Source organism: Gymnodraco acuticeps, unplaced genomic scaffold, assembly GCF_902827175.1.
Source record: "Gymnodraco acuticeps unplaced genomic scaffold, fGymAcu1.1, whole genome shotgun sequence".
NCBI lineage: Eukaryota > Metazoa > Chordata > Actinopteri > Perciformes > Bathydraconidae > Gymnodraco > Gymnodraco acuticeps.
The window spans coordinates 2,150,524-2,414,535 of NW_022991003.1; the positions used below are offsets into that span (position 1 = coordinate 2,150,524).

The 264,012-nt window shown below is 40.9% G+C and overlaps 9 protein-coding genes and 1 non-coding gene across 11 annotated transcripts; 5 read left to right on the forward strand and 5 right to left on the reverse strand.

Moving 5' to 3' along the window:
- Positions 1-3,180: 3,180 nt before the first annotated feature.
- LOC117559400 (cyclin-dependent kinase inhibitor 1C-like) lies at positions 3,181-5,136 on the reverse strand. Its single transcript, XM_034236158.1, has 3 exons — positions 4,446-5,136; positions 4,174-4,291; positions 3,181-3,718 (listed from the first exon to the last, which is right to left on the reverse strand). The coding sequence occupies exons 1-2, from the start codon at positions 4,969-4,971 to the stop codon at positions 4,176-4,178; spliced, it is 642 nt and encodes a 213-aa protein (XP_034092049.1). The 5' UTR covers positions 4,972-5,136; the 3' UTR covers positions 3,181-3,718; positions 4,174-4,175.
- Positions 5,137-14,436: 9,300 nt separating this feature from the next.
- Positions 14,437-48,543, forward strand: ptdss2 (phosphatidylserine synthase 2). Its single transcript, XM_034236147.1, has 13 exons — positions 14,437-14,718; positions 15,441-15,784; positions 23,064-23,165; positions 25,707-25,789; positions 30,156-30,223; positions 31,706-31,840; positions 35,003-35,053; positions 35,732-35,845; positions 37,290-37,408; positions 37,712-37,826; positions 39,228-39,373; positions 42,928-43,113; positions 45,587-48,543. Exons 2-13 carry the CDS (start codon positions 15,552-15,554, stop codon positions 45,738-45,740), a joined length of 1,506 nt encoding a protein of 501 aa, XP_034092038.1. The 5' UTR covers positions 14,437-14,718; positions 15,441-15,551; the 3' UTR covers positions 45,741-48,543.
- A 277-nt stretch (positions 48,544-48,820) lies between these two features.
- Positions 48,821-48,892, forward strand: trnap-agg. The gene has a single exon. It is a non-coding gene; the product is annotated as a tRNA-Pro (tRNA).
- Positions 48,893-51,262: 2,370 nt separating this feature from the next.
- Positions 51,263-58,479, reverse strand: tmem168b (transmembrane protein 168b). The gene is made up of 4 exons (XM_034236064.1): positions 56,967-58,479; positions 56,388-56,530; positions 53,285-53,559; positions 51,263-52,649 (listed from the first exon to the last, which is right to left on the reverse strand). Exons 1-4 carry the CDS (start codon positions 58,101-58,103, stop codon positions 52,102-52,104), a joined length of 2,103 nt encoding a protein of 700 aa, XP_034091955.1. The 5' UTR covers positions 58,104-58,479; the 3' UTR covers positions 51,263-52,101.
- A 2,152-nt stretch (positions 58,480-60,631) lies between these two features.
- Positions 60,632-67,735, reverse strand: bmt2 (base methyltransferase of 25S rRNA 2 homolog). Of its 2 annotated transcripts, none has more exons than XM_034236100.1 (5): positions 67,462-67,735; positions 64,713-64,854; positions 64,479-64,589; positions 63,954-64,068; positions 60,632-63,116 (listed from the first exon to the last, which is right to left on the reverse strand). In XM_034236100.1, the coding sequence occupies exons 1-5, from the start codon at positions 67,619-67,621 to the stop codon at positions 62,481-62,483; spliced, it is 1,164 nt and encodes a 387-aa protein (XP_034091991.1). In that variant the 5' UTR covers positions 67,622-67,735; the 3' UTR covers positions 60,632-62,480. The 2 variants fall into 2 exon arrangements, with proteins under 2 accessions (XP_034091991.1, XP_034091992.1); XM_034236101.1 differs by lacking the exon at positions 67,462-67,735 and adding an exon at positions 65,042-65,452.
- A 2,123-nt stretch (positions 67,736-69,858) lies between these two features.
- On the reverse strand, positions 69,859-77,157 carry ppp1r3ab (protein phosphatase 1, regulatory subunit 3Ab). The gene is given in 5 exon segments (XM_034236099.1): positions 69,859-73,885; positions 74,529-74,626; positions 74,715-74,782; positions 75,270-76,085; positions 76,087-77,157. Coding segments are annotated over 5 exon segments (3,924 nt in total). The 5' UTR covers positions 76,155-77,157; the 3' UTR covers positions 69,859-71,011.
- A 16,748-nt stretch (positions 77,158-93,905) lies between these two features.
- LOC117559366 (forkhead box protein P2-like) lies at positions 93,906-106,601 on the forward strand. The gene is made up of 16 exons (XM_034236102.1): positions 93,906-93,987; positions 94,751-94,919; positions 97,047-97,151; positions 98,210-98,296; positions 98,941-99,046; positions 100,211-100,382; positions 100,744-100,848; positions 101,647-101,734; positions 102,320-102,454; positions 103,147-103,336; positions 103,424-103,494; positions 104,461-104,562; positions 104,664-104,785; positions 106,100-106,169; positions 106,254-106,381; positions 106,472-106,601. The coding sequence occupies exons 2-16, from the start codon at positions 94,764-94,766 to the stop codon at positions 106,599-106,601; spliced, it is 1,767 nt and encodes a 588-aa protein (XP_034091993.1). The 5' UTR covers positions 93,906-93,987; positions 94,751-94,763.
- A 4,144-nt stretch (positions 106,602-110,745) lies between these two features.
- Positions 110,746-115,530, forward strand: LOC117559388. Its single transcript, XM_034236145.1, has 5 exons — positions 110,746-110,938; positions 111,390-111,479; positions 111,687-111,942; positions 115,128-115,143; positions 115,175-115,530. Exons 1-5 carry the CDS (start codon positions 110,878-110,880, stop codon positions 115,403-115,405), a joined length of 654 nt encoding a protein of 217 aa, XP_034092036.1. The 5' UTR covers positions 110,746-110,877; the 3' UTR covers positions 115,406-115,530.
- Positions 115,531-120,540: 5,010 nt separating this feature from the next.
- On the reverse strand, positions 120,541-158,681 carry si:ch211-272n13.3 (ankyrin repeat domain-containing protein 26). The gene is given in 45 exon segments (XM_034236129.1): positions 120,541-121,317; positions 121,889-121,934; positions 124,857-125,100; positions 125,699-125,934; positions 126,403-126,693; positions 126,783-126,930; positions 129,642-129,754; positions 129,869-130,003; positions 131,220-131,297; positions 132,547-132,573; positions 132,752-132,845; positions 133,047-133,222; positions 133,388-133,540; positions 133,647-134,152; positions 134,427-134,889; positions 135,448-135,594; positions 136,470-136,653; positions 136,822-137,026; positions 137,117-137,252; positions 137,338-137,368; positions 138,664-138,879; positions 139,381-139,556; positions 143,241-144,149; positions 144,978-145,048; positions 145,137-145,238; positions 145,340-145,397; positions 145,399-145,604; positions 147,675-147,719; positions 147,798-147,867; positions 147,953-148,020; positions 148,445-148,543; positions 149,070-149,157; positions 149,242-149,303; positions 149,677-149,896; positions 153,004-153,200; positions 153,936-153,987; positions 154,068-154,137; positions 154,221-154,257; positions 154,667-154,821; positions 155,040-155,177; positions 155,672-155,778; positions 156,178-156,351; positions 156,492-156,606; positions 157,423-157,717; positions 158,006-158,681. Coding segments are annotated over 44 exon segments (7,179 nt in total). The 5' UTR covers positions 157,623-157,717; positions 158,006-158,681; the 3' UTR covers positions 120,541-121,186.
- A 69,872-nt stretch (positions 158,682-228,553) lies between these two features.
- On the forward strand, positions 228,554-231,096 carry LOC117559345. Its single transcript, XM_034236062.1, has 2 exons — positions 228,554-228,611; positions 229,677-231,096. The coding sequence occupies exon 2, from the start codon at positions 229,694-229,696 to the stop codon at positions 230,951-230,953; it is 1,260 nt and encodes a 419-aa protein (XP_034091953.1). The 5' UTR covers positions 228,554-228,611; positions 229,677-229,693; the 3' UTR covers positions 230,954-231,096.
- Positions 231,097-264,012: the final 32,916 nt, after the last annotated feature.

A 264,012-nucleotide genomic window follows, 5' to 3' on the forward strand; every position in this document is an offset into this window, starting at 1 on the left:
GGCCCGTGTGTGGGTGTCAAAGCTGAGCCTGCAACAAAAGATAAACACCTTTTTTTAAGTTTCTTTCTGTTCTTTGAGCGACCTACTGGCAAGAGGAAATAATTACCTTAATTCTGCCTCGTTTCACGTTAATAACTCACCTTAATTGACAAAATATAGGAAATAAACATTGGAAACAGTTTGATTTAAACATCTAAATATAATTGAACAGGTTCAATTAAAAAAGCAAACCTGCAGGACTTGTTTTCACCTTTCAATCATTGTTTTGATCTGTAGCTTCTAAACACACTCAGACCTTCATTCGTTGCGCTAAAGGTAAAAAAAAAAAGAAGGTTTTTTTTGGTGAGGGGGGTAAAGAGGGTCAGGGAGCTTTAACTCGTTGACAAAGCCTCATTTGCAGGTCAATGCGATGGCACACTCGCTCTCCTCTCCATCCAGCTCGCCTTTGTTCCCTGTCGCCTGCGCCGATGCCAGATGGTCATGGAAAATGCTAATTCCCCTTGGCTGATTTTCCTCTTTTCTATATTTAATTGCAGCCTTTGCAGACTGTCCCATTAAGTGTGTGTGTTTTGAGAGGAAAATGCGATTTAAGGGTTTTATTTTCTCTGATATTCTGTTTTCAGCTGTTACATTTGCCTGAAGCCTTAGAGCCACCGTGTATTTCAAAGTGGCTGCATCGCAATATTTTTCTACGTCAGACTCATAAAGGAGACATTTTTTTTGGAAGAACCAGTGACGTATTTGACTGAGAAATTACGTTTTTTTTTTGTTGGTATTGAATGTTATTAATTACTCTACTAAAGTTAGATTAAACAGACTCTGCAGAGGCACAGACATGAGACGTATTGCAGTGTTTGAATTGGATTCATCTTAAAGATCGACCATATTGGTTTATTTACGTCACTCATAACGTCTTCATTTATTAACAACGATCGAATAGACTCGTATTTATTTCAAATACACCTTTATACATGAGTATGTAACTATGTATATTGTAAATAGGCTATACAATGGATATTGATGTATTCGTTTCTTTTTGGCAATCACATTTTTTATTATTGGTTTCAAATAAATGCTACAATAAAAGAGGTCTGTTTTTTTTATTATTTTGAAAATTGAATGTTTTATAAATCTTGTTAAACATTTAATTTCGATCTAATTAAAATAAAGGTAGTCCAGTTGCTTTTAATGAAAAACAAACGTTGCTTTTGTTAAAGCCTATTATTGATTCCTCACATTCATCTCTTATTTGCAAGGTGATCACAGAATGTACTTAATTTGTACTTTGTCAATACATAACTCATAAGAAAATATATAACACAGTATTTTGGTATGATTTAATTAACTGATTGAAGCTAATAACATTTGAGGATTTGACACAAATGTAACAGTGTTTATGAGCTAAAGGTCAGATGAGAGACTGAAGAGCTCATGAAGCAGATTCCCTCTCCTGCAGCAGCTGGTTGTTTCATTATATTCTCTAGCAGTGGGTTTGCTAATGAGCTCTGTATGTTAGCTGTCATCTCTTTCCTTTATGAGCATCATATATACAGCAGGACTGAATTAAGATATCATTCTCTAAGGAGCTACATTTAAACTGTTTAAATCCATCTGGTCACAAAAGTCAAGGCCTTGGATAGAAGCTCATATTCTGTTGCCATCTCACTTATAATGCATGGACAGTCTGATGAAAATAATGTAAAATACATCGATTTGTTTAATTCCTGCAAAGGGAAGATCACTCCAATAATTGCAGGCCTTAACCTATGACCCCTCTTGTATTTGCCAGAATTCAATACCTTTTTTAGAAACCGAATGCGACTTAAACTTCTATTTATTGGGACACATTTGATATAGTTGCACAGCTGTAGAGACAAATAAAGAAAGATGACCCCTTTAACTCTGAGTGGGGACTTGAGCCCTTGAATGTGTCCAGTCTCCAACATAGAAGGGACTTCATTAAAGTAACACATGAACAGCTGTTGTCTTTAACATGTAAACTATTGAGATTTTAAAACTACACTGAATGGCCTCGCAGCTCCCCGTGGGCATATGGGCGTTAATTAGCTGGATATAGCCATAGATTAATTATAATATTTTTTACGTCTATTCGTATCAATAGAGCAGCCAGACAAAGTGTCTTTTGTTCTCTGATGCAGGACATTCTGCGGCTGACTGAATGGGTCTTGGCTATGTCTACATGGATTTGCCATATGGCAACAAAAAGGAAAGAATGGAGCCAGAGAGGGCTTTGTGTTGGGAATCAGAACAAGCCCGTCAGAGCTTATGGCTGCATGGAAGCTGACAAAGTCACTCTGGCCATCAAAAGTCTCCATTTTCATCAAAACATTAGTGTCAGATAGTCAAAGCTATTCAAACGAAGGGAGAACTTGAGGGAAATTATGAAATGTGCCTTTGTTTTTATCAGGCACTGCAGGCCCAGTGCGCATCCACACACACACACACACACACACACACACTGCTGCATTTGGCTTCTTTCAATTAAGGGTAAACTTGCAAGTATGACCTGGTGAATGGTTTGTTTCAATAGGACAATTACAAAGACTAGTAGTTTTCTTTTTCCAGCTCTAGCAGGTGGCCTCCACGCCCGGTGTATCCACGGCGGAGTAAACAGTGTATATGAGTGGGTCTTTAGAGTGGAGTGCGGGTGGATGTGGGGGTGTCTTCGTGGCGGACAAAGCGGGGATCCAAAGGCAGCTGCTGCTTCTTTAGAGAAGGCGAAAGGGCCTTTAAATCCCAGCCTATATCCCGCAGCTGCCATGCGGCCCAGAGCTGCACGTCTCAATGCGTTTTCCCCCCGCAAGGTGTACTGCAGCCCAATGCAGACAGATACAGCCGGAGCTCCGAGAACAGAAATATACCTGCAACCCTGGGGAGGAGCAGAGACATGGACGTGTGCCATAACACTGCCTGGATTCTCGGTGTTGTGTAATGGGATTTTTTGCAGTTAAATAGAATGAATCATCTTTAAAAAGGCAGGTCTATTATAACTCTTAATGGAAATAAGACTAGCATTCAATAAATGCACAATGAAGCTATTTCTAAATGTAGATCACGAGGCAGAAACCAGACAATATAAATGTCTCTTTTTCTCAGCTTCAAGATATAGGCTAGTACGCCGAACTAAATAAAATGGACAAAAATGCACCAACAAATGTGTTTAAAGTTGAAGTGAAAAATATTTTTATTCTTATCTTTTACAAGACATAATTAGGGCACTTGTACGAAAACAAAAAACGGCTCAGAAACACAAAGAAATAAATTAGAATAGTCTTAATAATAAACATTAACAGAAAAATAAACAGTTATAGGCTGTTGTCTCTATAAAGCTGTACACTTTTGGCCAGTGTAGACAATTATTTTTTAAGTAATTTAGGATTGCACAGATGTTAAAACATTTAACACTGTCGAGTGGCTGTATGCAAAAGCAACATGAATGCTACAATTGGACTGGATAGAAGTCATTCAGTGAAATGTCCTCTTTTTCCTCTCCCTCTCCAAACCGTTCAGTCCTGAGAGTCTATGCCCGGGTTTGGTGTCGCTCCGCCGGGCGCACCGAGCCGGAGCAGCCGGTCGGATATGCGGCTCCTTTCTCCCGCAAACCGTCCGCTGTTTTCTCCTCTCCAGCGTTTAAGTAGAGGGGGAAAACATTCCCATCTTGATCCTCAAAAATGTGCAGGCAAGTAGTGCAAAACGCCTGAGGAAAGGAAACAAAAACACGGTAAGTTTTCTGAGTATTTCGCAGCAGTCATTCCGAGTAAAGACGCCAGTCAGCTTTTTGAGGAAACAGGAGAAGTAAGCAGGCGTCACCCTTTAGCCGAGACTTTTCCCGCCATATCGTGACGCACATCCCCCTCCCCCAACCTCTGGTGTTACTACAGCTACTACTATCACTACTACTGCGATTTCACCACCGCAACTCTCCCCACCCCCCTCCCAGATAAGACTGCCTGGGCTTTTTCTCGCTCACGTAATCATTTTTAATCAATGCAGGAAAAAAACAGATATAATTTATTTAAAAGGCAGCTATCCGGTTCAACACGACTCTTGATAATAAACGGTTTGATAACCCGAGGTGTAACAAAACAGAAATGATATAAAACAAGATTTGTCGATTTGAACAGTTTAGAAAAACATGAGAGATCTTCTTACCTTCAACGGATTCTCTTTCGGGGTGTTTGTTCCACAGAGATAGGAGACTTGGAGTGGTGGCAAGCGCTCATTTCACTTGTCTTTTTATCAGCAGACCTTTTTCGTTTCACGAAGAACTCTGAGGAAACGAAAATATATATATAAATACACATGAATCCACTAGAGCTGAAATTACGCACGGAGCAGACAGGCAGGGGAAAGTACGGGGTTTAGCCATGAAAACGAAAAGCATAAACATATTATAAAAGAGATGTATTTATTTGTATATTTACCTGTGATGTGTGTGTTGTTGTCAGTGGCGGTTGTGCTCTTCCGTCTGACACACTGTCTGTGCGCCGGCCTCCCTGAGTTGAGCTTGTCTGTGCGGTTCTCCTGGTTGACCTCCACCGGACACGGAGTGCTGCTCTCAGGAACAGCCAAGCGCTCCAGTACATCCATATTATCAGGGCTTTCCGGGAGAACAGAGTCCAAAGAGGGCCTCTTCTTCACGGGTGTCTCGGGCACCCTGGTCCTGTCGTTCTGCACAGAGTCCTGAACAAACACCGGGGTCTTTTCCACGGACACCTCTTCCCACTCGTAATCCCCTTCCAGCGGGGCGTTGGCCTCGAAATTAAAGTTCCATCTCTGCTGGTCCCGTTCATAAATCTCCCGCAGCTTGCTTTTCGTCTCCGTTTCTAGTTCTTCGTGGTCCGCCGGTCCGAACAGGTTGCGGCACACGGTTGTGCGCCTGTAGAGGGGGAAGGTCCTCCTGGCCACCAGCCTCTCCAGCGCGCTTATCGATAACTGGACGTTAGACATCTCCAAAATCTTTCCAAAAAAAAACCAAAACCCAAAATAAGAGGCCCTATTTGGCTGTTGGATCCCTGATGAGACAGTATCAGGTGTTGTTGTTGTCGTGCCGAAAATGTGTTTATTTCTCCTCTCTCGTACGACTCTCTCCACCACGTAGTTCAGTTTAAATGTACCTTCTCAGTAAGATGTTGGGTATATAACCTCAGAACAACTCCTCTGTCAGAGCAGCCACCTCAGGAGACGTTCTCATTGGTTGCCTTAATAAGTCCAACCCTCTCCAAAAACACGCACAACCCCCACCCTGATTTCCCATCGGCCACTGGTGCCCATTTGGCTGTGCGTCTTGCGGAGCGCAGCGTTTTGATCTCACGGAGCGTCAACCCTTTCGATAACACTCTGCAGACTTTCCCAGTGTCAGGCTGGTGATATAGCTGCGTTTTCTGATCGGATTTGCGTGCATAACCAAGCAGCTGGTTGTGCGTCTATTATCGGACTTAATTTTGTTTCCTTCTTCCTCACAATGGCTGCTGTGTTCGATAATGGACTAACATCGATCGTTTCATGTTACACGAAAGCACCAAATGGTTGTTGAACCATTTTTCAAATCTAATTCAGTATTTGTTTTCTCCAATATAATAATGAGAAACAACTGTTTATGAAAATGTAACCTTGCTGGTTAAATTCTCTGTCCGATGTTTGACCCCTTAAAGTTGATCGATATAGTACACGCACCCTCGTATCTCAATACTCCCTTTTTTTCTCTCTCACCACAATAACAATGTGAGCTCTTCGGGTCATACAACGTCTTCACTGAGCCGTGTGCACTGAGAGCTGCTTTGGTTTTACGCACGTGAGCAAAGTAAACAACATTAAAGAGCCAAGGCAAGGTCACAGATACAAACAAGTTTTGAGCTCAGCTGAGCAGCTTTAAACTATTTAACAAAAGCTGTAATCATGTCAAGTAGTAAATTACAACTGCAAGACATGGCATATTACACTAAATTAACACATGTATTCAGTTTCAGTGGAAAAGTAAGGATATCCACAAAGTTATAAATCACTGCAGCCATGACACAATCAGGCTGTCACCACTAATGTGTGTGCACGCGATAGGATAATTACTGGTTAGATATGGTGGAATATATTATTGGTCATGCATGCATCATTACTGAGTATCTACATTACGTTGATTGAGGGTTAAAATATAACTGTCCTTACATCAGAACAATGCCATTAATAACTTTGAGTGCATAATGTCTGCAGTCTGTTGTACTCAGAACTCAGACAGGCAAGGCCTTGGGAGTGAATAACAGGTACACAGTGACCCTCAGTGGTTCAAATGTGGTACTGCACCATGACCTTGTTCAAAGATAGATACATTATTATCCATCCCAAAATGGTAACATTATTTGTCACAGCAGCAGTATTGTCAAACATTACACATGAGTTAAACATATAGGATATAATAAGATACAAATATAATACAAATAGAAAGTTAACATTAACAGCAAATTATATGCAAGTTCACAGACGAAAATACATATATCACTAGAGTATCACAATAATACACAAAACAAAACAAGTGTGCAAAGTTAATAATTTAAAGGCAGCAATTTATATGCTACAACCCCCCATATCAAAGCATATATTTGTATAAGTCAAGAGTAGCAGATAATTTAATATTTGTATATTAATACCTTTTATGTCTTACGTCTACATTATGGTGCGTTTTTTGAGGAGCCTGGAGTTTTCCCTTTCTAGCTATAGCTATTGTGCATTAGACAATAAGGCCTCTAAATCTTTAAATGGTTCTGTAGAAACGTGTGTTTTGTATATTCAAATGGAAATATATTGGTCATGATGTAAAAATGATTGCTGTAAACGCTGTGGCTGTGACTCTTTGTTTACAGGGCATTATCATGATGTCACATGCAGTCAGGTTGCAGTAGCACATTTGACACGTGACAGTTGCTAAAGAGTCACATGACCTTAAGTGAGAGATCCCCTGCCAAAATACAGTAATGAACTTGTTACATATAAGGTAAGATCTCAGGATGTGTTTTTGTTACATGTGCCAAGTGCTATAGGACTGATTTAGGTATGAAAGCTTTTATGTGCGCAGCTCCTCTAGCTTGAACTGAAACTGAGCATCTTGGTTCCCCTGCATCATTTTAAAGCACGGCTAGATGCAATGCAATATGATCATCTTGGTACCTGTCAATGTCGATAGGTTTGTAAATTGTACCCCTGTAATTATGTTGTATGATGTCCTTTTGGTTTTCTGTTGTTTTTCTGTTTTCATGGGTAACCAACTTTGCAGGTCTCCCTTGAAAAAGAGTTTGTTTGATCTCAATGGGATTTTACCTGTTAAATAAAGGCTACAAACAAGGTCAGGTGCTCATAATGTAATGTCCCCTTATCAGATTATGCTTAATCCCTCAGGTTGGTCATGTGATTCAGATATCAGTGATGATACAATTCATGTACAGAAGCATATCAATAAGCAGCACCCACACACACACATACACACACACACACACACACACACACACACACACACACACAATATCTCTTTAAAGTAATTAATAATGAATAATAAAACACAATCTGCATCAAAATATTGGTGAGTACAAGACCTTAACAAGCTATTTGCATTGTTATGCCTTTTGGACGAACACTGCTATACACCTCATCTTAGTGTTTTTTTTCTTTCAAATGCATTTAAAGGATTTTTCTTTGCTTTTCGCGGTTCTTTAAATCACAAAAATACATGATTAAAATATTTGATCTCTTAAATTGAGCTCTGATTAATGCCACACCTAGTTATGATCTCTGCCATCATTTGTACCTTAATCATGATCATCTCTCGGTGATCAAGACAGTCAGACATCTCTTTGGGTTGTGTGTTGGCTCCCTCTGGTGGTAAAACTCTAACATGGCCTTTTCAATGGCCTTTAAAGTATTATACTCAGGGGTGCACATAACTTTTTTGCCCTGGTTCTCAAAGGAGCACCTGGAGATGTTTCTTGGTGCGCATCCTTAAAATGGGGGGGGTGGGGGGCGGGGGCAGCACGCAGCAGGGTTCTGAGCGGAGCGCATAAAGCAGACCCTTCACGCGATAGCGAGGGGTAGAGCGAGGGATCGCAGATGCCGTCGCGCTCGTGGACGGATTAAAAAAATGAAACCTAAATGGCTCGCGAATTATACTTTGGCTCTCTCTCTTCTCTATCTCTTCTCTCTCTTCTCTCTTCTCTCATCTCTCTTTTCTCTCTCTCTTCTCTCATTTCTCTTTTCTCTCTCTCTCTCTTCTCTCATCTCTCAATGTTGGTGCGCAAATGCACGTTTTTTCAAATGATCCGGTGCTCCTTTTTGGGCGGGGCGTGCGCATGCGCACCAGTTATGTGCAGCCCTGATTATACTGTGTGTATGCATAGAAAGCAAATTGTACCTCATACATTATTAAATAAAGTAACCACTTTAATCTTATTTCCTTGTAATCAATGAAGTAGATCACAGGCCATGATGATCAGCAGAATCTGTGCTTTTGTTTTGACATTCAACTATTCTTGTACAGAAAATCATCTTACTTACCTGTCTCATCTCATTACTCAGTTTCACACTAGTCACTGATTACCTTTTTTTTTTTTTGTTGTTGTTTTGTTTAGTTTTTTATCAACAAACAGCCAGACAGACATAGCAATAGCAGTTGGCAAACAAGTTAGGATGACAACAGTGTGATTTGAGTCCGACAGGATAAAAAACCAAGACAAAACAAAAAATAAATAAATAAAACAAAACTAAAAATTGACTGCGACAGGACAAAAAAACAAAAAGTCAAAATCTAAAGGCTCTGAGTCTAAGTCCATTATTAATACCATAATGCAAAGGTAGAGATCAAACAATGTGTATAAATGGAACAAAAAGACCAAATATATCAAATAAAATAAAAACAAAACATAGCACTTGTTGGTTAGTCAGCCGCCCACTAATCACAGTTTAACACCACAGGTCCACCACCCTATTGTACAGAAACATCCGGCATGTCCAGCTCCCGTATATACCTGTAGAAGGGGTTCCACATCTTGTGGAATTTCCCCAAGGAGCCCCTCAGTATGCACCTTATTTTCTCGAGTTTGGCTGAATTTAGGACTTCTTTTAACCACGAGGTGTGTGAAGGGGATGTTGGAGACTTCTACATGAGCAATATCAGGCGCCTGGCTAGTATGGTAACAAAGGCTATGTAGGCTGTCTCCAGAGAAGAGAGTGGCCATGTGGGTGGGGTTACACCAAACAGTGCAGTCATGGCATTAGGAGCGATTGGTTTTCCAGTAATTTCTGACAGTGATCTAAAGATGTCAGTCCAATAAGAGTGTAAGACCGGACAAGACCAGAACATGTGTGCGTGACTCGCCGGTGCTTGGCTACATCTGTCACAAGTTGCAAGTTGGGTCTGCTTTCTTATATATTTTAGAGAGCCTGAGCTTAGTGAAGTGTGTGCGATATACTACTTTGCACTGAATCAGTCCATGTCTAGCACAAATAGAAGATTTGTGTACATTAGCAAGGGCTTTTTCCCAAAGTTCTTCTGAAATCTCCTCCCCAAGATCTGTTTCCCAAAGAGATTTAATGAAGTTCAGGGTAACCAAACGAAGAGAATAAATCTGAGCGTAAATACACGTCATCATTCCCTTCAGAGTAGGTAACGGCCTAAGGAGTGTGTCTAGCGGCGAATCAGTTGGGAGATTAGGAAACTGAGGAAATCTATTATTAACAAAACTGCGAATCTGTAGATACCTGAAGAAATGTTGCTTAGGTAGTGCAAATGTATCAGATAACTGTTGGAAAGAGGCAAATGTGTTGTCAACATAAAGGTCTTTGAATATTGTAATGCCTTGGTTAAACCAAATAGTAAATGCGCCATCTACTAAGGATGGAGGAAAAACATGGTTTGCAGTTAAAGGGGCTAATGTAGAGTATGTTTGGAGATCAAAGAAACGTCTGAACTGATTCCAAATTTTCAAGGTTGCTTTGACAATTACATTTTTAGTGTAAGCAGAGGAGGGGGTCTTAATGAGAGAGTGAGCCATTGCTGAAAGAGATGCTGGACTACAGGAAGCAGCCTCCATTTCAAGCCAAACAGGCGGAGAGTGCTGTGAGTCAGACTGCAGCCAGGCCTGTATTATTCTCAGATTTGTAGCCCAATAATAGAACCTCAAATTCGGCAGAGCAAGACCACCCCAGTCACTGATTAGCTTTGACAAGAGAACGATGAATTGCTCCTAAAGCTTGCTCTCTGACAGAGGCCATGAATGAAGATGCAAAGAGAAATTCTTTCAGAACAAGGATAATCTCAGCTTTTTTTGGAGCAGCAGGTCAGTCAACTAAAGTGATGTCCTCTGGCCTGATTACCTCTGACAGATGCAGCCGTTTAATTATCTCATCTTTAAACCCACACACACACACACACACACACACACACACACACACACACACACACACACACACACACACACACACACACACACACACACACACACACACACAACTTGCTCTTTGACAGAAGTGGACACACTCTGAGGTGAGCATAATGCAAAGTAAAAAGACGATGTTGGGGCAGCGGTTAGTTGAAGGTGATACAGAAACTGTCAAAGATGCAATACATCTCTGCAAGACCTTGACCCAAGAACATTTTTATATGAGATGTAAAAGTAAATACAAATTGCACTTTGGCAGTACAACAAATACACAGTATAAAAGGTTTGACTTTAAAAATACATTGTTTAATCTTGTATTGCAGTATATATGATACAATTGAACTTACTTATGAACCTTTTCTTAAATGGATAGTAACAAGACCTTTTTGAAACCCTGACCCCCTTGGAGACCAATACCTTGAACAAACTCCTCCCTTTAATGTGACAGGGGGGCTGCAGGCATCCCCGCAGGCCCCTTCAGAAGCAGGATGAATGGTCATTTGATCCCCAAACCGTATGCTAAACCCATGAAGCCGTTTTGTCTGCGTGCTGCCTTTCAATTGAAGCTGGCCATCGTTTGTCACACCCCACTACAGTGACTTCCTGGAGGAGTTAGCCACTGTTTCCTACCCAATGATCCACTCCGAAATTATGCGTTTATCTGTAATCTCATCAGACCCTTTGAAAAACCTTTAACAACAGTGAGCCCACACGTGATTGTTTCATTAGATATTCTTGTTTAATTTAGTGGTGCAGAGAGAAAACACAGACAGAAAACTGATTGATTTACATTTTAAGCTAATTTATTTAACACAAAATCTGATGTTGACATTTCGGTCCCACTTTACAATAAGACTACCCTTATAAAGGGTTTACGAATAGTTTGTAATTCATTTATTAATTAGGTTGTGAACACTTTATAAATCATTAATAAGCTTTGAGATAAACAGGGTAACTGTGACCGGTTGCTTGCCAAATAGTAAGCCCACATTTATCTGTACTGCTGAGTCTTATATTGGCGACTTAGCTTACTTCGTGTTCTTCATCAGCCAGCATCCTTGGTATCTGTTGCTCACTGAGTTGATTCTCGCTAAGTAGCCAATATAAGGCCTAGTCATCTTGCCAAATAGTGAGCCTGTGTTGATGTATGAAAACTATGTTAGAACTGGTTTATAAATGGTTCTTAAGGATTAATAAAGTGTTTATAACCTAATTAAAAACCCTTTATGAACCCTTTATAAGGGTAGTCTTATTGTAAAGTGGTAACGACTTTTCTAATACCTTCAAAATCCCATGTATGTCTTTTGATTTAAAGCAATGTTGAACCACAATTTTATTATAGACTTCAGCCAATATTTATGTCATTAGAGTTTTTGTACCAGCCCTCCGGCTACATCTATGATTTTGTATTAAACCTATGTTTTGATTGTTTAAACTTAGACATGTTGCCATTATTTTTATTTACTAATGTCATATCTTTCACAACAAAATCAGAAAGCCAGCATCCATCAGATACATTGTTATGTGACATGCCCCAAAACAGAGCAAATTGTGTTTTCTTTTTGTAAGACAAGGTAGGAAAAAGTATATTTTCTCTTTCCTACAAAGCATTTAAGAACTCCTTAATCCTCAAGTTAGTCTATTTTCCAGCAGTTATAAAAGTGGTGGATGTTGTGAATTGTAGGGAGATGTTTTACAGCCCAAAACTAGCTCTGAAATGCAGTTTAACCTTAACACAATTATTCAGAGGTTAAACATAACTCTTGGAATGTTTTTGTACTACTTCAGCAGAAGCAAAGACCTACATTAAAATTAATGATGGATTGCTAGCTTTGCACTGTTTGTGCTAGACCAGCGCTGTGCATTTCAAGATAAGACTTTGCTTAACTTTTGTAAAGTGGTGCTGTCCCTTGAATAGGCTCAATCTCTTCTTCCTGTTATTATAGCTTCATTTAAAGGTGAATGTGAATGTTTTGCATTTTTAATATTTCAAATCAAATCAAGTTTTATTTATATAGCACATTTATAAACGATTTTTGGTCGAGCCAAAGTGCTGTACATATAATAAAAATAGCCTACAGTAGAGACACTTTACAGCAAATACAACAGCACAGATTGTTCAGAATATCAGTATGAGAAAAACGACACCCTCTATCCTTAGACCCTCACATCGTACAAGGAAAAGCTTCCAGAGAAAACCCACAGTTTAAAGGGAACATGGGAGAAACCTCAGGGAGAGCAACAGAGGAGGGATCCCTCTCCCAGGACGGACAGACGTGCAATAGATGCCGTGTGTAAATCGAAGAGATAATACATTTTACAGCATATAGACCGAATGTTAGGAAATGCATGTGTCTGTAATAAAAAGATGAATCCACGAGGATGTCAGCTACAATCCTGTGGGAGCCATCAGGGAAGCAGCATGGCGAGACCCAAGGCAGGACCGCAGAGACAGGTTCAGCCACGACCCGAAGTCCACGACTTAATCCAGAACTCAGGATAGAGGATCCAAGACACAGGACTACAGCAAGAGGATCAGCCTCGACTCCGGATCCCGGCGTAGATATAGATACAAGACAAAAAAAAAGATTTGTCTGGGTTAATCGGAACAAGAGAATACACAGACACAGACAGAGAGGGGAAAGGTCATTGGATAAAAGTTATTCTTGATAACCCTCTAGAAAGATCTCGTGAACTTCCCCACTCAATCTATCAAGACCCGAGCAGTTCTATTAGATATAGGATAAGAAACAGAGATAGGGAGCACAACAACAATTTATTTATTGTTATGGGATTTAAAGACTTATATATTATGCCCTGAATCAAAGAGATGTAAACATATAAAAAACATATATTCTTTATTTTGAAACAATAAATGTCTTCAAAGGAGCAGCATCCCTTTAAGGGTTATTTGTGTTTGAATGCTAAGTGTTTTATATGGCATGCAGTCAAACATTATAAACTGAGTTAGACAAATACTTAAGGCCTTGGGCTATTCCTGTCATCCATTTACCTTTACAATAACTAAACCTCTGCCCTCACAGTTTATGAGGGTGGCCGTTATGGCTCTCAGTTCTCAGGGGGCCTCATCCTGACCGCAGAGCATGTTGCCTTTGGCTGTGGGTACTACACACACACACACACACACACACACACACACACACACACACACACACACACACACACACACACACACACACACACACACACACACACACACACACACACACACACACACACACACACACACACACACACACACACACACACACACACACACACACACACACACACACACACACACACAATGTATACATCACTTCAGGGGACATTACATTGACTTACATACATTTCCTGGAGACTTATCCTAACCTTAACCATAACCAACACATGCCTAACCCTAACCCTTAACCTTACCCTAATCCTAAACCTAACCAAGTCTTCACCCTAAAATTAATGATTCCCCTCATGGGGACCTCCAATTTGTCCCCATAAGGGAGGCGAGTCCCCACACGTGACTGTGTAAACAGATGTAGGTCCCCACAAGTATAGTAATGCTAGGTCACATACATACACACACACACACACACACACACACACACACACACACACACATACACACACACACACGGCACACACACACACACACACACACACACACACACACACACACACACACACACACACACACACACACACACACACACACACGGCACACAAAGTTGTGATATTCTCGTCTACTTTCGAGGCGAGCCGCAACGCGTCTCAAACAAGCCTTTTCCGAAATAAGGTCCCATGGGTCGGAAGTAGATGGGCGGGTACAAAGGATGATCCTCAGCTTAACGCGCCACATAAAGTCAGAACATCATTTCAACGACATTGTTAAAAGTAACAAGAGTTAGACTTCCGGGTTCAAGATTGTGTTTACATATTAAACAATGTTCAACTCACACCAACGGATTAGCTTTTATTTTGAAAATAATTAACCGGATATGGTTTTGCTGCGGCCGTTATCAGCTTGACACCAAACACACGCCATGCCCATTGCCCATATGATGTGTGTCTGGAGGAGTGAAGCTAAATCTGTCTGGATCGAGTCTGTTGTTGCTTCAGTAAAGCCAGTCTCCGGGCGGAGTGTGGGACACAGTTTACTGCGAAATGTGTTTTTCTTTTTACTAACAAAACGGGATTTCAAACGTGTGTATTGATGTAGCGTTAGCAGCTTACGTTGACTCACTGAACTCATCCGGATCAGTCAGTAATCCATTAAATTCAACTGGTAAGTGATGTTAGCTTAAATGTAAAGCTTTCTAGTACAAAGGCACTTTCTAACAAAGCATGTGTAAAAAATAGCCTTGATTAATAATGGTTATATGTTGGTTAGTCGTTAAAAGCTTGTTCCTTAACTTAGCTTAGTTAGCAAGGTCACATAGTCAAAAGATAGGTTGCTACATGGAGCTAACGGTTAGCAAAGCTGTCTTACATCAAGGCAGTGCAGGAGGTTCAGAGGCTTAATGTCATATGCACAGTAGGTAGTGTAAATATGGCAATGGAAGTCCCGGGATCCTCCAATAATGCAACATAAATATATATAAGACATAAACTATAAACAAATAAATTATGCAAGAAATAACAGAATAGAAATAAAATAGTGTAAGAGAATGTTGGAAGACTAATGTGCAAGTAATGCAGGAGAAGTGAAATCTATACATGTGAACGAGAATAATATGAGTAGACATTACTGTGACCTGTTTCATCACCTGAACGCATCAATTAAAACACGTTATGTCAGAAAGTGGTCGCCATTGCTGACACATGACAGTCTTACCTCGGTAGTTTTCTATACACATCCGTGGTTATAATAAGTAGGCGGTGGCAGAGCAGAAGAAGCTAACTCACATGTTGTATGCATACTATACAGGGCGGTGTTCAGCAGGATTTTAAGGTTTTATTCTCTCCTCCCTAGTTTTAGTAACGTTCATTATCTCCAAACCTCCCCAGGATGCTGACAGATTCTTGGGTGGGGCTAACGCGGATGACACTGGAGCCCAGCCCAGGGATAAATCACACTGCACAGACTCAGTTTAAAGCACCGAGGGGCAGTCAAAAGCCATGACCAAGCCCGAGTCGAGGAAAAGCGGCGTGGCTGCCATGAGCTCCACCGGCAAGTGCGCCACATCCGCCACCGCGCAGGTCAACGACGGTGCGTTGGAGCCGGGTTGTCCGGATCACAGCGCACACATCAAGGCTAATGTGATGAAGCAGACTTCCAGGGAGAGCATGAATTGGAGGAACTGTGGAGTGGATTGTGAAGTCTACGACGACGGGACCAACACCTTTTTCTGGTGAGTGCTTTTTATGGCAATGTCAGGAATAGAAAATGTCAAATACTGACTGCTGCTGCAGCATCTGAGGTGATGGGGTTTGTTTTGATCAGTGACTACATGAGAGTACTTCTAATTCTCAGTACATGCAGTAACAGGGGTGACAGCAGTGGTTTATTATAGCTTTCAAGGTGAACTGAAAGACAGGCCCAGGAGATCTCAGTTAATCCTTACAAATACTGTGACCTTGTCTTAAATATTGTGTTTTTAATAGCATGTCTGTGTTCAAGATGAAATGTGAACTTATTCAAATGATCAAATGAAATTACTAAGCATCCACAAGGTGTTAGTTATAAAGGTGTATGGCCTGCCAGGATGTTATTGATGCTTACATTGCACATCCAAGTGCAGAGCTTGTTGTCGACAAGCCAATAGCCAATATCCTAGCCTGCAGCTTCAGCAGAAAGATATCCATGACAGATTTGAAGTGGAGACAGGTATTCTGTCAATGCAGCCAACAGGAGGAGTGAGTCCTGTATTCACCCGCACTGACACAAATGCATACACAAGTGCGGGGACATGTGCAGGATGCAGGTGTTACCATGTGTGGGCACGAGGATAGTCTGGAAAAGTGACATACGGCAGTCCTGCTAAAAATACTGCCACCATGGGCCATCAACCTGTCGCGAGAATAATATATAAGCCTGAGTAAGTGTATGTCTGTCTCATCTGTGCTTTGTGTGGAAAGCCGTGCTTCTGTGTGGAAAGCAAAGGGCAGGAAGAATCTGCAAAGCTATCCAATATCGTTGACAGCACAGGAGACTGGTGTTCCCTGAGAGAAACAATTAGTGAGGATTCCTCATTACTGTGTTACCACCTCTACCTCCTAGGTTTCCTGTTAGCGTATTACTGGAGGCTTTAACAGGAACAAAGACGCTCAAATACTTTGGTCTATTCGGGATATGAAAGTAGGCCAGCATCCTGCAGTATAGAATGATTTCTATTATACAGTATCGCCATCATAAGCATATCAATTAGGTCGACTAAATACTTGAAACTCTGCAGTATAATCGAACAGCACTGTAACATACGGTTTAATCAGCACTTTGTACTTTACACTGAAAGTGTTTCAACACATATGTAAAACATAATGGTAATGGTTGAATGCAGAGTTGTTAAATTAGACTGCAATTGGTTGTTTAGTCAAATAATAAGATGTACAATATTGACAATTTTTAGGTCACACGTTCATACACTGTAGGCAGATGCTACCATACAAGGTGCGGCACCTGCTCATCAGTTTGTACATACATTCACACACTTGCACACAGATGGCATAGTCTTTCGGAGCAATTGGGGTTTAAGTATCATGCCCAAGGACACATCAACATGTTGACTGCAGGGACTGGGGATCAAACCAGTGACCTACTGAGCCACAGACGCCCTTTGTTGCTCGTTATCTATGTGAATGCTGCTCAGAATGTCTGCCTTACTGTTTGCTTGGCAGTCCCAGTCGGAGGTAATTGATAATGAAGAATGTAGCTGTTGAACTTCTGGTCAAGTTTCAAATCAGGATTTGCATGGCAACTTGGCTAAGATTGCATGTGTGTAAAAGGGGAACATTACATTACATTGAATTTAGCTGACGCTTTTATCCAAAGCGACTTACAGTAAGTGCGTTCGACCAACAAGATACAAACTAGAAGAAAACAGAATCATATAAGTACACCAGGTTTCATAGAGCTGAAACATTTCAAGTGCTACTCAACTGGCTTTAGGTAAGCCAGTCCTTTATTAGTATATAAGTGCTTTGTTAGCAATTCTATCGCTCAAAGTGGAGTCGAAAGAAACATTAAATGAAATGTCTAATGTGTAGCATCTTAGTCCTTCTCCCTATCTGTCATAAGACATAGAAATGCACATTAGGCAGTCAATCTTTTTTATAAATGCGCTAATGCGACCCGCTACCTCAGATGAAACCCTAGTGGACACTTGACTTTGGTTAACTGTGAAGAAAGAGTTTAGCTAACCACAAATCCCCAATTGAAATAAAGGAAGTAATTAGATCCGAGTTGTTTGAGGGTCATTTCCTATCAGGCGGTCAGGACAGAAGCACATTGGCTGTGTTGTGGGAGTCTCCCAAGTGTTACACAGATACACCAAAGAACAGTTTGTTGATGGTGTCAGTTTCCTGTGGTTGTTAAGGAAGATAACCATGTGTCATGCAGCTTGCCTTATTAGCACAGATTGGAGTGGAGGGAATATTTCTTTCTGAGGAAAGAGGAATAGCTCGGATCCTTTTATAGAAGTCCGCCTGATGAAACCACATTTTGTGCTGGCTCATTACTTTTGATGTTTCCCTAAATAGCTTTGCTGCCCACACATTTTAGTTTCTACTGACACTGCTTCGTGCATTTTCACTGCTGACAGTGTTAAGTTTAAAAAGTGTTATGTATTTTTTGATACATTTTCACTTTTCAGACAAGAAGTTATAGTTGTAACGCCACTTTAAAGAAAACTAAACTCACAACAGGATTTATGTTACAGGGCCAGTGAACCTGAGATTTATAACACATTTAGATCATAACAAACAGATTATACTCTGCTCAAATATATAAAACAAAAAATCAAGTATTTATAACAAATAATGTCACATTTTAAGCTTGGTAATTTACTAAAGCCTATTCATTCACTGCATGACAACATTAGGCTTTTCTTTGCATATACTCTGATCTTTGTTAAATATGACCATATTTGGAGCTAACTCCTATCTATTAATATATTATATTTAAACTTTATGTCTAAAGTGTTGACTTGCCAACATTAAATTGATTGTCATTTGTGGTTTTAGTTGGAATTATTTGTCATATTAATGTCTTACTTTCAAATGTGCAGCTTTTTTATTTGATACATCCTGACCTTGATCTGTTCTGTAATTCTACATCTGTATGTGGCACCTTTTTGTTTTTGGAGTTTAGACATGTTTTGACTTCTGGCAGATATGTTTATGACCAGTTTAAGAGTCAGTTAAAAAATCTGACCCCGGGAGATATTATCAGAAATAGTGGCGGCACACAGCATGAACACTTTTATACCAACATTGTTTGTAGCCTTCCTTGATGAAGCTTCAAATTAAACCGTCACCGTTGTACGACTTCAGTTCCAGCTCCAGCCTTTTTGTGTCTTCCAGTGATAGAATTTCCCTCATCGTCTTAGACTGTCTTTAACCTGTAGCTTGTTTTCTCTGGATGTTCAGCCTCCACCTGAGGGGTGAATCTGGTTCTGAGCTCAGGCTGGTGTCGTGCGCTCCTCTCCTCTCCCGGTGGTGGTGAGTGGTCGTTGGGTGAGAGAGGAGCCAGGCCCATCCAAACTGATTGGATGAGGAGGTTAATCTGGGATAAATTGCTAGCGACACCTGGCGTGCCGTCTCCGTGACTCAGACCCCGAGACGGAGAGCATGAGAGTGGTTGGCGCTCTTTAGGTTGATGCATAACAGCAATAAGCTCAATACAAAATGAGGGTCTTTTTAAACCATTGCTTATCGTATGATTGCGTAACCTTAAATAATAAAACTGCTGGTGATTTATTATTTTGTTACTTAATAGGGTTACAAATTATGAGATAATATCGTGCCATAACCATGATTATTTTTATTATCAATTATGGCCCTTAAAGTAATAAACATCATGATTATAATAATCTTATTATAAACCTGATGAAATGATAGCATCTAACTATAATAGGTGATATGATTAATTAAGTTTACATGTTAACAGCAATATAGCATTCTATAGTTAATGAAAAATAATATCAACTGTGAGTTTTTAAAATAATGTTGTGATTTATAAACTATTAACAACAAACAGTAGATGGATGCACTGCTCCTGTCTGTGCTTTTAACAAACACACCCACTTATTTCAGTTGTCTTCAATAGTGTAAAAAAGCAAATGGTGGGTAACCATACATTTTCATACCATGCTGTATTGTGAAACGGATATATATATATATAGTGCTTTAACCCTATCATTTAAGTCGCCTGAAAAGACAACTGTGTTTGTAGCTACAGTCTGAAACATCTGATGCCTCTGTTCAGCTGACATTAATAAATACAAAAACCCACAACAGACAGACCCGTTGCACCTGGTGACATGTTCCCTAATGACAGGAAACATGGACAAAGTATTTATTCTAAAGCAACATCATGATGAAATCTTTGGAGGATGGCTGTGTTAAGTAAATGTCACTAAGCAGGGAAATGCTTTGGTGTTAGCGTTGGTAAAAGTTGTTCACTGTTTATGGTCAGCTGCTGTGTCAGGCCTCCAAATGTTATTGTGTTTTCAGCCAGCTGACGACCAATAATCCTACTCACCATCACACACACTCTTTCATTATCTTATTATCTATTTCCCAACCACACACTCGCTCAACATTATGGGCACAACCAACATACTGATGCCTCAAAGAAGTTATCAATGCATTTTACTTAAAAAAAAAAAAGTAATTTTTAAATTAATAAAACGTGATGCTAAACCAATTGAAGCCTTGCAGGGAACCCCACGTTTCGCTCTATCTCCGTGTCTTTACCAGAGCCTGACCAAGATAGCGCCATCCCTGATTTTGTCAATTTGATTTTAGCTTATGACAGATTTTGCGAAGATTGCGGTTAAAAAATGACAAGACATACTTTCCACTAGCACCCCCCGCCAAGGCTCGCCGGCAGTACAATCTCCGTCACAGGAACACGCTTTGCTGGCGGCGAAAATAATCCCACCAGACTCCTTTGCCCCAGCAACAGAGGGATGTCCTTGTCCTTTTTCCTTTTCGTCATTTCAAGCAATGAAAACTCTCGATCTCGAGCTGAATAATGGCGTCAAATGACGGCAAGACGCACCCCTGGCGGAAACACTGTTTGACACTATTGTAAACATTACCCTTTTCCGACAAGACACTGACAAGTTGAGTTGGAGAGATGTGTAGCTTAATGAATGTTTGTTTATACTGTATAGTGGGAACAAACACTAAAGTTCAGCAACAATTTAGAGGGAATGTGCTCTGTACCCGCAACATGCTGCTGCAATCAAAGCCAAATTGCTTTATAATCGTCTTTACATAAAGCAGCACTGGTCGCAATACTCATTAATGCCCGATACTTGTCATCTCATTAGGTTAATTGACACTGCTGGCCGTTGGTTATTTATTGCTCAGTGAGCTTTGTGGTTCATGGGCAGGTCACTGGCTCACAATGCTGTTTGGTGTTGTTGTTCGAACTGATGTGCATGGAGCGCTTTCAACAGCTGGGGATCCCTGAGCAAACAAACACAGAACAGGCACAAGGTCAAACGTTCAGAAGGGCTTCAATCGACCCTGAACACAACCTTGGACGCCAATAAATACTGTCCGATCCATCCAAGCATAGTATAAAACATCAATATAACTCCTCCACTGCTCTATTCAGTATTTTGCATGTCCCTGTCAGTCTGCCAAAGACCATTCAACGGCTTATCACGATTTCTATTTTTGAGAATTCCTGGGGTAGTCCATTACATACTATATACATACTGATTGTGGCTCATATCAGTTAGTGAACTAATACTAAACTGGGGGGACAGAGCCTTCTCCGTCGCTGCCCCCTCCCTCTGGAACTCACTCCCCCAACCCATCAGAGACTGCACTGACCTCACCACCTTCAAAAAACTCACCTCTTCAATCTGGCTTTTAATGTGTGATTGTTTTTGTATTATTTGACTTTAACTTTAACTATATATTTATTTGTTTGTTCCTTTCTTTTCTTTTCACTATATCTGTAAAGCGTCTTTGAGCACCTGTAAAAGCGCGAACAAAATAAATCTATTATTATTAATACAACGTTATAGCATGTGTTGGAGCTATATATCTCTTTATATTATTTAATAGTTTAACATTTATTCTCTTGCTGTTTATTGTAAATGTATTCTTAGTTAGTGTCATAAGTTAAAGTAGTTTCTATGCTTTTATTTTGAAGGCATTTTTGGGCACTGGGTGATTAGAGCACCTGGTTGTATATATTGGAGACAGGTGGTGGTGGGAGCCAGAGCACTAGTAAGCAAACGGTTTTTTACCAGGGTGTTTCATTCAAGCCACACAAAGGAAAGCCATAGGAAAAGAGATATAGGAAACCTGTTCATTGTGCTTTGTTATTGGAATAAAATGCACAAATGTAGGTTCTTGTCTGGACTTGGATGATCATTGCCCCGCGTAAGATCCGCTAACTAGTGCCTCAGCGGCTGTATTATTTTAAGTTAATTATCTGTTTTATTTCTATATGATTTTGGCCGCTACAGCATGTATGTATGATCTGTTATTTTCTGTAGTGTGTAACTGTCGTACGGCTAAGGGTTGTTTCCTGCCGCCGGGTGATATGGGAGATGTACGCGTCGCTTATGGCCAACGTCATAAAAACTCAACTCGCTTTTAAACTCAAGTTCAAATCCAAAAACATTTCGCAAGTTTAACAGACCCTGCTGAAGTCCAGTCTATTTTTTGACATCTATTGCTCCATCTAACCCCTTAATCCCACCAGGAGCGTCTGCGCTGCGGTGTTTTTAGCGATCGCGGCCACTCTAGTCAATGGGTGCTATTCCACTAGACCTGCTGCGCCGCGGCTCGAAGCGTCCCAGAAGCTCCTCGCCGCAAGGAGTTTCTAAAATATAGGATGAATCCTATTTTTGACGCGGCGCAGCGCAGCGGGTCTGGTGGAATACTGCGAGGCTGCACACACGACGCTCCGCTTCCGCAACGTTTTGAAACGCGCCTAGTGGGTTATGACGCAGGAGGAGGTCGCAGCGCGGCGCAGACGCTTCCGGTGGGATCAGGGGGTTAGTGATTGAAAACATTGAACTGACTCGTAAAATCCATACCTCTTTGTGTATTGTGTTTGCTACACACCCTCTTTGTAACTATTTTCCGCTGAAGTAACCCAGTTTCTTACCAGACATCTGTTTTCTCTCATCTCGACTTCCTTCATTATATATTCTTCTGGCTATTAGACACACAGATTTTCCACGCTCACGCTAAGGATCTTTACAATCCTTTTTTTTTAATGATCAACAATCTGTTCTGATTGTTACAGTGTATTAAAGGGGCCTACAATTTATGAAAACCTGAAAATTAGCATTATACGTCCTCTTTAATATTACTATTCGTTTTCCTGTGTGACCTCAAATACTGTCAGACAGTGTTTTTCTCTCCAGCAGCTTTTTCCTCTTGGCACGTGTTATTAATATCCCTCTGTCTGTCCCTTCTGTCTCTCTGTCTCTGCAGGCGAGCCCACACTGTGACGGTGCTGTTCATCCTGACCTGCGCTCTGGTCTACGTCACGCTGTTGGAGGAGACCCCCCAGGACACGGCCTACAACACTAAGAGGTCAGTGGGCTCGTCACTTCCTAAAAACCCTGCCAAAGCCAAAACCCTGCAGGAACCATCCGGCTGCACTCATACAGTCCACCTCATCCACTGAAGCCTTTTGATGGGACTGAAGTTAAACATAATTATTTTTACAGCAGTTTATCTTGAGAGGAAACTTTATTACTGATCAGCATCGAAAATATATAACTTTAATTGTATTTTTGTCTTTTAAATGTTTAGTCATCCTGGGTTTACATTTGGATTTGTTTCCCTTCCCTGTATTGGGTCGGATTCATCTCAATGTAAATAAATGCACAGATATTTAAAGTTTCATATAAATGTAAAAAAACATCCATATAAATAAAAATATGTGGATGTGGTTGCATTTATTATATTATTATTATTATTATTATTATCAATATAACTTTATTGATTAAGGACCAGGCATACAAATCCATTAATCTAAATAAAGAAAATATGTGTATGCCAGATTATAGCCTTAACCTAATCGCCATCTGCATTTTGTAATATTTCAATCAGACATTGACCACCACTCCTTTTTTCTTATTTGAAATAACTGTATGTCGGTATAAAGGCAACAGTTTGAGTGTTACTCAATCTTTTGTGGATCGTGTCACATTCAAACCCTGATGAATAGGTCCCATAACAAACCAGCCAATAAGAACCACAATGTTAATCTCACGTTTAGCACTGTTTGGCATGAAGCCAGAGCCACACCAACGTGGGTGGGGTGCAGAATGAACCACTCCCCTCCCCCGAAGCTCTCCCCTTGAACCCAGCTGGCTCTCTTTCAAGGCCACATTTTTTTCACAGAAAAACAAAACCCTGGTGGCCATGGAAAGGAATATCAGAGATATCAGGTCACTGTTTCATTAAACTAACTTAGGTATTGCACTGTCTACCCTTCAGTGTGTCAGAAGTCAAAAAGAGCAAAGTGGCTGGTTTTGTTTGTGACGTTATGAAATGAAGAGGACAACTGTACTGCTGTTGCTTCTCATTCTATTACGCAGTGTTTTATAAATTAGCTATTATTAGCTGGCTGTTTTTTTATTTTGAACATGCTGTTTCTCTCTGTTCCCTCCACCCTCAAGTTGTTGTGCAATTGGTTACAGACTCAGATTGTGTGTTAAAGTTCAGCAAAATTGAAGTCATGCAAAGATTCTTCTAGACAATAACAGCATTGCGTTCAAATTAAAACTAACTAGAAGTGGCTATATTGTTGTAATACCACTCATTGTGCCTCTTTTTGGAGTGGTATTGATAACATCCCACATACATGTGAACATAAAGAAACTTTTTTTAACTGAATTTGTTTACTTTCGGCAGCTCACCTTCATCATGTCGGTCACGAGTTTACATATTTTTCACGCTGGTCTGATAACAGCCTTCAGAGTTTCTCACACACACAACTTGGCTCTGATAAGAGTTTTGATTGATGCAAAAAAGCTATCTTTGTTTAATGACCTCAAGTGAACTAAAAGATAGAACAAGTTGCTTGAAATGAACAGCTTTCAGATTAAAAAAATTAGCTTTTAAGCAAAAGCTTCTCTTTGTGTGGGCGTTTATTTATAAGCAGGGGTGCACATCACTTTTTTGCCCTGGTTCTCAAAGGAGCACCTGGAGATGTTGCTGTTACTGTGGGTTACTGTGCGGAGCGCAGATAGCGATAGCGAGGGGTAGAGTGAGGGATCACAGATGCCGTCGTGCTCGCAGACTGATGAAATAAATTAAACCTAAATGGCTCGCGGTGCTCCTTTTTTGTCGGGGGGTGCGCATGTTATGTGCAGCCCTGAGTATAAGGCATGAAAAGCACAAGCAAACTGCATACATGATAAGTGTGTTTCTGACAGTTTGTTGTTTGTATGTTGGTGTTATTGAGGGATTATGGGATGGTTCTTAACAGGATTTGCTGTCAGCACAGTTCAGCACAGTCCAGCTTGTCAGGATAAATACCCGAGAGCTTCTTCACTACAGAAAGACATCTGTTCAACAGATCCCATAGAACTAGTTGTACAGTACGTTGACAAAATAGTCATAATCCCTTAGATTCATTTTTATAATCTACAACTTTTAATGCAAATGTAGTTTAGCTCAAACAGAAAGCTGGGTTCCTTTAATAGTCTGCGCTGTTATCAGCTGCTCCAACATCACTTTTAGGGTAAATATAAAGTAGAAGCCACCATCCACTGTTCTGCAATATATTTGTTATCTTCTTGAATCTCTTATTGTTTTAAATCTTCATTGCCACTTTTCCAGCATATCTCTGGCTAGCTTAGTTCTATGTTTCCTGTAACTTTACAGTGTTGTCTTTTTCCTATATTCATTACACAATGTATTTATTTTTAGTATAATGTAAAGCTGGGAGATAAATCAATTAAATAAATACAATCAAATCTATGGTTTTTGGTCATTTCAGTAGGGAAACGCATCAATTGTAGTTATAGGAAAGACAGGTTTTTCTCAGTGGTTTTGTTCATAGTATTATATAACACAACTTTAAATTGCATGTTTTTGTGTTTCTTTGTTTTGGCCGTGAAGAGGAATTGTGGCAAGCATCCTGGTGTTTCTTTGTTTTGGAGTGACGCAAGCGAAAGATGGGCCCTTCACCAGACCACATCCAGGTGAGAATTATTTAACCTTTATTTAACCAGATCAAATCTAATTTACAATGCTGACCTGGCCAAGAAGGCAGCAACGTTACACATAACACATAAGACAAACATATAAAATACAGAGAACATAACTAAGAAAACAAAAGATGAAAAAGCAGTCACTACATTGTGCACATTTGGACAGTAAGAAAGGTGCACTACTTATTACTGCAAGAGCAGCTGGTGGTAAGGACTTCAGACAACTTTAATTTAAAACAGGCTATTGAGACAAGTGCCGTCAGTTTTAGGTTTGATTGAAGGTCATTCCAAGACCAAGGACCATAATAAAAAAGACTCCTTTTTCCAGTCTCAGTCCGCACAGCAGGAACCTGGAACCGTATCCAGGCACTGGATCTGAGGTTGTAAGAGTTACAAACTGGAACAAATCTGGCACATATGTACCGTGGAAGCTTACCTAAAATGGGTTTATACATTAATATAAACCAATCCTACGCATAGTAAGTGAGGACCATCCAGTTAGGCTATACAGTGTGCAATGATGAGTCATATAGGGTGCATTTGATATATAACGCAGTGCAGCATGGTGGAGTGGGCCAAGTTTGGCCAAAACAGTGGGACAGTCAAATCTATAAATGGTATCACCGTAGTCCAGCTGGGACAGGAATAAGCCAGAGACCAACCTTTTACGGGATGAAGTTGAAAAACAACATTTAAGTCTGAAAAGGAAGCCAAGAGTGAATTTCAATTTCTTTGTTAGAACTTCAATATGGTGTTTGAAGTTCAGATTACTGTCCAACCAAAAGCCCAGGTATTTGTAGGTATCGACAAACTCAACCGAGATGCCATCAAGGGTGTCAATGGAAAGGCAAGAGGCCGCTGACTTGGGAGCAAAAAGCATTGCTTTGGTTTTCTTACGGCCCGTCCACACTACAGCGTCTGCAGCGTCGAGAGCTTCAATCTGCCCATTCACTTTGAATGGGGTGACGTCACGTTGCCGCTTTTTTTCGCCGAACTGAATTGTGGGTAGCATAGCGGTCCGTCTCCGGCGTCTCAGGCGACAGAAGTTGAACAATGTTCAACTTCTGACGCCGGAGTAGCCAGCGCCAGCCAATCAAATCCCGTTTCGGAAAATCTGACAGATCAAGCCGTAGCTAATCAAACCGCGTCTAAGCTGGGAGAGATATCCCGCCGTTCATTTCTATATTTCAAAAAAAGATGGAGGAGAAACTAATTATCGCCGTAGCAAATCACCCGGTTTTGTATGACCAGACCCTCTTCACCTACCCGGATACAAACCGGAGGAACCAGGCATGGAGGGAGGTGGCAGAGACAGTGGGTGAAACTGGTAGGTTTTCGCCTGTTTGGGGAGATTATATATATATATTGCTCCCATAAAATCCCCGGGGGTTTTTGCTTTGTATGTCGGGGGCGGGAGATTCATGATTGGTTGTTGGTCGTGTTGCTTGAATAACATCCCCAAGCTTCAGACACGCCCAGCTCCAAGCTTTTTTTGGAGCTGTAGTGTGGACGCTCCGTTACTGTTCAATAGCAGTTTTGAATCAATAAGCGTATGCTGCAGCGTGATAAAATCTGATTTTATATTGGAAACGGCCATATCCAGAGAAGGAGCACATGAGTATACAATAGTATACATATGATAGGTACAAAATTGCATCTGATTACAAATATTGTTTACATATAATAAAAAGAGCAAGGGCCCCAAAATAGAGCCCTCTGGAACTCCCTTCTCCAATGTGACAGGGTCAGAGACGGTACTACCCAGCCTGACGCATTGAGTACGGTCGGTTAGATAAGTCTGAAACCAGCAAATGGCATTATGACCGAAACGAGACACCAACATAACATTAGACATAATGTGGTGATCTACAGTGTCAAATGCTTTGGCTAGGTCAATAAACAATGCAACACAAACAGATTTTTTTTTATCCAAAGCAGCCTAAATATCGTCTAAGACGTTCAGACTGGCAGTCACAGTACTGTGCTTTGTTCTGAATCCAGATTGCATAGGGTTAAGGATGTTGTGTGAATAAAAAAAAAAAACTAGGGACTCAAGAATCTTTGTGTGAGTGGACAGGGAGAGATTAAAAATATCAGTTACTGGTTGTGCTATATATAATTATAATCTGAGCTGCAATTTTTTTAAAAGAACGGGTCGAGGCCATCAGGCCCGGCAGACTTTTTAGGATCAATTGAGTGCAAACCCTGTAAGACTTCAGAGACCGAGAAATAAGCGAAATCAAAAACAGGGGAGTTCATCTCTTGACTAGGGCTGTGAGCCAAGCAGAGAGTCATGACTTTGCTCATCAAAAATGTGACCAGCCTTTTTGAAGTGAGCATTGAAAGCATTTGACATACCATCTGAATCTGAAATAAAAGATGTATCTCAGTTACACCAATGCAATATTCTTCAGTTTTAAACAACATACAGAACGGTGCAAGGCATGCCAAGATTAAGAATGAATTACATAATGGGAAAGGTCAAAACCCATCTATTAACAGCCTCTTAACTTTAAAACACACATTTACAAACTGACATATTGAAAATACATCTGCCATTACAGTAATAAACAAGAACTGTACACTGTGTATACAGCATGCTGTTACCAAAAGAAGCCCCTGTGATGTCGGACATTATGATGTGTATTATCGATAACTCCATTACCTTCCTGTGTAGAGGGGTACCTAAGAGCAGTTGCCTCTAAATAAATCGATACCAACATTTCAGAGTCTCATGTTGGCTGATAAGATCCTCTGAGTGCTGGGAATCAATACACACTATGGCTTGTGATTGTCAACATTAAGGAGACTTATGAGTAAATGCAAGAAAGGGGGGGTGTTTTCCTGGCATAGGATAGGTCCGAATCCCCTAGAGAAGAAATTAAACACACTTGATGAACATCTTCATCACATGTTGTTGACGTCCCTCCTGGCTTAGAGCAGTAATATAAGTCAAGGACTTCAGTGCTCAATCAATCTTTTTTAACATGGTGTTAATGGAGCATTCTCACACTTACTAAACACTTACTCCAAGAGTTCAGTGAACTGCTTTTTAATGCAGAAAGAGGGACATGAAACTACAATTTACAAGGTGTTTCAGCTGATTTTAACTTTGTTTTGAGAGCATCAGTGTTGTTTTAAAGTTTTCGTGAATATTGGTGGTGACATGGATAATGTCTCAAAGCATTTTTTGGATTGGAGAGTATTTTTTCAAACTGTGACACTATGTACCTCTTTTTTTAATCTGCTAAACTATAAAGGGATGCTTCTATACAAGTGCAGTTCACGAGAGTAGTTTGTCATTTAGGTCATCAACATGTTTCCAATAGCTCCAGAGGGAAAATAAGGAAGGAAGATAGCCGGGTGTGGAAGTCAGATGACGGCGCACTCTGAATGTTGTTCGTTGAAGTAGCCCGGCAAGAATCTGGGCTGTTGCCTTACTTCTGCCCTCGTCCCCCCTCCCTTTTGGTAAACAGAAGGTTTTTTTGTTTCTGTGTGTGTGGAGAGGCTCCGTCATGCTCCCTGACCTGCAAGCCAGCCAAGTAGTTTGAGTTGTTTTTCACCTCGGTGCTGTTCTGCTGAAGCTCCACAGCTTTTTATCATGGGAAAAGCTCCAGAGGGACTTTTAGATGTACACCCTGCAACTCCGGGTGGATCACCTGCTGGGAGTCTAACAGCCCACACATCGATACACAAGAAACGACTACTGTAGAATAATGACATTGTAATTTAATCCTTTTGTAGGTCATTTATTATAAGGGTTGGCTATGATAGCTGTGGGCTTTAATTACATCCATTAATAGTCCTTTCACAAGTGAACTTTAAAGGAAGCCAGATTCTCTGTTGCAATCCCTCTGACTGTGGTACTCAAATGTTATTGGATTCAACTGTCTCCTTGGGGATAGAAGAAACACTCTGTGAAGTATTTATTAGGAACAAAATGAAGCTATTATTCAGGATTTTAATAATGCAGAAGTATTTAAATCAGCACATCTTAGAATCACAAGTTAATTTGGCACTTATACACACAGCCATGTGTGGGAGAGAAACTCCCTATGCAGGGAACTTTGGGATTTTAGCCTTTGCAGACCATTTGATGCACAAAAACCTTTACAACACACTACAGGAAAGGGAAAACCCCCAAAAGCACAATAAGGCCCCTTTTTAAATGCATCTCTCAGATAACATTCAGACTATAACATTAATATAACGTTAATAATCTTTTATCTGCCACCCTAAATCTTCAGAGAAACTCAAACTTAAGTTATCAATTCACAGATGACATCTAACATGTTTAATTGTTACATTGTTGTGATTAGCTTGCTGAAACTCTCACCCCTTTTCTTTCTCTCTGTAGCATACTGGAGGTTCTGGCTGTGTGTCTCTGTCGTCTACGAGCTGTTCCTCATCTTCATCCTCTTCCAGGTTGGTGTGCTGGTGATATTAAAGCTGAAACCTATTCTCAGAATGTACACGTTCTACTGGACCTTATTTGTGACGTAGTGTCTGCCCCCAGATCAAGTTATTTTATTTTAACTTTGTGGGCATTCACATTTAAAGGGGACCTATCATGCAAAATGCACTTGTTGTCTTTTATACATAAATATGTGTCCTCGGTGTGTCAGGGAACTCACGCAGCGTCTGAAAATAAAACCCTCTCTCTTTTCCTCCGTACCCAAATCTCTAAAAACGGAGCTACAACGGAGCTGATCCAGATTTGCATCCGATTTGACGTAATATCGGAAATGTAGGCTGGCTTTACAACCATGGCCCTATCAGAAACGTTGCTATCAGAAACAATGCCTGACTGTTTTGGACGTAATATGGTCGGTGCATGGTTACATTAGCATCGCTAACACTCAGAGCTAACCTGCACTGCACAGAGCATGTGTGTGAAGAAGCAGGAAATAAAAAGGAACTCACCTTGTGGTATAACCGGCAAGAGAGAAAGCCTTTGAGCTCCGTACTGTTTCAGAAACAATCCTTGATAATCCATGATATGGCGTTTCATCACGGCAGTATTTAGTTTAGACAGTAGCTGCCGGGTCCCGCATGAGCTCAGCCCCCTCCTTTTTTTTTATCACATTTTTATTTTTATTTTTTAAAGCTTTATACCCCAAATCAGCACTTTTGAAACAGGAAGTGAAATCGAGGGATATGAGGCATGACTAGAACGGGTGATCTGTTTGGTATTTTGAGCAAAACACTTCATAGACATGTTTTTTATATATCTGAGACCTATGCTATTGCCTAAAAATAGCATGATAGGTCCACTTTAACTTTCGTTTTTTAAATCAAGGATTTGTGTCCACTAGCCAAAGAGAAGATGCTCAATCCTGCTCTTATGAGGCAGAGTTCATATACTGTATATCTTTAAGCCAGGACTTCACACTGGCCCAGATAGAGGATTTGGTTCAAAGTTCTTCTGCAATGTGCTACTTTTTCTGTTGGCGGCATCCCACATGTGTAAAATGTCACTGAGCCAGAACCTTAACATGGTAATACTTAAAATAAGTGTGTGTCTGGATATTGTTAAAACTGATGTACCACAAAGAAGTATCATTTATAAAAGCATTTATTTAAAAGGACATGTTGTGTCGATTTCAATTGAAGCACATTGAAGAGGGATGTTTAATAATGTTTTCCAGTTTTGTACAACACTGTAGAAGCCTCTTCCTGCAGTGAAAACTTATTCTATAGTTTTGTAGTATCTTTGCTAAATTATGTTTTACTTGTTTCAGTAGACCTTAAGCTACTAACACTATACTTGTTTCTTTAATATTCTCAATATTTCAGTGTTCTTTATAATATTCAATGATGGCAAGTTGGCTCTGTTTTTATGAAAGCGAAGTTTCAGGTAACATAATTGCTGACACTTTCCATAATCCTCCTCACATTGTCCCCCAGACGGTGCACGATGGACGACAGTTCATGAAGTACATCGACCCCAAGCTGGGGGTCCCGCTGCCGGAGCGCGACTATGGAGGAAACTGCCTCATGTACGACCCGGGCAACACCACCGACCCCTTCCACAACATCTGGGTAAGACTGTTTAAATGTAAATGTAACATTTATTATCCAGGGAAGACCTTAAGGTAATTTTAAATGTATGTAACCAATGCACCTGATATCTTTCAGTAATAAAGATGGTGTGACTCATGTGTGCGTGAACATGTGGGTAAAAGCTTTCTGTTTGACACATATTTAAAGGTCACCTATTATGCAAAATCCACTTCTTCATGTATGATGTGTCCCCTCTGTGGAAAGAGATTCTGAAGTTTCAGGAAGAAAGATTCTCTCTCTTTTTGTCCTGATCCATTTATATAAAAACCTGTGTGAACCTGGGGTTCCCAACCTTTATTGTGCCGAGGACCGGCAGATACATAAAAAAATAATCGCGGAACCAGTTATCAATTTTAACTGATTTTAATATTTACTCACCACTAGCAGGTAGCAACAGAGGCTAATTGTATGTAACAGCCTGAACAAATACTAGAACAATATGCATCCAAAACATATTAACAATGTTTAAAAAAGAACCGGTGTCGTTTTTGGGTTTTTCTGAAAACCAAAAAACCGACGTTATTCAGTTTTTAAACCAAAACGGGAAAACAGATACATCAACGTGTGTGTGTGTGTGTGTGTGTGTGTGTGTGTGTGTGTGTGTGTGTGTGTGTGTGTGTTGTGTGTGTGTGTGTGTGGGTGTGTGTGTGTGTGTGTGTGTGTGTGGTGTGTGTGTGTGTGTGTGTGTGTGTGTGTGTGTGTGTGTGTGTGTGTGTGTGTGTGTGTGTGTGTGTGTGTGTGTGTGTGTGTGTGTGTGTGTGTGTGGTGTGTGTGTGTGTGTGTGTGTGTGTGTGTGTGTGTGTGTGTGTGTGTGTGTGTGTGTGTGTGTGTGTGTGTGTGTGTGTGTGTGTGTGTGTGTGTGCGTGTGTGTGTGGTGTGTGTGTGTGTGTGTGTGTGTGTGTGTGTGTGTGTGTGTGTGTGTGTGTGTGTGTGTGTGTGTGTGTGTGTGTGTGTGTGTGTGTGTGTGTGTGTGTGTGTGTGTGTGTGTGTGTGTGTGTGTACACATCGAGATTAAGATTAAACTAATTTATTTTGGAAACATAGGCTACCTATGGAGTTAGCCAGATGTGTGTAAATTACTGTTATGGTCATTTGAAAACAAATGCCGGACAAACACACTGAGCTGAGCACACACACATCATAAAACTAATAAAAGGGGGAGTAATCGGGCAGTTCGATGTGTGTGTGTGGTTAACACGTAGCAGCCTGCGGTCACTCTTAAGCTGTTCTGATGAAGGTAAACACAGCGAAGGCGGTGCGTAAAAAGGCACAGCTCTCGGCACGCTGGTGCTGCACTTCTCAGAGGCGGAGTTACACGTCCCGCTGCCTCCTGGTGCTGCAGCCATTTCATGAAGTGAAGGAGGTTTTCCTTTTATAAAACAGCTGCGGGCAGCAGATACCGCGAGAGTCCCGGACATGAATTCATAGATCAAGGCAGACTGGTTTACTCCTGTTTTGCCAATCCGGTGCTTAAACAAATAGCTCTACACCCCTGGCCGACATGTCCTTAAAATGAAGTCTGAGTTTGAAATATATCTCAAATAATGTATGCACTGCCATTTCCCCGCATAAACATAACAGTCTGCAATTAAACGGTTGTCTGCTGTGCGCTCCTCTTCCTACTTGGCGCACTGGTAACTTTCTCGTGCGCACGAGAGGCTGAGACCAGGCTGAGCCGCCGAATCCCTCGGAACATCATAAAAGCCATTTTCAACGGTTTTCTGGTGAAAGATTAACTAGGCTACTGGATGAAATAATATAACTGGTAGGCTATAGGTGCGAACATTAAACACTTTTTGAAAAAAACATTATGATAAAATATTTTTATATATTTATAATTCTGCAAATATTACGATAAACTCACAGCTATTTCGCGGCCCGGCAGTAACACCTCCGCGGCCCGGTACCGGTCCGCGGACCGGGGGTTGGGAACCCCTGCTCTAGAGCACCATTTTGTTCTCTTTAACCAAATATCTCAGAGGGGCGTGGGGAGTGGCTCCTTATTTTCATCTAAAGAGAATCAGCACTTTGGAAACAGGGCTGAAACAGAGGGGATTATGGGATGCTACAATGATCTGTTTGGTATTTGGAGCCAAACACTTCAGAGACATGTTTTTTATATATATGAGACCTATAATATATTGATGAAAAACAGTATAATAGGGGACCTTTTAACATTTGCAGTGCCATTAATGAGTATTAAAAACTCTTAACAGGCCACTTATTTGGATTGGTCTTGTTATATATATTTAGCTACTTTTTGCCCTTTTCCTCATAAGGAAATGACCTTGATGACCTCCCATAGTGAGGCAGCCTAAACTAGTCTGTTTCTTTCCCTCATCCCTTCACACACTCATTCTCTTCCTCCTCTTCCCGTTTGACACTAGTTCTCCCCCCCCTGTCTCCTTTTGCTTTCTCCCTGTTTCTCTCATACACACATGCACAAACCCATAGTTATTGTGCTGGCTGGCTCCAGAGGCTTGTGTCTGGTGCAGATTATAGACCCAGGCCTTCTTCCCCCCTGGGGGCCGCTGCCACGATGACCCCCCCCCCCCCGCCTCTACTGTTGTCCTGATTTCAGTCCTTGAGAGTGGGTCAAACTCACCACATCCTGCACTGAATTACAGCCAGCTTATGTCAATAACCTTTTAAAACTGTCTAATTATGACTACGTATTTTGAATAAACTTAATTTATTTAGAATATTAGACACATTTGGACTGATAGGTTAAGAACAACTATGGACAGCATTTCTCTCTGCACAGTAATTCAATGTAGTTGAGCTATGCTGTCTAAAAACACATTGCTTTTGGAGGCATTTTATTCTATTTGTGTTTTATGATGCCCAGCCAAGGTATGAGCTGCTCACTGACCCAGAACTCACTGGGCTCATGTCTGGTTACTACCAATGTGACCTAGATGTCCTACTCATTATAACAGAGAGAGAGTAGGACTCCAACTAATGATTACTGTTGTTATTGGTTGATCTGTTGTTTTAATGATCAATTGTTTGCACTATAACATATCAGATAACAGTGAAACATGTTTTATTGATTCTCAGGACAGATTTGAACATGATAAAAGTAGTTGACACTTTTGGTGAGGAGAAGTTGTTAAATAAACTGTTGGTTTGTCTCTACAGGACAAGATAGACGGCTTCGTTCCAGCTCACTTCCTGGGATGGTATATCAAGGTGTGTGTGGAGAAGACTCATCTCAAATGTACTGTTATTGTCCAAAGATCACCATCTTCAACTGATGAAACTAAACAACATTAGAAGAGCTTGATTGAGTTTTTTTAGCAAGGGAATGGAAATGATTTCTTAGCAGAAAATACATTAAAATACATTTAAAGCAAGTGATTTTCATAAATCTGACTCGCTAAAATAATGATCGCTTAAATCCTTAAATACCAACACATTTGTTACATTTAAAAAATCTTAGTATTATAAGAATAAGAATCAGTTTGATTGCCAAGTAGGGTTACAAATACAAGGATTTTGCTTTGGTGTATAATGGCGCATACATAAACAGAGTTGGAGAGAAAATATAAGAAAACAACCTGTAAAACTATTATACAATAATACAAAAAAAATGTTAACAGTAAATATTAATATCTTTAAAAAAAAGTACAATATCAATATGACAAAAATATATATACAGATTTGTTTTATATGTTAAAAATAAAATCTACTTCGCAACTCGGATCAGTGTTTTCTTTATGCTGCTCTTGTGTGTCAGACTGACAGCACTGGTATACTGTTTTGCATTTGCAGCAAGGAATAATGTTATTTTTAAGGTATCATGCTGACCTCCTCCTCCCACTGCCCACCATTCACCTCCTCCTACTAACTTCCTCCTCTCTCCCTCAGACTCTGGTGATCCGGGACTGGTGGATGTGTATGATAATCAGTGTCATGTTTGAGTTCCTGGAATACAGCCTGGAGCACCAGCTGCCGAACTTCTCAGAGTGCTGGTGGGATCATGCAAGTATAAATATTACAGCTCTTCCTCTGTGCATACCTAAGAGTCTACAGGTGTGCCTCAGCATGGAGTTTACTGTGAATACACTGAGTCTACATTAGATGGAGGTCACCGTGAGTTACAGTGAGAAAAGACAAGGCTTGTGGGTGTGAACAGACTTATGCAAAATGTAATATAACTGTAGTTGAGTTAACGACAAAAACCTGCTCGCATGAAATTGATTTGCAGTGGAAACACTTGCTCTGTCTGCAACTATGTTTGTGTTTTCTCACTCACCAATAGGGATGGGTATCTTTAAGGTTTTAACGGTACTACTACTTTTATCGATACCGCTTATCGGTCCGGTCTTTTAACGGTACTTTTATCGGTTCTTTTGGAGAAAAATAAATCTGATGACAGAACTGTAAACAGAATAGCTGAAACTTTAACAAAATAAATAACTCCGTTACCTCTAATCATTAACCCATGTTTGTATAATTGTGTTAACTGCGTGTGTTGCTGACGTGGAAACGTTACTCGTGGATGGAGCTACAGAGCTACTAGAAAGACAGTCGAACCCGGTGCATTCCTCCGTCTGAATGTGGAGCACTTCTGCAAGATGTTTAGACAAATTGCTCGTGTTACCGCCCTTACATGCTAAACTCTTATTGCACTTTAGGCATCGAGCCGGGTGAAGTTTAACCACACCTCGGAGCGAGTTCTCTCCGCCATCTCCTCCGTGTCTGTGTGTGTGTTGCTGCATGTAGCAGCTGCGTGTGTGTAAACTGCCCCGCCCCCTCGCACACAGACGGGAGAGAGATCGAAAATACTAAAAATAATCATAGACGTCTTTTTGCAGTCTTTTTGCATGTTAGAAACGGAGTTGGCGACACTAAAACTACAATATAATGTTTGTGTAGCAATAATACACATGACATATATTTTGTACATGTCTCCAGTACCGATAAAAAGACCGCTAACGTCGGCGCTTAACGGTACCACGGTCTTTAATAATTCAGCCCCGGGGCCCGTTTAATACCGGGGCTCGGTACCCATATACTCACCAAACACTATAGTGTTTAAGGAATGCTAAAGTATCATTTTACCGTCCTAGCTCAGAACTAAATAGGAGAGTCAGGCAGATCTATAAACACCAACACAGTCCTCAGATAATATCTGATCCAACAAACTCGTGTAGGTGGAATACATTGGAGTGTTACTAGACCTGTCAGCCATCTGCCAAGACCAGAGGCGTTTCAATTTGTTCAAGGTCAACTTAACCTCACAGAACACAGCTCTCGGCAATAACTCAATAATGTATAGGCTTCACGTGACAACTTCATAAAAATGTCTGATAGGATAAATGACAAAGTGATGACAATACGACAGTTGGCGGAAGAGTAGAGCTGCAAGGTGGTAATTCTGGTTTGACCCTTTTATATTATTGTTTTGTTTATCTCTCTCTAGTGGATCATGGACGTGTTGGTGTGTAACGGCCTGGGGATCTACTGCGGCATGAAGACCCTCGGCTGGCTGTCCATGAAGCCGTACCAGTGGCAGGGGCTGTGGAATATCCCCACATACAAGTACGAATAAACACTGACAACTGTTGACTCTCTGAAGCAAAATGTGGTTTATTCCAGGGTGATTAACCCACTACCTACTACTAACTTTACTCTTATAGAAGAAATGTTAATTTCTTTAACCCTCCTCACTTGTTGTGGGACAGATATGTGGCATGAGGTTCAATATTTAAAGATATTGATGTTGTTTTTGACAGGGTTGTCAAGTAGTTGGCTTGTATAGCCCCTTTTAATTACAGTTAGTGCCAATATTGCTGTGTTAAAAATGTATCTGTGTTGTAATTAGATCTACTGTTTCTCTCTAAGGGGAAAGATAAAGCGCATAGCTTTCCAGTTCACTCCGTACAGCTGGGTGAAGTTTGAGTGGAAGCCTGCTTCAAACCTTCGTCGCTGGCTCGCCGTGTTAGGAATTATCTTTATGGTAAGAATTATCCTTATCAAAATAAACAATGGTACTTTTTGTCAAAATGGAAACCAATGATAATAAAACGTTGATAGTTGGTTGTAGAATAAGCTATACAATATGCTTTTAGCGACATCAGCTAGCTTAGCTTCACACATTCTGCATTTGTCATGACTGTTTTCTTTTTAGAAAGTATGAGTTGATGCACTTATGATGTCAGGTGTGGGGGAAACTTCTGAAGCAATAGGAGTCAGGACTCAAAGAGAGACACGATGGAGAGCTGGAGCTTTGATGGCAAACACTTTTTTTCAAACACAGACGGTTTATTTGGAGCTTTGGCCGGAGAATTAATATGTCACGGGCCACGGGTTGACCACAGGGTAGAGATGCCACAATCAATTCTGAAGAACTCTCCTGCAGCTCGAGGTTTTAACTAGTTCAGAGTTTAATAATCAACATTCTTCATCTTCCGGCGCAAACTGAAAACTCATCTCTTTCGACTCCACTTCGAGCGATAGAATTGCTAACAAAGCACTTATATACTAACAAAGGACTGGCTTATCTAAAGTCTGTAGACTTGGTATGTCTTAAATGTCCGGTTAGGATGTATTAGAACGAAATCTAAAATGAAAATTGTAAATAAGCAATCTGTATGTAAAAAACCACCTGTATGTAAATTGTAAATAAGCCATCTGTATGTCTTATATGTCTTAAATGATATGATGAATTGGAAATGGGGGACCCTGATGTAAACAAGACGAAAGTCTTTCTCTGGTCTGCATCCCCTTAACAATTGTATGTTTTGAGCTGTACTGTACTGTACCCAATATACAAGCTGTTAATACACTTTTCAATCAATCAATCAAGTTGAGTAGCACTTGAAAGGTTTGGCTCTATGAAACCTGATGTACTTATATGATTCTGTTTTCTTCAAGGTTGTATCTTCTTGGTCGAACGCACTTATTGTAAGTCGCTTTGGATAAAAGCGTCAGCTAAATGTAATGTAGTCAGCGAGACTAAACAAATATGGACCCTGAATCTAACTAGAGCTGTCGTCCATAGAAAATAATTTGCGCCAGGGAACCTACGTTCCTAAAAAGAAGGGCTTCTAGGTGTCCCTGAACAATAAACTATCTCATGTCAGCTTGTGCTCGGTCATAAGCTGCAACAACAATGCGCCCAAGCTGCCCCTCCTTCAGAGAGATAGCAGCAATACCCAAGGCCGTAGACCTATGCCGTGGGAAAGGAGACAGTGAAAAGAGGAAAATGATGAACTGTGTCAAAGGTTGAATACCTAAGCAAATTATTCCCCAACATCAGGCATAGTCATTAACGTTTGTCCTACTAGCTTCTCTTGTATTATCCTCTTGTCAGTGATCCTAAATGTAGACTAATCATTTTATCTCCTCTCTCTCCCAGTTCCTCCTGGCGGAGCTGAACACTTTCTACCTGAAGTTCGTGCTGTGGATGCCTCCGGAGCACTACCTGGTGCTGCTCCGCCTCGTCTTTTTCGTCAACGTAGGAGGAGTAGCCATGAGGGAGATCTACGACTTCATGGATGACCCGTGAGTAGCAGTTGAAGGGTTTGATTATGTTCATCAGTTGATCACATACATTCGCAACCAAGGGGCAATTCTGCATTTCTATATGTTTAATGGAAAGTAGCTCAACTCAACCCCTCATATAGAAAGACAAGAGTAAAATCATAAAGGGTCTGCATTACTGATTCATAATAAGGTCTGTTGCGTAAGGAAAACTTGCTGGCTTTCACTTTTAATAAGTGGATGATTAGTTTAAGATTTTTAATAAAAGTGCAGATCCTTCTCATGAAGTGTCCTGTCAAGCCAATGTTCACACTTACTGTTAGCTTCACTGTAGGCCAGGGGTGCCCAACCAGCCGATTCCCAGTTGATCGCGAGATGTGTCTAAAAATAGAACAACAATATTCAGTTTTATCGTTAATGTCCTGTAACATAATCTTCCTGTGCCAGAATAATGCACTTGAACGCGTCAAAGCTTTGTGATTGGCCGGCGTGACCCTATGTGTCGGGGCGTGGCTGCTGGGCAGTGGGCACTAGTTCGCTGACGTTGTCCGTGTCAACAGGAGTGACAGTCCGCACACACACAAAACCGCAATTACGGCAGAAGCAAAAAAGCCCAACATATATAATTTTCACTCCGAGTGGGAGGATGATTATTTGTGTATCTATTCCAATTCAAACTCCATCTGTCTCATCTGCAATGCGAGCGTGGCTTTATCGAAGAAGGGTAATTTAGGAGCGGCATTTCAAAACAGTGCACAAACGCTGCGAGACGGAATTCCCTCCTAATTCTGCCCTACGCTCCAAAAGGGGAGGGGCCTGAAAGGACAGCTAAATGCACAGCAGTCCATTTTCACCAGGCCCAACAACAAGAGCAAGGCTGCTACCAGAGCATCTTATCGTGTCACGTTCTTACGAAACACATGAAGTATTTCAAAGACGGCGAAGTTGTGAAAGAAGCATTCCTGGAGGCTGCCGATGCGTAATAAAAATAACAGTAGCATTTCAACAGGTTTTTGATATGATAAAAACTCAAGTTAGATACCGTTATTAATCAGCTGTAAGTTTTAGTTTGTTTGAACTTATTCATTATAATTATTGTTCACAATGGTATAAGAATGCAAACATTAAGATCTGTTCTGTTTAAATTGATTATAGTCTATCATCAATTCAGGTTAAGAAACTAGTGTTGCTTGCATCCTATTTTAAAGGCATTTCTTTTTATAATCTACTAAAATGCAACAAAAAAAGGGTTTGATTCTATTAATTTTGTCTTTTTTATTGCACTGTTGCAGCAGATTCCTGTGTAGCTTCAGATCTGAGTTGTCTTATTAGTAAGCCTCATTTATACTTTTGTAGCAACACTATTTTTAAATAATGGCAAAGAAAGGGTTCAGAGTCTTTTCTTTTCTTCCTGTGTCATATGTGGCAGCACTGTTCAATGTTTCTTAAACATTACCCACTGTAGTGACGTGTGAATAAACTCCAACTCTGTATCAACAACACTGTTGTGTAACTTCAGTTAAATACTTGTATGTGTGTAGATTAGAAAGAGGTAAAATAAAGGCATTATTTTATGAAGTATTAATCGTACAAAGGTCAGTTTTATACGAAGTAGAAGTGTGTATTTACCTGCTAGTAGGCTGTCAGTAATGGCTACGCCTCTCCATTTGGACTGGTAGATCTCGGCAGACTGGCAACTTTAAAAGTAGCTCTCGGTTCAAAAAAAGTTGGGCACCCCTGCTGTAGGCCATTTAAATTGCAGTGCAGGGCTAATAGATGCATGAGTTTGCACTTTATGTGAGCTGGGTGTTGAGAAACCCTCAGAGCAGCAGGCAGCGTTCACCTCACTGATAGTGTGAGCTTCTTATCACATCTGCCTACAGAAAGCAGGAGTTTCTGCTTGTCTGACAAATATGCTCACACAACTGCATTGCATTCAACAACTGACAACGTTTCTTGTAGTGGAGAATATCATTTTTGAAAGTTTCCATTTGCCACACACACTGGCAATCCATAAGGAGTGTTATATAGAATACCATGCACGGAAAACAGGGTAGGGCAACTTACCTTAGCCTAGAGACAGGGCTGCAGTATAGGCTGCTGTGTGTTGTGAAAATGTACAGTTATCATATACTGTGGACATTTGCTTATCTGTGGTGTTAAAACAAACTGTGTGCGATGCAAAGGTACAGAAAGTACTAAGGATGTAACGATACCCAAAACTCACGGTACGATATTTATCGCGATATTGAAAAATAAGAAAATTCTTTTGTTTTTAACTTGAATTTGTTTTCTTTATTAAATAATAAATCTGATTTGTACAGCATTTTAGTAGGATAGTAGTATTTTAAAGTGTCAACAATATAATAATCAGACCCTGCAATAGAATAAATCAAGTTTCACTTTAGTTTTTCAAGTAACTCAACTCTAACTCTCTAACTCACTCACTCAGCATCATCAAGGTTATCTTTTAGGAATATGAGCTTGTCCACATTTCCAGGTAGAAGCTGGGATGTTTGGGCGTTTACAATATCCCCTGCTGTGGAAAAAACTCTGTTGCTTGGTAGTGATGTTGCTGGGACAGAGAGATATGCTTTGGCCATGGGTGACAGCAGTGGGTAAAACTGTGCATTGTCTCTCCACCACTTCAAAAACAATACAGTTTTTGCCAAGAAGGTGAGGCTTATTGACAGGGCGAGATATAAATATACTGTTGGTACTTGTCAATGTCTCTAGGTGTGTACATGTAGCCCTGTAAATACGATGTCCTTTTGTGTTATCTGTTGTTTTATGTTCATGTTGTAACCTACTTGCTGCCATGTTGGACAGGTCTCCCTTGAAAAAGAGATCCATGATCTCAATGGGACCATCTGGTTAAATAAAGGTTTAAAAAAAAAAAAAAAAAAAAATTATTAAAAAGAAATATCGCGGTAGATTTTGTGAGTCTCACGACGGTATTGAGACATTTATTTACCGCGATATTCGATATATCGTTACATCCCTAGAAAGTACATTATTTTAAAAGCTCACTGCTTAGTTATTTTTAAAGGACTAACTATGCATGCTTTAGTTTGATAACAATATTAAAGTTGGATACTATTATTTTATCAGGTTTATAATGATGTAATTTTATGAGCTAAACTATAAAGATATAATGCTTTTAGGCAACTTCTAAGAGTATAGTAGCTATTTATGTTCCATGTATATAGTTTATTGTGTGTAGAAAGCTCTTTATGCAGGTGTCTTTTTTTCATACTCACTATGATGTAATCTTAATATGTGACCCGCTCTATCGAAATCAGTCGGAAGTCGCAACGGCTCATTTAAAAAAATATATATATAGTTTTTCGGGGTTCGGGTGTTTTGTTTGATTTTGAATAAACAAAGTCTTGTCTTTCAGAATATAAAACTTTTATTTCCAAAATCACACGATAAATACATTTTTGAAGCTTGTAAAGGGAAGATGACAATGCGACTGATTTCGATGGAGCAGGTCACATATGTGTATTTGGTGTGGTTTATATCACAAGCTTACCTATAAACAGTTAAAACACCGGTCTGTTTTGTCCCCACAGGAAGTTCCATAGGAAGCTGGGGCAGCAGGCGTGGCTGGTGGCGGCCATCACAGTCACGGAGTTCCTCATCGTGGTCAAATACGACCCCAACACCATCATGCTGCCCATCCCCTTCTTCATCACGCAGTGCTGGTTCCTGGGGATCCTCCTCATCTTCACCTGGACCCTGTGGAGGTTTTTCTTCCGGTAAGAAGTGGGGGGTGTTACAGGGCAGGGGGCAAGGAGGCACAAAGATACTTTAAAGACATAAGAAAGGGGAATACTATTTTATTAAGAAATCTTTCACACAAATAAGATTAGAGACAATTCAAATACAGCAATAGTGTAACAAGAAATTGTTCTCACTGTTTCATTACAAAGGGTACAATTGAATCACAATAAACCGATTAATTTCTTCATATGAGAATGTTCATACTCATGACCTCATGCAGCGACAATTTGAGGTTACTCTTGGTTCGATTCTCCTTCTGTTGATTATTCATCCTCCTGTCATTAGGGTAGCATTACCACCAGCAAGTTCAGCTTCTCATCTGTTTTCTCCCCCTTCCTGCTTCCCCCTTCCTCCCTTCCTGCTCATGCTCAGAAATAATGTTGAGTTCCAGTGAGGTAGGTATAGGAGAGAGTCTCTACCTCCAAGGGCAGTGTTGTATTTTATGTTATTCCCTGTTTAATACACAATATTTCATAAATATTATGAGCGAAATCTATAAAACACAAATATTACTCCACATGAGTCCTTTTGCAACATGACACTCTTATGGTGCTTTTCTACTGCAGGACCTCGCACGGCTTAGTACGGTATGGTTAGGCCTTGGTAGGCCAGGCTCACTTTATGCTGCGTTTCCATTACAATTTAGGAACTGGGGTAGTAACTATAGTAACGCAGTGTAGGCGGGGCAATCGGCTGTTCGGCGAGCAGAGCGACGCTGCGTAAAACTGCCGTGACGTCATCTTCAATGCGAACCACAAAACCATAACATCAGCCGTTAGCAGTTAGCCCTCGTAGCTCACAGCTCCTCATATCTGTTCAGAATAGTGTTGCACGGTGTACCGATACTTGAAAGGTACCGCGATACCCTGCCGTTAAAAACGTTACGATTCCTCCGTTTCATTAGTATCGGTACTTTAAGAATGACGGGGAAAAATAATCGAAATCGCAATTCTTGACTTGGTATCGGTATCGAAACCAAAATGTTGGTATCGTGACAACACTAGTTCAGAAACTAGACAAAAGTTAAACAAGTACAAACCACAGACTGTCTGTGTCATGGCGAATACAGTCGCTGGTTTATTTATGTCTGTAGGCCGTTGTTGTGAGTGTGGACGGAGCATATGACGTTAGCTTAGCCTGATCGATCCGATCTCCATTCAGAAAACACGCATTTTAAAAGGTTTTTCGTCTGCCGTCTTGTCTGCAAACCGGTATCAGTATGTTGTTACTTCGGCATCATTTTAAAACGTGTATTACAATTAAATCAGGGTAAAATATGTTCATTTTGTTCACCCCTTGCCAGCGATTCTCTCTGACCATTCAGCAGTCGAGTGTTTACGCCACTAGTTTAGCATATTCAGCCCGGTTGTTGGCCCGGTAAGAACCTCGATTTTGGAGGGCCAGAAAAAAGGTGAAAAAGTAGCCCTACCCCTAGTGGAAAAGCAAAAAAAAACGTGCTGCAGCGGAAATGCGCCATTAAAGTACTTTTTTTTTGCTCTGAATTTTATCATTTTCATTTTTTGCATTTGTCTTCACATCCTTTTATTCTCAGCTGCAGTTCAATCAGTAATAGAGAATTGTAGACAGGAGACACAAAGGCTCATTGAATGAAAAGAAGAAAAAAAGTGTTTGCACAGCTCGCACGCACACACATACACACATACACACACACACACACACACACACACACACACACACACACACACACACACAGTACCAGTCAGCATGCCAATAGATCTGCTCCCTCACTTCCCATGGGGCACCTCTTCCAGCCTATCAGTACAGTGCATCACGACCACACACACTAAAGCATGCTGTGTTCAAGTTACTCAGACCTGGGTGAAATTGTATTTGCAAATACATTTAATGCTTTGTTTTACCTCTTTTATATATAGATAGCAATTGTTTATCATTACCTTAGAATAAAGTAAACTTAGCCGCAGCATCAGAGCACCGTTTCAACAAATAACATGTTCTTTGCATATTTATTAGTGGTTATCAAATCACAACGATGGGTAAAGTTCATTATCATCATGAATCTTTATTTAAGTAAATTAATCTGCAGTTTGGCCCACATCCTGTTACGCCAACCAACCCAACTCCTGTTTCAAAGGAAATGAAATGCCTTATAGCAACAAAACAAATTGCTACACTTATCAGCCTTTCGTGGCATTTTAATAACACCTGAAAATCCTTTTTGTCGATGGGGGTTATTAAAGCATATAAGGACTGAAACACACTGAAAACAGATTCCTCCCCTGCAGAAAATTACCAAATATAAGTATCATCGTTTAAGTGTTGTTGTGGTAAGGTTTAAAACATTATTCCCCCACACGATGGATGGGTACCTATTTAGAAAACCACAGAAACTTTTTTAAATGGCCTTCTATGAGAAAACGCATTGAGATGTTGTTTTTCCTAATCGCCTGTCTTCTTCCATCTTCTCAGTGACATCACGCTCCGTTACAAAGAGACCCGCCGACGCAAACAGGAATCCCCCTCGGACCGAGACCGCTCCCTCGGCAACGGCAACCCCTCCACCCCTTCTGGACGCAGCAAACTGAACGGCAGCTCGGAGACGGTGCGGCAGAGAAAATCCTGAAGCGGTGGAGGGGGGACGGATGGGGGGGGGGCGCGAGTCCTGAGCGTCGGTCAGCAGCAACTGAAGGAGAACGTTGGAGGTTTGGTGGGAGAGAGAAACGAGAAAACTGAAGCAGACGCAAAGAAACATGTCGAGGCAAACTGATGGACACGTGCTGAGTAGACTTTATTTGTGCCTACATGAACCAAGCAGTCATTCAACGGGGGGGGGGGTGCTTTGATTCGATGCATCGTCTAGTTATTGTCTTACTACAGGGATTTACCTCATTCTATTTTTTTAACCGCATTTGAGGGAATTATACACAAGTTAGTGTATTATTTATACACTTAGGAAAAAGCTGAATCAAAGAGAGGTGGAGTTGTGGAAGGAGGTGGCCGAGGGAAGTATATAATGTAGATTTGTGACCAATCGTAATCCCTTTTCTCAGCTGCACACTTTTAGAACACAAGAGGTGAGTGTTAGAAAATGTCCGCCACTGTAAATACGCTTTGTTCCGTGTGTCGTGCGCAGTAGCATCGGTGCAGGTGAGAAAAAGGAGAGCATCCGGAGAGTTTTCTGTACGTGACGGTTACTGATGTTCAGTGTCAACCGGGAATATTGGCCATAATAATGCCAAGCAGCAGTTCAAATCCAGCTCGGTAAACACTGACAAAATGTTCTCTTTATTTTTTGGTTTCGAGTTATCTTTCTGAAGGTTTTGGTCTCCTGATGCATCGTTTACACGAGGGAGACGTTATCATCTTTTCACCTTTACTCATTCCTGGAAACAGAGCCTCGAGGTGCTTGTGAACGCGGGGCGATCCTCGCTCAGTCTGACGAGAGAGGAGAGAGAACTGGGCGAATCCTTCTTTAATAGAATATAACAAATACAATCAAGATGTACCATATTGTAGTTATTTAACTGCTGATTATACATGATTTATGGGGTATAGTTTGAGTATTTTTGTAGTTCCTTTGTTATCACTACTGTTACTATAATAGATTCCTTATTGAAGTTCCTTGTTTTAAAGAAATGCAGCACTCTAAATAAACAAATCCATGACAATCACACCGATAGGAAGCATTAATCCTGTCTGATGGACTCATGTTGGCTCAGCACACACGGCAGAGGTCTCTCCACTGTTACAAGACTGTAACGCTCGTTCAGGCACATCAGAACGTACACTTAACATCTGATTAGGTTAATGCCAAATGGATTTTTAATGAACCCTTCATTTAGAGCATGTGCTGTTGTGGCTGAAACTAAATGAAAGCGGTTAAGCTGTGTATTGTGTACAAGCCAAAGCTTAGATCCTGTTCTTGCTAAAGCCATAAATGCCACTCAGACCCACTTGAACAGCTGATAAACCTCTTTCAGATTCCTCTACATTTCAACTAAAGCAGTCCCAGAGCACCCGGGATCCTGTCGGACATTAAAAAAGGAACCTTCTAGACCATTCAAAAAAACATATTTACTTTTTGTCAAAATTGGAACTTAAACTGTGTGAAAATGTGTAATTGTCTCAGTATTTGTTGATTTAGTTACATAGAACATAAGGAGGTATTAGTCGACTGTATATGAATCTTATTTTCACGGTGGATTGTTTCTGTGATTTATTTTCAAGCAAAAAGCCAAGCATTCTTCTTTAGCAGCTTCTCCAGTGCTGCTGCTTCTCTTAAGTGTTACGGAAATCTGAGTATCTTTGTGTATTGGACAATTGGTCAAAGAAAACCATGATTTAGAAACAGAAAATACCAATATAATGTTGTTTTCTTCATTTGTCTTCTGCCCATCTGTAGGAAGAAGAAAAGAAAATCTGTTGGCGAAAAATAAAACCAACAAATTCATTAAAATAGTTGGATGCAGCCTCAGTCAGATGATCTGAGCTTTTCGTAATGCTATGAAAAAAGACACTGTAGTCAGACATCAAATATTGTTCCCTATACAGTATGTCACTCAGAAAGCTTTAGTCTTTGTCAAGTTCAGAGAATCAGCTGTAAATGTCAAGGTGTGTCACTCGTCCTGTCCCAGTGGCTTCAAAGCTACAGACAAAGCATTGACGATCGCCTCAAATGGTCCTCCTGTAAACTGGACTGATGTTTAGTGACCCTGAAGTCATTTTCTTTTGAATGTAACCCAGCTGAATCTGCTTTCCAAATGAGACCTTATCATATTTCAGTTTATTTCGCCATAAACACTAAACTAAAAGTTCTTCATTCTCATCCCGTCTGTAAATGTTTCCCCTCTTTGTTTTGAATACAGAGATTGCTGTGCAAATGTGAAACTCTAAAAACAATGTTTAGCTGGAAGGTCAAAGTCTGTCCTCCCGTACTGTGCTGATTCAGTTGCTTGTGAACTTTGTAGAAGTGTACTTTATTCCCCTTTCTTCCTTTAAATGACATGGGTTCAATGTCAGTGTCCATGCCTTGGATTGGTAGATGTTTTTAATTGAAATCTCTACCAACCCAATCATTTGCACATCACAAATGATTGATTTCAGAATCTGAATTGCATTTGAGTTATCGAACTGAATATAAACTGGTTCCCCCCCCCCCCCCCCAAAAGGACCCTTTACCTTGAATGTCTTTTAGGGTTCCGTGTAGTTCCACCTGCAGCCACGCGGGGGCGGTACGTCATTTGTTACTGTGCTGACTTCAATGTGTTCTTCTGTCCATTGTAACGATCATTCGCAACTTGCTGTAAAAGCAATTTTTTCAACTTGGTTTGTGTACATTTGAACATGTTAAAGATCATAATAACTGACAATATGCTGCTGCACCACATACTTTTATAATGTTTTCAATAAAATCCACTGAAAACCTGCATGGATTTACCTTGTTTTCTTAAAAATCACAAAGAAGGAAATGTCAGTTTACAGCCGCGTGGCCGAACGTTTAGAGAATAGCTTCAGTGTTATTAGATATTTCTGTCAGATTTTACTATGGTATACTGAAGTATAATTTTAAGCATTTCACACAAGTGTCAAAGGCTTTTATTGACAGTTACATTGTTTTTCTGATTCTGAACGGCTTGTAAAAGGCTTCCTACTAAGTCATGTTTATTTGTGTCTTATAGGGCGTCTGCTATTGAATTAGCATGTGGTTCGTTGGTCTAGGGGTATGATTCTCGCTTAGGGTGCGAGAGGTCCCGGGTTCAAATCCCGGACGAGCCCAACTTTAGGATGAATTCCTCACAGCATTAATTTAGTAAAAAAGCCATATAAATGCAATCGCTCATATCAGAATAGCAGATAATCATCAAATCTTCCATCTCAGACTGATAACCCACCTTTTTATCCTACACCTCTATCAGGGCTGCCAACCCTCACGCATTGAGCGTGAGAGTCACGCAATTAACCCATATCTCACGCACTCACGCCACACATGCCTTTCCTCACGCTAAGTTTTCGTCCAAAATAAATGTATATAAAAATAAAGTGAAGTTACAGCAAACCGAGCGGTCTACGAAATGAGACGGTCTTCTGGCTTAGTTCAGTAAAGTTGGAACGATATTGGGAGACTCGGATCAATAACTCATGAACAAAATGTTATTCAGACACAAATGACGTCTCCTAAGTACCGTGGTAAGGTTGACAACGAACTACAATCACATTTTGATCAAAAAAAGCCAATACGCGCCGTCCTCCAAGCTGGACACATTACATTGGTCTCTATCCGCAGCCGGAGAAGAAACGAGTGCTCAGGGACCGTCTGCAAAGTACAACTCCGAAAAAAGAGAATACAATAATATTCAATCAGCTTATTACTACCAAACTCAGACTCAGAGTGGCGAAGTCACGCCCATCTACTTCCGCCCCATGGGACCTTATTTCTGAAAAATGATGTATTGAAGTCAATGGAGAGAGAAAACTTATCTTTCGATCCCGTTTGAATTGTGCCATGAATTACACATGATGTTTGTCAATCTTAAAAAATAATTTCCATGTCTAAAAAGTCACAGTTTGTCTTAAAACTGTTGAAATATAAGACTATGAAAAATACTAGAAAGACTACAAATCCCAGAATCCCGGTCCCGCATGCTGGCTCTTACAGAACCGACTAACTCCCCTTGTGTGTATGTACAGCTCTCAACGTGCCCAGATTTGTAGTGATTTTCACCTCTTTTAATATTTTTCACTTCATTCTGAAAGAAAGAGGTGAAATGTGCTAATGTGACGGCCGTCTTGCTGTGTCCTGCGAGACGGGAGATGTAATTCATTGAGCACTTCACACAAACAAATGTGTTACTTCACAGTTTTACGACACATTTAGATTTTTTTTGACTTGCAAAATTATCTTTTAAGCTGGAATCCGGTTAACTTCCAGCTCCAAAAAATTGTCGGTCTAGAGGCAAGAGCTTCGGAGCTAAGAGGTGGCGTCGCTTACTTCTCTCTTACGTCGAGGCGTGCAGGAAACTAAACCCACCTCCCCTGAACATGGGTCGACTGTCATGCCTGCCTACAAGCAGTAGTGCTAATTATAAACACACTTTATAAAGTCAGGCAACACTAACCAGGCTTCGTGTGATTCTGTTTATTTGTACCTTACTTTGACCATCCGTTCATTGTTATTGATCATTGTGGAGAGAGGCAGACGTGTTGTTTTGTATTATAGCAGCTATCGGATGGAATCAATACATGGGCTGCACAGGTTGTCGTGTCCGACTATCACAAGTAGAATCATAATAAAAATACGCCGGTAAAATGTGCCTGTAGAAAACGGTTTATGCCACAATAGGATAGCAATAGCAAGTAGTCAGTTTAGCTTCAGTTGCTATGCTAACATCATCACCCATTTTATACCAGAGAAACTTTCATAACAGCGTTGTGATACCAAACAGCGTCAATTCAGACTGACACACATTCACTTAGGCTAAGGGGAACTGGGGATATGTATCAGCTGCTTGTGTGAGTCGGACAGTGAATACTTTAGAGCGGCCGCTGCAGTGTGAGCTAACCGTGAGCTAACGGAGGAGAATAAACTCCCGTGGAAGAGCAGCGGTCGGTAAATGCTGCAGAAACACATTAATAAACAATGAACCACGGCACTCTGGAGCAAAGTATAAGGTTGGAGAAGTCGTTATTCAATTTATTCTGGCTTCGTGTGATTAAAAGCAACACGATCATCGACCCGACGCAGTTCCCCGTTGTTGTTGTTGTTGTTGTTGTTGTGAGCGCCGTAATGCCGTTGGGGAGCAAATCAGCGATGTAAACGGTGACGTCATGACGCAGCAGCGGCAGCACCAGTAGGGCTCAGGGCGGTGTGAACAGAGCGGGAGCAGAAAAGGGAAACCGGAGCTGAACCAGAAAAGCTCTAGCTCGGAGCTAGAAAGGGAAAAGCGCTGGTGTGATGTAAATTAAGTCGTAAATATGTGTAATATGTGTATTTTTTCCCGATAAATCTCATAGTTTAAGAATGGAGGATTTGATGTCATTTCCTTAGTGTCCGACCTTATATATACAGTCTGTGTCCGACACATGAATGATCCCGTTTTCACAAGTGTATGACAGAACGTATGAAATTAGGAGACTAATAATTCCATGATTTGAGCAGTGAAGTCCCACTTCTTCTTTATTGCATAGTTTCACTTTCACCTGAATAATCTTGCATAGCCATTGAACTGTGGTAAACTCCAGGAAGAAAATGGATCTCATCAAGTGATGCATTTAACTCCTTTGTTTTATGACATAAATAGCGCAGTTCGCACACATCTCTGTGTGTAGTGCATTCAATAGTACAGTACACAAATCTTTCTGGACTCCCTGAAGCAGCTGGCGAGTATTGATAAAACAAAAGCATTCATTACAAAAGACCCAAAGCAGTGCATGGAATATACTCAGAGCTAGGAGTGTAAAATGCATAGCACAGGAATCATTTCACAATCAAAATTTAAATTCTAGAAACTTCTCTAGACTGCTTAAATGCTTTATGCCTGGGATCTATAATTGGAAAATGTACAACAGCCTCTTTGGTAAACGACAATAAATACACTTTTAGAGATGGATGTTCTTGTAAAAGGCACGACTGTTAATATCATTTACAAAAATCTATGTGGAATCTGGTCAGACAGCCATTTCGATGCAAAAAGGTGCAAAACAGAGTTATTGTGCCACACATTGACATGTCTTTTCAACAGGGACGTTAAGATCTTTAACTCAAAGCTTAAATACACATTAATAGAAAAACTGCAGTATATCAAATCAGGTATTAAAAAGACACATTTCACACTGACCAATCAGTAACTGGGTAATTAATCTTCAGTAACTTACAGGATACTGGTTAGCAAAACAACAGCTGCCTTTTTTGGGGAAAGACACTCATTCACTCTTAGAAAACACAGTTTAAAATATATTCTGATAGTAGAAAAGCTTTGTTTATATTCCTACGATCGGACCAGTTTGAAGCCCTGCCCGGTGTCCAGTATCGCCGGGGGAAACCAGTTGAGTTTGACTCTCTTGAGACATCGCAGGCAGACGCTGCAGAGCCACAGCACGTTGAGCCCCCCGCACCACAGCGCCAACTGCACCACCGGGTAGGTGACCCGGGGGAAGTACAGGCTCCAGTGGCTGGTGACATCACTTCCTGTGGGCAGGTGCAGCGTGTAGTCGCTCCAGTGTTTGGAGATGCCGTACACAGCAGAGACAGGCCGGCCCCTCTCGGACCACTGGGTGCTGCTGTGGGAGTTGCAGTTATACTCCACCCACTGGGCGGTGAAGTCTCCGAGCTGCGGGGGGTCCTGCAGCTCCACGTCCCTCACTCGGGCCAGCGTCGCTCCCTGCACGGCCACGTACAGACCCTCCACCTTCCTGACCTCCGTCACCCACGGCAGCGAGAAGTCACAGTCGAGCACTAAGATGAGGCGCGAGCAGAAGCTGCCGTTCTTCTCCTTCCACCACTCCAAGATCTGAGCCAGACCCAGAGTGTCCCCTCCTGGAGAGGAAGAGACAGCAGCCAGTTCAATATCACACAGGCACACACAATGAGGCGGATAATAAGATTCTCAGATGATTCAAATACAAATATAGCATGCCTTAAAGACACTCACAAAAAGTCATAAGAATAGTCATATTATTATATGTCATTATAAATATAAGTACAGTATGCCATAACATTTTCTAATATAGTATGTTATAAATATTCACATCATAAAGGCCATACAGATCTTAAGAAACATAGTATGGAATATCATAATATGCAGAAAAAAATAGTTTAAAAGAGTAATTGTATACTAAGTAATACAAATGTAATTTATACATGTAATAGTCACAAAAAAATTATACTATAGTATATTATAACAATGTTGTAAAAGAAAGTTTTAGTATACTATGTTATAAAAATGTAATTTAAAAAAAAAGGTAATAGTATAGTATTTAAAGAAAAAACCATAAGTCATAGTATGCTGGAAAAATGTTGTAAAAGATTCAGAGTATAGTTTGTCTAATAAAAAGGCAAAATCATTATCAATTTCATATAAAAAGTTAAAGTATAGTTTGCTATAATACCTTAATTAAAAAAACTCATTGTCGTATAATTTGTAATTTAAAGAAATGACAGTTCCCTCTCACCTGCCAGCGCCCAATCCCCGGAGCCGTAGCTGTGCCCGCTGTAGAAGATGACGTAGGTGTCGTGGCGCGGCCCGTCTGCTGTGCGCAGCTCCAGGAAGGATTTGATCTTGGCCTGCAGAGCGTCGTGGCTCACCCCGCTGGTGGAATAGTCGCAGCCAAAAGTCTCGATCAGGTGGTGGACGAAGAAGCGTTGCACGTTGTTCAGCATGCCTGTGGAGCGCTGGTTCAACTCCTGAACCTGGCCCGGAGGCAGCAGCATGGGCTGGCCGTCAGGACTGGGGGCGGGGGAGAATAAAACATTAAACACAAGGGTGAAAGGGAATGAATCACGTCTATTTAAATCCTTCAGTCATTCAACACAGGTCAGGGCACGTTTACTGGGTCAAAGCCAACTTAACATTTTTTTTTTTAACTATGGATAAGACAAAGTTAAATGATACATAACATGTATTCTTTACTTTTTTTGTGGATAACTGAACTTGACACTTAAAATAACAGGAATAATGGTTTACAAAATATTAATTTGAAGCAGGAATAATTATGGTTTTTACCTTTTAGAACCGTCATCATCACATTACAATATTACTCGACCGACTAGAAAACTGGGTGGGACTTTCGGAAACAGTTCTAAATTGGTTTGAATCCTACTTAAAGGACAGACAAAACTTTGTTTCTATAGGTAAATACACATCTGAGTTGACAAATATGACATGTGGGGTACCTCAAGGCTCCATCTTGGGGCCTCTTCTCTTTAACATCTACATGCTACCACTGGCTCAGGTAATGAAGAACAACAAAATAAGATACCATAGCTATGCAGATCAATCAATCAATCAATGTTTATTTATATAGCCCAATATCACAAATGTTACATTTGTCTCAGTGGACTTCACAGTTTGTACAAAATATCAAACTGTATGACAATACGATACGATGCAGATGACACACAAATGTACGTAACCATTTCACCAGGAGACTATGCTCCAATTCAAACACTGAGTAAGTGCATTGAAAAAAATCAATGACTGGGTGTGTCAGAACTTTCTCCAATTAAACAAAGATAAAACTGAGGTAATGGTTTTTGGAGCCAAGGCAGAACGTATAAAAGTTAGCGCTGAGCTTCAGCCTGCAATGTTCAAAACAACAGATAAAGCCAGAAATCTAGGTGTAGTCATGGACTCTGACCTGAGTTTCAACAGTCACATTAAAACAGTTACTAAATCAGCCTACTATCACCTAAAGAATATATCTAGGATTAAAAGACTAATGTCACAGCAGGATTTGGAAAAACTTGTCCATGCTTTTATCTTCAGTAGACTCGACTACTGTAATGGTGTCTTCACGGGTCTCACTAAAAAATCTATTAGAAAGCTGCAGCTGATTCAGAACGCCGCTGCTCGAGTCCTCACTAACACTAAGAAAGTGGATCACATCACTCCAGTTCTGAAGTCTTTACACTGGCTTCCTGTGTGTCAAAGAATAGATTTCAAAATACTGCTGCTGGTTTATTAAGCACTGAATGGTTTAGGCCCAAAATACATGTCTGACCTCCTGCTAAATTATGAACTATCCAGATCTCTCAGGTCTTCAGGGACTGGTGAGCTTTCTGTCCCCAGAGTCAGAACTAAACATGGTAAAGCAGCGTTCAGTTTAGGGGTGCAACAACTAATCGACTTAATCGATTACCAAATTAGTTGCCAACTAATTCAGTCGTCGATTCGTTGGTGACGTCATCACGTGTGTTTTAACGCGCTGTTAAGCTCCAACGTTATCGGTCTTTTTATCGGTACCGGAGACATTTAAAAAATATGTCATGTATTATTGCTACAAAAACATTATATCACAGTCTTAGTGTCGCCAACTCGTTTCTAAAATGCAAAAAGACAAAAATATGCGTCTATGGTGTATTTTCGATCTTTCCAATCCAGACGAGATCTCTCTCTCCTCCGTCTGTGTGCGAGGGGGCGGGGCAGTTTGCACACACACGTCTGCTACATGCAGCAACCGGCAGCAACACACGGAGGAGATGGCGGAGAGAACGCGCTCCAAGGTGTGGTTAAATGTTACCCGTCTCGATGTGGACAATGCTCGTTGCCAAAAGTGCAATAAGAGTTTAGCATGTAAGGGCGGTAACACGAGCAATGTGTCTAAACATTTAGCAAAAGTGCTCCACATTCAGACGGAGGAATGCACCGGGTTCGACCGTCTTTCTAGTAGCTCTGTAGCCCCATCCACGAGCAACGTTTCCACGTCAGGTGTTATGTATGCTAGCAGCAACACACGGAGTTAACTCAATTATACAAACATGGGTTAATGATTAGAGGTAACAGAGTTATTTATTTTGTTAAAGTTTCAGCTATTCTGTTTACAATTCTGTCATCAGATTATTTAATACGATTTGTTAAAACATTGTTGTTTCTTTTGATGTGAAATATTATTTATTTTATTTAAATAAAAAGCAATGTTAATTTTGTTCACAATTTAAGTTATTTCAATAACATATGTATTTTTGAATCAAGTATTCATCTTTATTGTCTTCATTGTTAGTTTCCACATGCCTAAAACAACCTCAAGCTAAATCTAAAAGTTGATGGCTAAATAAGAGCCTTTGAGAAATTGTGCAAGGCATAACAGTCCGAATAGTCGATTAATCGTTTCATTCATCGATAGATTAATCGATTATCAAATTAGTCGTTTGTTGCAGCCCTAGTTCAGTTGTTATGCTCCAAATACTGGAACAAACTCCCAGAAACCTGCAGGTCCGCTGCAACTCTGACTACTTTTAAATCCAGACTAAAGACTTTTCTTTTTGCCACTGCTTTTAATTGAACTATTCATATCTTAGACTGCACTGTAACTTGTATCCATGTACTTTTTTCTTTTAATGTTTATTTGATTATCTTTTCTTTTTAATGACTGATTTTAAATGCCATTTTCTTAATGTCTTTCGTTTTTTGTAAAGCACTTTGAATTGCCTTGTGTTGAAAGGTGCTATATAAATAAACTTGCCTTGCCTATTGTCCAATTCCCTAGTAGGACAATAAAGTCAAATATCAGCATTTTGATAGTTTCCCACTCTCCCAGCAGTTATGGTCCACACTACCTGCAGTAGTTGGTGGGGATGACCACTGCGTAGCCCACACACGTTCCTCCCAGGCTGCTCCCCAACTCGTGGAAAAGGCCGTGGAACAGAGACTCCAGCGGCAGGACGAGCAGGAACACGCTCACAAAGACACTGCTGGAGGCCTGCAGAGCACAGGAGGAGATTACATACCGGCATATACTGCACTGACAACAGTATGATGTCTGAAGGCAAATGCTGTGGAAACAGTTGTAACAAATATCTGCTTCTGCATGAATTGTGCAACATTCACGCAAAATATAACTACCACTCAAATCAAAATATAGAGGAAACTGAGCAATTCACTGTGTCAATACGATGAAACGTAAATGTAAGAGCATAGGTGAATGCAACCAGTGATGATGGATCCCAGTTAAATAAGTTAAAGTTTGGTAACGGTTGTATAAGAAAAAAAAACAATGATCTTCTTTAATTCTACATGGACAAAACATTTTGAACAAATTGTTCTCCTCAGCTCTCCTAATGTTATTTGTGTCTAAAGTCTTCTTGTGTGGTATTGATCTATAAAAGTATAAGATCTATGTTGTCTGCTGCACCTACCTGCCAACAAAAAGCCGCAACAGCCACAGTCGACACCAGAGATAAGAGCACCAGGCGTTCAGAGATCAGGCAGAAATGTCTCATGCCTTTAGAGGCCATCACTTTGTCCAGGCTGCTGACCCCTGACCCCTGGGACAAGCACATCCTCTGGCATTCACTGAGCTTGGTGTGAAAGCCCCACACTGTGATGACAAACACCATGTGGCAGATGGCCCAGAAGAGCACACAGACCACAAAGCCCGGGATCACCAGGTACCACTGGTCCACGTGTCTCATCTTCCGAGCGGCCAGAATGATGAAGGTCACCTCCACCCCCAGCAGAGGCAGCAGGGACAGCCGGCGCCACAGACCCCGCCACACCAGGAAAGGCTGCCATCGCTCGGTGACAGACAGCCCGCTGAAGTACACATCCAGCAGGGGGTCGCAGATCAGCTGGCTGAAGAAGCAGGTGAGGGCGAAAGGGTTGATGGTGATGCTCAGAGACTCGAAGAACAGCAAGGCGGTGATGACAGCGAAGCAGATCAAGTTGGGAAGAGCCAGCAGAGCCTTCATCCGGAGGGCGATCATGACTGTGGCCAGCGCGACCACCAGCACCATCACACTCAGGGACTTCTGGGCGAGCAGCGCCATGCTGGCGATGGCAAAGCCCAGCAGCTCCAGCCTCTCTGCCGAGGTGAGGAAGGCGGGACGGTACCTGGTGCATCCGAAGAGCCTCTCCAGCAGCGCCCACAACGTCCTCAGACCCACGCTGGCCAGCAGCAGGTAGTTGGCCACCTGCTCCTTCATGTCGCTCTGCACCCCGGGGCTGTTGAGGAAACACTGCAGCCCCAGCAGGAACCCGAACCACAGGTGGATGAGACTGAGGCTCACCCTCTCCATGTTGAAGTAGTAGTACACCACACTCGCTATTCCGAGGACAACCAGAGCCAAAACGAAGATGACAAGGAAGGTGGTGTCCGCGGTCCTCTCCCACCGGGCGTAGAGCCCCAGACTCAGCGCGAGCAGCAGGTTGAGCCCGGACAGGTAGCCCAGCCACCGGACAGATGACCACATGCTCACCTCTCCATTGACCTCCTCCAGCCGGGTCATCGCTGCATGGAGACAGTGGCTGACCCAGTAGCGTAGGAAACGAAACATTTTGATATGAAAGGCTAATTAACCGAAGCTAAAAACAGGCACAGTAATGAGCGGGATTACTAACCGTTATGACATTACGTTACGATGCCAAACTAAGTTCGGCTAACTAGCTAACAACCGTTAGCTACGACCGAAGCATCTTTGCACAAAGTGACGCTAAGCAGGCAGAAATATTCACATCTTGACTGTCGTGTTGTTTTTTCTGTTGTGTTCCTTTGATCTCTTGTCCGACTCAGTTTATAAAGGTGTGATATGAAGCGAACCGAAAGTAGCTGTCAGTAAAGTTGATGTAAAAGTTTGTCATGTCAAAAGTTTTGAGATGACAGGCGCCATGACGCTAGCATCGACTACGGCAAGCGATAAGGATTAAAAGTGTTTCGCCAACGTTAAAGGGCCAAGCCCCGTTCATAAAAAGTATACATTATAACCAGGGGTGCACATAACTTTTTTGCCCTGGTTCTCAAAGGAGCACCTGGAGATGTTGCTTGGTGCTCATCCTTAAAATTAAATAAACCGTAACTTTTGAGGGGGTCTTGACTTTATTTGCCAGACACACGGCACTGAACACACATGCAGAGGTGAACACAAGACAACATTAGCACGACCAGTAATCCTACAAGCTGTCATCACTACCCTCCTGACTGTTCTCCTCACTGTCTTCCTCTCTGTCAGACATGGTAGCTGATGATGTAGGCCTACTTCTTTCTCTCTGGTTGAGTCTGCGATTAGCTGCTTGCATCCACAAGTCAACAGCTGGGTTTGGGTCGAAAGTCTCTGTTGTCATCTTAGACAAGTGGATGTAATCAAATAAGTATGTGAACATAACCAATAGCCTACCATAGCCAATAACAAATTAATGTAACTTATTTTATTTGTGTTGTTCATTCATATCTTATTTTACCTTAACATTTATTTATTTATGCATTTTTTTTTATCTCTCCAGTTTTAAAGGATATTTTTGGTTACTGTCCTATAGTATACATTGGAATGATTTAAAACCTGTTTATCCCAATAATTATAAAGGAGTGCCTTGGAAATATGTGTTTACATAAATTGTGACCAAACCGTTTGAATTTAGACTAAGAGTCCTTTACCTCACTGAGCTGTAGTTAACTTATCAGCCTCTCAGTCTGACTGGAGAGGACTCTCCCTCCACATTATTGTAGAAACATCTTCTTCTTATCTCCGTTAGAGCAGCTAGCACGGCACCAGATTATAATAACAACAGCGCTGGTACCACCCTCTCTCCCTCGCTCACTCGCATTTTGTCTGTGAGCTGCGGGCGCCAAATAAGCCAACATCCCCCATTTTCATCACTTACAGCGCCCATCGTACAGGGCAAATTAAAGGTGGAACCGGGGTGAAAAGGGTGTTACATTTACTTAATTGTGAATATTGTTATATCAAGGGCGAAAATTAGGATGAGCCCCAACGGTCAAAATGTTTTTTTCCCTCCCAGAACTGCAAGCGCAGCACCTCCCCAGATCTGGCGCCCTAGGCCCTGAGTTCATATCATGGTTCATATGCAACTCGCAAATATCTTTCTCTCTCTCTCTTCCTCACCTCTCCTCTCTCCTCTATTTTCTCTTTTCTCTTATCTCTCTCCCTCAATGTTGGTACGCAAATGCGCTTTGTTTCAAATAACCCGGTGCTCTTTTTTTGGCGGAGGTACGCATGCGCACCTGCGCACCAGTTATGTGCAGCCCTGATTATAACCTGATTATAACGTTAGTTTGGTGAACGACAGAAAAGTATCAACTGAAAATTAATATATGCATAACTTTCTTTTTTCACATCTTCCCAATCTCTCAGTTTAATTGTAGCTTATAAAACACAGATCTTATAAAGTTGTAAATTAAAATCTCTGAAATGCAACATTACTTTTCTTTAAAAATAAATATTTGTATTTTCGCATTTAAAAAAATCGGTTTTTTATTTCATATTTTGTTCAGTAAAATATTATAGTGATATGTTTTTATATTAGTGGAAGTGTCCACAGTAAAACTTAACTACAACCTTAGAATTAAGTTACTGTTACCGTTTTTGATTTGACAATATTATATTGAGTTATTCCGGTTTTATCCGAGTTATATTTTTGCAGTTCAGCAGATCTCGCCTTTCACTGCCACCTCGGTTTTGAGCTTTATATATACAGTCTATGGTTTTGAGGTACTGGAGGATCTGCATTCTGATTGGCTAAAGCACAATAAAAACTCTGTGTAACGATTGGCTTGGAACTTTTGTGTTGTTAACCCTTTGTGAACTTTTTAAAAAAAAAAACACATTATAAATTATATTTTACAAAAAGGGCCCTTCTTTTATAGTATGCCAAAGGGCAGGTGCTCAAGCTCCCTTTAAGGTCTATCTGTGCACTGCTTGGTTACTGAATTCACGGACAAATATTGTCAAAAGACCTCGCTGCTCGATCTCCGGATTCACAACTGACTCCACATAACTTTATAAGCAGCACACGGAGTTGACACATGTATGTTTAGAAGTCAAAAGTACAAAACACACAACTCACCAGAGACATTTACATTCATTTATAAAAGAGAAATACAACCATAATATAAGCACACATTGTTCGGCATTGTTGATAATGAAGATGAAACAAATCATGCAAATGGACCAACAGAAAAACTGGAAGACAAATGCACCAATTGATCACAAAACTTCAAAGTCTGAATGTGTGTGGTAATGTGAACCGTTATTATTTCCTGTTAAAACAAAGAACATATCAGCAGAGAGATGTGGATTAACTGGAAAACGATATGCAAATGCAAACAACACACTGCATTACATCAACACTGAACTCGTTTCTTGCTATCCATGAATATGACAAAGGAGAATCGGATAGTTTCCGTGTTCCGTTTGGCCAAAGAAGCTGGATATGTGTTTGTTTGAAAAAGGTATGATTTTCATTTTCTCGAGGGGCACAAAAGTCTGCTCGCAACAAACAGTAAATGGGAACAAAGAAGGCACCTTCGACTTACTGGTATTATTATTTTTGGGCCCATCTTGTTGTCATCAAAGGAAAATAACTACATTTTGTGACACCCTTTGGGATCCATGATAAAGTGCCACTGACAATAACACATCCACTTAGACTCATTTCCTTCATTCACACCGACACACATCTCACCCATCCACAGACAGGCGGGAACACACACTAACATTATATCAGGTAGTGTCTTTAGCTAAAATCTCCCCCGTCTGTCGGACACAGCATCTTCAGATTTCGCTTGCTATTGCTAACTACTACAGTTTATCACCTGGTTCTGTATGTTAAAACAGAAAATTAGTGCAAATCTCTTCTGTCAAGGAGAATTGTCTGTGAGGAACTCAGATCTGGATCTTTTTGGAGGCAGAGTATTTACTATAGTTTCACATCAAAATTACAAAACGGTGTCAAAGGATACAGGAGCTTTAAAGTCCATTTGACTTGCAGTACTATTTCTCTGCTGGAGAACAAACATGTAACGGAAATCTAACAGGAGATAATATCTAATATTTGAGAGGACATCGAGAAGAGGAACAATAAAAGTCTAATACCTACTTCGAAACAATCGTACCTTGTTACACATTGAGTAAACACAGTTACAGTTTCACATTAGTAAACCTAGTAATACTCTACCATATGGTTCTGAGAAATGTTTAGAATGCTACGAATACCACTTCCTTGTAAAAGATACACAATTCATTTAGAGGATGCCAAGTTCAAATTGCATTGTGACACTTTACACCGGACAACACCAATGTTTTGACTTAAGAATATAGAGATACGTTTTAAAACGTTTAACATTTTTTTTTTTTTTTTTCTTGGAAAACTAAATGAACATCAAGAATTTTTCAGAAAGTCTAACTGCATATGACTGTGACAGAAGCAAGCGTACCAGTCCAGTCATTAAATCTCTCCAGTGCAACCAAACTCCTGTCAGACTGCTGGGGTCACTTTTATTCCTCTGCACTGAGCAGCCTACCACACTAGCTTATTCAAATAGAGACCGAGTATTTGTTAGTGAAAGCTGATTGATAGATGGTATGTAAATCAAGGAGCTTAGACATCTCTAGGGCATTCACTGTCCAACTCTTTAAAAAACCTAGATTTTTACCAAAATATATCCATCTTAGTGTGTGTGTTTGTATTCGTTTACATGTGCGTGTATGTGTGTGTGTACTCTCAGAGGAGTGTGGATATGATAAAATAATCTGTAAACTTCTCTCTTTTACACTGTGCAAACTGCATTGTCTTTAGGAGAGGGAGGGGGACGTGGGAGAAGATTGCAGCAGGTTAACATTTGGCAGCGCAGCAGTTGGAGGGGAGGTGACAGAAGAGGAAAGGAGAAAGGTGGAGGCAGGGTAGCTGGTTTTAGCCGCCTAGCTCTGAAGCAGGATGGGGTCTTCTAGCTCATGGAAGCCAGGCAGCGAGCCGCTCTGACTCTCCCCAGAATCCGAGTCATAGGGCGTGTCGGGGAGCTCCGTGAAGCCCCACGCCACCTGGTCGTCCTCAAACTCGGAGCGCGCCTGCACCGGCACGTCGGCACACTCCTCCTCCTCCTCGTTGGAGTGGAAGTCCTGAGGGATGTAGAGCATCTCCGGGTAGTTGCGTGACACCAAATCGCTGGTGGTGGCCACACACACCTTACGGAAGGCGATGAGATGCATGTGGGAATACTTGATGTATTTGTAGCGCTTGAAGCCCAGCGACTCCACCGCCACGCGCCAGCTCCGCATCATGAGGGCGTGGCGGTTCTGGTGGGAGGAGTCGGGGGTGATGATGAGCAGCAGGCCGTGCAGCTCCAGCAGCTCGTGGGCTTTCTTACAGCAGAGCCAGCGCTGGTAAGGGGAGGGGAAGTAGGACAGGAGCAGGGAGAAGACCACCACGTGGAACAGCTGGGCGGGCAGCGTGTCGATGGGGTTGTGGAGCTGGCGGAGGAAGGCCTCCACCGCGTCGCTCGCCAGCTGGAGGGGCTGCTGGAGCTGGAGGTTGAGGAAGTCGCATTTGTACACACTCTGAAGGAGAAGAAACAAAAATGTCAGCACTTTTAATACTAATGTAATTGCTTTAATATGTTCACTTGCTTTTTTTAAATGCTGATACTTATGACATTTTTACCCTGGTTGTCTATTTCTTCATTTTATTTTATTATTGTGTGCCGGCCCTCTTTATTTACTTGATTTTAGTTGTGCCGTTTATGTACATGTACACAAGTAAGTGCGAATGTGTGTACAGTATATGAACAGGGGTATGCAAGTGTGTTTAATCGATATTTGAGAAATCCTCTCTCTGTTTGCTCGATATACAATGCTTTGTAATCAGCTCTAATTTTAACACTAAATATATTACTGCTTAGATTTTTGTTTTCCTTTTCTGTAATTAAATGTTCATCATGTTATTTTTCTTGTTTTTTTATTTACATTTATTCTATGTAGAAATATGAGTTTATATTCTGAGCATCCTTTTTTGACTCAAACCGAAAGATAACAAGTATTTTAATGCAAAGTTTTACCTTTTATCTGAACTGGTTATTTCCTGTTTAAACACTGTAAATATGCCAGGCGTGGGATGAATAAAAGATTTCCGATTCTGATCTTGTGCTCTTTTTGATGAACTGTCATGTTCATGTTTCTCTACTTGCAGCTGCAGACTTCAAGGCCCTTTTTGTTCTGCTTTTTGCACAATTTGTTGACACATACTGTAAAACCACAACCCGATACCCCTGTGTGAGTCATTTCTGTTGATGCTTTTTGCTCTTTAATGCCAGCACTAAATCACCTGACAGGGAAAAAAAAGCACTTTATTTGTGTCAACAAGGATTTCAAACAAAAGCGTTAAATAAGCCCCTGTACCTCAACTGCAGGCACTATGTCAATCCCGACTGTGAGGAATTCATCAAACTTCAGGAAAGGGTTGAAGCAGCTTCCAACGTCAAGCAGGCGCATTTTCCCCAGCGGAGAGATAGAGCTACAACACAAATGTGGAACAAGTGTTGAAACCATGTGACTTCTGCATCCAACAGTGCCTCTTTGTCTTTCAGGAAACATTTTTGAACCAACAGATGATTTATTTTCCAAAACAAACAAACAAAACATTACATGCAAGAGCCCATTAAGTATTTTCAATAAAACGATGTTATGCAATTATGATGTGTTCCTGAAATATGACTGGAGATGCTTTATCTAAGAAACAAACAAATAAACGCCTCTTCATAAATTAGTATTTAATCTGTGGGGTAATTATCAGGCCTGTTAGTGTATTTCATTTCAAGGTAATGGGGGACAGTAAGATGTTCTTAAACATTTTTTAACATACCCCAAACAATACAATAACAACACACATTTTAAGCATGTTTAGAGGATGGACTGTGTGCTCACCGGGGCATGCTGCTGTGCGGCTGTGCTCCTGCAGGCAGACACATGGCGCTCTTCTCATCCTTTTCTAACATTCTTTTCATCCCGCCTTGCAAGAAGTATTCTTGACAGACACTGTGGAAGTGAAAACTTTACTGTGAAAGTGACAGAGACATGTCCCAAGAGCACATCGCACACATTTAGAAGAGTCACATTTCACTGCCATGAGATCTAAACCTGAAGCTGTTGGAGTTGTACCTGCGACACCATTCGATGCGTCCCTCTCCTTCACACTTTTTGGTCCAGTGGTTGTCCGCGAGATTCTTCATGGCGAGGGCGTACTCACTCAGCGTCTGCTCATCTTCACAGTGCTCGCGCCAGATCTTGTCAAAGTCGCCCACTGGGGAAACCATTTTGAAAATTAGGACAGAACTAACAAATAAAAACAATCAAATCAAAGACTTCAAACACTAAAGGAATGATACGTTCACAGATTAATCTACTGGTATCACTATGTCTAAATTGTAATCTTGTCTTCTTTGAGTGTGACAAATCAATCCAAACCAAGTCAAACATTCACAACCTACTTGCCAACTTCGGTTATCTCCTTCAGCAACAAAACATGCCAGTACTTCTTTTTAAAAGGTTCAGGCTACATTAACTGCTACAGTACATGCCGACTCTCCTCTGCCAGCACAGAAGTGCAACTGTTCGTTCGAAAAACAATCTTACTCAAATAGCCATTTCATAGTTATAAAAAACAAAAATCGCTTCAGCATTTCTTCACAGTTAACAGCCTGTAGCCTAGGCCAACACTCTGATAAGGGAGAAATCCCATGACCACAAGGAAATAAACCTCGGATTTGCAGAAATGAAAGGACAACAAGAGGAGTAGTGGTAAACAGCAGCGCTGGAGGAGCATGACGCTGTGATTCAATGCCAAGCCTCCCAGATCATGCTTTCCTTATTAACCACTCATGAGGTCCGCTAGCAGGACGCTTCTCTGTGCCGTTACATTCTACAAAAACAACCATTTAGCCGCTAACTCTGACTCGCGAATAGTGTCTGATTTCCTCTAAAAATGACTTCTTATTAACATCATTTAAAAACCTTACATCATTGGCTATGTTGTGTTTTAACACATACAAGTACACCCATAACAGCAAAACCTGGACTCAAAAAATATTAAGCTCCTTTGTGAAAAGTTTGATGAATTGTGTAAACAATTAAAAGTTGTCTTGTTCAGAGTCTTCTCGTTCTGCTCTATCTAGCAATCTAAACATTTGAAGCAAAGAGCAGGACGACCTGTGGTTTCTGAGATTCAGGAGCAGTGATGTACTCAAATGGATATCTTGATTCAGAAGCATTCAAGCTAAACAAATTAGCTTAAAAGATAACTTAAAATCATGACATTTGTGGCTTTAATACTTGCAAAGTTACTTAAAAATATAGCCTGCAAATAGCTAATATGCAACAATTACAAGTTAATGATAAAATAATGTTTCCTTTCTCGATATAAAGACTGCATCACTTCCAATCAGCGCTGAAAGGGTTTTTCCAAACTTCCCATTTTACACCATGCTATCTAAAATGACTAATAAAGGGAAACAAGACAGATGTTTTAGTTCTCAAGACAGATAGCTGTTGATCTGAAAACACACCAACTATTGTAGAATGTCAACCCTGATGCAGTCTTTACAGCTTTAGAAAGATCCACGAAAATCAATAAAAGAGAGTTTTAAAAAAAAAGATCCACAAACGTTATTATTAACGTCATGTGTTGTGTTCCACAAGCACATGAGAGGATTAAGCTCCATTTTGTTTGACATTATTGCATCAGTAAGGGACAATTATAGTCTTAAATTGTGTTGTGATTTTTTTTCTGATTGAAGATAGATGAGACAGATGTCATTCAATATACCGGGTAAACATTTGGTCTGAAATCTCAGTTTCAGAGATGCATCATCGTCTGCGCCGACCAAGTGGTTATTCTTTTGCCTTTTTTGTACTTCCCCAAATTGCAAAAGCAGAAGTAAATCCACCCTGAAGTCAAATGTTATACAAAGTGTCAATCTGAATCTTATCTTTATTTACGAGTAAGTCATAAGGGACATTTCTTTCACAGTGGAAGTAAAGACTACAACAAAGACTGCATTAGTGAATCTGTGAGGTACTTGTTTTGACCAAATCTGTTGAAAGGGGTATTTACTCAGGTTGTCTATCTCTGAATAACAACAGAGTTGTAAAAGTTGCACAAAAGGTTTGCTCAGTCCACAGAGTTATCATATATAGGCAATAAATAGGAAATAGGTAATTTATTGTCTCAACAGATAAGCTCTATAGTGTCTATTATGGGCAGTGGACGACAGTAACTAAGTAGATTTACTCAATGTTGCTAACTATTATTTATTTTGTGTAAAACATGTCAACGTTTCTGCTTCTGAAATGTGATTTGATGCTTTTTTATTAACATATATTTTTTAATATTTTAGAGTACTTTGACTCTTTTTACAGAACTGTAAGTACATTTTCCTGATTATACTTACATACTTTTACTTAAGTACCGTTCTCAATGCAGGACTTTCACTTGTAATGGAATATGTTTACTGTGTAGTATTAATACTTATAGTTCAGAAGACAATCTGAATACATTTTCCACCACCTGATTATTGGTAATCTATTACACTAATGCACACTGGTTTTAACAGAGAGATAAAACATGTTTACACCAGGGACTTAAATCAAAGCAGAAATAACCTTAGCAGTGTTTTTAATGTTATTGTTAAGCAGCTTTAAAGGCCTGGCCTGCATAATGCTACACTGCCTGAATAACAGCTAACCAATGACTCAAAAACAAAACCGTTAGCAAGGAGCAGAGTAGGTTATCTTTAGAGGGGCTTTTGTTTACAGAAAGTATTACATTTACAATTTAAGAGCTACGGTTCAGTGTTAGTTCCTCGGCTGCAGGGCCATGCAGAGACCTAGGGGCCCTGCAGCTGCTGCTTACCCTCTCTGTATTTCCTGCGCAGTTTTCTGTGGACGTTTTTCACGACCCCTGACAGCTTCTCCTGCTCCCTCTTGCACGGTTCTTCCTCCGGTATCGGCACGTAGAACAACTCGGTGTGTTTTTCCGTCTCCCCGGTCTCGACATTGTCCCTGAGGTCCATAACACCGCACCGCACCGCACCGCCGATGCTGCTGTTGTTTTCGCCAGTCGCTTCGCTTCCCCTTTTCCACAGCTGTAAAAAAACACCGACCGGCGAACTAGCCAACAAAACGCAAGCTGATTGGTTGACTTTGACACACATGCTGTAGAACTGGCAGTGCGGCGTCCAATCAGAGAACTGGTAGCGTTCACGATCCTGCGTGCGTTCCATGGAGCGTTTAAATGCAGCTCGGAAATACTACAACTACTGAAGTTATCTCAAAACCTCATGACATGACACAAAAATAGAGTATGTTTTTTATAATATGACATGATAACATGACTCAATGCATATGCAAATGTAACGCTTTCAGACAGTTTAACAGATGCAACATATTTTATGCATTTATATTTTTTATTTGTGTTTATTATTTGCTCTGACATCTCTTTATTCATTCATTTTCAATTTTGTTGAATTTTCCTTTTTAATATTTAAAGTTGTAGTACAGGTATCTATTATTTTCTCTCTTTTAATTTGTGTGCTATTTAGATTTATATATATTGATTAATATCTGTATATATTTATTTCACATAGTAAATCAATTATGTCACAGTGTTAAGAGTAGGCAGCCCTGCATATCACTGCTGTTTACAGGCAATGCATTGCATATAATGAAAACTGCATTACTATACTGTCATGATGGGATAGTTTGACAAAAAGACAAACATCTTATCAGTTTAAAAACATGTTTTAGAATTGAAAAAGGTTTATACAAATACAGACGTGTTTTATATGGTTAACATGTTGTATTTCCTTCTTGTGCATTCAATTTCACGTGCACTGTGTATATAGTGCCACCCAATGGTTTCAGTAGTGTGTGGTTCCCACATTTCTGAAGACAGATCTCCACTAAATATGTGTTTATCATTGTACTAGTTTGCTGACAATGATAATTTACATTTCGGTGTAAATTGAAGTCTACATTTTTCAAAAAGCAAAGGATTGGCAGGGTTTGAGCAGTTGTGAGAGTAATATTATTTGTAGCTTTCAGTACAGCTTTTGTCCTGCTCAAATTCTGAATTCAGTGCAAAGTAAAGACAATGCAGTTGTATCTAAAGTTGTGTTATCCAAACTGCATTTATACGTTATTGCAGAACATAACTAATCCCGACTTCCAAAAATAAACACAGCACATCATGGTCAGTGCTTAGATTTCTTAGCTGTGGTTTCACTGTTTAGTCATGGTTGGGATTAATTTCACCATTAAAACTTAAGTGCTGTATTAATGGAACATCGTTATGTGAGGTCTTATATCAATGCTCCAGGAAAAGTTGTTTGTAACAAAGACAGGAGAAAGGCCTCTGAAACTGTAATTCCTCTCATGTAAATTGTATCTTTTCTAGTATGCATGTATTGGAATTGTGTATTATGTTAAATGTGAATATAGATATTCTAAATAAACATTATAATGTTTCTTCAAGTATGAAGTCAGCACCATATCTTCGTATTGAAATTCTCCTTGGCTTCAAATACTAATAATGTCACTAATCATAATTTATCACCGCCCTCAAGTAATAATGTATACGTCCTAGAAAGAGGTCGGACAGGCTGCAGTCTGCAGGATTAAACACTTGGCTGTTATAAAAATATTAATTACACCATGTCACTAGCCAGCCAGGTCACTCTACCCCTTAGTGTGCTCTGATGAGACATTTAAACAAAAACCCCCACTGCACGGCTAGTAAAAATTGACTGGTTGATGTCATAAGAAATGAAACATAAATGACTATGAATGAATACGTTTCTAACTATGTGTCTGATCTAATGTTCTTGAAATATCACGGTCCGATAAAGAATCCCAGATATCTAAAGGTCATATTAAACTCAACTCACTGATTACAAGTTAATAAAAGAAAATAACATGTCCATGAAGACGATAATTGGAAATTGATCTAAAAGACATGTCTGGAAAGGTGATTAAGATTTTAGCACAGTCAGTTATCTCTATCTGTCACTTGTTGAAAATGTTAGTGTTTCTTTTGGTGGCTAAACAACCTCGTGTTCATCTGGCAAAAGAGCGTGGTCTTCCTCCCGGTGGATTGTACTGACATTACTGCAGCTGTGTTCAGCTCAAAACACAGCTACAAGCCAAAGTTCAAACAGGGAACTTTTGCTATGCTGTTTCCACAAGGGACTCAATGTTCCTCCCTGTTGATTTATTCTGAGACAAAACTACACAACAACATTGAACAAGCATCGAATTAAGTGTATTGATTTATTGCAGACTGACACTGAAGGCAGTATGTCAGAAATGCACATTGACACACCTCAAGGGTTGTCCTTTATTTAGAACAACTTTGCTGGCAAGATGAGATAAGGACAGAACAATCTTTAAACTATCGAACTTGTATTTTCTCCCAGCAGCTGCTTTCTTCATATTGATTTTCAGGCTACTACAAAGCATCTTATCAGGGTCTATATCTCTGATGTCAAACATATTTGAATACTCATAAGTGATAACATCATACGTGCTTTGATCAGATTGCAGCCTTGGATTAAGACATGTAAACAACACACTGGAGACATGAATAATCCAACAATTATAATCTGGTTTCAGGGTATGACCAACGTTTTCTCAGATAATGTATTACTGAATGCAAGTCCCATATGGTCTAGCCAGCGGTTAGGATTCCTGGTTTTCACCCAGGCGGCCAGGGTTCAACTCCCGGTATGGGAATTAATATTTAACCTCTATAGATTAAAAGACACTAATAAACCTTGATTCAGGTAAAGGAAATATTTGTGAGTTGTTCACTAAATGCCAGAAGCTTCCATAATTCCCCAAACCTAACTACTACTCCTGATGATATTAGGCTGCCTCAAACACTTCCTGTTTTACAAAAAAATATTGTATGTATTTGTATACAGGAAAGTAAAACAAAGAGTGACCCTCTTTCTACTAAACAACACAAAACAGTTGCAAACACTAATAGTGTTAAAAGCATTGAACACAATTGATTTATTCAAGACTTATGAAAAATAAATGTACCCTACAAAACAAAAAGATGTATAGATAGCATCCACACACACACAGATCACTTGTATTTACACTTCAAAAATATATGTCAGTGTGAGCAATGGTACGCTGCCTGTTGTCTGCGTTAATGCTGAGTTTTATGTAAAATAAAGCATAAAGAAAATGTGTACATACTCTAGACAACAGAGTTAGCATCCTCCCATAGGGAATATACAGCATTTAATCTGATATGTGTCGCATTTATTAATGCCCATTACCAACTATTTCCTTTTTCTATTTAGACCATTATTAATACCACCTGTTCACATATCTTCAAATGAAGAGAAAATATCAAATTCTAATGATAGTATTACCGTTCACAGCCAATTATAATTCTACCTCTTATGTTGTTTTTGTTGTCCTGGCTGCCTCTCTCCCTGATGGTAGAGCCAAACCACAGATGCCAAGTAGAGCCCGAAACAGGCAAGAAAATCATAACGCTGGACCACGACTAAAAATACCACTAACAAGGTGGCGTATAACAATGTTTTGGAGATATTGCTGCAGGAAAAAGTCTCTCTCCACCATGACACATGTCTGTTGAGGCTTCCCTGTCCAGTTGTCGCTGGCAGAGCTGTGGGCTGGAAGTCTGCCGTCTCCTCATGGCTGTCCTGAAGGCCGCCCAGGTCTTGCTCTTCATCCAGAGACTCACTGATGGAGGGCATGCGTGTGGACAGCAGTTTGCCTTTGCTTACGTAGGACCGTAAGCCCTGCACATAACCTACGTCTTTGCTCTGGGCCCCGGTGTGAACGGCCCTCAGACAGTGCATGTATAACTCCACCTCGTCGTCTGAGTCGGACTCCGCAGATTCACTGTCGATTTCAGCTTCTTCTGTAGAAATGCAGGAACCTTCCTCTGCAGCTGTGGATTCATTATCATCTCTCACACTGCTTTGGAAATCTGTCTCTTGCATTTCTTTTGGGATGTGTCCATTTTCTTTGTCAGCTACTCTCTTGTTGTGCTCATTGTTCACCAGAGCAGATAGACCATCCTCGTTTTGTGTAAAGTCGACCTTCTCTTCAAAACCCCCTGCTTCATTATCCTCTATAATCTCTAGAAGCATGATGTCCGACTCTCCTGTTTCAAGAACTAGAACTCCCTCCCTATCTGGATCCTCCTGTTCTACGTTTCCCTCCCTTGATTTGACTTCATCCGTAATTTCTTCCTCCATCTTTATTTCCTCTTCATTTAGGATATTTGTCGTTTCAATATTGACTTCTTGTATCTCTGCAAAGGGTTTCTCTAACTCTATCCCCTCTTGTTCATCTTTTTTCTCTCCTTCAATCTCCTCGGGTGGTTCTTGAACATATTCTAATTCTTCCTCAACTTCCTCCCCATGTTTTCCAGCCAAGATCTCCCCAATGTCCTCCTCTATAACCCCATTATTGCCCTCTAGATCATCTGCAACCTCAGCTTTGTTCTCTTCGTCTTTGGCAGTTGTGATCTCCATCTTTTGGTCGTCGGTCTGTGTTGTATCTCTGATTTCTGATGCTGCCTCCTTAAATGTGTCCTCCAACTCTCCTTGGTGTTTCTCCACTGCTTTTAAACATATGACCTCACTCTCCTCTTCATCTGTTAACATGCTGTTCTCCTCTTCTTCAACCATCATTTCCCAGTTTACCTCAGTAGTGTCTGCTATACAAAAATCCCCCTTTTTCGGGACAGCATTTACAATTTCATGGTGCTCTATTTTTTGGGAGTTTTTGTGCACATCACTGTGTATGTGATTAGTTATTCTGGCTTTTGTCGCTGACTCAGCTACCTCACCTATGACCTTAACTTCAGCTGAGTGTTTTGAATCATCTATATGCGAGTTGCTCTTATCAGTTTCAATAGATATCAGAGTGTCCTTTTCCTCCACAATTTCCTCAATTTTCACAGTTTCTTTTTTAGCAGAATTATTGATGTGCTTTGAGTTCAAATTGTGTAAAGCTTCTAGTAGTTTATTCTCCTCTAAAAGGCCATTGGGTGTCGACATTATCCCTGTTTTGCCTACGTTATCTTGTTCTACGTTTGACTCCTCTACACACTTACAGCCATTTTCGCCAATAGAGCTGGTCAGTGTGTTTTCCTCCTCGCTAACACAGTCTGACTCACTCTGATAAGTTTGAGGTGACATGAATGAGGTTTCTAGTTTAGCCATGGCTTTATGAGTTTCACTTTCCGTAAGTGTGTCACTTAGAGTAGTTTTAGTTTGTGCACATGTATGATCCTCGAGGTCCTGGGTGAGATTGTCTTCCTGGAGATGTAAACTCTCTGTGGGTGTTTGTAACAAATGTGTTATTGAAACGTTTGCACTGTGTGGATCTACAACTCCGTCTTCTGCAATGTTTTTTGGAACCTCCGATGTGATGGTGCATCTCTGGTCTAAATGAATAACATCATCTTGAGTTTCTACATGGTGTTGGATGTTGTTTACCGTGTCGCTCAAACAGCTTTCCTTCTCTTCAATTTGAGGACTTTTTGGAGGGGCACCTAAGCATTCTTGTTTTGATTTCTGATATTTAATCATATCCCCCTGAATTCCATCATCATGCCCTGTATAGCTAGTCTGTCTCCCTTCAGAGTGCCAGTTACTCTGAGGTAAGTCTCCAACATCGAGTGTAGCCCGTACTGGATTTCCCCGATCACTTTCACTTCCCACTCTGCCAAGCACCTGATTATAAAGCGGAGCCACCACATTTCCAAATGTGAAGCTGTTGGCCTCGCTAACAAGGCTTTCAATGCTCACTTCCAAAATAATACTGTCAGCTGGTTTCACTGCAAAGTGGCCTTCCTCAGCTTTTGAGACGCACTTGTTGATATTTCGGCATTCATCAGGAGCGGGCTCACCGTTTGGATGTAATGGGTTGAGTGAGATATCTGTGGCAGTGACGCTCTCAGATTTCGCCGTCTCACTGTTGGACACGTAGTGGCGTGTAGTTGACGTATCATGTGAAACATCAAGGAGAGGTGCGCTGCACGTTTCCAGAGACACAGAAACAAAGTAAGAACCTTTTGATTGACTGCTCTCCTCGGGAAAATATCGCACATCTGCTCGCTTTTCTTCTGGGCTTTCCTCTTGGGCTGGCTGTTTTGCTTCTGGAGGTGATTCATCTCTTTCAGTGTCATCCGCTCCTCCATTTTCCTGAGAAAAGTAGTCCTTCAGCCGAGCCATCCTTGCAGCATTCCTGCGATTTCTTTGGCTGGAGACCTGTTTGCTCTCGGCCTGTCCATCAACAACAGGGATATATATCATTGTTATTTTCTCACACGGTAGTCATGGTGTTAGGTGTAACATGATCTGAATAAATAATGACATGACTGCATTATTTACCTAAATATAAAAAGAAAATCAAAAATAAGTATTAAAATATCATGCATGACAAATTGAATTGCAGACAGCACTGAATGTCCTTTAGGTGCTGAGTACATGATGTTACTCTGGTGCTATTTGGTCATGTGATATTCCCTCAGAAAGTGCACCAGGGTTCATGTAAGTGTTCTGTTCCTCCTGTACCTCAATAGCATGTCTTTTAACCTCCTATTATAGCCAAAAATGAATCAAACATGTCCTATTAAGTACTTAAATAAAAGATAGTTTAAGCAATCAAAAATATCATGTGGAGTCTGATGAAAAGGATTTAGGATTTTAAGAATATTTTGATAATCCCAAGTAGCTTGTCAATCATTGTAGCTCACGGTATATAAATGCTTATTCACCTAGTAGCAAAACGGTATCGCATTGGCCTAAAGTCCGCAAACACAAACCATAACATTTATTAGTAAACTGCATTGTTGTGACTTGGTTTAAATGTGCCAAAAAGGAAAAAGAGACAGTTAAGTATTTTGTGTTTTTGAATTTTTCTCACCAGTAATTTCTGCTGATTTTCCTCTGATGTTGCGGACTGGTTTGTAGGGATTTGATTTGGTTTCATAGTGTCCGCTTGCTCTGTATGGTTTGACACATCTGGAGAAACGAGACATTAAAATGTACGTCAAGGCATATTCAAATTCCTAATTTTGTTAATTCTACAATTAGCGAAATCAATCATCACCTGTTGAAATGTTTTCCTGATATGGAGCCTCAGTTGCAGACATGTTTTCCACAGTGGAGAAGGGCTGACTGTGGATCAGTGACATTTTGATGAGTCAGACTTTTATGTGACTTTCAACAATGAACAAACCACAAAGTGCAACATGTTGAGATATGAAACGATTTGATACCAAAAATATTTAAATGTCAATCAAGCAATACTATAGGATAGGATATTAACACCACGTTTGCTTAAAACGTACATTGCATACAAATACAGGCCTTGCATAATACACTTTAATAAACCTGTTCAGCTAGTCTGCACAATTCAATGTCTTTTGACTTTGTCTTCTCTTTTCATGGCATTCATACTATATTTACAACAATACCAGAGATATATCAGGATTAACTGTAGCCCAAATGTTTTAAAATCCTATGTCAGAAACTGGCCAGCCTGCTCTTCCACCTTTAGCACATTGGACATTTCTCCTGTCATGAAAATAAAACAAATTACATTGTGTCTAAAACTATTATGGGCAGTGACCTTTACAACCGGTGAAACACTTTATATCCTCACCTGACAGTCTTTAGGCAGCTTTTCTTTACATTTTCCTTCTGCGGTTTCTCTTTCCTCTCCTTCATTCTCCGGTGGCAGGACAGCACGTAGTTCCTGTAGTTATTGTTGGCCCAGAAAGTCCCCAACGGAGTCTCATATCGCAGACAGAAGTCCACTCTGGCTCCCTGCTCCCCAAACGGAGGCACCAGGGTGAGCCTGAATGAGAAAAGGTCCATCAAACTGTCACTGGACCCGGGCATGTACTCTGCCAGGAGGTCAAAGTGGCTCGACCAAGAGTCCAAAGAGGTTCGGATATATACCGCCTTATTGTAGGATACGTTGAGAACTCGGACCACTCCTTTCAGTATTGTGGTCCCTGGTACGAACTCAATGTTCTCCAACTCCACTTTCTGTGTCTGGACTTTCAGAAACAGTTCTTCAGTAGACAACGGAAGTGAGAACGTTGTAGGAAATAAGAAGTACTCCTCTGCATCTTTAGCATTCCCCACAGAGAGGTTGCATTCTGGCAGCTTGGGCACATCCCATGTGCCAAACTCCTTCACCTGCACCAAACTGAGGCCCTTTCCGTCTGCAAAGGACACTCTCCTGGAGCTGGACAAGGGCGTCTCTGGCTCCTCGTCCTCCTCAACAGAGCTCCTTCTCCTTGGGAGAGGCGATGATTTTGGCCTGATGCCGATCAGCACCTCACAATTATCTTCGTCCATGTCCCAGCAGCCGAGCAGGGGCACTCCGAGGAGGCTACAGGCCCCCGAAGGTCCCGGTTGTCCGACAATCTCCATGGGGTTCTCGGTAGGAGAGTTGGTGGGAAGTGAACTGCTTCTGCTTCTGGCAACTGACATTCAACATGCTCCGACTTAACAGATGGAGTCGAGTTACAGATGACATTGTTGCAAGGGCCAACACTATAAATAGGCCAGAAGGGACTTAAACTATGTACAGTAGTCTAATCTCAGGAGGAGAACATATCATCCTCTTGCCGCCTTCAGGCAAAGCGTTTGTGATCAAATCAACAATATTGATTGTTAAGAATCTTATTTTAAACTGCTCCTAAAGTTTTGTTGACATTGTTCTTATGTAGCTATTGTAATGTCTCCCCGGGAGAGTTGTAATGGTATTTGTAAAACAAGCATGGCAGCTATTTGTGTTTTGTTGCTTTTGGCCCACAATGGGTCAAATGAGGACTAATACAGATCAAATGGCAGTTGAAAACTGTTTAGGCCTCCCAAATCACTTCCACAGAACAATCTTTGACATTCCCATAATGCAGTGAAAACCCCACAGTTTGTTAGAAACAATCACAAGCTGGTTCTTTTATCTGCTTATCCCATATCACCATTTATCTTGTATTTGTACTACTTGCTGTTTTTATCTCAGAGCTGTGACAAAGCAGGTATTTCTCTATCTTACCGAACAAATATAATGTTTACAGTGAGTAAGAGTGTTGTGTCTTAAGGTGAGGATGGGGAACCCCCCTTCGATTGGATATAAAGAAATAAGTCCCATAATTACTTACAAAGTAAATGTATTCAAACCCGGTGTTGTTGCGGGAGCTGCTGCACTAGCTAACGCTACATTTGCAACAAAAAAACGCTTAATGTTTTTTGCAAAAGGTGCAGCGGGCTTCAAACACGTTCCCCTCCACTGGTTTCAACCAAGCACCAAATGAGATGCTTTCCAACCAAATACGGTTGAACTTACACTTCCCCATATTTATTTGTAAGTAGATTTGAAGATAGCCTACCTGAGTTTCTGACTGCCGCTACCTGAAGCTTGGTTGCTAGGTTACTAGCTGGGTGTTCTCCGATAAGGGGCCGGGGAAAACAAAGTTAGTGATTACTGGTTCCATGTTGATTTATTTCAATACAAATTGTTGGGGGGAACTGAAAGGCTATTATCGTACTGGTTACTTTGCAGGCCGGACATAGAGTGGTGCAGTGACGCATCCTAAAACCCGGAAGTAAGCTGCGCATGGGTTCCCTCCATGGATGTATAATAAGAACTGGATACAGCGTGGGAGGCGGGGCCTCATTCATTCCTATGAGAGTTGCTCAATGACAAAAATGGCCCAACTTTTGAGAGAGCGAAACATCACAGATTACCCGGCATGCCTGAGAAGTACCCGTATGTGCACTCATAGAGCATGCGCAACTTTAACCACGCCGCCCAAAAGGCTCGTTCACATTAAGCACGTGAATTTGCGTACACGTAACAGCACCGCGCGTTCATGACAGCATGGTACTGGATTTATATGAACGAGGCGGCAGTTAGCAGCTAGCGGCTAGCTAGTAAATTATTCTAAGTTACACATCAATCGTTATGTACTTTTATATTACGCTGACATCAGGATCTAGTGATATCCAAGCAACATAGCTTCATTTAGCATGATACTTGTGTGGGTTGTACATGAAACCACTTGGTAATATATAAAAATGTATATGTTGAAGCCTGTTATGATCAATTGTGAGTTAAAACTTTATCTAAAAAGTAAAGCTAATGATGGATTACTGTGGTGGAGTTAAAATAACAATAGCCTATTTCTTTTTTAAATGTGATGGAGTAAAAGGATAGTAACTGTGATTATTCATGTTAAGTAGCCCACAAGTAACTAAAACAATTGCAAGTGCAATAAGAAGCTACAGGAACGTTAATCTACGTCGGTAATATTAACTTTATTTAATACAACATTTACGGTACAAGATTTACATCATACAGCCCATGTAGTATACTATTTTACACATGATGAATTACAGCAAACATGTGCAATATATCCATTATTACAGCTCCGTGGGCTGGCAGTAAGGCGATATGGTCCGTTGTTATTGTGCATCCATGGGTAAAGAGAAACTCATGTAGTACTGAACACGTAACATGAACGTGCCGGGCGGCGCGGTCCCGTGGGTTAGATGCGCGTTCATAATGCCGAGGGAAATAACTCAGAATAACGTTATTAGCACATTTTTTACAACTTGAGGAACGAATGTTTTTAATAAGGGCTATACAAACGTTCATACTGGGTAGTTTATTTTGTTTAAAAAAAATTATCCAACGAGTTACAGACCACTCTTTCCCCATGGAAGTCAATGGGAAAAAGTGTTTCCGGGCCCAGCAACCTAAAGGAAGTGTAGTACCGCCGTTTGACCAGCACGAATATTCTCATCAGACTCCGGCGCACTTCCTGGGGGCTTGGTTCCCTCCGGTTCCCTCTGTCACTACTTTTATTTGGGGTTAAGTCATAGACTGTATATATAAATGGACGTAGGGTCTGTGACGTCACCCATAGGATTCTGCAGAGTTGCCGTGAAGCCCTTAGTAGGCGGAGTCGGCCACTAACGGCTCGACAGTGACGTCAGAGTTCAACTCCCACCTTCTCCAGCCTGCTCCAAATAAGGGCAAAGAGGCGGAGCCGAGGCGGGACCTGCTGCCACCGAGCTGGAAGTTCCAGAGCTAGCTGAAGCTACCAAGCTAAGCTAACATGCTCCCCATCTGCATGCTGCCGTCGCATTTTACGTTTCTAAGGTAAGCGGACATGAAACTATTCAGCAAAACTATAAATAATAATCTAAGTTATTGAGTTTTAACATAATACTTCAGAATCTTAAAACCCTTTAACGTTTGTATGCAATTGTGCTAAATTCAACACTGGAATCAAGCAAATATTAATATGTTTGCATGACATTAGTTATTTATTTATATTTTGATATCACTTAACTATACGTTTAATACATTTAAGTCAAGCTAAGGTACATGTGATGGTAGCTAGTTAGTGCTCTTACCTGTGAGGCCTCCTCCAAACAGCATAATAACCAGACTGTATCATTAAAACTAAGTACCAGTTATAGATCCTTGACTTTAGACAAACAATTCAAAAGACAAAATGTATTTAAAGACCAATCTTTATTTGAATGTGCCTCTTAACCTGAGATATTAGTTATACAGTAATAGTATTGACAATCTAAAAAAACTGAGCAACTCAACAGTCAACTTTATGTTTCTTATTGTCTAAAGCAGTGGTTCCCAAACGTTTTGTGCCCAAGGCACACCAAAGGACAAGTAAAAATCTCAAGGCACACCTTTTGTGCAAAATAGCCCTTATAACACGTATTATCACTCATATCATGTAAAATATCTGTAAATGTGCATAATTATTTACTAATGCCAAATTAAATGTGACAAAGACGTTATTACACGTGAACTATTTATTAACGAAATATTTCAGAAATTAATTTGAAACTTTATCAAATTAGGCTTCATCAAAGCAGCAACACACTCATTTAAACCAGACAGGTCACACAATTAAAAATGAGGCAAAGGAAACTCAGCAGAAATTCAGCACAGAGAACTGTCAATGCAAGGAAGCTGCACTGCATGGTCCTGAACTACAAATTATAAATGTAACATTTCAGCAATCAGCATTGAAACATGTGCTATTGTAAATATTTTTGCCGACTTACAAATTAGTGAGATACATGTGCCTGTCGGGGCGTGCAGCATTTTTTAATCCTTGGTGGCACTGAGGAGAGGGCCACTTGCAAGTCCTGTTCAACAGAGAGCCGTGACCTCCTGTTATTCTTCATGTAAATCAGAGTACAGAACGCCAACTCCAGAGATGGGGTCGTTACTAAAAAAATGTAATATATTACATATTACTTAAAAAAAAAAGTAATATATTACACTACTTCGTTACCATCTACATAAAGTAACTCGTTACTTTACTCGTTACTTTACACGCGCATGCGTGAGTGGCAATAACTGTCCTTACCAGCAGGCGGCGGTAGTGTGTATTTGTCATTCAAAACAGGCAACAACCGGAAGACAGAGAAGAAGAACAGACTACGTGATGTAAACAAACAACAAATAGCGTGTGCGTTAGCTTCACCTTAGCATGTGTTCTTTGCAGGTGCTTGTTGAGGTTTGACGTGGTGTTTACAGCAGTGGATAACAGCTTCTGGCCTGGACACAGTTTGCACCTCACCGTCACATTTCTGTCTATTCTTCGGACGAACTCAAAATAATGGGCAGACCTCCACCCCTCGAAAGTTATCGCTGACTCAGCCATGTTTATGCAGCACTGCACGTGGAGATGTGGACACGCAAGTCGCGCAGATTACATACATATAAAGCTAAAAAGTACTGATATAGTAAATTAAAAAATAATTATTTTTGTGTAGTTGTATATTGCAATAATAACATATGGTTGTCACAAAATCCCACGGCACACCCGGACACACCGTTTGGGAACCACTGGTCTAAAGCATTTATTATTTTCATTTTCCCCCTCTCATATTCAGTGTGGACGGATTGAGACAGCATGGTGTCCAGAGAGCAGCAGAGACTTCAGGGAGAAACCTCCGTGTGATGGACGTCCTGTCTGTTGGTTTGGAGAGGACTGAGGGTGTTTCCTCTGCGAGGAGGACCAGGCCTGATGGAGGAGCCCATGCTGGGCAAAGCTGATACCAACTGCACAGGCCTAGTCTGTCACTTTATTTGACTAAATGTGTTTAATACATTTAATAGGTTTACACCTTCTGTCCATATGTGCTTTTTATTTAAAACATTTGATTAACTTTTGGTTCACATTTCAATAAATTGTATTTGCTCTCCTTTTGTCCATTATTCTTACTGAAAATGTTAGATTACACATTCACATCTGACTGAAGATTGGCCCCATTTATTTGTGACGTTGCAAAACAAGGTACATGTTGTGAAGCTCATAAAGTGAGGCAAATAGAAATAATCAGCTGATGGAGTGTAGATGTGGAAATAGCTGCATTCAACAGCAGACTACAACATGGATGTTCAATAAGAACGAGGGACTACTGTAAACTCATCTAGAGACTCTGAACCGTGCTCTGATGCTGTTGCTTTATGCTTTATGAACGTGGACAACAGAGAAACATATTCTTCAGGACCAAAGTTGAATTGAAATAAAAAATGGAAAGTAAAACTTATGCTCGTAACCCTCTCCCTCCGGTCCACATTAATACAAATGATCCCAATACGTATTATTGCATGAAAAGATCTTAAAATAAATACAAATGTATTTATTATAAACGTTAGTCCTTAACATCTATCACTGTGTATATCACCATTCAAATATCTTTTAAAAGTTGAACAAACTCCACACAGCTCAGTAAAGACTGTGAAATGTTGACTTTATTTGATCATTTCAGTAAAAACTAACGTTCATATTTCTCTTTTTGATTATAATACTGATGAACAATCAAAACAAAGCACTTTGGCAAATTACCACATACGTTTTAAAAAGCTTAATAAGCACCGTAAATGTCATGATATCATTTCTCGGTCATAATCGGTTGTTTCCGTGAACGGCCGAATGTTGTGTGACTGCGAATGCTGCGGCTGCAAGGCATTGTGGGGCAGCATTTTCTCCTCTCCTTTCGTAAAGGGAGGTCCAGTGGTTCCTAAACTAAAGGAGGTTATAAAGGAAGTTTGAAGCCTCCTTTCCTATCATCTAGAGCAGGGGTCAGCAACAGGCGGACCGCAGTCCAGATCCGGACCCAGACCTATACGGACCCAGACCTATACGGACCCGGACCTATAATCAATACATTAATAGGGGATTTCAATTTTGACGGGGCGATTCTATTTTAACCGCTGCCGACAGGGGGCGAAAGAGACGAGTGAGCGATACAGGGAGAGAAACACAGAAGAAGAGACGAGAGCGCGGCAGAGAGAAGCGGAGAGGAAAGTGAGTGAAGAGAATAATTAGCGATACAGGGAGAGATAGACCCTCCAGAAAAACGCGATTCTGCGATCGCAGAATTTACCGCATAATCAGCAAAATGGCGCAGATTTTTAAAAAGCCGCATATTTATCAAAAGGCCGCATAATCCCCGCATTTTTCCACACAAAATTGAGAAGAAAAAAAAGTTAACTCGTCTTGACGTGAAGTGATGATGATGCGCGACGTCATCAGCTCGCGCATCACAGAAGGTAAACAACACCGTAGAGTGAACGTGTGGAGCTCACACGAGAGTTTCTCTTCACCAAGATAAAAAAAACTAATCCATCTCATTTACCGACGAACATTTCTGCTAAAGACCGGGCAAAGCAGTACCCCGATGTCTTGCATGAAAGTGGGGGGAAACTATTCTGCACCCCGTGTGTTGGAGCATAAGAGAACATCGACGGTGACGACCCACTTTGATTCATTCAAAGATTCGAAAATGCTTTCTGCTGCTGCGGAGAAGAAAGCCAAACAACTCACGATCACCGAGGCATCAACCTCCAAAAATCTTTCGAGGGCTACAAGAAACGAAGTGTGTGTGTGTGTGAGTGTGATTAAAATAGCCCAATTGCTTTTACAATAAATAAACATTGACTGTGTTTAATTGAATAGTAAAGGGGTTTAACGTTAGTGGCAGTGTGAGAGAGAATAAATAAATAAGACAGCCCAATATTTATTTTTTCCGCATATTTCGCAACTTTCCGCAACTTCACCGCATAAAATCACATAAAACCCCGCATGTTTGATCGCATAATCAAGGATTTTAGCCCGCATAATCAAGGATTTTTGCCCGTGTTTTTCTGGAGGGTCTAGAGAGAAGCGGAGAGGAGAGTGAACAGGCGTGTTAGCAGCAGACAGGGAGAGACAAATAATTACACATGGCGCTCTCCAATAAGAGGAAAGTGGAGAGTGAGAACAGAGCTTTTAACCCCGAGTGGACGGACTCATTCATGTTCATCCCGCCCACTGGGAGCACAGAACCAGTATCTCATTTGTTCAGAGACCGTGGCGCTCATTAAAAGTGCCAAAACGCCACTATGAGACAAGTGTTTGACCAAACATTCCCTCTCAAGTCAGAACTGAGCTCACAAAAAATAAGCAGTCTCAGAGCCCGATATGATCAGTCCACCAGGATCAAAATTAAAACTAAATATCGTTCCAGGGCAGGCTAAGCAATGAGCACCTGCATGTGTGTATGAGAATGGCCCTGACACCATTTCAGCCCAGATGTACAAACTCTGGACGTCAGATAAATCACTAGAAGAAGGCAGACAGGAAGTAAACAATAACAGGACACGGAATGGGCTCTGTAGTGTGTTTAGTATATGGCCATGTACAGGCCCGGTTCCAGAACAAAATGACTCAGGGTGCCTCTGAGATTACAGGGGGCGCAGTAGTAGTAGGTTTACATGAGCAATAGTGGCCGGCAACAGCAATGAAAAATAGCATTGATGGTCCCCAATGAACAGATTATGGCATCTGCTATGTTTTGAAACCAAGCAAGTGAGAACATTATGGGCTCAGAACAGTCTCATAATACACACATGCACACAGAAGGATTCACACTTGTATTTCATGATCCGCAAAAGGATTCACACTTGTATTTCGGGATCCACACTTGTGTTTTTCAATGCACACACACAAATGTGTTCCGTTTCATATACATGTAAATAAAATCCAAATACAGAAAAAAGTTTTACATATGTATTTTTGATCCACACATATTTGTTTTCCGTTTAAAACCTCTGAACCTGCAAACACAAACCGCTTTCTGTGCACGGATCGCTGTGCATTCGTGTGTGGGTTTTTTGAGACTCCCCTGACGGTCAGCCGATTCGTACTTGTAATTATTTCTATCTATAGCCAATCAGCTGTCTCCTCAATTCTAAGCCAATCACATGAGCGCGCCCCCACGAGGGTAGATTTCTTGCGTTCATGACATAGCGCTTCATGTACGCATTTTGCGCAGTCCGGAGCTGACAGGTCAATGGAGCTTGCCTGCAGGCGCTAATGTCAGGACACCCTCCACTCTCAGTACAGCGCCACTTTCCGAACAGGAAATGCACGCAAATACAAGCCTTTATATTATTAAGGTACAGCGCCACTTCCCGAACCATTGATGAATGCTTGTGTACACAAAAACGGCAGGCAAAACCGTTTTAAATGTGTGTTTCCTGTGTGGCGAATACAGCTGCTTTATTTATGTCTGTATGAAGTTGTTGTGATTGTGGAGGGAGCAGCTACAGGTTAGCTTAGCCTTAGCCTAATCGATCAGTGCACTACGAAGCCAGTGCTAGACAGTGAACTGTCAACGGGGGGAGCCCCGCCGGTCATTATCGGCTCTTAATAGTTCGATCGGTGCTCTCTATAAAGGCCGATCAGGAGAGCTGGATCTGATATGGACATAAACGCGAGTGAAGTGTAACCGGACGCGAGAGAGAGATCAGATCAGCTGCTGAGTTTGATGGAGACACGCAGCTCTGCATAATCACCTGATGCTCCGCCCTCTGTTTAGCGAGCTGACCGGACAGCGCAAAATGCGTATATGAAGCGCTACGTCATGAACGCAATAAATCATACCCTCGTGGGGGCGCGCTCATGTGATTGGCTTAGAATGAAGGAGACATCTGATTGGCTATAGATAGAAACAATTACAAGTACGAATCGGGTGAGCGTCAGGGGAGTCTCAAAAAACCCACACCCGAATGCACAGCGATCCGTGCACAGAAAGCGGTTTGTGTTTGCAGGTTCAGAGGTTTGAAATGGAAAACAAATATGTGTGGATCAAAAATACATATGTAAAACTTTATTCTGTATTTGGATTTTATTTACATGTATATGAAACGGAACACATTTGTGTGTGCATTGAAAAACACAAGTGTGGATCCGGAAATACAAGTGTGAATCATTTTGCAGATCATGAAATACAAGTGTGAATCCTTCCGTGTGCATGTGTGTATTATGAGACTGTTCTGAGCCCATAGAACATTTCAAGTGAGTTAAAAGTGCAATCCTGAAATATTTCATATATTCCAAAGTGGACTGTGGCAAAGAAAAGCATAAAAGCTTCAAAACTGTACTGATAAAACAAATGAGAAGATATTGTAAATCAAGGCAAATATTATTTGAACCAGCTCATGGTTTGAAATAGAAAACATTGAAAAGCAAAAGTATTATTAAAACCATGTTCTAAATCATCACTTTGGTCCCATCATATACTCTGGGAAGAGAATATTTACTGTGCTTGAAAACTCGTATCACATCATCATGTGAGGTTGACTTTGTGAGCTGGAGAACATTTCAGCTGCAACATTAGCTTGTTGATAAGCTTGGGATATGAGATATTTTTGTAGCCATTCGTGGTGAAGGCATCTGTGCTATTGTATGCATTATTTTTGACCCAACATTTCTACAGGCATGGCAGAATATGGCACTATTTTCACATGAATATTCTAGCCAGTCAATTTGTATACCACGAGCTGCAAAATGACCGCCTAACCCGACTGTACAGGAGGGTACTTGTTTAGATATACCTGGGCAGGCTCTGTTTTGCCGTGGTATCCTGGCACCTGCGGGCCGCAGAGGGGCGGCGTAGTTTCGGGCAACGAAGACTGCTGCTCCGGGGGCGAGGGCGGGGAATCAGACGGGAGTAAGCTAGTGTCCACAACGGAGGGTAACGTGATGTCCCCATCTGACCTGTTGCTACTGTCTGCAGTAGATGCAGTGTTGTTGGCGTTTAGTGATGGTTGCTTTAACCATTTTCGTATAAATGATTATCCACAGATCATCAGATGTGTGTCACTGCTGTGGAAGCACTTTGGAAATGATGCACGCGCAGCGGAGCAGGTCACGCGCACCTGACACAATTTGTTGTTTGTATTTTTCGCTCTGTTCTCTTTTTTTAATAGAGGGTGCTGTGGTGATTGATATTATTCACCCATGGATCTATAGTGCATAACATTCAACTGCCCCGAAGATTCCGACGCGAATCCTGAAGGGTAAACACACCAGGTTTACTAATCTACCCGCACAATTTGTCTCTGGTGTCGGAATGTCTCGCTATGTTAGTACATTCTTAAAAACAAAACACCATTTCATTTTGGGTTAAAATGTGTTGTAACTGCGTTACTGCGCATTGTAACTGGTAATATATTACCCACATTTCATTAGTAATGCGTTACATTACTTCGTTACAGCAAAAAGTAATATATTACTGTAACTCCGTTACATTTGTAACGCGTTACACCCAACACTGGTTATTAGGGATGCTCCGATCGATCGGTCACCGATCGATATCAGCCGATACTCACTCTCTACCGATCGATCCTCTCTAAACATGCCGATCGCGAGAGCCGATCGCATGACGTAAAATACATGACACTTTTCTCTGTGTGCGGCAAAACAAGCTCGCCAAAATGGCTTCACCGGTCTGGCATTATTTTAAGGTGTCCGAAAAAGACAGTAAAATAGCGGTATGCAACGTGTGTGAAGCAGAAATCCTGCAGCTCCGCCTGCCGGACCGGTAAGCGGGACGAAACACACAAGAGTTAGACCTAACACACTTAGCTATTTTATCTACCTCTGGAACAAGCTAAACTAGTTATTATAAATATATTTATTCTTCACTGTCGGGTCACTCATGACTAGATCAGTGAGCTGCATGAGATACTGACAGGCTGTCAGGAGAGGGAGAGAGGGGGAGAGAGGGGAGAGAGGGAGAGAGGAAAAGAGAGCGCTTCCGCTCATTTCTCCCGTGTTATTATCCAAAGTGAATGTAAACTTGAATAATGTACATCATTTGAATGTAATAATTAAGTTGATTGTTGTTTGTGGAAGCTCCAGTGAATGAGCCCCATTAACTGAGTTTAAACATCACTTTAAATCTTCCATTTAGGCCCCGCCCACTCGATCGGATCGGCGATCGGTCCGATCGGTATCGGCCGATACTGATTCCGGCGATCGGAGCATCCCTACTGGTTATGATGTGTAAAGACTGATATGGTTCTATAAATCGTCTTAAACTGTTAAGTCATGATGTGAAACGCTTGAACAAAGAGAAAGGGAAACTCAAGCTGCTGCTACACTTTAGTTTATTTATCTAAAATTAAGCACTTTTAAGATGCACATATTTTCAAAAGCTATTTTATTTATTTTCTCTATTTTATTTTTAAATGCAGCCCGAGAGGAACATTACACATATCCACAGTATTTACTGTATATCTGTATAGTTCAATGTTAATTGACAATACATATTGTTGTTTATGAATTGTACTTTCTTTATTTGATTGGCAGTCAGTTGTTGATTACATGTAGACGTTGATAAAGCTGCAGGCTACTTCAATATATATCACACTAATTCATAAAGCAACTTAGACATTTTTGATGTTCCGGACCTTTGCATGGGGAGATTTTCTCTAACTGGACCTCGTTGAATTTTAGTTGAATACCCCTGATCTAGAGCAGTGTTTCTCAAACTTTATCATACCAAGGACCACTTAACCAATAAAAAAACACTCGCGGACCACCTAACTTCATAAATATCCAAAATCACATCGTTTTTCTAGAACAGATTACAAATCGCCTGAATATGGTACAAACAAGTGGCAACATGTGTGATGAAGGTGTTTATCTGGGCTGTATCATACAATTGAAAGTGAAACTTAAGCTTGCTCCATTGCGGAGATATTCCCACGAGAGTGCGGAAAACTCTAATTAATTAATTAATTTCAAATGTGAAATGTTACCAATATACTCACGGACCACTAGGGGGCGCTCACGGACCACCAGTGGTCCGCGGACCACACTTTGAGAAGCAGAATTCGAACGGCACTTGTCATGGCTGCCACTGAGGTACTTCCGGGTCATTTCACTCCGTTAGGAAGGTTCCTAAGCTAAATTGACTATTAAGACTGCAACCGGGGTCTCGTTCTTTCAAATGAAAGCTGCTAATTGGCGCAGGAAGACAAAGTGGGCCAACTTTTGAGAGAGCGAAACGTTACCGATTGCTCGTGCCTGGCAGTCAGAGTAGAAGAACCCGTATACTATGTGCAGTTACAGAGCATGCGTCCTTTAAGCCCCGCCCCCCGAGCTCCCACTCGGCTCAGTAGAATGAATGGAGAGAGAAAATAAATCTAGATTCGGCTTTTAGTGCATTTTACAACTTTAAGGACCGAATGATTCTAATAAGGGCTATAAAATAGTTCATACTGGGTATGGGTTTATTTAGTTAAAAAAAATTATGCACCGATTTACAGACGTCTCTTTCCCCATTTTAGTCAATGGGAACAAGTTGTTTTGGGCCGGGTAAAACACATTTACACGTGATCGCAACACAGAAGTACCTTTCAAATCCGATCATTTTAAGACCTTCTAAATCATATTTAAGACCTTTCTTATTTTGTTGATCATATTTAAGACCTTTTAAGGCCTTCAATTCTGAGACTGTAAGACTTTTTAAGACCCCGTGGGAGCCCTGCACAGGGTTCCTGCAGGTTTCACCAACTCAAATGTAAGACTTTTAAGACCACTTTGAATATAATTTAAGACCTATTTCATGGCAAGAAAGTATGAAGGAAAATTGCTATGAAAGAAGAAATAAGTCCCATAATTACTTACAAAGTAAATGTATTCAAACCCAAACATCGCCCGGAGGTCCCCCTTTGTTGTTGCGGGAGCTGCTGCACTAGCTAACGCTTCATTTGCAAAACAACGAAATGTTTTTGCAAAAGGTGCAGCGGGCTTCAAACACGTTCCCCTCCACTGGTTTCAACCTTTATATATACAGTCTATGGTTTCAACCAAGCACCAAATTAGATGCTTTCCAACCAAATACGGTTGAACTTACATTTCCCCATATTTATTTGTAAGTAGATTCGAAGATAGCCTACCTGAGTTTCTGACTGCCGTCTGCCGCTAGCTCAAGCTTGGTTCCTAGGTTACTAGCTGGGTGTTCTCCGATAAGAGGCCGGGGAAAACAAATTAGTGATTACTGGTTCCATGTTGATTTATTTCAATACAAATTGTTGGGGGAAACTGAAAGGCCGTACTGGTTACTTTGCAGGACGGACATTTCACCCAAAACACATTTAGACGTGATCGCAACACAGAAGTACCTTTTAAACCCGATCATTTTTAAGACCTTCTAAATCTTATTTAAGACCTTTCATATTTTTTTGATCATATTAAGACTTTTTAAGGCCTTCAATTCTGATTATCAAATGTAAGACTTTTTAAGCCCCCGCGGGAACCGTGTGTCAGTAGCATATTCACCAACCCAACCAATAGCAACCCCTAAAAGTATCCCTCGTTGAGGACATGCAGCTCTTCATAAAGCCCTCACCCTGATTGCCAAAGTCCACCTCAGAAACTCAACCTGGCGTCGATCAACAGAGAAATGGAGGAGCTCCCCTGCCTTTGGAGTCAGGATCAGGGCTGGAGGAATAGTGTCCAGTACAAAATGTTGGTGAACGACTGCCTTTTTTCAAAGTGTGACACTGCGAACGACGCTGAAGTTGGCTTCCGATTCAGAGCATCCGATTCGGCAGTTAAGGGGAAAGTTAAGGGACATTTAATTTACAGCGCTGAGCGAACAATGCTCCGTGTTTGAACCTCTTAAATCGCTGCATAGCCGATTTATTTGGACTGGATTATCCCAGAGAGTCTAAAGATTATTTATAACACAGTTTCAGATTTGTGAAACCTTTATTCTGTTTGTAAAAATACAAACAAGGGAGATTTCAGTGCTTTTTTTTACATGTAGACCACATTAGTCCAGGTCCTGATCTGAAACCACTAGACAGGGCCGGCCCTCGGCATAGGCAGTATAGGCGAATGCTAAGGGCGCATCAACCCATAGAGGGTGCCGAAAACTGAAAAAAATAAAAAATAAAATCTTGTTTGGATCAACAAAGTGCATCTTATTATCTTATACTAACAGAAATACGCCTATATTGCGTACAGCGCCCATAAACTATGGCACACACCCCCCCCAAAAAATCAAGTTGAACTGCCCCAGCCCCAGTAAAAACCAGGGGTTTATGTGAAATTGTTCTTTTTTCGAAATAATGGTTTTAGTTTGCAATTATGGGTTTTAATTTTGTATTTGTGTTAATTTAAAATAAATCAAACTCCCAAAAAACGTACACCGCTTCTGTGTGCTTTTATTAACATTGGAATTTACATTGTAAGCGGCCGCGGGGGTGAGAGCTTTAGAGAGCTCTCTCCTGAAAGACTGAGAGGCTCTGATAACCTCAGCTCAGTGAGGTAAAGGCACACCTTTATATGATCATTATAGTTATAAAAAAATAAGATAATAGGTGAAAAACAGGTAATACTGACAGTACAAAAAAGTTGTTATTAATAAACAAGAATACAGTTTGAAAGGGGAGTGATTTGTAAAATATCCATAAAGAAAAAGAAAATCTGCTTACAGTTCTGTTTCATATGGGTGTTGAGAGATGTATCCATAGAGCTCCTAATGTTGCTCTCAAAGTGCACCAGATTGATGCTTTTAACTTCAATATTAAAAAAAAAAGTCTTCCCGGGGGTGCATGCCCCCCGGACCCCCCTAGAGGAGGTGAGGTCCCCCCCCCCCACTTAAATCATGTTCAAATGGATAGGAAACTAAATACAGTTGCACACATCTTGTGTCCATATCTTTCTGTTTTGGTGGTCATGCCACAACCGTGCACGCACGAGTCATAGTAAGTGTCTGCATTTTGGGGGGGGGGGCGCCAGCTAAAATCTTGCCTAGGGCGGCAAATTGGTCAGGGCCGGCCCTGCCACTAGACCTAGACTCATCGCCTCGCTGCGGGGGACACGGCATCATTGAAATGATGCCGTTTAAAAACACTTTAAGGGCGGTGCCAGCCGTGAGCGAACCAAGCCGGCCGTCAACAACCCTTGATGACCGGTCGTTCTGTGATTCTCCAGATTCTAGGGGGTGCTGCAGCACCCCTACTTCCCGCGGCTATTCCGGGAATACCTGAGAGACTTCCAGCCAGGGAACTTGAGGCAATTCATGAAGGCCATTGGGAGGAGGAAGAGATGTGACAAAGCTGCAAGGAGTTGCCAGAGGAGTTCTTTGGACTTTACCCCACCACGCTTTAATGCAGGCAGGGAACAACCCTGCAGTTTCATGAGACGATGCGATATAACTTAATCCTGTGACAAGGCTACAACTGGGAGAAGGCATGAGGGTCAAACAGGGTCAACCTTTGACCTCCAGACTGCCCTTTTGGGAGATGAGTGGCCCAGTATGAGAGAGTCAAATGACATCACGAGTGCAAGAGGTCAGGTTTCCTGGCAAGTGTGAACTTTCTCCGGCCATCAAAACTGCCGGTAATGTAGTGGACATTTTGTTAACATGCATCTCCTTTTACTCTTTTGAGCTACTCTATCAATCCCTGATGTACTGTACAGAGGACATCCTGGTCTTTCCAGTGAGATGTAATTGGTTACAATTGCATGCTGGGAAGTTCCTCTTTCTTTTCATCCAAAATGGCTGGCATACGAAAAACTAAATTGTATAGAAGCAGGAGGAGAAGTCAAATATTGTTGAATAATTGTAATTTTTACCATGAAAATCATATATGTTCTTGTTTATTAACATGTGAGGAACTATATAATTAGTTCTGAAAGCAATTAAATAATTCAAGTTTTCAAATAACAGCCCTTTTATAAATGTCCATTCTAGTGGATGTCAGGACCATCTTCATGGACTTTATGACTCAATATTGTTGCAGGAGACGGAACTGAAGCAGACATTTTCTGTACCAGATAGTTCAGGGAGATTAAGATTTTGAGCTCTCAGATGATGAGAGAGATGAGGCTTTCACACCTGGGATAGAAGAGGGTCAAGAAGAAGGGGGGGAAAGATGCAGGAGGCTCCATGAGCGCACAGATACATAGAGACAGATAGGGACGAGCTGGAAAGACATGGCCCTCTGTGGGCCAAGAGTAGCATGTATGTCTTATTGTTGTTTTATTTTAAGTGGAGCCATGAAAAATGAGAATTGCCTCAGGAATGCCAAGCTTTGTTTCTATGAGCATGGTCAAATGGAGACCACATCCATAAAACTAGTCAAGATGACCCTACAGCCCGTGCTGACTGGAGTCCAATGAGGTACTTTCCCACTACATCGACTACAATGTCTTTGAAGATCTGGAAAGATTCACCAAAAAACAAGCTAGTTTTGTATTGACCAAATAAACAGCAATGTTCAGATCAAATACTTATTCATGTTTTAAATAAAGGTGAATGTATTATTGTATTAATATCACTCTATAACCATAATACGTTACATAGTCCATCTGTTAATTTTGGCTGTCTTTTCAAACTAATATGGTCCCGACGTCCTCTACAGTGGACATACTGTAACATTTTAAAATAAAATAAAATAAAAAAAGTCTAAATTGCAAGATGTTTTTTTAACCCTAAATAGGTAGGAAATCACAAAAAAAAGGAAATTGGAAGACACTTTTTTTCCTCGGGTCCCAACCTCATTTAATTTCATGCACAAAACTGTCTTTAAAGATTTGTAATGAAATGTAGAATTAAGTGGAGACTACATGGAAGATTGTTCCTGTCTGAATAGAGGAAATTGACATTTTACTTTGAATACAAATGCAGGGCAGGTAAATACTAATCCAGTAGGTGGCAGAAAGTTACCTTGGTTTACAATATCTACAATTCAATCACTAATTGCTCAGTCCACAAGACATCTTTTGTAAAGAGAAGATGTATCAAGTCTCTTTGCTCATCTGTCACTCATACATGCGTTATATCTAATGTACAGCTTATGGTGTAAATTAGGAATATTTGACCAATACTACATTATTGTTTTGCAGATTCATAGCTGTGCTACTTTTGTTGTTTGAATTGTTATGCCATGGTAAGCGGGATACTCTTAAAATTGTGTCTGCAAAAATATAAAATAATATGTTCAGGGTCTTTGTTCTTTACCTTGATATCCGTCTCGATGCATACTTTGTCCTAATGCTATGCAGCCATGCCTTTGGTCCTATATATCTGCATTCATCATGTGATTGCAGTCTGAAAACCATTCTAAGTGTTTGTCCCTTTACATTACAGGAAGCCACTGCAGGAGTGTAAAATGTGGTGTGCTTAAAAAAACCAATACTAATATTAGAAATAAAAAATGATAGGGTAAAATAAAATAAATACTGTGTACCCACCCATGAAGACATGACTGTGCAGAAATGTTCAAAGTTGAGAGTCATTTCAGTTGTTTCCTCAGTCAGGCTGTGTTTTCACACTCCAGCATACACTGCATTTATCAACAGCCAAAATTAAACACTTTTTTTTGTTTTCAACAGATGTTCAATATGCTATTAAAAAAGAAGTGCCAACACTACTGTAAATAGCTCTTAGATAACAGTTTGACAGCGGTGTAGCTGCAGAGCTGTTTTTGTTATATCTAAATAAAGTCACAGACAACTATACTTGTCTTTTCCCAAAGCCCCTCTGTTTTAATCATGAAAGACAATAAATGATGCTTGTTTTGAGGCATTTTGTTTTTTTATTAATGTGTGACTCTTTGAATATCAACCAGAAAAGCAATGTTTTTCCTGCAAAGGAAGGGAACTGGCAATCACCACCATGTTTTGTCTGTATATTATGTAACACTAAACATTGTATATGTATATCATGGCAAAGTAGACTTTTTAAAATAATGATATATATTATGAGAATATAATTTATGGAGACAGTCACCACGTAAGCATGTTGCCATCAAGCCTAAAATAAAAATGATCTATAGATGTAGCTTTCCCTGTTTTTCACATCCTGGTAATGAAGTGCTTTTCTCACTTTTCTAATTCCCTGTCTGACACTGACTCCTCCCTCTCAGGTAGAAACACAACTCCATCAGTTCTCTCCCATCCTCACTCCAAACTGCAAGACTTGGAGAGATCAACTCTGCCTGGCTGCTTTCAATTCCACTATCAACGGTATGTATCTTTAATATCATTCTGACAGAAAGACATCAAAATGCTTTGAGGAGATTTTACTGCTTGTATGTTTTTAGGAGTTTAAACTAAAGTGACACTAATATTTGTGCTCAATTTAGGGCTGTTTTTTATGTCTCTCTTGCATATATTTGAAGGATCTTGACATACTTTCTCACTCATGCTCCGCAAAGATTTGTTATGATTAATGTAAATTGGACTTCACGCAAGCATTACTCATGCCCTGCAAAGGAAACATATACATCAAGTAAATATAATCTATGACAAATAACATTTGTATGTATACTGAATTCATATTTCATTTAGGCAACCTTTTGTTAACTTTTAGTACGTTACATTACAGTATGTTGGTATGCCAATCTTATTTTTGCATGAGGTGTAGAAGCATTTGATATCCAGAAATTAAGAATGAAAGATGCTGAAATATAAGTATTTTTTTCCTGATTTCATTTACATGCAACTCATTTCAAACATCACAGATTTATAACCTCAATCTAGCGTAGTATTGTAAATTGCATCACTATTGTTTAATTATATGTGAAGCCTTGCTTTGTTTATTAAAGTATTGCAAATTATTTATTTTTCTCTTTGTATGTTCCTAAAAAGCATCCCCTTCCTCTGTGGCACTTATTTTTCTTCCCATGTCTCACAAGGTCACATATAAGTGTTCTTTAGAGATGATGTTGAAATGTTTTTACAGTGTGTGTGTCTCACAGCTTATTTACTGTTGACTGTTTTCTTTCAGGAGCTGAGCTGGCATGCCTGAGTCTCCTCTGAGTCCCCCGGCAGCCCGTCAAACCGCAGCCAGCAGCCTCCTCAGCCACACACACGTCGGTGCAGGAGAGAGAGCAGCTAATGGGGACTCCTGCAGTCGAGTGAGCGCTGAAAACTGGCAGAGTCTCCACCGTAAACAGGTATCTTCATCCTCCTACTACTCCTCAACCTCCCACTCGTCCTCCTCTTCTTCCTCCTCTTCATAAGTGGGAAATAGAACATTGTTAGGCAAACAGATGTCAAGAGTAATACCTGCTCCATATTGGACGTCCTCTGACAGGACAGCGTACCTGGAGCCTCTGAGATTTCATATGACATGTGATCCGGGCTGGGAGTTGACACGCAGAACTCTGTTTGTCCTTCAGTATTAGTTTGTGAGTCAGAGCCAGGGAGAAGGAGTGATTGTCCACAGACCTAGGCCAAACAGATGCAAGTGAAAGGCAAATAGGCATGACCCGATGTAATTTTATGGTTGTCTGTTGTGATTCCGTCCTTGGGAATCTTAATCTACGAGGATCAATGAAACAACAGGATAATGAATGCCTGCTAAACGCCTTTTCCTTCAGTCTGTTTTCACGTCTTGTCAGTTTTGCTCTGCTCTTTTCTCTTAATTCACTTTCTAAACCTGGACAAGGCACACAACTTTTGACCCTACAGTATTTTAATAAACAATAATAGAAAAACCTGCCATTTTCCTTAGTGAAGGTTCTACTAGCCCTGACGGTAACTAGTGAGCTGCATTTCTAAGCATGTTATGTTTTTGTAATTTTCAATGACAATGTCATGATGCCACTGTTGCAGAGTGTGATTTAAGAATTCAAACATGATGATGAGTGTGATATTGAAGTTTTTCTAACTCCAAACTCTGAACATTTTTACAAATGAAGGCTATTTACAGTGAATATCAGTTCTCTCTTTTCACAAAAAATGAAGACATCCATCTGTAATGTATTTCTATTCTAACTGCAGCATCCCATCTGCACACAACGAATGGTTTTCTAATCATTTGTAAAACATGATAATAGAGCCAGCTGTTCGTCAGTGCCTTACTGAACAAAAATATGCAGGAAAGTGTAAATCTACTGCTGCATGTAGCAATTATTTTCTTTGTATATTAACAATTAATTAGTTTTCAGTATTTTGACAATCAATCAAATGACCATTTTTGATCAATACCTTTTCAGGAAATCACACATTTACCTATTTAAATAGCTTGTTTTGTCTCACTTAAACTGAATTAAAAAAGAACATGGTTAAGTTAGGAAATAAGGTGAGTTAGGTAGTGCAAGAGATGATTTGTATTTTTTTTAACACACAAGGTTTATTGGCTGGTTCACATACTGTAATGTTGATGAATTAGATGGTTTGTTTGTTTTGTCAAATTTAAATAGGTAAGTTTACCCTACTAAAGTTTGGTTTTGTACATTTTGGAAAAGCCACTGCCGCTGTACTGTTTTCCTCACGTTTAAAAAATACTTTTTTGTGTATCTATCATGCAATGTACATTATTACATTTGCTGTGCCATTGTGTTTATTTTTCAAACGTTCTAGTTTTTTGTATCAGTCTAGTCAAACCACAGGAGGTTACGTCAAAGGACTGATGACAAAAATGAATCCGTAGTCCCTGATGTGTTCCTCTTTCATTACATCGTGCAAACCGCTGAGATATTACTCCAACATAAGGTTTCACTGAAACCAAAGCACATCAGGGAACAGCTGTTACACATATCTTTATATTGACTACCACCTCACATCTCTAGAAAAAACAGAATATTGTTCAAATAATAAATTATATATTTCCCTTAACAATCAATTGACAGAATAACCGTTTGTTTTTGCATTATTTGTAATTCATTTCTGAATTTGTAAGTGATGTTTCTTATTCATGGAGATTGCTGTTGCCTCTGTTTGACTACAATGGTGGACGATCACTCTGTCATTTGTCACTCCATCAGTCACAGTGCAGGTCAGTTATTATTCTGTGAGTGTTTGCCTTTATTAATACCCATACACTTCTATTAGGAGTCACAACAAGCATGCAATTGTGTTGCTAATTACCTGGTCAGCCTATCTCCCATCTCATTTAGGGTCAATGACACAATCCAGCATGATGGCATCAAAGGGTTGACAGCACTATTTTGTAATTGGATTGGGGGGGAAAAAAATACTGTTTAACACCTGACACTTGCCTCAGTCTCACTCACTTGTACGCCTGCCTTCACTCTGCCTGCCTCCTTCCTCATCTTTGTATCCTCTTCTTCCTGAAGGTGTTTCTGGCGATGATGGCACCTCAGCAGATGCAGCAGCTCCTGTCCCCAAACCAGCTGCAGGCTCTGATCCACCAGAAGCAGCAGGCCCTTCTGCTACAGCAGGTATTTACACAAATACTGTTATTTACTTCTAATAATATCACATTGCATTCAGGCTTACTGAAATATAGCCTACCTGTGCAGGATACAATTTCAATTTGTTAAAAAACAAACATGTATTGCTGAAATTATTGTAACTAAAGGAATCAATATAAAGTGCCCTATTAGTGTGTTGATGAGCTATAGTTTAGCAAAGTTGTCCTTAAATATAATTTATATTATTAAAATTGAAACAGTAATATATTTTACTGTAAAAAGTTTTAACAGCTAAACAGCAAGATAATATAGGCACAACAGTTAGCTCAGCCAAGTAAATGTAGGTAGCCTATACACATTTTCTAGGAAATAAGCTAGTTTACCCAACAACAAAGACATGTTTTAGGAACATATTGTCTTGTTAAGCTAGAGCAGACATTTCAAACTGGAAAACAATTCAGAAAATTCAGTTATTGAGTTAGGTAAGTTGCTAATGTTACTGTTAAATTAGCTAGGTGATAAATGATTAATTGGAAATGGGGGACCCTGATGTAAACAAGACGAAAGTCTTTCTCTGGTCTGCATCCCCTTAACAATTGTATGTTTTGAGCTGTACTGTACCCAATATACAAGCTGTTAATAAACTTTTCAATCAATCAATCAATCAGGTACCATAGCTAGCATCAGCCTCCAAGATAGCCGCTAAGCTAGCGCACAGCTATCAAAGTAAACACGGCCCACTAAGGCAAAAATGAATAACAAATACATTGGATTGTATGTAGGCCTATATGTATTTTGGTTGACAATAATGTTAGCTATTTAGCCTGTTCGACCACTTTACCCACTGGCATTTAACTCAGTGATTTATAATGTTGTTGTCACTTTGCCATTAAACAACACATATTAGTGAAATTGTGCTACGTTGTCAAAATAAAAAATGTGTTTTACATCAAGATCTAGGGATGCATGAATATGTTTAACTGTTGGTCACTTTTCATTCAAAAGTTTAGCACACCTATATTGTACTGTTTTGGGATTTTGTTATGATATTCGGTTATAATCATTTCCCTTGACTGTTTCTCTAGCAACATTTGAAGGAGTTTTACAAGAAGCAACAACAGATTCATCTGCAGCTGCTTCAACAGAAGCCCAGCAAGAAAGTGGTGAAAGAGGTGAGTAGTTATCTGGAGTGTTTTTATATATATATATTTATTTGTTTTTACTAGTTTTGCACAAGTTATTATAACATCAATCTCGGCGCAAAAGCTCTTCTGTAATTTCAATTGAATTAGACAAATATGTTCACAATTTATCGCCTGTAAGTGACACAAATAATGAACATTTAATATCTTATTTAATTGTACAAATTAGGAGAACATTTTTGTGTGCTTTGTCACTTGCTTTTGGGATTTTGGAATAAGTATGTAATACAAGTGGAGGTATTTGTTAAAGGAAGCTTTTAAAGACGCAGTACAAACCACCGATTTTAGCCCAGAATCAATACTCTGACAATTATCAAAGAGGGGAAAGTGTGAGCAGACTATCAAATGAATACTATACCTGAACTTCTGAAAGAACATCCATAATATCAATATTCCAATTACTGTATATAGACTATTCTGCACTTTCTATTATATTCTATTTTATTTTATCTACCTTTACTATTGTATCTGTTTTATTGTGTTGCACTGTTGGAGGAGCCTGTGACCTAAGATTTCCATTGTCATAACTACACTATGCACAAAGGACAATAAAAGCCTTGAAACTTGAAACTACTACCTCACTATTTTCTGAAATGTCTCTCGTCCTCCTGCAGCTCCCTGCTCAGCAGCTTGTGTTCCAGCAGCTCCTCCAGCTCCAGCAGCAGCAGCAGATCCTCCGGGCGCAGAGACCCGTCCTCTCCTCCGCTGCCCTCCCCCCAGGTCACTATGCTTCACCTCCCTCAGATTTCATTGTTTATTTCACACATGGCAGTTATTTTAAAACAAAACATGTACACTTTACAAAACATGTACACTTATACTGGTTTTTATTTTTATAGCGCATGGTGGAAAGGGAGAAGAAAATCATATTTTACCATTAAAAAGTAAAAAAGTAAAAATAAAAGCAATATTGTTTCTGTCACAGTTGCTTACAAATACTGAAACATAAAACCAGAACACAATCAATAGTCAACTTCATACTGTCTGATTACGCTTTCTTTATACATTTTCTTGAACATAAAACATTTCTTACAGCCCTTTAAATCATTTGGCAAAGAATTCCACTTCATGTTGGATAAAGGAAATGTTAGCTGTTTTACTTTGACGTAATGCATGATTACATTTCCTGTACAGTCAAAGTGATTTTAGTGTTGAATGTTTGCAAATTTAAGGCTGAAATAGCCCATAAGACTACTATAGTATATTGTTTTATTTCACAAGGACACAATAATACTCTAACATGGACACGTATCTGATCAAATATTGTAAGTGAGTGCAGGGGCGCCGCCAGGGATTTTGGACCCCATGAAAAGATAATCACATTGGTTACTTAAACATTTTTTTCTTAATGTTCTAAAATAGTTTGGGCCCCTGTCAGTCACGGGCCCTTAGAATTGTCCTAACTTTTCACCCCCTTACGGCGCCCCTGAGTGAGTGCTCCACACAGGCAGATCTGTTTCTTGTTGATTTTACGATCAGTTGCATAACTGCACTAAACTCAAAAGAGACAGTGATGTAAGTGAAACCTAAAATAGGATGATTAATCTTGACTCATTTTCTAGCATTAATTATAGTTATTGCTAGATTACAGCGAAGAGGTTACATGAGGTCATGAAAGAGTTGATCGACCTGTTTCTGCCCTCAAACTGCTTTGAGACGGGAATCAGTAGAAACAGTGTTAATGTGGGGCAGAGATGAAAAAAAAGGGCAAGTGTGAAAAGGAATAATCTTCAAAAAAATATCATCATTCTGGAAAAATATTCCACCAAGCTTCTAATGTATTAGAGATAATAAATCATGTATTATTTTAGCTGATTCCTCAATCAACATTGAAAACAAAACTCTCAAATGGAGAAATATCCAATACGTTGTTTTATGTTTTAGCTGGTTTCAGCCCTGCAGAGATGCTGCAGATATGGAAAGAGCTCACACATGGAATAACTGAAGATAAAATGACATCGAAGGCCAATCAGGACTCTTCTGCTTACAACATGATGTCAGCTAAAGTCACCGGGAGGCCGAGCGGTGACCAGCAGTCTCCTCGCAGCGCAGAATGGTAGGATTTCTCTCTTTGTGCTATAAAGTGATTTTAAGAACTGATACCACTTCTTTCTAAACATCAAACACTCGTCATCTGTAGACATTTTCTTTCTCTCGAGGTACGGGAGAGGAGCAGTTCTGCTTCACTGTTAATTCCCCACGGGACGATTTATTTTGTCTTGTTTGTTTGCTTTGTGTTCCACCACCTGAAGTCGTTCAGCAAAGAAAAAGTTTACATGACTACGTGTCCCAAAAATCAAAAGTAAATAGTTTTCCATTTGTTTTTCTGTGCTCCCCTCAACCTCTCTCTGTCATTTTCTGTCACCTGAAGATGAAAGAAAACATGTTTTTTAATCATGATAATACTTTTAATCCAGTGCCGTCACAGCTGATCGCGCTGCCACACACACTCTCTACGGGCACGGTGTGTGTAACTGGCCTGGATGTGAGTCGCTGTGTGAAAACGTCAGCCAGTTCATCAAGTAAGTTTATCTATTCCTAACTTATATCACCTATCTGTGTTAAATGTAAGGAATATTTCAGTAATAATCTATTCAGTATCAAATTATCAAATAGCTTAAAAAGTGGCTCTGGAAATTGAGTAGCCCCAGATTTGTCATTAGATCCAATTTATGATAAATCCATTTTCCATAAATCCATTTTACACAATTGAGTATCAAACAAAAAGAGAGTCATTTCTGGCTACAACCATTATTTAGATAGGAAATAGAGTTACTACTTGGCAAACAGGGAAACAGTTGTATTCATTGTGCAGAAAAGAGTATTTTGTTATCCTGATTTACAGAAGAGTATTTGGGGATTATGGAAATAATTTCAAAATGTGGTTTTTTATAAATTTTTCTGAAAAACTGATGCCTATTTCAGGACATGAGAAGGCTTAAATGGCAGTCAGCTTGGATTTAAATGTACTACAATGTAATTCCATTTTGTAAAAACACAAAACCATAATGTGTATTATCAAAACATTCAACTTTCTTAAAACCACTCAAACATAATCCATTTCTCTGCTGTTGATTCTGTTCAGTATGCGTCAAACAAATCTTCACTATCTTATATATTAAAGGGGCTCTGTTGGGGGCTTTCTCTTTCCTGGTGTGTTTTATATCCAGAGGAAGTTTCTCTCCCAAATACATTGGAAGAAATTGTAGCTCAAAATAACTGTTATCTCTGTGATGGAGCAATTGGAGTATATGATACTGAGCAATGTGATTTTTTTGTTGTTGAATATTCCTTTAACGTCACCCCAATGTGTTACATAGGCACATAGGCAGTGAGCACTCTCTGGATGACAGGAGTACGGCGCAGTGCAGAGTGCAGATGCAGGTGGTGCAGCAACTTGAGCTCCAGGTGGGCACGAGTGCTGTGAAAATGTCCAACTACAGTACATGTTATAACTACTGTCTGCACTAGTGGCTGTGCAACCCTGTGTTTATTAATATTATTACTGCTGATTTTTATTCCTTCTATTCCATTCAATTGCAATGTAAATACTGCTATATTTTTAATTATTTTTAATATTTTTCTAGTTCTCTACCTGTGTTTTTAATTCTTGTTTGTATGCACCACGACACCTAGTCAAATTCCTCGTATGTGTAAACCTACCTGGTAATAAACCTATTTCTGATTCTGATTCTGATTCTGGGTAATACAGTTTAGTTTTTCATTATTTTAGATTTGTCTTATCTGATATTTATAGCAGAAATAGAAGTCTGACACACAGGAGTTCTCCCCAAATTCCAACACCCAAACACCTTGATGCTCCGGGTACATATTCATGTAGTGTCCTCCCAACACCACCTCCTCTCTGATGTTGTTTGACACAGTGAGAAAAGGATCTTTTTGATATGTGTTTGGTTCACAGCGTTCCATTTTTGACAACCTGTGTTCAGTGATTTTGAAGTGACACCGTCAACTCTGATTTTGCTCTCACAGCTCTGCAAAGAACGGGAGCGTCTGCGAGCGATGATGGCTCACCTGCATCTGCCATCTTTAGAGTCTCAGTTGATCTCTGCACCCCCGAGTTGCCGGTCGCCACAATCTAACACGGCCGCTCACCCACACCTTCAGGTAGATCGGCTGTGTGAACAACAGAGGCAGAGTAAATGAGCCGTAATGGAGAATGGGAATAAATCATGTGTTTTTGGAACCTCATCTTTTGTAGCACTGATATGATAACGCCACCCTGTAATTGACCGTGGGAACTTTTACAGTTGGATGAGTTGCAAAAGTATGCATTTTCCTTGAAACAAATAAACATGGCTTAGGGTTTATCTGCTTGAAATGAAGTTCAGAAATATTTGAACCTAAGAAAAATGATTCCAGATCAGATCACAAATGCATTTCTTTTAAAAGTTTCCTCTTCTCCCGTGTTTTTAAATCTCAATTGACTTTTTCCTTTGTTGAGATCTCCATCTTACTACCTACTTTCCTTTCCTTCGGCTCCCAGCTGTTGGCACCAGATGGCTGCCTTTGTGTTTTCAGACAGCAGACATGCTCTCATAACGTGAAAGCTAATCAGATGTTAATCTTGCAAATATTGTGCCATAATCACAACACTCACCAAACAATTTCACCCTATAATGAACAATAATTGGCTCCCTTCTTCTTGCGATATTAGTGGAATCACCTCTGAGGAGGCGCATCAAATCGCTCTGTTACACTCAGCTGAACATCTCCCGCTCTGTTTTGTTTCTCCGTCAATCTTTCCACTCCGCTTGTTTCCTTTGTTAACTTGGATCTTCTGCTTGTGTCGCTCTCAGCTCAGTTCAGTTTCTGCCAGCGACAACCTGCCCTCGCTGAGCCCCTCGGACCCCCCCCAGATGTGCCCTCGAACTCTGGCTCCTGTCAGTACTTCATTCCAGGGGAGTGAGGAAGATCTGACCAATCACACGTTCTGTGCTGGGGCTATAAGGAGTCGCCATCACCCTTTGGTCTACTCCCTGTCCTCAGGTAAACGAAATACTCTAGTGATGTATTGATTCAGAAATAAAGACTTTATAGCACATTTTCCACTTTAAAATATTTGTCTTGTTTCAGAAAATGAATATGAGCTCTACAAGAACAACGATATCAGACCGCCTTTCACCTATGCAACACTGATAAGACAGGTACAGTTTGTAACGTTTATGAATGGAGAAAGAAGTGACATTTTCTTTACTTAACTTTAACCAATGTAAACACGTGACTTACACGTAATATATTATATTAGGCGTGTGGTGCAGTGGGTTGTGCGTTGGTGTTCGGATCAGGGGGTCACAGGTTCAAACCCCACTGCAGTCAGCATGTCGTTGTGTCCCTGGGACACTTCACCCCAAATTCTCCTGTGGGGATTGTCCACAGTATTGAGTATGTAAGTCGCTTTGGATAAAAGCATCTAACAAGTAATATTAAATATATCATATTTGTAGACTTGTATTGTATAATTTGCAATATAGATGCATGCAGATTTGTTGTATTCAATGGTACCTATGATGTGAAATCTGCCCTATCAGAGGCTTTTTCGATGCACAACCTCTCTCATGTTGATGGCCATGTCAGTTCATTCATGTGAATCAACTGTTTTTACGAATTGAAATTAATTGGCAACATTTTGATAATCATGTCAACTAAGTTACTTCTCAAGCCAAGATTCCCCTTGGATTAGTTTCTATAATATTATAATTGTCTGGCTCTCATTGTAGACCATCATATAAAACTAATTATATTTAACTAATATCTCTTATTGAACAGAAAAAATAGGAATTTGACTTGAGCTTTGTGCTTTTTTCTGACATTTCTGACATCTAATGTTGGACTGGGTCATATATTTATCATGAAAAGGCTCGGCAGATTAATTGATAATGAAAATAAACCTTATTAACAACACTGCACTTGTCTTGTGTCAGACAAGAGAGTGGTCTTTTATCCTAAAAAAGTAAAGCCAGTTGATTCAGCAATAATGAAATAAAACGCCTGTATCTTTGTGAGTGTGCGACTGTCTCCTCCTTTCTTGGCTAAGAATTGAAGAAGTGAGGTTTGTAACTTAATCCTGTCCTTATTTTATATTTTATTTTTGTATTCCCCTCCATCTACAGGCTATTATGGAAACATCCGACATGCAGCTGACCCTGAACGAGATTTACAACTGGTTCACGCGGACGTTTGCTTATTTCAGACGCAACGCTGCCACTTGGAAGGTATCGCACCCCGAGATAATTGACTCCCAGTGTGTGTCATACCTGATTTATGCAGCGTGTATTCAGTAATATGTGCTTCACTCTGATTTTCTCTGGATCAGAACGCGGTGCGCCACAACCTGAGCCTGCACAAGTGTTTTGTGCGTGTGGAGAATGTGAAAGGCGCCGTGTGGACGGTGGACGAGCTGGAGTACCAGAGGAGGAGATCCCAGAAGATCACAGGGTGGGTGACTTCCTGTTCATCACAGCACAGGCCTCAGAGCACCTGCATACACTTCAATGAGAATAAAAAAACATTCAAGACATTTTCTAAATTCACCAGAACCAACATTTAAAAATGTTTTTGAAGAAAACTCGAGGGTTTTTTCTCTTTGCTTCAACATTAGAGTAGAACAACTATAACATTTTCTTCTTCTGCTTCTACTGGGTTTTAACATGGATCACTACAAAGATTGAATTAAAATAAGCTCAAGCTTGAAATGTAGGGTATTTATCCTATGAATCAATGCTTGTAAATGGCCTTTGTTTTGAGATAAAAAGCAGAAAATTAAGACAATATCTTTTAGACCTTTTAGGCGCTTTCACACCGGAGTACTTTTCCCTTTTGGTTCCGATAGTTCCTGGGATTTTGCGTTCACACCAAAAAGAGAACTTAGTTCATGAGAACTTTTACCCCCTTTGTAGTGCCTCCTAGAGAGGTGGTACTTTCCTGGGGAGAAAAAAGTGAAAATGTCTGATTGGCTGGGCGAATTGCAAACCACGCCCCGTAAAACTCTGAAAAGTTTTGTGAAGCCGCCTTTTTATTTGCTGGCATTAGCATTATTAGCATTAGCCCCGCACAGAAACGCAGAGAGAATAACTTATGGCAACACAACAACAAAAATGGGAGCGGTGGAGATGAGGAGGTGTCGGCGTTCTGGCGATTTACTTACTCGCTGGGGGTCCCAGCAGCTTCTACTGAAGCCACTCCCCAACTCCGGGGACTTCGGGTGGCAGTATACGCCGTGAAGTGGTTTGCGGCCTGCCAGTAAACCCAAAGCAGAAGAAGAAGAAGTGACGTCAGCGGCTTCATTTGCGTAATCTTCCCTCAGGGACTTATTCCGGTGTGAACGCGATCTGCTCTTTAGTTCCATGGTGGAACTAAGTGCTGGGAACTAAGTACGGCAAAGTACTTGGTGTGAAAGCGGAATTTGTCATTAACAGAAATTGAGACTTTTTAAGTATTGACCTTCGTTGTGACAACACTGCATTGCTATCAGGGTCAACATTGACAGTAAAGTCCTGTGTGCTAACCCTAACCCTGTTTTTCCATAATGAACCTCATCAAATAATGACAAATTATTTATAATGATGGCAGTTTCAAGGCTCTTTCCTGATTGTTTATGCGACTGAATGATTTGTCATCATAAATGCCTCAAACTATTGCTGGTTACCAATGTTGAGTCTTACTGAATATACACTAGGCATTGATCTGCCTGCCATGATTTAGACATGGATTGTGTCCATTATAAAACATGTTACCTTTATTATTCCACAGGAGTCCATCGCTGATTAAAAATGCATCCCCCAACCTTGATTATGGGACGGTTGTGAATGGCAGTTTACAGGTGAGAGGATGTGTGAGCGTACAGATTCTGGTTTACAGGAGTTTGATCTGGTTGAGGTTGAATATTTCTTATTATTCTTTGTAGACGTCCCTGGCTGAGGGTTCACCGCCAGGATTCAAGGAGTGTGTCAGCAGAAACTCCAGGAGTGAAATACAGGACAACAAAACAATAAACAGCCACAATAAACACAACTTCTCTACAAGAGTCCAGCAGTGAGTTTTATATAACCGGTTAAACCTAAAAAAGGGATTGATGTGCTGCAATAATTGATTGACAAGTCTTTGTTTTTTTACCTCCTGCAGGTCTCTTTTCCTTAAAGAAGAAGCGCTGAATCTGAACGAGGAAGAGTCTCTGATGCCAGCAGTTAATGCAGCCGGTCTGCAGCACGACGCGACTGAAGACGACGAAGAGCATTTGTTTGACCTTGAATGACAATCAAAACAATCCGATTGCAAAGCAGAATAGGTTAGACTTCTTTGTACAGAAGTCAGAGTAGACCACAGTTGACATATTATACCATCTTTACGTCATGGTAGCCTTCAGTGTGTTGTGTCAGACAGCCTGAAATTGTTGGCAAAATAAAACGATTTGATCTAATACACCTTGAAATAGAGACATTCTGAAATGTGGTTCATTATATGGCAGATATACACGATTCATACACATCTGCAGCTATCCACTTTTAACTCTGACATTGTAGCCCTAAAGAAAAGGAAGTAGAATATAGTGCCGCATTTTTTCCGTGTTGGACTTTTGAAACCATTAGTTCAAAGATAAGATCAACACTTAAATGATCACAGTTAAAAATGAGATGTAATGTATTTAAAGGTGTAAAATTGGGTGGTTCCAAAGCTGTCACATTTGGACTATCCATAGTGGAAAAAATATGATCTTTTTGTTTTCAGACATGGCGAAAAACGTGCATCATGACAAGCATCAGCGTAAATAAAATATAGAGAAAATGTACAGTCAGAAACTGGGAGTTGGGAACTGATGGGTCGGAGAAATTATGTCTTTTTAAGGGTCCAACTCTTTCATGTAAATGTTTTATTCTAACGGTCAAAGCACTGATCTTTTTGTTATAACATGATGTACAGAGTTAATGTTTGGTCTCTGTGAGTAAGAGAGAAGACACGGATGTTTTTTGGTGACGGTTTTCTGTTTGTGAAATATTTGATAACACAGTGTGTGCTGTGGCTTCTCTCTGTCATCCAAGATAAGATAAGATGGACTTTTATTAATCCCTCGTGGGGAAATTGTTTCTCTGCATTTGACCCATCCTAGTGTTAGGAGCAGTGCGCTGCCATTTTGAACGGCGCCCGGGGAGCAGTGTAGCACCTCGGTAGCACTTGGTCTTGCCGGGACTTGAACTGGTGACCTTCCAGTTCCCTATGGACTTTGCCACTACCGCCCAATACGTAATCTCATCATTACATTACATGTTACTTGTTAGACGCTTTTATCCAAAGCGACTTACATACTCAATACTGTGGGCAAACCCCACAGGAGCAATTTGGGGTGAAGAGTCTCAGGGACACAACGACATGCTGACTGCAGTGGGGTTTGAACCTGTGACCCCCTGATCCGAACACCAACACACTGCGCCACACGCCTCCCCTGCGCCACACGCCTCATCAGTCTGCTGAAGGTGTTTTATCAATGTTAGTGACCAAAGTCTTTTTGTCTCGTGTGTTTTCCTGTTTCTCTACATGTAACTTATGGAATAAAGATTGTGCCAAACATTCCATTGTTGTACCATTTTGAGTGTTTACATTAGATGCTGTGCACAAACACCGCTCTGTATTTATATAAATGGGTTTGTCTGTAACTTTATGTACAAAGTGTCTGATTACAATGTAATTAATATATCCAAACTTGTCACTGTGTCATTAAAGCTGTTTATGGTATCATTGTGACATTTATGACCACTGAGACAAATGTAACATTTGTGATATTGGGCTATATAAATAAACATTGATTGATTGTTTCACGTGAGATTAATGATGTTGGAAAAAACACATTTGAGTTCAAATTCAAATATTCTGCACGGTTTAGCTTTGTTACCCACAAGTACACTTTAATACCACACATTTTCTAACATGGCATGTTTACACCTGCGGGAGTGTAACAGGGTATTTTAAATGGAAAATACATTTTAAAAGTATATCTTTTTTGGATTGCAGTAGCAGGGTTATATTTTTCAGTCTGGTTAATTATAACAAGAAGTATGATAATGTCAAACTGAACTATGAGGATAATTCACAATATATATTTACATAAAGTAAATATTCTGTCCAATCCAAATCCTTTACAACATTGCTGCAACTTTGAATATTATTTCAAACAATTATTATTCAATTCGTGTTTATGTAGTAAGCGTGAAAACATGAAAGTTACCTATGATTTAGAAAAATCTATGAATTAAATTAATTAAAAGTGCCATACATTCTAATACCTGCTTCAAATAAAAAGTATTAACATTATCACATAAACATTGTTTTGTTAAATTCATGGTTGTTTGTCTTTTGATGATTACTGAAATTATATATTAGGTTATCCTTACTTTTATCACTTAAAATGCTAATAATAATAACAAAATAAATAAATAAACCAAAGCATCACACCTTCTTCTCCTCCATGCAGGGAACATGTTACGACAGAACAAAGGCCTCAGATTCTCAGCTCCTTGTTTTGACTAATGTCAGTAATTGTCTTTGCTGATAACGAGTTGTCTTTAAGTTTGCTGTTCTCTCAGGGCTTCCTTTGATTCGCTGTCAGCCTATTAGATGACATTTCCTTCTGACTGCCTCTCCACGCTGCGTTCACTGACTGAAAGTTAGCATGGTGCGAGACAACTTCAACAGCTTCACTTATGTGTTGCTTTGATGTGCCGTAGACTCACGGTGAGGCGAGTCAACATCTCCTCAGCGCAGCTCTTCTGACAGCACTTAGTCAACAGCGCTCACAAAGGGCTGGTCTCTGTTCATCTCCTACTCAGTGATGATGATGATGCTGTCGCCAGCTGTCCTGTCTTCATCAACTCCTCCTCTGTGTTTTTTATGTCACCAACTTTAATTTAATTAGATATTAATGGTTGGATTTTCTTTACGAATGGCTCAGAATTAATGATTGATTGATACTGTGCTCTCACACGGCGTACTTAACAATAAATAATAGGGGTGTGGATACATGAGAATATATTTATATTTACCGCATCTTAACGGCATCAGTTATATTAGAACATAGTTATTTAGTTATATAATTAGAGTGTGGAAACTCCAAATATTGAGGAAGGACATACAATAGCCTTAAATTATGTTTTTTGTATGCCAAACAATTATATTTAAAGGTCCCATGTCGTGGCCATTTCTACTGATCATAATTCCATTGTTGAGGTATACTAGAATAAATGTATATTGTGCAATTTTCCAAACTCACATTGGTTTCTCATACAGCATCTCTGTATAGTATGTGTATTCACTCTCTGTCCTACACGGCTTGTTGGAGCTCCTGCCCCGCCCTCCCTGTGAGTCCAGTGGCCATCTGCGAGACAGCGAGACACAGCGAAACCCAGCACGAACACACACACACCCATAGCCTGGCTGGGAGTTTGTGTGTGTGCCTAGGCTGAGTTCCGCGGTGTCTCGCTGTCCCCACACCAGTGAGCCAGCTCACGGTGTCCCGCTAACGTCACTATACCCAAGAAGTAAACAATGGAAAAAGAGAAATGTCCAATGAGGCGTTCTGGGGCAGCATAGACAGGTCTTTTCTGTGTTAGAGTTGTACTCGCTACAGGGTGTACTTTGAGGGTTTGTGACCCTCCAGACCGTTTACATGCATAAAAAGCTACATAACACACAAGGGGACGGGTAATAACCAGAAAAGCATGACATGGGCCCTTTAATACAACTCAAAGCATTACTTGTCCTATAGGGGATTTGTAAGTCAATAAGCATAATTCCAGGATAGGCTAATTGTGTACATTATGATACGATACGATAATCTTAATGATAATTCAAATATGATAATCAAGTCTGTACATTTCTGTGCATTAATAGTCCTTATTCTGAAAATATGTACACACATACAGTATGTCGTTTGAAAGTAAAGAGAATCACATGATTTAATAACTTGTTTTTTTTGGTTGTTTGTTTTGTACATGATATGTTTAATCCAGAAATGTTTTTACATTTTCTTATGCCATGTGGGTTGGACCAAATGTTTGAATAAATAATAATTAATAATAAACCATTACTTTTAGCATGAATTATAATTTCACAGAGCAAATTAGTAATTGTCCTTGTTTCCATAGGTTTGTATGTATGTGTGTGAATTAGAGGGTGAGTGAGCCTGCATACATACAGTTTTCAGCTGACACACTTATGGGGTATGTGTCTCCATTGTGTTAGGTGACTAAAAGCAGAACAGAGAAGGCAACCTGGAGTCACATCAGCAGACCTCAGAGCGGATCTCAGGGATCGGCTGAGAAAAGGGAGTGTAATTAAGTTCCTGAACAACAATACACACACAAACATACACACACAGATTGAGAGCAGCTCACAGTCTCCTGAGCGGTGACTCAGCCGGCATGTTGGGTGTTGTTGGAGGTTTCCTGACCTCCCGGACGGTGCTGACAGAAGCAGGACGATGCACAGGGAGAACGGTTATAAACAGGGAAACAGAGATTAGAGCAGGATGAGTATCAGACATGTTATCTGGGGACCAAGTACCTGAGGATGGGACGGAAGAGCAGAGCAAACCAACTAAAGGCAAGTACTTCTGACAAGCTATAAAACAAGCCTATTTTTCTTTAAACATGCACACTTTGTTATTTTTTTTGCTTAAACTTAATACAAAATAGATGTTATTTATACTGTTGTAGAGCTACTCTTTATCTGTAAAGTTTACCATTTTCATCCCAAAGATATTTAAACTTTTCAGTGTCGCTGAAAAAACATCCCACTAGGCAGGGTGTTAAAAACCAATAAACACAATATAAAAATTAAAGAACCATCTTAGTTAATTATTTAAAGTTGAGAAGGCAGGGTTACTCAGAACATATTATATAAAGTAGTGATTTTAATAAATGACTACCGTCTTAATGTGGGACAATAAAAGCTAATTGTTCTGAAATGTACAGCCTTTTTATGTTGGTGTGGTCATTGGAGTACCTTTTGAAAACTTAGCAGCTAACATGACTTTCTTCTGATGACTCTCAAGGTAGTGCGTCTTTAAAATCAGTGGAGGAAACCCTTCCAGCACGGGACCCTGTGAGCAGAGGAAACACCACCCCCCCTGACCTCATCAGCAGTAAGTGGAAACTGTGAGACCGTAGAGCAAACAATACAGCGAGGAAAAACTGAGACTCCTGGAGAAAGTGATGGGTGCAAAACAAGGATGTTCATTGAAAAACTGATAAAAACTTACCAGTCTGTTTCTACTACTAAAGACCAGATTGATCACAGGTGAAATTGGCTTTGTGATGATGTTGACAGACCACCTCCCCTCTCTGTGCAGCCCAGCCTCAGCCCGCTGCAGCCCGAGGAGCCGAGGCCTCACAGGAGGGGGCGGGGCTTAAGAGGCCTCAGTGTGACCTCCAGAAGCCCACCTGCCCACGATGTGGCCTCACAGCCCCGGACCACCAGCTGCCCCGCTCCTCCACAGACCCCCGGCGGCCCCCCCCCCTCCCTGCTGCAGGGCCTGTCGGTGCACAGCGGGGGCAGCAGGAGGAGCGGGGGGGCAGGATCACATCCCCCCACTGCTACTCCTGCTGGTGAGTGCAATCATGGGCCTTATTTACTTACTGTTTTTAATCGGACTGAATGATCTAAAATTGATAATAGATAAATTGTCACATTTATCTTGATAACAATATTAACTAAATACTTTGTGCACCTCAGTGCACACGATTTATGTTCTTTATCTGTTTGCAACTTATATCAATATTCCAATTACTTGTATATAGACTATTCTGCACTTTTTCTATTATATTCTATTTTATTTACTTTCACTATTATCTGTTTTATTGTGTTGCACTGTGACCTAAGATTGTCATAACTACACTGTAGCTATGTACACATGGCAATAAAAGCCTTGAATCTTATCTTTCTTTTTTATATATACTTTTATACAATTACAGAACATATTTCACCTCTTCATCATCTAGCCTTATGGGAGAATGTGTAACAATGAGAGGGTTTCAACAATTGTGTAAAGCATTGAATTGATTTGTTTCTAAATATTGACTGACTATATTTTGCACATTTTTGCACGTCTGCACAGCCGTCCACTTTAAAATACAATACACTGTAGTTTGCCATACAGTATATTGTCATAATATTCATTGTCCTAAGTGTTTTAGTTTTTAAGGTTCTTATATTTACATTTGAATTTGGTGTAAATACTTGTCTTTATTCTCTTTTAATACTAAACAGTTTCTTCAAATTACTTATTTGTATTAAAGGTGGAGTAGGTAATTCACTTCAGAAACACTTTTTGTTATATTCCATGGAATACTCTTAATATCCGATAGCAATGAATACATGAAATGCTTTGACAATAAATTCATACAAATATTTAATCTGTGGAAACTGTAGTACTGTAAAAAGCACGACCAATCATCTGAGCCGGCCCGGCTAAAATAACTGGATGGCCTACCTGCCTGTCAGCCTTCCATCTCGTGCCCTCATTGGTCATGTGCGCGTTCGTGTGTGTTGGAGGAGGGGCAAGCCCGCCTTAACCTGCCATCAGGCCCTGGGGCTGATAGGTTTTGTAGGCCCCCTATTTAAACAACAAATCAAAGTCATTTTTAGCCTCGGCAGGCTCTGTGATCGCACTTCTCCACTCTGCTCTACGCACGCCTGGTTCTCTCCTCCAGATGAGTGACGTATCGGGCCTCCCTCATGTATTTGTCCGGTTGCCGTTGGCTCCCCTCCACGTAGCAAGTCCTCGTCGTCTTCTCCATCTCCTCCAACATCCCTCCTGTCTGTTTTTCCTCTCCCGCTACTCCATCGCTATCAGAACCAGACGGCCTACTTGGCTCCGAGGCCCCGCGGCCGGCACCGCTACCGCTCGGTACAGAACTCATCTGTCCTTCCTCCTCATCCTGGCCTACAGGTTTAAAATAACCTGTAAGCTTCGGCATTTTTTCTGATAGCTGCTTGTCTCGATAACGCAATTTGAATACGTCACATGTGAAACATATTCTCATTCTGATTGGCTGTTAAGTGGTGCCCACTGACTGTTACGGAGTCATCATTTTTGAGAAAAATCTCTGGAATCCATCGATCTGATTGATTAGCGGAGCAAATGATCAAAATACTACGGAGGGAAGATATTTTCGTTTGGATTACTGGTCTGGGGAAAGCTCACGAGTGTGTGTGTGTGTATACGTGTGTGTGTTTGTGTATTTTTGCATTTGTGTGTATTGTGTTTTTTTCCCGGGGAAAACACTCACGAGACACACCGGCTGTTGTTATGCCTGCTGTGACGTCAAGTTACTCCGTTCTCCGCTTGTAATTATGCCGAAGCTACAAAGTTGTATTTATCACCTGAATTTGCCGAAACAAGTTTAATATTCTGAAAGCCAAGACTTTGTTTATTTGAAACCAGATGAAAACAAACTGTAACGGACCCTGCCGTGTTATCTATGATTACTCTACGCTTACATTCATAATTTCAGGGAGGGAGGGGAACAGCAGAGTGGCGAGGGAGAGCTGTCTTCTCCCCTTTACAAGCTTCAAACATGTATTTATCGTGTGATTTTGGAAATAAAAGTTTCATAATCTGAAAGCCAAGACTTTGTTTATTTAAACATTTTAAAAAAACATCTGAAATAAAAAACGTTTTTATTTGTATTGGCTCATGATAGGCCCCCGATCTCCGTAGGCCCCTGGGCTTCAGCCCAGGTCAGCCCGTGCATTAAGGCGGCCCTGAGGAGGGGCTCTGTAAGGAAGAGGCAGATTTTTCAAATTCTAGCGCACTCGAGCTGGTTTCTCCATTCTTACCTACCCTACCTTTAAGTACTTATTATCTTTATATTTTTGACCTACTATTAGTTCTTATTTTCATAGATTGATTATGTTAGCACCACCAGACACCAAAGCAAATTCCTTGTATGGGTAAACATACCAGGCAATAAACTTGATTCTGATTCTAAAGACAATCTTGGTGTAAAAAGTTTCCCTTTGAACACTTTCAAACTATTGCACTTTCTTCCAGTTGTAAGCGTGCGGTGGGCCACTCCTTGTTTATCCTTGTGTTCATGTTGTTATCTCTATGAAGTTATGCATTAAATCAATACAGTATATCCACACATTATATTCCTTTTTCATCTGAAAACACATATATAGATATTAGCATAAGTTATGTGCGGGGGTGGATAATTTGAGCGGCTAAGCAGGAAAACGCTGAACCCAACTCCCCAGGGAATACTGCCATCGGCTTTTCATTTACTTTCTTGAGTAAACAGGATAAAACAGCTCCATTTGCATGAGCTCACTCACTCTCAGGTCCTTGTGAGGATGGAAACCGAAGCTGAGTAACAATACAACAGTGAGGATCACGAGAGACGCACCGCAACACACCAGTAGGGTTAATATATGCAATTTCATCTGCACCTAATTAGGGCGGGAGAGCAATTATCTTGTGACAGCGTCTTCCTCGTTGTTGTTCATCACTGGCAGCCTCCGTGGCCTTTCTGATTTTCCCCGAGGACTGAACAAAGCTCTGTGATTAAGTAAACACAATCACACTTGATCACTGCAGCAGAGTAGTTTCTCTTTTAAGTCGTAGCTGGCACGACAAATAAACATGCAAGAGATTAATTTAGGGTTAATAGAGTCGTTAATCCCTGTTTCTGACGGGGTCTGACAGGCTTTTAGAACACACAGCAGCTCTCTCGTGACCTCAGATGTGATATCTGTAGGTAAATCAGTTCTCTGTCTCATTTTCTCTCAGCCACAGACTCCTGTTTACAGATGCTGTTGGCGTGTTTGTCATGCCAGTGCTCAGTGCTGATCCTGGGTCTGTTGGAAGCCTGCTCCTCCTGCCTGCACACCTTCTGCGCCTCCTGCTGCCATGCCTGCGCCCGCTGCTGCTCGGCCATCCAGGAGGCGCCGGTGGAGGAGCTGAACTGCCACGCCCACTGCCACTCGGTGATGTTCGAGTCCTGCTGCGAGCCCACCGAGTTGCTCGAGTTCTGTCTGGAGTGCTGCGACATCTGCCATCGCAGCTAGGACGCCTGAGGACTTGCATATAAGACATTAAAGCCAATGTGGGATTTCTCACTGCAACGAGAATTCAATGGAGCCCTAAAAAAACACAATCACCAATTTATCTACTAATTGCTCTTACACCAAATGCTGCTAAAATGAAACTTTTAACAGTCACTTAGTCTTCAGTCTAAAGACATTAGATTTTACTTAGGTGATTCACTCTATTCTTCAGTAAAGGGAATTATAAGTACAAACATTCAAATATTTGTGTTATTATGTTTTTTGTATTTGCGTTCAGTACTGAGCTGGAGCTAGGTAGCGATTATTTTAGCCTAGCATAACATTTCAGAGTAGGCCTAATAAAATAACAAATCCAACTCCCAACACCTTAAACTCGGAAATTAGCGTATTGTGTTTATTTGAGCCCTACAACAACAGAACTGAATCATATATATTTACCAGACTGCCTGTTTCCAATGCTTCCAGTCTCTATGCTAAGCTAGGCTAATCACCTCAAACTCCATACTTAAAGGTGGGGTAGGTAATTTTGGAGAAACCAGCTCGAGCGCGCTAGAATTTGAAAATACACAGCCGGAAAAAATCTGCCACTTCATTACAGAGCCCCTCCTCCAACACACATGAACGCGCACATGACCAATGAGGGCACGAGATGAGTTTGTGCGCAGATGGAAGGCTGACAGGCAGGTAGGCCATCCAGTTACTTTAGCCGGGCCGGCTCAGATGATTGGTCGTGCTTTTTACAGTACTACGGCTTCCACAGATGACATTTTTTATGGATTTTTTTTTCAAAGCGCTTAAGATATTCATTGCTATCGGGATGTTAAGAGCATTCCATGGAATATAACAAAAAGTGTATCTCGAGCCGGTTTCTCAAACTTACCTACCCCACCTTTAACATGAGTAGTTTGACATTTTGGGAAATATGTGAAATAAGTTTGCAGAGAGTAGGATAAGGAAGTGTGAGCAATCTTACTTCACCATTAAATATGCAGCTACATCCGGGTACCAGGTAAACTGTCAACTAACTTCCCCTTGACTCCGACCGGTGTTAATGTGCTTATCGAACTCTCTGCGAGAGGGTGCAAACATATTGTATATTCAAAACATTTTCTTTATCATAGATGTGCATCTGTGTATTCTTCTCAGATCATTGTCAACACAATGACTATAGATATATCATGTATGTCCTTGTTGTGTCTGTGGAAAATAGATTGAAGGACCATTTGAAATATTAAAATACATGTGTCAAGGTCATTTGTCCTGCGTTTAAAATCTCCTTGGTAAGCAATGGTGATTAACATTGAAGCCAGCGTTAGAGTCATAAATACTGGGGTGTTGTTGTCTCTGATCACATGGCTGCACCTCAGAATGGTCATGCTACAGTAGACTATATGCGACAAATACAAGACATAGTTAATTCATATGAACAGCCTCCCTATGAAGTATTTGTCAAACGGATTAAACACAATAAAGTTTAAGGGCTTACTGTACAATATTCAGGTTATATTCTTCAGAAAAAAAGTGTTTTGTTTGTACATCAAGTTGCATTTAATGAATTTGACCCGGGAAGACCCTGAACGAGAGGGGTTGACCTCTTTGCTCAGTTTTGTTCGGGTTCTTATGTTATCAGATCGCAGGTTTGACTTCTCCCTGCGCAGCTCTTTGCAGCTGAGGAACAGGGCGACAGAAAACGTGTCAGCTCTCTCTTGAATCCCTTTTCATATTTGTCACATAAAGCACTTAGAACATAAAAGGATGCTTATTCTCTCCAGATGTTGGAAGATTGAAGCCGGCTCCTTTAAAGTCGCCGTGAGAGATGACAGCAGAGAGGCAGAGTAAACAGCCAAAAATAAAACAAAGCGGCGATAAAGACGACGCTGTCAATCTGTCCGGGCGAGCCAAGAGGCTCATTTAAATCATGTTAGAGCGAGTAAATCGAATTTAAGTATCTCTTTTGCCCACAACACATTTGGATTCTGCTGGTGACAAGAAACAGCGCTGACGTCCAATTTAGAGCATGGCGAGCACACAGCAACAAATAAACACTCAGGTTTGTTCCACTTGTCCCCCTTAATTTGTTTAACCCTTTCCCCGCCGCTGATGTCTACTTCCACAGATAGTGTCAGTCAATTCAGAACCTATATGTTAAAGATGGATGTATGTATTTGCACTAAAATGTTGATTTGAAAACAAAACGATGAAGTGACAGGACATCAGGACACATTTTATTTCGGTAAAACAAAAACAACAAAAGAGCCTATTAGTTACAAGAAGCTGAGAAAATGTTGGTTTGTTATTGATTCAGCAAAATAACCAAACTGTTTTGTTGATAGATAAATCAATTCAGTACATTTTTTATAAAAATAAAAGTATTGCACAGTTCACCTTCCTATTGTCAACATGTGTTGATTTTTTCTGTATGGGACAATACATGAATTTATCTTCAGTACATCTTTACATTTTAGATAATAATTTGTAAATGTAAAACCAATTAGCAGACAAATGAATAATACAAATCCTTAGTTTCAACCTTATGTACTTTTAAAAAATAATTTAAAAATAAAAAACTATTGATATTGAAGTATACATTATGGAATTAGGTTACGAGTTTTGAAAAACATTTAAAAAGAAAATAATGTATTATTAATAATTAATATTAATGACGAGACAGCTAGTATCTGAACTTCCCCATTTATAGTTTTGTTGGTAAACTGGTATGTTTTAAAAGTGTTTGGCATGTTATATTATATTTTTAACAATTACAATAAACATTTAATTGCTCTGTGTTTTTGGCGATTCAAGTCTTTTTTGGGCCAACAAAAAGTATTTGAAACCCTAACTACAATAGTCCCCTAATATAGCCCATCACGCTGGGAAATATGATTTAAGTTTAAATGACCAGTTAGGTGAATAAATAAAGATAACATTTTGGTTTCTGGTCGACATTTCTGTCAACTGCATCTGTTTGGATACGGCTTTAAACATGTCTGACTGTTCTTATATTGTTATTTAGTGTCATGCTTTCATTGGGCGTCAGTCAGAGTATGTGAGATGGTACCATGGCAGTGATATTTATAAATAAAGTGGCCTGTTTAGTTGACAAACCGACACCTTGTTTTTTCTCATCAGTTGTCGGACTGGCAGTCTGAGATAAGAGGACTGGGCATCACTGATGATTATGACCCACCTAGTGAGGAGCCGTTTGTTTTAAACCTGAGCTGCTTTTCAAAAACAACCCTTTCAACACTTTTCTTTCTTCAGCATCTGTCTATTTGTATTCTCTCCCGCCTCCAAAGCTTCATGACAACAGTTGTAACCTCCTCAATCAAAACACGGTTTACGTGTAGTGTATGAAGTGGCGTCTATTGAAAGAAAATAAGGGGAAATAATAACACCTAATAGTCAGTCTGTCAGATGTGCCCATCTTCTGTAAAAGAAACAAAAATAAATGTAACCAGATTTGAATATCTAACATTTGAGTCTGACGCAGAGAGGACGGATCAAAGGGAAGAGAGACACACCAGAGGGGGGCAATCATAAACACATTGTCTCATTTTAATAAGTGAGGGGAATGCTTTCTAAACCAGCGCATATCATCGATGTGTTTTGGAGTGCGAGAGGAAGGGGGGGTAAAGTGAAGTACATCAAAACATAGCTAATGAGGGCTGGGTTAAAAATGGCTGTGCATGAAATATTGATGGCAGGATACCTGGAATCTAAAGAATGTTCTGCACACAATAACAGGGTCACTGCTAAACATATACTTTTCTTCCACAGCTCAAAACGATTTAATAAGCAAATATATTACTGTTATTTCATCAAACTCACCTGTTCAGTCAGATCCTCGGAAATCTATAGATTTTCACTTGTGTAAAAAGCTTTTGTTTCAGTTCATTTAAGACGTGTTGTAAATTATTGACTGTATTTTTATTTTAGTAATGTGATATTTGTATAATAAGTAACATCTTTAATAATCAGACATGCATGTATTAACATTTATTATATTGAAGATAGTCCAGTATTAGTAGTTATTATGCTTAATGGCAGAGAAAGATCACTTTGGAAATATATAGTGCAGATGTTATAGATATCACTTTTTCTATCCAATGTCATGATTCAATTAAAGTTTGTTTTAATTCATCTTTAAAGTGTATTTAAAGGTCCCATGTCTTGGCCATTTCTACTGATCATAATTCCATTGTTGAGGTATACTAAAATAAATGTTGTTCAATTTTCCAAACTCACATTGGTTTCTCATTCAGCATCTCTGCATAGTATGTGTATTCACTCTCTGTCCTAAATGGCTTATTGGAGCTCCTGCCCCCTCCTCCCTGTGAGCCCAGTGGCCGTCTGCGAGACAGCGAGACACAGCGAAACCCAGCCCCAAACACACACACACACCCACAGCCTGGCTGGGAGTTTGTGTGTGTGCCCAGGCTGAGTTCCGCGGTGTCTCGCAGACCCCACACCAGTGAGCCAGCTCACAGTGTTTCCCCTCCTCGCAGCAGCGAGCCTCGCAACGTCCCGCCGAGTGTGTGTGTGGAAGTCCGCGGATTGGTCCAAACGTAACGGCTCCGCGGATTGGCCCATTTGGACCAAGCCGTTACGTTACGTCACTATACCCGAAATACGTCACTATACCCAAGAAGTAAACAATGGAAAAAGAGAAATCCCCAACGAGGCGTTCTGGGGCAGCATACAGGTATTTTCTGTGTTTCTACAGGGTGTACTTTGAGGGGTTTTGACTCTGCAGACCATTCACATGCATAAAAACCTTCATAACACACAAGAGGACGGGTAATAACCGGAAAAGCATGACATGGGACCTTTAAAACAATGTGCCTCAGAAAGCCGATGTCCCATGATTGATTTGATACGTTTAATGTCTAGTTTCCTTCTTTTCCTTTGTTTGTTGAATATCATATCTCGACATGTATTTTATGTATGTATGTTCTTTCGTGGTTAACGGCCCCTCCAGGATCAACAGCTCACTCAAGTTCAGGGTTTTGTCATTTTAGTATTTAATTACAACTTTACAGTCTTCTGTTATTTACAGGCGTCATAAATGTATATGTATTTTGTTACAGTATTTATGAATGATGAAAAAAAACAACAACTAACAAAAACAAAAAAAGTGTGTTTCACTTTTTAGTGGTCCAAAAAGCAAGACAACACAAATCTGAAATTAGAGTTACACAAATGTAGTCACCCTGTTTCAGCCAGAGAGCATTCCAGCTCGTCTTATTCAAGTATATCATGTTCATACAAAAATATTAATGAATAAATAATTATTAACACAATACTCCAATGAGTCTAATAAAGTAAAACCAAGACAGATATTGCACCATTTCATGGCACGTACCAAATGTAATATCTTGGCAAGATTATTAATGATGCAAACATCAAATACTTAACATTTAGCAACCAATATTCACAAATAAAAATCAAAACTGTATATATATATATATATATTGTGCTAATATAAACCAAAGAGTAACAGATTAAACAGAAGGAACAAATACTTTTGAGGTTCTCTCTTAGTGTACCCATCAATGATGTATATATATATTCATATGACTCATGCCCTTTGCTCCTGAGTGGTTAAGTGCAATGTGCATTATGTTAGCTTCTTCCATGTAAGAAAGGAGAGTGAATACGTACAAAGTGGGATTATGGTGTTTTAAGAAAGGGCGGTTGCTTTGGCCTTCTGTTGATACAGTCAGAATTTGACGGGTTTTTTTGGCTAAAATGTCCGCGAGCAGCAGTGATGATGATGTGTGTTCAGATCATGTTGTTCTTCTTCAGTACCTCTAAGTACTGCTGCGTGGCCCTGCTGACGGGGTCCAGCTCCACCCGCGAGGCCGAGCCCACCGGGGACATCCGGGCTGAAGCTACGTCCAGCTCTGCTGAGGCTGAGAGAGAGAGAGAGAGTCAGAATTCATTGATTTTGCAACGGGAGGATTTACATTATGATAACAGCAGAAGTATAGTGGAGATAAAGTCAAGAGAATAGACTTACGTATTTAAAAACATTTTTTTTTAAGTGGGCAAATGTTATTAATAATAAAAAAACACAATAAGTAAAAAACAATAGCAGATAAATACACCATAGTAAAAATAACTAGCAGTATTATTTTGTGTGACCATATCAGTTTCCAGAGGAAGCTGGGACTGTTTACAAATTGTAAATACATTGAATTTTGTTTTAATAACCCGAGTGAGCAGCAGCTACAAGTCAAATACTGCTAGCATCAAATTAATTAAATCAGAATCCGAAATACATAAAAAATCCCAGGGAGAAATGTGTTTTGGTGACAGTTGTTGCATTATAGAAGGAATACAAATACATGTTATAATATAAGAAGTGAGAATGTAAACTAAAGAAGATAATTAAAGCGAAATATAAAATATCCCCAATAATCTTATGAAAGACTTTATTACGAGCTGAGATGTAGGCCATGTTTCCAGCTTCAGTGAACTCACCGTTGTTTAATTCCTTTGATATGTTTCTATCCAACTCGCTTTGCATCTGGAAACAAAAGAAGCAAAGTTCAGTTAGATTAAGATGTTGAGAGATAAAACAGAAACAAATGTTTTCACACGTTTAAAATAAAAAGACAAAGAAGCAAGGATGATATTTTACAACAAAACACAATACCATAGGAAATGGAACATGTGGATGCTTTGAGAGCAGGGTTAGGTAATAAACAGATTATATATTAATATTAGATTAAATATTGTCTAAGTTTCTGGATATCATAACAGTGTTGTATTTTCCTGCTTTTAAAAGTTGCAATCCAGTGATGTGATTGCATTTCTTTAATTTACCAGACTGTTCTAACTGCTCTATTATTTGCCTTAGCCCACTTAGCCGTTATATCAAGCCCCCAGGAAGTGCGCCGGACTCTGAGGAAAATATTCGTTGTGGCCAAACGGCGGTACTACACTTCCGTATCAGTCGCTGGACCCGGAAAGACTTTTTCCCATTGACTAACATTGGGAAAGAGACGTCTGTAAATCATTGGATAATTTTTTAAAAACTAAATAAACTACCCAGTATGAACGTTTGTATAGCCCTTATTAAAAACATTCGGTCCTCAAGTTGTAAAATGTGCTAATAACGTTATTCTGAGTTATTTTCCTCGGCATTATGAACGCGGATCTAACCCACGGGACCGCGCCGCCCGGCACGTTCATGTGACGTGTTCAGTACTACATGAGATTCACCTTTACCCATGGATGCACAATAAAAACGGATTCTATGAAAACTTTCGTGACGTTTCGCTCTCTCAAAAGTTGGGCCATTTGTTCTTCATGCGCCAATGAGCAACTCTCATAGAAATGAACGAGGCCCCGCCTCCCACGCTGTATCCAGTTCTTATTATACATCCATGCCTTATATGCACACAACTGATGAATATTGATCAAACATTTAACTGTGTATATATTAAAAGCACCAATTCTAATAAAAATAATTTGGTAAAAAAAAAATACGATATCTGTATCTTCTCCATATTACCCAGCCCTATTGGATGGTGAAGACAAACCACTGCAAAACAAATCATGACTAGTTTGTAAAACACAGCAGGAAATGCCAAGCATGTACGCTCTGCTTTAGGGTAGGTGGAGTTTCTGCCCTTAAGAAGGCAATTCCTGAAAGATGAAGAAGGGAAAAGCTCTGCAATAATAAGGACCAATGTGATTTAAAACACATGTGTGACCTGCATTGACCCGAAGACACATTTTGAGTTATATACACTGTTGTAAAGAGGAGATTCCTAGCTTTCTAATGATATCAGGATTGTTGTTGTACTCCAAATATTAAGCAACCGAGTCATCATTTTGAGAAAAAGGCCTCCAAAGTTTCCTCTTCCCTAGAATCCATCGATCTGATTGATTATTAGCGGCTAATAAATGACCAAAGTAGTACGGAGGAAACATATTTTCGTTTGTATTACTGGTCTGGGGGAAGCTCGCGAGTGTGTGTGTGTTTGTGTATTTTTGCATTTGTTTCCCGGGGAAAACCTTCACGAGTAACGCCGGCTGTTGTTATGCCTGCTGTGACGTCAAGTTACTCCGTCCTCCGCTTGTAATTATGCCGTCACAAGCTTCAAAGTTATATTTATCATCTGAATTTGCTGAAACAAGTTTAATATTCTGAAAACCAAGACTTTGTTTATTTGAAATCAGATGAAAACAAACTGTAACGGACCCTGCCGTGTTATCTATGATTACTATACGCCTTTACTTCATCATTTCAGCCGGAGGGAGGGGGGCGGCGCTGAAGAGCCGAGTGCGAGTTGAGAGATGCCTGTCATCTTCCCTTTACAAGCTTCAAACATGTATTTATCGGGAGATTTTGGCAATAAAAGTTTCATATTCTGAAAGCCAAGACTTTGTTTATTTAAAATCAAACCCCCGAAAAACTAGTTTTTTACACAAATCCACGTTTATTTTGAAATGAGCCGTTGCGACTTCCGACTGATTTCGATAGAGCGGGTCACATACATGGGGAAAGCTCCTAAATATGAACATTTTCTGTAACTTAACTGGTTCCATCCACTCAATATACTTTTATATTCCTAACCCTAACAATATTTGTATGCTATGTAAAACTTGAACATGATGGGAAGTATGGGAACAGAAATGTAGGCCCACAGCAGGTTAGAGGGAACACCCGTAGGGATGCACTGATTTATTGGCCGAACATTAGTGCCCACCATTTTGACTGCTATCGGCCCGATTGAAAAATGTGCTGATTGGCCGCTGACCAGGTTAGTGCCTCCGATGATATTTAGTTAGTAGCAGCCAGACTTGGTTTTGGTTACTCTGGCATGACTTGAAACAGTAAAGGATGCCAGCATGTGTCAAGAGTTTCTGAATCTGTGCATCCCTTCACAGCAGCCAATAGGACACTGAGCTAAACACATCTACACACCTGGTTATGGGTCTGGCTGAAGAGAGGAGAGATGAGAGACAGACTTTTGAGCTAGAAGCTAGAAGAGTGAGAAATAGAAGACAGGTTAGACGTAAAGTCCCACTACCATAAAGGATAGAGATAGAGTGAAGAAAAAAATGTGCAGGAGCAAGGAAAGAAAAGAACAAGGGGGAAGAAATGTAGAAAATTCAGAGGGAAGACAGGTGTTATTAGACTTCAGAAAGCCATTTGATAGTTGAGCTTTTTAGTATGCTTTTCCTCAATCAGAAATATCTAATGTGTGGACCTAAAAACCCACAGCATAATATATTTCTGTAGTTAATATGACAATGTAACAACACACTAACCAGTGTATTAAACCAACATCTTTGAAAAAAATGGCACCAATTTCACAAAGAAAACTGAAAACCAACGACACTATGGAAATGAAAATGGCTGAAAGTAAATGAACTTGTATCCATTAGAGAGATGCAACCGTCATCACCATGTGAGTGGATTAATAACCATACAGACCTTTGCTAGGTAGTCCTCGACTCTGCTGTTGTGCCCGTCCGTTACAGGGTTAAGGAGTGAGAGTCCCAGGCCAAGACTCCTGTTCAGGGGCCCCAGTGTGGCCCCGTAGTGTAATGGTGAACCCAGAGAGCTCACGTCCAGCGTGGGCCCCCCAAGGCTTCCGTTAGCGATGCTGCTGGTGATCAGAGAGCGGCTGCGCTCGTTCAGCAGCTTGGAATTGGCTTCTGAGAGCCGACTGTTGGCCCTGTGGGGGAAAAGTCATTGATGAAATACACGTTTGCTACTGTTGGCACTATTTACGTTTGATTGCACATAGCATATCATATTCTATTTAATATTGAATAATCCATTCTTGCACAATAATATCCTGCATTATATTTGTTACTGGAAATTTGTATTTCCACATGTATATTTTCCACATGTATATATATTTTGTATCTTTTTAATGCTATTTTATTTCTATTTCTGAAATGTATTGGACTGTTTATTTCTGGGTCTTAGTTTCTCTTATGTACATTGCCTTGTGTTTTTTATGCTGCTGCAACGCAAACATTTCCCAAATTGGGACAATAAAGTACCTATCTATCTATCCATCCATCCATCCATCCATCTATCTATCCATCTATCTATCCATCCATCTATCTATCTATCCATCCATCTATCTATCTATCCATCCATCTATCTATCTATCCATCTATCTATCCATCCATCCATCCATCCATCTATCCATCCATCTATCCATCTATCTATCTATCCATCCATCCATCCATCCATCCATCCATCTATCCAATCAGGTGTTAAAGACTGACCCCCTACAAAACCACAGAGCAAGCTGGTCTCACCTCTCAAGTCTGGCAGCGAGGGACTTGCGGACCCGCAGCTCCTCGGCGTAGAGTTGGTGGTATCGCTCCAGCTCCGTGCGGGTAGAGTCTCTCTGGTTGAGGCTGTCATGATGGGTGGTGCGGGCCCGGTTCAATTCCCCCTCCAACTCCCGGATCTTCTGCTCCAGCTGGGAGCGCAGGTTGGTCTCATTGGCCGCTTTGATCTGATCCAACGCTTCCTGGGATGCTGCCTGGGACTGAGGAATAAACAGATACATATTACATCAGACTTAGACACAGTGCATTTCTTTATCGAAAGACAATATGTTCATCATCAGCTTTTAAAGGTCACCTATTATGCAAAATCCACTTTTTCGTGTCTTTTATACATCAACTTGTGTCCCCTCTGTGGAAAGAGATTCTGAAAGTTTCAGGAAAAAAGATTCTCTCTCTTTTTGTCCTGATCCATTTATATAAAAACCTGTCTGAAAATGAGCTGATCAGATTTTGGCCACTTTATGATGTCATAACGTTTGTTTGGCTTGTGTGACCATTAGCCAATCACCAACGAAGGTAACCCCCTAATCCCCCCCCCATCCTTATCACCTGAATGTTTTGTATATATATCTGAGACCTATAATATATTGATGAAAAACAGTATAATAGGGGACCTTTAAGAAGTAGAAGGCCATTGATCATAATAACTAATTGATATTGGCCTTTACCTGCAGGAAGACGTTGACCTGCTCCAGTTTCTGTTGGATCTCCTGACGGGCCCTCTCCTCGGCATCACGGCGGTACTGCTCCACCTGGCTCTGCTCCATCTGAACGGCCTCCATTCGCCGTCTAAGGTCCAGCACCTCCTCCTCCAGCTGCCTCTTACTCCTCTCCAGCTGCTCGTTGCTGCGGCTCGAGCTCTTCAGGGAGGACAGCTGATCCTTCAGGTCGTCGTTCACCTTCTCCAGCTGACTGCGGCGGGACGCTTCCTTCTCAAGCTGTACCTGCAGATCGTCCACCTGGTTAGAAAAGACAGAGGCCGAGGTCTGAGGAATAACACTACGTCTAAGGGACTCAAACTTTACTATTAGAGTGCTGACAGACAAACCCTTTCTTTCATCCGGCCAATCGCCCCCTCGGCCTGGCTGTGTCTGCCCTGCTCCACCCGCAGGCTGCCCAGAGGAGAGGCAAACTCCGCTCCACCGGTGTCCTGATCCCGCAGTTTCTTCTTGGCAGTCTTCACTAAAGTACGCAACCTTAAACACATATGCACAAATAATATAAGTAAACATTAATAGTAATAAATAAAAAAGAAAATATCTAATACAAACCTTTCTTCTGGAGTGGAGTGCACCAGCTGGGCGTAAAAATGTAGGTCTTAACTCTAACGTCGGGCTTAGCTACATCCGACTTAGTGATTTGAATTTACACCGAGTGCACCAAGCCTGACTAGTCTCGGTCGTAGCTGCGCCTGGTCTTAAGATGCGCGTCCACGTGAATACACGCGAAACAGTAATTGTTGCCAAGCAACACACGTCTACATAATTTAATACTCAAACTCCTCCATTCAGAGCAAACTAAGACTTGGATAACGAAGTCATGGATAACAGAAACCAAAAGAAGAGAAAAATTACGCCCACACCCCGAAAAAGAAAGAGGGATTTTACAGAGCTACAGCGTGAACTGGTGGAGAAAGAGATCGTTCGTGTGGAGGTGGAGACCGCAAAACTGAGAGCGGAACATGACAAAATTGAGCTGGAGAAGGAGAAATTAAGACTCAAAATTATAATTCTTAATAATCAGCAAAGAATCACTGAAGAAGACAATTTGTCATTCACCATTCTCTAATCATATTTGTTGTACTTGTTTTTATCTCAATGCCATGTTAATAGTTCTCCAAATGTTATCTAATGTTCTTGTGTGTGTTTTTTGAATAAAATAGGCTATAAAACGGCCTAATGAAAATATGTGGTCACAATGGGAGCTTATTGAAATGCAATTGCAAAAAAACAGCGTTCATATTACAAATATACAGGGCTATATGTTGTTTATTATGTGATTGTAGTTAACTCGTCCACCGATATCTTCACGGATGCCAGGAGGATTTTGCTGCTTCTTCTTGTGTTGGTAAGTGAATATAATTCCTAAGGCGGCGCTGGAGAGCCAAGGAAACTTGTCTAATAGCCCGACATGCAGTTGTGCGATGAACATTAATCATGTCTCCCACAGTATTAAAGTAAAATCTGAGCGCAATCAGCACCTGCAAGGTTGGGAAGAGCGCAGCGTTTCTGTCTGATCCGTTCTGTTGTTGAGGGGAGATCTCCTCGATTAAATCAAAAAGGGCTTGTCTGCCAAAACGAAACCTCTCTATCAGCTCACTGAATAGATATCCAGTGGGTTTGTTCGATCACGGACGACTCTCTCGTCTTAATGCCCTTTCGTTGTTACAACATGTAAATAAGACGCACTGCCAGTTATTTTCATTCTTGCCTGTTTTACGTTACTATGGATACTAGTCTCTCTTTCCGATTTACGCCTGCTCCATACTAGGCGTAAAAGTTACACCCGGGCGCAACACATACAGGGCTTAAGTCTAAGTGGTGCACTAGTCATAACTTTAGTTTGGTCTTAACCTTCGGTTCTACGTCGGACGTAGAGTTACGCCCAGCTTACGTCCAGCTGGTGCACTCCACTCTTGAGGACCAGCAAACAACTTGAAATGAAGTAGCAAACTAATACAAGTGGTATACTCGAAGACCATTAGCTTTACTCCAGTGGCGAGCTGTGACTTTTATACCTAGGCCCTCTGACCCCCACCCCTTCCCTCGAAAAAAGAAAAAGAATAAAAGAGTTATTACATCACAGCGTATACTTCAGCGGAATATCAAAACATCGGCCCGGGGTGCAAAACGCATCAATGACAGCGACCCTCTACCACACAAAACAACACCTGTAGATAACCCAATTTGTGTTCTTTGAAATTGAAAAGGATATTGCATTGTGTTTGTTACTTTCGTTGCAGTTGTATGTCTTAAGTGTAATATGGCATGCTTTTATTTTGCAGGCGAGTTTTTGACAGGAAGTTGTTGTTGCTACGGAAACAAGAAAAGCTTTACAGGGGGGGGGGGAAACTGGTCATAAAGTCCGCCATAATAAAACCCACCCATTTAGAGGGAAGATATGATTGGTCAATTGTACTGTCATTTGACATTACTCTCTCATTTAGTTACCCTAACAGGCCCTCTGTGAATTTACAGCTGGACCACCAATCAGCTCCTGTCTTCACCTCACAGAGACAAGCTTCTTTAATTTAACACTTCCCATTCAAACAGAAACTGAACAGGCAGATTCGAAGGATTTATTAAATCAAGTTATTTTGGTAAAACTAATGAAAAATACAACTAAACAAATCTTTTTTAAAAATATATATTTAAAAAAAATCTTTTTTATGTTTTTAAATATTATTTTGTAGAATATCTTAGGCCCTCAGAGAGGGCGCTGACGGCTCGCCACTGCTTGACTGATATGCAAAGTGAATCCATTATTCCCTAAACACTGTTATTACTCGTACACTATGCAAAGTGATCAGCTTTGACTGCATGTAACTCATTCATACTTAAAGTGACAAGCTCAGATAAAAACCAAATCGCAACAACAAAAAAACACCTTTCAATAAAAGCAAACTCCAACAATGAAGGTCATGACCATGTAATACACAAAAACCACTGCGGGAACCTATTATATAGGTTGTGGACATCAATAAGGGTTCATCTCAAATAAAAAACGGAAAATCTTACACCAGATATACTGTACACATAACAGCCACATAAGCCAGGAAAAGCTGCGCTCTACTGGATCCTGGTTGTGTCTAATTATGAGGAAGATGTACTGCCATGGGGGAGGAGGGTGAGGAGGGTGAGGAAGGTGAGGGAGGTGAGGAGGGTGCGAGGCGGAGGCTAGGAGTCACCTGTACATTTCTTTTTGGAGCTCTGTGTTTCTCTGCATCTCTTGATCCAGCCGGGCGTCTACAGCCTTCTTCTGCTCCGAGATCTTCTTGGCTTTCTTCTTCTCTATCTCCATCTGGAACACAGGAAGCAGGCCCGTAGCTGTGAGACTCAGGTGATGGTACATCACCAGGAGTGATTGCTACAACTTCAGGGCCCGTATGAATGCATGACTATGGGTCATAGTCACCTGGGTGCTGAGGTCTCCCTTTTCCTTCTCCAGCTCTGCCAGGCGCAGTCCCAGCTTAGAGCGGCTCTTCAGCTCCTCCTCCCACAGGGCCTGAGAGTCGTGCGCCGTGTGGGACAGCATGCTCTGCTTCTGGACCTACGAGAGAGAAACATAAAGACAAGAAATCTAATTATTATATATTAGGGATGTTAACAATACCAAAAACTCACGGTACGATAATATCGCGAAAACAAGTCCACGGTACGATATTTATCGCGATATTGAAAAATATATATTTTTTTACTTGAAAAAATGTTCTGTATTCAATTATAAATCTGATTTGTACAGCATTTTAGTAGGACAGTAGTATTTGTGTCAAAAATATAATAATCAGACCCTGCAATAAAATAAATAAAGTTTCACTTTAGTTTTTCAAGTAACTCAACTCAAACTCACTCAGACAGGTTATTTTTAGGAATATGAGCATGTCCACATTTCTGGGATGTTTGGGCATTTACAATATCCCCTGCTGTTGAAAAAACTCTCTTGCTTGGTACTGATGTTGCTGGGACAGAGAGATATGCTTTGGCCATGGGTGACAGCAGTGGGTCAAACTGTGCATTGTCTCTCCACCACTTCAAAAACAATACAGTTTTTGCCAAGAAGGTGAGGCTTATTGACAGGGCGAGATATAAATACTGTTGGTACTTGTCAATGTCTCTAGGTGTGTACATGTAGCCCTGTAAATACGATGTCCTTTTGTGTTATCTGTTGTTTTATGTTCATGTTGTAACCTACTTGCTGCCATGTTGGACAGGTCTCCCTTGAAAAAGAGATCGATGATCTCAACCTGGTAGATTTTGTCTCACGACGGTATTGAAACATTTATTTATCGCGATATCGCGATATTCGATATATCGTTACATCCCTATTATATATACAATGTACTGTATATAAACATTATAAAAGGAAGTTCCAATCAGATTGTTACAGCCTATTGTTCTTCTCACCTGTAACAATCTGTTTAATTCGAATGTATCAGTAGGAGAAGTCTAAAAATTAGAAACCGAAACCTTCTTCTTATTTATTTAAATTAGTGAAATGATTTGCTTCAATAGTTTCACACTTTAGGCTTTCTAGAAAAGTTCACAACGAAAACAGTTTTCCTAGTTTTTCAAATAGTGTTTCCTGTTTGGTTAAAAAAAATAAAAAAAAGATTCTTTAGAAATGTTTGATTCTTTCCCTTTTGGCCGTCTCCTCAAAAATGTAAGAACTCCCTGCTCATTCTGGTTGTTCTTTACATAGATTAAAAACCAGAAGAAGTTAGAAGCAGATTTTTTTGTTCGAGTAAGGAAATAAATATGCCACCAACCTCTCGATTGAGTTGGTCTTCCAAAGTCATCTTACTGCTTTGGAGGTTTGTTACCAACTCCTCCAAATGACCTCTCACCTACACAAATAGTAAAAGCATTGTAAACATATTTGTGTGTGTTCCTGTTGTCTGTTTATCATTCATCAAGAGAAGTGAGAGGATAGTTTGATTAAAATGTAGTAGCATGCATCAGGCAGAGTGAGACATGAAGAAGGGTACCACTTTAAAATAAGACCACCCTTATAAAGGATTCATAAAGGGTTTATAATTAGGTTAACATCGTTTTCATACATCAACACAGGCTCACTATTTGGCAAGATGACTAAGCCTTATATTGGCTACTACTTCGTCTTCTTCATCAGCCAGCATCCTTGGTATCTGTTGTTCACCGAGTTGATTCCCCCCCCCATCCATCTTGATGGAAGGTGAGGAAGGTGAGGAGGGTGAGGAGGATGAGGAGGGTGAGGAGGGTGAGGAAGGTGAGGAGGGTGAGGAAGATGTACTGCCATGGGTGAGGAGGGTGAGGAAGGTGAGGAGGGGGAGGAAGGTGAGGAAGATGTACTGCCATGGGTGAGGGAGGTGAGGAGGGTGAGGAGGGTGAGGAAGGTGAGGAAGGTGAGGAAAATGTACTGCCATGGGTGAGGGAGGTGAGGAGGGTGAGAAGGGTGAGGAAGGTGAGGAAGATGTACTGCCATGGGTGAGGGAGGTGAGGAAGGTGAGGAAGGTGAGGAAGATGTACTGCCATGGGTGAGGGAGGTGAGGAGGGTGAGGAAGGTGAGGAAGGTGAGGAAGATGTACTGCCATGGGTGAGGGAGGTGAGGAAGATGAGAACTTGTTTCAGACTTATTGTAAAGTGTGAAACAAGTCACCATTTATTAATGAGTTACTACCATTTCTAATAAGGCTCAGCAGTACAGATACATGTGGGCTCACTATTTGGCAAGCAACCGGTCACAGTCGCCCTGTTTATCTCATATCTTATAAAAGCTTATTAATGATGTATAAAGTGTTCACAACCTAATTAATAAATGAATTACAAACTATTGGTAAACCCTTTAGTCTTATTGTAAAGTGGTACCTAAAGAAGTGACAGAACCCACATACCAAAATCAGGCTTTAAGGGAGAAACCATCATTTTAGTTCACCAAGAAAAACCGACATAAGGATTATGTTAGGATTTCTGGTCTAGCAAAACACCCACGAAGCCCAAGTGAATGTCACTCTGTAAATAGATCAAATATGATTTACGTTGTTATGTATAGTAATAAAAAGAAATGACAGAGGTAAACCAACACAGTGGGACTAAGCCTAAATCCACAATACCAACCCCTTCTCCAGGCGAGCAGTCGGATTGCTGGAAAAAAATGTGATACCTTAATGACTTCATAATGTAACGCCAGCTTTTTGATGTCAGAGAGATTTCTCTAAGAATCACCATACTGAGATGTTGAGTTTTGCTATTTAAGTCACACAAAAAGGATATATGGCGCCAGTGAGATCCTGTATAAAATGTGTGTGTGAAAGCATCTCACCATGGCAGACTCCTGAGCCCCTTTCTGAAGAGCTTCAATTCTGTTGGCCTGTTGCTTTGCAGCAGCTTCCAGCCGGGCGTTCTCTATCTCCAACCTAATGAGACGTAACATTGACACTCTGCATCACATATATTCATATACTGTGTACCGAAACATTTCCTGACAATACTTTTTAACACAGTTATAGAATATATATATATAAGTATTTCTGAGTTGTTTTAAAATCAACTCATTATCTTTCACTCCTGTGTGTGTGTGTGTGTGTGTGTGTGTGTGTGTGTGTGTGTGTACATACCTTTGCATAGCTTCCTCCAGCTGTTTGATGGTGGTATCAGAAGCTGCCGAGGCTAACAGCGCCTCCTGGTGCTTCTGAACAGCGGTGGAGAGCTCCTTTTCCCTCTCATCCAGACTGCTCTTCAGACTGTTAATGCGTCTCTCAGCCTGAACATACTGGTCTTCGCTTTCCTCCAGCTACAAGTCAGAGACAAAGCATCCGATCTGTATCGTCAGAAATGTTAACAGTGGACCTAACTGTCAGTTTACCTCAAATTGTGACAGTAAGCCATCTAATCAGCTTGACATCAGAGACATGGTGATGATATGACACCACAAGGTGGCACTGTTCCCTGCTGTTACCTTTCCTCTGAGCCTTTCCAAGTCTTTAAAGAGTCGAGCCTTCTCCTCCTCCAGGTCATTGCGATAGCGTGTGTTGACCTCCAGAGTAGCCTCACTCATTGACAGCTTCTTGAGTGAGTCAGCCAGCTCCTGCTGCAGATGCCTTAAGGTAGTCTGCGTTCAGACAGAATCCAAAGAAAGCAGATTAGAGATAAAGACCGGCATTCTGGAAAAAGGCTTACTATGAATCTGGTGGAAGAGGTTAATGTCCTGATCTTACCTCTCTTTCGCTCCTCAGTTCCTCATTCTTGTAGAGCTGTTCTCGGAATTCAGCAGCCTTACTGGCGAGCTCCTTGCTTCTCTCCTCCACTAGTTGTACCCTCTCCTCGCTGTCGGAGCGCAGCTGGGACAGGAGGTCACTGAAACGATCGTGGGCGTCTGTCACTGCACGCTCCTTTGCAACGCCTTTGTTTTGGGACTCCTCTAGCTGCTGCCGTAGTAACATGCTCTCACTCTGGGTTTGGGCTAGCCGCTCCTGTGCGGCCTCTTGCCGTGCTCCGGCACGGTTCACCTGCTCCTCCTTCACCTGCAGGGCCGCTTCTAGACCCTTCACCCGGGCAGCCTCCTGGTCCTTCTCCCGCTGCAGGACGTCCAGCAGGAGGCTTTTCTCCGTCAGCTGCAGTGTGGCTCGGTGAACTTCATTCTCCAGGCTGTTAGCACGAGTCTCTGCCTTGGACAGCTTCTGGGAAAGGCTGCTGACTGACTCACGTTGATTGGCTACTTCACCTGTTGATGTGAAAGGCTAGTAAGTTAAAAGAACATATCTCAGTGAAGTAAAAAGATGGAAGGACACAAAGATGCACATAATAAAAGTCTGCATATACAATAAAACACAGACTAAGAGCTTTACGTGAAACATTCGGGGCTTTTCAGAAAACATCCGGGGCTTGAGCCCAAGTAGCCACCCCCTAGCGCCGCCACTGGTCTCCAAGCATGAAATTAGTCTGAAATAAAGCCCAACTTGTCTTGGAGCTGTCCATCCATTTCTACCTCTACCAACCTGTGAGTCTGTCCTTAAGACGCTGGTGTTCCTCTCTCTCCCGGAGCAGAGCTCTCTCTGTCTCTGTGTGAGCTGACAGGCAAAGCTCCGCCTCCTTTACGGCTCCAGCCAGGCGGACACGAGTGGAATCGACTTCTGCGTCCAGCGTTTCGCGAGTCTGTCGCTCGTTTTCCAGACGGTTTGACGTCATAGCAAACTCAGACTTCAAGGCGGTCAGCTGGTTATTGCAGTTGAACAAAGTTTGGGTCAAGGCTTCACTGTTGAGTTTAAGATCTCGACGAGCATCTTCCAGCTGCTCTTTGAGGTGTTCATTCTCCTCCAAAAGGTGGCTCTCTTTGAGACTGCTGTTGGCCTGTGAACGCTCCAGGTCTGCTCTGAGGATGCTCAGCTGCTCCTGGAAGGTGGCAGTTTGCTGGAGCAGCTCCCTCTCCCTGTCACTGGCCTCAGTGAGCTGAGACAAAGCCTACAGACAGGAAAAAAAACATGTTGCGTTAAAACACACACACACACACACACACACACACACACACACACACACACACACACACACACACACACACACACACACACACCACACACACACACACACACACACACACACACACACACACACACACACACACACACACACACACACACACACACACACACACACACACACACACACACACACACACACACACACACACACACACACACACACACACACACACACACACACACACACACACACACACACACACACACACACACACACACACACACACACACACACACACACAAGGAAAAAACTGTAAACTTTACCATTAAATTCCCAAATTACAATAAAAATTCAAAATAGAATTTATAGGAAAATATTTGAATTTGAAAGTCTAATAATTTCACATGTTGCATTAAGAGTCTACCTCAAAACCTTTTTAATATTCCTTTCCAGCTACATATAAAGAAACACAACATCCCATGGTTATACATAAACCATATAAACAAACTAAAATGATGGATATCACTGTGTGAAGATTACCTCATTGCTTTTGCTGATGTTTATTTTGTTCTCGTGCTCTATCTCTTGCTGCTTACGGAGATGGCTGCTGAGCAGATTCTCCTGCAGCGTCCGAGCACTGCGCTCCTGAGCGAGCAGTCTCTGGGTCTCACTGTGGTCCTCTTCAAGCTGGGAGTAAATAACATATAATCAACTAATGCAGGGGTGTCAAACTCAAATACACAGTGGGCCAAAATAAAAAAAATGGGTACTAGTCGAGGGCCGGACTGGTTCAATGTTTATTGCAAAACGTATTGAAATGAACTTATTGCACATATTAAACCTGGAACTAACAAAGCTTAAATTATTGCCTATAAAAACAACATTAAACATTAAATAATCAGTTGCATTAATTTCTCATGGCTCTATCTGCAGCTTTTCCGGAGTCATTTCTTATGATTACATTTTTCCACAGGCCAACAACAGCTTCAAAAAAACTATTCCCCTCAAAGAACAAACCAAACACGCCCTGTTGTCGTGAGAAAGAAAGTGCAGAAGGAAACATCCATTAAAGTCAGTGTGCTGCTCTGTGATGCTAGTTCAAGCAGATACTTGGCGTCTCATCTCGGGTGCAAGTTCATCAATGTTTGGGCTCAGGCTCTGAGCTGAGGAAACCCTCAGGATGGAGTGAAGGTGTGCGTGCAATATACCAGTGGGCCAGATCTAATAGTAATTAGAAATGATCCTGCGGGCCGAAATTAAATCCACCACGGGCCTGATTTGGCCCCCGGGCCTTGAGTTTGACACATGTGAACTAATGCATCAATCTGTTTTACACCAAACAAAGCTGATCTCATTACATCATCATAAGCTCTAACTAATGCCTAATAATGAGTATTAAGCATCATACAAAACATGTGAAATGATCTAAACATTAAAGCTTAGTTAAAGATATTTTAAAACATAATGTGATATGGTTAACATGACATTAGCCAACATCAATACAATAAAAAGAAAAATGGTCCCACACCGACAGAAAACAATTGGAGTTTAAGATGGTGTACCTGCTTCATGCTGTTGACCAGTGTTCTCATCTCCAGCTCCAGGTTCCTGAGGGTGAGCTCCACCTTCTGCTTGTCCTGCACCTCCACCTGGTGCTGCTCCTCCATCCTTCTAAGCTGGTCTCTGGTCGTGTTGTACATCATGGTGGCGTTGCGGCGATGTTCCTGCTCCTGTTTCAGCTGAAATCTATAGCAAGTTTCAGACGAAATATAGTTTTTAAATAAATTAAAAAAAGATCCATAAATTAGGCCATCACATGACGGATGCTGCACACAAATATGACAAGAGAGAGCAAGAGCATGTAAAGAAACGGCTACAGGAAGCTGTCGTTCTAGGAAAGGAAGTTGCTCTCACTTGAGGTTTGGGACTTCAGACTGCAGCTCCAGCTGGTTGCGCTCCAAGGCCGATTTCACATCTTTAACTTCTTCCAGAGAGCTGTTCAACTCCGCCCTCTCCATTTCCAGCTGGCTCACCTTGTCTGACAGGTATCCATGGCGACTCCTTGCCTTTTGGATGGAGCGCTCATACTCGTGGAAAATGTTCTGCAGCTTCACCGAGTCTAGGGATATAATATTGCAAGTCTCTTTCAAAGGTGGATTGCCTACATGTATTTAGCTAATTATATGTATGTTAGCATTTGAATCAGTACCCAAAGTGGCTAAGTCCAGCTTCTGAATGAGGAGGGATGCGTGGCGATAGCCTGAAGTGGGAGAGTCGTCCGTGGCCGTGTCCGACGACTGAGTGAGTTCATCAAAGTCTTCTGCCATCTCCACTTCTTCAGGATTCTGCATATGGAAACAGCTCGGTTGGGAATATGATTCACTTTCTCAAACTTCCAGCTACAAGTTAATAAGCAAATGTGTCTTTTACCTTGTTTCTCTGCTGTCCACTAGCTGGAAACCTGAGCCCAGAGAATTAAAACAGGGGTTATTTGAAAAACTGATTTGCCTGTTCCCAAGCTATGATAGCTGCATTGCAGACTTGTTGAAAGTGTAATGGTATAATGCAGTATACTATTCATTTTTATGGAAATCATTGGTTAGTCATGCACCTATGTACTGTAGGAAGGAAAATGTATTCCTACTGATCACCCACCACCGGTATTGAGAAAGTTTGTTTAGACTGAATGCAAAGCAAATGTTAACAACTACCAATGCAACATGATCTAAACTTACCAACAACTCCAGTGGTTTCTCTAATGTTCCCTATTCAGTTGTATCTGTTACTGAAGGTATTGAAGGTAATATACTGGAGGTAATACACTGAATTTGGTAGTGCCTTATACACAACCCTCTTTTAAAACGTCGAACTGTCCCTTTAAGTCAGGGGTCGGCATCCTGTTTGATATGAAGTGCCATTTAAAAAAATCAGTGTGCCAACGCTCTTGAACTTTCAACGGGTGGCGAAGAGCTCGGCGCTCGTGAACTGTCGACAGGAGGGCGGGGGGAAGCAGTGTGTGGACCTCTTTCACCTGTCAGCGCAACTTACATGATGCGGTTTAAACAAATTTAAATAATTGGGTTAAAGGGCATAATGATAATGACGACCGTCCGTGATTCTCCAGAACACCCAGATGGCCAGTCCGCCCCTGTGTAGCATATTATTTTTGATGACAGATGAGCAGATCGCCACTGGGCTTTCAACTAAAGACACAGCCACGCAAAAACTGCGGCATTTGTACAACTCCTTATGGGTAGCCTACTGCAATGTCTGAAGTGCGGGCGCGCTCCGGCAGCACTACACCCCTGATCGTTTCCCCACGGAGGAAAGCAGCAGCAGTCGACTGGAGTTAAAGATAGCGGGGCTGCGTTGCGTGCATGGCTTCCTTCTGCAGGTAACGGGGAGACGCGCTGTGGCGGCGGTCTCGTTCAGGATCCGAAAATACAATTAAAATATTTTGCACACTTATTCCACTTATTCCTAGTGTGCCACTGGTTACGGTGCCGAGTGCCAATGGTGGCATGCGTGCCAGGGGTTGCCGACCCCTGCTTTAAGTTAACGACTACAGGTTACAGAAAGGCCTTTAGAGACCTTCATTTTCTCTCCCTAGAGCGAATCTGTAACTGTTCACATCCGATCACTTCTTTCCATCGACTTTCCACACATTCGTGCTTCCTGTATAATTCACTTTGCCTTCAGTCAGAACACACCTTATGAGTTAGTGACAGAGAGGTGAAATTGATACTGCATATATACCTTCCTTCATCGTCCGACACTTCACTTAATGTGCTATCGTCAAACACAGAGAGAGGATCTCCATTGACATGAGCGTTGGTCTGAGGGGCTCTGCTGCGCGAGGCCCCTCGGACCAGCTCCAGCTGTAGGGTCTCCTCTACAGCTGGTCCCTCCTGTTTGCTGCTATTGTAGGTCTGCTGGAGCGGGAGACGCAATTGCACTGGTGCCTCGTTGGTGCTATGGAGAGCAATACACCTGATAGTCAATACGTTGTGACATCTCAGATCTGGAATCAAGGGGATGGGTGGGGAGGGTTGGGTGGGGGGGACTGGTGGGATGGAGGGGTAGTATGCAATGCTATTGAATGTATATTTTCTCTGATTTGGAAATCTCAATAAAAACTGTTAAACAAAATAAATAAATTGTGACCTCTCCGCGTCAGGGCCCTTGTGGAGGTTTTGCTGAAGAAAACCTCATCAAATAGAATCAATAAAATAAAGTTCAACTCTCTGCTGAATGCGTCATTGAAAAATAAATGTAGTTTCAGTAAAAAACATTTATCAAACTTATAAGACTTATGAAATGATTTACAGGACAACTACACACACAAGTAACATCCTAGCTTTTAGGTAATATCATACTCAATTTTGGAGCATGTGACTCTGAAATTGTAAGGGTTAACATGTGCTTGTGATGAATGTCAGTGGAAAACAATGTACAAGAGAAATGAATGCATACCTCTTGATGGCTGCAGGCGGCTTCTCCTGATGAATTGCTCCCGCTGGAATTGACATGCCTCCTAACCTGGTCTCAGGTTTCTCAGTGCCCACTTCTTCCAATGCCGTTCCACCAGAATCCCAAGAGGTACTGGATTTGTGCACCTCCATTGCAGTCGTTCTGGTGTCTTTGCCAACCTGAAAAGATCAAAAGTTTGATATTAAATAACAGGACTTGAGGGATTATTCCCAACTGGAACAGGTTGGGGCCAGGCTTTTTAAGATGCATTTTGAAGCAGGGACTTGTACACTTTGTCATACATAATTTAGTGTCACCCCTCCCATTGGAGACCTAACACCTTGGTGTGGTTACTCTATTTGACATGCTATTTTAAGTTAAATTACAGGGATGCATTTTTCCATGCATTGCAATTCTTACTTTGGCATACCTAAACTGAGAAAAAGCTGAAGTCAAAGGTTCTTTACTTATTGCAAATGAGCTCAACAATACAGTATTACTTTCTCTTAAACACGTCCGTCTCACACACTATTCAGATATTCTATCCAATAATTACAATGACAAACTGTCTGTAAATAAAGTGTATTTCTTTCTATGCTGTATTTCCATGGAGGTATCAAAACACTCTACAAAAGGATGGCTGAAATATAAATATATTTCTTCCCTGGAAATCAGTATAACTTAAGCATATCACGAAGAAAAAAACAAAACAGATCCAGCAAACTGCAAAGAAAGCACTTATTTTTGTGGAAAAGAAGGCCATTATTCATTCAATCATCACACAACATCACTTAGTTAAAACAAACAGTCAACTTAAAGATACATGCAAGTTTCATGCAGAACTAAGGACAAATCAGTCCTAAAGAACACATAATGGTACGTTCGCACCGGAGGCGATGCGTGGTTTGCGATTATATGTAAAGTGAATGCAAAGACGCGGATAGATTGACGCGGTGCGATTGGCCTGATTATCTACCATAGTATCTACTAGGGCTGTGCGATTATGGCAAAAATCATAATCACGATTATTTGGGTCAATAATTGATATCACGATTATTTTTGACGATTATTCATTGACCATTTATTGAACTTTAAAACAAATAATATTTTACCAATAAACAAGATCAACAAATATGTTGGAGCGCACTTCCAAAACCATACTAAACATATATTATTAATATGATAAATACAAATAAATTAGACCAAAATAAATGAAATCAAATATGATGCAGTGCACTGTCACAACCTACTGAAAACTCCTTAACATATAGCCAACATTTTGGTAAAACATATTCAACATATTCCACTCAGTTAAACGTTGAAGGCTGGCCAACCGTCATGGTCCAGAAGTAACAGGAAATAAATGTTGAACTACAATTTAAGACCAAATAAAAATGTTTAGGCCACCATGGCAAATGCTGGTAGGGCTGCTCATGTCACCTCTTAAAGATTTTTTGCAAGAAACACCAGCCTGTTTACATGGCCTGGTTTCAGAGATGAGCGCAGGCAGGTGACGATATTGCCACCTGTACTGAAGACCCTCAGCCACGCCCCGACACATGGGGTGACGCCGGCCAATCACAAAGCTTTGATGCGTTCAAGTGCATTATTCTGGCACAGGAAGATTATGTTACAGGACATTAACGATAAAACAGAATATTGTTGTTCTTTTTTTAGACACATCTCGCGATCGACTGGTTGGGCACCCCTGGGCTAGACCATAGGTCTGTTGTGGTAGCAAAGTAGTCAGCTGAAGCCAGGGCCGGACTGGGACAATAAGTCAGGCCGGGAATTATACACCCAGCCAGGCCACTACCAGTTTTATTTGTCAATTTTTACAGCGTTGCTGCCCATAGTGATAGCCCTCTAAATCTACTACCCAAAAATAAACATATGGACATGGGTTACTATTTAAAAAAATGTGCAAATCTATTTAGGAACCTATGTGAACATATTTTAAGTGGAGGTGGACCTCAAATCCTATAGGGGGGTCCGGGGGCATGCTCCCCGGTAAGATTTTTTAAAAATGTTGGACTTAAATGCATCAATCTGGTGCATTTTGAGGGGGAAATAAAGAGACTACACCCATATGAAACAGAACTGTATACATTTCAATAATCATAAAAACATGGCCATAACTAATAACATACCATATCCAATATGAAAAAACATTGAAACTTGTTTATTTATTTGTTTTTGGTTCATTTATAGTTGTGAGTGTGTCTGTGCTCCTGAACCAGCCTCACCTGTCTCCCTCCTCTCCCCCTGCTCCTCTTTGAGGCAGCAGCAAAGACTAGTTTTAGCTCTCAACAAGTTTATCTTACCTTTTTTCACCTAGTTAAATTTTTTTTTGTATTATTCATGCATATTTTACCAATCACTCCCCCCTCAAATGGAAATATGTGTTTACATAAATGGTGACCAAACCCTTCGAGACCCACAGAGATAACTTAGACTAAGTTAACTATCTAAACACTCGGAGAGTCCTTTACCTCACCTGAGCTGTAGTTATCAGTCTCTCAGTCTGACAGGAGAGGACTCTCCTCCACCTTGTTGTTGAAAAAGATCCTTATATCCATTAGCGCAGCTAGCTAGCACCAGATGCTAACAACAATACAAGTAACCGGTGCGCGCGCTTTATCGCGCCACTAACACACACCCTCCCGAGCTTGAATGACACACAGACCAATCGAGGGCTTTAGTGTATGATCTGTATGAAAGTGGCCATGTCGGCAGGCCACATCATGTAGACAGCCAGTCACCCTCTGTGAGGCAGAGTCAGACCCACATTTGCGCAGCGTTGCGTTCACAATACATACATGCAAAAAAAAATCCTCAGGCCAGCAGGCCACTTAGCAGGCCAGGCCATCGGGAAACCTCCCGGTCCTCCCGATGGCCAGTCCGGGCCTGGCTGAAGCCACATCTCTCTCAACTTCCCCACGGCATTTGTCATATAGTGCAGGCAGCGCAGACCTGCTGAAATAATACCGAGACGGCATCGCGTAACGCTTGTCCAACGTGTTGACAAGTTGCTTAAAGCCCTGGTTGCTAACTGGGCACATATCTTTAGCGATTTGAAATGTAATGGCAAAGTACTTGCAAATAGTGGAAATAGTTGTACCCTTCTTTTTAACGAGTTGCTGCTCTTGTTCTGACATCTTCGCTCGCGCTGAACACTCACAACACATGTCACTCCCACGTGGCCGAGTGGGCTTTTAGGGAGGGGCGAAAGCGCACCCAGCAAAATAATCGTATTTTGTCAATTATGCTGTTTTCATAATCGTCGCAAGCCATAATCGTAATCGCGATTAAAATACGATTAATTGCACAGCCCTAGTATCTACCTAAAGATAAGCCCCGCCTCGTCGCCAGCACATCTTGTTTGAATGACGCGAGTAAACACAACTGACAGCCACGGTGAAACTCGGGCGATTATTCGCATCGCGTCCGGTGTGAACGCACCATAAACTTTGTTTAGTGTTGCAGGAGTATTAAGAATGCCAAACAACCAACATCTTTTCTGGAGTGCAGTGCATGTGACTTTCAACCAACAGCAATTCAATTTGACATGTGAGTTAAAAAGACACAAAATAAATAAACAGAGAAACATGCAAGATGGACACTTCAACTTAAAGTCAAACCTAAAGAAAATGGCTATCAAGAAGTTGAAAAATGAAAATAGGATGCATGGCTAGTTTGGGCCATTTAAAACCGCTGACTAAAAGAAATGAAATGAAGAACATGGATGGAATGAAGAGAAAGAGGCGATCAAGACTATAGGAGGGGCGGCCATCCTCTACCTCTTTCTGGAGTTGGGCCCTTTCTTTCTCCAAATCCTGGAAGACAACCTTCAGCACCCCTACCTCAAGTTTAAATCTTCCCATGTCCTCCTCAAGATCTTCATCAGAAACACTTGGGAGTGATGCTGAACGTCTGCTCATTGAGGGGGGACGAAACTTGGCGAATTCCTCAGGATCCTCTTCTGAACTGGCATTGTTTTGATCATCTAAATTAGCACTGCTGTCCTTCCAGATGAGGTCCAGATGTGGTTTGTGGGATGGCTTCAGTTTGGCCTCATCCTTTAAGAATGTGCTCCGGTCAACATCGGACATGTGCATGGTATGGTCATCATTCAGAGCCGTGGTAACGTGATCTACGCAGCTGTTTCTTTGTGCTGTGGTGAGTGGAGGTGACGGAGATCTGCGCTCCTCAAGGACTTCATCAGTGAGTACATCTGACTCTCGGCACATGTTGGTCTCACTACGTGGGGGGGGCGCTGAAACCTGCATCAGGTCATCGCATAACGAGTTGTCAGTTGAATCCGCCAGAGAGTCTTCCTGTCCAGACTCCCTCTGCTCGGGTATGGTGAGAAGGACGGTACTCCTTGCTCTGGCCGTCGGGCGCACAATCACTTCCCCATCTTCGTCTTCATCGCTCGACTCTTCGTCTGCAGAAGTAGATTCCGCCGTGGCCTGTTCTTCTTCTACGACTACTTCTGCAGTCTGTCTTGATCGAAGCAGTTCTCCAAACTTCTCTTTTAATTCCCCAGCAACGTTCTTGAAGGTGGATTTCACCTCCCGTTTTTCCACCTCCACCCAGAGCTTCTCGTAGCGATTCTCCCATGGGACGCCATCACTAGCTTCACCCCTTTCTTCATAACTGGGTTGATCTTTAAAGATATAATCCTTTTCTCTATCGTCAGAGCCCGCATGGCCAGATGGATTCGAGTTATTTAGATCTAGCTCGCATATATCTACTGCACCATCTACCTCCTTTGATGGCATGGTGGACAAGGAAGACAAAACACAGACAAGACAAAACATACAAAAACCACATTTGGACTTTAAATTAAAACACACAATAATCAAACAAATATGGCAGAATTTAAACATACAGAAATTGCTCAAAAATTATATTTACGATAAGGTAATTTGTTCTTACTTGTTTGGCTTATATTGTTTAAAACATTTAGAACATTTGATTTCTGGCACAGTACATGCTAATAGTATTTGTAGCCTTATCCCACAATTGCAAATTTAAATATTTTACCAATTTTTTCTCACATTTTTGGAAAAGAGATGGACTAACTTTGTTATTTACTGAGCAATACTACTAAAACAATCTTTGATCTTGCCTAGAGTAGGGCTGCTCAATTAATCGTATTTTAATCGCAATTACGATTTTGGCTTGCAACGATTATTAAAACAACATAATCGAAATAAAACGATTATTTAATTATTTTTTTTATAAATTGTATTGGTTTTTCAGTTTAATTATACCTAAAGTTCAGGGTAATCAACTGTTAAAAAAATACTGTTCAACATTTTTTTTTTCAATAAATGGATGTTTTCAAAGTAAATGGATAATCGTTTTTTAATAATCGTGATATCAATTATTGACCCAAATAATCGAGATTATGATTTTTGCCATAATCGAGCAGAACTAGCCTAGAGCTTCTGCAATTTCATAATTGTTTGAACTGACACAGATCAAATGTTTCATTTCCTTGGAAAGCATGAATGGTGATGCTGGGACAAACTAAAGTCAGGAATAAGATATCAACATATTGGTAGAAATGGTAGTTTGTGGGTGTTTCTCACCTTTTGTTGCTCCTGGTCAGACTCTTCGCTAGTTTTGGTGTCTCTTGCCATCGGTGGGAGCTCAGGGGAACCTAAGGAGACAGAGAGTCTTTATCACGAACACAGGGCGTGAGCACACACATATTTGTAGTCAACCTAAAGAAAACCAGACAGCCTTACCTGGTGTAACCGCTATCTGAAGCTCAGCTAGGTTTTGCAGCTGATTGTCAACTTTGGCTGTATTGCTAGTGGACGCCACATTGTCTTGTTCCCAATCCGATTCTGAATTAGAGCAGAGAGAGGAAAATGCTGTGATAATATCCTTTGTCTCAATACAGTATGTGTTTAGAAAGGATATCACAGAAGGGCTTAATAGGCCTTACCTTCTTCACTCTCTGGTTTTGCAGGCACCATCTTCTTTGCTCGAGGCTGGGGTTGGGGCACGGGTTGGGGGGGGTGTGCTGGGTGTTGTTTTGTTGGGGTTGATGCTTCTTGGAGTTGTTGGAGGTGCAGCTGTAGCAAGGTTTTCTTCCTGCTCTTTAGGTGGATAAGAGCATTCTGGGGACTCCTCCAGTCCAGGGGAGGGCATTCTGCGGCCGGGCAGGGTTCTCTTACTGGCCGTACTGGCGGAGTCCCAGTCTGACGCATCTGTGCCATAAATACAAGAAGTTGTAGGTAAATAAACAACAAATGACATTGATGCTGATGAAGGTATGTTTACACTGGGATAACAACAACACCCAACACTCAACCACTCAATGAAAAACATCTGGGATTGGCTGGGATGCTATTGCACTCACATCAGACTGAGGATTCAAAGGAGTAACTACAGCTACCAGGGTCAAAAGTTCACCTTTCTTACAAGCTAGTTCACATTTACTGACCTCTTTTTTTAGCTTCAACAAGTGCGATGATGACAGAAAAATGGAAAGGGTGGTTAAGCCAGGGTTAAATGCAGATAGACATTTTTTTATGATTAAAAATAATGTATCTCCTTAAAGGTAGGGTAGGTAAGAATGGAGAAACCCGCTCGAGTGCGCTAGAATTTGAAAGTACACAACCGGAAAAAATCTGCCTCTTCCTTCAGACTTCCTTACAGAGCCCCTCCTCCAACACACACAAACACGCACATGACCAATGAGGGCACGAGATAAGTTTGTGCGCAGATGGAAGGCTGACAGGCAGGTAGGCCATCCAGTTATTTTAGCCGGGCCGGCTCAGATGATTGGTCGTGCTTTTTACAGCGCTACGGCTTCCACAGATGACATTTTTGTATATATTTATTGTCAAAGCATTTCATGTATTCATTGCTATCGGGATGTTGAGAGCATTACATGGAATATAACAAAAAGTGTTTCTGAAGTGAATTACCTACCCCACCTTTAATATTTGAAAGTGACGCTTTCGGGTGCTACTCAGACATATTCTACCAGCAAACGACCTGATAATCAGTGATTCTGAAAGAAGGGTTTGTTGCAAAAAAAATCTGATTCATTCATTTAAATATTCATGGGTATTCTGTGTTAAGATGTAGCAAATGTTACATCTATATTTCTAATATATATTTTTAAGGTTGTTCTTAACCATAACTAGGCTATAGTTAAAAAAGAGGCTACGTCAATTTCTTCCAAAAGAGGTACTGTAAGGGGGTCCCCGGTCTGTTCTTTATCTAAAAAGGGTTTCACTGCAAAAAGGACTATGTATGTGCCAGAGTTCCCGTTAGCCGGTAATTACCGGACTACGACCGGTAAAATATGCTGAAGACCGGCAAATCTAAATCTCTCCGGTCAAAGTGTCCGTTCAAAATAATTTCCGTTTAGCGCAATACCACATCAGTTGCGCAACTTGCGCCATTTATGTGACAGACAAAAGAGTATGTGACAGACAAGAATAGTCAATTCTAATGTCTAACACTTAATGTGGAGAAAGATGTCCTGTGTGGGTTGATTGTGCGTTGATCTGTTGGTAATGCCTCGGGGTTCCGGTGGGCATGTAAACAAATGCATAATGCTGCGCTATACTTTGTGGCCTCACCCGGTTGCATAGCGACGCTTATTGTTTAGGTGTCTTTTAATAAGCAGGTAGTCCTATCATTAGCTAGAACTAGCTAGATCCGATCAATATGGACGTAAACGCGAGTGAAGTCTAATCTGACGGGAGAGAGTTCAGCTGCTGACGAGTCGACATGCAGCTCTGCATGATCACATGCAGCGGTGAGCGGAACAAAACACACACTTCAGGTTAGAATATCACACGTAGCTATTTTAATGACCTCTCAAACTACCTAAACTAGTTATAGATATGTTTAGTTTTACTGTCGGCTCACTCATTACTGATCCGCGAGCTGCATGATACTGACGGGCTGTCAGGAGAGGGAGAGAGCACACCGTTTATTATTCCCGTGTTATTGTAAATTACTGTTCACTTTTGAATAGTGTAGTTAATCTACTATAATTAGTTTGTTTAATATCGAATCATATCAATTTGTTTTAAAGCACAATAAATAACAAAGAAGACCTTTGACCGGCACTTTTCTCATTTTGTCCGGAAGATATAAACTTTAACGGACATGTTGACCGGCGAAAACATATTCTAACGGGAACTCTGGTATGTGCATTATGTTTAGTGGCAGACAAAGGCATTAGATGATCAACTGCCTTGTGATCACCATATTTAAAAAATATTACAAAAGGTGGAGAATTCGATATTATTGATTACCTTCAAGATCATCAACATCACCAAGACCGAGCTCTTCCATTAAGTCTGTCAAAGAGAAACAGACTACCATGTTAAAAACAACAGACCAAAAGGAACCACAATGCTTCAGGTTATTCTATCCACCTGTCTGCTGTTCGTGATCGGCTTCAAGTTTGCTCAAAACACGAAGAGGTTCCCACTTTGACTTCTCAGTCTGGAAGAAAGAAAGAAAAAGAACACGTTTCCAACAGTTTTCACAATTTACTTGATTTTCTAGGACATCTAGTTGCTGGACCTACCTCTTTCTGTACACCATCATCTTTCTCAACATCTCCTTGTCTATTATCACCAGTATGGTCGTTTCCAACTGAAAGAGACATGACTTGTGAAATGTGTGAAAAACAATACACTTTTTATGTAAAAACCATTCTGGTGAAGCTGGCTGAGTTTGCCAGAACATCAAAACGCCATGCAAACAAGCTCATGGTTAATTAGCGTGAAGAGACAATGGTTAGGCATCGGTTGGGCGATTAGATTCCTGATATACACTGGGACACAATTTCAGCATTTGCCAAGCATTCTGCACTTAGTTATTTCTATAATTTGGGCCAAAACCTGCTGAAACAAAGCTAGTTAAGAAAATAAATATGATCAAAATGTGGGATAATAGGGTTTGAGGGTAGCAGGCATGGTGGAGTGGCGTACTGTATGCTGCATGCATTCTCTAATGGTGATCATGAGGTGATGGTTACCATGCTGTTCCTCAGACCTATGAGTCAAAGCATTCATACCCTCTCCCTGGCTGCCTCTCGGCCTGCCTACACTCCTCCGAGGCTCTAGGATCCTATTCCCTCCTTCCTCTCTTAAAAACGAGGGAATATAAAACAAGTCTACAAAAGAAATGTAACATATTGTTGGAAAGGCTGTTATGATTCATGGAAATTATGTATTGCATTGCACATTCTACAGCTTTTTTTCACAGACACATATTAATACATTTATACACTAAAGTAGGGCTGCTTGATTATGGCAAAAATCATAATCTCGATTATTTGGGTCAATAATTGATATCACGATTATTAAAAAACGAGTATCCATTTACTTTGAAAACATCCATTTATTGAAAAAAAAATGTTGAACAATATGTTTTTAACAGTTGATTACCCTGAATTTTAAGTATAAATCAACTGAAAACCAATTAAAAATAAATAAATAATAATAATCGTTTTATTTCGATTATGTTGTTTTCATAATCGTTGCAAGCCAAAATCGTAATTGCGATTAAAATACGATTAATTGAGCAGCCCTACACTAAAGCAGTTTTTTATAAATATGATATCAAAAGGTCATATTGTTTCTGAAGCGTGAAATGGCGCCTTGAATGATTAGATTCAAAAAAGTAAAAATAAAAAATACCTTCTTCAACAGTGGCCACCTCTTCTTTAACTTTGGTAAGCGAGCTTTGTTTCTCTTGCTGTGGAATTTTGGGGTTTTCAGAGTGGGACTGAAAGAGAAAAGGCAATCTGTGAGAATTTGATTGGCTAACATCTGATCCTCATAGATATTACATAATGTGTCTTCACTGTACCTCAGAGTCCCAAGAGTCCTGCTCTTCCTCTCCCTGCTCTAGACCCAGCTCGGACAGGAAATCTGTTTCAACAGGTGTAGATTTATTACAATGCTGAAACTGAAAAGTAATGGTAGGAGATATAGAGAAAATACACAAGGCAGCAGCACTTAATTTTTTTAATGAATAACCACTTTTACAATAACATAGTTACTACAGTTGATTTGGTAAACATCATATAATTTCTCGATTCAGTAAGAATGTCTCCAGTTGAAGAAAATCAAAAGTGTATCTGACTGTCATTAAAGCAAACAATATAAAGGTGCAAAGCTGTTATTGTTTACTGAGGAAAAGACTACCAGTAGGTACCAGATGTTGAAGTTGTAGTGTTAGAAATACAGTTGGCCGTGCATTGTACATAGTGCATCGATAATAAATAAATAAATAGCTCCTTACCCCTTTTCTTATCTTTAGAGACTTCTGTTTCAGGAACAGCTGAGGCCTCAAGGGACTCTGCACTTGCTTGAAGTTGTTCATTATCATCTGAGACATCTTCTTCCTCCTCCTCCTCCTCCTCCTCCTCCTCTTCCTCCTCTTCCTGCTCATCCTCCTCCTCATCATCCTGGTCATCATCATTCTGGTCATCATCATCCTCATCCCCAGTCGAATCTTCTTTCTAATAAAAAAAAAAATTACAAATACATTTTACATAAGCATAAACTTCAAACGCTTATTATACTATACATGAGAGTAACACATGCGTCACTTCCGGGCAAAAATGACGGCTCCGCCCACTTTTGGAGGAAAACAAAGCTGTCATTTGAATGGCGGTCAATACAAATTATGAAGTTTTTGCCAATCCGATCAGAAATGTAAGAAAATCGTGGATTTTTGGATCGTCAAAGAGCCCGATTACGATGGCCAGACAGGCAAATAATTACATTGAATCATTTGAAATCGACGATCGGGCTCAATATATGGTTAAATATAGCAGTAGGCGATCGATGTCCACAGAGGAGAGTAACATCTACGTCACTTTACGGCCCGCCCACTTTTGGGGGAAACCAACGCTGTCATTTGAATGGCAATGAAGCCTGAAGCCAAAGAGATCTTCTTTTACTGTCCTTTTTTCTTAGAGAAAGTACAGAAACACTGAACTCTGGATTTGTTTTAATGTTTGAGGTGCAATAAACGACACAGCAGCTTTTTGGCATGATAAAACTATTATTTTCCGCCTCGCTCATGAGAGTAACAGCTGGCGAAATTACAAACTCGCCTACTGATTTTAATTTAACCATATATCGAGCCCGATCTTCAATTTCAAAGGATTTAATGTAATTGTTTGCCTGACTGGCCATCGTAATCGGACTCTTTGAAGATCCAAAAATCCACGGTTTTCTTAAATTTCTGATCGGATTGGCAAAAACTTCAGCATTTGTATTGTCCGCCATTCAAATTACAGCGTTGTTTTCCCCCAAAAGTGGGCGGGGCCGTAATTTTCGCCCGGAAGTGACGTAGGAGTTACTCTCATCTATAGCATATTTCACAAGGCAACTCCAATGGTATGAAAAACACTGGGAAAAGGATATAAAAATAGCTTGTAAAGTGCTGGTTTTAAGAGGCCACACTTCATTTCAGAAACTGTTACGCTACAACTAAAAACTACCTGTAGTGTTCCTGTTTTACCTGAATGACCGGCTCGTCAATGTTTCTGACTTCTTGACTGTTCATGCCTAAGCTCTCTGCTTCATCAGGTGAGACCACATCAACATCATCAATGTCCGTCTGAGGTAACGCTTCATCGTCAGGCGATGCGTTCCCGTCTGAGTCACGGTGTTGACCGACAGTGGGTGGGCTTGAACACATATTTGTCCTTGTCGGTTCTTCATTGAGGTCGTCCGATGATACTCTGGTCTGGGAAACAATAGCACTACTATTTTCTAGCGGAACATATGAAGTTAATCTAGCCTCGTCTTTATCGTCAGACACTTTGACCGTTGCGCTGGCGAAATCGTACAGCAGTCTCTGGTCCTGGCTGTCAGAGTCCTCACTTCCCTCATTATCTTTATCGACATCAACCAGCTTGTCTTCCTCCTCCAGCCCGTTATTCTCTACAATCTGATCCTTTCCATCAATAATAGATTCTTGATCCTTTTCATTATCTTCATCTCCCTCTAACTTGTTGTCTATTGCGCTCGTGGGCCTTGACATGTTTGGGGTGGAATGATTTGTCTCTAAGACGTTACCGCAGGCTTCAACATCATTATCCTTTGTCCCCATTGACTTCTGCTTTTCTGACTCATTACTTTCATCCTCATCATCCCAACTACTGTCATCGCCTTCTTCCTTCTCCGACTTTAATCTGTCTTCCTTTTGTGATGTTTCAACCTCATCGTTATCTAGTTCTAGTGTATGGATTGTGGTTGCCTTTTCACCCTCAGGTACTGGTGACCCTGCAGTAGAAGGGTAATTTAAAACTTTCTCAACACTTTCTTTATCTTGTTCTTCCGCAAAGTCATCAGAACACTGCTGCTCACCAGTCTGGTTTGCAGATACAATATTTGTTTTAAAATCTGGTGAATGCGCATCATCTTTATGGTTATTTTCAGTAGAGGAATCCCACTCGGATTCATCTACTGTTGCTTTCGCTAGTCTGTTTTTGGACTGAAGGGTGCTTTTTGAACGTAACCCCAAAGCAGACACAAGTTCCTCTATCAGGGGCTGATGCGAGACACGTTTTGGACTTGGTACCCGTGGTGATGAGGAATCCCACGAGGTATCTGGTTGATCTACATTTGGTTGAGCTAATGGGCATTTTGAAGGCAGTGTTTCTGCTTCTGGTTGTACATCTGGAACATCACTTTTCTGATCAAGGGTTTCATTGTTTACCTCATATTCTTTGGGTAGGTCATTGTCACTGTCGTCTAACGAGGAGCCCCATGAAGATCTGTGTTTACTCTCTTTGAACAATTCTTTTTTTGATGCACCATCAGAGGAACCGTGTGTATTTTCACCTTTACCATTACTCCAGGAATTATCATCCTTATCCATTTCTCCTTCTTCCTCCTTTACCACAGCTGGTGAAGTTTCTGTGTGAAGTCTGGAAGGGAGGGGGCCTCCTTTTGAACCAAGGCTGTCATCTTCATCAGAAAACTTAGATTCTACTCTAATGGCCGACACGATACAGTCTGTTGCTGGCAGTGCATAACTAATTGTTCCAGGTGGGTGGACAGTGGCATCTTTCTCTGAGTCTTCTACAATCCTGGGACTAGTTTCCCTGCTATAAGGGGTGTCAGCACCAGGTATGTTTTCAGCGTCAATAATCTTAAGAGCAGCAGTAACAGAGGGTTTGTCTTCAAATTCAGTCTTGTTGGCCTCAACAGAAGCTACACATTTGCCATCATCAACCTCTTCCTCCTCCTCATCTTCTTCATCCTCCTCATCTTCTTCCTCCTCCTCTTTACTTTCCTCCTCCTCCTCCTCCTCATCATCATCATCTTCCTCCTCCTCCTCTTCTTCCTCCTCCTCCTCTTCTTCTTCCTCCTCCTCCTCTTCTTCTTCTTCTTCTTCCTCCTCCTCTTCCTCCTCCTCCTCCTCCTCCTCCTCCTCCTCTTCCTCCTCCTCTCCCTCCTGAGAGTCTGACCTTGTGTTACTAGTGGAAGGCTGCTCTGATTGTTTGCTTTGCTCCTGATCGTCTGCTGTAATGAGTGTTTTGGGAAAAAAAAAATAGAAGGACAGATCTTAAAAATGCAATCAGCACAGCTTCAACACCATATATTTTACCTTTTTGTAGCTTTGAAGAGGGGTAGAAGACATCTGGGGTGCTTTGGACAGGAAGGAAATGGGAGAAGGATCTACTGGGCGCTTTGGAGCTTTGCTGGACGGTAACGCCTTAAGGAGGGATGGGATTCTCTGCACTCTATTCTCACTCTCTGGTTCAGATTCTGTAGCGCTCAGGGATTTGTCAGGTATCGCAGAAGCTACAAGGCAGGCAGGCAGGCAGGGATGAAAGATTACTACCAAAAAAACACAAACTATGGAGGAACACTGACAAGAAGCGCTTTCACACCGGAGTACTTTTCCCCGTTTAGTTCCGATAGTTCCTGGGATTTTGCGATCACACCAAAAAGAGAACTTAGTTCATGAGAACGTTTCCCCGCTTTTCCGTCCCTGCTAGAGAGGTGGGACTCTCCTGGGGAGAAAAAAGTTCCAATTTCTGATTAGCTGCGCGAATTGCAAACCACGGCCCGTAAAACTCGGAAAAGTTTTGTGAAGCATTGTATTTGCTGGCATTAGCATTATTAGCATTAGCCCGCGCACCAACGGAGAGAGAATAACTTATGGCAACACAAAAGAAAACATGGGAGCGGTGGAGATGAGGAGGTGTCGGCGTTCTGGCGATTTACTCGGAAGGCTTCAGTAGAAGCTGCTGGGAGTCCCAGCAGCTTCTACTGAAGCCAGTCCCCAACTCCGGGGACTTCCGGCCGGGGACTTCGGGTGGCAGTGAAGTTGTTTGCGGCCTGCCAGTAAACCAAAAGCAGAAGAAGAAGAAATGACGTCAGCGGCTTCATTTGCGTAATCTTCCCTCAGGGACTTATTCCGGTGTGAACGCGATCTGCTCTTTAGTTCCATGGGGGAGCTAAGTGCTGGGAACTAAGTACGGCAAAGTACTTGGTGTAAAAGCGGCTCTGATAAGGGTAAAATATTCGTATTACCTTTTCCTCTTTTAGATGCAATCATTTTCCTCAGGTTTACCTTCGATGGTTTCTGAAAGACAGCATAACAATTGAAGGATAGAACAAAATTCAGAAAAAACTCAGTCTACAAGAAAAGGAACATCACCCAACCTGTTCGATTAAAACGGATTCATCATCGTCATCTGATGAAGCCCATTCATCTGCAGCACTCTTTGAAACCCTGAAAAGGTAAGAAGAATGGTTTGAGCCAGGACGGCAATTGTAATTCTAGGTTATAATCCACAAAAAGAGAACTGTGCTTACCGACTTAAAGACTCCGACTGAGAATTGTCTTCAAAATCTGCAAGAAAACAGAGCAGCTTATGTTCAGCATCAGGTGGATACATTTTAGGAAGGCATGTCATTTTTTAATATATTATCTGTCAAATAGTGACAAGGAGAGCATGTCATTTTTTAAAAGCAGAAACAGTTTGGTGCGCTACAAATGAAGAAGCATAAACATCAATCTTTAGGGACTTATTGATCAGTACTGTCACCAGACTGACAGCATTTGACTGGTTGAACTATAAAAGCTCATCTAAGCAAAGTTATACCTCCCCCTGCTTCATTTGCTCGATGCTCTAGATCCAGTCAAGAGGTAATGCATGAGGAGTAAATCAAATAATCAAAGTCAATAATAATTACAAACAACCATAATATCCTCACACCACTCTTATTGATTATTATGTGATAACAATGCATCACCCTACCATCTTTATCAATGGCTGGTCCTCCCAAAGAGAAGCCCGCTTCAACGTTTTGGGAAGGACTACCCAACACGGTCTTCTTCTTGCTCAGCCCTTGATTTGATATAGAGGGCCCTTCATTCTTCTGGGTACTGTGCTCAATGATCAGGAGGGAACATCTACAAGAGAGTCAAGACAATGATGTAAAATGTCAGAAGCCTTAAAAAGTAAAAGTTTTAAACTGTAAAACTAAATTGTTTCCTAATGAATAAACAAACACAATTATCCATTTGAGAGATTTGGTAGTTTGTTCCAGTGTTGCACTCCATAGAGACTCCACAAATCCATGAACTGCAAAATAAATACCATATGTGCAAAGAAAATAATCAGAGCTTACGGATGATGCCCATTCATCACAGCGTAATCATCGGCTGACCATCCTTTGGTATCCTTTATTGTGATATCGGCGTCAAACCTCAGAAGCAGCCGCAACATACTGATTTGTCCATTGCCTGCAGCTAACATTAAAGCGGACCTGCAGGTTAAAAAAATTATAGCAAAATGAACATTTGTAAACAAAGAATTATGCAACATTAAAGGTAGGGTAGGTAAGAATGGAGAAACCAGCTCGAGTGCGCTAGAATTTGAAAGTACACAACCGGAAAAAATCTGCCCCTTCCTTCAGACTTCCTCACAGAGCCCCTCCTCCAACACACACGAACGCGCACATGACCAATGAGGGCACGAGGTAAGTTTGTGCACGAGATGGAAGGCTGACAGGCAGGTAGGCCATCCAGTTACTTTAGCCGGGCCGGCTAAAATGATTGGTCATGCTTTTTACAGCGCCACGGCTTCCACAGATGAATTTTTAAATATATTTATTGTCAAAGCATTTAATGTATTCATTGCTATCGGGATGTTAAGAGCATTCCATGGAATATAAGAAAAAGTGTTTCTGAAGTGAATTACCTACCCCACCTTTAAGGTTATTGGACATGCTTAAGAAATGTCTCATTGTTCAGTACTGACCTTTGGCTTTGGTCCATGATATTTATATCAGCCCGCTCTTTGAGGAGAAATTCAGCCATCTCGATATGGTCCTCACGGACTGCCACAATCAAGGGTGTGAATCCCTCCTAAATATGAGATCACAGTTAACAACTATATTTTTTTGTATTGAATGTATCAACAGAACAGCAACAACTCATCATAGACTGAAACTCAAATATGATAGCTGACAGACACATTTATTTAGTTTTAATATCCTTCTTTATTTTCTAGCATTTGACTATCGCCTACAGATATACCACTGAATGCATACAAAAATGACATCTATCTCCCAGCAAACATTTTGAATTTTAATAGAAGGAAACTCGAATATGTGTGGTTTAAAACGTTAATAATGGTTTGGCATGATAAGGGCTGTTAATTTTTTTCTGCAATCAAGATAACAGGAGTATGCCTAAATATTGTCCAACCACTAGCATCTATCATCACTAAGTTGTGAGCTGTTGTAGACAGAAAGACGGAATCACCTTATTGTGTGCATTGATGTCGGCCTCGTGCTCCAGCAGAGCGATAGTAGTTGACATGGATGGGATGTTTGCCGATAAATGTAGTGCTGTATTGCCATTGATGTCGACCAGGTTAGGCTCGGCATGATTCTCCAGCAGTATTTTGACACAGGAATCATGCTGGCACTGCACTGCCTGATAGAGATGAGATTGATATGATTGCAGAAGTCAGGCTTTAAACAATGTATGAGGAAAGTAGCAAACTTTGATCATCACAATATATTCAACATAAATGAAGAACCACTCTCTGGTGGAGTCTCATCATCCAGGATTACCTTCATTAGGGCGGATCTATTTTGATTGTCGCATAGGTTAAGCTTGGCTTTGCTCTCAACGAGAAACTGCACCACTTCAGCATGTCCACTGGCACAGGCAATATGAAGCGCAGTTCTGAAATGGTAAATGACAGTTTCTCATTAGCGTGCAATCTTTTTCTTACAAAAATCCTTCTACTTAGCTGACAAGGATAATTGTAAGCTTATCTTTAGAGCACCTTGATGAACAGCTGCACTCATTGAGGTGCCTGACATACTGTATATCAATGATGATATTTCACAAGCTATACTGTAACGTGCCTTAAGTAGCATACATAAGCAACTCACTTTTGAGACACCAATTGTAAATGGTAACTAGATCCCACTTTGAAACATAAGTAGAAAAGAAACAATGGGGTGTCATGTACATTTTAATTGTTGCTTCAAAAAGACGGCAGTTTGCTGTTTACAGTCAAAAGTACTGAACATGTCTTACCTAGCTCTAATATACAAAGACAAGGTTTCAATACTTGTATCAACAACATACCCTAAAGCTGCTATATTATGAAAACTATGGCTCTAGTATTGCAATACTATTCTTAAAAAGAGCTTTGTTATTTCAAGAGCACAATAAATTGATCCATATGATTGGCTGCATTCATTTTTGGGGAACAGTTTTTGTTTTGAATCAACTCATTTGTTAAACAAAGGGATACAGTATTAAAATAGGCCAAGGGTCAATAGGGGACTCTTATACATACCAATTTTAAAAAGAGTGATAAAAGATGGTTAAACAAAATGTGTTAACAGAGATATACAGTAGAGAAGTGTATATCTAATACAAATAAAATAACATTTATTAAGATATGCATGTGGACTATATTACTAGGGTTAATAAGACATACTGTACAACTTCAAAGATGTGACAACAAGTGCTTCAAAGCCAGTTTACCTGTTTTCCTTGTCAAGTTGATTGATATCATTCTTTTTGGCGAGCTGCCTCAACTTTGCCAGATCACCCCCTGATGCAGCCTTGTGAACCTTCCCGAGGTCCTTGTCTTTCAGGTCATAGCCAACAGAAAGCACACTCCCGTTGTCAGGAGTACCGGACGGGTGTTTCTTTTTCTTGGTGAAGCTGAATATTTTCTTCATTGTGCACAGCGGCACAACATTGCTTTTGCACCGTCACTAACGTTACCTGCCACTCATGAGGCGCCGGAGGATCACCACAGGCGGCTGTCCCATCCCTAAAAATAAGACGTGCAAAGCGGATTAGAAGTCTATAAAACAGTGCGGTGTTTCTTGAACATATAGCGTTAAATAAATCCCACAAACAGTCAAACACTCTTCCTCATACAGAAATATACAGTGAAACAACCTAGCTGTAGTGCACATGCGGTGCAAGTAATCAACTAATGCTACTAAGCATAACATTAAGTATCTAATTACCTTAATGTAGCTCTAGGTGACTGTAAAAACACAGCTGTCATGCTAACGACAGTAAGCTACACGTACCGTCATTGTATTATCCATACCTGAAACAAGGACGTCCTCTGCGTTATTTAGCAGCAAAGCATATCAACGTTTCACTAGAGCCATGTTAATGCTATTACGATGCACAGAACCGAACCCGTCCAAATTGTCATACGTTACTCGGCGTTGGTTATAGCATCTCTATAGATCTTGTATCTTGTTACTATGGTAACTGTGCAAATGGTATGTTAACGTAACGCTAAATACCAAAGGTTATCCTATGTTGCTAATGCTAAGAACTCAATAAACCTACTATTTAAAAAAAAATGCTGTAACAGAACACTCACTGCAACACATACTACGCTCATATAAAATAAAAAAGCTTGAGTTTTGGTCAGTGTCAAAAGCTATATTCTGGATTAGTTGTTGCCTAGCAACCTAACCTCCGTTGGCTGCCTCCCACGTCGTCACTTCACAAATGATGCAAACCGCCACATTTAAAAATGGATTTGTAGCAGAGACAAGAACAGCTGGGATTGTCGCTGCAGCTTCAGTTTATTAAGCAAAGACTCGGTTTGGTTCAAAGACACTTGTGCTGTCCTTCCAACAAGACTACAAGAGTGAAGGACTCTTTAGCTAATGCTATCCTGAGGTGAAACAAACTTAACCCTGCTAAATCAATGCTAATTAGCAAACTCCACACATCAGAACCGAAGTGAGGTTACTAAGAAGTATAAAGTTAAGACGAATAAAAAGGAATCATGTAATGTTTTAAAGCTAATCATTACGCAAGCATATGTGTATATACTGCTTATTAACTTAAGCACTAACCTGTTGATTGTCGGAGTCAGAACAGAGAGCTAAGCTAACGAAAGAATACTGACAAAAACGTGCTTGCTGTTTGGGGTTAGAAGGAACCAATCAGATACGAGTTCGTGGTAACGAGTAACCAATAGGCGGCCTCTGTGAGTGTAAAAGGTTGGTTGACCAGTCACGGAGGGTTGTTGGAAGCGAAGGTTTGTTGTGCAATGTCAAAAGTGTACCACTTGATGGTGACATTTGTCTTGAAATCTTATGTTTGCAGTGCTATTATGATCTGTAGTTACATAACACTTTAGCTCCATACATTTTATTTTGACAAATTATCAATTGTTATGATAAAAGAATGCAGGCAGGGGCTCACATCCAAACATTAAAATGTAAAATGGTTGTAAAGTCTGCTGTCATATTGTAATGTATTTCTAGTGTACAGCAATGAACAGAAATACCCAATATAATGCAATCCAATTCAACCTCAGTCTATGTACTTAAAATGCCATTAAACTGAATTAAGACATCTTTGACACACATTGTGTTAATCTTTATGCACAAGATCTCCTTCTACCTTATGGGGAAAAGGGTTGTTATATTCAGTAAGCCATATGAGTTTATTTTCCTTTTTACAGCTGCTTAAAGCTTCAGAAGATACTCAGTCAATGTAGTTGATGTCCATGACAGCCATCCATGCCTCTATCCGATAATGTATTTAAGATTGTTTTGGTGGCAGGGGGTTGCTTTTCTCTGACAGTTGATGGTGTAGAATGGGTGAGTGAGAATGTGACATCTAACAAAGCTTCAAGGGCTGGAATTGAACCTCGGAGAACACGGTTATGTGGAATGCACTGCAACCACACAGGAGACAAGTCACTCCCCATGTTCTACTTTTTAAACTGTGATTTGAGATGTTTCGAGGCCTCATTCTCTGCTTCCAGAAAAGCAAAAAAAAATTATACACATTTTTTTTTGTATTCTCACCTGTCTATAGGCTACTGTCTTGCCAACATGGTATTTTAATTGTATACAAATCAAACAATCATTTGAGAGCAGTGTTTATTTCCAAGTGTATCTGTGTGCATCTAGACCGGGTGACGACAATACCTATTGACGCAGCAATCACTGTAAGTTATATTCTTGTTTAATTAGACTTCTCTGTTTCATTTATTCTACTCTGTATAATTGTTCTGTAGTTATTGTAGCTAAAACGGCGCTTTTGAGAGATTTTAAATCTCAGATCTGCTCAAGGGAACCTGTTACACAGGTCGCAGTGGGCACTCAAGCGTGCATTACAATATAGGCAGGGCCACTCTGCTGTCGCCCATCAGCTGTGAGAACTCAGCAATCAGGCGTCCATTTTAGGTAGCTCTTTCCTGGAGCGTCAGCTTCAGCGTCAGACAGCCGAAGACTGACAAAGACATTGGAGTCCTGCGGGAGTCAAAGACTGACAAAGACATTGGAGTCCTGCGGGAGTCACGAGGGAGGCAAATCCTACTCTGATTGAGCTAATTACCGCTGGTGTCCTATTTTCTTTTCTTTAGTTTTCTAGCCCCTCATGCTATAATCATGTGTATTTTCTCCATTCCTGTTCATGTGTCTTCTCGCAATTATCACTGGCCCCGTGTATCTCCTAATCGCTATAACCGGCCTGCTCTCGTCTATCCCACATGCTCCACTGAGATCCAACATCTAGTTTCAGGTGGCCTGTGGAACTGCCAGTCAGCTGTTCCTAAGGCTGACTTCATCTCTGGCTACGCCTCCCTGCAGTCCCTGGATGTTCTTGCTCTCACTGAGACCTGGATTACTCCATTCAACACATCCACCCCAGCAGCTCTCTCCACAGCATATTCCTTCTCCCATACACCCAGACCCACTGGCAGAGGTGGTGGCACTGGTCTCCTGCTCTCTCCCAAATGGAGCTTTTCCCTCTTCAAGCTACCTAACTTCACTCCTTCCACCTTTGAATTCCATGCCGTCACAGTAACCCATCCTATACAGCTAACCATTGTTGTTCTCTACCGTCCACCAGGCGCCTTGGGGGACTTCTTGGAGGAATTAGATAATCTCCTCTCACACATCCCTGAAACTGGTCCTCCCGCTGTACTTCTTGGAGACTTCAACCTCCAGACAGGGAAGATAGACGAACTAACATCTCTGTTAACTGCCTTTGCTTTCTCACTGTCTCCTTCCCCACCAACTCATAAAGCTGGCAATGTCCTTGATCTCATATTCTCAAGGAACTGCGCTACTTCTAACCTCTCTGTAAACCCGCTCCACACATCTGATCACTTCTTCATTTCATTCTCTCTACCCCTTTCCAAACATAACAAACTAATCTCTTCTCACCCTGCACCTGTCTGCCGTAACCTTCGTTCCCTCTCCCCCTCTGCCTTTGCCTCATCGGTGCTCTCAGCCCTCCCTTCCTCTGACTCGTTCCAACTGCTTCCTCCAAACTCTGCTGCAGAAACTCTCCTCTCTACTCTCTCATCCTCTCTGGACTCTCTCTGTCCTCTCACATCTCGGCAGGCTCGTCAGTCCCCTCCTGCTCCCTGGCTAAATGACGCACTGCGTGCTAATAGAACCGTCCTTAGGGCAGCAGAGCGGAAACGGTGGAAATCCAAACACCGTGACGACCTCCTAACCTATCAGGCTCTCCTCTCCTCTTTCTCTGCTTCGATCTCTCAGGCAAAAAGCACTTTCTTTCAAGATAAGATCCAATCTTCCTATTCCAATCCCAAAAAAACTATTTTCCATCTTCTCCTCCCTCCTGGACCCTCCCAAAGCCCCTCCCCCCTCCTCACTTCTGTCAAGCGACTTTGTTATCCACTTTGAAAAAAAGGTTGATGATATTCGCTCTTCTTTTTCTGACTCACCTTTACTCACCGCTGGGTCACCAGACCCTCCTTTCACCCACACACTGACCTCCTTTTCCCCTCTCTCTCCAAGTGAGGTTCTTACCCTCATTACCTCTGCCCGCCCTACCACCTGTCCTCTGGACCCTATCCCTTCAAACCTCCTTCAGACTATCGCTCCTGATATTCTACCGTTTCTCACCCATTTCATCAACACTTCTCTAACTTCTGGTCACTTTCCAAACAGTCTCAAGGAGGCAAGAGTAAACCCTCTCCTAAAGAAACCCACTCTCAACCCGTCTGATGCTATAAACTATAGGCCTGTCTCTCTACTCCCGTTCCTGTCTAAAACACTTGAACGCGCTGTCTTTAAACAACTCTCCTGTTATCTCCATCAGAACAACCTTCTGGATCCGCACCAGTCTGGTTTCAAGGCAGGTCACTCCACATAAACTGCTCTCATTGCTGTCACTGAGGAACTGCACACTGCCAAAGCAGCATCCCTCTCCTCTGTCATCATCCTGCTGGACCTGTCTGCTGCATTCGACACGGTGAACCATCAGATCCTCCTTCACACTCTCCAAAAACTTGGAGTTTCAGGCTCTGCACTTTCCCTCCTCACCTCATACCTCAAAGACCGTACCTACAGGGTAACTTGGAGAGGGTCTGAGTCCGACCCTTGTCAATTAACTACAGGGGTCCCTCAGGGCTCTGTTCTTGGTCCCCTCCTCTTCTCCCTGTACACAAACTCGCTCGGATCAGTCATTAGCCCGCATGGTTTTTCATACCACTGCTACGCTGACGACACCCAATTAATTCTGTCCTTTCCCCGCTCAGAGACCCAGGTCGTCGCACGCATCTCTGCTTGTCTAGCTGACATCTCTCAGTGGATGTCTGCTCACCACCTCAAGCTCAACCTTGACAAGACTGAGCTGCTTTTCCTTCCGGGAACAGATTGTCCCACTCTTGACCTGACTATCAACATTGGCACCTCTGTTCTTTCCCCGACTCAGACTGCAAGGAATCTGGGTGTGATCCAAGATAACAACCTGTCCTTCACTGCAAACTTCGCTGCTACAACCCGTTGCTGCAGATACACGCTTTACAACATCAGGAAGATACGTCCCCAGCTGACACAGAAAGCAACGCAGGTTCTGGTCCAGGCTCTCGTCATCTCACGCCTAGACTACTGCAACTCCCTCCTGGCTGGTCTACCTGCATGTGCCATCCGACCTCTGCAGCTCACCCAGAATGCAGCGGCTCGTTTGGTCTTCAACCTTCCTACATTTTCACACACCACTCCACTCCTCCGCTCTCTTCACTGGCTTCCGGTAACTGCTAGAATCCACTTCAAGACACTGGTACTTGCTTACCATGCTGCGAATGGATCTGGCCTTTCGTACATCCAGGACATGGTTAAACTGTACACCCCAGCGCGTGCACTACGCTCTGCATCAGCCAAACGACTCGCTGCACCCTCGCTGCGAGGGGGACCCAAGTTCCCATCAGAAAAAACACGTGGGTTTGCTATCCTGGCTCCAAAATGGTGGAATGAGCTCCCCATTGACATCAGGACAGCAGAAAGCTTACACACCTCCCGGCGCAGACTGAAAACTCATCTCTTTCGACTCCACCTCGAGCGATAGAATTATTAACAAAGCACTTATATACTAATAAAGGACTGGCTTATCTATAGCCAGTTGAGTAGCACTTGAAATATTTGGCTCTATGAAACCTGATGTACTTATATGATTCTGTTTTCTTCAAGGTTGTGTCTACCTGGTCGAATGTACTTATTGTAAGTCGCTTTGGATAAAAGCGTCAGCTAAATGCAATGTAATATAAGAATATCCCCTTTTAATGTTAAATTGAAATTATTATAATTATAATGATTAATTTTTTGCTTTCACAAAGTCTACAGATAAGATGTGTGACATGTACAGGGAAATGATTCAGTCGTGCTTCGCATTCTAAATGATGGAGAAACCAAGTGGGAATGATGCCACTAAGTAAGAACAATTAAAAGGTGTGAGATAGCAATATGACTGCTATATATACAGGGTGAGAATTGCAGCTACAGTAAGTACTGTAAGAGTCTATAGCGAGATGACAAATACAATCCAACCCTGACTGGCTCTGTTCAGGTGTCAAATAACTATACCTTATTTAGAATTATAATTTTTTTTAAATAGTACAGAGCAATACAATAAAAATAATTAAACTGGCACAAGGTACTTTCTTTCACTTTCTCAGAACACAGTCGATCAAAGCATCATTGTTAGAAATGTAGTGGTGTTGTAAAGAGCAAAGTAAGGAAATGTATATTATGAGTTACAGTTTCCAAGAGATTCAGAGATTAAGAGAGTATTTAATTTGATTATTTTCTAACCACAGGATCGTAAGACATGTATCAAATCCACAGTTTAGAGAGAAAAAATGGGAGAAACCTCAGGGAGAGCAACAGAGAAGGGATCCCTCTCCCAGGACGGACAGACGTGCAATAGATGCCGTGTGTAAATCGAAGAGATAATACATTTTACAGTATAGGTAGACCAAATGTTTGGAAATGCATGTGTCTGTAATAAGAAGATGAATCCACGAAGATGTCAGCAACAATCCTGTGGGAGCCTTCAGGGAGGCAGCAAGACGAGACCCAGGCAGGACCGCAGAGACAGGTTCAGCCACGACCCGAAGTCCACGACTTAATCCAGAACTCAGGATAGAGGATCCAGGACACAGGACCACTGCAAGAAGATCAGCCTCGACTCCAGATCCCGGCGTAGATATAGACACAAAACAAGAAAACATGTGGCTGGGTTAATCGGAACAAGAGAATACACAGACACAGACAGACAGACAGACGGAAGAACAAGCACTCCCTTAGAATAGGTTGAGGGCAAAGGGTAGCAAGTAAGAGAGTAAGAAACATAGGTGGAGAGGCACACTCAGAGAACAAGGTCCCCACTGGAGCCTTAGTTGGAAATTGATGAGAGATAGGGAGGTACGCTGTGTCTACAAATTGTAACACTCCCCGGCCTGTCTAAGCCACTCTACAAACCGTTTCCCTCTAATAAAACTTAAAAGGTTAGAGAGGGAAAAGGTCCTGGATAAAAGTTATTCTTGATAAGAGAAGCCTAGAAGGCCAGAGAGAAAAAGTGAGTTTTAAGTGTTGATTTAAAACCCCTAGGGTCTGGGCCGACCTCACATGGAGGGGCAAAATATTCAAGAGCCTGGGGCCCACTGCTGCGAATGCTCGGTACCCTCTGGTTTTGAGCCTGGTCTTAGGCACTATCAGCAGCAGCTGATCAGCCGACCTTAAGGCTCTGCCTGGGGTGTAGCGATGGAGGAGTTCGGCTACATAGGCCGGAGCCAGCCCATTTAGGGCTTTGAAAACAAATAAAAGGATTTTAAAATCTATTCTGAACCGAACTTGAAGCCAGTGCAATGAGGCCAGAATTGGGGTGATGTGATCACGCTTTTTATGGCCAGTTAGAAGATGTGCAGCTGCGTTCTGCACTAGCTGGAGGCGTCTAATTGAGGCCTGGTCCATACCCACATACAGAGCATTGCAGTAATCCAGTCTTGAGGTAACAAAGGCGTTAATAACCCTTTCTAGGTCTTTAAAAGATAAAAACGACTTGGTTTTGGCCAATAGTCGTATTTTAAAAAAGCAGGTCTTGACTACGGTGCTGACCTGCTTATCAAATGTAAAAGCGCTATTGAAGGTCACTCCAAGATTCATGACAGAGGGGAGGATATTTTTACTGAGGGAGCTCAGAATATCAACCGGAGAGGCTGGAGGTCGGGGTCCAAAAAAGATGCACATACATCATAATCACTGACAAAAAAATCACTGACAAAAATAGTATATAAATAAGTCTACAACACAGGATATACCTACATCTTAGACCACACCGACTGTTGAGTGATGCCTGAATTGTGCAGGTCCACTGAGTTCAACCACCCTGTTGCGAGAGGAAATATCTGGAGTCAACAATCCATGCTTGTGACGCTGTCGGTTGCTGGGATCTGGGATATTTTTGAGCCAGGATCAATGAGCCTGACTCATATGTCAATTCAAATCCCAGGTGCTTGTTATATGTGAACCATTAACCAATATTTTTGACAGCCAATTGTCAAGAGGCTGAGTAAAAGTTCAAAGCAACAGAAAAAAAACCTCTAAAAATCTATATTCTGTCTTTATTTGTGAAACAAGCGCTGACACAGACATTTTTCTTGTCTTTGCAGGTCTTTTGCAGATTATAGATGACAGGCAATTATCTTGGTTGGAGCTCTCCGCCACTGCAAATAAGATGTTTTGATGTAATACTAAACTAGACTTTCTAAGCCACCAATCCTTGTTGCAAAAAGAGTAGTTACTTTGTTATTGCAACACTTGCTCAAATTGTCACTTTCTCGGTTTGGAGCAATTGTATGAGGAGTTGTTTCAAAACCAACTAGCCAGCCATCTCCCTCTGATGTTATATTGTGTCCTGTCTACCTTGATTTGACTTTGATTTTGAAGGTACAAACAATCCCCACTAAAATGTATACTATCATTAAAATACATGATAGAATGTATAACTAGTAAATTGTAAAAAACTCCATCCATCAAAAACACTTACAGTTGCAAGAAAAAGTATGTGAACCCTTTGGAATTACCTGGATTTCTGCATAAATTGGTCATAAAATGTGTTCTGATCTTCATCTAAATCACAACAATAGACAAACACAGTCTGCTTAAACTAATACCACACAAACAATTATATGTTTTCATGTTTTTATTGAACACACCATGTAAACATTCACAGTGCAGGGTGGAAAAAGTATGTGAACCCCTAGGCTAAAGACTTCTTCAAGAGCTAATTGGAGTCAGGAGTCAGCCAACCTGGAGTCCAATCAATGAGACGAGATTGGAGGTGTTGGTTAAAGCTGCCCTGCCCTATAAAAAATACACACCAGTTTTGAATTTGCTATTCTTAAGAAGCATTGCCAGATGTGAACCATGCCTCGCACAAAAGAGCTCTCAGAAGACCTACGATTAAGAATTGTTGACTTGCATAAAGCTGGAAAGGGTTACAAAAGTATCTCTAAAAGCCTTGATGTTCATCAGTCCACGGTAAAACAAATAGTCTATAAATTGAGAAAGTTCAGCGCTGTTGCTACTCTCCCTAAAGATGAATGCAAGAGCACAGCGCAGAATGCTCAATGAGGTGAAGAAGAATCCTAGAGTGTCAGCTAGAGACTTAAAGAAATCTCTGGCACATGCTAACATCTCTGTTGACGAATCTACGATACGTAAAACACTGAACAAGAATGGAGTTCATGGGAGGACACCACGGAGGAAGCCACTGCTGTCCAGAAAAAACATTGCTGCACGTTTGAAGTTTGCAAAAGAGCACCTGGATGTTCCACAGCACTACTGGCAAAATATTCTGTGGACAGATGAAACCAAAGTTGAGTTGTTTGGACGGAACACACAACGCTATGTGTGGAGAAAAAAGGCACAGCACACCAACATCAAAACCTCATCCCAACTGTGAAGTATGGTGGAGGGAGTATCATGGTTTGGGGCTGCTTTGCTGCCTCAGGGCCTGGACAGATTGCCATCATCGACGGAAAAATGAATTCTCAAGTTTATCAAGACATTTTGCTGGAGAATTTAAGGCCATCTGTCCACCAATTGAAGCTCAACAGAAGATGGGTGATGCAACAGGACAACGACCCAAAGCACAGAAGTAAATCAACAACAGAATGGCTTCAACAGAAGAAAATACGCCTTCTGGAGTGGCCCAGTCAGAGTCCTGACCTCAACCCAATTGAGATGCTGTGGCATGACCTCAAGAGAGCGATTCACACCAGACATACTATGGACTGACGGCTTCAGGCCGGGTAATATTGCACTTTATTAGCGTGATTGCACAGTACAGTTGACATTACATATTTGCACATAATTCATACTAATTATTGAGCTAGTATCTTTGAACTGATTAAACCGTATTTATTGGAATGTTGTCTGGCAGGTGCTGGTCGGGTCCTCGGCTCCGCCTGAAAATATAGGGGAGTTTGCGATAGCGCCGAGAGTAGTTATGCTGGTGTAAGGATGACAGCGGTTGAGAGTAATCGGGGTGCAAATAATATGTTGTCTGTGGCTGATGATTGTGTGCACCTGGTGTCCTGTGTTGTCTCCTCCCCCCTCACCTGTGTCTTGTTGTGCTGATTAGAGTGGGTGTATTTAGGGTCTGTTGCCCTGTCTGTTTTGGAGGCTGGTAGGGTGTGTGAGATCCTTGTGGCTGCAGGATGTGTGCAAGGAGAACAGCAGGATTGAGGCTGTGAACTTTGTGCACATGATTTTAATAAATGCCCACGTCTGGTTATATTTTTGGACGTTCTGCCTCTGCCTCCTTGCTTGGTCTGGGCCGCTCAACGGTCAGCTTCACACATCCCAAGAATATTGCTGAACTGAAACAGTTTTGTAAAGAGGAATGGTCCAAAATTCCTCCTGACCGTTGTGCAGGTCTGATATGCAACTATACTGTAGGAAACGTTTGGTTGAGGTTATTGTTGCCAAAGGAGGGTCAACCAGTTATTAAATCCAAGGGTTCACATACTTTTTCCACCCTGCACTGTGAATGTTTACATGGTGTGTTCAATAAAAACATCCATCCATCCATCCATCTTCTCCCGCTTATCCGTGGTCGGGTCGCGGGGGTAGCAGTTCCAGCAGAGAGCCCCAAACTTTCTTTTCCCTGGCGACATCAACCAGCTCTGACTGGGGGATCCCAAGGCACTCCCAGGCCAGCGAAGAGATATAATCCCTCCACCTGGTCCTAGGTCTACCCCTTGGTCTCTTCCCAGTTGGACGTGCCTGGAACACCTCCCTAGGGAGGCGCCCAGGTGGCATCCTAACTAGGTACCCGAACCACCTCAACTGGCTCCTTTCGACGCGAAGGAGGAGCGGCTCAACTCCGAGTCCCTCCCTGATGACCAAACTTCTCACCTTATCCCTAAGGGAGACACCAGCCACCCTGCGGAGAAAACCCATCTCGGCCGCTTGTATCCGCAATCTCGTTCTTTCGGTCATGACCCATCCTTCATGACCATAGGTGAGGGTAGGAACGAAAATGGCCCGATAGACAGAGAGCTTTGCCTTCTGGCTCAGCTCCCTTTTCGTCACAACGGTGCGGTAAAGCGACTGCAGTACCGCTCCCGCTGCTCCGATTCTCCGGCCCATCTCACGCTCCATTGTTCCCTCACTCGAGAACAAGACCCCGAGATACTTGAACTCCTTCACTTGGGGTAAGGACTCATTCCCTACTTGGAGTGGACAGTCCATCGGTTTCCTTCTGAGAACCATGGCCTCAGATTTGGAGGTGCTGATCCTCATCCCAGCCGCTTCACACTCGGTTGCGAACCGATCCAGTGAGTGCTGAAGGTCGCAGACCGATGAAGCCATTAGAACCACATCATCTGCAAAAAGCAGTGGTGCAATCCTTAGTCCACCGAACTGCAGACCCCCTCCCCCATGACTACGCCTCGAAATCCGATCCATGTATATTACAAACAGGATTGGTGACAAAGCGCAGCCCTGGCGGAGGCCAACCCTCACCGGAAATGGGTCCGACTTACTGCCGAGGACCCGGACACAGCTCTCGCTTTGGGAGTACAGAGATTGGATGGCCCTGAGTAGAGACCCCCCTCACCCCATACTCCTGCAGCACCTCCCACAGTAACTCCCTGGGAACTCGGTCATACGCCTTCTCCAAGTCTACAAAACACATGTAGACCGGATAAGCGTACTCCCAGGCCCCCTCCAGGATCCTTGCGAGAGTAAAAAGCTGATCCGTCGTTCCACGACCAGGACGGAATCCGCATTGTTCCTCCTCAATCTGAGGTTCGACAATCGGCCTGACCCTCCTTTCGAGTACCTTAGAGTAAACTTTCCCGGGGAGGCTGAGTAGTGTGATGCCTCTGTAATTGGCACACACCCTCTGATCCCCCTTTTTAAAAAGGGGAACCACCACCCCGGTCTGCCACTCCTTCGGTACTGTTTCCGACTTCCACGCAACGTTGATGAGACGTAACAATAAAAACATATAATTGTTTGTGTGGTATTAGTTTAAGCAGACTGTGTTTGTCTATTGTTGTGACTTAGATGAAGATCAGAACACATTTTATGACCAATTAATGCAGAAATCCAGGTAGTTCCAAAGGGTTCACATTTTTCTTGCAACTGTATGACGTACATTGCTAAGAAGATTGATATTGTGGTTGTTGGAAGTAAAAAAAGACAGAATAGTATTTCTGGAATTCTTATCATCTGGTAATTCTCTCCCACTATGCTCCCTTTTTATGGAATACGCTGCAAGTAAAACTTTGTCAAGAGGCACTTCCTACTGTAAATGCTTTTAAAGGTATGCTACGATTAGCCCTTCATGAAACATGTAACTGTTTTACCTGATGCTATTGCTGATGTGATTATGCTTCTTGCCACTGCACAAATGGCCTTCTGTATTTATATTTGAATTGTATGTTTTTTGTTTAATGCCCTTGTTTTATGTTGAAACTTGTTGTGTGCCGTGTTGGTCAGGACTCCCTGGAAGAAGAGATCTTGTATCTCAATGGGACATTCCTGGATAAATAAAGGATAAAAAAAAAAGAAAAAAAAGAAAAAAGAATGTAACGAGACATATCTTGGGTAACGATTGTCAAATGACTTATCAGATGATAAAGATATCAGAAGTTATTATGCTCACTTGTAAATTCTCAATTTGTTTATATTTAAAGCATTTTGTACCCAGCTATATACTGCCCACTTGTGGTGTAATTATAGATGAAGCATGTAGAGACTTATCGTGGCCTATCACGATGATGACTTCAACTTCAACAAAGTGTAGTGCCATAATAAAATATCTTATCTTATGATGTATGTGCAGGCTTTCATACATTATTCTGGCCTAGGCTGTATTTGTTGTGTGTTTTGTTTCACATTTAGTATGCTATGCATTCCCTCTGTGTGTCCTTTATAAAATCATTCTTATTGTTATTTTTAATACACCTGAGGTTAAAGGAGATAACATCACGAGTGACTATGAAGCTTTGTTAAATATGTCTCATATATTACACATACATGTAAGTTTGTGTAGAGTATGGCTCTAATCCCAAACAATATCTGTGTCCCCTATCCTTTTTGTTGCCTGCCTCTTGGCCCTTTACCGTAGGATGCTTTATTTGTTCCCCCAGTTTTATTAACATTCCCATCCGGTCCTGGTATGTAACAGACTTAAAACTATGTTCATTTAATCTTTTCATAATTTCAACAGTCATATTAGATTATTTAATGTTCATTCAGGGTTTGATCTTATCTGCAATATGATTTTATATTGTCATCTTATTATAATCATCTCATCATCACAGTACTGTGCTTTATCTGAACCAATAAACTCAACAGACTGATCTCCTCCTCTGTCCTGATGTAAACTTTGATCAGCTCATTGATGTCCTTTTACGGCTATAATGTGCGATATACAGTCTAAGAAGAATCTACAACCACACTGCTAGACATGTCAGTTCAAATAAGAGTGTAAGCTTCATGGTGCTGGAGGAAAAGTCAGACGTCAGTTGGATTTATCCTCCAGAGTTCACAAGTCCCTTAGAAAAGGTAAACAAGACAGGCGTTTGCATATGTCCACCTCATTTATATTTATCATGCTTATTTAAAGAGGCCAACTACATAAAATAACATAACAACTTGAGCTATTCCAGTTATCTGATAGTGTTTATAGAAAAACACCTTGAACATCAACTTCATACAGTTGCATCCTGTTTCCGTCATAGGAGCACGCAAGTGTTTTCCTGTCAAAACGCCGCCTCACAAGACTGAGCTGTCTCTCACAGGGAGCTAATCCACACCTCATCAAACTGACTGACAGTCCACAAATGGTCCCTCTACAAGAGCGGTGAAAGGTGTTAGTGTTAGCGCTGGATATTGGGCATGGGGAGAAGAAAAACGACATTCACAGAGGAATTACGGATCAGTAACCTTTTCAGTGATTCATAGAGTGAGTGAATGTTGAGGGAAAGAGAGGCTTGCCTTAGTGGGTGATTATTTATCTCAAAAATAACATATTGAGTATGCATGGCCACATTCCATATACTTCAATCTTACATCATCTACAGTATGTCGATATGCAGATGGATTTTGGTACTTATAGGGAAACTGTTTCTGTTTCCACAAGAAAATATTTGCTTTTGTCACGTGATCTTTAATGTATGTTTCCTGCAATTGAACACCCAGCCACTTGATTTCATGCCTCCGTCACAGGCCATGAATAGTGACATTAAACTGGAAGTTGGGAACTCAACGGGGGAACAATTTTCCCATACGTTTTCCTTTTGCTCTGAGGCAGTTGGGTTTAAAGCAGGAAGTCCATGATGTCCTTTATGTGAACCATTTGCTGTTTTTCATTCGAGAGCTGAAGTCTTTCATGTTCTTTTTGTGGTACGGTTAATTTAAAACAACTCAAGTGGCTTCAGGGTTAAGGCCACTTTATGTGTTTGCTTTGAATGGGGCAAGCATTAAGGAAGTGCATGTAGAAATATCCTTTTCCTCAAATTGTCTCTTATTGCTCCCCTCTGACCCCAAGAATGTATGGAAGGATATATATTAATACTCTACGACATGTGGTGAAATACAGGGCAAAGATTAATCCACAGGGCACACTGTATATGTGAAATTAGAGTAGTGCTGCAATGGGTGTTTTTATTACAAACAGTAAGTATGAAAAAGGGTAAATTACTGCTTAATTTAACTTAAGAATTCATATGGTCCTCATGTAAAATTATACATTTAATTAAATAGTTCAGAAGCTCTCTTCCCAAGCTCAAAATAGGCTTCAACAGAACTTGGATCTGTGATATTTGAGAAACAAATAAACAAAACTGGGAGATTGTTCGAACACTCTTGGAGCCAAATGCTTTAAAACCACATATGCCTAATATTTTGGCAGTAATAACGAGTACAAACCTGGAAATCTCTCTGCTTTGTATTCACCCACACATCACCAAAACAACAGTCGTGTGCCAATGATCTAAATGCTAAGAGTCAAATCTGTTGGTCACGTTTGCTTCAAAAGGCTTTATTATGCTTTTAGGGGTCTTCACTTAATAATAATAATAACTTGAATTTATATAGCGCCTTTCATAACCTCAAGGTCGCTTTACAAAGAAACATACAAGGACAAGACATAAAAAACATAAACATAAAACAGGGGGCAGAAATGGAAGTGTAAGTGGGGGGGGGAGTGAGTTATTGCTGGAAGGCGATGTTGAACAGATGAGTTTTAAGGGTTGATTAGAAAATGTTGAGAGAAGGGGCGTTGCGGATTTCTGCAGGGAGGGAGTTCCAGAGGGTGGGGGCAGCGACACTGAAGGCACGGTCCCCGAAGGTGCGGAGGCGTGAATGGGGAATGGAGAGCAGGCCGGAGTCTGAGAATCGAAGGGTGCGGGACGGGATGTATGGGTGGAGGAGATCTGTGAGGTACTGAGGGGAGAGGGCATGGAGGGATTTGTAGGTGAGGAGGAGGAGTTTGTAGGTGATGCGGGACTTGACCGGGAGCCAGTGGAGGTTGAATAGAGTGGGGGTGATTTGCTCCCAGGGCTTGGTGCGTGTGAGAACCCTGGCAGCTGAGTTCTGTACTGTTCAGGGTTTTGCTGGGAACCCCGGACAGGAGTCTGTTACAATAGTCCAGTGAGGTAATGAAACAATGTATCAGCTTCTCAGCAACAGAGTCGGACAGTGATGGCCGGAGTCTTGAAATATTTCTGAGGTGGAAGAAGGCTGATTTTGAAACGGATTTGATGTGGTTTTGAAATGAGAGGGTTGAATCCAAGACAACACCAAGGTTGCGGACCTGAGGGGATGGGGAGATGATGGAACCGTCGATGTTGAGGAGCAGATCTCCAACCTTCCCGAGCAGTGCCTTGGGGGCCACAACCATGAGCTCAGTTTTATCACAGTTTAGTTTGAGTAGGTTGGTGGTCATCCAGGTTTTAATTTAGTGTAGGCAGTTGATTAGTGACTGAGGGGGGAGATGGGCAGAAGGTTTTGTGCTGATGTACAGTTGGGTGTCGTCGGCATAGGAGTGGAAACAGAGACCATGGCTGCGGATGATATCACCAATCGGAAGGTTGTATATTGTGAATAGAAGGGGACCGAGCACCGAGCCTTGGGGGACTCCATGGTTGACAGAGGTACAGGGGGAGCTGCAGCCAGCGTGTGTGACAAACTGTGTCCGGTCCAAGAGGTATGTGTGGAAGAAGGAGAGGGCGGAGTCAGTGAGGCCAAGGAGTTCAGATAGGTGGGTGAGGAGGATATTATGGGAGATGGTGTCAAAGACTCATTGTAGTGATATGTAGGTGTTTGAGCATGGTGATAGTTTGCAAAGACCAAAATCTCCAAGTTCCCTCCAGAGGGAGTTTCTCTCCCATCTACTAGTCAACTTGCAGCCATTTTTTTACATGCACAGAAAGTGCAAAACACATAACTCGGGGTCAAGGTGGGCGAACTTTGTTTATATTTTTTAAATAAAATGCAAGGAGATGAAACCCTGTAACATTTTAGTCATCTCATTAGTGAAAGCACACATGATAAAGATGGACTTGAGTAACACAGATGCAGTGAAAGGTCTGAGGTTGAGTAAAGGCTTTGCTCGCTGAACTTAAATAGTGTCAAGCAGAAATGACTGATGGTGCATACAACGTGTGCTGCTCTCTCCAGCAAGACTGTCCAAAGAGTGATGATGAAAACCAGAAGCAGCTGAGACGTGAACTGCAAAACAAGAGGGATACAGATACTTTGAACCTCCTCCACCCAATTCCTTTCTGGAACATCTTGATCTGAACAACTGTCTGTGTTCTTAAAATTTAAATCAATGTATTCATAACTCCCCCCCCTTCCCCTTCCCCACACACACACACTTACACAAACACAACCTAACCATACCTTCCCAATAGGGATGTTAAGATTAGGGGTGCACCGAATGGGAAATTCTTGGCCGAAACCGATACCGAAAATAGGAAACAGTTGGCCGAAAACCGAATGCCGAAAGGCCGAAAATGATTAATAGAAATATATATATATAATGTATACATTTTTTACCAATGTTGTTCAGCTACCTGATTATGGAAATAGACATGATTATGGCAAAACTTAACTTAAATAATAATCACTATTATGGGTCCATAAAACATTTATTCAGCACTTTTGAATGCATACAGTACATTTATATATGTCATGTATTATTGCTAAAAAACATTATATCGCAGTCTTAGTGTCGCCAACTCGTTTCTAATATGCAAAGACAACAAATGCGTCTATGATGTATTTTCGATCAGACGAGATCTCTGCCCCCGTCTGTGTGCGAGGGGGCGGGGCAGTTTACACACACGCAGCTGCTACATGCAGCGGAGCACACTGCGGAGATGGCGGAGAGAACGCGCTCCGAGGTGTGGTTAAACTTTACCCGTCTCGATGTGGAGAATACTTGTTACCATAAGTGCAATAAGAGTTTAGCATGTAAGCACGAGCAATTTGTCTAAACATTTAGCAAAAGTGCACCGCATGCAGACGGAGGAATGTACCGGGTTCGACCGTCTTTCTAGCAGCTCTGTAGCCCCATCCACGAGTAACGTTTCCACGTCAGGTGTTATGTATGCTAGCAGCAACACACGGAGTTAACTACATTATACAAACATGGGTTAATGATTAGAGGAAACTGAGTTATTTAGTTTGTTAAAATGTCAGCTATTCTGTTTACAGTCTGTCTGTAAACGTTCAAGATACGAGTGCACCGGTTGAGAGAGTGCACATCGGCTACAGTTTGGGTTGAACTCGCGATGCATCGATTGTAGCGTCTTTGCATCGGTAAAAAACAGATTCATTCATATAAAATCCTCTCATCCTGTCAGCACTCAGCAGAGACGATCTTTGATCTTTGCTTCGCACTACGGAGGCCGAGAGTCTATGGGATTAGTTTTGTATCATAAAGATAAAGCAACACTTTCTCAGAATAAAGCAAAACTATGAGTTTAAAAGAAAAAAAACTGAGTCAAGCAAAATAAAATAAATTTCAAAAATAAAACTACAAGTTGCAAACAAATCCTTTGTGTAATCATGTAAACTATAAGTCTTTTTTCTTTGTTTTAACATAGATTTTTGTTTGCAGTTCTTGTTTCTTCTTTCTCAATGATCAGACTTTTGCTCTCGCTGCAGCTCTCTCTTTTGCGCTCCTTCACTTTTTGTTTGAGATTCTGACACAAACCTCCCAGGTGGGTGGGACTTTCAGGGGTGCGTCCCCATTGGCTACTCAGTTTTTGAGTGACAGCCCAGTCCTCCAGCGATTGTACAGTGCAGGCAGCTGCGGTGCGGTAGGTGAGCGTGGATAGAACACCCGCAGAAGAACCAGCATTTAAATTATTATAATACTACAAGTGAAAATATATGTAAGTACTGATCATTTGTGTTGTTTGTGCTGTACTATACGGTCTGTTTCTTTATTGTGTTCGCACTCTCCAAGAACTTGGAGTTTCAGGCTCTGCACTTTCCCTCATCACCTCATACCTCAAAGACCGCACCTACAGGGTTACTTGGAGAGGGTCGGAGTCCGACCCTTGTCAATTAACTACAGGGGTCCCTCAGGGCTCTGTTCTTGGTCCCCTCCTCTTCTCCTTGTACACAAACTCGCTCGGATCAGTCATTAGCCCGCATGGTTTTTCATACCACTGCTACGCTGATGACACCCAATTAATTCTGTCCTTTCCCCGCTCAGAGACCCAGGTCGTCGCACGCATTTCTGCTTGTCTAGCTGACATCTCTCAGTGGATGTCTGCTCACCACCTCAAGCTCAACCTTGACAAGACTGAACTGCTTTTCCCTCCGGGAAAAGATTGTCCCACTCTTGACCTAACAATCAACATCGGCACCTCTATTGTTTCCCCGACTCAGACTGCAAGGAATCTGGGTGTGACCCTAGATAATAACCTGTCCTTCACTGCAAACATACAGTAACTGCTACAACCCGCTGCTGCAGATACACGCTTTACAACATCAGGAGGATACGTCCCCAGCTGACCCAGAAAGCGACGCAGGTTCTGGTCCAGACTCTTGTCATCTCACGCCTAGACTACTGCAACTCCCTCCTGGCTGGTCTACCTGCATGTGCCATCCGACCTCTGCAGCTCATCCAGAATGCAGCTGCTCGTCTGGTCTTCAACCTTCCTAAATTCTCCCACACCACGCCGCTCCTCCGCTCCCTTCACTGGCTTCCGGTAACTGCTAGAATCCACTTCAAGACAATGGTACTTGCGTACCATGCTGCGAATGGATCTGGCCCTTCCTACATCCAGGACATGGTTAAACCGTACACCCCAGCATGTGCACTCCGCTCTGCATCAGCCAAACAGCTCGCTGCACCCTCACTGCGAGGGGGACCCAAGTTCCCATCAGCAAAAACACGTGGGTTTGCTATCCTGGCTCCAAAATGGTGGAATGAGCTCCCCATTGACATCAGGACAGCAGAAAGCTTACACATCTTCCAGCGCAGACTGAAAACTCATCTCTTTCGACTCCACTTCGAGCAATAGAACTATTAACAAAGCACTTATATACTAATAAAGGACTGGCTTATCTAAAGCCAGTTGAGTAGCACTTGAAATGTTTTTGCTCTATGAAACCTGATGTATATATGATTCTGTTTTCTTCAAGCACACACTCAAACGGACTCGTGTGCCTGACTCTACCAACAGCCTTTCATGATTATGTTTAGATATGCAAGTATAAGCCATGATAGCTTATTTCGTTAACACGCTAATTTGATATGGAAATCAATGGTGGCTGACTTAACTTTGTAGGAAAACCTACCGTCCATGACTGCCCCTGAGCTGTGTTTTATTTGTTAACTTCATATTTTTCATTTCCTAAAACATTTATTTTCCTCTCATATTAACAGTGTGGATCATTGAGACAGAGTGGCGTCCAGAGGTCTTATCCCGTTTTCCCACTTCCTCTGAGGGGACAGCATGGAGGGGGGGCACGAAGAAAGACCTGCAGCTTTATCCACACGTTGTTGTTATCACTTGCTCAGTGTCATTTCATTTGACCAAATGTCTTTACATTTAATAGATTGTATTATTATCCAGTTTTTTGTTTTATGTCCTTTTATTTAAAACATTCTTTGAGACTTCTTCTTCTTGGTTCAAATTTCAATAAATGTAATTTGTATAATCACTCTTTTGTCTTTATTCTACATGAAAATGTTAGAGATTCCATTCAAATCTGTTAATTATTCAGATCTTCCTCTGGCTAGGAATAGTATGTTGAGTAATGCTAAATGTTTATCATTTTCTCACAGGATATAGAATGAGAGAACACATTGTGTATGAATGCTTCAGCTCTTCAGACCCACATAGTAAGATGTGAGCATGTTCCTAATTGTGTTGGTATGCAGCCTAGGTCTGGTCTGTTAAAATAAATAAATAGACAGACAGACAGACACTTTATCAATCCCAAATTGGGAAATGAATTAACGGCAGCAGTGTGTGCAGGTATTACAATATTTAAAGTTGGAATAAAGTATAAACTACACAACACAAGTATAATGCACAGCAATCCATAAGAGAAGTCCGATATGTTCATGAAACTCCCCTGGAGACACCAGCACTAACGTGGCCGAGTGGACTCCGGAGTTTGCTGCATGAGTTGCACTGTATGATCTGTAGTGTAGTGAAAGTCCCTTCCACCTGGGATGTTTGTTTCAAAATCTCAAACAAAAAATGAGGGAGCACAAACGAGAAGAGCTGCATCAAGAGCAAAAGTCTGATCATTGAGAAAGAAGAAACAAGAACTGCAAACAAAAACCTATGTTAAAACAAAGAAAAAAGACTTATAGTTTACACAAATGATTTGTTTGCAACTTATATTTTTATTTTTGAAATTTATTTTATTTTGCTTGACTCAGTTTTTTTTCTTTTAAACTCATAGTGTTGCTTTATTCTGAGAAAGTGTTGCTTTGTCTTTATGATACAAAACTAATCCCATAAATACCCGACATCAATTCACACCCCATTTATCATCAGAAATGTGAGTTATTAGCAGCCTGCTTAGCATATCAGTGATCTTTGCCAGTACAACTATTCATTTTTTGTTTGGATTTGATCAACTTTATCCCTCTCCAGAGATGGCATAGTGTTTTAATCACATTAAAAGTAGAAACATAATCTTATTCATTAGAAGAAAGCTGCACTGTCGCCTGACAGAAGCATGGTGTCCAGCATGAGTGAGGTAGGAAAAGGAAGGAAATCGAAACACGAGAAAAGACAGCTTGAAGCAGATGTCTGAAACTGCATGAGCCACAAAATCTAATGTTTATTTTTCTATAACAAGAAGTAGACTCCTTGATTAAGTCCGAAACAATATTCCTTTCATGCAGTGAAGAGGTTCAATCTGATCTAATGGTCAGATGTGCTTTTTTCATTTCCTTATTTAACATGTAAACATGTCTGCCGGTCAGCACCATGCATTGACGGGGTTGTGTTATTTCAAATGTATGAGGCACTCTCAGGGGTCAGCGCGTGAGACCACAGACATAGACATATATTTTCACCCCCAATCAGGGACACCAGGGACGAGTCCTGCTGCTGTAGATTGAAAGGAAATCACCCCTGTTTTTTTTGGCTCCTCACTGGATAAATTAGGGCCATGGGTCGGAACATCTGGAAAGGATTTTGTTTCTCATCATCTGCTCGGCTGGGAACCTTGGCTTGCTGTCAAGAAGGCACAGCGGCAGCTCGAGTCACATCAGCTGAGAAGGCGGGGGGGAGTGTGTTGGCATGCAATTCCTCAATGGGAATGTTTAACGAGTCACCAACCATGAGAAACACATTAAGGACAACGGAGCAGTAGTAAGAGATGTTGATGTGTTATCAAATTATAGAGTATTGCATTGCCACTTTAAAAGATAAACTGGGATAAAAACTCACTATTTAGATTATTATTATTATCACACATATTGAATACATTTTGAAGGCTATTATTTGTAGTACTGCTGAAATGAATTGCTCTCTACTCGTGTTTCCAAAAGTTTGTTAATTACAAACAGTATTTTTTTGTCATGTGTGTGTGTTTGTGTGTGTCGTCTCTGTGTGTGTGTGTGTGTGTGTGTGTGTGTGTGTGTGTGTGTGTGTGTGTGTGTGTGTGTGTGTGTGTGTGTGTGTGTGTGTGTGTGTGTGCGTGTGTGTGTGTGTGCGCGTGAACTAAAATAAACCAAAACATTTCATACAGGACAAACAATATAAATAAATGTGTGTAAGCCAATATAATGTTGTATACATGTTCCAGTCCTTTTTTTCCAAGCAAACGCTCACATGACTTACTGACTGATTCACAGAAACAAACTTTTATACACAGTAAATCCCTGGCAACCAAACAATGCTTAATATCCTCATTACATAAACACATCTGATGAAGTTCAACTGTTACCACCTGTCGTGCATACAGTGTTCAGGGAATCATTCATAATGGGACCCCTGGCTCAGTAAAAGAGTTGTTTATTTTCTCATTGGAGGCCAGTTTGCTAGTTCGCATGCCCATTAGCGGGCTAACATCAAAACATATGGATCTAGAAGACAACAACTCTGTTAACAAATGGGAACCAAATTAAATCCCATGGAATTTTACGATGCACAGTGGAGAGAAAGGATAAACACACTTTCCTGTTTAAATTCAGTGTGTCTTTAGAAGATAAATACCAAGAAAACCCTGTCATCGTACATTCATTACACTCATTTAAATGTTAATTTAACTAAATTATGTATCAGATTTAAGATCCTTCTAGTGTTATTTAAATGGTGGAGGACTTAATTCAAATATGTATATTTTGTACCATCTGGTAGGAGAGTGATAAAGAAGCGTATACTTCAGAAATAAGGCCTGAGGCTGCGTTGCAGTGTTTTTAAAATTGCATTTTCTACATGAAATACAAAATGAAGTAGATGAGACGGTCTCAAACTGCTTAAGACATTAAAGTTCAACTTTACATACCAAAAACTCATTTTATTCACAAATTCTGACAGATGTTCAGTGCTCGATGTTAGTGATATGCATGTGATGAAATCCGGTCGCAATACGATGTTGGCTTTAAGGCGTCAACAAAAAAATGAATCTGAAGCTTTGTGCACTTTCTTCCTACATTTTGGAAATGATGGAGTAGTTATCAAGAATTTCATTACACTGAAAATCATTTGAAACGTCAACTTAAATAAATGTATTATGTAAACAAATTGCATATAATTGTTTTAGGTTAGCAATAATATTAAGTTTAAATAACAAATAATAGTTTGAACTTAAAACTATTGCTTTCAACTAACCAAATACAATTATGTGGAACCTGTTGACATAATACATTTAATTAAAATCAATGCTTCATTTTTTCAGTGTAGTAATGCGTATGTGTATGGCTTTGGGCTAAATTGTCCATATATTTCAAAGAATCACAGTTAATATGCTTGAAGAGTAATACACTTAGCATCGTATTGCAGTAACAGCACTTGTTTGGAATATGCTGAATATACAGAACAGCGTTTATTCGCAGAGACTCTGGGTTGCCGTTCAAATCCATTGTGGTCAATCCAAACTGATTGAAGCTGATGTCCAAGTCAAAGTATTTTATATTTGAAAATTAATGTTTTGTGGAGTATTCCTTTAAGGTTAGAAAATGATTGTGGTCTTATACTGTAGCTGGGAAAAGTGAATGCTCACTAACTTAAAGGATTTGATAATATACAAACCCAAGCTTTCAGTGTTGACTGCTGCATTTTCTCTTTTGGTTAAGCTTAATGATTGCCACATAATACTACTCCCTGCTATGAAACTGAATGATTCCACTGAAAATCAATTCATCCTCTATGATTTTGAACAAATGAACTGCCGACATGTGTTTAAGATGTGATTGGTAAATCTTCCCCATATTGTTATTTTAAAGCAAAGGCAGCTATATTTCTGAAATCTCCATGTAATAGTAGATGGGAAATTAAAAAAAATGCATATATTTAATGAAGCAGTTCAAGTTTCATGCACCCTATTTGAAAATAACTGTGAGCGTTATTTGCTTGCGGTCAAACAGGAAATTGTTCAGCAATTAGGAAACTCTGAGGCACACGTGTGATTACTTTTTGGCCGGCTACATATTTCTTAGCACAATTACATTTCCCCTCACCATGATGTACTGTACAGAGGCTGCTTTTGTGGATACCACAAACCAACAGAAAATCATCACAAGTTAATACTGGGTCCACAAACCTGGAAACAATTTCAATTCAATTCAAATGTTCACAAATATTATTTTTGGTAAAAATTACACGCTTAAGAAATATTGGAGGTATGCAAAATGGGACTTGAGAATATAGGAGCCCAGACACTAAACAGAAAGTATTGGATATATATATTACTTAGAAATCTATAATTTGAGACATTTCATATAAAATACAGAAACATTTTACAAGCTAAAAACACCTAAACAATCAAATACCCGTAAAATAATATGCTAATAAATGGTTATTTTAGTCTAAACATCAGTTAAAAATAGGTAAAAATGTGATGATATATTGATATATGACAAATGGAAGATAATGGTTCAAAAACCAGAATGCTCTTTTTCTCCTTCTTTGTCTTTGAGTGAACATTTCCCAGCTTTGTGTGAGGACAGTGACTCATCAAAACAGATGGACAAGTCAGGGAGACTTACCAGGGGGCGTTTTATTATTAGTTCTATTTCCTCTCATCTATTTCCCCTTAGCACTTGGTAAAACTTAAGAAAAGACATTGCAAGGAGGCTACTTGAGGATAAAGAAAGCCCAATCCGCTCTGGTTGGTAAGCTGGCTTTGTTTTGATTGGTCAACTGATTAATAAACTTCCTGCCCTTAGCAAATCATATACAATGAGTTGGAGCGTTAGCAAGTGTTACACAGTGATGTCACTAAGTTAACAAGGGAGTCTAATTGAGGCGTTTCAAGTAGGCAGTATCTGTATAAATGTATCATGATTAACATTAATGCTATGGATTTATATTTTTTCCATTGGTTTACAGATCATTTTGGGAACAACAAAATCACACAAATAACAACAATATTAACTGCAATTAGTTGTTAAAGGTGGGGTAGGTAATTTTCGGTAATTTTGGAGAAACCAGCTCGAGTGCGCTAGAATTTGAAAATACACAACCGGAGAAAATCTACCACTTCCTTACAGAGCCCCTCCTCCAACACACACGAACGCGCACATGGCCAATGAGGGCACGAGATAAGTTTGTGCACAGATGGAAGGCTGACAGGCAGGTAGGCCATCCAGTTATTTTAGCCGGGCCGGCGCAGATGATTGGTCGTGCTTTTTACAGTACTACGGCTTCCACAGATGATATTTTTTGATGGATTATTTGTCAAAGCACTTCAGATATTCATTGCTATCGGGATGTTAAGAGCATTCCATGGAATATAACAAAAAGTGTATCTCGAGCCGGTTTCTCAAACTTACCTACCCCACCTTTAAGCATTTTTCAGTTTGATTATCTTTTCAAATGACATTTTCTCAATAATCTTCACTAAGCATATGAAATAATACACATGTAGGCCTTCACCTTTGCAGCCCTAAAATATCAATTAGAAAAACTAAAAGAGCATGTTAGTGTATTTATTGTTCATTAGATTTGTTTTCTTACAATGTATTAATCTACTCCTTGCAATGCATTGTGGGTGCTAATATCCCGTGGAGTGACCCTATTTGATCACTCGCTGCACTCAGCCCTCAGAGAATGACTTCACTTTAGTTTTTCCAATAAACCGAATTACACTTATGATGCTGCAATGATTTCCTTCGAGGGTAAGAACCAAGGGAAGTCGTCAAGGGCATGTTGAACAAGAAATGAAATTCGGTCTTCTTCCTAACAACAAAATCCCTTCTATCAGCTTGCCTGGTCAGGTGTAATGTGCACGTGGGGTCACAGATACATACAACATTCATGCAAATTGGGTTTATTAGCCTGTTTTTATAATCATATAAAAGTAATGACTCAATAATGTTCAGGTTTTGAGTCACAGTGAGGCAGTGTTTACAACAAGGGAGTGCATTGTAGCCATACATACTCAGATGCTTTCATTAATGACGTTTATAATCATCTGAAGTAATAACATAGATACCTTTTTTCAGATGTGCAACCTCCTTGCCAAATTAATTTTCATCAAAGGTTTAGTCAGAGGCGTTTCAGTGGTGCTGCCTGACCTAGAAAAAAACGCAGAATTACTGCAATCTTTCTTGTTCCTTTTTGCCTTTACTCGATATGAAACTTACGTTGGTTTCTGATTCCCATTATTCATAAAGACCACACTATAATCCCCGATATATAGTGCCTCTGGAAAAAGAAACACTTGAGAATGATACTGCATGTATATGGCAGTCGGGCTGGGAGAGATGTGGTTTATGTCAATGGACGCTGAAGATCTACAGTGACAGGGTAGATCTAAGAGAGTCATCTGTTCTTTCCGGGGGTCAGTTGTTATAGGGTTGATTTAGTAAAGGACTGAAAATTATGAAAAATATTGCCATCTATTGTAAATAAATTGTTTTCAGCCCGCACTAAATTGTATTTGTGTGGCCACTGTAACTAATGGATTATTGAACAATATAAGACTGAAGATAATCTTTTTTTTCCTTTTTCTTTTCTCATGGATCCTATTATTATTATATGTTTGTATTTCAAAGATTAGCAACTTAAAGTTTGAAAGTGCTCTGAACATTCATTTTCATTGTTTAATAAAGAATATCCATACATTTCTTATTTCTTGCCGCCTTGCTTTGTACATTCTCAGGCACACTTTTGTAGTACCGTGTTTGCCTTGGAGTAGCTTTCACCCAAATAGTATGCACAATTCACTTAAAGGGGACCTATCATGCAAAATGCACTTTGTGATGTCTTTTATACATAAATATGTGTCCCCTGTGCGTCGGGGAACTCACGCAGCGTCAGAAAATAAAACCCTCTCTCTTTTCCTCTGTACCCAAATCTTTTAAAAACGGGTGTACAATGAGTGGATACAGATTTCCATCCGAACTGACGTGTCCATCCGAGGTGACGTCGGCGGACCCAGAGAAAGTTGCTATCCGAAACAATGCCTGACGTGTTTTGGACGTCTTTGTTTACATTAGCAAGCCTCGCTAACACTCAGAGCTAACCTGTACTGGAGAGCACATGTGTTTAAAAAGCAGGAAATAAAAAAAGGAACTCACCTTGTGATAAACCTGCAAGAGAAAAAGCATTTGAGCTCCATACTGTTTCAGAAATAATCCTTGACGTGGTTTAAACAGGATGGCGTTTTATCACAGCAGAATTTAACTTTATCTCCGGTAGAATTCTGATCAGGCATTAGCTCCACCTCCTCTTCTTTCTTTTTTCAAGCTAAGGACCCAAGATCCGCATTTCTCTAACAGGGCTTCAAAGAGGGGTTTGAGCAGTATGAGGCATGGCTGCAATGGGTGAACTGTTTGGTATTTTGAAAAAATACTTCACAGACATGTTTTGTATAGGTATGGCCCTACAATATATTTTTCAAATATAGCATGATAGGTCCACTTTAAGTCTTACAGTATGATAGAATAATTATGCATTTCGCAGGATACCTGACACTCATTTAATTGTAAAATGCATTTTGATTGAAGATTTAATTGGATAATATTCGGGCCTTAACATGAAAGTTTCACATTTGTGTCAGCATCCTTTCAGCTCTTGAGCAAATGTAATTATAGGGTTCAGACATTCCTTGGTACAATTTATGAAGACACAACAGTCTGGTTTTCACGGAGGAGCAGCTTCCAGCAGAACACCGCTGTGACAGATTAGAGTAAGGCTGCCTGCATTTTTGTTTTGTGAAAGTGAAGTTGGCTCACTCATTAAGCTGCTTAGATTAAAGTGTACTCTTCAATGGAACAAGTGAGTCAGCCTCATTTAGTCAGAGCCATCTTTGAAACTATTGAGAAAAACAACAGAAATGGGTTATCTATGTATCATGTGTGAATAGCGGAGCAGACCTCTGACACTTATTACATTGATTGCCCCATATTTTCTGAAGGACCACAAACAAAATGCAGCAGGTGGATGCAAAATCAGCTTCAATGACCACAAACAAATAAAATCCATTATGGCAGTCAATAACCCTTCCACCACCGAGCACCTCAGCAGGATGTCGATAGATGCTATTGGCTTGATTCTCTAAGACCACACTGAGGCTTTCTCTTGCCATTGACAGTCCTCTCATACCCTCAGCTGCTTACACATACAACAATATTGATGCAATGTATTCATGCATTGATAGAAACCACTGAAAAGACACTTTTGGCTTTAGAGTGCATATCTTTAAATCTGTATGCTCCAGTTCGCATGTATAATCTATTGGTAAATATGATAATGATTTTTTTAATTATGACTTGCTTCACATTTCAATTTTTTCTGCACCATTGGATGACATTTTGTTATCATGTTGGATGGTGTGAGTTTTAAGGGATTAGTTGTGTTGTTCAGTTGTCGACCCATAATCAGAAGATGGACACATAGGATTTTAGCAGAAATTATTACATTAACCATCATAAATAAATATGATTATGCTTACCATGTTCACCACCATAGTTAACATGTTAGTTTTACAATTGAACTGAAAGTACAAATGAAGCTAAAAAGCATATAGGGTTGGCAAGTGTTATCTATAAAGCCATGTTGGGTAAACTACCAACTTATATATGCTCTTTGATCTCACAGAGAGTGGCAAGTAGCTATTGCCTGAGATCCCAGGATGTGTTTTTATTAAATATGCCAAGTGCTAGAACTGTTTTAGGTACAAAAGCTTTTATGTGCGCTGCTCCTCTAGCTTGGAACACTATGCAATTTGTTTTTTGGCTTTTTGGTTTCCCTGCATAATTTTAAAGCTCAGATATATTAAATGTTATTTGATACCTGTCATTGTGAATAGGTTGTAATTTGTGCCCCTGTAATTATGTTGTGTGATGTCCTTTTTGTTTTCTGTTGTTTTTATGTGTAACCAATGTGGTAACCAAGGTCTCTCTTGAAAAATAGATTGTTGATCTTAATGGGATTTTACCTGGCTACAAACAAACAAAGTATTGAGACATAAACCAAAGTAATAGAGATATTCTATTACAAAAAACTATTATGAAACCTGAAAATGAGCATAATAGGGCCCCTTTAAACTCTTCCTGAGGGGAACGGAATGTGAGCACCAAGTGAAGGGCAGACATTGCTATCCCTAGAGTCACATCGCTAATGCAGCAACAAATAAATCAATCACTTTTTGTTCGGCTATATTCCAAAAAGGTTCCTCTGAACAGCTTATTGTGATTTGCAAGCTAGAGTCAGTAACCAGGAGTACCAAATGAATCTAAGCAAGTTAGTTGTTTAAGTTTCAGGCTTCTTCCCTCTGGTTTCAGTCTCTGAGGTATAATAAGCTGTAGACCTGTCCCTTTATGCCTGGTCAGCACATAAAGTGAAACTGATATCCCCCCCAGATTCTGGAGAAGTGTGCAGTCTTGTTTAAATTGATCTACACCTCTGTACATCTTTTACAACTCTTTTTGTTAGAGCAAGGTAGTGGAAACAGTGAGACTCGACAATAAACTCAACGTCCAGCCACTCACACAGCACAGTCCATATAAGCAAAGATATAGCATTGCTTTTGATGATGATTTACCAGAATGTACTGCTGCTCCTCTCGCTTGTTTGGAGGGCTGTTTCGCTCAGTTTGATCTTCGGCAAACTTAGAAAGAGGTCAAGGTATCGTCTTGTTTCATAGATTTCAATTATTTGCTTGTTTTGTTTGTTTAGGATCACTGTCCCGTGTCATTGTCAAAACAAATGGCGCAAAAAATTTGACCTCAAAGTCAAAGCATTTTCTTATTTTATTCACATTTGTTTGAGCAGGAAGCCAAAAAAACATCCGTAAACCGAATGACTGCACTCTACGTCCAATCTTAAAGTCTTATAACCCATAAGGGATTCTCGTGGGTTTATTATCATTCATTATTTAAAGTGTAAGTAGCAATTTCATTTTGTTACTGGTGGAGCTAGTTTTACTACTTGACATAAAGTTGAGTATCTTGATGTAAAGCATTGTGTTTAATGAAGGAATGTGTGTTCTGCACATCTTATCTATCATGTACCTAGCAGTTAAAAAAGCACAATCATTTGAATAAAATGTACTGATATACGTACTTATACAGTAATTAAATCAAGGTACTTTCCATCTCTGCCATAAGCTAATTCTTTGACACAGCAGTTGTATGTAAAAAAAGGATGTCAAAACTTAGCAGTAATATATGATATTTCTATTTCTTGCAAAACATGGCTTAGTGCTGGAGAGCGAAGGATGCTTCCAGGAACTTTGCACAGATGTTGTTTATTCGCAGCTGTGACATAGAAAGCCTCCCCTTTTCTGGTATCCTTTCACCTCTTATAGAGAGAAAAAAAAGAAAAACACACCAACACAGAAAAGTGAAAAAAGAAAAGCACAGAAAAGTGATTTAGAAATGAGTCAGTGATACTACATGCTTTGTTCTTAGGCACCCTGCTCAGTGGGAGTAGGGGCCGGGACATATATTCATAGCAGCAGTTCAGGTTTTTCACATCACGTGTCATTAGATCCTGCGGAAGAAAGTTATGATCAATGCTAGCCCAGTATTGACCTTTTTACTTGGCCCCTCTCTGCGTGGCCTGTGCGTATTTCAGATTTCTAACTGCGTTGAGCAACACCAAGACAAGGTCCAGGATTCTTTCAACAAACTCACAATATCATAAATGTACATTGCCTGTGGGGCTTATGGAAGAAAGGCCACAGAAAAGCCCAATTTAAACTACCATATTAAAGGTATCTGTTGCATTTGGCATAGCCAGTGTTCATTTATCTTATACATGAGGTTACAATGACACTCTATAGGAGACAGAGGAAGGTGAGGGACATGACATTCTCCTGATGAAAATACCTTGAACTGTTCTCTGCTTGCTTGTTGCAGCGCCGTTACACTGAAGACAGCTGCTGTCTACTTCATACGGCTCATCTCGAGTGATGCTTGACCTGACAGGGCTAAGATTAAAGAGGATTGTATGCCAGGTTGGTGTCATCATGTGAGGCATGTTTCCACTTAGCTTGGCCCTCCTATCTGACAGTTAAAGAGCTGGAATGCACTGGTGATCATCTGCCCATCCACATACAAAGTGCAGGGTCAGATGTGTGCACACGCACCATCACATGTTGACAGACATGCATACTGTCATTGTAAAACCATCCACAAAACAGTTTACTTAAAAGAAACATTTAAGAATGAGAGAATTCCTAAAGGGTCTTGTTTTATTGATCACAGTACATAAACTAAATAGCCATGGCAACAACATCTGTTTTATTATTTCCAGATGTATCTTTCCAAGTCCCAGCTAATACATATAATTGATGCATGTGGAACCTTTTATTTTCTTCTGTCTGAGCTTGTTGAAGTGAAATTAAAGAATTGTCATTATATTACTAATTACTCACTTTAGGATGTAACAGTTTTGTGATGTTACTGTATAACAAGAAAATATGTTATTCTTGTGCAGCTGTTGTAAATTATCTAAAAGCAATACAACCGTTAGTACGATTGATTATTTAAAATAATATATGTGTTGTTTGGATGAACAATTAAGCACAATTTACTAACCTTTAACTGTGTCCTTAGGGTGGTTGTATTATGCAGTTTAACACTTTATGGGATAGCATGATACATAATGCAGTTTACAGTAGTGATATATGGGTGGATTAACAACATTAAATTATTAGACATGATCAAACAGAACTCTGTAATGTAATCTTGATTTATGGTGTGTTGGTGTATGTTTACACGTATCATCTGAAGTGTTAAAAGTTGTCAATGTTAAACTCGGGTGGTATCCATGATTGGCTTTCGAACTGTCTTAAAAATATTAAGAAGTGACATTCTATTTTTAATAACGTACCCGGTAACCTGACAAAATAATGCAATTAATTGAATGATGTGCTCCTTGGCTGGAAATCATGTTCCATTACAAGTGTCTGTACAAAACCAGCTAGCGTGCATGCAAAACGAGCCACCTTATATTCATTATATCTCATAATAGCCCAATACACACCACTTTAACATGGACTGATTAGTATGGTTGCAATGGTTCAGATTTGATCATCAGTTTTTGATGGAGGGATTTAGTGAATGGTCATTACTGTAACTGATCATTAGTACTCTTGGATAACTCTAATATATTTAAAAATATTCCACAATAATAGCTTGAAGTGTTTAAAGGAGTACTCGTTTAGACAATCTTAGAAAACAAACAATAGCTCTATCCATCACTTTCTGTGTGCTTTTGTTCCTGATCAGCAACTGAACTAACGTGAAGATTAATGAAAATCTGGTTTTCATGAAGCCTTTAATTTTTCAGCAGTTTGGAAGCAAATCTAATCCAACTTTGCCTGTCAAAATCTGTCAAACTATAAGGTTTTTTTTTTTTTCTTCAAATGTTCTCAAAGTGTGCGTGAAATTAAACATAGGTTCTACAAAACCTCTCTTTCAGGCCGTTTAGGTTGAAAGCTGCAATACATTATTCTTTACTTGTAACAGAAAGGCTATAATACGCTGCTGAGGGGTAGGGTTGTTCGACATTGATCAATAACAGCATCTGGCATAAAAAAGGCATTGCGTCAGTGAGACTTGTGTGTCTGAACTCACTTTTATGAGGGGCCGTACAGGCCGTAATTCATACTGGTCCTCTCACGCACATACATTCTCCTTTTACATACATATATTTTCACTCTTACATACATACATTCTCCTTTTACATACATATATTTACATATAGATATATTTATTTTCTCTCACCTTGTAATTACACAATCAAACAATCTATAATTTAGCTCTGGCCTTCACTCACAAAAAAACATTTTGTTGAATTGGAAACATTTTTCGAAGCTCTATTGACTGACATGCAATGACTGGGACTGATGCAAGAATCTGCGAGGAATGAACTAGGAGCAGAGAAATAATCATATTTTAAAAGACAGCAGCTTCATAAGAAGCCAACAAGAGTGACAGGGTGTGTCAGTGTGCTGAAGGACAGACCAGCTATCCAGGCCAGACTAAAGACTTTCCAAGGTGTAAAAATGCTGCTGCTGGAGTACTGACTGGAAGTAGAGCTGATATCATGTCTACCATCCTCTTAAAATACTCTGTCCAACAATTTCAGTCTCATGAAGAAAGGTGTTTTAACGCTTATTCAAAATAGCAGAGATTAGAGAAACTTGTTCTCAGGAGGGGACATTGACAGAGGATTACTCAAAAAGTACACCGTATACTTCATAGTATTTGTGGGAGTAGTTTCACTAGTCCAACAGTGTCAATCTCACGAAGGAAAAAAAATCAGTTTTTCCCTCATCAAATTTAGTGGCTTGATTTTGTTCTCAGGAGGGGACTTTGACAGAGGATTTCAACAACAACAAAAAACACACTAGAAGTAGGCTACTTCATTGTGGTAGTAGGTGTAAGACTACTGAGTCCAGCAGTATCAATATCATTAAGAACTAATGGTAAAATTGTCTTTGTATCACTCATCAAAGATAGCAGAAAACATGCATTATGTGCTATATGGAGGGGACTTTGAGTATTTCTCACAAAGTACACAGTAAAAGTACTTCAATGTATTGTTAGTAGCAGTCAAACTAGTACCGAGTCCAACAGTGTCAGTTTTAATAAGAACTTGTGGTAAAAAATATTTGTAAAAAGAAAATGAAGAGCTACTGATTTGAAAAAACGAGAGACGGCTCTCTGTATAGTTTAAATCTCCTAACAATGTTGTCCATTTATTCTTCTCCCCTCGAGTCCAACAGTGTCAGTTTTATTAAGAACTTTCAGTAAAAAATATTTGTAACATATGAAGAGCAGCTGATTTGAAAAGACAAACGCCAGAGACGGCTGAGTGACCGCAGTGCAGAATCGCTGTATAGTTTAAATCTCCTAACAATGTTGTCCATTTTAGACACAGGCTTATTATATTTACAGCCCTTAATAACATTCATTTTCTGGGCTCAATGTGTGTCTTGGCCGTTTTCGTTGTGATCGCTAAATTCACCTTGTTTCCCCTTGTTTATAATATTTTCAACGTTCCAAGCAAACGAGTGCTTTTGTTTTGAAATCACTTCCGCGAGTATCGCAACCCCCCCCCCTCCCCCCGCGTTACAATGACCATTAGACCATTTAGTAAGGTAAAAAACAAAAAGCAAAAACTCCTCGCAGACACTCTTCCGTTTACTTGTTTAATAAAGAAAAACAAATGGTCCGTAGATACACGGAGTCATCTAACCCTAACCCTCTCCCTCCATCATGTTGATTTGAATCAGAAGTTCTGAACATTAACCCGTCCCGCTCGACCTTCTGAGCCAATCACAGCGCGATAATGACCTGCCTTCCGTTTCAACCATACTCCTTCCGTTTCCACTATACTTTCTCTCTCACATACATACATTCTTCTCTTGCATACATATAATAGGCGCATTCACACCGCGGTACTTTTCCCACAAAGGTTCATGCGAACTTAGTTCATGAGAACTCTTTTATCGCGTTCACACCAAAAAGAGCCGGTACTAAAATTAGTTAATGAGAACCCCCTCGAAAGTCCCTGCTAGAGAGCAGGGACTTTCGAGCGGCTCTTTTGTGAGAAAAGAGCTACATTTCTGATTGGCTGGGCGGATTGCAAACCACGCCCCGTAAAACTCCCAAAAAGTTTTGTGAAGCTGCCATTTTATTATCCTCGCATGTAGCTGCTGGGACTCCCAGCAGCTTCTACTGAACCCAGTCCCCAACTCCGGGGACTTCCGGCCGGGGACTTTGGGCGGCAGTAAACGCCTTGAAGTGGTTTGCGGCCTGCCAGTAAACCCAAAGCAGAAGAAGAAGAAGTGACGTCAGCGGCTTCATTTGCCTAATCCTCCCCCAGGGACTTATTCCGGTGTGAACGCGATCTGTACTTAGTTCATGAGAACTAAAGAGTTCTCATGAACTAAGTTCTCATGAACCTTTGTGGGAAAAGTACTGCGGTGTGAATGCGCCTATTGTCTTCACACATACATACATTCTTCTCTTGCATACATATATTCTCTTCAGACATGCATATATTATAAAATATATGTATGTAAAAGGAGAATGTATGTATGTAAGAGTGAAAATATATGTATGTAAAAGGAGAATGTATGTGCGTGAGAGGACCAGTATGAATTACGGCCTGTACGGCCACTCATAAAAGTGAGTTCAGACACACAAGTCTCACTGACGCAATGCCTTTTTTATGCCAGATGCTGTTATTGATCAATGTCGAACAACCCTACCCCTCAGCAGCATATTATAGCCTTTCTGTTACAAGTAAAGAATAATGTATTGCAGCTTTCAACCTAAACGGCCTGAATGAGAGGTTTTGTAGAACCTATGTTTAATTTCACGCACACTTTGAGAACATTTGAAGAAAAAAAAAAAACCTTATAGTTTGACAGATTTTGACGGGCAAAGTTGGATTAGATTTGCTTCCAAACTGCTGGAAAATTAAAGGCTTCATGAAAACCAGATTTTCATTAATCTTCACGTTAGTTCAGTTGCTGTGCTTTGCACCTTGTATTCTTTGTTTGAAAGAGGCACGCTCATGCATCTGTTCTAGAGCCAAAAAAGAAAGATGTATATTTATTACTGTAGAAATAATTTTGTATTGTGAAATACCTCATTAGATATTTCAGATTTTCTGATGGGTCTCTTCTGTACAGTATATTTACAACATATACTCATCAGCACTGTGAAATATGCTTACTTTTTGGATCAAGCACACGATGTGCCAGACACCTGTTGACAAGGCAGAGGTCAATACAAGTTATGGATTACTTGATGACTTTTCAAAGGATTTTATTATGTGTACGTCACATGGTAGTACTTAAGAGACCCAATAAGTCATTGTGCTTTCCAATAAGGGTGTTTTGAGGGTTTTCAGTGAGCACTAACATATAGAGACAGTTATGCAACATGCACTGAATATAAAAAAGATCAATAACATTTCTTAAATTACAATTTAAGTTAAAACTGGAAGGTTTAGTTTCACACACAACATGTCTAGCAGCTTTGACCTCAAGTCCCTTAGCACAAAATCACGTAATTAAGTGCATATCATTAAAATCCCCTCTCACAAAGTACTCATTTTAGATGAGTCTGATGGAAGTGTTAAAAATGTCAGCTGGAGACAGTTTTTTGTAGCTAGCGAGCTAAAGCCATTATTTTGCCTAGGAAAATCGATGTTATCCTGCTGCAAAAAGCAAACAGAGTGGGGTCTCTTCATTATTTTGATCCTTGTATTTTGTACTCCGTGTGAACTTGTGTTGTGTTGGAATATTGTGATTACTGTTATATGTCATGTCTATATTTTTTGTGCTGCTGAAACTCTGCATTGAGCGTTTTTTTCACCCATGCTGTAACAAAAACAAATTCCACCGGCTCTGGTTATGTGGATACCCATGTGCAACCAATCACCCGTTGAGCCCTATTTCAATTGTAAATATGCAACAATGGGAGTCCTGGCTTAAAGGACATTTAAATTTAAAGATGATAGAAATAAGTTTCCAGGAAACAGGATATCATTCATTTTGTAGACTCTTAACTTGCCATAAAAATGACCTGAAATAAATAATGTATAATCGATCATACAAAGTCGAAACCACTCTGCTGTTCCTTCATTTAAAGAGGTCTTAACTCAAAAAAATCGGGAGCCAGTATTCTTGATCACCCTGCGCTTTCGCTGACTATGAATTATAAAAAAAAATCTTTGAGCATGTGGTATGACTTTACGTCTAATGCCTAATGTGTCCTTTTCAACATTTCTGCATTCAAAACCAGCTTCAGAACACTTACAGCTTCACTAAAATATGACACCATCATAAAAGTAATGCATGAAGACAAATGATCCGACACAGGACACGCTCAGCCACAGCTTTAATTTAAAACACAACATGAACCCTTTGTCCTCCCCAGACCTCATATTGGAATTGTATTGAAAACTGATTGCCACCAGCTACAGCACATACTCGTGTGAAGATGAGCGACTGTCTCCACTCGGTCTTTATTCAAAGGTTTTATCACAAAGCAAACATATGTAATGAAAATAGAAATGTAGCAGGGAACAAGCTGTGTGATAATACCGCTTTAATGACAAGAAATTGATACTATGTCCCATCAAGCAAATACAAAATAAAACAAATACTCTAAACGCTTATTGGATTTTGGGAAAGGTTAACCATTCTCACGGGGCTTCAGACCATCTCCCTTGTATTGTTATGTCTTGATTATGAACACTCACTGATAATGAGAAATAAACTGTTTAACAAAAACAATTTATTTAAAAAGTTCACATGCTGCTTCTGGGGGAATATGACAGTCAAGGCAGGTCAGCTGAAAGACTCCCCTTTAAAAGTAAGGAAATACTGTCTATGAACCTCTTGCGAAACACACTAAAGAATGTATTGTGGGAGTGTATATACACATACAGCTGCATGCATGGTTACTGAAACATGTTGTTTGCATTTCAGTAATGTATGAAATGTTTTTGGCTTCACATCAAGGACATCTTTAGTTAAAATGTGCTCAAGATGTTTAGCAGCCCATGCACTGATGTTCCCTGATCTGTGCTGTTATATGACTTGTTTATAATGCATCAAACCACAACATTGACACTTCATATATTTTAATCATCTCTCTTTGACATTAATGTACTCAAAATTATGCAAAATATGTCTTTTGGAGGTTTGAAAAGTGTAAAGCTTACTTTTTATAAATTATCCAAGTTAGTAATGGAGCATACTTAAAAAAATAGGATCAGGCTAACAAAAAAATAAAATACATCAACTTAACATGAGACTTAGCTGATTTGTCTTACTGAGCAAAACAACCCTTTTATGTTTGCTTTGGAGTGCCTGCCAGTTACATGGTCTGTGCTTCTCATGCAACATATATCCAACCTCAATCATAGCACCTGTGTTATGTTATTTCTTTCTCTGTATGACTCCTGCCACATCGCTCACCTGAATGCTGTTTCTTGCTGATACGGCCAGTGCTGCATCCACCTGTACACTGCCAAGTTTACCATTCACTCCCCACTCTCGGCTGTTTCCTTGTAGGGAGTGGTGAAGTCAGAGACTAAACCCTCGTTGAATACTGAACATGTTCTACTGTACATTCCCACTATAACTTGTTCCATGTGAGTTGGCTGACAGAACTGGGATCATGCTAACCTTTAGTGTAAAGCAATCCCATTGCGACTATACAGAAGTCATGCAGTGCGTATTCTTAGAAAACTTTTTCTAGGAATTTAATTGAACACATATAGTATTTCTTAACGTTTTGAATGTGGTTGTTGACCCTTAGTCTGTGATTTAACTGTGTTATATATATATGTTTGACCAAAAGAGCTAGGGGAACAATGTGGGTTGGACAGTCTTTGCATTTTGTGAACTGCATGGACAGACCAAATAGGATGGAGTATATGGTGAGGGGTCACATTTCCTCAATAATTCAACTCTCACAATCAGCTTTTGGGATATAGTACTGGAAGGGAACATGCACTGATAAACATCCAATCCTAAAGAGAGCTTAGCATTCCACCATCAGGCTCTTAAGGGTCCCTTGAGATCTGCGCAATATCCTAATTCCATATCGTTCACATATTCACATCATGTTACCGATCAACTCACAAAGATATTTGACTGTTCTGACACTGCATCCTCTAAGATTAGAGTTAACCCCGGTAAAGTTTACATTTGACATTTTTTAGGCTGTTGGGTCTTGCCACATGACAAGCAAAGCGTAGGCATAGGTACTCATACATTAATGCTTTATTACAAACACTTCAATTCAAAACTTCTAATGGGAAACCAATGCTTTTAAAGTTTAAACACAAGACCAAATGGATGTGGTCAGCAACAGCATTCTTAAACTAGAAATCAAGACAGATGATTTGTTATTCTTACAGTCATAGTTATTCAGAGCACGATTTGAGATGTTTTCCATTCATTAGTGTGATGCACGTCGAATATTATGCTATCGTTTAGCAAAAGTTTGAGGTCTCAACCATATAATTATATTGTGACATTTTCATAGCGACAGACTGAATCACTGGAATATGCAGTATTACATGTACGGCCTCAAGGGGCCCTATTATACTTTTTGAGGATTTACCTCTCCTGTAGTGTGTTATATACTGTAGGTTTTTGTGCATGTAAATTGTCTGCAAAGGCTAAAATCCCAAAGTGCCTTCCAGAGGGAGTTTGTCTCCCACACTCCCACCCTGCCTGAATTGCCTCGATTGACTCATTTTTTGGCTTAAATTAAATAAATAGAGCACATTTTTGAAAATTAAAGCATGTAAACATTTCACAATAGAGGCACAGAATACAATTATGTAATAGTCATGTATCGTGAAAATACGCATATTAGGGTCCCTTTAAGTCTCCACTATGATTGCAAAGGAACAAATGCATATGCTAAGTGGCCACAGGTTAGCAACACAAGTCATCAAGCTTTGACTTTTAAAATTTGAATTATTATAGTAATATTGGTACAAAACTACTTTTATGGTTAATATTTCAATCACACTGCCATTACCAAAAAGGGGCTGCAGTCCGACTTCCAATCCTTGATAAATGGTTTTCCGCTGGCAATAATAAAGTAATGTCAAGTCTTTTATAGCTCAGTTTCACTTATTATGTCCCAAAGGGCTTTAGGCCCACGACAGCACGGCTCCCTGACCCTGCTCAAGCTCGCTAAGAGGGAAAACTAAAACGTTGTAAAATAAATTAAGGAAGCCTCTGGAGAGGCAGGGCAGAATAAGTGTCTGGTGGTTTGCCTGAGATTACATCTGTCCACAGTTTCTCATTCTTACAGAGTCAGTTACCAGTAAGCAATGAATTCCCAAAACAGAAATGTTAGATTGTACTAATTCCCAAAAGAAAGAACCGCAAGAAGCAATACACGTACACAGCAGCTGTCATAATCTTATGAAGGACCCAACCAAGGAGTATTGGTAATATACTTTATTGGTAATAATACCAGAGCAGAGGGATACCAGCAGAACAGTATCAGCCGGATGACGTGCAGGCAAACGAACCAGAGGACAGCAGGCAGAAGGTGAGTCAGGGCCGGGCAGAGGTTCAGGAAGCAGGCGAGGCAGGCAACGTAGGTACAGGCAGGGTCAGACAGCAGGCAAGGCAGGATAGTCCAAGGACAGGTAGGATCAGGGAACAGGCAGAGCAGGCAGGTCAGGGACAGGCAGGGTCGGAACCAGGTAGGCAGTCTTGTAACAAACGCATGAAAGACTAGCATGAAGGCAAAGTACGATCTGGCAACGGGTGTGTGTCTGGTGAGGGTTTAAATACTGGCAGTAAAGCTAATGGGTGCAGAAGAGAAAGAGAGTGAGCAAAAACGTGGGTGTGGTTAACAGGTAAGACAGGTGAATGGAAAACTACTGGTGAATGATGGAGCAGACTGTGACAGCAGCTTATGAATCTTAAATTAAAGGGGAACTCATGGGTAATACTACTGCATGCTTAAATCAAAGTTGAATGAATCATTTTGGGACTCGAGAGGGAAGTGATTGAAATCTGACAAATTGTTACGAACTTGGATACTCAAAGGTAAGGACTCAAATGCACGACCCGGGAGCCAGAGGTAAAGTATAATTAATATACTTTATTTCTTCCACAAAATATATACAAAAGAAAAACACTCTTACGAGGTGACAAAAAAGGGTCCAAAAAGATACAAGAAAATATCGCTCACAACGTGAGGAATTCAACTTTCAATAAGTTTCAGAAGCATAACGTAGGTTTGACAAAAGAAGCAATCGACGACGAGCAGAGTACTTGTGATGTCCAAAAGGCATCACAAGGTATTCATAGTGACCGCTCTGAGTGTTAAATCCTGTTTTCCACTCATCCACTTCCCTTATTCTAACCAAATGATATGCATTTCTTAAGTCCAGCTTGGTAAAAATCTTGGCAGTCTGAAGTAGCTCGAAAGCAGAGGACATGAGTGGCAGAGGATAGCGGTTTTTCACCGTAATGTGAAGGCTGTAGTCTATGCAAGGTCTCAGAGAACCGTCCTTCTTTCCTACGAAGAAAAACCCCGCTCCAGCTGGGGAAGATGAAGGACGGATAATCCCTGATTTAAGAGAAGAGGAAATGTAGTCGTCCATTGCCGCTCTCTCTGGCCTTGAGATCGAATACAGTCTTCCCTCGGGAATGGGAGCCCCCGGTAGGAGATGAATGGGGCAATCAAAAGGTCGGTGAGGAGGTAACGACATGGCTTTTGATTTGTTAAAGACTTCCTTTAGATCGTGATAACATAACGGTACTTTCTGTATGTCAGGATAGTCTGGGTGATCTATGACGATCCTACTAGGGTCTGTTGGTGCCTTAACAGAGCGTGAATGTTTACACCTGTTAATGCAATCCTCTCCCCACTCCTTAATTTTTCCTGAGCGCCAGTCAATGTGTGGGTTGTGGATTTTTAACCACGGAAAACCCAAAATAATCGGATGCTGAGCAGATTCAAAATGTGAAACTGCATAACTTCAGTGTGGTCATTATTTACAGTAATCTGGATAGGTTCTGTGCAGTGGGTTACTGTAAACAACAAACGTCCGTCTAAAGCACTGGCGTTAATGGGGGAAGATAGAGGAACAGTCTTTATACAAAGCTGTTTGACTATGCCCCAATCCATAAGACTTTCGTCCGCTCCTGAGTCTATTAGCACTCCTTGGTCAATGACCTGATCATTAATAAAAAAATGTACCTTGGTAACTGGTCGAGGAGGAAAGTCTGTGGGAAGCTTGCTCACCAGCGCCCTCCTCTTGGCTGGTAAGCTTGATCTTTTCCCGGACATGACGCGAGTTGGTGACCCGGCTGGCCACAGTAGAAACAACACCTTTCTCGTAGTCGGCGCTGTCTCTCCTCCACGGAAAGCCTGGTCCTTTTCAACTGCATGGGTTCATCTACAACAGGCGGAGGTGCTGTCCTCCAACGGACCGAATCCGCTGGCTGGAAAACCTCCTCTGGTGGAAAGGCTCGTGGAAAAAAAGCCCTGGAAACTGGGATGTCCGTCACGGCTGCGTCGACGTTCTCTCTCTCTTTCCCGAAGACGGTTGTCGATCCGGATGGAAACGGCGATGAGAGACTCCAGGTCCCGTGATACCTCCAGGGGAGCCAGCTCGTCCTTGATTGGATCTGATAACCCAGTCAGAAAAGCGTCGCGAAGAGCCGGAATATTCCACCCGCTGTCCGCTGCTGGCGTGCGAAACTCGATAGCATAATCCACCACCTGGCGATTATGCTGGCGCATCTGAAGTAGTCTTCGGCTGGCTTCTGTAGCAGGTGATGAATGGTCAAAAATACGACTCATAGTGTCTGTGAAGTCGGGTAATGACATAGTTCCGTGTCTCTGGACCATTCTGCAGTAGCCCAGGCTGCAGCTCTTCCCGTTAAATGGGACACAATGAACGCCACTTTACCATGGTCTGATGAAAAAGCCCCTGGGTTGTGTTGGAAATGCAGGTCGCACTGCACCAGGAAAGCTCTGCAATTTATGGAATCACCGGAAAACCTCTCCGGGAGAGCCAGCCGTAGTGAGGAAGACACAGCCTGGCTTGGATTGACAGCGTCAACAGGATCCGCGACATGCAGGCGGTCAGCTGTGACTGACGTAATCGGCAGAGCAGTCTGAAGGTGAGTGATGAACTGCTGCATCTGATCCGTCAGCTGTCGTATCTGTGCAGAGACGGAAACTTGGAGTTCGGCCTGGTTTCCTACCAGTGCCTGCACTCCTTGGCTGATTAATCCCAGCTGTTCCTCGTGATGAAAAATCCTCGCGCCTTGGGCTGACAGGGCGGCGTGAAGAGCTTTTGGGTCGGCTGAGTCCATTGTGGTCAGTTCGTTCTGTTATGAACTTGGATACTCAAAGGTAAGGACTCAAATGCACGACCCGGGAGCCAGAGGTAAAGTATAATTAATATACTTTATTTCTTCCACAAAATATATACAAAAGAAAAACATTCTTACGAGGTGACAAAAAAGGGTCCAAAAAGATACAACAAAATATCGCTCACAACGTGAGGAATTAAACTTTCAATACGTTTCAGAAGCGTAACGTAGGTTTGACAAAAGAAGCAATCGACAACGAGCAGAGTACTGGCATGAGGACAAGACAAGACGAACTGACACTGAACACTGGGAGACTGGGGAATTTAAACACTCAACAACAAGACACAGGTGAAAACAATCAGGGGCGGGGCTGACACTGATGAGGGCGGGAGAACACATAAGGAAAGGGAGTCAAGGAACCTGAAATGAGACGTGACAAAAACAAAACAGGAAGTGAAAAACAATACAACATAAACATGAAACATGACTGACTAACACTTTTGACGGTGCACAACACAAATGGCCTCAAGTGATGTCACTGAGTGAGAGAGTAGCTTTGTTTATCTGCTGGATGCTAGCGGCTTGAGGCTACATTAGCTTGTCTGGCAGGTGGGTGAGATCCAGCAGGAAATGAGCCGGATGCTGAGAATCCAGGAAGACAGAAACCGTTCAGTGATTTATTATAGAAGACAGTTACAATAGCTCATTGGAAAACAGGAAGGTAGATATAAATACAGGTTAGGGTGAATACAAGGAACTGCATAAGGACAAGCTAGCAAAGAATGAGTGAAAAGTAGCTATGTACTCAATGAAACTGCAGGAAACAGTGGAAACAGGTGTGCAGTTGCATGAGGGAGTCAGATGAGTGGAACATGTGAAAAGGGCATCTGGTGGATAGATTATGCAAGGGCCTGGAGGAAGTGAGAGATGGATGCAATGAAATCGACCAAGGCAGAGAATGTGAATCCACTAATAGCATATCGGTGGTCAAATTAAGTTTTGAGTAATGTAGACATCAGGGTGAAGAATACATTGAATATAAAGAGCATGTCTCCTTGATAAGAAGGCTAAATAATCTGAGTACTTTTTGTTACTGGCACTGCTGTAAACCATGGATTCCATTAATCCCAGAGTCAATACAACTAATATCTTTGTCATTGACATTAAAATGTCATTATCAATTTAAAACACTATTATAACTGGTTGACTGATTTTGTCTACATCTGAGCATAATATTTCTCTAACATGAACTTGGCTCATAATGGATTTTAATGTATTATTTGAAATGGCTTGGCTAAAGACTTAGGAAAAAGGTCATGTTATAGAATTTCTTAAAGGTTAGAATTGCATGTTTCTTAATTATATCACATCCCTGATACTGAACACGTGAGGTATTGGTGGAATGATAAGAACATCTTAAAGGTCCCCGACCTCTATTATACTGTTTTTCATCAATATATTATAGGTCTCAGATATATACGTTCCCTCCAAGTCTAGGGGTACCAAGGGGAGTAACAAAACACAAGGATGACCAAGCACGACAAAAAAGAGAGAAAACCGATCTCTGAAGTAACGAACAGGTCGTTTAATGAACAAGACAGGAACACGGGCTCACCAGCCAACTTGCACAGAATACTAAAGAATCGATATGTCTAGGAGCACATCTCCTATCAATCGGCAAGACACAGTTTTTTACACATGCAGCCAGAGGAGGAAAAAGGAGGCCTCACTGCAGTCTTCCTCCGGTCCTATATGGAGGCCCTGATTTGGAATTAGGAGCACCTGGGGAGAGGCTGCACCTGGGGACAATCAGGCTGCACCTGGGGAGTCAGAGGGAGAGAGAGAAAGACACACACACCCACACAAACACTACGGCACGTAACACCCCCCCCCATAAAACCAAACAAGTGTTTGGCTACAGTTAACAAAAACACTCAGACTATTGGACATAAATCGTGAAATCTCACCCACGGGACAGTACATCGGCCACCACATTATCTGCTCCCTTCTTGTAGTTGATGACGATGTTGAAGTCTTGTGCCAACAGGGCCCAGCGCATCAACCGCTGGTTGTGGTTGAACATCTGGGACAAAAATACGAGTGGGTTGTGGTCGGTGTACACCACCACTGGCGTTGAACTGGACCCAACATACACTTGAAAATGCTGCAGGGCAAGGAGCATGGCCAGAGTTTCCTTCTCAATGGTGGAATAATTCAGCTGATGTCGCTTGAACTTGGTCGAGAAGTAGCACACAGGATGGCACACACCCCCATCACCTTCCTGCAGCAGAACAGCACCAGCCCCAGAACCACTAGCATCCACCTCTAGTTTGTCACACTGCTGACCACCAGAGGGCACTATCAAATCATCCTCAACCATCGACACTGCACAGGCTAGGGAAATGGCCACGCTGGGAACAGCAGTCACCACAGTACCTTGCTGCTCCCCCTGGGAAAATTCCCTGGCATGATAGGATTTAAGCATGTTAACATGGCACAACCTTGTTTTTCTCCTACGCTCAGGTGTGTCAATTATATAGTTGGTGTCAGACACTTGCCTTACAACCACATACGGACCTGAGAAACGCGCGTTGAGAGCAGATCCGGGTGTAGGCAACAACACCAGCACCTGCTCACCAGGCTGAAACTGCCGCTTAACTGCTCTCCTATCGTACCTGTTCTTCATGTTTTCCTGCGAAGATGCAAGGGCTTCCCTTGCTAGCTTAGTTGCCTGTCGTAAACGCTCACAACACTGGGACACAAACTTCTTCACATCAGTTTTTGGAAGGGACTCAGACATCAATTTATCTTTCAGCATCTTTAATGGCCCACGCACATTATGCCCAAACACTAGTTCAGCTGGGCTACACCCAATAGATTCCTGCTTTGCGTCACGAATAGCAAATAACACGAAGGGAACACCCTCATCCCAGTCCCTGCCTGTGTCATGGCAGTATTTACCAAGCATCGACTTCAATGTCTGATGCCAACGCTCAAGTGCCCCTTGTGATTCTGGATGGTAGGCACTAGACACTGAATGGAAAACACCCAATGACTACAAGGTTTTGTTTAGAGTCGGCGAGGTCCTGATAATTTATTCCGGTAAATTACTCTGACCTACTAATTGACCTGACCGAAGTTATTGAGTCTATGTAAGTTTACTGCTTGGCTCAGATCCACCAACGTCAGCAAGATCTCACCTCTATTAACTCCCCGAAGAACCAGGTTCAATTAACTGCTGTTTCTATTCAGACAACTCTTTTTTAATCTGTTTAAGGGATCCCGAATGATTTTGATATCAGTAAATGGAGTGTGCTCCTACCTAAGTGTGTGTGGCAGGGTGCAGTCTTACCTTTTAAGCAGGAGAGGAGAGCACAGGTGTCTTTTAAGTTATCCCAGTCCAAAAGGTGGGATCAGTTTATTTGAAGAAAAATAGGTCCAAACTAATACAGGGTTTTTACCTTCTCTCTTTACAACATTATAATCATACTAAAAAAAATGGTGCTGTGATCATGTTCAAATATGAAACTTTAATTCACAGTCTTACATTTATTACCAAAATGTTTAATTTCAACTGCCCAATTCAGTTGTGACATTTTAAAAATCTCCCGATAGAATTTAGAGGTATTTCCTCATAAAAAGACCGGTGTCAATAAAAATCTGAATTCAAACTTTCATTTTTCACCCAATTAATTCACATCAGGTTCATACCTTTTTTCCGACACAGATGGCGGGTACTAACATTCAAAAACACACACCTATCTCCCGCAGGTATTTCGGAGGAAGATCCTCACGGTGGCGGTTACTAATTACGAACACACTCCTATCCGACACAGATGGCGGGGTACTAACATCCACAAACACATACCTATCTCCCGCAGGTATTTCGGAGGAAGATCCTCACGGTGGCGGTTACTAATCACAAACACATCTCCCATCAAATCATTCCACTCAGCATTCCAACCAAGAAATTCACTCAGCATTCAAAGAAATTCACTCAGCATTTCAACCAAATTCACTCAGCATTTCAACCAACAAATTCAAGAGATATTTACCAAGTCTGAGAGAACCTTACCGAGAGCTATTAACCCAGCTCTGAAGGACAAAGCCTACCGGGAGAGAGTATACCAGGGGAAACCCCCCTCTCTCTCGCACTCTCTCAAAAAACCAGTCTCTTTATGCTCAAAAAACCGGATCGAAACCCCAAAAAACAAACACCTCCTCTATTCCCAACCAACATCTTCTATTGGCTATGGCCTAAGACACACCTTTCCATGTTTGTGTAGAAAACAGGACATGAACAGACATATTCTATGGCTATGACATAACCAACTTTTTGACGCCTCAATGTTTTTCTCCTTCAGTCAGGAGCCCCCCTCCCTGTGAACCGCTGTCAGAGGAGAGGGAAAAAACGGCCTACTCTCTTATCAGAGACACCCATAACTCTTATAGGCCTTACACTCAACTTAACAAACCACTTGGTTTTGTTTATACTGTAACTATAGAAAAACCTAAAATATGAAGCATTTTCATTGTGGGTTATACAAGAATATAATTGATTATAACTAACTTTCGTTTTAAGTATTAAACATACTATGAAAACTCTCAACACCCTCTTTTCAAAACGCAAAGTTATCAAATAGCAACAGATAAAATTGTAAGCATACATACATATTCAAAAACCATCAAGAAGCATTCTCATTATGGGTTTATACAAGAATATGATTGATCATATATGATTTATAATTAACTTTCGTTTTAAGTATTCACTTCATATATGATTTATAATTAACTTTCGTTTTAAGTATTCACTTCATATGGAGATCTCAACAGTTTGTCTAAAAATCTTGGAAAGGAAGTTAGTTCCCTGATCAGTCTGCACGTTTTTTTTTTCCACCTTTAAGAAACTTGGTCAGTGCTTTAATGATGGCGGGTGCAGTGATTTTACGCAAAGGGATGGCCTCAGGGAAACGGGTTGATACACACATCACAGTCAGCAGAAACTGATTGAAGGTGAGTGATGAACTGCTGCATCTGATCCGTCAGCTGTCGTATCTGTGCAGAGACGGAAACTTGGAGTTCGGCCTGGTTTCCTACCAGTGCCTGCACTCCTTGGCTGATTAATCCCAGCTGTTCCTCGTGATGAAAAATCCTCGCGCCTTGGGCTGACAGGGCGGCGTGAAGAGCTTTTGGGTCGGCTGAGTCCATTGTGGTCAGTTCGTTCTGTTACGAACTTGGATACTCAAAGGTAAAGACTCAAATGCACGACCCGGGAGCCAGAGGTAAAGTATAATTAATATACTTTATTTCTTCCACAAAATATATACAAAAGAAAAACACTCTTACGAGGTGACAAAAAAGGGTCCAAAAAGATACAACAAAATATTGCTCACAACGTGAGGAATTAAACTTTCAATACGTTTCAGAAGCGTAACGTAGGTTTGACAAAAGAAGCAATCGACAACGAGCAGAGTACTGGCATGAGGACAAGACAAGACGAACTGACACTGAACACTGGGAGACTGGGGAATTTAAATACTCAACAACAAGACACAGGTGAAAACAATCAGGGGCGGGGCTGACACTAATGAGGGCGGGAGAACACATACTGTAAGGAAAGGGAGTCAAGGAACCTGAAATGAGACGTGACAAAAACAAAACAGGAAGTGAAAAACAATACAACATAAACATGAAACATGACTGACTAACACTTTTGACGGTGCACAACACAAATGGCCTCAAGTGATGTCACTGAGTGAGAGAGTAGCTTTGTTTATCTGCTGGATGCTAGCGGCTTGAGGCTACATTAGCTTGTCTGGCAGGTGGGTGAGATCCAGCAGGAAAATGAGCCGGATGCAGAGAATCCAGGAAGACAGAAACCGTTCAGTGATTTATTATAGAAGACAGTTACAATAGCTCATTGGAAAACAGGAAGGTAGATATAAATACAGGTTAGGGTGAATACAAGGAACTGCATAAGGACAAGCTAGCAAAGAATGAGTGAAAAGTAGCTATGTACTCAATGAAACTGCAGGAAACAGTGGAAACAGGTGTGCAGTTGCATGAGGGAGTCAGATGAGTGGAACATGTGAAAAGGGCATCTGGTGGATAGATTATGCAAGGGCCTGGAGGAAGTGAGAGATGGATGCAATGAAATCGACCAAGGCAGAGAATGTGAATCCACTAATAGCATATCGGTGGTCAAATTAAGTTTTGAGTAATGTAGACATCAGGGTGAAGAATACATTGAATATAAAGAGCATGTCTCCTTGATAAGAAGGCTAAATCATCTGAGTACTTTTTGTTACTGGCACTGCTGTAAACCATGGATTCCATTAATCCCAGAGTCAATACAACTAATATCTTTGTCATTGACATTAAAATGTCATTATCAATTTAAAACACTATTATAACTGGTTGACTGATTTTGTCTACATCTGAGCATAATATTTCTCTAACATGAACTTGGCTCATAATGGATTTTAATGTATTATTTGAAATGGCTTGGCTAAAGACTTAGGAAAAAGGTCATGTTATAGAATTTCTTAAAGGTTAGAATTGCATGTTTCTTAATTATATCACATCCCTGATACTGAACACGTGAGGTATTGGTGGAATGATAAGAACATCTTAAAGGTCCCCGACCTCTATTATACTGTTTTTCATCAATATATTATAGGTCTCAGATATATACGTTCCCTCCAAGTCTAGGGGTACCAAGGGGAGTAACAAAACACAAGGATGACCAAGCATGACAAAAAAGAGAGAAAACCGATCTCTGAAGTAACGAACAGGTCGTTTATTGAACAAGACAGGAACACGGGCTCACCAGCCAACTTGCACAGAATACTAAATAATCGATATGTCTAGGAGCACATCTCCTATCAATCGGCAAGACACAGTTTTTTACACATGCAGCCAGAGGAGGAAAAAGGAGGCCTCACTGCAGTCTTCCTCCGGTCCTATATGGAGGCCCTGATTTGGAATTAGGAGCACCTGGGGAGAGGCTGCACCTGGGGACAATCAGGCTACACCTGGGGAGTCAGAGGGAGAGAGAGAAAGACATACACACACCCACACAAACACTACGGCACGTAACACATGTCTCTGAACTGTTTCACTCCAAACACCAAACAGATCATGGCAGCATCCCATAATCCCCTCTGTTTCAAAAGTGCTGATTCTCGTCTATTACTTTAGATGAAAATAAGGAGCCACTCCCCACGCCCCTCTGAGAGATATTTGGTTAAAAAGAACACAATGGTGCTCTAGGAGGAGATTCAGGTGATAAGGTGCGTGTGTGTGGGGGGGGGGGGGTTACCTTTGTTGGTGATTGGCTAAACAGTACCGAAGGAGTGGCAGACCGGGGTGGTGGTTCCCCTTTTTAAAAAGGGGGATCAGAGGGTGTGTGCCAATTACAGAGGCATCACACTACTCAGCCTCCCCGGGAAAGTTTACTCTAAGGTACTCGAATGGAGGGTCAGGCCGATTGTCGAACCTCAGATTGAGGAGGAACAATGCGGATTCCGTCCTGGTCGTGGAACGACGGATCAGCTTTTTACTCTCGCAAGGATCCTGGAGGGGGCCTGGGAGTACGCTTATCCGGTCTACATGTGTTTTGTAGACTTGGAGAAGGCGTATGACCGAGTTCCCAGGGAGTTACTGTGGGAGGTGCTGCGGGAGTATGGGGTGAGGGGGTCTCTACTCAGGGCCATCCAATCTCTGTACTCCCAAAGCGAGAGCTGTGTCCGGGTCCTCGGCAGTAAGTCGGACCCATTTCCGGTGAGGGTTGGCCTCCGCCAGGGCTGCGCTTTGTCACCAATCCTGTTTGTAATATACATGGATCGGATTTCGAGGCGTAGTCATGGGGGAGGGGGTCTGCAGTTCGGTGGACTAAGGATTGCACCACTGCTTTTTGCAGATGATGTGGTTCTAATGGCTTCATCGGTCTGCGACCTTCAGCACTCACTGGATCGGTTCGCAACCGAGTGTGAAGCGGCTGGGATGAGGATCAGCACCTCCAAATCTGAGGCCATGGTTCTCAGCAGGAAACCGATGGACTGTCCACTTCAAGTAGGGAACGAGTCCTTACCCCAAGTGAAGGAGTTCAAGTATCTCGGGGTCTTGTTCTCGAGTGAGGGAACAATGGAGCGTGAGATGGGCCGGAGAATCGGAGCAGCGGGAGCGGTACTGCAGTCGCTTTACCGCACCGTTGTGACGAAAAGGGAGCTGAGCCAGAAGGCAAAGCTCTCTGTCTACCGGGCCATTTTCGTTCCTACCCTCACCTATGGTCATGAAGGATGGGTCATGACAGAAAGAACGAGATCGCGGATACAAGCGGCCGAGATGGGTTTTCTCCGCAGGGTGGCTGGTGTCTCCCTTAGGGATAAGGTGAGAAGTTCGGTCATCAGGGAGGGACTCGGAGTTGAGCCGCTCCTCCTTCGCGTCGAAAGGAGCCAGTTGAGGTGGTTCGGGCACCTAGTTAGGATGCCACCTGGGCGCCTCCCTAGGGAGGTGTTCCAGGCACGTCCAGCTGGGAAGAGACCAAGGGGTAGACCTAGGACCAGGTGGAGGGATTATATATCTTCGCTGGCCTGGGAGCGCCTTGGGATCCCCCAGTCAGAGCTGGTTGATGTCGCCAGGGAAAATAAAGTTTGGGGCTCTCTGCTGGAACTGCTACCCCCGCGACCCGACCACGGATAAGCGGGAGAAGATGGATGGATGGATGGTGATTGGCTAATGGTTACACAAGCCAAAAAAACATTATGACATCATAAAGTGGCCAAAATCGGATCAGGTCAGGACAGGTTTTTAAATAAATGGATCAGGACAAAAAGAGAGAGAATCTTTTTTCTTGAAACTTTCAGAATCTCTTTACACAGAGGGGACACATGTTGATGTATAAAAGACGGGGAAAAGTGGATTTTGCATAATAGGTGCCCTCCAAGACCCCCAAAGGACGGACTATGGACCTCCAGCATACATGTGTCCCTAACATGGGCACTTAGGTTATTTCCATCATCCAGGAAAGAGAACGGGAAATACACATATATGTGTCCACCTTTAAGGTAAAACCATCAAACCAACATCTACATTTGATGTTCCATGTATCTCATTGTCCTTTTTTAGTCTTAATAGATATGATGAAAGTAATTGTTAATGTCCAAAGAGCACATATTGTCTTTAATATACATGTACGACACAACTTCTTGACACCTTTTGGACATGACCTGTTTGTGGCACCTTCGGCTGACCTATTTTAAACCCAAGCAAATAATGCCTTCCCCTGTCTGTGTATTCGCAGTGTCAACACAGATTGCCATAATGCATTTGCACAGGATATGCGCCAATGAACAAAATGGGAACATTGAGGAAACACAAAGCAGAACTGTTCATTAGTTTTCATGGTGTCATGTCTGGCTACCACTTATACGTGATTCAGTAGATCAAACTGACCCTTAGTTCCCTTATAAATATGGAACCAGTCAATTTGATTACTTACTAGAAGTTAAAATAAGAATGAACACAACAGCGCGAGTGTCTGTGTTTGACTGATGGACAGTTGATCTAGTTAAAACTAAGTTGTTCTTTTCTTCAAGTCTGATTGATGATTTGTACTTAGAGCCTTACTTGGAAAGAAATGTAAACTTTCTCCTTGCGCAAACTTTGCAATGGAAATGTATGAAAAGAGGCTTAACATCAATCAGGTTATCTGCATGAATAAGTCCCCTTTGATTCCATATGCTTCTTTTATGTTTTTTTTGGTCTTTTTCTAAAGCCTTCCTAAAAAATATGCTTGAAAGATTACACGCACATCTCTCACTGACAGTGTGCAGAGAGAGACACGCTGTGAAAAGATAAATATGTGTCTGTCTAGCAAAAGCCTTTCTCTTCACTTTTCTTTAAGAATCTAATGATGCTTCTTCAGATTTCTTTTGTCATTTAACTATAAAAGAAATCCCCTATTTAAGTCAAAGTATTACAACTTATTTCCTTATTTTTCTTTCAACGGGGCGGTTGGCTTGCTAGTGGAGCCTCACAGCTGCATTTGCAGCTCAGTTGAGGCTCCCTCCGAAAGATGAGGCCCCCTCCGCGAGGTGAGGCCCCACGCAGTCTGTGTGATCTTCCTGTAGGGAGGGACGGCCCTGATAATAGTTTTGACTTGGAAACCTCTTTTACCTAAAACAATCAACTATGCTGTCTAAAGTGCCTTACTGATGCAGATAATAAGAGTACAAATGCAAAGTGATACAATGTGTGCCCTATAGAAATCCCAAATATAATAGCTATTGCAAATAATCTATAAATTATTCTGTTGACTTCAGAACGCTTACAATGTGCTGTAAATAACTTCTGAAGCTTTTGTGGCATAAACATATGTATGTGTACAGAACCTACATTGTTCATTGTTTTCTACCTTAAAGAGGCCCTATTGTGCTTTTTACGGTTTTCCCTTTCCTGTAGTGTGTTAGATTTGTGTGTGTATGTAAATGGTCTGCAAAGGCCTAACTCCCAATGTTCCCTCCAGAAGGATTTTCTAGAGACATAATATATCCTCTTTAAAATAGTTTATTTGTCTTATGCAGTTCTAAGTGTCTATGCCATGAAGCTATGTATTACAAATGTGTTAACTGATTATAATTTCCATTTGTAAAAACATATTTAAATGTTTACTCATGCTTGCATGCATATACAAATAGCACAAATCCTGATGATAATAGTCTGTACAAACAGATACACAAGCCATCATTATAATAATCAATTAATCATGAGGACAGGCTGGCCCAGGTCACCAATGTCTGCCAAGGCAGAGTGAGAAGACGATTAATTAAATCTCAGTTGTTACATAAACAAAGACATGGAAACAAGAGACCACAGCAGCCATGACGGCAAATTGATGTTTTGCGTGGTGACAAAAGCAGCTGGGACAAATCTGATTTTTCATCCTCCCAGGTCAGAAGCTGTAATATGTATGCCTTAACCTGGAGGACACACACACACACACACACACACACACACACACACACACACACACACACACACACACACACACACACACACACACACACACACACACACACACACACACACAATTATGGTTTTGCTGTTTGGAACACGGGATTGCTTATTGAAGTGGAACATGGTGCTTGAGTGTAGTGGAAGTGTTTGCTGCAGGTTTACTTCACTCAAAATGTAAATTGAGATGGAATTCATGCAGAACCATCAGACTTGATCAGGTCTGCAGATGGAATATGAACTTCTTGTATGAAGAAAACAATCTTTAAGTTTGCAAACTGAACCTGTCTTTCTAATTGATTTAGAGACCCTTGTTTGTATATTGTATTAAATACGTGTTTCTGATGCGTTTTTTCCATATACAAAATTACCAAATTAGGCTTGATTCCCCATTGAAAGACCGTTAAAGTAGGTTCAATATAGCCAAGATAATTCTCTCTGTGGTGACTGAAGTGGCTTTCATTCTCTGACCCTTTTATAGTCTTGATTTCCATGCTGGAGATGGGTTGAGTGCAGGTTGTTAAAGCGTCCAGCAGCCTGTCCCGCTCACTGCACTTCCAGCTCGGGTGCATCAAGAGAGCAGCAGATGTTTGTCTAGATTACAGCTGCATTACATTGTTACGGAGCGTCCACATAGCAGCGTGCGTTGACGCTTGGAGGTGGGCGTATCTGAAGCTTGGGGATTTTTTGCGACCAACAACCAATCACATGAATCTCCCGCCCCCGACATACAAAGCAATAGCAATGTTAAAACGAAGTAAACTGGATATAAAATCCCCAAACAGGCGAAAACCTACCAGTTTCACCCACTGTCTCTGCCACCTCCCTCCATGCCTCGCTCCTCCGGTTTGTATCCCGGTAGATGAACAGAGACTGATCATACAGCACCGGGTGATTCACTACCGCTATAATGAATTTTCCCTCCATTTTTTTTAATATGAGGAAATGACCTGCGTAGTCTCTCCCAGCATACACGCGGTTTGATTGGCTAGCACTTGTACTGGCAGATTTGCATAAACGGGATTTCATTGGCTGACGCCTCCGTCGAGGCGTCAAAAGTTGAACATTGCTCAACTTTTGACGCCAGCTACGCCAGCAACGCTCCACGTCGCTTCCCAAAATGCAGTTCGGCTAAAAGTGACGTCACCCCATTCAAAGTGAATGGGCAGAAGCGTTGGAAGTTTCAACGCACGACGCTGTGTGGACGGGCCGTTTAGGGCAGCTTTCCTCTTTACCTCGAGGCACTTGTTCAGTTCTGTAACCAGAAGATTAGAAGTGGTCACCAGTCTGCATGAAAACACTTGAGACAAACATGAAAAAACACAAAAGAAAACATGCCTAAAGCTAAGAACTTTCATATTTCCTGTTTGTGTCATTGTGTTATTATCTGGATAACCTCATTTGTCAGAGGAGAGATGGAATTGTTTGTTTTTTCATTCTCTTAATTGTTTGTAAATGTCAACTGGGATAAAAAGGTGTTCTTGATAAATGAAATTCCCCTTGTCTTTTTTCAATATCTCACAGATATTAAAAGGGCTCCAGGTCATTCACACAGACATGCCTTGCTTACTGACCTTTATTGGATTACTTCTGTTATATCTGGAGTCACTACTGGGATTTAAGAGTGTGAATCATGACGCTTCTTTTTATGTTAGATATGTTTGGGCTGTCCTCTAGAACCCAAGTCTGCAGCTATTTTTGGTCAATACACAGCAATTTAATAAAGTCAGATCACCTTGTCCATCACAGAAAAACGGGCCCACGAGCATTAAGACAAAGATCACTCCTCCAGAATAGATGATCTTTAAAGAGGCTTTCTTACAAATAAAACAATAAAACAATGTTAAAGTAGAAGGTTTATCTTTTCAGATTGTACGTACTTCTATGTTTGTATAACTTACGTTTTATGAAAAGATGCATCACCTCTATTCTATCACCTGAATATTGATAGTAGTCATTTTACCAGGAAATTCAAATTATGCCAGAAAAATGGAAATGGGATACAACTGTTTTAAGCCTCTTTGGGAAATCAATACTTCACTGATTCATTTGTTGTATTCCACACTTCCCAATCTTCGCTGCAGTTGATCAACAAGTTCGTTAAAACTTTCAAAACAGGTCCAATTCATAATTGTGCAATGACAACAAAAATTGAAATTACAATGTTATGTTGGTTATAAGAGCTTTGTGACAACTGAAATGTATTGCAAACATAAGTTAGCATTTATGTAGACACCAGTCCAGTAACCCAGAAACACAAGTTTATCTGGTTATTGCTTGTGCATGTTAGTGTCATAAACTGGTTATAAAGACATGAGGAAATCACAACAGAAATATGCTAGCTGGAGCACTCTGAAAGAAAACAACACACTGACATACCAGAAAACCAGAACTTAAATACATGCACAACTAATCACAAGGGCGAGTCACAGCAGGGCAGGGCAGGAAAAACACAAGGGCACAGGAAACAAAGTCAGATGGTGACATATACTGTATATTTACATATATATTTACAGTTCCAGTCCTTAGCTCAAATGACAAATTAGCTTAGTTTGTAGAACAAAACAAGTGATAGTACACCATATTTCCACACAGTGAAATTACGGTGAAAGTCCAACACTGGCAAAGTTGAGGTCAACTGTGTTGTGCTGTCTTCCGCTGCACAAAGGTGACAGAGGCTGAGGTGGGAGTGGTTCAACACCTGCAGGCAGACAGAGCCTGAAAAATGTAATATCTGCAGAGAGCTAAATAACTTTTTTTTCCGTTAGAGCGTTAGAACGATTAACGAAGCACTTTTATACTAATAAAGGACTGGCTTACCTAAAGCCAGTTGAGTAGCACTTGAAATGTTTGGCTCTATGAAACCTGATATACTTATATGATTCTGTTTTCTTCAAGGTTGTGTCTTCCTGGTCGAATGTACTTACTGTAAGTCGCTTTGGACAAAAGCGTCAGCTAAATGCAATGTAATGTAATGTAATGTAATGTTTTCCATTTAAAATGAAAACATTTAACCATTGAAAAATAATGTGCATGTAATCAAACAGCTGAGCCATTGCCAACTAGGTTGAAGCATGCAGTGTGATGGTGACGTAAACACATGGGTTTGATTTTAATTAAAGGTACAGTAACTGTACCAACAGCAACCATGTTATAAAACCATTGCTACCTGAGTAAATGCCTTAGGCTTAACAGGTTAATAACAGAGCATTGTATTTTTGTCACGCAACTTCCTCATACAGTAGGAGTTGGCGACTCATTGCTGCCGTGCTTTAGGAGTTTGTTATCTACAGGTAAGAGAATACTTTTCTTTTTTAAACACTCCTCAGTGAAACCAGTGCTGTTCTGATGGAATGCAACATTAAGAAAGAAGAGTAAATGAATGACTAAATCCTGATATTAAAATGTTGTTGAAACTGTTTTAAATAGGCTGATGATGTTACTACTGAATTTAACTGTGTTTGTACTTGTCTTCCCTCGTTGACATTGTGACGTGTCACAAGGTGCATGGACGAGACAGTCATGATCAGGGGCGTCGCCTGGGGTAGGCATCCGGGGCTTTAGCCCCGGATGTTTTTTCTTTAGCCCCGGACAAATTCTCCCTCAATAATATAATACATTAACCTACTTTACCTATAGGACGGACATCAGAACTGTAATTTCCCATGTTCAGTGAATGCAACACAGAGGCAAGACGACGCCACCAGACCAATCAGTGCGTTGCATGGAAATAAACGTGTTTTATTGGCTGACAGGTACGTACCTCTCCTCTGTGACAATGTTTAAACTTTAAACTGTCAGCCCCGGACGCGGAGATTCTGAAGATGGACATTAGACATTTCTTTAATAAAAAAGACGGCAATTATCAAGTGGTGGCTCACACAACAACCCCAGAGCCACCACCTGAGCCAGATGAACAAGGTATGTACCTGTCAGTAAACTTACAAGTTATGCGAACATGTAAGCAAAGCATACATTATAGCTACGTTGACGTTACTTGGAATCGCGCGGGTAAGCTAAACCGTTAGCAAGTAGCTATAGCTAGCCAGATATATTAAATAAACACTTTGTCATACAATCTAAATGTTGTGTTTTTTAGCGTTACTTGGTGATTTCAAAGAAAGCTCTCTGGGAAATGTTGACTTACTGTCTGTGTTCGACATGAAGCTAGAAGCTACCTTACAGTACACAGTTGATCCTGATTCCTGAGTCCTGTCAGTTAAAGTGTTTCATAGTTAGCTTAGCTAAGCATCAACCTAGCACTGAAATATATATATGGATGTTATGTGACAGTATTTCTGAGAAAGAGTCAGCTGAAATGGTGGCATAGTTGCCACTGCTTTACGTGTCGACAGCATGTTTGAACGTATTTGCAAGCAGTAAATGTGGCTGTCTGGCCACTGACGTTGCCATAACAACACCTGCATTTAAATGTGCAACCTCTTTTTGTGACAGATTTTGCATGAAAATATAATTCTTCTGATTTATATTTCCTATTGACAGCTAGTTTCTATGTGAACATTATGAGATGGACAGCCAGCTAACAAGCTTTGTATACAAATATTTCAGATCAAAGCCAATCCAGTGGGGCTCCTGAAAGGGAGCAAGGGACACTATGCTCCCAAATATTAAGCCTTGACCCGCATCTTAAAATTGATATGATCAAAAAATGATCTGCATTGTCGGAGGCCTTTTTTCCTCATTATCATCATGTCAAATTGTACAGCTTTCCTTAGTGTTGAATGCAGACAGATGACTATATTAGAGTATTAAGTGAAAATGACTATATTAAAGTTTTAAGTAAATATATTAAGTGAATTACTCAAACTGCATTTGTATAGGAATGATTCTGTCCTATTGGCAGATAACTACTCTAACAGTGATATCTACAAGAGATGTAAATTTAACTATTTTCAATTGGTTAGTATTACATTTTGTGACAGTGTGGTGACACTCATTTTAATGAAGACAAATGTGTATATCTTGAAATTCATTTATTTGACAGAGCTGGAAACTGATTGACTTACATACTTGTTTGTGTTTACCTACACAGTCATCACAGATGAGCCAAACAGAGTAGAGGATGAAGAAAGGAGAACAGGAGAAAGGGACACACAAGAAGGAGATACAACAGACAGGAACGATAATGGAGACAACAATGAACAGGAACACCAGAACAGACAAGAGTTAATGAGTAACATGACTGATTTAGGGACTGCAGATACAGGGCCAAGGCAAGTGAGACATCACTGCTTTCCATCCAGCATGTTTGGCCAGCAAAAGAGATCATTTCAACCGCAAACAGCAAGTGATGAGGGATTATTATTTCCTCCTTCCATCCCTTTTTCTGTTTAATCTGATTACTAACAACTTCTAATCATTTGACATAGTTTATGATTTAATTGGAAAATGAAGTGTTTTTAAATAATAAACCCGTTTCTGATTCTGAGATTTCTTTTTGACATATGGGTGTTGAGAGATGTATCCATATCTCTTGATGTTGCTCTCAAAGTGCACAAGATTGATGCTTTTAACTTCAGTATTTAAAAAAAAGTCTTCCTGGGGAACCCCAAAGGAGGTGAGTTCCCCCCAAAATAGCACTTTATCTCTGCTTATGTAACTCCGGTGTAGTGTCTCCTCGGCAACAGATCACTCGGAGCTGGTGATTACTTTCCTGCATTTCAATGGACAGCATATAAAAAGGACACGTGAGCTGCATTGCTTAACCAGTTAAGCCCGAAGGTCCCCCCAGAGGACCCCTCCCACAGTTTTTTTTTTCTCACATGTCTCAGGGCTTCTTAACATTTATGAAACTATTAATGTTTCATACCCTTTTAAAGGTAAGAAACTCCGCTAACTGACAATAAGAACAATTGTTAGCTAAAAAAAACACAAGAGTAATACCAAGCCTTTGAATTAGCATTGAGCGAAAAAATGCTAACGCTTTTTTACACACAACACACGGTAGAAATGCCCTTATTACTATCTTAACTGCACAAACAAGATATACGATTTAAAGCTGAGACTCCACAGATTCCACACATGTAATGTCATCACTGTCTGACCTCGAATTCCTGGAGCTATCAGCCAGAAAAGAGAAAGTAAACAACATCCGGTTCCAAAATATTACAATAATTACGTCTTACCTTTTTTGATTTGTGATCAAAAGTTGTGTTCAACGGAAAAAAAACGCATCTCAAGGTTAATCCAATGTCTTTGTGTCACGTAGAATTTTTTTACTGATAATCAATCATCATATTTATGGCAATATGCTCGGTATAAAGTATTGCCGTCCAGGCTTGCACTTTCAGATATGCTTCGTTTGCTTCTCTATTACGTCCGCTATGGTAATGTTTACGTAGATTTGGGAACTGCCCATCGATTCTATTGGTTCTGATGGTTAAGAAAAATGTGTAAATCACACCAATCGACCAATGGGTTCCAGAGATATGGTCCTGCGTAAAGTATAAAGAATGGCAGCCAGCTTAAGTACATTACGCAGCCGACTTCATTTATTGTTTACAACGTAACGAAGCAGGAAATGCAGCAGGACCCAGAGTGCACGGAGCACAGAGCGGACAGCAGATAACGGAATTGCAGTATTATTGCTTATAGATTATCAGAACATTTCAAAGGGAACACAGCCCCATTGGATATTAATCTATGGATTAACTACATCATCGTTTTTATCGTTTTAATGCCATTGAAGACCAGTTTAGACCAGACAACGAGGAAGGTAAGTCATTGTTAGCCTAGCGCATGTTAGTAGCTAGCGCCATTTGTTTTGATGTACGTTTTTGTTGATAACGTCGCGAGTTTGTATCTTTCAGTGTTGAGGTGGGCACCGTTAGATTCTGTGTCTCAATGTGTTGGATGTGCAGCTAGGATAAGTAATAAGGGAGCGAGGAGTGATTTTCGGTGCAGTAATAGGCTAGCATTTTTCGCTCGGGGCTAATTCACTGTAAGAGTAGGCCTATGTTTTATTTTATTTTATTTATTTTTTTCACAACAGTTGTATTTGGATGGAATGAATACCTATAGTGATAATTCAAAGTAATAAAATGATTTTTACAGTGAAAAAGTTCAAATGGAACCGATGGTTCCCAAATTACCCAGAGGTGAGTCCGCTTAGACTTTATTTTTCTAAATCTCTCTAAAAAGGTCAAATGTCACTTGTTTTGCATCAATCTTGATACAGGGTACTTATTATATGTTATAGTTTGGATTCCTAAAGCTTTTAGTCTACTAACCCATCATGCAAGGGTGGTTTTCACTATAAGTAAAGGTTTTTTTTTAGGTGGACATTAGAATTTACATGTTTTTACTATGTTCCATCTGAATTTACTTTAAAATAAAAAACATCTATATTGATTCTGACACTTCTACATCCAACTCACAGATGTAACCTTGCTTTGAGAAAAATAATTATTAATTTACCCCTTTTAGAAGTGAAGATATATCATTTGTTGTGTTAGTGGCATTTTCGAGCCTGAAACCTGAAAAACAGGCTCAGGGCTTAACTGGTTAAGAGATCCTCACATGCTATCTTTTACAAAATAAGTGTCCAGTCAACAACAAAACATCAGTGATCGTATAGTCGTAGTATATTTTTCACAAGCAATGTGAAACATTAAACTTATACAAACTGGTGTACAAAACTCACATACCTGCGTTGATCTCCTGGAGTGTCTCTACTCTTTCTTCTCCACATCTCTTGTCCACCATCAGAGATTGCAAACATTTCAGAAACAACTAGAGGTAGGGGACAAACAACTTGTTCGCTGGGCATGTCAAAAACCTCCTGCTTTGATCAAGACTTTAGGGAGCCTTTAGCCCCTCTAGCAAAGGGACTGGAAAGCAAGCTTTGAAAATTCAGTACCATCTACATGCTGTCATGTTCCAGACACTGCTCTCAACCACTCAGGGCCTGCACACATACCTGCAGAAAGAAACAATTGACTTGGTGCAGGCAGTAGATTACAAAACAGCAGTTGAGAACACACTGAAAAGTTACCAAAGTAACGAGAAAGCACATGAGGTCTATGACAAGACCAAGGCCCTGTGCAATGATCTTGATATTCCCGAAACTGTGACACAGAGGAAGAAGCGTAGAAACATGGAAGACTTTGTAGTCGAGGCATCATGTGGAGCAATGTGAAACATTAAACATAAATAAACTGGTGTATAAAACTCGCATACCTGCATTTCAATGGACAGCATAAAAGGACTCGTGAGCTGGGTTCTGGTGCTCAGATTAGCTATTGATGATCACGTTGATACATCATATAAAACAAATAGCCAATCTCACTAAAAACATGTTGCTGTGACTGTGAGCATTAAACAATTAACATTAAACTAAACAAACACAACAGTACGTTATTGTCCTTATAAAAAAAAAACATACATTTTGTCACCGAGATAATACAGGCACCTTACCCTCAAGAGATCCTCACGTGCTATGAGAATCTCCCACAATGCATTGCCGTAACAAAGCTAATGCAGGCACACGTTTGTGACACCAGATGGCGCAATTGTGTATGTGCGTGTGGGGAGTCTTGCAGTAGAACATTTGACTAGCGCCGCCACTGTGGGCTAAGCCCCGAATGTTTCCAGGTCCAGGCGACGCCCCTGGTCATGATCAATTTAAATAATCTTATGGTAAACTCAAACAATGGATTATAGACAAAGGCAGCACGGGGGGTATTTGTAGTTGTAGGATTGTTTTCAGGGTGTGTACTTGACATACTGGAAAATTAGAAATGGCTGGTCAGTACTTGTGATCTACTGTATATCTCCAACTTGTAAATGCGCTGCTGCTCTCGCTGATACTTGCATCTGCCATAGTGTGTGTGCTGGTGGTGGGCGTTGCCGTGTATGTGTGTGTGTTAGCAAGTGTTTGTGTGTCTGTGTATTTTCCCCATAAGGCAAGACCCGCCCAACTCTGTCTCTGATTGGCTTACCCTGAAATGTTACAATCATCACCCCTCTCTGGTTACTTTCACTTTTCCATGGTACTGTGAGAAGACATCGCTGTATTCGCCTGTAAACTTCATCCGCAGGGAGATTCGGTTCAGTTCCATCACATAATGTAACGCAGTAACGCAACCATTTAAATCACAGTAACTATAACGGCGTTACTGAATGGGAATAGGTAACTAGTAACGTTATTAGTAACCGCAAAAGGTAGTTGCGTTACAGTAATGCGTTAGTTTGTAACACGTTAGTCCCAACACTGGTAAACACACACCTGATCACCTGAGAGCTGCCGTTTCATTGACTGTTTAAAAAAACAAAAACGGTCTGATTTTAACAACTCAATGTGTGATTGTTATAGCAGTAATATTAGACACTAATAATACAGTAAACTATTAACACTGTACATATTATTGTTTGCCCGTGGGATTAGGATTATCGGTAGTGAGAGCCGTGCTGCATTTTCCTCCGGTCGGATGTGATATAAAAACAAAGCGATTATTTTTGTTGTTGTAAACTCACGTGGATTAAACTACATGTATTAGTGCCTTCATTTCAATTCGCGAACATATGATACATTAAATGATCGTGAGGATGATGATTGAAAATCGTTTGTTTGAGCCGGGCTGCATTTCCTGATGAAAAAACATAGCATGGTTTGTATTTACGCCAACGTGAATTAAACAACATTATTTTGTTAAATAAAAACATGGTGATGTTTTGTAAATGATTACATGTCTCTTATTTAGCACAGAATATGATCCTATCCATGACATATTCTTTCACACACAGTGACGTCACAGCTACCCACAATGCAACGCACGCCATATATTTTTTTATAAAGACGCCATTTTTCTGGAGGTGCAAAAATCCTGGCAATGCTAATATAAACAGCTAGTTTATGTAGCCAGGCAGAGCGCACTAGGTTTTTTTTCTGAATTAACGACCGAAGAAATCGCTGCATGTCTTCGGATTACATCTCTGGACTTGAGGGGTGTGCTCTAGGTCGTTACCAGCGTAAACTAGAGCTGTGTGGGTTGTTGGATGTACAATGTATGGAATTACGACCCTCAAAAGTGGCCTTCGGTCGATTTTGGCAGCATCTACGTCTATCTTCTGGAAACACCAGGTGAATACCCCACTTGTCACAATAATATTATCATGCCAATGCACAGGGGCGGATCTACCGGGGTGGCATGGGGTGGCAACTGCCACCCTAAACAATAGCCTTGCCACCCCAGCTGCCACCCCAGTTGGCATCTTTGTTTTGAAAGAAAAGTTGTGGCTCATCGGACATTTATGAGAGAAAGTCTCTAATGTCCGAGTGCAAGTGAATGCAGCACAAGATGCACGTCATGTAACCCCTCCCCCGGTCCTGGCGCGAGAGTGGAAATATGATTGGTGGCGAATTCACTTGAACGTGGGAACGGCGCAAAACGAGAAGCCTTTCGGACCCAAGCACTGAAGGAATGAGGTAGTTGCGGTCTACAATGACAGAGAAGAGAATGTCAAGTTTGGCTGTACTCAGCATTGAATCAAAACGCACTACAGCTGTTGATCTTAATAAGTTTGTGAGGCGTTTTTGCTGAACAAAATAGTAATCGCGGCATTAGACAATAGACAATAGACATGCCAACTTGATGCTCTGCTCACGGATGACTCGATGAGAATAACAAACTGTTAAGATGATGACCTTGTATGCGTGTATATATATTTTTCTTTGAGGGGGTCTGCCCCCAAAAAACAGTTTTAAGTCCTGAGAAAGTAAAATAAGACGGTGTGTAAAACTACACTGCCCAGCCAACAGAAAGTAACCACTTTGATTTAACTAGGCCAGTAGGTAAGGACTCTCCACTGGATAATAACTGCAGCGATGTTTATGTTTTAGCTGAATACACGTTTTTTAACCCTAACTGATGCAGTTAGTCACTTCTTTAATGTTTGTTCTTTCTGATGTAAAGTCAAGGTTGTAACTGTATATCAATAATGATATAATTACTTGTTTTTCAAATTTGAAGGAGGGTGAGCAAGCATCTTGATGAACATTCATCATTAACTCCTCCAAAAAATATAGTTTATTCAATAATAAATGAATATGTGAATCATAACAGTTCTTCACTATATCTGTAAAGCGTCTTTGAGCACCTGTAAAAACGCTAACAAATTAAATCTATTATTATTATTATTATTTATTAACAGTGATTGACAGCTGATAGGAATAATATGATTGTTAATAGTATCATATTCATTCAGACAAACATCGATGAGACAGTTAATTAATGTACTTATTGCAGCAGTCTGCATAGATTGGTACCCCTGCTGGTCTAAGAGTGAAACAAACTCATTCAGTTATTGTTCAGTTAAAATTCATTAAATTACGTCTGCCACCTTGTAAGGCTTTACTGATGTGCCACAATAATATCACCTATGTGATTGAGTTAAAATATTAATATTGTGGCTTTCCAAGTTAACATTGATTGTAGGGGTGTAACGGTTCACAAACATTTCGGTTCGGTACGTACCTCGGTTTTTAGGTCACGGTTCGGTTCGGTACGTTTTCGGTACAGCAGAAAAAATTATCACAAAACATTAAATATTTTTTTTAAATTATTATTAAACTGTGACTAATGTATTCAAATAAATACAAAATATAGTAAAATAAACATTAAGGTGCAGCATTTCGATGAACTGAAATCATCTGTATTTGAACTGTACTAGTACCTAAGCAGCCAGCTTGACATTAGGACTTGCTTGTCATTGTATTTTCATGTTGTTTAAAGAAAGATGAACTTGTCCATATTGCTTGCTGAAAGGGCAGATCTGCTGGCACTAACAATGTCTCCTGCTGTGGAGAACACCCTCTCTAGGGACAGTGGCAGCAGATACAGCCAGGTAGCACTTTGCTAACATGGCAACATAAGGATATTTGGCGTTTGTAATAGCTTTGGCTCGGTCTGAACTCTTTGCGAGTGGTGGAGGCTTACATGCTAGTGGGAGTTGGGTTTGCACTTCAGTCTTTTTTCTTTTGGTACCGGTAATATTCACGTTCGGGTGATGCCTTTTCAAATGAGTGTGATGTATTGCCAGCCGCGTAACCAATGTTAGTTGAACAATGCCAACAAACAGCTTTGGTTCGGTCCACCTGTCTTTGTCCGTCATCCTTGTACGTAACTGCGAAACCAAAATGTTCCCAAACCGGAGACTTCAATGATGCCGGAGGATTTTCGAGCTCAACTTTATCTGCGTTCGCCATTTCGACAGTTCCTCAAATTACTGACTACATTTGAACGCATCCCTGTGACCAGCTCTCATAGTATGCCTCTCGTCCAATGAAATGACTTGGTCGCTCTATGATATAGATTACTTCCAGAAAGTTGTTCATGTTCTCAATTTTTTACGTTTAACGCTATATTCATTCGGTACACACGTGTACCGAACCGAAGGGCCCGTACCGAATAATTTCAGTACGGGTACGTGTACCGTTACACCCCTAATTGATTGATATGATTGCGATTTAAATCAGCATATACTTCTGTCAGGGGATGCCACCCCTCAAAATCTCCTGCCACCCTCTTGCCACCCCATGAATATTTGTCTAGATCCGCCCCTGCCAATGCATATATGTGGTATTTTAGAGTTGACTATATTGATTAAGGCAATCGACTATGATATTCTGTATGCACCTCGTGTGAAATGGTTGATACCGGAAGTACGGTGTCGCCCTCGGCCCAAAACCCGTATGTGTGTGTGAAAGAATGGATCTTAACAAATATCCGATCAGATACCTGTAGATCTATCAGCTGTTTATTTCACATGAGTTCCAGTGTGGCAGCTTTTCACGGCTCCCCCTGATGGATCCATGATCCATTGCAGCTGGTTTCATTAAAATTACATTATTTATCAAGGGGGCGTATCAAGTCCTGCGGGGGGGTTTTCCTTTTCAGCAGGGGCCCACCCCGTGCAGATCACGGACCCGCACGGGTAGGCGTCTGAAATGAAGCGCTACATCCGTATAATGTGTCAGATTAGCACCAATACAAACACTCGTAACATTTATGTAAAAGCATTTTTTGTGATCCTGTAAGTATTTTACTGAATAGTTGTTCACTACAAAACTCTAAACACTTACCTAATATCTTTAGGTCGAATTAAACACTTTCAGAAACATGTGAAGATATAATTTACTATAAATGATGTTGCGTCCAACCCATGTGATTACAATTTAAAATGAATGTCTCTTGAATACTTTTAGGGGATAAATATCTAATAAAACCATGTTGCTAAAAACTGTATTACTTGCACACTGTTCAAAGCTATAGGTACCCCCCAGGATGCTGTAAATGAAGACAGTCTCAGTAAATGGGATTGTGGTCAGTTCAGTGACATGGAGGTACCAGACCAGCTGCGCCTGATCATCGAGGACCAAGAGAAGTACAGAAAGGCTGTGAGGATGATCAACAGTGTGTCGGAAAATAAAGTTTGGTTCTGCCCCGTCTGGGTTAGAGTATTAATTTACATTATTGGCATCATACTTTTTTTGTTGCTGGCTATACTTAATATATTTTCAGTGATTACATTTGGAAAAGTCGTTTCAAAGGTACTCAGAGAGTCTGTTGTTGCATATGTGTTCTTAAATGCTAGCTTTTTCTTGGTTCCATTGGGATTGTTTATTCATATCTGTCTCTGGATGAATGATGATGAAAAGTACATAGTGAGGGAAATGAAAAAAGCTATTGGCCAGGCAAACATCATCCTCTCTGAGGAGAAAGTGCTAATGGGCCGTCGGTCCAACTCAAGAATCTCTCTGGTGTATGTTTCTCTGGACCGTTGCAAACATGAGTTTTCAGAAACGTGTTCTGATCAGGTTTGTGCTGAAGATTTGTATCAAAGAGCTCTGCTGTACTTCTCATCCGGTTACGCCTGCTGCCTTGCTAAAAGACACTTCCCCTTTCCTCAGCCCAGCTCCACCGGTCACCTGGAGGGAGGGGTGTGTTTCTGTCAGTATGTGTCCCAGCAGCTGAGTGTGGACCAATGGGAGTAGCAGTGTCCACATGTGTGACCTAACTATTTAATAATAACTGGATCATCATGAAATGTCTGCATTATTATAAGCCACTTAGTCCCACTGAAGGCACAGCGACTTTATTCATGTTAGCCCTCAGATATCAGAATGAGTCACAAACCGGAAAGCAGAACTGTGAGCAGGATGTTTATCATCTCTTACTTCCTGACTTTACTTTCAGTTCTTTGCCATCCGCACCATGCGATCACTCTTCATTGTAATTGCTGGAATTAATGTTGTCTAAAACAGGTACGAACATGCTTTGTTTTGCGAATATTGTTGTTATTGTGTGAATTTTGTTCTGATACGTAAACGGAGCTTCATCTTTCCTTTGTTTTTAGAAATATCAATCGAGGTATGAAAGCTTCTGTGTCCTCAAGCTATCTTTTGGGTGAATCACCTTCCTGATTGACTTGTTCTTCTGTTATTTCCAATGTGTATGTTTCTTTATATCTTGAATGTTTAAAACTCTGAGAAACTCTGTAAGTAATCTTGTTTAATTAATGGTTTTTATACAAATAGGCTAATTATGATGGAAGCAGCAGAGAGCTTCTTGAATACGGACTGTTATGCAGTGAGTGACTGTAGAAGAAAGCTTTAAAATGTGGGATTTTGTATTACTTAAAATCAACTGAAAATCCTCGCCTTCTACTTTTTACAGTGTATTGTGTAATTTGTAATCATAATACTAACAGAACTGAACTTTTCTGCAAACCTAAACCTGTTTGAGAGCCTTTTATTTTACATTACATGTGGGAGTAGGATGAACTTCTACATGTGTTGACATTGACTTTATTTTCAAACATTGGATCCGAACCAATTAAAAATGTACTACTCAAGGTTGAAAAAAATTAACATATTATCGTTTGCTTTCACTGTGGATTAAAAAAAAATATGACTTACTTTTCATTATTCTGAGTTTAATGAGAATTATGTGCTTTTCTAAGCTGGGCGCTTTTGGGGAATTGAAAACTTTAAAAAAATTCCTTTTCTAGAAGTATGTTGACAGAGCATCTCATTAGCCTTGTTGATAAAAAATAAAATATGTGTTTTATTTCTTCTGAAGGTATTATTAGTAAGTAAATGTGTGGCATCTATGTTCAGCCAATATCACACTCCAAAACACAGAGTTCGGAAAACAACAATACAATTATTTAAAGACAACTTAAATCACTGAACTTCATTCACTGAGTCTCAGTGGGACTTTCAAAGGTGGTTTAACTCTTGGAGATATATTATCATAAAAAACAAATGGCTAGAATTGTTGAAAAAATCATGCCTATATCTCTAAATCATATTTTCTTTTTACTTTAGTTTTTTTTGTATAGATAATGGAGCCAATTAATTCAATTGAGACTGCAGACATTGAGCCACTGTCTCCCTCTGTTCCTGTTCCTCCCGCCCTGAGAGATGGAGAGTGTTACCATGTCTTCATTAGCTACAGCAGCACTGACTACCAGTGGACCCACTGCCTCATCGACCAGCTGGAGGCCTGCGGCCTGCAGGTCTGCTACCATGATCGAGACTTCCTTCCCGGCCGCACCGTGTTGGAAAACATGTCCGACTGCATCCAGGAGAGCCAGAAGGTCCTGCTGGTTCTCAGCCCAGAGTTTGTGAGGAGCCGCTGGTGTCTGCTGGAGGCCAACATGTCTTTGTTCAGAGACTGCCTGGAGAGGAAGCCCATCGTCCCAGTGCTGCTGGAGCCAGGAGTCTCCGTTCCTCTCCACCTCTGCCACCTCACCTACCTGGAGGCCAGCGACCCCGACTTCAAGAATAAGCTGCTCAAGGTGCTCTGCACCCCCAACCAGCAGCTTCAAGGGTCCACTGTGCTGCCCTTCCATCCTCCCTCCATCTACAACGGGAAGGCCCTGCAGCCGTTGGATGCTGTGAATGAAGAGAGTCTCAGTAAATGGGATTGTGGTCAGTTCAGTGACATGGAGGTACCAGACCAGCTGCGCCTGATCATCGAGAACCAAGAGAAGTACAGAAAGGCTGTGAGGATACTCAACAGTGTGTCGGAAAATAAAGTTTGGTTCCGCCCCGTCTGGGTTAGAGTATTAATTTACATTATTGGCATAATATCTTTTTTCTTGGTGACTATATTTCATATATTTTTAACGATTACATTTCCAGAAGTCTTTATATACAGACCTGTTGTAGAATGTGTGTTCTTAAATGCTAGCCTGTACTTGGTTCCATTGGGATTGATTATTCATATCTGTCTCTGGATGAATGATGATGAAAAGTACATAGTGAGGGAAATGAAAAAAGCTATTGGCCAGGCAAACATCATCCTCTCTGAGGAGAAAGTGTTAATGGGCCGTCGGTCCAACTCAAGAATCTCTCTGGTGTATGTTTCTCTGAACGGTTGCAAACATGAGTTTTCAGAAACGTGTTCTGATCAGGTTTGTGCTGAAGATTTGTATCAAAGAGCTCTGCTGTACTTCTCATCAGGTTACGCCTGCTGCCTTGCTAAAAGACACTTCCCCTTTCCTCAGCCCAGCTCCACCGGTCACCTGGAGGGAGGGGTGTGTTTCTGTCAGTATGTGTCCCAGCAGCTGAGTGTGGACCAATGGGAGTAGCAGTGTCCACATGTGTGACCTAATTATTTAATAATAACTGGATCATCATGAAATGTCTGCATTATTATAAGCCACTTAGTCCCACTGAAGGCACAGCGACTTTATTCATGTTAGCCCTCAGATATCAGAATGAGTCACAAACCGGAAAGCAGAACTGTGAGCAGGATGTTTATCATCTCTTACTTCCTGACTTTACTTTCAGTTCTTTGCCATCCGCACCATGCGATCACTCTTCATTGTAATTGCTGGAATTAATGTTGTCTAAAACAGGTACGAACATGCTTTGTTTTGCGAATATTGTTGTTATTGTGTGAATTTTGTTCTGATACGTAAACGGAGCTTCATCATTCCTTTGTTTTTAGAAATATCAATCGAGGTATGAAAGCTTCTGTGTCCTCAAGCTATCTTTTGGGTGAATCACCTTCCTGATTGACTTGTTCTTCTGTTATTTCCAATGTGTATGTTTCTTTATATCTTGAATGTTTAAAACTCTGAGAAACTCTGTAAGTAATCTTGTTTAATTAATGGTTTTTATACAAATAGGCTAATTATGATGGAAGCAGCAGAGAGCTTCTTGAATACGGACTGTTATGCAGTGAGTGACTGTAGAAGAAAGCTTTAAAATGTGGGATTTTGTATTACTTAAAATCAACTGAAAATCCTTGCCTTCTACTTTTTACAGTGTATTGTGTAATTTGTAATCATATTACTAACAGAACTGAACTTTTCTGCAAACCTAAACCTGTTTGAGAGCCTTTTATTTTACATTACATGTGGGAGTAGGATGAACTTCTACATGTGTTGACATTGACTTTATTTTCAAACATTGGATCCGAACCAATTAAAAATGTACTACTCAAGGTTGAAAAAAATTAACATATTATCGTTTGCTTTCACTGTGGATTAAAAAAAAATATGACTTACTTTTCATTATTCTGAGTTTAATGAGAATTATGTGCTTTTCTAAGCTGGGCGCTTTTGGGTGATTGAAAACTTTAAAAAAATTCCTTTTCTAGAAGTATGCTGACAGATCATCTCATTAGCCTTGTTGATAAAAAATAAAATATGTGTTTTATTTCTTCTGAAGGTATTATTAGTAAGTAAATGTGTGGCATCTATGTTCAGCCAATATCACACTCCAAAACACAGAGTTCGGAAAACAACAATACAATTATTTAAAGACAACTTAAATCACTGAACTTAATTCACTGAGTCTCAGTGGGACTTTCAAAGGTGGTTTAACTCTTGGAGATATATTATCATAAAAAACAAATGGCTAGAATTGTTGAAAAAATCATGCCTATATCTCTAAATCATATTTTCTTTTTACTTTAGTTTTTTTTGTATAGATAATGGAGCCAATTAATTCAATTGAGACTGCAGACATTCAGCCACTGTCTCCCTCTGTTCCTGTTCCTCCCACCCTGAGAGATGGAGAGTGTTACCATGTCTTCATTAGCTACAGCAGCACTGACTACCAGTGGACCCACTGCCTCATCGACCAGCTGGAGGCCTGCGGCCTGCAGGTCTGCTACCATGATCGAGACTTCCTTCCCGGCCGCACCGTGTTGGAAAACATGTCCGACTGCATCCAGGAGAGCCAGAAGGTCCTGCTGGTTCTCAGCCCAGAGTTTGTGAGGAGCCGCTGGTGTCTCCTGGAGGCCAACATGTCTTTGTTCAGAGACTGCCTGGAGAGGAAGCCCATCGTCCCAGTGCTGCTGGAGCCAGGAGTCTCCGTTCCTCTCCACCTCTGCCACCTCACCTACCTGGAGGCCAGCGACCCCGACTTCAAGAATAAGCTGCTCAAGGTGCTCTGCACCCCCAACCAGCAGCTTCAAGGGTCCACTGTGCTGCCCTTCCATCCTCCCTCCATCTACAACGGGAAGGCCCTGCAGCCGTTGGATGCTGTGAATGAAGACAGTCTCAGTAAATGGGATTGTGGTCAGTTCAGTGACATGGAGGTACCAGACCAGCTGCGCCTGATCATCGAGGACCAAGAGAAGTACAGAAAGGCTGTGAGGATGATCAACAGTGTGTCGGAAAATAAAGTTTGGTTCCGCCCCGTCTGGGTTAGAGTATTAATTTACATTATTGGCATCATACTTTTTTTGTTGCTGGCTATACTTAATATATTTTCAGTGATTACATTTGGAAAAGTCGTTTCAAAGGTACTCAGAGAGTCTGTTGTTGCATATGTGTTCTTAAATGCTAGCTTTTTCTTGGTTCCATTGGGATTGTTTATTCATATCTGTCTCTGGAAGAATGATGATGAAAAGTACATAGTGAGGGAAATGAAAAAAGCTATTGGCCAGACAAACATCATCCTCTCTGAGGAGAAAGTGCTAATGGGCCGTCGGTCCAACTCAAGAATCTCTCTGGTGTATGTTTCTCTGGACCGCTGCAAACATGAGTTTTCAGAAACGTGTTCTGATCAGGTTTGTGCTGAAGATTTGTATCAAAAAGCTCTGCTGTACTTCTCATCAGGTTACGCCTGCTGCCTTGCTAAAAGACACTTCCCCTTTCCTCAGCCCAGCTCCACCGGTCACCTGGAGGGAGGGGTGTGTTTCTGTCAGTATGTGTCCCAGCAGCTGAGTGTGGACCAATGGGAGTAGCAGTGTCCACAGATCCCAACATGTTATAGAGATTACAAAGCATAAAATTCCCTTTTTGTTGCAAAATGTGTTATCATTTAGTTCCCTTTAATATTAAATGCAGAACAACGCTATATATGTAGGTGACACAAGTGTATATTGATTTTGCAACAGCTTCATATTTTTTTTTATCATTTCACATTTCAAGTGTTAATTAATTCAATAAATGTTTTATATCAAAAGCACAGAGATTATTTCCTTAATTCTATACTATTTTGAAAGAAAAGTTGCTAAAAACACAGAATAATTGAGGGTGCAAGGTCACGGTTGGAGAGCACTCATTATTATATCAAGAAAATAAACACCTGATCCATAACATGTAATATTTTCTAAAGCGAAAACACACATGATGGTGGTACAAAAAATAAACTTAAAATATATTAATTATTGAATCACTCATAAATGCAGAATATATCGTTAACTTCTGTTGATCATCATCAATTAATCATCAAGTCACTATATGACTCAATGTTTATTCATTAAGAATATTAAGTCAAATGTAAGGGAAAGTTGATTTCAGATTGATTGCATTTGTCAACTTCTATGAAAATAGGTAGGCTATACTGTTCAGAATGAGAATAAGCTATTTAATAATAAATGAATGAAAATGTAACTGGTCGTCATATACAAACCAGAGTCCTGCATCGGGTCGGGTACCCGACGGGTGACCCGCAAAAAAGGTGATTCACGGGTGGTATTTTTTCAAACGCTTTTTTCCGGGTTCGGTTCTGGGTAAAACAAAGATGATGCGGGTCGGGTCGCGGGTATTGCATAATAAATATATTAAAATAATAATAAATTAGTTTAATGTTTAAAATCCTCAGACCTCTCCCCCGCGGGACCGCGCATAATCATAACCTCTGCAGCGCATCAATCTGCTGCTGTGCGCGCCACATTCAAAATGACTGAGGTGAAGCTCTCTAGCGGAGAATACAGCATTTTCAATAACACTTCCTCAAGAGCGAAATCCAACGTCTGGGAGGCTTTTTGTGTCATCCTAGATGGAGGAAATAACCAACATCCCACGCTTTCTGAGACAAATATGAAACTGCGTGTGTTAATAATTGCACGTTTTCACTGCTCATAGGCTATGCGGGTTCGGGTCGGGTTGCGGAACTAATTGGCAATATGTGCGGGTAGCGGGGCGGGTTCGGTATTGCACGTCGCGGGTGCGGGGCGGGAGCGGGTCTTGAAAATCAGACCCGTGCAGGACTCTGATACAAACATCTACAGTACATGTTCTTGCATGACCAAACAACAACAAATCTTCAGTTATGTCACGGCTGTTCAAGGAGTGGACCCAAAAGCATGAAGGCAGACACAGGATTCAAGTACAACAATAATCTTTACTTGAAAAGCAGTTTCAGTACAAACATATGAAGAATACCAAATTCACAGGATCAGCAGATCCAGAAAAATACATACAATAAATAATCTACACTAATGCTTACCTAACAAAACACTAGAAAAATACTACTACCTGATCTTACGATAACTAAAGAAGCGGATAATGACTGTAACGATAACTAGATGCAATAGGAAACCGCTGGAGAGCTCGGCATAAGAGACAAGACAATCTGGCAACAGACAAGGGGAGACAGGACAATATATACAAGAGGTAAGTGGGCACAGGTGGAAACAAGCAGGGGCGGGGCAGACACTGACGATGGCGGGAAAACAACCAAGGCAGGAAGTAAAGGAACCTAGAACGAGACAAGGTGAATACAAAATAAAACAGGAAGTGGAACATAAATAACTAAACTAATAAAAAACATTTAACACAGTTGCCGATGCACAACATGATATCACTTGTTTTTTTTCTCAAACTTGTTTTGTGCTATTTAAAAAAAGAAGGAGGAGTAAATCAAACATGGTGCACTAAAACCAAAAATCATCCAGCAGATGAGAATTGCATGAGAACATCAGGTGTATGCTGAATAGAAGCACCCATTGTCTGTATATGTACAGAATGTCAGATATGTTTATGTATGATGTGATATGTAAATGTAAAATTATTGTAAGATGCATCAAGTGTTCATCACAACTTTAATCGGCCCTATCCTTCTTTTTGGGTTTCTCCCTTTCCTGTAGTAGTGTGTTATTTGTGTGCATGTAAATGGTCTGCAAAGGCTAAACTCCAAAATGTCCCCCCAGCGGGAGTTTCTCTCTCAAACCAAAGAAATAAAGACCATCTTGAACATTAAAGCATGTAAACATGTCACAGTAAAAGCATAAAATACAAATATGAACATGAAAATGAGCATAGTTAATCATTACTCTACATAAGTACAGAGAAACTAGTCCATGCATTTGTTACTTCAAGGCTGGATTATTGTAACTCTTTATTATCAGGGTGTACCAAGAAGTCAGTCAAGTCGCTTCAGCTGATTCAAAATGCTGCAGCTCGTGTACTAACCAGAGTTAGGAAAAGGGACCACATTACTCCTCTTCTGGCTGCCTTACACTGGCTCCCTATAGAACACAGGATATCATTTAAAATTCTTCTTCTCGCCTACAAAGCCCTTAATGGGCAGGCGCCATCTTACCTTAAAGAACTCATTATACCCTACTGTCCTACTAGGGCATTGCGTTCCAAGAATGCAGGGTTGTTGGTTGTTCCTAGAGTCTCTAAAGTACAATGGGAGCCAGAGCCTTTTCTTATCAAGCTCCACATTTGTGGAATCAGCTTCCAGTTTGTGTTCGGGCGGCAGACACCCTATCCGTTTTTAAGAGTGCGCTTAAGACCTTCCTTTTTGATAAAGCTTATAGTTAGGGCTGATTAGATTAAGCCCCTAGTTTTGCTGATATAGGCTTAGTTTGTCTGGGGACATCTTACTTCTTCCTTCTCTCTGTCTATACCTGTGTACTCTCATGTTCCGATTAACCCAGCTTCCCCACATTTCTTTCTTTTTGGTGTCTATATACGCCGGGATCCGGAGTCATGGATGATCCTGCGGTCCTGTGTCCTGCATCGCGAGCCCTGGATCTTGAGTCGTGGCTGTGGTCCTGGATCATAGGTCCTGGATGGATATCCTCGTGGATTCATCTTCCTATTATACACACATGCATTTCCAAACATTTGGACTACCTATGTTGCAAATGTATTATCTTTTCAATTTACACACGGCATCTATTGCACGTCTGTCCGTCCTGGGAGAGGGATCCCTCCTCTGTTGCTCTCCCTGAGGTTTCTCCCATGTTGCCCTTTAAACTGTGGGTTTTCTTCGGAAGTGTTTCCTTGTACGATGTGAGGGTCTAAGGACAGAGGGTGTCGTATTGTCATACTGATATTCTGTACACACTGTGAAGTCCACTGAGACAAATGTAACATTTGTGATATTGGGCTATATAAATAAACATTGATTGATTGATAAGTTGTACTTACTTGATTTATGTCGCCTCAAGTAAGTCGTGATTCTCATTTGAAAATAATTACTGTACAGATATAATACCGCAGTGGATAATGTCTTGTGATTAAAACATTATGCATAACTTAATCATATGTTTATTATAAAGGGTTGCCATCATATGTCACACAGAGAATCATCAAACATTTTTTAATTGTCTTTTAGAGAAATGAAAGATGCCAAATTGAATTAATTTTTAAAGTTTATTAACATAATTCACTCAGTTGCCTCTGGGTTTGCTTTCAGCAAGAAATAGTGGATGAGTGTGGTGTCTAGACATCTATGTTAAGTTAATTTATTTAGTTCAGTCCTTTTGTCTTTTGCTTTGTCTTGTGAATTCCTGTTCTATTTTGTAGTAACCTTTCCCTCTCGTTTCAGAGCCCTTCCTGCCCTTGTGTGTTTTCCCTCCAGTGTGATTGTCAGCCCCTCCCTTAATTGTTGCCACCTGTGTCCCCTTACCTAGTGTGTATATAGTCTGCGTCTCCCTTTGTCCTGTGCCAGTTCGTCTTGTCTCGCCAAGTCTGCCAGTCATTCCTTGACCTTGCTAAGTATATTTTTGATAGACTCCTTATGTTTCATTCTTGATAGTCCATGTAGATGTTTTATTTAGAGTTTTTGGATCTTATAGTTTCTCAGTTTTGATCCTCCTAGTGAGCGTTTTGTGTTTTTGCCTTTTATTAAATACCTTGTTAATCCTGACCTGTTTCTGGTGTCGTGCGTTTGGGTCCTGAGCCTTGTGACATTCATAACAATGAGTGCATAGTCCTCATTAAAAACAGTTTTCTTTACTGCGTCAAAGGCATCATAAATCAAACTATATAATGTTTTAATATAAGTCATGTATGGGGCTTGAGACAGCCTGAGGTAAAAGATGCTCTTATCTGTTATTCTTTTGACGAAATATTGTTGACCTTTCCAAGTGATGCCACCTTATCAGAAGCAAAGACTTGTTTGAGATGTGAGCGCCGCCATATAACAACGAAGAAGGATCAATATTTGTTGTCCTTTACGACATTCGGTGACGGGATTCAGGATATGAGACAAGATGGATGACACTGTTGTTTGAGAGGTCTGTAGCAACACATCCTAACAAACAGTAAAAAGACACAATACAAGGATTGCATGTCAGTGGGGTGATGCCTGGGTCACAGTGAGTACGTTCAATACCCACTGTGCCTGATGAGAAATGTCCTCTTACTGCTGCAGTTCAATTAAAACTGAATCATGATAAATAAGCTGTACATGCCTCAGCTTTAAAACAAATTGCCTTGCTGCCATGTTCTCATGTTGTGCACGCATGTTGAAAGTGTGGTGTGGCAGGATAATTGCTCGCCGAAGCGGCAGGCATGACGAGAACAATCTCATCCTCAGCAATGACTTTCATGCTGATTAAGCTCAATCATCTCCGCTTCTGTTGAACCTTTTTTTTTTCCTTCCACAAAACAGCGTGTATATGCGCCCATGTGTATGTACATGTGTGCTTGTTGGTCCTATGAGTTATTTTTTGATCCAGCTATGTCTGTATTCAACTTGCTGTCAATGTAAATGCTTCTGTTCTCATGCCCTGGGGGCTGAAAATTGTATAGTTTTCTTAATGAGTTCTCAAAACCGCCTCACACAAGCTTCTGTTACATTATGGCATGTTTTGAATTTCAATGGAGTTAATTAAAACATTCCTCTGCTGCGAGGTGTGGTATGGAGAGATGATAGAAAAACAGCAGAAGGGAAATGAAAATGTTGAACATAGGAATGATTGACATGAGCAAATTACTTGGTTTGTTATTGTGTTATTATTTTTACTATCAAATATTGTCTTAAGTGTTGAGAAAGAAGGCTAGTGAAGGCTTGTATTTCCCTCCTTCAAAGAGAACAGTCAGCTTTACTTCTTAGAGTAATACTTAATCCAATTAGGTTTAAATTAAATGTAGGATCTTAACATCATCACATTCCTCCCCCACAGAGAACAGAAGCTGTGCTCAGCTTGAAGTCAGTTCATCCACAGCCTTTAGAGTTGTGATGAATCACTGGCATGCCCTTTTAAGAAGGCACTTAAACCTTATTTGCGATGGAGCTGCTCTGGCTCGCTGCATGGAGGTGTGGTCGCCACACTCTCATCCACTGAAGCATAATGTCGTCTGGGTGCTATCTCAAGTCATTATTGTGTTTCACTCTATTAAATTGGCCACTGACAAGAAATGGTGAAGAGAACGTTCAAAAGATAGATACGATTTTCAGTCTTTGACATCAAAATCATCTAAATGGAGTTTTACGAATGATAACACTTTTTAAAATGAGCAAGATGAGTGTTAAAAGGAAGAAGGTCACTGCTCCAAGCCGAGAAAAAGTAAATCAATTAATTCAGAGAACACAACACCCTCAGCCCCTCATGTCCGTCAAGGAAAAACTCCCCACGATTAACGGGGGAAACGGATAAACCTCGGGGAGAACAACAGAGGACGGATCCCTCTCCCAGGACGGACAGAAGTGCAATAGATGTTGAGTGTAAATTAAAATATAATGTATTTATAACATAGACAGTCAAAATGCTGGAAAAGAGAATGTGACTATAAGAAAAAGATGAAGATGGATCCAGGTGGATGTCAACGATCCTCCGGGTGCCATCAAGGAAGAAGTAAAGTGTGCGGATTTGGGACATGAGAGTATAAAGGTATACAGAGAAAGAGTCACTTCCTTTAATAATCAAAACTTGCCATTTCACATCGGTTTTTTTTTAATGGTGGAACTAAAACATACTGGGTTATTTAGTGGACCTTAGGAGTGCCAGAAGGCAGATGTTTTATTAACTTTGTACTGAGCCGTGCAAGCTGCTAGAATAATAAGTCCAAACACCATCACAGCCTGACAAGAATAAATATAATGTGGGATATACTTTAGTTGTACTATTCTACTTTTTTAGATTAATTATTCATTTTTAAATATATCCTTGGCCTAAATACTCAGCAAGGCTTGAGCTTTACAACAATAATAAATGTGCCATACAATTGGAATTAGAAAAAGAAATGTAGAAAGAAGGACATTTCATATATTTTTTAATTTGAGTCTTTAATGAAGCAAACCTTAAAGGTGGGGTAGGTACGTTTCAGAAACCGGCTCGAGTGCACCAACATTTGAAAGTACACAGCCGAAAAGAATCCGCCCCTTCCTTCAGACTTCCTTACAGAGCACCTCCTCCAACACACATGGACGCGCAATGCACGCCCAATGACGGCACGCCCAATGAGGGCACGAGATACATTTTGTGCGTGCACGAGATGGAAGGCTGACAGACAGGGCGGCAATCCAATCCGTTTAGCCGGCCGGGCTAAACGGATTGGTTGTACTTTTTACAGTACCATGACACAGATGACATTTTGTTATGGGTTTTTTGTCAAAGCACTTCAGATATTCATTGCTATCGGGATGTTAAGAGCATTCCATGGAATATAACAAAAAGTGTATCACGAGCCGGTTTCTGAAACTTACCTACCCCACCTTTAAAGCCAGGTTTTCAAATAAATCAAATCAACACTTTATGTTAAATCATCATATCCGCCAGTAGAAATACAGGTGCAGCGACACACTTCCCTACAACGGGCTTATTTCTTCCTCCCAGCCATATTGTTTGTGTCTGAAATGTCATGGCAAACATGATAAATGTCCTCCTGAGGAAACACGTCCCTTCAGCTGAGACGAGAATTGGAGGCTCTTTGTTGTCTTCAGCCGCCTGTGTTGACATGATATTAAAAGGGGGGGGGGGGGGGATTAACGCCAACAGTGTTTGTCTTGATTTCATGAATTTTAATTTGGCATGCTCGTATTGAACTACTAATAGTGTAATAAGTTAACCAGACTTTTTATAAAAGCTGTAAGGAACATTTTACACGCTTCATCAATGCTCATGATCTTGCCTGGGTGTAAAGAGGCCACTGAGGGTAGCGTATTGACAAAGTGTGTGCATCCGTGTGTAAAGGATCTGAGTTCAGGCTGTGTGCTTTGTATGCTTAAATGTATCTATAGCATAGCTATCTGCATTACATAAATCTTCATTATCATGTATAACGTGTACTGTGACACTTGGGTCAATAAACTGAGGTTAAACCAACATCACATATCACTGAGCAGAGGTTTGCACAGATAATCTTACTGGGCAAATGCAACCTCCATTAAAAAAATAAATCTCTTATGAGCAGAAAACCTTGTGACACTGTCTGCAAGACCCTGGAATGAAACCACAGATAAAAGAGGAAGAGAAGGACGGCAGCTCTGAGTCCAGCCCAGACCCTTCAGTTAACACTTCAGTCCCTGCAGTGACAGATCTATTCCACGCTGGCAGTGACCTTAGGAGCCTCTCTCTCTGCAGCGCTCAGTTAGTGGGACTTTTATCTGAAAGAAAAGGCTTGAAGCACTTGCCAGTTATTGATGTTGCACGTGCCAAACACCCAAGCCAGAATAAGAACATGTTGCCAGCTCAGTTGGCGCAAAAAAACGAAAACAGACTCTGCATGTTTGATGTGAAAAATAGACGTTGATTGAATAAAATAGAAAAATAATCGACAAATTCTAAAGTAAGAGCGTTTAAGAGAGATTATAAAAACATTCATGATTGCACGAGATAATAATAATAACATCACTTCTTCTATCTCAAAGTGTTTCAAGTTAATTAACCATTGTTTAAAAATGTGAAACTTAGAGGTCTCCCTGGATTTACTGTACTGCCTTATCATGTCTCTGGCAGAATCCTTAATGCACTGATTTAATTGTGTAGACGCTGAGATGAAGGGCACACCATTTTCAACTCTTAAACCACTTAAAGACACTTGTTATCTAGGGATGTCCCGATCACCTTTTTTTGCTCACGATCCGATTCCGATCATTTGATTTTGACAATTTGCCGATACCGATTTTTCCCGATCCGATCTTTATGCAATGCATTAAGAGAAAAAAAAGGTAACAGATAACGGCTGGTCATCCAACGCGATGAATTCAGCTATCTTGGCTGTTATTTGTTTGGCCTTTTCACTGTTCTGGGGCAGTTTCTCTTTCCTTTTAAAAGTCTCTGAAAGTGTCGGTTGTTTCAGTGCCGTTACCTGAGTGGCCGCTGTGTACTCGTCGTGTTGCTGTTGGTGTTTGTTTCTCAGGTAGCGTATTGGATTGGTCGTGTTGAACGTAGCTCTGTTCTTTCCACCACGCGGAACCTCCGCCTTGCAAACATTGCATCTGGCTGTTACACTGCCTTCACTTTCAATTTTATAATACTTCCAAACTCCTGACATTTTCTCTGTCCCGACTCCCGAGTCATCAGCTGAACGTAGCCTCTCGTTAGCTTACTGCTACTATTAGACACTGCGCCCACTCTGTTGCCAGATTTGAGAGAAATAAGCAACCAGGTCTGAAAATGATGTTGTGTAATTTTAAACCAAAACTAAGTCCTCAGGATGACTTTAAGACGTGAACATGGTCATTTTTGTTTTGTAACATTAAATAAAATAATAAAGATATTTTATTAAAAAATATATATAAAAAAAAAAAACATTCCCGATCCCCGATTGTTTTCTTCCGATTCCGATATTTTGAAAATCACGTGATCGGCTCCGATCCCCGATCACGTGATCGGATCGGGACATCTCTAGCTGACAGTAGGCTTGTTTGAGACAAGCGAGACCTGCGCAATTTCGATCAACGTCTTGCTCGTGCGTTGCATGATGGTTAGTCATTTTGTCCGACTTGCTCTGGAGGCCCGCCTACATGAGACGTTGAAATCTCGCGGGACAAAGACGCCCGCAGCCTTGAGAGCGAGGCGAGGCGGCGCAGTTCCTCTCCACGGGCTGCGGAAGCGAAATGCTTGATGGGAAACGACTCGCTGGTATCTCGAGCTGAGCGCTCATTGGTGGTTTTTTCCACGTGCTGCTGATGAAACTCTCCAATTGGCTCAGCAAAAGTTTGTTGTTGTTTTGTGTCAGTTTTACGTCGCCACTTCCATTCCCATTTTTCATCATTGTTCCACAATATTTATCATCATGAAATTAATATCTGTAGAGGAAACTTCTGTGTAGCATGCAGTGGAGTCACCGACTCAGGAAGGAGACACGGGAAGAGTCGGAGCTTTGATGTCAAACCACTGTGATTTATTTGGAGTTGGTACCAGAGTATTCACATCACAAATCCAAGAGTCAGAGGTTCTGACTCCACGGTAGAGTTGCCACGTCAATTCTGGAGAGCCTCTCTCTTGCCAGCCCATCTAACTGGTTTCGCAGAGAGTAAACAACATATTTGAGGAGATAGCCTAAACAGTGTGGGAACACAGAGCTACTTGCCTCGGACACTTATGACCTCGAAGATTTTACCTTGGAGTCCACAAATACAGAGAAGGAAGTGTCCCAGTGTACCCACAACACAGACCATCTGTATCCCAGTATTGACCGGTCACAGAATGGGAACAATAACATTATTGGCTAAGCCGCCTGTGTCCTTAAAGAAGGTAAACAGACATCGAGGTTTGTCCTGTATGTTACTAATTGGCGTCTTATGATAATTATTTCCACAACAATATCCATATATTTTATACTATACTTGCACTGCTTACCGTTTTCATACTTTATATATCTTAGCATATTCATACACACTGTTCATACTGCTCACAGGCTGATATCTAGTGTATTCACACCCCTCACTGTTTATTCATCATTCAATTCATTCTATATTTTATTCTGTCTATTGTGTACATTACTTTTCACTTTACTGCTTGTTGCACTCCTGGTTAGAAGCTAAACTGCATTTCGTTGTCTCAGTACCTGTAATATGTGCAATAACAATAAAGTTGAATCTAATCTTGAGCAGGAACAAATGTATTTACTTAGTACATATCTGACATTAACGATTCGGCTTGACTCGGTTTGCACATGTGTGCATTCTTTATAAATGCAAACCGAGTCAAGCCGACTCCGGAGGTGGCGGTATGCACCTTCAAGTTGTTTGCAATCCGCCAAAAAACCGAGAGAAGAAGAAGAAGAAGGCGAAGAAGAAGATGAAGAAGACGAAGCCGACTCCGAGCTGTCCGACTTCAGGCGAGCTTTTTGAGACCTCCCCCGGCTGCGATCGGCTATTCTCGTCTACTTTCGAGGCGAGCCGCAACGCGTCTCAAACAAGCCTAGTATATCAGTTGACAGTATATGAGTCCTAACAATTCAGTTTTTATCTGTCACGTAGATTTATCAGCATCTAATCTGGCAGTCCAGAAATAAACCGAGTAAATCCCACAGAATCTCAGGTTTTATTATTTCAGAGGATATGGGTTTGTTTAACGTGCCCTCAGAGAAGAGTCTTAAGAGGGCTTATTCACAGATATAGAAATGCCTGCCACTCAAAGAAATAATTCAGGAAGAACAGAAGCCATGGAAAGATAAGGTCAGAGCAATAATAATGATCCATTATTTAAAAAAGTACTCCAGACATGAATTAATCAAAAACTCATTGGAGCTTGTTTTTCTTTTGGTATATTTTTGCTTAGGAGCGCTCCCACAATATCAAGTATTTGCACGATCCCACAGACTAGCTTGGCATGACATGCATATCATCATGGTTTTCATTATTTTTTGGGGGGAACTATACAGGCATGCAATATCAAGAGACTGAATGGCCGCCATGGCTCACAATCTACATTCTGCAGGAATCGTTTTGACTATGATTACAGTCCAAATCGATGTGGTTTGACAGAGTGAACAAAAATGGTCAAACTGGCCTGGCTATCTCTGAAATGGCTTCTGATCCAGGAGCGAGCCAATCTGCTGCAGACCTTAATGGCAGACACTACAAAGGAACATCTTGATCAGTGATCACACATATCCCGCTTGGTGATAGCCGAGTCTTAGCGTGAGACAAAGCAATAATGGTGGAGCTGCTGGGCAGGTCTTTTGTGTGGTTACCGGGAAAATCACAATTTTGTATCCAGACTCAGAGAGCTAAAATGTGCCTCATATTTCATTTCAACACTGCAACTGAAAACATATTGTAGAAAACACTTGGGTGGAGAAATGAAAGAGCTGTGGTGGAAACAGAAACAATGCACTTCTTGCTTTTCATCTGACTGTGGCAAGCCGTGTCTGCTGCTGGCAGAAAATAAGGATGTGAAAGTTCTAAAAATAAACATGCATTTGTTTTTTAACTAACCAATCAGATTTAATGTAACACTTTTGGGATCATTCTGTACTCTTGCTTTGGAAAGATATCAATTTGAGTTGTTCACAAAGAGTTTAGTTTGAATTAGCTGCCTCGAATGGTTTTATTTACTTTAAATAATGACACAGAAGAAAGGTTTAGTATGTAATGCAAAACTATTGATGACAACCATGTGACTGTGGGCAATAGAAAGGCGAAGTCCCTCCCCTTCCGGTGGAGCTCCATGGGACCTTATTTCGGAATAATTATGTATTGAAGTCAATGGAGAGAGAAAGATTATTTTTCAATCCCGTTTGAATTGTGCCACGAATTACACATATGATGTTTGTCAATTTAAAAGATAATTTTGCAAGTCAAATTTTTTTAAATGTGTCGTAAAACTGTGAAGTAACACTTTTTTGTGTGTGAAACCGCTCAATGAATTACATCTCCCGTCTCGCAGGACACACAAAGACGGCCGTCACGTTGGCACATTTCACCTCTTTCTTTCAGAATGAAGTGAAAAGTATTAAAAGAGGTGAAAATCACTCCAAGTCTGGGCACGTTGAGAGCTGTACATACACACAAGGGGAGTTAGTCGGTTCCGTAAGAGCCAGCATGCGGGACCGGGATTCTGGGATTTGTAGTCTTTCTAGTTGCGTGTTTTTCACAGTCTTATATTTCAACAGTTTTACGACAAACTGTGACTTTTTTGACATGGAAATGATTTTTTAAGATTGACAAACATCATATGTGTAATTCATGGCACAATTCAAACGGGATCGAAAGATAAGCTTTCTCTCTCCATTGACTTCAATACATAATTTTTCCAAAATAAGGTCCCGTGGACTGGAAGTAGATGGGCGGGACTTCGCCTCTATAAAGTATGTGTCCTATTTGATGATTGCATGGAAATGTCCGATATTCATGTCCAGCTTGTGATCCTGGAGACATCTATTGTTTCATTATCAGGTCAAAATATTATGTTCTTCCAAGTGTTTTTTTTTCACCAAAATAACATGGATGTGCTGAATTACAGCCTCAAAGAGGGGCTAGCGTGACTGCAGACATGTTATCCCATAGCTAAATCCTATTAAAAAAGGATGAAAGGGGTTCTTCTACTCTGAGGACAATGTTGGGTGTGAATCAGTTTCCTGTGAACCGGACCTCTGGGTCTTCCTGGACGGAAAGCAGAGTCTGCTTTTCCATTCAGTGACCAGCATGGGTGCAATAAACCTCTGACCAGCATGTTTACAATGTCACACAAACCCCTGCTCTGCTCTGATTTATGTATTAGAAAGCATGTCCGTACATTAATCAGTAGTGTTTTACATTGATTAGTCTTGTGTTCACCGGCAGTAGAAAAGGGATGCCGTGATAAAGTGGTAGGTCCGGAACATTAATCGCTGAAGATGGTCAGGGACACGATGATGGGACAGTGGAAAATGCAACAAGGTCAATAAGGGAAAGTTCCTGTGACACTCGTAGAAAAACATCAAATTGGGGGAAAGAAAATAGGTTAACAGTTAATCTGGTGATTTACAAACACTCTAACAAAGTCACCAAAGGTCCACTGAATGACTTGCCACACATGTTAAACAGATGTACAAAGAAACCCACTTCCTCTCTGGGTGTTTTTATTTTTGCCTTAAAAGGGAAACACCAAGGACTCTGGTAAAACATAAACACTTTCTCGGTCAACAACACATGCAGTACGGTCAGGGCCGCCTTAATGCACGGGCTGACCTGGGCTGAAGCCCAGGGGCCTACGGAGATCAGGGGCCTATCATGAGCCAATAAAAAAGTTTTAAAAAAAAAAATTTATTAAAAAAAAAGTTTTTTATTTCGGATGTTTTTAAAAAAACGTTTAAATAAACAAAGTCTTGGCTTTCAGAATATGAAACTTTTATTTCCAAAATCACACGATAAATACATTCTTTAAGCTTGTAAAGGGAAGATGACAGGCACCTCTCACTCGCAATCTGCTCTTCAGCAGCGCCGCCCCCCTCCCTCCCTGAAATTATGAATGTAAGCGTAGAGTAATCATAGATAACACGGCAGGGTCCGTTACAGTTTGTTTTCATCTGGTTTCAAATAAACAAAGTCTTGGCTTTCAGAATATTAAACTTGTTTCGGCAAATTCAGATGATAAATACAACGTTGAAGCTTGTAACGGCATAATTACAAGCGGAGAACGGAGTAACTTGACGTCACAGCAGGCATAACAACAGCCAGTGTTTCTCGTGAGTGTTTTCCCTGGGAAACAAACGCATACACACACACACACACGAGCTTCCCCCAGACCAGTAATCCAAACGAAAATATCTTCCCTCCGTAGTATTTTGATCATTTGCTCCACTAATCAATCAGATCGATGGATTCCAGAAACGACTCGGTAACAGTCGAATCAGAATTAGAATATGTTTCACATGTGACTTATTCAAATTGCGAGTGATTGAGTGACAGATGAAGGTTGTTTAGGAGAAAAAGTTTGAGAAGAAAAAGTTTGAGAGTGGCGCTCGGGAAAGGAAATTGTTGAGGTCACGTCACTCATCTGGAGGAGAGGACCAGGCGCGCGTAGAGCAGAGTGGAGAAGTGCGATCACAGAGCCTGCCGAGGCTATAAATGACTTTGATTTGTTGTTTAAATAGGGGGCCTACAAAACCTATCAGCCCCAGGGCCTGATGGCAGGTTAAGGCGGGCCTGAGTACAGTGGTCGACAGGTGCACATTACAACTGCACAAAACGTTCACATTAGGAGAAGCTGCAGTTTAAAAAACGGTGCAAATAAAAAAGCACAAATGTGCCAAAACTAGGGCTGTCAAACGATTAAAAATTTTAATCAGATTAATCACAGCTTTAAAATTAATTAATCATGATTAATCACCATTCGAACTATGTCCAAAATATGCCATTTATTGATGTATATTTTTGTGGGAATGGAAAGATAAATGAAAGAAGGCGGATATATCCATTTAACATACAGTATCTATGTTTATTAAAATATTTTTCTGCGTGTCAAAATGAAAGACAACCCACACACCTATCAATCATCAAGCCGTGGGGTCTTAATTCATTACGTGTTGATTTCTATCAACGGGGGAGTACTTCAGGAAAGTCGACAGAGGGGGGGGGGGGGGGGCGGCGGCGGCAAGTGGAGTACTTCGTGACCACAGAGTGTGAACGTTGTGATCAGCTGTTTTAGCGCAGTTCTCCAGTGAAGGGGGGGAGTCTCCGCAGCCGGTTGGCGTAGTTTTGGCCCAATTCCGTTGTACAGACCGACGTTAACAGCAGCCCTGTCTGTGCACACGGAGACCGACTCTGTCGTCCGGTGATCTAACCGCCTTCTGGAAAAGCTTCACAAGTACGTCGGTACGCAAATGCGCTTTGTGACACAAGTGACGGTACGCATTTCAGATTACGCACATAACCTGCGTACCAGTTATGTGCACCCCTGTACTAAAGCAAAAGTATTCTCCGTCGGGACTTCCTGCAACAACACCACGCCGTTATCAAAGATGTTCTATTGAGAAGACGATCACTACGTGACACAAGTTTTCAAAACCGTGGCTGCTGAAATCAATCTTACTAACAGCTGTCTGTGCAATTTACTCCGCGCGAGTTGGCAGACTTTATTTCGCTTACTTTAACATCATTTTTCATGGTGGGGCTAAGCCATTTCTTGGTATGGGTGTAGCCAGTGCTTGAATTGGAATGAAAAAGGTGCCAGTACTCTAAAATCAGCAACTTTTTCAAGTCAATTTTATATATACAGCCCACAAACAAGAATTTGGCTACTATAATGCTGGTGGGTTTGTCTCTTTACTACTGTATATTTTAGAAAGGTTCACTGTACTTAACATTTTTTATGATAGGCAGCGGATATGGCTAAAGCTCAGTAAGGTCAATATTAACTGAAAATATAGCAATCAAAGTCTAGATCTTCTGCTGAAGACACATGAAGCAGAGACCTTTCAGGTGAGAGCCCCTCTGGTGGTGTTCAACATTAATGACAAGGAAACAAAGCTCTGGTCAGAAGCATTTTTTATAAAAAGCTTTAACAAAATTAAGTATTTCTGTACATTTTGAATGCAATCTAACTTTCCAACTCAGAAAACGAAAAACGAAAAAGTGCCAAAAGTCTTCTCACATGGCTGAGCTGCTTTGCAATATACTTCACCACTGAAGAATACAAATATGTATAAAGTAAACTATGATGCAATCTAACTTTCCAACTCAGAAAAATGATAAAGAGCATGAACAAAGAACATGTAAAAACAAATGCAAAATTTGCACAATCTAAAATGAGAAACTGTAACTGCAAGTAACAAAGTCTGAGCCATGGTAAAGAGTTACATTGAACACCAAGCTGATCAGATAACTCCCTGGTTGGTCTGAAGTCCTTCTATCTCCAGGATCTGTACAAATCGGCACATTATGCCAAAAGTCTTCTCACTGGGTGAGCTGCTTTGCAATATACTTCACATTGTTAGAAAAGGCTCCAGAAGGCCGTGGGGACATCAGTATCAGGGGCTGGAGCTGGACAGGCTCTTTCATCAGCACTTCTCCTTCCCTTTGCCAGCCAGGACCTCACATACTGTTCCGGATTGAACTGTCCTAGTGATGGTCCATTACATTTAATGAAAACCAGGCTGGACAGTCGGCTGACAGAGAGAGCATTCCTTTTTGCAGTAAGGATATCGTTCATGCAGCTGAATGCCCGCTCACACTCACTAGTGGAGACAGCGATGGTTCGGACTGCTTTCAGTAGAGGCTCCATGGCAGCAGGTGTACGGGATGCCCTGGTTTCCTTGTATTCGCGAAAGCCCTGAACAGTCTCTCTTCTGTCCACTTTCAGCACTTCGCACAAACGTAGCACCTCTACGTCCCCATACTGTACGTCTAACTCCTCTTCAGGCCAACTTCCAGGATGGATAACTTTCATGTCCTGGATTAGCTGATTGTCCCGGGCCTCCCGGCCATGTAATGGGATTTCTCTTGTGCTGACATGAGAGGAGGTTGTGGAAGTCATTCTGTGTCTCAGATTCTCTACCATACTGCGGAAAAACTGACCTGCATGAATCTGTACAAGCCTGCCATTCTCACGCAGGGCAACACCCTTGAAGGACTTCTCAGCTAGAGCTGTATGAACTGTAGTCATGTGTGGGCCAGGCATGGTGACCATGGATTCAAAAACTCGTATTTCTCGAGTTAAGAGCCTATCTGCTGTAGGCAGTGTCATCTCTCTTTTTTGGAGTTGCCGAGAGAGGTCGCTGAGCTCTGTGAGCGCATCGTACATCAGTCCCAGATTGCTGACAAACGTTGCAGATGTGAGCACATCATCCAGGCCCTTGTACTTTGCTCTGTCTCTGGAATCCCTGCTCGTGTCGTTTGCAGCATTTGTGAAGTGATCATGAAGCACTCGGTAGTTTTCCCAGACTGCTCTGACGCTCCTTTCACTTGAAGCCACCCAGCGGATGGACAAAACACGCCCTATCACCAGGAGACGCTGTCCGACTGCTTGCGCACACTGCGCTAACTGCCTCTGATTTTTGGGGGAGGCATGGAACAAGGAATAGAGTTTGTCAAAAAAGATCTGGAAATGATTGAGCCCTGAGACCTCCTTGACCACATCCCCAACTGCCAGCTCTAGACGATGATTGGAGCAGTGCCACACAAACAGGCTTGGGAATTTACTACAGAACTGGGTAGCAACGCCTGTTCTCTTCCCTAGCATGACTGAAGCCCCATCACATGCAAAAGAAACGAAACACTGACCTAAAAAGTCCTCGTTAAAATCTCTTCCAAGACACTCCATTAACGCCTTTGTGATGTCATCAGCCGTTGTTCCATCCAACTCGATCAGCTCCCAAAAAAACGTTTCGGGCTCAGCATCAGCTAATGCTGAGCGTAGACACACAACAAGCACCGTTTTACCACTAATAGTGGTAGATTCATCGACCAAAACACAGAGTTTTCTTTGGTTTTCTGTAATGTCTTTTGCCATTTTTTTCTTCAGTTCATGAGCTATGTGGTCGATTATTTCGCCACAGGTTTTATTGGAGTGCAAAACCCTGCCCACGTTCAGCCCATTCAGTTTCTGTACATTCAAATCAATTGGCATGTCTGTGAATGGCCGGCTATGTTTGCCAATTTTATATGCCGTTCGAAAAACTCTGATAGTGGTGTCTAATTCAGATTTATGCATAGACTGCACTTGATGTTGAATAGTTTCACGTGAAGCAGATGTAAGGATGTCAGCAGCTTTTACATTGGCTTGTGATTCTTTATGTTCTTTGATTTTTTTTCTCAGGCTAGCTTGTTGTTTGCCCTTGTCAACACCGAAATGAGACACTGCACACTCACCCCATTGAGTTGACAGTTTCAGTCCTTGTCCAGTGTGTATTCCCAAAGATTTGACATCTCTGCATATCCGACATCCTAGCTTCTTATCTTTAAGAAGGAGCCATGCATTGGTCTTGCAAAAATATTGCACCTGGTCCGTTGTCCAGCAGTCAGGTGCATCGCTTTGCCCGGTGTTGGTGGTGGCAGTTGCGCCAGCAGCAGCTAACGTTAGAGGCTTTGGAGGAGGCGGCGGAGCTAGTGCTAATGCTAATGCACTAGAACTTGGAGCAGGAGGATCAACCAAAGAAAGCTCCCCATCAGACACAATTTCCAACACAGGCACAGCATTCTCTGTATTTGAAATTTCTTCCGGCGACAACCGCTGTCTTTTTGCACTTTTATTAATCCACGCTAACATTTTAGAAATGCTAATTTGTGACGTGACTTGCTTTCCTTCTCTCGGGGGCGTGCCTGCTCTGTTCTATCACTCTACATAGCCACCCACTGGGTGGGAGTTGCACTGCATAAACACAACACACGTGCATCTAGGTATGTAAATTGTAAAGCATTAAAACATGGTTTTACTAACAGTTTTCAGTATGTTGTTACTTCGGCATTATTATTATTATTATTATTATTTTGAAACGTGTATTACTATTAAATCACGGTCAAATAGGTTAATTTTGACATAGTCGTTTCCACCACAGTATTTACATGGAGAAGATAAGCCCCGCCCCCTCTCCAGCACGTTCTGTTTGAATGACAGGAGTAAACAGCTGACAGCCGCTGTGAAACTCCAGCGGTTAGAGCGATGAGAATGTCCGTTCGGCACCTCATGACGCATCTACTGAGTACCGGGCGGCTGTATATATATATATGGATGTATAATAAGAACGGCGGGAGAGTGTTGAGTACTGGCACGGTGCATGAGTACCGGAGTACCGCCAGCATGCCGGTACTGAGCAAGAAGTGCCGGTACTCCATGGGTCAGAACCAGAAGTGCCGGTACTGCGTACCGGTGAGTACCGGCCCAATTCCAGCACTGCTGCCAACACAAATCACTGCAAGAAGCTCAAAACAGTGATGCACACAGCTGGGGCCTATACTACGAAGCTGGTTCAACCTAACCTGGATATGTTTGAGTTAGCCGGTTGGCCTAATCCAAAACATACACGCTCTCGCTAAACTGTACTACGACGCTGGTTATCAAGTGGATCGCTCAAGCCAGCCGTGTCCTATCTAGTTAGGTGCGCGTTCACATGAAAGGGGTGGTATTTGGAGCATTGGACCGATCACAAACATGGAGAAGCGTACTGACAGCGCAGCGTCATACTTCCTGAATGAAAAGTGAACTTTAATACTAGTCAAAAATGAAGAAGTTAAACTTTAAACATCCATGACTTAAACACTTTATCCAGGATCAAAGCCACATAGCTGCACCTGCAAGGTGAATACAGCTGGCAAAAGAAAAAGTGTTTGAATGCGTACATTAACAGGTTTATGATATCACTGCCCCGTCCAAGACACGAGTGGATCTGACTTTAATTACATTTGTCTCGAGTGTTTCGTCAACTTAATGTGTTGCTTAAAATAATACTTCTGCATACAGTATGTGACACTGTGAGTGTTGCACGGCCAGATACGGCTCAGCTGACTCAGATAAGAAAATATATGATACATTATGAAGTGATATGCTGCGGACTGTACTTAATGTTACTCTGATCCGGTTACTTATGTTGTGGCAGATATTTAAGTAAGCTTTCTTAACGCTAATGTTATAATAGTCAGATTGCTCTGAAGATGGAGGTGATATTCTATTAATGTTCACGTTCACACAGTCGGTGATTTTTGCCGGCCGTCTTTCCTGCAACGGCAGTTTTTCCTTTCTCCTGTAATATGACTTGATCGCTTTAAACTCTGCACACTGAGCTCTGATTGGTCAGCAGGCAGTCCTTTCACTGAGTTGAGCTCTTAGCCTGCAACCTAACCTGGTCCCGACCAGGTTAGCCGCTAAGCATAAGTTACCATGGAGATCTAGCCTGCTAAAAAGAGAACCAGCTTCGTAGGACCGGAAAGCCGGAGTTTTCCCTGAATTTAGCCGGCTAAGCGAAAATCCTGCTTCGTAGTATACCCCCCTGGGATCTGTGGGCTTGTTGACGTTGGGAATAATACAATTGGTCAACTGTCACTGGAAATGTACCTTAAGTGTAAGATTTATAGGCTTATTTTAACAATGTGATCACATGATTCCTTTCGACATTATTGCAGATCTGCTGTAATCTAGCTAGTAGCTAACCCATTCATTTAAAATATACTGACAAAACACAAATATTAGGGGCTAACTGTATATCAACAGCGACAGTTGGCCAACCTTATAATCCCCAAACGTCAACAAGCTCTTCGGTCCCAGCTGTGTGGATCACTTTTTAGTGTCTCCGTTCCCTTGTGTTTTGAGCTTCTTGCAGCGTTTTTTATTTGCAGCGTTTTGTGTTTGCAGTGTTTCCTTTACGCAGTGCTTTTTGTAAATGATAAGCATGTTTTGTCAAGTTGGTGAATGTTTTCTAAATGCTGCGCATGTGTTGGCATGTCTTTTTTTATATTAGCATTGTTTGTGGAGCTGCAGCGCGTTTCTCCTCATGGAAGTGTTTTGTGCGTTTGCATCCGTCGGCCACCGTACAGCAGGATTAAAAAAGTGAAGACTGTTTCAAAGTGAGACTTTGAAACAGTTTGCAAACAACTTTGTTAAATTGAAGTAATCACGATATAAAAATCCAACTTTAGACATATGGAGAGACACCTGCATATAGTGGAGGTACTTTGAAGGGAGCAAGACTGTCGTTTGTAAGTGAACACATTAAAACTGGTTGAAGGGAGGGAGCCTTGAATCTGTACCTCACAATTTATTTCCATCACCAACTATCCGGAAGTGTTTTATATAAAGTGTCTTATATGATGGTGTTGTATGAGGAGGTTGATGTGTAGTCCATCTGGCAACTGAAGTCACCTCATGCACGGACGGACCCTCAGTCCATGCTCACATTTACATCCACTCCTATAGCAAATTATTTCCACTGACTTAACAACGTTTTTGACGAAACCAAAAATATAATCGATTTGATTCAACTACAATCACTCCTTGACCTCAATTACCATATTTGACATACATTATTGATTGTGCTGCATTTGTATTTTATTTATTTATTCATGTCTTATACAGTATACAGTATTTTGGGTTCGTAAATGACCCTGGGACCGAAGAATTTCACTGGCGAGAATTACGCAGTAGCTATTGTGCATATGGCAATAATACAGTGGCTGACAGGTGCAAACGCTCTGGAACCGCCCAAAACATTTTCAATAGGGTTGTAACTTCAGAAACAGTGAAAATAAAATACACAAATGTGCCAAAAGACAACAATTCAAAAGACAAAACATCTTGACCAACTTGACAACACACTTCAGGACACAGCAATCTTGCACTAATGTACATTTCCAAAAGATATTGAAGTGACTGTTATTTTGTATATATTGATTGTTGCGCTTTTATTTATGTCTTAATGTGTGCATATGTATAAAAGTGTCTTGTGATATACATATTTTTATTTTTGTATTCTAGATTGTGGGTATTCCGATCTCTCTGTACACACAAACTGAAAGATTGACAATGAAGTTGACTTTGACTTTTAGCACTTACAAAAAAAGCCACCAATTTGACCAAGTTTGTGAATTTATAAAAAGCATTTTTATTATTAAGAGGTTTTGCGAACTCATTCAATATGTATGTTCTCATTTGATGTCTTCTCTGTGGTTACCTCTCTGACCACAATGACACAATCATGCCTGAAGACATGACTGGTACAACAGTCCAGTAAACATTTCTAAACGTCTACATCTCCATATAGATCTCAAGCTTCTGACAACATCCTTCACTGTAACCCAATCTGGATCGTTTCCATATGAGCTGAACCTCATTTATATAAATACTCACATATGTACGTTGGGAATAAACACTGAGACTTTCTGTTGGTACGCCGAGCAGGTCCACTATTTACTTCAGCTAGCGTTGATGGCTTGTAGTAGGAGACAACAAAGTGAGTCAATCCCACAGAATAAGAGCAGATGGAAAGAGAAGGACTGTAATTGGGTAAAAGGTCAAGCTGGAGTGCTCTGGTGTGCCATTATCAGCAAGGTGGCCCCAAACTCAGACACATCTATTTCTGTTTGCCCTTCAACTCACTTGACAAGCAAGGAAACCAACCAATGAAAATTTAGGCAGGAATTTAAAGTATGAACATTATGTAAGTACATTGTTCAATTATCATTAACCTATTCATTGTCACTTACTCATTGTAGACACGAAAACAGCCTTTGTTTTAGATTTACAGGTAAAATTCAAGTTTGTTGCTTTATTCAGGTATGTTTCTTTTTACCATTTTCTAAAATAAAAGGTGTATTTGCTCATTTAAATACCCAAATGTATAAAGAGTAACATTACCTTAAAAATAATTATATAGAACACAATTAATTCAACTGTGAGGGGTAACTTCTTTGTTTCATCCTTACCTTTGCCAGTGTTATTTTTCATGGTTCATGACAAGAAGCTACTTTATTTCTCCACAGAGAGATGGGACGCAATATCCGGTTTACCTATCAGCTGAAAATGTAAATTAAAGCTGAAATTCACTTGATGACAACATCTGTTGTTCGTGTGGAGGCTGGCCAAAATAAAGACAGGATCACAGGAACTTGCATTCCTACTTAATTTACATTTTCCCATGTTACAGGACGTCCCTTCTGGCATCCATCTGTTTAATTAAAAATGAATTGGAATCATGATTAGTCTATGCACATGATTGTGTGTGTGATTGTGTGTGTGTGTGTGTGTGTGTGTGTGTGTGTGTGTGTGTGTGTGTGTGTGTGTGTGTGTGTGTGTGTGTGTGTGTGTGTGTGTGTGTGTGTGTGTGTGTGTGTGTGTGTGTCCTAGCATTACTATCCTTGAGGGGACCTACATCTGTTTACAGTCACGTGTGGGGACTTGCCTCCATGAGGGGAATCATTAATTTTAGGGTGAAGGGTTAGGGTTAGGTTTTTGTGTTGGATTGGGGTTAGGGTTAGGATAAGTCTCCAGGAAATGCATGTAAGTCAATGTAATGTCCCCTCAAGTGATGTATACATGGTGTGTGTGTGTGTGTGTGTGTGTGTGTGTGTGTGTGTGTGTGTGTGTGTGTGTGTGTGTGTGTGTGTGTGTGTGTGTGTGTGTGTGTGTGTGTGTGTGTGTGTGTGTGTGTGTGTGTGTGTGTGTGTGTGTGTGTGTGTGTGTGTGTGTGTGTGTGTGTGTGTGTGTCTGTACCAGAGGTGGGAGTAAGTCCTATGTGCAAGTCATGAGCAAGTCTCAAGTGTTGACCTACAAGTATCAAGCAAGTCCCAAGTCACTGTGGTGAGAGTCAAGCAAGTCAAGTCAAGTCATTGCTCAGGTCAAGCAAGTCAAGTTAAGTCATACACAATTCTGATGAATAAGCCCAGTTTCCGCATTTAAATCAGTTAAAAGACAGTGGTTATGAAAATGGATTCAACCCACACTATGATCTTCATTACATACACAGTGAGTTAATCATTTGAAATCTAATGTAGACCGATGACAATCATATTAGATCAATATTAACCCCAGAACTGCAGACAATATAGCTAGGACTCAATCAAAAAGTCTGTTAAAAAAGGCAGAATTCCAGGTAAGAAAATCATATATGGCATTTGCCATTACACATATTTAATTTAAATGTCTGTTAACACTAGAACCGCCAACAGCGTCAGCACCAACATAGATATCATTTTCAAATCATTTAATGTGTTCCTCTTCATAATTTCCTTATGAACTAGGACCGTCAGTATCAGGGTTAGTCAAAAATGAATCCCTTGGCGGTTCTAGTGTTCATTTACCGTTTTGTCTTCTCTTTGCAATGCTTAATCGATTTGAAACCAAGTCTAACGTAGCTTAAATGTAACGTTAGCTTTCTAGCTAACACAACACATGCACGTAGCCTACCTTTCTCTGTGGGTTTTTTTTGTAGTGACGAATGAAGTTGGATGTTGTGGTGGTCGTGTCACTGATCTTTATGCTGCAGACCCTGCATACCGCTGTTCTCTTCTTATTACCGTCATCGACAACATAATCCTTGAATCCAAACTTGACTACTTGTGGAGTAGCAAATGCTAACCGCTGCCATGTTAACTGACACTCCTGCCTACTAGTGGGTTGCCAGGTTTGCGCGCATAGCTCTATAATCACCCAATCACATTTCGAAAAAACTAAACGTAATATCTCAATACAAAAACAAACGTAAATATTTAATTTTAAACAGTCAAGTCCTTTCAAGTCATCTGTCTCAAGCTTAAGTCAAGTCTCAAGTCATGAATTCAAAGTCAAGTCTTTTATCAATGTTAGTCAAGCAAGTCTCAAGTCCAAAAATATGCGACTCGAGTCAAGTCATGTGACTCGAGTCCCCACATCTGGTCTGTACCCATCTGTTTCCCTTGTGATTGTGAGAATGTAAACAAAGACAGGGATGTTTAGCACTGCTCCATTTAAAATCTATTTTTGAGTATCAAACATAGACCCATATATATTTGTAATATGGATGTAATGAATCAACTAGAATATTCAAGTAGTCAAACAAAGCACTTAGTTGTAAGGCCTTTTTTTTTTAAATACATAAATCTATTCAACGGTCCAGTTGTCTCCACACCAAATGAATAGAAGAGATCAGAGTGAGGCCAAGATGCTCCCCCAGAGAGTTGATGTTATTTGGTCATATGTGGATTCAAAGAAAGAACAATACTCTCGTGACGGATGACATGTTGTGTCGTTGCCTCTGAGTTTCCCCTCTGATTGCAGGACACACATGCACACAGGAACCACCATGCAGTCACATCTACACGTACAAATAACCCATGGCTTTAAAATGTCCTCTCAGATAATCTATCCTCATGTAAATAACTAAATATCACTGTTTGTATTGGATGTAACTCTTCAGTGCTGCATCTATATCCTTTTCAAATGTCTCACATTGACTCTTTGATGCAGGATTTTCTAGCATGCTTGTATGTGTGATACAAGGAAATAGTTTTCTCTCACATTTTGCATTAAAGATCAAGGTTCGGTCTATTCTTCTTTGGATGATGCAAGACTGGCTTTGTGCGTCAAAAAACCTCTCAATCTTCAAACAGCCTTGACTTCTTGACTCAAAGTGGTTTCAAAGCCCTTTCCAGGGATATAATATTGCATTTCAATTTACACAGAGAACCACTTAATCATCAAAGCAGATCAATAAACTATAAAAGCACAACTAACTTGATGTTTAAGCTGTGGCAGTGGGTCAAGTGCAATTTATTAGACACGTGAAAGTCCAGTCAATCCATTTAGATATAATTCTTGTAACAGTAAATCAGATTAAGTATTTACTGTATGTTTGTGATCAACAGCCCATCTGACATTAGATAAACCTTTCAGAGAGATGGCTGAAATATATACATTTGATATACTGTGAACACAATGTACAGTTTGGTAATATTGCGTTGTTAAATTGATCTTTGTTTCCGAAGTAATTTTAACAGGCCCTGTTATATGTTGGGGTTTACATTTCCTGCAGTGTATAATACAGGTTTTTGCGCATGTAAATGGTCTGCAAAGGCTGAAATATCAAAGTTCCCAAGTTAGATGCTGGTAGACAGTTAGACATGTCTTTTCCAATGTTCTCACATATGGTGTTGATGGGGACATATCTCTCTCTCTCATTCCATGGCCTGCATGCATGCACTATAGATGAACCAAACAATGTATTTGCTTGCATAATATATGAGCAGTACTTCCACATCTGTGTCATCTCACGATGATGCAGGAATATGACTCTGCAAGATGTATGGCATGGAGCACCATCCTTGTGTCTGCCTCCTCCTGATCACTGTACAGTGATGTCAAACTGCCGAATCCTGCTGTGCAGATGCTCTTCACCTCCTCCCCTTTGTCAAATCCACCTGCCAAGATGATGGAGTCACCTGAGTGTAGTCTCTGTGGGGCAGCAGTGACAATGTAGTTGCTCACATGCACAGTGCAGTCTTGTTTCCACTACTCCTCAAGTACTTCCTGTAGTTTGGGACATTTGTTTTGCTTTAGGTTATAACACTTGTGTTATTCTTCAGAGCTGGGTCCTCATTACAGGTCTGCACTTTTTAAAATGCACCTGTATTGACACACCCGTTCACAAAATGTGTTTGGAAAATATTATATATATATATATATATATATATACACTGAACAAAAATATAAACGCAACACTTTTGTTTTTGCTCCCATTTTTTATGAGATGAACTCAAAGATCTAAAACATTTTCTATATACACAAAATAACCATTTCTCTCAAATATTGTTCACAAATCTGAAAAAATGTGTGATAGTGAGCACTTCTCCTTTGCCGAGATAATCCATCCCACCTCACAGGTGTGGCATATCAAGATGCTGATTAGACAGCATGATTATTGCACAGGTGTGCCTTAGGCTGGCCACAATAAAAGGCCACTCTGAAACGTGCATTTTTGCTTTATTGGGGGGTCTGGGGGGGTCCGAAAACCAGGCAGTATCTGGTGTGAGGGGTAGGGGTAGGGTTGACCTTGACCTCTCACAGAATTATTTGATGATTTGTATACTGTACTTTGAATTAAGGTTCCAGTTTCAATAAAACCTGTACTATTTACACCTATGTTTTAGAGGCTTGCAATTTAGAACTTATACACTTTATTGTATTGGGTTACTCTTATTCTGACTATTTGGTGATGTAGTTCAGCCACCTGGTATTTCCCTCTCCAAATATGATGACCATCAGAGTGAGCATTCTTAACTTATAGGCTATTGTGCCACTTCTCCCCCATTCAGAATTTGACTGTATCAGAGAAGAGGTACAGTAGGCCTATGTCTAAAGAAATCTCATTTGCAATAGAACTGTACCAGATATTACCATACAACTACTGGTTAATGTTCAATAGCACCCTAGACAATTCAGTAATGGTATATGTTTTAGGGATTTCTGTTTTTCTGATAAATGAGAGAAAAGTGAGTTCTAAGTTCCTATCACCAACAAGTACAATTTCCGTCTAAACTAAAGCTAAGTTTACAGGACTATAATTCAGTATTTTCTTAGGTAAATAATTGTTTGACTATTTGGTGATATGGGACAGTCACCTGGTTCATACCTCAGCAAATCTGAAGAGGAAAAGAGTGATCCTTCTCAAGTTATGGGCTTTTTTGTCACCTTTCCCATATTCGGCCTGGTCTAATTTGGCTCTTTTTCAGGAATTGGCGTAGTTCTAAAGAACAATCAAAAAAAAAAGTTTTTCCCCAAAATATAAATTTGACAACAATCAATTTCATTAATGGTAGACCCTAAAGATAAGAAAAATCATTGTTGTGTTTTGTTCTACCTCGGGTAGGGGTATCTCAAAATCTGAGGGCCCTTCCTGGTGACAGGTGACAGGTGACTTTAGACAAATTGTATTCTTCTGTGAGATTTTGCGCCTCACATTTATTGCAGTTTACCTTGGAGGGACAAACATTTCTGCACCAACTTCAACCAAAATGCTGTGTCAGGGCGTGATCACCATCCATTGGAGTCCTTTAAAATGTCATGACAATCTGTCGAACAGTTGTTGAGATATTTCCGTCTGCATCAAGTGGAGGACCGACAGATAGAGCGACTAACAGATTGACATTTCAGACCGAGTCACAATGCAATCATTGCTAAAAATATATTTCTTAATGGAGCTCTAAGTACAGTATAATATGTGGGACACTGAAATAAGTTGAGGCATGTGTTGTAATTATAACTTGTGCTCTTTGCCGTCCAATTTACTGAGGGAATTGTTCATACTTTTAAAATCACCTCGACTTACTTCACCATCAGCAGACACTATTCAACCGATTCAGCACTAACATCTTATTAAATCTAAAACAACACGGTATTGTAAATTACATGTTTCACATTATAATATAAGGTGCACAATATACTCTAACATTTTATGTTTATATAAATATTTGTATCTTATCTTTTATTGTTATGTTTCATTTTATTTGATCTACTTATCTTTTTTCTTTTAAAAAATGTGAGTTTATACACTTTTTTTATTCTATCTTTTTCATTTTTATTTCATCTTACCTCATCCTTAAATGTAACCCAATTTACAAATAGTTAAATAAACTACTACTTTTGATTCTTTCAATGAAAAAGCGTTACTGTTAGGATACAGTATTTATAAAAGGAAAAGAACGATACAATAATACAGTTCATACATATTGTGTATTATGCATTAAAAAAACACTCATTGAGAAAATGTATTAATGGGAGAAACCAGAACGTGATACAAGGTGAAGAGAAATCTGTAAATGTAATAATTAAAGCGGATCAGACTTCCCTTCTCTTGTAAAAGCAGAACAGCCAATCAGGACAGTCGGATCTGTCCTCTGAGGAAATAGTCTCGAACATCTCTATGACTCATCGAGAAAGTCAGACCCATTGGGTTCAGCCGGGCTGTGTTTGTTTGAACAAATCATCATTTTCTATGGGTAAAGGAGTGATTTCATATCAAAGTAATAATATTTCCTTTCACAATAATGTGATAACAGAGATAATTTCTGCTTTTGTCGTTGTTAGAATCATATCTAAGTAGGTTTGAGGTTGGGATTGCTCAACAAAAAAAGGCGCTATTCTTATCTAGTTATCATAACAGACCAGATTGTGTTAGAAAGCACACATTAAAACTCTATCAGGTGTTTGACGTAGAAATTATCACTAAACAATATGATATATTTGAGGAGGCCAGGATTTGTACTTTTCCAAACAACATTCAATTTTGTTCACATACAAGCAGTCTCTGAAAGGAAGTGGCGTCATAAATAACAGCTTTGTGTGCTGTTCTTTTTTAGATTGTGTAACAGAGGAGTTTATTCAAAAAAAAATCTATGTTTGAAGGTTTGAGTTTCATAATTCTTTGTGTTTCTTTATCTCTGCTGGTGATGAATGGTGGTCGTGCTGAGCACTGGTTTATTTTCTGACCTGCAGGTTCAGCCAAGGGGCACTCGGCTGGTTGGGTAAAGGTTTTGGTTTCGGTGAAAGGTTAATAGAGTAAACATGTGCTTCAAATCACATGGACTTTTTCATTACCCCCAAGAGAACAGTCTTTCCCTACTGTACCTTTAACCAAGTGTACTGTAAGTAAGATATTGTAGGGAACACAAATCAAATATAATGTCATTAAACATTTTGCAGATATTATTTGTGCGACTGGAAGGATATAAATTAACAACAATTCCTCATTATATTGATAAAAATTGTAATCATGTTGCTATATTTGTTTTTAAGTAACTTCTAGGTGACTGTTTGGCTTTAGGCATATCATGTTTTAAGAGAAAATAACCATATTCAAAGTGTTGCTATTAAAAGCACAGTGTTTTCTAGACGACATCGTGAAGTATTGAGATTCAACTTAACTGTATTTTAAAGGCCTTAATTACATCAAAATTCTATAAACAGGGGGTGTCCAAATGCTTTTTAACTCCTGCTGTTGCCTTTTAAGCTGTGATTTTACATTTTACATAGCTGATGAATTACATAGCTTTCCTTTTTTGCATTATCCACCTGCATAGCTTTTCTAAACACTGCACTCTCCTTTGTAGTGTTTCAAATTCTCTCCCAAAGAAAGATGAATGTTTACCAAAGAAACTAATACCTGCACACTATGTTTGGTTTGTAAATCCGAGCCACTGTGGTCTTTCAAATCCAAACACAGAGGCTAGTAAATTGGCTTCAAACGTAATATAGCTGCACTGAAGTTCTCAGAATGTTATCCATGTACTGTCGGTTTAGATTGCATAATCACTCTGTACTGAGTGCAGATTTTGTAGACGTCGTATTTACTGAAACACTGATTAATCACCAGCCAGAGGCTATAGGAGAACATACATAAAGTTACATAACGTATGTATTATTGGTCTCTGCGGAGGTCCTGCTAATTGTCATCTTCATTCGTAAAGTAAACAGATAATGAAATGTTTTGTTTGACATGATCTTTGTAAAGGTCCTTACACACCGAGCCGATTTCGGCCGTCGATAGATGTCGATAGATGTCTGGCCGTCGATGAGCGTCCTGTCGCCCTACTCAGATTGGTGTGTCCCGCCCCGTCGTGTCTTTTCGGCAGTGCCGACGCCTTCCGCCGCCGATTCAACATGTTGAATCGGTAGGCTGTCAGTGAAAGGACTTCGGCTAAAGAAATCACTCAAAATGGAAGTGAGGGACCCAAACAAACTATTAAGAAGGCAAATCTGAGATTTAATTTAACTCCAGCTCTCGACACAGGTTCGGGAAAGCCCCATGAGCTTCTCGCTGTAGAGTGAAAATGGAACGCACACGCTATTTGTTGTTTGTTTATATCACGCAGTCTGTTCTTCTTCTCTTGGTGTATCACGCAGTCTGTCTTCTGGTTGTTGCCTCTTTTGAATGACGAATACACACTACCGCCGCCTGCTTACCTGCCACTCACGCATACGCAGTTCGTACGTGCTACTTGGCCGTCGGCTGAAGTCTTTGCAGTGTGTTCCAGTGCGAAACATGGCCAAGACGCAGGAGACGTGAGGAGACGTGAGGCGACGTGAGGAGACGTGAGGAGACGTGAGGAGACGTGAGGCGACGTTAGGCGACGTGAGGAGACGTGAGGCGACGTGAGGCGACGTGAGGAGACGGGAGACGGGAGACGTGAGGAGACGTGAGGCGACGTGAGGAGACGTGAGGCGACGTGAGGAGACGTGAGGAGACGTGAGGAGACGTGAGGCGACGTGAGGAGACGTGAGGAGACGTGAGGCGACGTGAGGCGACGTGAGGCGACGTGAGGAGACGTGAGGAGACGTGAGGCGACGTGAGGAGACGTGAGGCGACGTGAGGCGACGTGAGGAGACGGGAGACGTGAGGAGACGTGAGGCGACGTGAGGAGACGTGAGGCGACGTGAGGAGACGTGAGGCGACGTGAGGCGACGTGAGGAGACGTGAGGCGACGTGAGGAGACGGGAGACGTGAGGAGACGTGAGGCGACGTGAGGCGACGTGAGGCGACGTGAGGAGACGTGAGGAGACGTGAGGCGACGTGAGGCGACGTGAGGAGACGTGAGGCGACGTGAGGCGACGTGAGGAGACGTGAGGAGACGTGAGGCGACGTGAGGCGACGTGAGGAGACGTGAGGAGACGTGAGGCGACGTGAGGCGACGTGAGGAGACGTGAGGAGACGTGAGGCGACGTGAGGCGACGTGAGGAGACGTGAGGCGACGTGAGGAGACGTGAGGCGACGTGAGGAGACGTGTGGAGACGTGAGGCGACGTGAGGCGACGTGAGGAGACGTGAGGAGACGTGAGGCGACGTGAGGAGACGTGAGGAGACGTGAGGCGACGTGAGGAGACGTGAGGCGACGTGAGGAGACGTGAGGAGACGTGAGGCGACGTGAGGAGACGCGAGGCGACGTGAGGCGACGCGAGGAGACGCGAGGAGACGCGAGGAGACGCGAGGAGACGCGAGGCGACGCGAGGAGACGCGAGGAGACGCGAGGAGACGCGAGGAGACGCGAGGAGACGCGAGGAGACGCGAGGAGACGCGAGGCGACGCGAGGAGACGCGAGGAGACGCGAGGAGACGCGAGGCGACGCGAGGAGACGCGAGGAGACGCGAGGAGACGCGAGGAGACGCGAGGCGACGCGAGGAGACGCGAGGAGACGCGAGGCGACGCGAGGCGACGCGAGGAGACGCGAGGCGACGCGAGGAGACGCGAGGCGACGCGAGGAGACGTGAGGCGACGTTCAGTCGGGACGTGTTCTTTGGTGTTCTTTGGTGTCAGTTTGGTGTGTAAGGACGCAGGAGACGTGAGGCGACACAACAGTCGTGTTCTTTGGTGTCAGTTTGGTGTGCAGGCGGGGCCTTAAGACTGAGGTCACATAGGGGACAAACAGATGTGTGCTTTTATTCATAATATATAGAAAAACAGGTATAACTCTGATTCAGGAGTTTGATCCTTTGAAGCTTTTTAAAAAACGTTTTCAACAATTGTTTTCAGGTGCTCCTTCTTGATGTCAGTGTTATGTCATAGAGGGAGCAGGGTAAACTGACAGGGTATTATAGCTCATGAGGTGTTGATGATGTATGCCAGACAGAAGTAAGGGAGCATGCCTATGAAGTTTTTTAAGAGTCGACATTCTTCTCATGCATGAGATTACATAGGGCAGAGACATAAACAACGTATAAGCCCCCAAAGACCTAATGTTTAACTTTTAGAAACTATTTGTTTCTTAACCGAGGGCCAATTGATCCTCAATGACTGAAATGTGATAATGAACAGAAATATTGAGTCTACCATTGTGCCCACATTTAAAAAATGGAGAGAACTGAGGAGGAGTCGACAAGGAAGAAATACAAAAAAAATGGTGAATTACTCTGTGGATTCGGGGCTTTATTCAAGCTACATATTTCAATTAAAATGTGTAATGAAGATCTTTTGATATTCACAAAGCTTTCTTAATAACATGTTAGAAAGACATTCTGTTTTATGAAAGAAAAAACTCATTAACAAGACACTTTATCCCTAAGGATAAAAAAAAAAAAAGTTCCAGAGAGTCTGAGGAGAGCTTACAGAACCTCTTGCCCGTGAGTGAAAGGGAAACATAACGGAAATAATTCAGACTGACTGCTACAGCCACTGGAGACACAACACGCATTCCCATGATTCCCGGCCCTAGACACACCGTCCGCAGTGGAGAATGGCGAACAGGGTCTTCATGTTCGGATGAACAAATGAGACAATCCAAGCCTGGAGCTACAATAATAGCACAGGGAGTCTCCGGTGAACATCTCAAAAACAGGAGATGAGGGTAAACGTGGTTCAGTCCAGCGTGAAGGGAGACATCCGTACTGTCATTGCACCCCCAGGACCAAACAAGACTGTAACAGAGAGGATGGGGGGGGGGATAAATCAGACACATAACATGAGGGGAGGCTGGTTAACTGGTCAACAGAAGCCAGAGGCATCAGAAACTTCCC

Bases quoted from the DNA above. Each gene is read 5' to 3' on its own strand.
- LOC117559366 (XM_034236102.1), top strand. From the start codon at position 94,764: ATGCCTGAGTCTCCTCTGAGTCCCCCGGCAGCCCGTCAAACCGCAGCC. The intron at 101,735-102,319 runs GTGGGCACGAGT...TTGCTCTCACAG, and splicing joins TGCAGCAACTTGAGCTCCAG to CTCTGCAAAGAACGGGAGCG. The intron at 106,170-106,253 runs GTGAGAGGATGT...TATTCTTTGTAG, and splicing joins TTGTGAATGGCAGTTTACAG to ACGTCCCTGGCTGAGGGTTC.
- ptdss2 (XM_034236147.1), top strand. From the start codon at position 15,552: ATGACCAAGCCCGAGTCGAGGAAAAGCGGCGTGGCTGCCATGAGCTCC. The intron at 25,790-30,155 runs GTGAGAATTATT...TTCTCTCTGTAG, and splicing joins CTTCACCAGACCACATCCAG to CATACTGGAGGTTCTGGCTG. The intron at 35,846-37,289 runs GCAAGTATAAAT...ATCTCTCTCTAG, and splicing joins CAGAGTGCTGGTGGGATCAT to TGGATCATGGACGTGTTGGT.
- bmt2 (XM_034236100.1), bottom strand. From the start codon at position 67,621: ATGGACCTCAGGGACAATGTCGAGACCGGGGAGACGGAAAAACACACC. The intron at 64,590-64,712 runs GTACAACTCCAA...TCACTTCCACAG, and splicing joins CGCATCGAATGGTGTCGCAG to TGTCTGTCAAGAATACTTCT. The intron at 64,069-64,478 runs GTGAGCACACAG...TTTGTGTTGTAG, and splicing joins CCGCACAGCAGCATGCCCCG to CTCTATCTCTCCGCTGGGGA.
- tmem168b (XM_034236064.1), bottom strand. From the start codon at position 58,103: ATGTTTCGTTTCCTACGCTACTGGGTCAGCCACTGTCTCCATGCAGCG. The intron at 53,560-56,387 runs GTAGTGTGGACC...CCCCGCCCCCAG, and splicing joins ATCCCCACCAACTACTGCAG to TCCTGACGGCCAGCCCATGC. The intron at 52,650-53,284 runs GTGAGAGGGAAC...CTTCCTCTCCAG, and splicing joins CGGGGATTGGGCGCTGGCAG to GAGGGGACACTCTGGGTCTG.
- LOC117559400 (XM_034236158.1), bottom strand. From the start codon at position 4,971: ATGTCTAACGTCCAGTTATCGATAAGCGCGCTGGAGAGGCTGGTGGCC. The intron at 4,292-4,445 runs GTAAATATACAA...TCGTTTCCTCAG, and splicing joins CAACAACACACACATCACAG to AGTTCTTCGTGAAACGAAAA.
- LOC117559388 (XM_034236145.1), top strand. From the start codon at position 110,878: ATGTTATCTGGGGACCAAGTACCTGAGGATGGGACGGAAGAGCAGAGC. The intron at 110,939-111,389 runs GCAAGTACTTCT...ATGACTCTCAAG, and splicing joins GCAGAGCAAACCAACTAAAG to GTAGTGCGTCTTTAAAATCA. The intron at 111,480-111,686 runs GTAAGTGGAAAC...CTCTCTGTGCAG, and splicing joins CCCCCCTGACCTCATCAGCA to CCCAGCCTCAGCCCGCTGCA.
- LOC117559345 (XM_034236062.1), top strand. From the start codon at position 229,694: ATGGAGCCAATTAATTCAATTGAGACTGCAGACATTCAGCCACTGTCT.